The sequence below is a fragment of the Dermacentor variabilis genome, chromosome 4, assembly GCF_050947875.1.
Source record: "Dermacentor variabilis isolate Ectoservices chromosome 4, ASM5094787v1, whole genome shotgun sequence".
Taxonomy (NCBI): Eukaryota; Metazoa; Arthropoda; class Arachnida; order Ixodida; family Ixodidae; genus Dermacentor; species Dermacentor variabilis.
The window spans coordinates 19,246,551-19,503,190 of NC_134571.1; the positions used below are offsets into that span (position 1 = coordinate 19,246,551).

Below are 256,640 nucleotides of genomic sequence, written 5' to 3' on the forward strand. Positions count from 1 at the left end.
CTCTGCTCGACCTTCTTTCGGATACGTCGAAAGTTCCAGCGTCACTCGGCGCCAAGTGCCTCATTTTGCGATTCGCGACCAGCTACTATATCGACGCAACTATGCCCCAGAGGGACGCACCTGGTGTTAGGGTTGGCGTCTGACACCACGTGGCGAGCGGTCATTCACCCTACCCCTGAGCCGGAGCCCACGAGCGCCGGAGAGGTCATTCACTCTACCCCTGAGCCGGAGCCCACGGGCGACCTCTTCCACTCCTCTCATGGTCGTGGCATCGTGTGTGCTTACCTCATCCCCCTCACCTTCTCTTGGCCGGACCCCACGACGCCGGAGAGGTCATTCACCCGACCTTCTCCCCGGATTCATCGATGAGAGGATCGACCTCTCCTGCCCGTGCTTGGTATTGCAGGAGGAGGGGCCTTCTCTCCGTGCCTGTCACGTGTCCTTCGACGGAAGCAAGACCCCGCCCACACTTGTAGAGAGCCTATTTAAGGGACTCCGAAATGTACTTTTGAGAGACTTCATACTTGATACTTCATACTTCATGCTCTTCTTATTTTCTTTCAACTACCTTTGAATAAACAGTGCAAGTTTCGCACTAGCAAATCGTCTCGCCCCTGCTTGGTCGCCATGATCTACCGGATGCCTGCAGCCCGCCGACAACGCCACGCTACCCAATAAGTAATGTCGGTCGAGCTTCGATAGGCAGGCGTCGCTACTTCTCGGCAGCAGTACGGTACGCTACCCTGGAGTACGCAACACTGGTTACTCGTCATTGCGAGAATCTTGCGATCAGAACTCTGCTCCTCGTTCCACGTCGACCCTCAGTGTGGCCATGCGGGAGTCTTCAAGACCTACGAAAGACTTCGACACCGCTATTACTGGCGGCGAATGTATAATTTCGTTGGAAAGTTCGTCCGCTCTTGTCATTAGTGGCAACGTCGGAAAGCGCCACCGCACAACTCCGCCGGTGAACTCCAGCCTTTACAATGCCCATCCCGACCCTTTGATCGCGTGGGCATAGATCTCTACGGGCCACTTCCGTTGACTCCTGCCGGCAACAGGTGTATAATCGTTGCGGTAGACCACTTAACCCGTTATTCGGACACTGCTGCTCTACCAAATGCTACAGCGCAGGAGGTCGCCAATTTCCTGCTTCGCCGTTTTCTCCTTCGTCATGGAGGTCCACGTGAACTTTTAAGCGATAGAGTCCGCGCCTTCTTATCTGAAGTCATCGAACAACTGCTTGCTGAATGCGCCATTGTTCATCGTAAATGCACTGCTTATCACCCGCAGACTAACGGTACCACGGAACGCTTTAATCGAACTCTTGGTGACATGCTCGCCATGTATGTCTCACCTGATCACTCTAATTGGGACCTAGTTCTTCCGTTTGTCACCTACGCCTACAACACCGCGACTCAGGCCACTACCGGATTCTGACCCTTTTACCTTCTTTACGGCCGTCATCCTTCGCACACAATTGACACCATTCTACCCTACCGGTCTGACCCATCTGAATGCCTGCCGTTCTCGGAAGCCGCCAGACAAGCAGAGGAATGTCGCCAGCTTGCCCGCCGATTCACCTCGGACGACCAGAACCGCCAAAAAGCCGTTCACGATGCCCAGAACTCGACTTCCACTTTTCTCCCGGGCGTTCTCGTCTGGTTGTTAGTGCCACACCGCACGCCTGGGCTCGTTTTAAAATTCCTTCCGAAGTACGACCGGACGAGAACCGGCGTATTCAGCATGGTATGGTGCGTGGGTGGCAGTGACGGACAAGTCGAAGCCGCTCTCCAGGAAGCTGTCGACACTACAGAGCGCTTTCTAACCGACACGGGACTCCGGTGCTCCCCAAAGAAATCAGAGCTCCTTCTCTACAGCCCAACTAGAAAGGGCCGCAAGCCACAGAACTGGAAACCCCCCACTGAAATTGACATTAATCTCTACACCAAGTGCGGAGATCCCATTCCCAAAGTCGCGTCCATTCGAATCTTGGGAATGACACTCGAAGGGGCGGGCACGAATAGCATCACCATTCACAAACTGGCAAAAAAGACGGATAGCGTCATCGGTCTAATCAGGCGGGTAGCTAACAGAAGGAGAGGCCTGAGCGAAGAGAATCTGATAAGGCTAGTCCACGCTTTCTTGTTATGCCATTTCACGTACGTAGCGGCCATGCACGTCTGGAAGAGGGCCGAGCGAGACAAGCTAAATGCCATGATAAGGAGGGGGACCAAGAGCGCGCTCGGACTACCAAACTACACACGCACCGACCGACTCCTGCAGTTGGGTATTCATAATACCCTGGAAGAAATTGCAGAAGCACAAGAAAGGGCACAGATTCTCAGGCTCTCCGGCACCAGGGCAGGCAGACGACTCCTAACAGAGATGGGCGTCCCCCCGGCCACTGTCGAAGACGCCTATCAGGGCCTTCCGAAAGAGCAGAAAGATAGAATCATCATATCGCCCGCCCCGCGCAATATGCATCCTCAGCGCAACGTAGAAAGAAGGAAGGCCAGGGCGGTGGCGCTGCTACGCCGCGCGACAGAACTCCCTGGCGGCAGCTGCTTCGTTGACGCGGCCCAGTATGGCAACAGCAACAATTTCACGGTAGTGTCGATTAACCACAGGGGTTCGACCGTTAACGCCGCTTCGGTACGAAGCACGTCCTCGCGTGCGGCCGATCCAAGTGGCCACTGCCTTGGCCCTCCTGGACGACAAACATCCCAATATCTTCAGCGACTCCAGGGCAGCCATCCGCTCCTTCAGCGTTGGCGCTGTGTGTAAGGAAGCCTGTCGCATCCTCGACGGCAAAAGCATCGCCGCCCACACTCTCACGTGGTTCCCCGCTCACATGGGATCCATCATGGGAGGCCCCACAAACCTCAACGAGCTGGCCCACTCCAAGGCGCGAGGTCTCGCTTTCCGCGACCACGGAGAACTCCAACGCCGGCCCGCAGTGGTGGAGAACAGAGATCAACCGACCACATACAATGAAATTGCGCAGCACTTCTATCTCGGCAGGAGAGACTTTCCCCTTCCACACAAGAAGTTAAATAGAGCGCAGGCATTGACACTCAGATTATTGCAAACAGGCTCGTATCCCAGCCCCGCTTTATTCCACAAGATTTATCCCGACACCTATGCCACTAGTTCTTGCAGGCACTGCAATGACATCGCTAGCCTAGACCACATTCTCTGGCGTTGCCCCTCGTTACGAGGCACAGAACAAATCAATGAAGACAAGTGGCTCTCCGCTATCAAGAGCCCCGATGCCGGGGCGCAAGTATGGGCTGTCCAGAGGGCCCACGATGCAGCGGTCGGGCGTGGCGTGACTGTCCCAACGTTGGAGCGGCCCGCAGCGCGCTGAGTCGCGTACCTCAGGACGTTTATTAAAGTTTTGCATCCATCCATCCATCCGAAGTACGACGGTCCATACCGCGTTCTCGAGAGAACATCACCCGTTAATTACCTGGTTGAGCCGCTAACGCCGCCGTCCGACATGCGACGTCGCAACCGCGAAGTCGTTCACGTTCAGCGTCTCAAGCCGTATCACAATTCTACCGTCCTTCGCCAGGATGGCTCCTTTATTTCCGCGGGGCCATTGTAAGGAAGAAGACGAACGTGCGCGCAGTCAGCAGCATCGGCTCGAGCTCGGGGACTGTGCGCGCTGCATCGTAGAACCGGCGGTCGCTACGAACCCCAATAAACCTCCTTTATAATAGATATATATATATATATATATATATATATATATATATATATATATATATATATACACGCAGAGTAGCACACGAGCGCACTAGCTCAGTTGGTCGACCTCTCTGTCTTTCCTATCAATAATTTCTATTTTCTCTCTCTCTCTCTCTCTCTCTCTCTCTATATATATATATATATATATATATATATATATATATATATATATATATATATATATATATATATATATATATATATATATATAGGTGGCGCTGCATTTTTGTCTCGACTAGGTGTTTCTGGAAGTGCGTCACACGAAATGTTGTGATTTGCCGTGATATATGTTTTCGGTGTGACCGATCCAGTATCGGGACACCGCAAGGCCGTTGCTTCGGGAAACACCGGCGGCGCGTCCTTGAATAAACTGGCGGTGGCACTGAAGCGGGCGCGGTCAACTTTGTCGTTTCTTGGCGGAGCCGTGGGTCCAGAACCAGCGGCCTACCTTTCCTCTAGTTTGCCGTTGCTGGAAAACAGCCAGGAGAGGAGTGTGCCCATAAAGATTTTTTTTCTTTTTTTGCGTCCGTTTCAGAAGCAGGAGAATCTCGCAAATATTTTCGTAGCGCACGCGAGCCAGTGTCAGCTTTCTTCTCCTTCATCGATGCGCGTTCAAGGCCCGGGAGAAGACGGACCGATGAATTACAAACAGAAAAGCAAGCGAGCCGCCCTTGCAGGCGAACCGAATAAGAGGTCAAAAAAAAAAGGGGGGGGGGGAAGGAAACGCGCTACCCACCCCCTCCGGAGTCCTTGAAGTAAACAATTTCTGCGGAAGAGTATGAAGCCGAGTGGGTCGCTATTATTCGTACCCCCACCTCCTTCCCCTGCTCCCTCCCCCCAATTTTTTCCCCCCGACGAACCATATTTCGTCTTCCTGTAATAGCGGAGACGCACGCGGAGGCAGCCTTTGCAACGGATATTGAGCAGCGTCCCTAGGGCGGTGGTGTTGCATAATGCTCCACATTCACGAGTTGTCCGATGACGTAATCTGTCTGTGCGACGCTGGTCCGTCCGTCTCCTGTGAGGACCTGCTGCGGTGCCCTTGGCTGTCATGTCCGCTCGAGTCGTCGCCATTGGAAGAGCGGAGCGACTCACGTAGCCGCGGACTTCGGGACGGAGAAATGTAGGGTATGCTTTCTATAGCTCAGCACCTGGAGCGAACTTCCGTGCACGCACTTGCGGAAGTCAGTGGGCACCCAACACTTGGCATGCAAAGGATAAATGTTGATAGCCGAGTCGGTTGAAGTATTGAAGTTCATGCTACAATCGGAATAATCTGAAGCTGTACATCTGCCTACGACATCTAGAAAACGTAATTTTAAAATTTCTTTAAAATTTATCATGGCTTTGTACTGGACCTGTAAGAACGAACTTCCATTCAGTCGTGTGCGGCCCGTATATATTCAGTACGGATTCGGTTCGTCTAGCGGAAGCTATCTTGGCGCACAAGCGTAAATTAAGGCGGAGTGCTTATCGTCTAGACATCTGTGGTGCGATTGAGGTGAAGCGGGCAAGCTCCTAAGCCGACCCGCTTGTAACTTTGAGCGTTTGTTAGTTCTTCAAAGCTTTTTCTTTTTTTCATTCTTAGAGATACGAATGAGAGATGCTAACCAACTATAAGACTGCAGTTCCAGCTATAAATTACCACTTGCATTCATCACACTTCTTTACGCATTGAAAGAAAGTGGTTTGAAGACGTTCGGGGCTTTTCTGATTACTCTGAAATCGCATGAATGGATCATGAAGGTGTCAAATGAAGCGGTCGAGTGACGTCTGCTCCTAAAAATATCGTTTCTTCATCTTACACAGTACAGCCACGGATGTCTGCGTACCCACCGTGCTTGCTTAGTGGCTTTGTTGTGCGCTGCTAAGCACGAAGTCGCGGGATCAAATCCCGGCCATCATCTTATTTGGTACCCCGTGACTGAAAGATGGTACCAAAAATGGCCGACAGCGCGAAGAATAACAACACGTGAAAATATGCCCGGATTGACGTCAAATTTCTCATGGAGATTCCTGTAAACAAAGCAAATTAACGGCATTAAAAAGAAAGTTTGGTAAATTTCGGATTGGTTGGGAATCGAGCCCGGGCCCCCGGGGTGCGAGACGAGCACGCTCCCCGACGCCAAGGTGTCTCTACGGTTCTGGCTGAATAAAGGTGCCTAGTGTGTGCGTCACTGCACACGTCATGTCGCAGCCATCTGGCTGACTAAAGATGTGGCCTAGTGCATTCGTCACTGGGCACGTGACACCGTAGTCAATGGCGAGAGTGGCGCTGCGTCATGAGCGCAAACATGAGTGCGTTCATGGCGTTCCGAAGCCTATACAAGCGGTATAACCCTTTGGCATTCCCACACGTAAGCAGTCTTAATTGTCTCTGCCGAATTTCTTTTCGTTTTTCATTGTTTTCTTGCTTTGTCATTGGCTCCAACGTCGACACACTGCCATTATCGCCGGGATCAGCCACTCGGCTCGAAGGCATCCGAACCAATGACGAAGAACGAAAAGAATGTGAAATGTAACACACCCGGTTACGAGATACGACCGCAAGAGCGTCGATCGAACATGAAGTACGGAACCAGCCTGCTGCAACTGAGCGATACGTGAAAGCGGCTAGTCACTCGCTCCGTGACGGGACCCAAGCTACCGCCACCGGCTAGGACCTCCGTCCGTGACAACGCTTGGCTGATACCGGATCCTCCCGCAGGCGAGCGCTTTGATGACTTACGACCGCGCCGGGAAGGGCAGCTCGGAGTCTGGGCTCCAAGCCTTCTCTGCTTTTCTGTTTTTCGCTGCACGAGACGGACTCTAATCCCTGGCTTCACCCCTCCCCTCACCCTCCCCGCATCGCACGGTTCTCGCACGCCTTGGTTTATTCTCTTCCTGGCCATGGATACGTCGGCGGCCAACGGCGACACGCGACTCCGCCACTGCTGCGAAGGTCCGCGCGCCGACGGCTCAGTCGTGCATCGACACTGCTCGCCGTCGCACCTTGACGCGTCCGGCAGCTGCGGCCTCGTCGTCGCCTTCCTGCCATGCCACACCGAAGACGACTGACGCCGTCCAAGGCGGCGCTTGTGACGTCGTTTCCCTGTTCAGGTGTAGTACACGTGTCTCGCTGTTTTACACGCGTCGCAAGACCGCTGCCGAAAATATGCACTCGGGCCACAGGCCTCGCGCGTTGTCCCCTAACCCCAGCTTTTACACTACGCACCTCGAATGCAGCCATGGGGTACCTCTCCGAATTCGGCGAACTGCGTACTTTCTTCGCCCCTAAATATCGCTCCTACACTCGTCACGGGCTTAAACGAACTGAAACGCATGCTGTCCAGGCTGCAGTGCGTCGTTTAAGAATTCGCTGGACGCACCCTCCTTCTTCTTAAGAACTTTCTGACGAGGCGGCGATGTCTTTGTTAACTTTTAAAGCCCTATCGCGCTTAAGCCGGTGCATGGTTTTACGAACCATATACTAGTATATGTTGTTCGCGTACGATTTCTTATTGTGAGCCGAGATCGATCACAGATCGCAGTTCAGGAGAAACCTCGACGCGCCTATCATTATAGCTACGTTTTTCTTTATCGAGACCAATAAGCTGGTGTGTCGTGCTTGGAACTCTTGTGCGGCGCGTTGCTATAGTTTATCTCAGCAGTGGGGTACCGTACAACGGTTCCCTTCTATTCTTGCCTTTACTTTTTCTTTAGTTTTTGTTCGGAGAAACAAAACAGGCCCTTCTGCGTACTGCACATGCAGGGTGCAACAGTTTACAGATCAGCAACGCTTAGCGATGTCGCGAAAAGTTTGGTAAAACACTGCTTTACTGCAGAAGGAGTCACTCATAGTACGGCCGCGTGAACGGGAATTGAATCATTCGTGCGTGACCTACTTCGGGAATGAATAAGAGAGATGAAACATTAGACGACGAGAAACTAGGAAGGTGTACGACGCACGTGCTTGCGCGCTATATGGGATATCGATTTTCGCAGTGAGATATGGCTTTATTCCTTGCAATAACATGACGACGCGTCGCTTTTCAATTCGTGCCTACACGGGCTCTGAACCGCTATGAGAAGCGGCGCGTTGCTATTACGACGGCCATTTTCCGTGTTCTTTGCGAGTTTCGTCATCAGGCACCCAATGAATTATTCTGTTGTAATGGTTCCTCCCGCGATGCGCTCACCATCTTGTTAGCGCGACGCTTGTCGACAAAGCGTATGGAGTGTGTGGCTTCTCTAGTGCACCACGGCTAAGCGCCAATTAAGACACGACGGTAGCACGGAACGCAGCCCCACGTACCAACCGCCCGCTCGCATGCCTTATACGCGCGCGATGTATACTCTGCTGCGCACGTTCCCCGAATTCATGTGAAATGATTCGTCGACTGTTTGACACGATAAACGGGAGACAGCTGCACTTCGCGACGTTGTGGTTCGCAGAGGCGTATGCTACTTGCGCATGTAACTGGCACTCTGTCGCGAAGAACTCGGTGTACATGTAGTCAGAGCGAGAACCTTTTCTACGGACACCGCGAGCATCGCGCCTTGAAGCACTGAAAGCGCGACGTATCCGACCTCGTGTATAGTCTTGTCCGGCGTGGGGCAACGCGTATAGCGCGGTCGTCCACCTGCAGGTCTCACCCTGGCCCGTCCAGAATCGGCGTCCGCGAGAAACGGCAGGGTGTGCTCGCTTCCGGCGGGGCCGTCGCCACCACAGACGACTCTGGCGCAGCCGGTCATCATGGTGAAGAACGGCATAAGCTTTCTGCAGAACAACCTCAGCCTGGTCAAGATAGCGCCGACCGACTCGCCCGCCGAGGTCCGCAGGTCTCAGGGACTGGTCGTGTCCCTGGACGAACCTTCCAGCGGTGCCGAGATGTCGTCACACTGCCGACGGGGGCGGACCGCGGTGACGGGCTCGCCGGCCACCATGCACCGCGGCTTGCGCGGGGCCAGTGGCCAGCAGCAGCAGCAGCAGCAGCCCCTGACGCCATCGCCGCCGCAGTTCCTGGCAGACGCCGCACCGCCTCCGCCGACGGCGCAGCCGTCGCCCCACCTGTCGCTGCACCAGGCGCACAGCTTCTCCCGAACGACGTCGTACTCGACCATCAATCCCGACTCTGTCTCGTCGCCGGGAAACAAGGTTCGGCCGAAGAACCCAAAGTAAGTCTCATTATCTTCTTAGACTTAATTGTTCTCACGCCGTATAGCTTTAGTTTGGCACACCTACCACCTGAATGTGAATTCACCCGCTCTGTGGATTATTTATTCACATTTTTTTAGTCAATTTATACGCGTGTCGAACTGTGGATACATAAACTGTGTACACGCGCTCGCAGCGGGTGCGCAGTGACTACGTAGAGCTGAGCTGCATGCGTCGCGTGTTCGAATCCCAGGCCGCGTTCCGACGGGTGCGTAACGCAAAAAGACGCTCGCTTACTTAGATATAGGCGCTCGTTAAAGGAACCCTAGGTGATAAAAATTAATCCAGCACTATGAAATCTCTCGTTGCCTGTGAGAATGTCAAACCCCACAATTTAATTTTAAATGAATGTGTACTCTGTCTATATAAGAAATAATCGCTAACATGAATGTCTCCTTTTCTCTGTCGTGGTCCATCGACTTCCGAAACAAGTGTATGACCATATATATATATATATATATATATATATATATATATATATATATATATATATATATATATATATATATATATATATATATATATATATATATATATATATATATATATATGTAATTCTTGCCGACATTCCCTGAATGATACTTCTGCTTGCTCTGCAAGGTTGCTGAGGGACGCGTTCATCACTGAAGTCTGCAGCGAGTCTCTTGTCATCTGCGCCACTATTTTGCCCCTGGCTGGCTGTCTCATGAAGGCTCCGCGTACGCCGATTCTCATTGTGTAGGATCCGCATAACTTTTCTTCTTCCCGTTTAATCGAGTACGCATCCGTATTTGGTAGCAAGTTCTTTACACAAATACTAGCAATGTTTAATTTTGTTTTAAATACCGGAGCGACGCGATGCCTTAGTGAACAATCACGCGAGCAATGACGCGCTGCGCAATGGACGTGTCGATTACTTTATTTTTTATTTTTTCGTTATCCCGTGTTCCTGGATCAAATTATTTCCAATGCACGATAGATGGCTTTAGCCGGGAGTCACTGAGGACATTGAAGGAAAACACATCTGGTTCCTGCTACCATCGTGCGTCAAAAAAAATAGAAAAGGAATAAAGAAGAAGAATCGCGAGTAAACGGAGCAAGCGGCAAGCGTGGTCTGACCGTTCAGCGCAGTCGCCACAAGACGACAGAAAACAACAGACGAGGCTAAGATGCAGCAAAAGATTGTATAGGGTACGGGAGCTGCACGTATTGTGGTTTAGCCAGCACGGGGATGGGTGGGTAATACATGGATTTGCCTAAACTTCGTCTTGTGGCTCCGAACGGCTTTGTGATTTTGCAATCTGACCATTTTCAGCAAGATGTTGCGTTATAAATGCAGCAAATACCAATGTTGCATTTATTGAACATTTATTGAATGAACAATGACGAACATTGTTCATTAGCCGTGTACCCATCTTCGCAGATACTCGTTAATTGTCTTCGTGCCATTGGAAAGATATGATTGCTTAGAAATTTAGAAGGTTAAATGGTAATAAGTAACACCACTAGAACGTCTGAAGCCGCAAGCACGAAGATTAGACAAAATCCATGTGTTATATTTTCCGTGGTAAATGAATGATATCAGCGCCAGAGTTTCCTCTTAGTAATTTTTTGTAGGAAACTATGGTTGCGTATATAGTTTAAATATCTACAGGTTAAAATCCTTAAACTCCGGTGAGAGCATAATCTGTTCGGCCAGGCGCGCACTAGCGCGAATAAGGCCGCCGCTTTCAACAGCGCCCCTTTGATAACGAGCTCCGTGAAGAAGAGCGCGCGATGAAGCAAGCGGCACGCGGTTTCGCTTGAACGCATGGCTATCGCCTACACGACACATCAAGGGCGTGCGTGTGCAGCGACAACGCCGCCACTTTGAGATCTGCCCATCGTCCTTTGTCCACGGCGACCATCGGGAGCTAGCGCTGTGAGGAGCTGCATACGCGTCTTTGTTTGGGGCCCCTTGGCAAAGAAAAGACGCGGGATTTCCCCAACACCGGGACCCCTCGCTCGCACCCAGTGGGGGCCTCTGTAAGAGGGTCTAATAGACGAACATTGTTCATCAGCCGTGTACGGGACTTTTCAAAGGGAACGCCGGTAAACGAAGGAATAAAGCTGGCAACGAGGCAGCCTTCGGGGCCTAGGCTCGGGCGCGCCGTAACCGAGAAGACCCGAGGCGTGCCATTCAGCACCGTCTCTCCCCGACACGGCAGCGACTGGAGAGGCGCCTACCATGCAGGCGACTGTACTCGGCAACTGGACGTATACGTATGTTGTCGATGGCATCGCATTCGAGCTGTCGAACTATGCAAACTCCTTGCAGAAAGAGATAGCGTCTAGTGGAGACCGAAGTGGTGATTGTATTTGCTACTTTGAGGGCTTGGCGAATGCTTGAACTAACTGCGGATTCCCGTGCACTTTGCATTTCCTGCACAAAGTTACAGCTTGCGCTAGTGCGCGAGTGTGCGGGTATATCGGTGAAAGGGGTGAGAAAAAAATGCTAAGTTTAATTCCTTTATTACTACGGACATGCGCTAAAGGTATTGGGGACACGTGAATGTATAGGCGGGGCCACAACTAGCGGAAACACTGGAGTCCGTGGCATCGTAGAGTATGGCAGCGCTCCGCGTAGCGCCACCACTGGCGCCTCGTGAAGTCTTGGAAGACGGCTATCCGGGGTTTTCGCCAATCGCTTTCATTTCTCCTGCGCCGCAACACTTCATGAGGCTCCGCCGGTGGCGGCGCGCTCCACGGAGCGATGCCACGGGCTCCCGTGTTCCCATTAGCAGTGGCCATGCCTGTAGAACCGACAGCGGGGAAGTCGCGATAATGTTATGTTTGCTAACGACGTCGCCACTTATAACTCGTATTGAAATTGAGGCGCGAAATGATGTGGCCGTGAGGCGGGAAGTATTCACTACACCTTTGGCGAAACAAAACTATAGCGTTCATTAAATAAATATGTTCTTCCTTTTTTTTCTTTTGTGCTATTGTGCTCCGAAAGCTGCAATGTTCGTGCGTGCCAAAGTGTCGGTTTACACTTGTGTCGTTTTACAACTCAATTTTTAGCGCACATTACTATTTTCCGCATAAGTGAATTACAGCGTCCATAAGCACGGTGCTTCCAACCTCTCCAGTTGGAACCCACGCTTTACCTACCTTAACCACTACCTCCGTAAAAACTACTGCTGAGTTACGGTGCGTTTGTAGCGTTGAGAGCCTATGCGTGAAAAAAGACGGGGCACACGCGGTAACTACATACCAGTGGGCGTGTATACAGGCGAATTAAAGGGACGCTAGAGAGAAAAATTATTTCTTCTGTATCAGTCAGTTACCCTTATACAATATCAAAAACACCACACTCACCACAATAAGACGCTTGCTGCACCAGAAAGAGCGCAATAACAAAAGAAACGGGTGGCGACGCCCCTAGAAGTTCCCGCGCCAGCTCGCTGTGACGTCATGGATTTTGACAGCGTTCTTCTGGGCTAGCCTAGTTAATTCTCTAGCAGTAAATATAGACTACATTTTGTTCTACAGGAGCCAAAGCTTTAACATGACATGTTTTGGGAACTTTTGTTCAGCCAATGCGGCCTAAATACAAAAAAAAGATGCTTTGCAATTCGTGACGTACAGGCGCTGGGGTTTTCGGCGCGAAATTAAGAAACTGGAACTTTGAACGTCATTTTCTGTTTTAGTAATCAACCGATTAATATTTGTAAATTACGACAACAGTGTTTTCAAAGAACGCTCTATCCGTGTAAACTGATTTAGTGTTTTGCTTTAGTGCCCCTTTAATGGTGGAAGGCTACAGCGCGAGGACCGACGGAGACAAAGGAGGCACACGAAGCACCCAGACACAGCGCTGACTTTCAACAAAAATGTTTATTTTGTCGGCGCACGGCTAGTTTTAAAGCGAACACTTGGCAAAAAAAAAAAAAAAAAGAAACAAGATCATACACGCGCACAGAAACCTGCTCGCACCGCTACGTCCTTTGTGTGCCTCCTTTGTTTCCGTCGGGTCTCGCTCTGTAGCCTTCCACTAATGAGTGACTAGGTGAGACTATAATTAGACCTGAATGCTTTTTAATGCGATTAAAATTATTTGGATACTTCAGTCACTTTTCATTCTGCCAGTATCTGTACGACCTCTTTCAGAGCGCTTACTGACACGTGGCGCGACTGTTAGGAGAGAGAATGCGGGCTTTCTGGATGACGATAAGAATAAGTTTTATGCTTGATATAGACGCCTATGCAAGTTAGAGATACTGAACCCCAAATGCAAAAATACGTGAGCAAGTGTTTCTGGCACCTTACGGTGTTCACAATTCGGACTCGCGTCACTGCAACTTATGACGTGTCTATATAACGCCTGGTGAATGCGACACCCAGGCTAAACCGGTGCTCCCTACCTGTTTGGCATTTTTTGAACTTTTGAGGCATACGAAATTTCAGTTCTGGGTCCTAATTAACAAATCGTAATTAAGTAATGGACAACTAGGAATTCATGAGACAAGATCGGGGGAAAAATGATACACTGCAATTTAAGAAAATCAAGCACAACACACAACCGTACACACACAAGTACACACACACACACACGCACGCACACACACACGTGCACACACACACACGTACATACACAAAAGAAACAGCATGAGCATGCACTTGAGGAGCACAGTTTGGGTGAATAATAAAGAACCGTGATGAACCACATTTGATACTGATACTTCAGTTCTTAACGTAACGGTTTGCAACAGTACGCATTTGGGGACAAACATAGGAGTCAGGAAACAAAAGCAGACATAGTTCATTACTATGTCTTACATATAAAAAGCGTTACAGTGTTCATTGTATTCAAACTTACACGAATAAGCATTTACAACATAAAAACACACAGAATGTGCATGAAAACCGCACATCACACGAACGAACTATATTCTGTTACATGCTTTTCTTTGATACAATTTTATTGAAGGCGACTGTGTTAATAGGTCTAACAGTTCCTTGTTCTTATTTAAGAGTTTCGGAATTTTATACCTCAGGCTTTGCATCCCATAGTTATAATCTGAGGTAATGTATAGTTATTCACACGAAGGTTATGGTCATTTGAAGATGGCTAGACTCGAAATATGCCCAGTTTTCTTTAATTTACGTAAACATAAAAAGCGAGAGCTTCTCTGTATAAAGATTTGGTGGAACTAAATTACACCTAATTTTATATGTAGGTGTGGTATCATTGAAGCGGATGCGTCCAAGAGCACGAACAGCTCTCTTCTGTAAAACCTCTAGTTTATTTAAACTGGTTGTTGTTGTAGAGTCCCAGATCAGTAAAGCAGTGTTGTATGTGGGACTGAGTTAAAGCACGAAATATAACCGGTTTTATTCTGTTTGGAATTAACCATAGTGCGCCAGTTGTTCGAGGTAGCTTGTTTTGGAGGTGGGATATATGATCATTCCGCGATGAATATTCCTGGAAAACTACACCCAGAAGCATTGTAGCGCTTGTCTTTTCAAGCAATGCGTCTTGTAAACGCAGGTTTAAATTATTATTTATATGCGAGTTTCGGGCTCTGAAGATGGCATATATTGTTTTACTCAGGCACGTTCCCAGGGAGGGGCGCCCCCCCCCTCTTCCCCCGAAATCAAGCAGCATACCCCCCCCCCCCCTTCCGCCCACGCCACCACTCCTAACTTCCTAAATCGCCGACAAATCATTCACTAGGCGGTCAACATTTTGCTGCCTTTTACAGCGAAAGCATTATGTGACTAACTTGTGTAGTTTTTGCGGCGTCCGTCACCAGAAAAAACTATCATTTGGGCCGATCCTGGTGATAGTGCAGAAAGGGTCCAAGCTCAATGGCACATATTCATATGGGTTCGGGAACATGTAACGCGCCCTTCGCGATCTTCGGGATTGGCCCGCGTATGGGGCGTGCTTAACGCCTGCTTCACCACCGCCGGTAGTCGGCCCGGTGTTGCGCTATATTTAGGCCGACCCGCGGCGGAGGTGAAACACTTTGCTTTTCGTTTGAGAGCTTTGACTGTCGTCAGCTTTCGCTGCCATTCTATCTTCACAGAGTGCAATGGTTGTCCATCTTTTCACTCCTTTTGGATGGCGGTAGTTATCGACATCTCCTGGGGTGTGAAGACCAGTTTTCTCATCGATTTGGCGCCCGCGCGAATTACTCAAGATGAGTTTAGTTGTCACCATCTATTGCAGCAGGCAGGGCGTAGTTTATTGTTTTAATTATATTATTTTATTTTATTTATAATGCCCAACAATTTTTATATCACCATCTATTCAACGATCACGCACATCGCTGTTGCTTCGATAGTTCAACCTTCTTTGTTTAGATTGATCCAGGGGCAGGAAAGGGATTCGGTTCGCAGTCAGCTGGTTTATGTTCGTGGAAAGAGTTGTGGGCGGAGAAAACGCCATTTGCGTTTACATTTTCTTTAATTTTGCTTGATTATTACCTCGAGTGACGGCTCGCCGCTACGCTGGCAGATCCTCGGAACCAAATACCCGCGATATCGGGTAGATAAGGTGGAAAATAAAATAATGCGAGACTGCTTCCATCATCAGACCCTGCAATAACCGTTAAACCCATAAGCAATATGACGGTCACCCGTTACCTCGTCTGCCTTCTCCCTAATTGTACAGCACTTTAGTGCAAAATTGGCAACTGGAAACAAGAGTCGCAAGGAGTTGAGAAACTAAGCGATCTACTAAGGGAGAGAGGCAAAGCAACAGCCAAACAGGAACGAAAAGCGAAAATTAACCATTTAACCTTTGTTTGTTAAAATATTTATGGTTCAAGATCTTTTTATTTAAAAAGGAAGTAGAGAAAACGCGGACGGAAGTGGAGAATAAGTCCGTGTGTTTTGAATGACGTTTCTACAGTTATCAGTCGAGCCGCCTGAGGTAGCCACTTCTCTGCTGTGCTAATGTGGGTGTTTTTCTAACCTTCCGCGATGGGCGCAGTACGTCTAGAACCGCTGCGGCCTGTGCTCTACGCGGTTGTACGGGACTGGTGACCACGCATCGTTACTCAACTTCCCAAATAACCACACTAGTTGGTTTTGACACTTGGTAGAGCAGTAAACGAGGGATCCAAAAGAACTGTGATTGTTCTGAAAATACATATTTCTTTATACTTCTTTCAGAGCTAATTCAAAAAACGCTACTAGAAATCTTTATTTTACACTTCCGCTTGTTTACTTGTTCTTGGCAGTGTTCTTCCTGCGCATCTTTCATGCGCGAGTCCATTTGATGTGGTTTTTTGTTTGGCAAGTAAAAGTGAGGTGTATTTCACTGGCGTACCTGTGAGATACACGTTATTTCAATTCTTTTTTGCGGTTTTACGCGTCTTCATGGCGAGTTGTAGGCATTATTCACAATTGTGCTAGTAAAGGTACCTCCCCTCCCCCTGATTTGCATAGCAAAGTTACCTTGGGTTGCCCCCCCCCCCCCCGAAAAAAAATACTGGGTACGTGCCTGGCTTTACTTGTATTTAGCTGTAACTTATTAGCATCCAAGCATAGTGATAGTTCTTTTAGCCATGTACTAGCTTTTAGTTCGGCATCTTCCAAATTTATACTATATAAAACAAAAAGATTTGTATCGTCAGCAGAAAGTGCTCTCTCCTAAGTATAGGGTATGTCGCAGATGTCATTCATATATAAAAGGAGACCTTATATCGAGCCTTGTGGTCTGAAGAATAGCTGTTTAATGTCACGTACTGTTTACGATTTCCTAGATGACTTTTGATTAACCGGTAAGAAAATTAATATAGAAACGCGTGACAGACAGTAGAATCAAACCGCTGCCTTCGAGCACAGCAGCGCAATGCTTTAACCACTATGGGCCACAACCGCAGGCACATTCAACTCGCGCCAAAGCACGTACATCTCTTCGAGACGTTTGGCGCGTGCGTCACTTGCCCGTTTCTCGCGTGATTTCCTCGTGACAGTTCACGCTTTGAGATACCGCGATGGACTACATCCCAGTATCCGGGATCGGCCCACGTTCTCAAGTAATTCCCTCGCAGCAGCTAACGCTACGTATGAGCTGTGCGACGTTGTATACCGCCTTCATGATCGGCTAATTGTCGAACATGTTTTCGCCGGAGTGCAAATGTCAGCGTCGTTTTAACTTACACCACATGACGTAGTCATAGGTACCTAAAATTGCAAAATATGTAGTTGATGATGACGTCACAATCCGTTTTTCTATCGCTTACCCTCGTCCAAGGCCTATGTACGTAGAACCCAACAAGCCCGTGTCGAACGGCTGAAGTAGAAATAATGCCGTCGTCGTCACCGCGTCGTCTTGATGCTGCCGTCACACACTCGCTTGCGTCAGACAAACAGCTGTTACTCTTACACAAACGCGTTGGTCCACCTGGTAATGCTTTGTGTAATTCAAAACTATGCCGGGTAGCCAGCTACCAGAGAAATGCTTCGTACAACATCGATTCCCACAGTGCGTGGGATCTGCTTCTTTTCTTTTCTTTGATGTAATCATTCCGGCCACCAGGCGTTGTAATGTATAAGCAAATAGAGTAGCTAGAGTGAAAAACGAAAAAGGAACTGAACGCAGGTGATCAGACGAAAAGTGACCCAAGTATTGTTAAGAATTTGGCAAATGAAGCGTAACTTTGCGTCACCGTCGTGAGTGCGTTGTCAAGCTCCTGGTGACATTGAACATTGCACACCGAAGTGTCCCGCACTTGAAGCATAACGTAAGATAGTAATGCGTGAACTGAAGCGCAAGACGGCACCACACTTAAATGCAAGTGACATTTTGTTCACGCGAGGACACCGGATATTTCAGAGGGTGATGCTTCGGCTTCACCATTTCTCCCTGATACAGGGTTGGGGAGTGAATGGTGAACTGTGTGGGCCGCCGCAATTCGGAAAACGCTACACCTATTGCAGCCCATGTCAACTTGTGTTTGAGACCTGATGTTAGCTGGACTGCGAAGTGTTTCAGAATGCATCGCGGTTGATAGGTGGCGTTCGGTCGGAGCAGTTGCCGGCAACTTTTGCAAGGCCGCCTAAAGCAAGCACACCCCTCCCGCCTGTTTACGCTTGAAAGTCTTAATTTACAGATCGTTTAAATTAACGATTTCAATGATTTACCGATACAGTGTGTAAAATACGCTTGCTGAGAAGTTCGACGACGACAGCGACGACAAAAATGCGACTACAGTGTATATATAATTGCGATCGCAATAAATAAGAATTGCCTGCTCAAGTAGTTCCAATTGACGTTTTCGTTTGGGTGCACGTGCGTTACCTCCTTAGCCGCCTTCATATAACGAGGGGCCGTGGAATTCTTCACTGTTCTGCGCCCAGGTCATGATATATCGGTGCTAGGGACTGCACAAGGCTGGGGTTCATCTGAACTACTTTAAGAAGACCGGGGCTTTTCTCATAATGTGTGTGTGACTATAGTTCTGTAGAGGTTTGAATGTTAGTGTTTTAATTACGCGCAGTGAGGCAAAAAACGTATGAGCGGTAAGCGTTGCATTATAAAAGGTAGAGTTGTGCTTGAATACAACTCACCCTTAGCATTTAAGCTTACCTGATGCAGTGTGCACAGCGCGAACCGTACCGCAGCAGCAAGGTACCACGTGTGCAACCACAGAAAGGGCGAATGCTCACGTGATCACTCGGAGCATCGCGTTGTGGTAAATCGCTCCAGTTACATGTGTCCTTAATCACATCTTTCAAGCTCTCCTAATGATGTTCATATACTCATCTGAAGTACCTACCATGTCACAGAAAGAAAAGATAAGCTTTGGTAGTTAGTGGCATTTGCACAGCAATGCATGAACCTTGCTCTTTCACATTAGTTCCACGGCACACAAGACTGAATAATGAAAGAGAAAGTAATAAAGCACGATACGTCAAGGTCTAGAGATTTCTGAGCCGCCGAAAAGAGCCACCATATTGCAGTTATGGAAACTTGAGACGCTCCAGTCGATCCACACATTATAACACTCGGCGCCGAATGAGTCGCGGACACGCTCGCGAGTCACGAGCTGTCGCGACATTTCGTGACAGCAGGGTCATCGTCTTGCCTACAGAAATACCTCGTCCTCCTCTTGCGCGGCATGACGTGAGTCAGCCTTCGGCCTTCATTTTGCCGGGTGCGTCCTCCGCCCCCGGCTGCTTCCGTGCTAGTCCGCGGAATGCGCTCACGAGCGGGAGGTCGGGGGATTTGCGAACACAATGCGCGCAGCTTCACTCCCAACGCCGCACTCGCCGCCGCCTTCCCGCACGACGGCCATGGCCTCGACCCCGGCAGGGCGGCAACAGAGGCAATCCGTCTGGCTGTCGGGAGTTCCACCCCGAATATCGGAGCCGTCAGCGACGCCCTACTCCGCACCGGTTGAAAGTTCGGGGCAGCGCTGTCGGGGATGAGGTCGCGGAGGGTCGCTGCCTCCGCCCAGGCCAGAGGCGCCGAATCTCGTGAAAGGTTGAGGGAGAGGTTTCTGCGGATCACAGAGTGCATGCAAGTTTTGAATTACCTTGAGTGTACACTGTCAACGCGCTGAGCAAAGCTCGTCTGCAGTCATGTTGTAGAGCACATGGGCTCCGACATTTGGGCATGTTGATGTATAGCTTCATTTTAAGTAACAACGCATTACAAGACGGACAAGAACGAAAGAAGCGCCTGTCGAATGGCTTCTTTCTTTTTTTGTACGTGACATTTTCTCGACAAATTTCTCTTCAAGTTTTGAAAATGAGGATTGTTGTAACGACAAAGTGGCACGGATTCTAGCGTGTATCATGTTTGTGTCCTTAGCGACACTGGTGGGATGAATCTTCGTGTCTGTATTATGATGAAGCAACGAGATACACTGTCAGAGCCACACTATCTTCGTATAATCACGAGCATGACATCATATCTGCCGTGGTATTAGGTCAGATGACACATGGCATTCAATTCTAAACTTTATTATTCATTTATTTATTTACCTTCCGAAATACAGCAGAGCAGACAGGGATGACGTATTAAAGGAAAATGGGCTACGCACCGAGTTCTACGCTTGTGCCAGGCCTAGGCAGAGTGAGTCTGGTACGTGATGGCGGCATGGAATGCCAGAACACACTGACACCGCGCAGTGTTCATCTTTCTGCCTACTAATTCCTGAGAGCAGGGATCCACATCCTCAGCTGATCATGCGCTTCACAACCTGTATCTCCACAAATACATCTGGCAACTCACGCTTAACCGCACAAATCAGAAACATTAGCGGGAGGCACGCCCCCCAGGCCACGTCTTTTTGGAGCACCGACTTCCTGGTCTGCTTCGTCAGAGTTGGAACCAAGGAATTTAACAACAGATACAACGAGGAGGTTATCAATAATAGCGGAGGGCTCACGCCCTAGGAGACGCCTGCTCGGCTGAATGCGCCATCCTGCATGAAAGCGAGCTTCCTCCGGCTTTTCTCCACTGCTGCACTCGACTGATCTCTGAGGCAATATCAGGCGGGAAAAAGCAGAGACGATAGTTTACTGCCGCCACCGAGGTTCTTGAAAACCCGCTGCTGCTGGAGGGAACTTCTGTTGCGTCCCCGCCCAGATTCGCTTCCTCCCCCAACGGCGACGTCCGCCCTTCGGGGTTCTCCTGTTTATACAGTGGGCCCCGCCGACCCCTCCGGCAGGGTGGAGTGGCCTGCGAACAGCCAACGAACGAATGAAGCAAGAGAGGTTGGAAGCCATTTCTCTCTCGCGACAGCTTCCCTCGCCCAGGAAGACCGCGTCTTTTTTTGTGCAACACGGGGGCGTCCGCCGCTGGTGGAAGCCCTGCGGGCGCGCTTTCGCGGCGGCAGGATGGGAGTAAATAAATAGACGAGTTCAACTAGGAATAACTGAAGGCAAAATCAGGAGAGAGAGAGAGAGAGAGAGGGAAAGAAAGAAGAGCGCACGAGGAAGGGCCGAAACAAGGAGGAGGACGTTGCGGAGAGGGAAGCGAGGTGGAGCTGGCTGTTCGCTCGTGCAAGCTGCCACGGCTGCAGAAACGGCGCTCCGCAAGCCGCCGTCAGGGTGGCCCGGGTTGGTTTCTTTCTTTTTCATGCGGTAACAGCGAGGCCATCAAGCCATATCGCCTCGTGCAGAGAGAGAGAGAGAGCGGCGGTCTCAATCTAACGGATACATCTTGCACCCCGCTCGACCGCTCGCTCCTCCATGTCTCCGGCATCGCTCCGAAGTGCTGCTGTCATGTCACTCGCATCGCCGGATCCTCCGCCGAGGCACGCAGTCGCCGACGCATCCCGATGCCACGCCGCCCCGTACATCAGCCCCTAGCTGTGATAGCCGACCGTTGGCGCCGGAACCCGATCGTCCAAAACCATGTCCTGCGTTCGGCATCCTGCTGCTCCTGTTCGGTGACTGGATCCTGCATCCCCGGCTCCGACCGCCGAAGAACGTGCCGCAGACGTTGAGTGCTTACTCGTGCACCCTTACGTTCTTCCGAATTTAGAAGCAGCACGGTCGCGCGCGAGTTCGGAGTTGCTCGCGGTGCTGATGTACCGTTAAGGCAGCTTCCAGGAATACTCCAAGAGGCAGAAGAAGAGGGGAGGAAGGGCTGTCTTCAAGTCATAAGTTCTGTCGTTGTCAAGTGGACCTAACAAGCAACTTGAACGATGCCGAACTACGTGAAAGAATCCAACGTACAAGCTTCGACCGAGAAGCTGTTCGTGCGCTACTGGCGTCCGGACGGTCCCGGGTAAACACTTTTTTCGTTACCCTTTGTCCTGCTTGGTTGCTTCGTGTCAGTGAATAACGCGATCTACAGCGTTGCTTATGTTGGAGTGATGAAAGTGTGCATCGTCTGGGTCCTGCATCAAACGTAGAAAGAATGGAGGCATGCAGGTACACGCTGAAAGAGAGAGCGGCGAACGGTGTGTTATCGAGTTTGGAGCGTGACCGTTCTTCCGTGTACGCCGAACAAGGAGCGACAGAATGCGTGGCATTCTGTTCGACATTATATCGTTTAATTAGACGTCGGCGGGGCGCCGCACGTTGTACCGCTTGTGGCGCCGAGTTTTTTTTCGTACCGGTAATTGGTTCAGTACTGCGCCTCGGGGCCGTCGGCTCGCAGACTGGCGGCGGGCCGTTTGTCAGCGAGACGTAAGCGTGTCGCTCGTGCTGCGAGGCAGTGCAAGCTCACTTTGTCCTGTTGCTTGTTCGTCGTGCCCCAATTCTTGCCGTCAGCCTTGATGCATCTCCGGGGCAAAATCCACAATCGTAACTAGCGCACGCTGGTGCTCGATCGCGTTTGTAAAACGCAACGGCACTCATTATAGTAGTAATATTCCCGTCACTGTAATGACCCTCGATCAGAGCAAGTTGGTCGACGAGTGGCTGCAGGGGATCTATACCTTGAACACGTTTCCTCGGCGGTGTGTCACGTTATTCATCGATACCTTCGCCGACTACCTAGGAAGCCAATGAATCGGTAAGGAAAGCATGCGAAACTCCAAGAGTCTTAGCTGAGCGTTGTTCGTCTAAATGCCATGTGTCAGACACCGTGAAATTAGAGCGTGCACGTGAGCGGTCTGTAATAAGCCTTACGAACGCAGGCAGTGACGCGAGAGCATGTCGTTACCGATCGCACTCGGCCCGTCGGCAGGACCAACGTGATGCTGCTGCCGAATATCGTTTTGGCAGCATGCTCGAAGCGTATGGCAGAGCGCTCTGCGCATTTTTTATTGTTTTGAACGTATCTACAGTCGGAATAAGACGAACGCTCTTTTTTCTTTTACAGACGTGGCATGAAACGCCGGAGGTGAAATGACTTTTGTTGTGTTAATTGTTGCTTCCACTAACTATTATAATTATTAGCATCGACTTATTTGAAATGCATGCACCTTTCAACTGTGCTGTTGAATGTAAACCGCTGGATTCGTTTTCACGTGACCCAGGTTTTGCGGAAGCCAACGAAATACTGCAGGTGGTGTACAAGAGGACTAGATTATTGCTAATCATTTCCAGTGGTAAAGTCGTCTTACAACTCGGTCACCATATCCGAAATGTGGCACATTAATCTTCAGCTCAAAGCCGTTTTCGATTTACCTAGAAGTGCATGTAAAACGCAATTAGACAACCGTTATACAGATCTGGATGAAACTTGTTAAGCTGAATATAAGCTAAGTATTCAAAAAAAAAAAAAATTGGAGGGAGGGGCGGGGGAATAGTTGGCACAAAGCAGTAAGTTTAAAAGAAAGGAAGCACAATGTTTACAACTCCTTAATTATGTACCGGGACAAGATATCACCGTTATTTGAACTGTATCCGTTCGATCGTCTCAACCTGATAAGTGATTCATTTTTAAAACACTGACACAAAATGACACGATAACGCGAGCGACACATGATGAAGTAGTTGACAGCTATTGCCGGCAGAGCTTCCGGCAATCGACCCGCCCGCATGCGGCGTGCGTGCGCGCTCATGTAACCTCAGAGAGGTGCATATCAATTTTGTCTGCTTTATCTATACCGATAAATATACTGTGAGCGGTTCACTGAATTGCGATATCGTTTTTGTGATAACTTTGATGCGTTTTCTTGTTTTGTTCAATTTCTGTAAATATAGGGTCAAGGTAGAGAATCCTCTCCTAACATTTTTTTAAGGAAAAAAAAAGTCATCAAAATGAGTGGATGCTGTACAAGACGATTTTTGCATTATCATGCGTTTTAAGCTCTTAGACGAAGAGCAGTGCCGCACTTTAAAAAGCACTGTCTTCTTTAGTGAAAATATTGAAGGTTCTTTTTTTGCTTCATTCTTTGGCACGCGTGCACGGGACTTGTCGTTTCAGATCTTTGCCGTCCGAAGTATTGCAGTAGTTATCATTTCAGGCTTACCCTTGGGGATAAAGTGTCATACCGCCTATTAGTTATGCACAAAGACATAAACTATTGCATTACCTTAACCGCGACCACTTGGTTACCCAATGTTCTACTGTTACCTTCGCGCGTAGGTGAGCGTCGTATTAGGAGAGATACCTGTTAGGCAGGCGCGGTCGTCGCGCAGCCGGTTAACTTCGTACATAAATTGCGAGGCGATGGTAGTAAGAGCATTCGTCCCAGCCCTCGTCATCCATTACTCCTGCTTTTTGTTACTCACGCATTACCTTTCTTGCGCCGTAGCTACGACAGATAGGATTGTTTTACCATAGAAGAGCAAGCGCGTGATGTGGGGGTATTTATTACAGAGACATAAAAGCACTTCCGAAAGAGGAAGATCTTATGATCAAATCCAGACAGGGAAGTGGGTTTGGCTTGCGACCTGGACTCAAAGGAGGGGACCGGAGAAGAGCTAGCTATTGCTCACGCGAGCTGGGATTAACGCGAAGTGAGCATCGTGTGTAGCGGTGCTGTACCACGAGCTCCTTGTAACATATGCAAGGTCAGTCCGCAGATTTGCGAACCCCGTTTCTTTTATTCAATCTGCACATAGTTGGGAACCACGACGGAAATCTTGCTTGCTCTCCTCAGTTTGTAGCACCTTGACGGGAAAAAAAGAAACATAAATAAAAAAAAGCACAAAGGAAACCAACGTCTAGAACCAACAGCCTGAGTTATGTGTCTCCTTCTGGTTGCACATACCGCATGTTCCGCCACATCTTTTATGTCCTTTCATGCTGTCCTCCTCATACGCACCCCACAGCCAGGATTTGGTACCTTCGGGCTGGCCTTCTCTCGTCGCTAGCCGTCTCGTAAACTGACGCGCCCCCGTTCCTCCCCTCCTCCCCCCTTCCTTCTTTCTTGTTTCTGCTGCAGGCTTTCTTTTCAACACGTGCGTAACTCCCCTCGCGTTGTTCGTCGGAGAGGCACGCTGCTTTTTCGACGAACCACCCCTCCATCCGTCCTGTTCGTCGAGAAGCTCGATTCAAAGGAATCACGGCTCGCCCTGGGGGAAATATGGCTCGCTCCGCTTTCTCTTCTCTCTCTCCTCTACCCGCCCTTGTCTGGGTGCTGCTGCGCTCTCTGCAAGTCTTCACTTGCATGGGGCTGCTCAGCCCCGGAGGAGCACGGTCCCATGCTGACTTGTGGCGAGGTGTTGCATCGACGGCAAAGAATTCAGAGCTATATACTTAGCAGCCATATGTGCTTCAAAACGCTCCCTGTACGCCGCATATTTCGCGAGAGAGTGAAAACCGAAATAAACTGCACTTTTCACGGGAATTGATGGATGTTGAGACGAGACTGTTGCCTTGCCGGGAGCGTTGCGTGCAGCGGTCGCGTGGATTTTTTGACGCCAGGATCGAGCGCCCAGCTACCCGCGGTAAATGAACCCGTGCGTACGCGTGATTGATTGATGTTGCGAATTTATTTGCTTACGTACGTTCAAGGCCAATGTGGTGTTACCGAAAGACGCGGATGTTTAATCCATGGCCGAAAGACACAGAATGGCCATCAGAGACGCCCTAGCGGAGGGCTCTGTATTTTGGCCCCCCAGCGCGGTACACGAGAGTTTTTGCGTACTGCCTCTTTAGAATGCGGACATCGCGAAGAGTAATCGAACCCGCGACCTCGAGCTAAGACACTGCGCGTGCGTGCTATGCGTGCGTAGTGCGTTATTTGAGCAGGAGAGAAAAAAAGACGTGTTTCCGTATGCACGAACATTGTCAAGAGATGTGCATGGCATTGTTTGTCACTGGCATTGCGCGTCACGAATTTCGACAAAAAGAACAAAAATAGTGGGCCCTATTTTCAGAATCCTCGAAGATGTTTTCGAGAAGTTCCAATCGCGAGATGTTGCCGAAACCAAAGCCGAATGCGAATTTTCGGTCGGTTTGGCATGAAGAATGCAACCTGGGAACATAAAACCAACATCATCCTGAAAGAGTGCACGGCTGAACGTTTTCGTTGCTGCGTAACAAGAAAATAAAAGGGAATTTGGTATTGGCACAAGGAACTTAATTGTCCACGGCTGTTTTCGCATACGAGTGGGTACGGAACATAAGAAATCTGGGACGAGATCTGGCCCGCTCTATTGTGACGATTCTATCCATTCTTACCGGGAGCGCTCGTATATACTTTTGGGCGTTTTGCTTCCATACATATAGCTTACGCTTCACTGCCAAAAAAAGGTTGTGCCGCACCATCGACATCCTCACTCCATCCTTTTATGGACGCCAGGAGGATCCCTGCAACACGGCTTCGCGAGAAATCTGGTCGCTGTCGCTTCAAAACATCTTTGATAGACTTTACGCGTCAAGCTGTGATTCTGGATATTATACAAAAAGCAAATATAAACTTGTGCTTCTCGGGGGCATCCTACATTAAACGCCGATGGGCGAGCGAATTCCCGCCACGTGCCAGCTTTGTTCTGTATTCCTGCCTGTGTATACCTCGCGGTCACTACAGACAACCCGTGCAAACATTGCCGTCCACTCTTGTGGCGAATTCGGCAAATCGCACCCAGTGCGCACAGGGGCGCCCTTCTGGCATGATGATTGGACGAACGGGCGCCCTGGTGCGATTTGCCGAATTCACCGTTAGGCATGCACGTGACAAGACGTTCGGAAACACCTGCCACCAGCGCCCCTCGCGGTTGCATACGCGTGCCTGCGCGTTCGCCAACGTGTGCGGTGCTTACTCGCGGCGCATGCCCTGCGACTCGTGCCGGTACTCGCCGCTCATGCCACTGCGGGATCGTTGCCTGGAAGATCAACAGCACAAACTGGGAGGACGCTTAAGCTTCGCCTTTAAGAGTGGAACCCGACGGCATTCAAAACTCTTTGACTGCTTCTCACGCTTCCCGGCAACTGCAGCTTATGTGACCGTAATGCCTTCCAAGAAGCGCAAGCGGCGAACGCTATGCACGAAGGCGAGCTTTGTGCTAGAAACGCGGCTTCTGGAGTGGCCCGATCCCGGAGGTCCTGCACAGCCGCGCCAAAAAAAAAAAAAAAAAAAAAAAAAAAGAAACCTTTTAATATTGAAGTCTGAGTAGACATAACATAGAATGAATACGCTGTCGGTGTTTTGTTTCATGACATTTCTTTGTCGGCTGTCATTCTGAAAATTTCGAGGAATAACTTTGTCAAAAATGTAAGACAAGGTATGAGCATCTTTAGTGATAGAATGATGTGGCGATATAAGCCGCATATATGTCATATAGCATGCTACATATAGCTTACATGTCATATAGCAAGGCGTGGCATATACATATGCCTAAATATATGCTACAATTTTCGCTCACGGGACGCCGACATCGGGTTTTCTGCGACACGGGGCCCTTAACGGTATCGCGTTAAAAGAGATGCGTAACGCTGACCTTTCGTTAGTGGCGCGCGCACACACCCACGCATGTTTCACTCACAGGGATAGCGCGTAAGACAATGTGCGGAAAAGATAGGAAAAAGAGCGAATAACGATGAAGGAAAACGCTTGATTCATGCAAGTTGACTTGGCGTGTATGTAGTACTTGCCGCGGGGACTCGCTGGCAGCATGCTCGAAGCTGCGTATAATGAATTCAGCCAGGTACACTTTGTCTAGACAGGTGCCGGCGGAATAATCCGCCGAGTTGTGTGCCATCCTTTCTTACTGGAGTTCATTCCCTCACTCTATGGCCCCACACCCACGAAGAGAGAGAATGAACTTTCATCACAAGGATAACTCGTGACCTAAGAGGGTAGTGGGTTTGTAGTGAGAGTCATAAAACAAACTTATACCTTTGTGCGCTGCTTAAGACAGCTGTATTGTAGCACAGTCAAACATTCCCACGGATCGGGCCTTGACCCACATGACAGCTGTAGGCCCAACGATGGGGCGTCGTCGGTGCGAAGCGTTCCGCGCTCGGTGCATGTGTATAGGATTGCCGGCGAAACACGTTTGTTGAATCCGAAGCACGTCCCGGACTGTCACCGAGCTGTGTGTGTGTGCGCACATAAATTATTGAGCACTAGCTGCGACTGCTATCACCAACGTTCCGCGAAAGGCTCCCGACATAAATTGGATTAGCAACGCTGATTGGGTTCCCGCAAGCGCGGCACGGCGCGTGAAACGTCTTGTTTGTCTCGCAGGACTGACGTTTACATACTGTATAAAGGTCGATGCGTCACAGTATATGCAGTGCACGTTCACATAGCCATACTGTCTTCGCTGCAGAATAAACCGAATGCTACTGAGAGCTAACATCTTAGGTCTTGCATCGTGCCTAGTATACCACGCTTCTTTGTCCATGACCCAATTGAACTTCTTTCTATAGAAAAGCTGCGACGCATGCTGTAGATGGATGTAATTTGGAGCTAGACGATAGATTAAACTATTATGCTGTAATTAATGGTCTAATCGCAGCTAATTCCTTTAATCGCTGAAAATCAGTCTAGTGAGCCACTTAAGCGTGTCCTATACATAGGTTGTACGTGACGTCAGTTCCTGTCTTCCGGTCGTTCGTCCACCATTATCGAGCACACGTCACGAGGGTATCGCGGCGCCAGTGCGCATGCGTATACGGCCGCGCGGCGGATCGTGCGCTCTGTTCACTCTGCCTTGTGGCTGCGCGTCAGTGTCACGGAGAACGAGAATTGTTCAAGGCTTTGTCTCACATACCCGATATTTTAACTGTCACGGTGGACTTCGCCGCAATGTCGCCGAGTGGGGATGTGGTATGTACAGAAAGCAGGTCAGCTGCTATAGATCTGCGTCGACTAACGAAGTGTGAGGTTTACATTTATCGCAGCATTTTCCCCCTAAGTTACTGGCGGTTACCTGCAACAGGAGCTTAACAGCTGGTCGCAAAACTTGTGGATAACAGAACAGAATTACAGACTTAAGAAATCATTCACTAGTGCAAAAAAGGCATCAAACGACAGCGAGAAGCACACAGGACAGAACGCTTCTCGCTGTCGTCCGATGCCCTTTTCGCGCCTTGGAAGGTTTGCATGGAGAGATGCGCCCGTAGAAGGAACGTTCTCCCACAGAGAAAGAAATGGTTCCCAGCCGCATCCAACAACGACGTTAATTCTTCGCCGCGCGGTGTGGCACCATAGCCGCGCCTAAAGCACGCACGCAGATTCCGCCGCCGCAGATTATTCCCCGCATGCATGGCTAAATTTGTTTGGCACCCAGCCGTGGTTTGTTTCGTCAAAGCTTGGTTTTCCATGGAAAGCAAGGCGCGTTCGCTGCGATCAACTTGGCACATCATGCTGGACATAAATCCGCCTCTGCGTGAAGCAGTCTGAGCTTATCAACTCCTCGGCGCGCCATGCTGAGCGCAGAGACGGGTCATTGCAAACATAACATGAAATGAAGGCCGCATACACGAACATTGTTCAGCGTTGTAGACGTTATTTCTGTTGATTCACACGAACCTCTCCGATTCTATATATAGAACACGACCTTCTGGCGGTCCCACTGGTTGATCACATTGGGCAAACAATACATTCCTGCGCTTGGTCCCTTTTCGTTTGACATGTATTTACCCCTCGCCCTGTCATGAAATATCGCACAAATCCCTGTTGCGACGATTGCAGAGATCGATCCTGCGCGAATGCTAACAGTGTCGTCTGCCGCAATGTTCTCGTTAACGGAGGCGCCGTATTCCAGAGTTCCGCGGTGTGACGCACGTGCAACCTATTATATCATATCATAAGAAGCCAGCAAAGACAACACAGGGGAAATTACTAATACTGACAAACTGAAATAAAGAAATTATAAATTAATGGAATTGAAAGTGGATGAAAAAACAACTTGTCGCAGGTGGCGAACGATCCCACGTCTTCGCACTACGCGTGCGATGCTCTACAAATTGAGCTACCGCGGCGCCGTCTTCCCATCCACTTTCTGGGGTATTTATGTGTTACTACTAGAACTAACCCTGGGAGTGTTAGCCAGCGCCACCACTCACAAACCTACAAACCTATGTAAACCTACACACACACACACACACACACACACACACACACACACACACAACATATATATATATATATATATATATATATATATATATATATATATATATATATATATATATATATATATATATATATATATATGTTGTGTGTGTGTGTGTGAGGTTTGTGAGTGGTGGCGCTGGCTAACACTCCCAGGATAAGCCAGCGCGACCTAACTACTTAAATTCTACGCGCACATCTCTGCGGATAGCTTCAGCGTTCAAATAAGCCGCCTGCAATGACAGAAGGGTAACGGGCGCTTCTATTTATCTTCACTAGCACCACCCTGAGAAAACCCGAGTCATAAGTCGCAGTCTCCTGCGTTAGGAATGAAGTAAGGATATTTTCACTCAGCTTTGTTCTTTACTCACGTTACGCATTCACGGTGCACGGCGGACTAATATATTATAGTCAGTGAACTAAAAGCGAACGGTGGCATTTCCGCTAGAGACAGCTCTTCTTCAATTCCCCCCCCCCCCCTTTTTTTTTCCGCCCTGCTCGAAAGATGAATCTCTGATAGGTCTTGACCGGCTTATGGCATAGTTACACATCGAGGGCTTCCTCGTTTTTACTTGCCATAGCAATTTATACTTATTATTCGAACATGGCTCGTGAAGCCGCTCTTGTGAAGCATCTTGTTTGTCATATGCCTTGACACGCAAGAAAAGAAGGCACCGGTGCACGCCGAAGTCGCGAAGATAACAGCCGTCATTCGTCGAGTGCATGCCAGATATGGCGGCACAATTGATGAGCAAGCCAACCAAAGATTGGTGGACCGGTTGGCTTTGGGAGCCCACGGAAAAACCAAAAATGACAGTGCAGGGTGATATGAGGTGGGCCTCTTTTGAAGTCTGAGAAGCGCAGAGCAAAATTAGTTTTCAAAAAAGACTCGGGAACATGGATGAAAATAAGTGGGCGGCCAAAGTGCACGAGTATCTGTACCTGAAAAGCATGGACACAGAATGGAGGAGGACGTCAAGAAAGTTGGCAACTAAGTACAGGGTAATTTAGAGTTTAAATAGAAAACTAGGAGTTATCAGAAAGAAAGTTAGAGAAACTGGGAAAGCAAATTGGATGCAAAGAATGGAAACAAAAAAGATCATGGAGAATTACAAGAATGGGAAGAAACAAATTAGGAGGAAAAATCTGTACGATAGCAAAAAGGGCAGTTTAGAATGACAGAAAGCTAGTTGGTAAGGATTCATAATACAAAGAAGGGGTAAGGCGTGCAGACACGTACACAGAAGAAGAGAAGTGGGCACGCACGCCGATGTTCGTGTTGAAAATTTCTTAGTGGGCCTTAGCGACCCGCGCGGGCACGAGCTTATCCGAAAGCCTGCGGGCCCGGCCCGGCCCGTGCGCCTCAGACAAGTCCATAATAAGCCTGATCATGCTATTTGGAACTCCGCAAAACTGTAGACAATAAAAACTGCAGCCCTCTGGAAATTTTAGGTCAGTGGCGACTGTCGGTTTCTCAAAAATGCAGGCAAGCAGGCAGACCACGGCAGCGGTACACTGCACAGATTAATGTACATTAGCGGCCCTCTTCGGTCACTGAGAAAACGGTATACCAGTGGTCATCCACACCCACTGCAATGTTCCTCTTCGTGACAATGAAAACTGTGGTCAACATGGCCCCCCACATGGTGTTAGAATAGGTATTCTAACACCATGGCCCCCCACGCAGGTTATTAAGAGGAAGCTTTAGCTCGGCCCCAACTCCGACGCGGCCTATTCAAATACATGTAAAACGCAAAAACGTTTTTCTGAGATAACCCCTGGGCCAATTTTAACGAAATTTATTGCATTTGAGAGAGAAAGCTAAATTCTAGTGACTGTTGGAAGCGGAATTTCGATTTAGGGCTTGAATTTTCTTAAAACGATTTTCAAATATTTGGCCGTTTGAAAGAAATAGAAGCACGAAGTTTACAAATTCATAGCTCCGCATCAAGAACTGATATCGCGGTTCTGTAAAGGTATTCATTAGACCTTTAAAAGCGGACAAATTTGATATGTCATTTTACATCTTACGTGAATTTGTTACGTTGGTTACAAGCGTTTTGCAAAAGTTGTATTTCCCTATTATTAATTTTTTTTATATTCGTGTGTAACATACCAGTTTTGTCCGCTTTAGATGTACTATTAGATGCAATTCACAGAATTGTATTATCATGTTTAGTTCTTGAGTTGCAGAGTTGCAAACTTGATAGTTTCGTTTTTTGAAAATTTTGGATTTTTGCCAATTTTTAATAAATTGTCAACCTAACTTAAAATTTCGAAACGAACAGTCACTAGATTTTAAGTTTTTCTTTTAAATACAACAAACCTCGTCAAATTTGGTCCAGTGGTTGCCGAGAAAAACGAATTCTCCTTTTACATGTATTTAGATAGGAGTACTCGAGCTAAAGCTCCCTCTTAAGAGCTCGGATTCGCAGAGGTGATCGTGCTCAGGCGAGAGACGAACGACTTGAGTTTGACAGCGGCCCCGCCTATAAATAAGGGGAAGCGCGTTAGCGAAGTGGGAGTAGCAGAGAAGGACTAATTTCAAGAGTGGCAGGACGTCACAGACTCTGCACAAGATCACGGCTAGTTAGACGGATATTTACATTGCAGTGACCTTGAACATAGGAAACTATTCGAATGATGGAAGACTCTCAGCAACAAAATTCCATATAGACTGCCCAAAGTATCCTTCGTATTGCAGCCACAGAGGAATCGGTGAAATTAATTTCAGTACAACTAGTTCTACTTTTCAAGAGGAGACGACGTGCCTAAAGGCAACGTCGTTAACAATCTTTTAATGCTTCACAAAAATATGTAGATTTTCGGTAGCGGTCATTGATGTGCCTGTTTGCATTGTCTTATGTGTCTCATCATTTTAACATTTCATTGCCAAAACAACAATGCAACAAATTTTTGAACGCGTTCTCAGGAGCAATGAAATAAAGTGTCCGCAAATAAAGTCCGGATTATTCATCCACAAATTAAGCTGTGTACTAGGGCGTAGTTGAACTCGCTACTGATTATAATTTATTAACGCGAAAGCATTATGTGCCCCATCACGCGAAAATCCGGCGTCGTAGTCGGCGACATGACCAAATGATGGCACCAAAAATGGCCGGCGGCGCAAAGAGTAAGAACACGTAAAAAAAAATGCTCGGATTGACGTCAAATTTCTCAGGGAGGTTTCTGGAAACAAAGTAAATCAGTGGCATTGAAAAGGAAATTGGGTAAACTTTGGTCTGGCTGGGGATCGAACCCGGACCTGCGGGGCGCGAGACGAGCACGCTTCCCCGACGCACGGCGGCCCCACGGTTCTGGTTGACCGAAAGGTGTGCATATATACTCCGTTCCATGCATGGCAGCTCGGTGTAAGATAGCGTAGCATTCCAACACCGTGATCAGGACGCTGGCGAGAGCTTGCGCGAACAAGGAAAGCGCGGTAAAAGAATCCGCCTCCATTCCACCCTGTGAAAGGGGGATGTACAGCGAAGCTGGCAATTACGTTAGATGACGTTATACAAGCACCACCACCACAAGCGACGTACGTCACACGCACGTGTGCGAAAGTGCAGCATACATCCTCATTCTTCTAGACCGTCCGCCTATAGCGCAACTGTCTTATAGAACTAAATTAATGTTTAAAAGTAAACTGCATCAGAAAATGCATAAAGTACGACTTACACACAAGCTGCAGACAATATATAGCTTCGGATTGTTATTCTAGTGCACGAGAAAACATAAATCTGTCCCGCGGTAACTGAAAGAAAAACCCCTTTTACAGTTGCCGTTTGAGGCCTGTCTGGGTGGCCGCGGCCGCTTGGTGGCCGTACCGTTAGCACAGCATACATCCTCATGCTTGTAGTCCCTCCGCCTAGCGCAAGTGTGTTGTTGAACTAATTGAATTTCTCAACGCAAAATGCGTCAGAAAATTCGTGAAGTAAGACGTACATACAACCTGCAGGCATGATTGCATCGCATTCTAATTCGAATATACGAGAAAACAATTCTGTTACGCGAAAACTGTCTCCCAGATGCCGTTTGTTACTGGGCCCTCCGCCTGGCCCGTATGCGTTATTGAACGCATTAAATTGCTCTAATTTAAATGTGTCAGAAAATTCGTAAAGTACGACTTACGCCAAACCTACAGACATGATAGCATCGGATTGTAATTCGGATATATGAGAAAACATAATTATGTTACGCGGGACTCAAACACAAGCTCCTTTTCCAGATGCCGTTTTTTGGGGGGGGGGAGGGAGGGGGGAGTGAGCACGCCACTGAAAATCCCGAGCTAGTAGAGGCTAACAGCTTCGCTATAAAATGACTTCTCCAAAGGGACTATATATGCTTTCGCATTCCTACGCGTAAGCAGTCTTAAGTGTCTCTGGCGAATTTTTCTACAGTTGTTTAAGCGTGGTGAATAATCTGCAGTAGTTTGTCGCATAATTATTTCAACTAAATAAATTGACACTTTCAAGTGTCCATGGTTCTTAGATAAATATGTTAGGTCAAAGCAGACGCTGCTAAGTCTTGCAACGTTGGTGAAGGGGTTGTGGAAGTTAAAATAGAACGCATAAAAATGTAATCTCTCAGAAGGGCGAAGAACTTACAGCCACGTCTATACGTGCCAAGAACGCCAGCACAACGGAAGAGCTGGGCATAGCCCTGGCCATATCAACATGCAGAAATACCGGGGTTATCGTGATGACGGACGGAAGAAGCGTGCACAAGGTATATGAACGGAAGGATCGGAAAGACAGCACTTCAGGTCTTGAAAAACACCGAGATAGAAGGAGCGAACATCCTCTGTACGCCGGGACACGAATCTCTCGCGGGGAACCAGGCGGCGCACGCCGCGGCTCGAGGTCATGCACGCCCAGCCATCTGCGACAAGTAGAGAACACGGACCAACGGCTGTCACCAAGAGGCTGCAGAACGCATACCCAAGAAGTACTCGGAGATCTTGGCGCACTACAGGGAGCGGAGGAGTCACTACCGCCCGCAGCTGAGAGGATGAGTCGGGAACAGGCGGTGACCTGGAGATGACTCCAGGCTGGAACGTATCCGCATGGAACACTGCTGCACGCCATGTATCCGGGGACGGGCGGAACCGCAATTTCTGTCCGCCGGACACGCCACGTGGTGTTGGGATGCAGGAATAACCCAGACGTGCCACCGTCATCATCGCCACAGGCGATAACGCGCAGAAAGAAGCGGAACCAGAGGAAGAATCGGAAGACCATGCAGTGGGAGGCTTTGCTGGTGACGCAAGACCCTTAAGGCCAGCTACAGTTGGTGAACAGAGCTTGGGTGGTGGCAGCGAGCCATGGTTACCTGGACTGTGGAGGCCACCTACCTTTGGGTGGCCTCCTCAAAGTCAAAGAAGCCTGGTCAAATAATACTCTCTCTCTCTCTCTCTCTCTCAATACATTTTACTTTTGAATTATATTTTCACGCATCAAGTGGCTCAACCCTTATCGGCATTACCTAAATTCGTTGTTTTCATTTTCTTGCTAGCACTATCATATCCCAACTTGATGGGGGAAAAGTAGGTTGTCTACGCTGTACTAAATGTATGTTTAACACCCCACACGCTGAAACAAAAACAGATAAAGTTCAAATTTACTCATACTACAGAACACCGGTGCCTAAATTGTTGACTGAAAAACTGGCGCCATGAAAATGAAGCCGAATAAAGCAATAAAAACTGTATGTTCCGTGTGAATTTGTCCCCAAGCGTTACCCTTTGTGTCCCCGACTGCTATTTAATCACGCCTAAAGAGCCTCTAGCAGCTGTGCATTATGGTATTCTGAAAGCCAATAGACCAACGTATTTAAATTCACATTCCCGGCAAGCTTATTGGCTGAAATTACTTCACTGTAATTTAAATTTCGAATATTTGAAATTTCGGAAGGAGATGAAATGGCTAGCGGTGTAAGGGGGCTTTCACCTATGCCTTCGCCAAGGTGTATATATGCTTTCGCTATATATTGCTGCTCAACTATATGGAAAGTGTAGTACGGTTGTTCATAACACACTTTAACGCATGCGCATGGTGAACGGAGGAGGTATGTTTTTCGTAATTTCTACTTTTTTTTTTCTGTAGCAACTCCATGCAGCGGAAAGCCTCACGCATGAAATGTGCCTCTTACAAATAATCTGTGTGCGGCTATAGTACCTTCATAATCACCGAGAACTCGACCATGCTTCGTTTAGGCTCAAGGGCGAATGAGTCGTCGAACCGGACTGCGCCCGAAAGATTCGGGCCAGGGCCGTGTATATGGGCCAAGTTTGAAATTACCGGGCCCCGCGCTCGGGTGGGCCAGCGCGTGACACTTTCGGGCTCGGACCGGACTCTGGCAAGAAAAAAAAAAAAGCGACCCGTGCGATGCTCAGTGGCTTCTATCGAAAACGCCAAAGCCAGCTTCACCTGAATTCGAGCCGACCTGCTTCTCAGCTTTTCAGTACACCGATTTCACCACTTTCAGAGCGCATGCGCAGTTGCCCTGCCGGCACCATATATATGATGCCGGTTAGTAACTGGCGCTTTTCCTTGGATTCAGGGCAACCTTGAACAGAATGCGAAGACGAGCAGCTTGTGCATTTTACCTTCGTCCTTATGCAGAATCGTTATCCTCAACTTCCTACTCCTTCAGTCGGTTGGCCGCAGTATAAAAAGAAATAAAAAAAGGGGAGGGAGATAATGAACCGTAAAACTAGCCAGGTGTGGTGACGCATTAGTCAGCAAACCTTCCATCGCGTTATCAACGTTTTGTTTGTTTGTCTGTTTGTTTGTGTGTGTGTGTGTGTGTGTGTGTGTGTGTGTGTGTGTGTGTGTGTGTGTGTGTGTGTGTGTGTGTGTGTGTGTGTGTGTGTGTGTGTGTGTGTGTGTGTGTGTGTGTGTGTGTGTGTGCGTGCGTGCGTGCGTGCGCGCGCTTCTTTATTTTGCGTATGCTCACATTTTCGGAGCACGTGTCCAGTGACGCACCTAGTAAATAATATATGTACTGGTCATCTCGGAAATAAATAGATTGTTGAAAGTTAGCGCTGTGTGTGTGTGTGTTTCTGTGCCTCTTCGTCCAGTATTACATGCGCTACGCCAATGGCATTTAATATGAAGCGCCAACAAGCGCATCGAGCAACCTTAATAGAACTAGTTGTTTCAGAGTAGTTGCCTTCAATCTGACCAGGACTACAAGTACTGGCATCCATTGCAACAGCGGCAACATTGTGAAACTCGCAGTGAAATCGATCTGTGGTAATTTCCGCTCGCACGAGTGGCCTATGAAAGGAGGCTGTACGCTTTTTCCATGTTTTCTAAGTGGACACTGTTCAAACAAGCGAAAAACGGGAAACGAGCGGGAAAAGTTAGTTTAACAAATGCGCTATTGGGCACGTGCAGGCGCGGACTGGTGGCATGGCAATCATGGAAAAAGGAAAAGAAAACAAGATTCGGTTTTGTTCGGTTGCGAAACAAGGAAAAAAGAAAAAAGGATTACGACCGACCGCACCGCTTCAATCACGCTCAAAAAAGAGGGCGGGAACGAGGGAACAATACATTCCTGCCGACGCAATCGTCGTCGGAGGGGAACAATCACGAACGAGCTGTTTCAACGGAAGAGGCGCGTCACGTGGACGCGTCGCAGGCCTTTCTCTCGGCTTCTGCGCTGGAGCTGAACTGGTTGAACAAGCCACGCCTCCCGCACGTTGCCGTTCCCACGCAGGAAAGGTTCGCGGGGGATCAACGAAGCGTTTTTGCAGACACGCAGTATACGCGAACGACAGAAAATTGCGACTGGAATAAAGTATCTCGGAAGAATAAAAATCTGGCAGAGACACTTTAGATTGCTTACGTGTGGGAATGCGAACGCATTAGAGTCCCTTTGGTGAAATGTTTTCAATTGATGTTTTTTACATGCATTGAAGTTCTTTCTGCTGATTCAGTGTGTTTGCGTATATATTGGCCACAGACCGCCTCATTCTATATATTCATGACGTGGCGTCGTGAGTCCATCGTAGTAGACACAGCACCGATGAAATCCGAAGAGCAAGCGACGCGCGGGAGGCAGTGCGCTCATTTGATACGCTCAAGACGTGGCGCCACGTCCTCCGTATTGGCTGCAGAGTCACGTTTTCAAAGACGCACGCATCGGCAAACACCTTTAGTCGACCAGAATCGTGGAGCCGCCGTGGCGTCCGGGACGCGTACTCTTCTCGCACCCCCGGAGGCCTGGGCTCGACTCCCACCCAGACCGAAATGTGCCAAGTTTTCTTTTCAAAGCCATTAAATTACTTTGTTTACAGCAATCTCTCTGAGGTATTTGATGTCAGTCTGATGTTACGTCTCAACACGACCAAGGGCCTTAATTAGACGATTGCCACGAGGCAACCCCACCCATTCATGAGCGCCTATACCGAAGTCAGCACAGCGTTGACACCGACGGTTGACGGGTCCACAAAGGGCCCCTCTACCAGCGCCTGAAAACCGGAACTAATGAAAAAGGCCAGCGTCGAATGCTGCCGTGGGAAGGGCTTCGACCTCAGATTCCCAGATTGCTACGCGCTTGCTAAATATGCGGGGGCATAGCTAGCACCAATCAGAAGTGGAGTTAGGCGGAAAGGTGCGATATAATTTATTTGCCCTCAGGGCCGAAGCATTCATGGGCGGAATATTGCGACCGATTCGACGATTGTGGTTGGCCGGGGTACAGTCATCAAATTCCCTATAGTGTAGTCGCCTAGGGAAGACGATGATATTGACGCAACTATATTTGGCAGAACCATTATTCAGCGGGTATGCGCCAGTGGGGACGACGCTGAAGTAGCGCGTGTTTTTAGGTGAAGCGGGGGAAACGAAGAAGACGTTGTTGTTGTTCCCCTGGACGACTGATAAAGTGCGTTTCTTGGCGGTGCTGCTACGCATACTCGTCGATCCCACGTCGTTACACTGGTGGAGGTGCTGGGTATTCTTCATGCTTGGCACCCCTTCGCGGAGCCGACGATCGAGCCCGGAATCACCATCGCGCATCGAAACACCGGTCCACCGCTTCAGTCGTCGCCTGCTAGGCTTAGCGCCCGAGTCCAGTCCGCTGCAAGAAACTTCGAGAAATCGTTTCCCTCCTACAAATAACATGGCCACCGCAGCTCCATCGCAAGTAACGCTACAGAATCCTATGGTCCCGGAGAGCTTTCATGGTGATGCCTTTGAAGACGTCCAAGATTGGCTAGACCAGTTCGAACGCGTCGCCCAGTATAACCATAAGACCAGCTCGGCGGACAAACTCTCGAGTGTCTATTTCTATTTGAAGGACAATGCTCGTACGTGGTACGTAAACCGGGAGAGGAGCTTTGCCACGTGGGACGACTTCCGCGCACAGCTGCTGGATACCTTTTCAAGCATCGACAGGAGGGAAAACGCGCAGCGTCTCCTTGAAATCCGCGTTCAAAAGCCCAATGAGAGTGTTGCTATGTTCTCAGAAGACATGGCCCGTCTTTTCCGTAGGGCAGACCCAGACATGCCAGAGGAAAGAAAGCTGCGATATCTCCTGCGAGGAGTGAAGGAGCAACTGTTTGCCGGCCTTGTGAGAAATCCACCGACAACAGTGGCACAGTTCACAAAAGAGGCTACAGCCATTGAACGGGCCCTGCATCAACGATACCACCAGCATGACATGGGCAACTCGACGGCGAACACTTCCGTACTGGCTGCGAGTAACGACATGTCTCTGCGTGAAGTTGTCCGCGAAGTGGTGCGAGAAGAGCTTCGGCAGCTCGGCTTTGTGGTTGCGCCTACGGAACCGACGCCAGCGTTATCTTTTGTTGCTGATGTCGTCCGGGAGGAAGTCCGGCAAGCTTTTTCAGCGCCAGACTGTGGCAACGTTCCGCGGCGCCTCACTTATGCGGAAGCTGTCCGCCGTCCACTCAACGCAACTTCAACGCCGTTGACACCCATAACTACAACACCACCTACGCCACAAATAGAGCCGACATCGTCACCCTCGTCGACTCTACCGACCCCGCCGATCATGCCAGCACAAACAACGCCGTATTTTCGACATGCGCACGCCACCCCTTGGCTCCATGGAGAGTTACCGCCGAACTACCAGCGCCGGAAAACCGATTTGTGGCGCACCGTCGACCGTCGACCAGTGTGCTACCATTGTGGTGAAGCTGGACACGTCTATAGAGTTTGCCGCAAATGGAACAACTATCGCGCCGCTCAACAACCAAGCTTTCCTGCCAACTATGCTTATTCTCCGTACGACGGTCGACGCGCTTACAACGACGCTCCTGTGAACAGTCAGCCACCAAATACGACGACGTCCCGACCACGTTCTCCTTCTCCATCTCCGGCGCGCTACAATTCGCCGACTCGTCGCAGCTTTGCCGACGTCACTAGGGGCAGATCGCCTAGCCCTCGACGGGGAAACTAGCCGCAGCGACCTCCGGGGGTGAGGTTGCCAATACTCTAACTGCTCCACATCCCCCGTTATCGACGAACGACGACGTGAAGACTACATTGACGAAAAAGACGCCCAGCACAACGACGAATACGACGAATAGAAGTACGAAAGACGTAACTGACATCGTCAGCGCCGAGCTCATCGTTTGCATTGACGGTCACGAAATAGCCGCTCTGGTTGACACTGGCTCCCATTTTTCAATCCTTAACTTACAGGTCGCTGACAAACTGAGGAAGGTGAAGACACCATGGCACGGGCCCAACATAAGAACCGCCGGAGGTCAGTTGATGACACCTGTCGGGAAATGCACGGCCCGACTCTTAATCGCCGGTTCAACCTTCGTCGTCACCCTCGTCATCCTTACTGAGTGTTGTAAAGAACTTATACTGGGCATGGATTTTCTACGGGAGTACGGCGCCGTGATTAACATCCGTGACAGAAGCGTCACTTTTGCTACGAGTTCGGATAATGTCACCCATGAGAAGCCACAACAACCTCGCTTACGTATTGCCGCGGACGACGTCATACTTTTGCCGCGGAGTTGCTCCCTCGTACAGGTGCGCTGTGACAGCCTGCAAAGTGGGACTGGAGTAGCTGAACACATCAGTGCGCTAGCACTGAATTGCGGTGTGTTCATTGCCAGAGCACTTATCAATGTAATCGACGGAAGCGCCGAACTCTTGCTGACAAATTTTAGTAGGGAGCGCCGACACATCGTTAGAGGCACTGCTGTCGCCTATTTCGACGAAGTGACAGAAATACAAGACTGCCACTTAGCGCAGGAGTCGGCCTCTACAGTCCACACAGCTGCACCTATTGTAGACGTTAATCCGACGTTAACGGCCGTTGAGCGGAATCGTCTGCTTGAGCTCATCAAGCAGTACCAGGGCTGTTTCTCCTCTGCGTCACGAGTTGGTCAAACGCCCCTTACGAAACACCGCATCATTACTGATGTCGACGCCAGACCCATCCGACAAAACCCTTATCGTGTGGCCCCAAAGGAACGCGAAGCGATACAAAAACAAGTGAAGACGATGCTAGAAGATGGCGTTATTCGACCATCTAATAGTCCGTGGGCATCACCTGTAGTTTTAGTGAAGAAGAAGGACGGTAGCCTGCGCTTCTGCGTCGACTATCGGAAGCTCAATCAGGTCACAAAGAAGGACGTTTATCCGCTGCCGCGTATTGATGATTCCTTGGATAGGTTGCGAAACTCGTGCTACTTTTCCTCAATGGACTTGAAAAGCGGTTATTGGCAGATCGAAGTGGATGAGAGAGACCGTGAGAAAACAGCCTTTGTGACGCCTGACGGACTTTATGAATTTCAGGTACTTCCTTTCGGTTTGTGTTCGGCGCCAGCAACATTTCAGCGTCTAATGGACACTGTGCTCTCCGGACTCAAATGGCAAACATGCCTGGTGTACTTGGATGACGTGATTGTCTTTTCCGCAACGTTCGACGAACACTTACGAAGGCTGAAAACTGTTTTTGAAGCGATACGCTCTGCCGGTCTTACTTTGAAGCCTGAGAAGTGCCATTTTGGTTTTCATGAGCTCCAGTTCCTCGGTCACGTCGTCAGTAGCCAAGGAGTCCGACCTGATCCGGATAAAATTGCCGCCGTCGCTAATTTCCCGATTCCATCAGACAAAAAAGCCGTGCGACGTTTTCTGGGACTCTGTGCATATTACCGGCGCTTTATTGCTAATTTCTCGCGTATCGCATGGCCGTTAACACAGCTCACCCGAGACGATATGCCTTTTACTTGGGGCGAAGACCAGCAGCGGGCATTCCACGCGCTCCGGCAACGCATGCAATCGCCTCCCGTATTAGCACACTTCGATGAGGAAGCCCCGACGATATTGCATACAGACGCTAGTAATGTCGGTCTAGGGGCGGTGCTAGTACAATGGCAGGGCGACAGCGAAAAGGTGATTGCTTACGCCAGTAGGACACTATCCCGAGCCGAAGCTAACTACTCCACCACTGAAAAAGAATGCCTCGCAATGGTATGGGCAGTTCTGAAATTTCGTCCGTATTTGTATGGTCGGTCTTTCACCGTCGTTAGTGACCACCATTCCCTCTGCTGGCTCATTAATTTGAAAGATCCTTCCGGCCGGCTCGCACGCTGGAGTCTTCGACTCCAAGAGTTCGACTTTGTTGTTACATACAAGTCGGGAAAACGGCACGCAGACGCCGACTGCCTTTCTCGGTCTCCTGTTGAGCCGGCAGCACAAGACGATGACGACACGGTTTTTCTGGGACTCGTGGATACTGCCGATCTTTCACGCCAGCAACGGGATGACATTGAATTGCTGCCGCTTATTGATTACCTCGAAGGACGAACCAACCGCGTGCCGAGGCTCTTTGCAAGAGGGGTGGCATCATACTGCTTGCGTCGCAACGTCCTCTACAAGAAGAACTTCTCGCCTAGCGGCAGCAACTACTTACTTGTTGTTCCATCACCGCTTCGACGTGAAATCTTAAACGCCTGCCACAACGAGCCGACTGCTGGGCACTTGGGCTACACTCGCACATTGGCACGGATTCGGCAGAAGTACTACTGGCCGAGACTTACTGCGGTCGTTAAACGCTACGTTCAGACATGTCTGGATTGCCAACGTCGTAAACCGCCATCCGTCAAACCAGCCGGCTTACTGCACCCTGTTGACGTACCGGCCACACCATTTGCACAAGTAGGCATGGACTTTCTGGGCCCCTTCCCAACGTCTACTACTGGTAATAGGTGGATAATCGTTGCCACGGATTATCTCACTAGATATGCCGAGACAAGTGCCCTGCAACGGGCAACAGCAGATGAAGCGGCACGATTTTTTCTGGAATCCATCGTTTTAAGGCATGGCGCTCCCGCAGTAGTCGTCACGGACAGAGGTACTGCGTTCATGGCCCAGTTTTTAGATATCGTTCTACGTCTAAGTGGTACCGCCCACCGAAAGACAACAGCGTATCACCCTCAAACAAACGGACTGACAGAACGACTCAATAGGACATTGGCTGATATGATAAGCATGTACGTAGATGTAGAGCATAGGAACTGGGACGAGGTTTTACCTTATGTCACCTTCGCGTACAATACGGCTCGTCAAGAGACCACTCGCAAGACGCCCTTCAGTCTCGTATACGGCCGTGAGGTTACAACAACATTAGATGCAATGCTCCCTCATGAATTTGACGACAACGAAACGGGTGCTGAAGAGATAACACACCGAGCAGAGGCAGCTAGGCAGCTTGCGCGTCTGCGAATCCACGAACAGCAGGACATTGACGCCAGACGCTACAATCTTCGGCACAAAGCCGTAACATACAACATCGGCGACAAAGTGTGGGTCTGGACACCTATTCGACAGCGTGGGCTCTCTGAAAAGCTCCTACGTAAATACTTCGGGCCCTACATAGTTCTCCGACGTATCAGTGACGTCAACTACGAAGTCGTTCCTGACAGCTCGCACTGTTCAAAGCGCCGACGGCATTTACCCGAGGTCGTTCACGTGCTGCGTATGAAGCCGTACTATGAGGACTGCCAAGACTGCGCAGTTCTTTACCGCTGCCTTCCAAGCCTCTATCATCGGGACGATGATCTTTTCTAAAGGGGGAGCAAATGACGCAACTATATTTGGCAGAACCATTATTCAGCGGGTATGCGCCAGTGGGGACGACGCTGAAGTAGCGCGTGTTTTTAGGTGAAGCGGGGGAAACGAAGAAGACGTTGTTGTTGTTCCCCTGGACGACTGATAAAGTGCGTTTCTTGGCGGTGCTGCTACGCATACTCGTCGATCCCACGTCGTTACAATATTAAAAGCAGAGCCCTTCGTGCAGTGAGAGAAGGCTGATGTGTCCTGATGTGAACTCCGAGTTTTAAGCCCCAACCAGGCGTACGCTGTGGTACGCGGCCGCACGCGCCGCACCGCGTCTCGGCGCGTCTGGCGCGGAGGCTGCATCGCATGTCGACGCGCGGCGGCGTGGAAACTTTACACTGCTAGGTTTTTTGCGCCCGCGCTAGAAGCAGCCGCTCACGTCACCCGCCCGAAGAGCCTCACGTGACCACGGCGAACTAACGGGACTTCAGGAACGATACTTCGCGTGGCGTGCAGGCAAACCCGGGCAAGCTGCATGCGTTGTGATCGGAGTTCCGCGCGGGTTTTGGTATTTTATGATGGCAGCCGTAATGGGTGCGTAGCAACATAGCATAACATAGCAACCTAGCAACACGGTGACGCGCGGCGACGCGCGGCAACTCGTGCATCGTTTCGCTGCGCGCCCTGTTTCTCCGCCGGGCGCGACGCGCCGTCGAGTGAGCGCGGCGCTTGCGGACGCGTTCCAACGCGTACGTCTGATTGAGGCTTAATATGCACACATGCCCGTGTGCACATGCCCGTGTACATAATGTAAATAAACCTTTTTTCCTTCATTCCTACTAGCGGACGTACTCGTCGATTGGCTTCGTGGATTCCTAGCTCAAACGCCACCTCGAGCCGCAAAACCGAGCGTTCCTGACGTGTTTTTACTCCTTCCGACATCGCCCAATTTTGGTACTATCGATCGTGACGTCACGCTGACTACGCTGACGAATTTTCGCATAATGGGGCATAAAATGTTTTCGCATTAAAACATGGAGAATCTGCTTTCGTCGACCACGGTGACTATATATGATGATAATGATGATCTAAAGAAATTGTACGAGCCCATTGTTAGGGATCGGCCAATAGTCAGGTGGTAGATAGATAACAAAGATAAATATCAACAGTAGGCGCTATCGCTCCTCGCCGATGCGACTCCGCTTTTTCTTCGTATCCCACGCTGGAGCGGCGATATTCGACTCTGGTTACGCGCCGCGTCCTGCCAAAGTATATATATATACTTGTTTTCCTCGCAGGCGTTCAACCAACCAGCCGCTGAGCCGTGCTCCCTAAACGGTAGCAGAGAATAGCGCATCTTTCTCTGCACAATCTCTCTCTCTCTCTAAGCGCTTGTAAAACGACTATGGAAATACAACACGGCCAGCGACAACAAACCCAGCGCTTTCTGTCAGGAACGCGCGCGTCAGATATCGTAAACCGCAGCAGAGCACTGGAAGACGACGAGGACAGAACGCGCTTTCACGTGCACGCTCGCAGCCAAGCCGTCGCCATTTTGATCATTTCGCTCCAGCAAGCCGCTGCTGTGAGCCGCGAATCACGCTGCGAGCTCTACAGGAGGGGCTTTCCTCGGAAGCTCGCCGGTCCCCAGCTTGAGTCACGCTGCGTTCGCAGCGATATCCCCGGGCATCGCATACTCGGCGCCGCGCTCAGCGTCTGCCCGCACAGCGCGTCTCGAACCCTGCAGCAGCCGCCATGGAAGCGGTCACGTTTGCCGACACCGAGCAGGAGGTCACCTCGCTGTGAGTCACCGGCGCCTTTTGTTGCCCAGCTCCCGCGGCTCGCAGTTCTTCGCGGGTTATCACGAACTCGCGTGCACCGTGTTGTCTACGTCGGTGAAATTTTTACTCGCGCACAAGATTTTGTACCTTGAGCTTGTAACTAAATTTGCGTAAGTGACAGTGTGAGTTACCTCTGAGCAAGTTTTCGAGAGACAGAGGGGAGAGTGTCGCGCAAATTTCAGTCGGCAACTGCTCGAGCACTAGCTCCGTCGGGAGGAATGACATTACTGATGTCGCACACACTCGCCCCAGGGCTTGCTGAAGCTTGCACGCGACCCAGCGGCATTCACCAGCACTACTTTCTCGCACCCCTCAACAAGAGAAAACCAAGTCATCATCATTACTTAGTGCTGAGCGCACTGCCCGCCATATGGCGCTGCGTAATAAATGACGATGACTGGTGTATCACATTTCTTGCTCAACGTTCATTTGACAAATTCAGCCACATTCCGCAAACCGTGCTAAAGTATAGCGTTCCAACAACAACAACAACAACAACAACAACAACAACAACAACAACAACAACAACAACAACAACAACAACAACAACAACAACAACAACAACAACAACAATAATAATAATAATAATAATAATAATAATAATAATAATAATAATAATAATAATAATAATAATAATAATAATAATAAGAAGAAGAAGAAGAAGAAGAAGAAGAAGAAGAAGAAAGTCGTATTTTTAAGCAGATTAATTTGAACGGAGCATTACGCTTGTTTGAAGACTTGTTCGATCGCCTCTGATCTGAAATATTTGTTGAAAAAAGTCCACTTGGTAGCTTTGAATTCGCTATAGGGGACCGTCATCCACACCCAAAGATTTCGATTTTGTAAACGTGCGAGGCAACTGGGGCGACAACTCCGGTGTCGTAATATCACGATGCTGGGATGGAGAGCGCGGCGACACATTCACGCGCGGCCGATCGCGGAAGTTTTCCCCGACACCGAGGTGTGCCGAGAAATGGGAAAACCTTTTTGTGAAGCGCACACGTATACTTCAAGATTGACAAGTGCGGACTGTGCGGCTGTACGCGTGCTTTCAACCTGCTCTTCGTGCTAATTTTGTTGATTTTGCAACTCTGGGAACGCGGCAGACGAAACGTAAGCAAAAGAGAGAAAGCGCAGTAATATGGCGCTAGGTTACACCTTAGTTCCGGCCAAAAAGCTAACGGTTTATTTCAGTCATTTCAGCAGTACTAGCTGCTGACTTCGAAGAGCAAAGTATAAAGATCCTCTAGCAAGTAAAGGCGCTATAATTTATTCCACTGAGTTCATATTTGGTACAAATTGTCTGAGAAATTAGCCCGCCGTTAGTCGATAGGAAGGCAATGAGAGAAGCAAAATTAAGAGCATTTACAAGCCTGTGTACATTTCTGCTGATTTCACAGTTCTCGCGGCCACTTGTAAACGGGCGCTCGTAAATTATTCCGCGTGTCAGTATTGACGCCGCAAACTATACGAGAGCTTGATTTAGCGCCGCTACTTCCGCGCCGTCGACGCCACGAGTATGTGCTGTGGGATAGAGCTGAGTCACCACGGCAGCGCATACATGCTTCGATGGATGGAGCCTTAACGAGTTGCTCATCATATGCCGAGCGTCTGAAGTGAGTGCGCGTAAAAAAAAGTAACAGAAAGAAGAAAAAAAAAAAAGACGAGTTTTGAAGGCTCTATGCGCATGCATGGAAGGATTCGGCCCGAAAGCAGCCGCTGTATCGCGTGCAGGCAGTTGTCTCGCATGAAAGTTCTTGCGAAGACCCGGAATGAGGAGGAGGAGGGCTTTCATTCGGTGCATTTCTTTCGTCTCACGCGCGCCCCCCATAGCACGCGTGCTTTCTCTTCGAGGGGCACGGGAGGAGGTGGGCGAGGGTGCGAGCACCTGTGTGGCGGCGGCGTAATAATGGCAGCTTGAAAGGCTAGCCTCTCGGTTGCGCGTTAAGACGAATGCCATCTCGAAAGGAGGCGCGCGCGAGCGCTCGACGGAAAACGCCTTCGCCGCGATATTACGGCAGGCGCCTGCCGCGCTGGCGAGTCGAGCCTGCAACATTTGCCAAGGGGCCAGCGACCCAGCGAGGGCGGCGTGTATGGACTTCGCGTCGGGATGGATTTCGGCAGGTACTACTACTACTACTGTGAGGCCTGCGGTGCTGTTGCGTCACGGGAAACGGACCATGGCCTTGAATTTCGCGAGCGCGCGTGCGGCCACCATTTGCTCGAAGGGGACGAGGGAGCCGCTGCAGTGACTCGCCTGACGATACGGGCACTTCGCATCCGCAGCCGCGCTCTCTAAATTGTTTCCGAGTAAAGCGAGGTTAAACAAGAAAAGACCCATCGCGTGATGCAGGCGTCACCGTGGCTGCCGCGTGCTAACGCGGTTATATGATGCAGCCGTACGGTCATTGGCATTCTTCCGCGCGGAACCGTCGGAGCGCGCGCGCGCGACGGTGTTTCATTTTTTTTCTTGACCTCTGATGCCAGCCTTCCCGCTCAGCGGACTTAGAACGCTGTTGCCTTGCTCGTCTTTCTTTCTTTTTTTCTTTTTCTGACGGAGACGGAGACTTTTCTTGAGACCAGAGGAAACTGTCAGCAGCACAGCAGCCATGACGAGTGACGCACCGTTTCTAATTTTCACACCGAGAGACGTTTTCTGCCCTCATGTTCCGAGGGAGACGCCGAGGTGGGCAGCGAGTGCCAGTATGCGAGACCTACACCTGGGCAACAAAGGGAGCGCTGTTCACTCCTTTTACCGTAGCAAGATCATGTCCCGGACTACCACTATTTCCGAGCGTCATCGAGTGTGCTACAGCACATTTCTCGTGCACCGTCTCAGAGTGCGATAACACTGGGAACCTGACTTCAACATGGGATAAGTGGGATAAGCCTTGCAAAAGGAACTCTCAGGAACCCCTTTGTTCTTAGTGTAGAATGTCCGTGTGTATGTTCACTCTAAGAAAAGTTTGCAACCTTTGAGGTGTATATCTGCCACACAACGACAATCGTCATCTGCCTTGGCGCGTTTCCTTTCTTTAACGCTGCGAGCCCGGTACTTTCCAGTAACGAACGGAATGCGCGTTATCAGCATGACATAGTATTCCCGACAGGAAAGTAGCGGGCGCAGCGTTTTCAGGAAACTCATCAAGGCAGATGACGATTATCGTTGTGTGGCAGATATACACCCCAAAGGGTGCAAACTTTTTTTAATGTTTGGGCGTGCGATAGATGCGACGGAGCGTGTTATTATTACATATTTTTCCACAAAGTGTGGGATGAAGCAAATGGGCGTTCCAGTTACATTTGTGCTTCATCGCATAAAATGCAGTTTTGTTAAAAAAGTAGGTGCAACAGCAGTGCATTTTTACGGCGAGTTCTGATAGCGCATGACTTCAAACTGGTGTCATTCTGGAAATTCACTTCGAGTGTATACGCCTTGCAGGTTCACCGGCTATAATTAATAACTTGCAATATGTGCCGTAAAGCAATTAATGAGTGAGTTTCCGAATTTTCGTTAATTAGTTGAATAAATGTTTCGATTTCTCGTGCAAGTAATGTCCCCATCTCTGAATATAATCCAGCTCAAGGACTAAAATTGTGATTTGCGACAGTCGAAATTCCGGAAAACTTAGATATGACTACCCCGTACATGCAGAAACGCCCGTGTACTTAAATTTAGACGCGCGTTAAAGAAACAGAGCTGGACCCTTCCATCATAAGATGTCTATCAAATACGGTGTGTTGCTTCGATAGTTTAAACCCTGCATTGGCGTTCTTTGGCCACAAATTGCCCTTGATTTATGGAGCCAGTAAGCTCCATCAATCTTTATCAAGCCGCGCTATTTTATTTGAGTTTTGGCCCTCCTCTCACTGTGTTGCTGTAATCAACGACACTGTGCTCCCTCTGCGCAGGACCCAGCAGTTCATCATGGTCAGCTCCATGTACTGCCAGCTGCTCGTCGTCATCTGCGTGGTGTTCTTCACGTCCGAGGTGGTGACGTTCAGGGTGCCCCTCTACTACTTCGAGGTGAGCGTTGGTGGAAGTGTCTTGCGCGAAAGCGGAGCTCCGGTGGCGCCACCTGCGAGAGAGCGACGTGCCGACGTCACGCTGACCAATGTAAACTCGAGCACCAGTGCTTTGCCCCACAGGATTTGAGAGCGGATTTCTCTAGCCCGGTGCTTATTAGGCGATTTCTGTTAAATGGATATTGCTTAATTACTGGTCAGCTTCAAATCCGTGATTGTTTCATGTGTCCCAAAGTGAATGAGGACAACGTTAATGAAGGAAACTTGCGATATGTCACGCAAGTAACATCCACCTCTTCCAATTTTTGCAGCTGATGTGACAGAATTGTCATATTTTTTTTATTGCCTCTTTTTCTCTTTATAAGACGACCTTCGCTATCGGCTCGGGAATGACAACACGCTCGTCGCCAATGTCATCGTGCGGAACGATAAGGGTGACACTTTTTTGGCACGGGAGGGCACGCAGAAATGTGTGCACAGTGGCATCGAAAATAAAACTACATTTCGGCAGATGCAGAAAAATAGTTGAAGCACACGGCGGGTTTCGTCGTTTCTACTGCGTCACCCTTTTTGTTCATTACGACCAAGCCGCCTTTTCTGTTGCTTTGTGGTGTGGGAAATTCATTAGATCCGCGACTAATCACCACGGTCAATCCTAATACTGAGATCACCCGCACTCGTTTCTGTTTGTCTGTCTGTTTCTTTTTTGTGCAAGGAACCGGTGCGCCTAAACCTTCGCAGAAATGCTGTCGCCCAGTTAACTGTGAATACCGTCGCACTCTTGTTCTCTTTTTTTAAGTTCGCCGCCTTCGTTTATCGAGAACAGTACGTGCCTCACAGCTGCATACAAACATTCGCTCGATCGAACATCGTCAGCCCTGATATTGGAGCAATACTTTTCTTCGGTAGCGAACTGCCAGAAGCGTCTGGGAAAACGTTCCAGCTGTTCGTGGTCGCACTTGCGTTTTCCTTGAGGCGTCGTGGTTTCCTTCACTGCCGCGTTTCCTTTACTGTCGCGTTGTAAGACCCCGTTGAAGACAGCGTGGATCGAAATTAAACATGGTGAAATGACCAGTGCCCTATAAAATAGTCCAAAAAGCTGCTGCACGTGAAATATGAGGAATGTGGCGCTTACAAACAGGTTTGGCCACCGTTCACGCGAATAACCAAATTACGGGGACGTGTTTTTACTACACAGACATTTAAAAATCGTCTGTGGCAGGTAGCATAATTTTAGTCATTGAAATGAATTACTCAAAAAGGCGGACATTACTTGCACGAGAAATCGATATGCACAACCGACGAGTTACCAAAATTCACTAATTAAGTTCTTAACTAACTTGCGCTACACATTGGAATTTACGAGATGTAACCGCAAGCAAGGCACATCCGCCCGGAACGAATTTTGTGAATGACACAGGCTTACAGATATGCGCCATCAAACTTGTGGTATAGTTGCACTGTTGTCCCACTTACTTTTTTTTTAAACAAAACGCCGTTTCATGCATTGAAAAACGCAAATAACTGCCACGCCCACGCATCTTGTCGTACACTTTGGGAATAATTATCTAGAAGCTAGTGTCATCCTAAAAAGTCGTTCCAAGCAAACACGCTTTGCGCACTCACCGGCTGCTGATTCACCTCTCTACTCTTCGATTCTTCGCGTGAAGCAGCGTCGCAATTGCAGCCGTCGGAAATTGTTTTGCAATAAAATGTTTCTGGCACATCACCGCTCATTGTTTGTTTTTGATCGCTTCCCAGCTCGCTCTTATTTATTTTTTTCGTTCTCCTTTGCTATTTCTGTGTTAATTTCACGGCGCGGAACGTATTCCGGTTGGGTGACTTAACCCGGAAGAATTTTGAAGCGAATACCCTGCGCAGTGCGCCGACGCACTGCTCACGCGTGTAGACCCGCCGCGATTGCTTATTGGCTTTAGCGTTGCGCTACTAAGCACGAGGCCGCGGGGTGAAATCCCGGCCGCGGCGGCCGCATTTCGATGGAGGCGAAATGCAAAATCGTCCGTGTACTGTGCATTGGGTGAACGTTAAAGAACCACAGGTGGTCAAAATTAATGCGGAATCACTACGGCGTGTCTCAAAATCTGATTGTGGTTTTAGCACGTAGAGCCCCAGAGTTTACTTTTCTTTACACGTGTAGCCATCTTTGTACGATGTTTACTTGGCAGCACGCAAGATTCGCATGACGTAATCGGCTGAACAGTTCGACGTTCACAGTTTAGGTAATGCGCTACGACACGGCAATTACAATTGCGGGGCGAGAGTTTTTATTTCTTCATTTAAATCTCGTCAATTATGGAGTCCGGGTGTTGGACGCCTTACCGCTGGTTTTACGCATGGCGTTTCACAGGCGATTGTGCCGAGGAGGTTGGCTGCGCCACACGGTTACTTGCGTTGCGGTGAAACATGAGGGTCAGTGGCAACTTAGGCTCTATCGCAAATGCTTCAATGTAAACTTCCTTCTCTGTGTATTAAACAATGTGCCGAGCAAACTCTTTGCTTATCGCCAGCACACTGCTAGTTTTGTGGCCCATGGGGGTACGAGGCATTGGCATCATTAATTTTGAACGGGAGCATAGTAATTCGCTCTATCCGCACACCATAATGGGAGTACCCTTACAGTAGATCATTTTAAATTCTGCATTCGCGCGACTGGCCGCTCGAGGAACTTTGCGTGTATTCGCGGTCTTCTTTCACGCTCGAAAAAAAAAAACTTTTATGTAGCACGTATTGAGCAACAGAAAGCTGTATCGGGAGTTTTTCACGTCGCTCTACAATTTTCTCATTGACACTGTTCATCTACTCGTAAGTATATTGTTTGAGAAGTTGATTAATTAATTGAAACGAATTATCTAATTAGGTGGAATGAGAAAAAATAATCTGAGTATCTGCAAGCGACGGCAAACAACATTACCTTGGTTCTGTCCAGCTACGTGGCATTCACATATTTTTAATGTTTGGCTAAAATTACGTGGGACACCCTGTATAGCAATACAGTAAGCTCTCACTTGTACGAACGTCACTGTAACAAGTATTTCAGAATAACGAACTTTCAAAACATCCCCGGCAGTGTTCCTATGCACTCAATGCAAAAAAAAAAAAAAAAAAAAAAATCAGTTAGACGAATTTCTGAATAGCGAATATTTCAGTTGAGAGAACTTGATCAGTGGACCCGAGCTTGTTTTTGGAATCAGTTTAACGAAGTTTTGCGCTCTGCAGCGCTGGCGTAGCCGATGCCCTCCGCCCCTGAATCGCCCCTCCAGCGGCGGCTATGTGGAGCGTGACTGTGAGCTGGTTATACGTGCTGAACTATCAGATCTGGAAATTGTTTCCAGTGTTCGTCCCGAAGAAGAAAAGTGCGACGAGGAAGATGCAATGACAGGGACAGATTCAAATCCTGTAGTTCTAGCTGAGGCTGTAGGATGCCTTGGAAAGTCGCGAGACTTCGTGTCTCAGCAATAAGCTGTGCAAGAGGAAGTGCACAAAAACATAGACTCTCTGGACAGCTTTGTCACTTCTTGCGCTTTAAGAGCACCACTGCAAATGAAAATTACAGATTTTTTTTCAAGATGAGATAGGCTGCAACGTAAGTGTTACGCACTTCGTATATATTGACACGAAATTGCATTTCGCACTTTTGACTCGTCTGCTGTGACCTATGCTGTTCGTTATTATAGTGAATATTCAGTTTAGTGAACTTTCAGTGAAGTGAACTATTTGTTTGGGTCCCTTTCTCTCACCTTGAGCGATGGTGCAATGGGTCCGCTGACTGTAGCCGCGCGCACGCAGGGCTTCTACATGTACCTGTACAGCGTGAGCCTGCTGTTCCTCCTTTACGTGTACATCTACCTGCTCCGGCGCTCCTCCCCGACCGGGTCCGGGGCCGCGTACAGGTGCCCCAAGAAGATCACCATCCTCGAGAACCTGCGACGCAGCGTGGGCGACAAGGCGCAGCCCAACAAGGGGCTCGACGCCGCGGCCGCCCAGAGCGGCGGTGTGCCGCCGAGGCTCAAGAAGCAGCGCATCTCGGAGAACGACCGCAGCCACGGAAGCCTTTTCCTCAGGATCGGCGCCATTGGTACGCATCAGGCGCAGAGAGCGAACCGCTTAGTTCCCGGTCTGGCTAGCTAAGTGAGGATACGGCGGGACGCACGAGATAGTTTTTCTCTTCGCTGTGCTAATTTTAGCTTTAGAGCACCATTTAGTAGATATTGGGGGCGAGCTCCACCACTGGAAAAGCTCGCGCCACAGTCGGCGTGACGTGGCATGAGGGATCACGTGGACACAGCGGCCGCGTCAGCTGCTTCGGGAGCGCCGAAGCGAGCTGAAAACGAAAGTTTAAAGTCCCACCTGCGCTGCGGCTCTGATTAAGTGGTGAGGCTTTACCGCCTTGGGTGTCTGCTTGACAACATTTGAGATAACTATAATAGGTAGTGGCTGCCTCTGGAGGCGTGCAGCATGGTAGGTTACTGCTCGGTGCCGCAGTGCCGGACGTACGCAACGGAGCCCGGTGTCAGCGTTATTCACACGTAGCGGCAGGACAAGCAGCTGCGTGAAGCTTGGCTCGCGAAACTTAGAACCGGCAAGCAGCCATCGACTACAGCTCGGGCACGCAGCAAGCACAGACGCGTGGAACATTTCTGCTACAGCGCCGGGACTGCGCGGTGTTCGGTGAGTAGCAGAAAACGCGCACTGAGACGCTCGCCCGCGCCCGCTGCCCGGCTAATGTCGTGGCGGTTTGGTCTATGAACTTGTTGATGCTAGATACTGGAAAGTTCACTGGAACGGAAAGGGAGCGGTAAGACGCACATTAAAAAGAAGGCATGACATATGGTCATATTTGTGTTATAAATTAATGCACTGTATTACGAAAAAAAGCTGAAGGAAATCGCACGCTGAGAAGACCTATAGACATACAGTGCGACGCAACTTGAGAAATAATATTGAAATGTCCAAGAATTTAGAAGACAGAAAAATATTGAATCGTCGCGACGGCACATCACAGTCGCTGTAGGCGTCGAAGTCTCTATAACGAAATCATTTTTTGACAGCTCTGATAGCGTCCATGCAACAATGGTTGCTACTGTACTGTCAAATGCTCATATGCTGCGGCCCAAAGCTCACGGCAGGGTGCGAAAACGCGCTCGCAGCGAAAGCAAAACATTGTGCGTGGACATGCATGCAGACGCGCAGTCGGTTGCTGCGAACCCGTGCGATCGCTGCATTGAGGCTTCGTTCTGTTATGCTCCATTTGGCTACACAGACAGCCCACTATAAGAACATATTTCACATAGTTTACTCTCAGTGTTTGCCTACCTTTCACGCAAGAAGCCGGTTCGGGAGACTCCATCGCGGCGACCGCCTGCAGTGGCTTCACTGTACGTATTCGGTAAATAGATAGCGTCTGTAAACGATTCTGTGCTTTCAGTTGGCCCAAGATTATTATATCGCCAGTCAAAAACTTCCCTTGTTTTGAGTACTTACATACATAAATATCGAGGAGGGCTGCCGCTTGGTGTTTTTATTGAGCGCCGTAAGCGAAACCTATGAGTAGCGCGCCGCGTGATCCCTCATACTACGCAAGGGAGGCGCTTCCGACAGATGGCGACTCCGTGAGTCCTCGTCCCCAATATAATGCGCGTAGTGGTCCTGAAATGGCACACAAGGTGTTTGGAATATCAGCCTGTATTAAATTTTAGAGCAGACAGCTTTTTTTTTTTCTTGCGGAGTTCCTCTCTAATTACTTTTCTGCTGTATACCAGCGCGCACAATATTAGCCGCACGCTGTAAAAAAGAAGAAAGGAAGCATGTCGTACGCGCGAGTACCTGGCTCCGCCGCGTTAGAAGAGTGGTTGTATACCATAAACTAGTCACGCAGAAATCTGCATAGCTGCGACATCGGTTCCGAAATATTTGGCACGGCGCGTTAGTTGCTCCTAAGCGGAGATCTCGGACTTAAACCTAAGCCGCGCGTTTAGGAAAGTCTCATCGCACTCGCTAGATGTCGCCGCGAAACTCCTGACTTTCTCTGCCTTCACACGCGTTTCCACGTGTGAAGGCAGAGAAAAAGTACTCTGCTGCATCTTGGCACCACGATATTAGTGATGGCTCTTTAGAAATTAATGGAAAGTCATTTCACTTTGTGGCATGTTTAGTTTGGTAAATGTTTTCGCAGATGTCGGGGATTGCTTCTTACTAAAATTTGTGCATTTAAGCGCAATTAACGGATATCAAACACCATATGAACCAAGGGTATTTCTGACAGACGATAGCAGACGGCGACGCCATGTACAAAAAGTGAGCACACAAGCCGTGTGTGTGGCTCGCTGCACTGTTGCCGTGTGGTGGATGTTCTTTGTAGCTCGTAACTTTGGGCGGCGGTGAAACTTCCATTATTGTTGATCACGTGACGTTTGAAAGCAGATATTTTTGCTGAAACCAAGGTTCCTCTATTCCCACTACGGCTGTAAGGGTATTACCGTTCTGACATGTTCTACACTCTGCATTTGCAGCCTTTGGCCTGGGCACAATGGTGTACAACGGCTTGGAGTTCGGCTCGTTCTTCGAAATTCCATCCACGTCGCCATGCTACAGCGTACTGCTGGGAATCAACCCTGTCCTGCAGATGGTTTTCACATTTGCTCAAATGTACTTTATCTTCATGAACGCAAGGGTGAGTACGACAATGTTGCCTTACAGTAGTGTCCAGCGCTGACTTCGACGCCTTACAACTGAATATTTCAGCTGAACATCCACAAGTTCAAAGTGGTTGCCAGATTCGGCCTAATGCACGTCGTGGCCACCAACATATGCGTTTGGATACGCACTCTTGGCAAGGAGACTCTGCAGGAAATAAACGAGCACCACCTCAGAAATGGCCGTGGAAGCACACTGGAAGAACTTATCTTGCCATTCAGGGGTAAGTGAAGCCTACACTGTATACTCTGTGCACTCTGTATGGAGCAACTCTGGCCTCCTACACTATATTGTCCCCGGTGTAACCCTAATAAAGATGCGAACTTTCACATTCAAATATAACAGGCGTAATACTTTTGTCGTTTCTACAAAACAAAATTGATCGGAGTAATATGTATACCTGCAGGTGCAATATACCGGGTATTCAAGCTAACGCTAACCAATCTGTTGTGAAAAAAAAAAGAAAACGAAATAAAATACGCGATGTAAGATAGTTATAAACATCTGGCTGATGCGACCGATCGAACAACTCAAGTCTTATAGCCGTATCTAGCACCGTTTTCTTTTTCTTCCTTTTTTTCTCACAACAGCTTGGCTAACGTTAGCTGGGACACCATACACTATGCAGTTCCGATTTCAGCACAGCAAGAAAAAAGATCGTTCAGCATGCACGCTTCTTTGGTCACGCAGTGGAATGACAATGTCGCACCCGTCGTACGGACTCGAGCTCTTGGCAGTTGCGTGCACGCGTTCTTGCTTCCGTTCAGTCAGCGTAACCATCGCGCGTGACGGTGACGCCGCGACGGTATCAAACTTGCCGGTGTCTCTTGGTACTGTTATGGAGCCCGGTGCAACAGACTGCAAGTGCAGTGCGGTTTTGTGCGTAGTGAATCCTTGTCACCGAGGTAGCTTTGTTGGCTGGCGCCCCCCTCCATAGTCTTTTAGGGCAGAACGTCACTGCAGCTAGATTTTCGCTCTGAACATTTTTTGGTCACAGTTTGAGCGCAGCTTCTATTCCTGCTTGCTTTCGATAATGTACACTCGCCCGTGAGTAATTGGCGAATCGCTGTTTCCCGTTTCGCTCGCAGTGCAGCGAAGCCGGTTTTCCCAGGAGAACGCGTCGCAGAACTTCACCAACCCGTGCGAAAAGCAGGACATCATGGGCACCATCGTGTCCGACTCGTCCCCTTTCCTGTACCCGTTCATCGTCGAGTACAGTCTCATCAGCGCGGCCGTGCTCTACGTCATGTGGAAGAACATCGGCAAGGACCCCGTGTACCACGTCGAGAACAGCCACGACGACGGCATATCGCGCACGTCGAGCCTCCAGGCGGGCTCCAAGGTCAACTGCACGGGCTCCAGCAAAGGCCTCTTCTTCGGTCTCCTCGTACTCGTCTGCTCCACCATCTGCCTCATTGTCTTCTTCGTGCTGATCCAGCACGAGCGGTACGCGATGCTGGCCATCTACCTGTCGGACCTTTCGCACTGCGGCATCAAGGTACTGACCATCGGGGCCATAACTATCGGATTCTTCCGCATCAAGTCGCTCCGCTTCCACCCCGACCGGAAGGACCACCTGCGAAGCATCCTGCTCAGCGTAGCCGCGTTCGGGCTCTACGTTTACGCCATGTTCGGCATCATAGCCGGGAGCCTGCTGCCCAAAGACCACATCCCGAACCTTCTGGTCATGGTCACCAGCATTCTGACCATCGTCCAGGTGACGATGCAGTCGCTCTTCATCGCGGACATAACCTGCCGCATGACGTACCTGCCCGAGCACGACCACAGCAAGCCGGGCCGGCAAGTCATCACGTTCCTGCTCATTGGAAACCTCACACTTTGGATCATCTACACTTTCGAGAAGCAGAAGGTCGAGGCCAGCCCCGTGCAACTTGGCTTCTACGGGTTCATGGCTTGGACGGTTATCATACGGGCCTCGCTACCCCTCAGCATATTTTACCGGTTTCACTCGTCCGTAACATTCGCCGAGGTCTGGAAGAACTCCTACAGGAACATGGGTAACTGAAATTTAAGGGAAGCGAAATACTCAAGTACCATACAATCAAAATCGCAGTGTGTTGTGCTGTCTTTATCTGTAGCATACACAAATGCGTTGTTTGCAGTATGAAAGCAAACATTAGGCCCTGGCCAGATGCTCGGTGACAATGAACGATCTGGATTTGATGCTATTTGTACCATATCCGTTTGTGACCAATGATAAACGCAAAATTCAGGAAGCACCTTAGTTTTTCTCTTGAGTGCGTGGTTTTATACCATAAATGGCTTGCACTCGGGTTCCTCCTTGTCGTGACAATGATTGTACATTGCTACTTTACATTTTGTCATCCATGAAGTCCACGCAACCTTCCCCCCCATAGTTGACAACGTATGGTCGCTCATTCAAATGTATATATCATAGTTGTGTATGTGATGCGCTCTTGTACATAGGTTAATTACCATTACTTGGACAGATGTCTGATCACCATTCACACACTCATTACCTGCAGTTACGAGTAGTACTAGAACCTGCTCTTCTGTAGGTGCTTCATACATTACAGATGCTCACTTGCCATGTGTTCCTTTGTCTCCAATATAAATGTATGACAAATAAAGACTGATTTCGTCTTTAAAGTTGTTCAGCCCAGAGTCTTTGTTGTACTAGTGTGACACTCGTGTTGAACAAAGGAACCTTCAGCCCTATGTTAAACGGCCCCTCAACAGGCCCCATAGCACCCGCCGTGGTTGCTCAGTGGCTATGGTGTTGGGCTGCTGAACACAAGGTTGCAGGATCGAATCCCGATTACGGCGGCCGCATTGCGATGGGGGCGAAATGCGAAAACACCCGTGTGCTTTGATTTAGGTGCACGTTAAAAAACCCCAGGTAGTCGAAATTTCCGGAGTCCCACACTGCGGCGTGCCTCATAATCAGAAAGTGGGTTTGGCACGTAAAACGCCATAATTTAACAGGCCCCACAGCAAATTTTGGTTATACACTGGAAGTTGTTACGTGTCCTCTATTGAGCGTTCTGCCGCAAAAAAAAATCTTCAAATCCACCCCAGTGTTAAGACTCATCTATACCCGAAATTATATGTGAGTGATGTGTGCCGCGTGTGCCAGCGGGAGAGGGCCACCCTGACGCACATCCTATGGGATTGCACCAAGTTCCCCGATGAAGCTTCGACAAGTACAACGATTCCACCGCGACTCGCGGCTGCGGCGGAATGCTACGACCACGAAAGCCAAATCTGGGCCGTCCAGCAGGTCTCGGCGGCTCTTAAAAGACAAAGGCCGAGCGAAACCGACGGAAGGCTACCGACCGCGGAAGTAACACGCGCTGGAGTTGAGTAGAGACCACGCGCTGAGAAGACGCCAGGGCCCGCGTCACGGCGCCATTTAGTCATGGTGTCGTTCTGCAGGGGACTGCATGGTTGTTTCTCTCTCAAATCGGCTCCCATTAATAGTCTAGATATAAATATTTCAGTGCCGCGAACCCATGATTTCAGCAGGCGGGCTCCACTTCAAGCAAGAAGCTCTCTCCACTCGCCCTGTCTAGCCTACACAAGCGAAATTCCTTCCCTGCGTTCTTCCATACCGGACCTGGAGGATCCCGTGACGCATACGTCACAGGCCCCACCTTAATTTTGTTTTTGCTCCTCACTTTTTTTTTCGGCGCTAAGCACTTCCGCCGACGGCGTCGTGCCCGAGCTGTTGTCTCGTTCGCGCAGCGCACGATATTGCGCGCTGTGCACAAGGAAGCATGACTAGTGGTATAATTCAGTGCTACACGAATACTGAGGCAGAACAAGCGGGTCGCAGAGCATGATCGCGCTCTGGAACACGGTAGAAAATGGCATAGTTTCGGTACCTGCGCACGTGACCGCACGACCGTGGGAACAAGCAGACGAAACGGAATTGTATCTCTCTTGCTTCGGTGCGAAGTTAAACAAAAAACGCAGACATTCCGTTTGTGTGTTTTATTATTTCTCTCAACTTCAATTCGTCAATTCAAGCGACAGATCGTACAGATAACAGATGTCTTGAATAATTCTCGAAGTCACGTGTCACCACGAGTAATGTCACACTGCGGGCGCCAGTACGTAGGCGCAGGCACACGAGTACGTCATACTCCGTCTTTGAGCGCGGCGTCCGCGAGGAGAAAGAAAAACCGCTTTCGGTTTGAAATTTCAGATCTTTCCGCGGCGCGTAGCGATGTAATACTTTGCGGACATGATCGTTATCGCGCAGTGTATGCTCTGCGCTTGTCAGCTCAAAATAGTCAGACCTGGTGAGGGGCCCTTTAAAGTGCCCACTCCTGCGCTGAGCATCGGCGTGGTTCGGCGATACAACCGAGCGAACGAGCACAGCAAAAAATGAATGCGCGAACGCGGAGGATGAAATACGGCGTGAGCGCCAGAAGGAAAGCGGAAGAGGAAGGTGCAGCAAGGCAAGCGGTGGAAGTCACTTTGAAGCACCACCAGATGGCGCTAACGTCCGCGCATCCGCGGCAGCGGCCGTGCGGGGAACGAAAAAATGAACCAGAAAGCTCGCCTTCGCGCATAGCGTCCGCCGCAAGCATTTCCCGGTAAAGATTGCGGTTGCAGAAGCTGCAGTTGCTGGGAAGCGGCAACTGTGTGGCCAGTCTATATATAGCGCAGAGCGTCGTGGCTCTGCCAGTTGGTGCAGTGATCGGTGCGATGCCCCAATATATTGTGCAATGAAAGAAGCGTATACAGCTGCGCTGAAATTTCCCATTGGGAGTATCGTAATCGTACGTGATGTTTTTTTTTCGAATTCTAGTATAAACTGGGGAGTTGGAGGTAGTTATCGCACTAATGCGCGGCTTTCTCGACTCGCTCCTTTGGTCTCCACTTGCGCGCTGGAAGCTTCAAAGGGGTAGAGCTACTGTATATAGTTACTGTTGCCTTTTAGAGATATAGGCGACCTAAAGAGGCGTCTGTTCCTGCGGCGAGCATCGGCGTTGTCCCTCGTAACCGAGCACAGCGAAGGATGAAAGCGAACGACGAGCGCAGCAGATGAAAGACGGCGATAAAAAAGAGAACGCGAGGCGGAAAGCGAAGGAGGGGGTATGGCGAAAGCGTGTGAAAAGCGTGCCGCGAAAAACTGGCTTTGCGACGACGATGACTACGAGATGACGCCAGAGTAGCGTGCATAGTCTGTACGGAAACAAATCGCTGCATGAGCGGAGCTTCGTTTACGTGTCTGCGTGTCAACTGCTGTGTGACGCGCCCACGCGTCATCCACGAGCTGCCTCTCGCGATCTCCCGATTAGCGAAGCAGTCGCGCCACACTTCGCTCCGTTTGCAACGTGCCACATGAGACAGACTGACCGCGCCAGCCAGTGTACTGCGAAATGAAAACACGTATAGAGCGGCGCTCAAATTCCCCCTCGGCTAAGAGACGCTCTGGAGCGAGCGGACGTGTTGTTATACGCTCCGTTCTTCGATCCTGCTCGAGGCCCGTTACTCGCCATATAGGCAATTGTTCTCATGACGTGGTGATATCGGACAGTGCTCCCCGACTGTCGAAGCCAGTTTTTGCACAGGTGGGTCATCCACTGATCACTTTAGTGTTTTTTTTTTTTGCATTGCCAAGTGCACGGGAACGCTGGGTCGTGTTAGACCGACGCCCCTCGGCAACACCACCCTAACGCAAGCCCTTTAAGGCAAGAAGAATGGAATACTCCGTTGCTGGTGAAGACGTCTCCCCGGAACAGCTCTCGGAAGAGGGCTGGGAACGAGTCCTGGGACACCACCAGAAGTACAGCCACATCGGATCCAGGCAATCCGCCCGCGGCTGGAAGAAGCAACGCCAAGATGGACGCCACAGGATTCAAGCTCATCAAAGACGCGTCCGAAATATCCTCCGCCGGCAGCAAGTCACCTCTACGCACTCGCAGGGCCACCCTTCTTCGCTTTCCGGCAGACTACCATAACGTAGTCGTGCGACCAAGAGGCTTTGAGCTTCAGGCTTACACCCCAAGAGCAGTTCATCGGGAAATCGCCATCTCAGTGAATACAGACCCTGTACTCGTAATAGAGGAAGATTGTGTTCGAGTGAACTCATACAACAACACGATCACTATCGGCACCAAGAATCCCGATCGCTTCAGCAGTTATCGCCGTTTGCAATCCGTCAATCTGGAAGGCATGGATTTTCCGACTATGGCATATGTTCCATAACCCGTCGAGTCTTCCAGGGGTATTACATACGGAGCCTACCACCATGGAGAAATGCCCGATGAAGTACTGGACGCTGTAGTAAGTCGCAACCCGGAATTGCCAATAATTTCTGCACGAAGGATTGGCAAAGCTCGTTCCGTTTTGGTCACAGTTGCCGGCAAATCTGTGCCTTTCGAACATTACTACGGGTCGGCATTGTTACAGTGCCATAAATTCCGAAAAAAAGACAAGACATGCTTTAGTTGCCGCATGATTGGACACCGCGCTGATGTCTGCAGCAAGCCGCAGCAGCAACTGTGCCACAGCTACGGCGAACAACACCCACCGCCAGGCCCTGACGAGCCACCCCATTGCACTATAAGTGCATTTTTGTGGAGGCACACATGCAACAGGGTGCAAAAACTGCAAGTACGGCTTCGCCGATCAACTTAAGCCCACTGCGCCGAATAACCGGAACTCCAAAGCTGGACCACGACGCGAATCAATACCAAGACAAGACGAGTGAACAAGGAACGCAGTACGCTGTCCGTGACCGCTCCAGCTCATTTCAACCTCTACGCGGAAGGTCGCAGTCTCCTTCCCGCGAAAAGAGGTAACAGCAAGGGACGGGAAGACACAAGCCAGAGAAACAGGTGAGCTGGGTAGCCAGTGTTCCCCAAGACATGTCCCGGAAGCAGGAAAAAGATAACATTGACTCCCCTTTTGAGGAAATTCTGCAGGCTATTCGAAACATAAATAAGCGTCTTGACTCTATGAATCAGCGGATAGCAGCTAATCAGGCTACCATTAGCAATCTATTCGCCAATCCGCCAAAATTATGCTTTGGTAACCCGTGCCCTAGGACCATGGGCGACCAAACCATGGGCACTACGGGCAGCAGCAATCGGCTCAAACGCCCTGAAACCTCCGATAGGGAACCCCCAAGCCAAAAAGATGGCGGAAGCCCCTTCAGATAAGGAACCCTCATCTAAATCTGTAACCATGCCAAAAGTAGATGCCAAATGTGTCAGTTACGTCAAACAGCTTGAGGAAAGGGTTGAAAACATGTTTCTCAGGTTTCACTCGCAAATCATGCAACGACCTGAATCCCTTCAACCAGTGCAAACTCCGCTTCCAACACAGGTAATTCAACCGCCACGCTTAGTACTCCCGTCCCCCAGCCAACACGGCTCCGCGCACCCGGGCAATTGAGGTATGGCAGGGGAACTGCAGGGGATATCGAAACAAAAAAATCCAACATGCAGTTCCACATCCAAAGCCTTCAAAAATCTACCGACATTAAATCCCTTCAAGAAACTAACGCCGTCGTAAAATTACCTGGCTGTAAGGTTTTCCAGTCTCCCATTGATGACCGCACAGGACGACTCCCAGCCGCTGCAATTCTCATTCAAAGAAATATGGTAGCAATTCAGCACAACATAGACGGAACAACAGTACCTCATACACTCATCGAAATCATTCCACAGGGTAAGGAAAGCATTAGTTGCGGTGTCCTCAATCTGTACAATTCGCCTAGGGACAAAAGCACTGAGCTTCCAGGTCTGCTTCAGAAGGTTGCTAGAATAGCAGGAAGAGCCCAACTCCTTATAGTGAGAGACTTTAATGCCCAACATACCGCATGGGGCTACGGAAAATGCAATACCAAAGGAACCAAAATTTGGATTGCAGCACAACATATTGGCCTCTCTTTTCTCAATGACGCGCAAATTGCCACCAGAATAGGCAACAGTGTCAGCGTCGATACACCTCCAGACTTCACACTGCGCAGAAACATGCCGGATATTCGATGGTACAACACAGGTATCTCACTTGGCAGCGATCATTATGTCATCCCAACCACTTTCCAAATACAAGCCACCTCCCACCCCCTCAAAAGCACCTCCAAAATCACGGATTGGGACAAATTTCGCAAAATTCAGGAGCAGATCTCTCCAACCGATATACCTAACCTTTGATCTCCGATCTTGTCTCGGATGTAGAATGTGCCACCTCGATGGCACCTGCATCTGAAGAGCAACACACCACAGACAGTAAATTACTACACATGTGGGAAGCGCACGCCAGCCTTCTCAAACGCTGGAAAACACAGCGCTTCAATAGGACACTCCGTCTGAAAATTGTTCACTTAGAAAGGGAGATTTAACAGTATAACCTTGAATTGGAAAAACAACAATGGGGCCGAATTTGCGATAGCATGACTGGATAATTGGGAACCAAGAAGACGTGGCTCCTACTCAGGCACCTCCTATAGACCCTAGTACCACTAAATCGGCCCAAAAAGATAAATTGGCTCGACTTATACACCAGTACCCGTGTACACAGGACACACTCATTAATGAACTTCAACAGCGATATGTAAACACCACAGGCAATGGATCGCTTCCAGACTACGCCTGAATGGACAATGCATATCTAGACAGGGACAACGAGCACGCAGAAGTGTGGAACGCGATAGGCCAACTCCGCACAGGCTCAGCACCTGGAGCGGACGGAGTAACTAATAAGCTTCTCCGAAATTTGGATCCTAAATCGATTATCGCACTAACGAATTTCCTCAACCATCAGTGACAATCAGGCACCCTCCCACAAAGCTGGAAACATGCCAAAATTACTTTAATCCCCAAGCCTGGCAAAAAGCTAGCGCTAGAAAATTTGAGGCCCATCTCTCGAACCTCTTGTCTGGGCAAGCTAATAGAGCATATGATCCTTAGTAGGCTTCAGAACTACGCTGAGGACAAGGTCCTCATCCAGACACAATAATTGGTTTCAGGGCAAATTTATCCACTCAGGATGTCATAATCCGTCTTAAACGGCCGGGGAATCAATCATCGGCAGAGAAAAAAACAAACATACCAGAGCTGTTCTGGGCTTTGACTTAAATAAGGCCTTTGACAACGTCTCACACAGTATAACCCTTGGAAATCAAAGTAATATTAACCCCGACATCAAAACTTACAATTATATCCGATCACTTCTCTTCAAACGCACAGCCGTTATAACAATAGGAAACATAACATCCGCCACGATAACGTTAGGCACACAAGGTACTCCACTAGGCTCGGTCGTTTCACCATTTCTATTCAGTTTAGCGCTCATCCGTCTTCCAGGTATACTTGCCGAAATTCCAAATTTGAATCGCACCCTCTACGCCGATGATATCACTCTCTGGACCAATAAAGGCAACGAAGCGGAAATCGAGGCAACTCTCCAATTGGCAGTTGATCAAGTAGAAAGTTACGCAGCACAAGCATGCGCAGGACTCGCCTGCTGGCAGCCTAAATCTGAACTCCTTGTCATTCGAGGTAAGGTCAGAGGTAGGCGGGCACACCAAGCTCCCCTACCTATATCACAGTTAATGTTAGAGGCCGGCCGTACCAGAAGTCCGGACACTTAGGGTATTGGGTCTATTCATCCAGAGCAATGGCAAGAACGCCGAAACCATCAACAGGCTTTCTGCCACCACCCATCAGATAATCCGTCTAATCAAACGGATTGCAAACAGGAGAAAAGGCATGAAGGAGAAGGACGTGTGCAGATTAGTGCCGGCCTTTGTTCTTAGCCGCTTCACCTACTCAGTGCCCTACCTACAGCTCTATGCTGCAGAAAAGACGAAACTTGAGTGCCTAATCAGATAAGCATTCAAAGCGGCATCAGACGGCACCCACAGCATAGAGATTCATACAGTAATTATTCTAAGAAACTCTATGACCCACAGCAACCAATGGGAGCACGTGGTTCTCACAGCGTTTCGCCGGCGAGAGGGCTCGTCGCGGCACCACATGACGGTCGCGGTATCTAAGCGACGCAGCACATAGCCTTCCGAGTTTGGAGGCCAAGCGCAGCAGACGCAGCTACGCGGAATGTTTGCTATGTGCACGGCAGGGCTGGAGTGCGCGTTGGCGCTCGTGTGCTCCAATCTGGCCGTGCTCCCATCTGGCTGTGCTCCAATCTGGCCGTGCTCCAAGCTACGTGGTGTGGAACGGCTTTGCCCTGCACCAACTTTAGCGGATAGCAGCCACATACAAAATGCGCATTTTGAAGCGCTATTAGGTGACGTCTTCCACGGTATCTAGCCAGGAGTGAGCGAGTGCTGGAAAGCGTACGCGTGGTCTGACCTCAAGTTTCGCGTTCAAAACTACGTCGATAAGCAACGTGGCCAACGTTGCGTTCCTACGTGAGCAGACGACAGTTGACTTCTTCCGGAAGTGCGTAATCTTTATCGAAATTTGAAACGCACATTTTCACTTACTTAAGTATGTTTAGTTCACTACATCAACACAGTAACAGCAGGAGAATGCGCATGCACTGGTCCATGCACCCGTTTTGATTTATGTAAACTATCGACCAATGGCAGCGCTCTACGGGAATCTGCCATTAGAATCTCAGCCGCACGCAGCGTTAAGAAACGCATAGCAGTGTTGCCGCATAGCAGCACGCTTCACATTTCAACTTATTGAGCGATACATTATTGTGACAATGAAAAACAGAATTTAAGGCTTCCAACGCGTTCACCTTGTATGTCTCTCGTGGAAAGACGGCAAAGCCGCCTTCTTTGTCCGTTGGGAGTATGCAGTAGGCGTTCGTCTTCAAATAAGACGCCAGACGATTAATTGCGGGGCGACCGGGGTCACACTGGTCCCGTAGAAGAACGTCCACGCCACTTGAAACGCACCGATCCATTTCATCACGGGATCCAAACTGGACACTTTTCGCACCAGAGAAACCTTTTCCGGAGCGGTGGTCTGCGGCTTCACGGCAAACTTCGGCTCTAAAGCCAGACAGTTTTTGACATCCTCCGGTAGCGTGACGTTTCCTTCGGTGAAAATTGTGCTCACAGGGCCTCGTTTTTTCTTATTTGGACGAGGCTGGCCACGTAGGTGAGACAGGGTACTCTGCCAGAGGAATTCGGTCGTCTGGTTACCGAGACGAAGTTGAAATGTGAAGATAAGAAGCTGTGCGAAAAAAACGAACCTGTCTAGATTAGCTAGGGACATTAGAAATAGCAAATGGCGCGCTCTCGAGGTCTTCTTCAGCGCCAAGACCCACAAAGATAACTGCCCTTTAAAGGTAATTGTGTCGGAGCGCAATACGTGGCAGAAGTGTTCAGCTGCGTTTCTGTTGGAAAGGCTGAAGCTTCTAACAGTAGACGACCCTTACCTGGTAAAGGATTCTGCACAAGTAGCTGAATACTTTCTAAGGCAGCCAGTAACAGAATTAGAGGCCTTTTCTGTAGATTTGAAACATCTATATTATAGCATGCCAAAACCAGAATTGCTTCAGTGCGTCCAGGAAGACATTGACAGTTTCGGCTCCCTGCATTTTCAGAACGAAGCTGGTATTCCGGAAGACAAATTCTTGGCTATGCTAGAACTTTACCTGGCTTCCACTTATATTGAATGGGACAGTAGTTTGTATCTGCAAAAGAGCGGCGTTTGCATAGGTTCGTGTTTAGCTCCGATCCTGAGTGACTTATTTTTAGCTCGTGCTGGCAGAGCCATTTCTATCAGTGTCGAGCGTAATGGCGTAGTCAAAGTTTTTAGATTCGTTGACGACTTCCTAATTTTGGTAAATAAGAATTACAGTGACGCCGACTCGGTCGTTAGTCTAACATTGACAACCTTCAGGCAGATTTTATCTCCCATTGAAGTGACCCACGAACTTTCGGTAGATTCCTCCATCAGGTTTTTAGATCTTAGATTGTTTTTAGCAAGTAACCACATCTGGTTGGCACTATGAACCTCGGTCTAGTAAACCTCTGCTACCTTTTAGTTCCTCTCACTCTAAGCTAGTTAAACGCAGCAATGCTAACATGTGCCTGCTGAATGTTTTTAAGAAGTCCTGTCCACATCGAGCAGCGGCGAGTTTTCTTAAGCAGATTGACCGACTGGAAGAGGCAGGCTACCCGCAACCTGTTTTAGTTTCCGAAGCGGAAACAATCCTCAAGAAGTCGCGAACTCGCCAACCAGACCAGGAGCCACCACGCGAAAAAGTAAAGGTAGCTGTCACACCCTACATACACCGCATGTGGCATATTTTGAAAAAGATTGCAAAGCGAGCCAACGTAAATGTGCTTTCTGCCCCGTGAAGCTCTCTAAGCTATGCAGAATGACTAACCCTTTTTCCCGCAAGGCACCGGCCTGTGTCACAAAAAACGATAACAAATACGTAGAATCTCAGAAAGGAGTCGTTTATGAGATTCCTTTAGATTGTGGTAGAAAGTACGTGGGCCAAACAGAGCAGTGCCTGAATGACAGGCTGAGGCTACACCATAACAAAGTCAACAATGGGAAGGAGGGCCACCTGGCAATTGTAGAAATTGCAAATTTAAGCCAGACTTCCACGCCTGCGCTGTGGTTGCCAGAAGCCATGACAAATGGATTAATAATCGAGGCCAAAAGGATCATTGAAGCAGGTGATAAGTGCGTAAGCGTTGCATCGATATCCCTATCACGCAAAGAACTGCTTTACCTGAACGCGCACTGAGAAACTGTGATTGCGCTCCTAGTATTAATCAGTGGCGTTTTTTCCTGATTAAACATTGTTGGAAGTGGCGCCCTGTGTGTGTGTGTTCTTTCTTCGTCTACCATCGTTTTAGCGCCTTCACTTCAGATCATAGTTAACCAACGCGCCCAACTATCCATCTAATGGGGGAGAGGAGGTGGGGGTGGAGGGGTTGTACTTCGGCAGCAACGCGTGGTCACGTGGGCTTTATCTTGATGGATGGATGGATGCAAAACTTTAATAAGGTCCTGAGGTACGCGACTCAGCGCGCTGCGGGCCGCTCCCACGTTGGGACAGTCAGGCCTTGCCCGACCGCCGCATCGTGGGCCCTCTGGACAGCCCATAGTTGCGCCCCGGCATCGGGGCTCTTGATAGCGGAGAGCCACTTGTCCACATTGATTTGTTCCGTGCCTCGTAACGAGGGGCAACGCCAGAGCATATGGTCTAGGCTAGCGATGTCATTGCAGTGCCTGCAAGAACTAGTGGCATAGGTGTCGGGATAAATTTTGTGGAATAAAGCCAGGTTGGGATATGAACCTGTTTGCAATAATCTGAGGGTCAATGCCTGCGCTCTATTTAACTTCTTGTGGGGAAGGGGAAAGTCTCTCCTGCCGAGATAAAAGTGCTGCGCAATTTCGTTGTATGTGGTCGGTTGATCTCTGTTCTCCACCACTGCGGGCCGGCGTTGGAGTTCTCCATGGTCGCGGAAAGCGAGACCTCGCGCCTTGGAGTGGGCCAGCTCGTTGAGGTTTGTGGGACCTCCCATGATGGATCCCATGTGAGCGGGGAACCACGTGAGAGTGTGGGTGGCGATGCTTTTGCCTTCGAGGATGCGACAGGCTTCCTTACACACGGCGCCAACGCTGAAGGCGCGGATGGCTGCCCTGGAGTCGCTAAAGATATTGGCATGTCCGTCGTCCAGGAGGGCCAAGGCAATGGCCACTTGCTCGGCAGCATGCGACGACGTGCTTCGTACCGAAGCGGCGTTAACGGTCGAACCTCTGTGGTTGATTGAAACTACCGTGAAATTGTTGCAGTTTGCATACTGGGCCGCGTCAACGAAGCAGCTGCCGCCAGGGAGTTCGGTTGCGCGGCGTAGGAGCGCTACCGCTCTGGCCTTCCTTCTTTCCACGTTGCGCTGGGGATGCATATTGCGCGGGGCGGGCGATATGATGATGTTATCTTTCTGCTCTTTCGGAAGGCCCTGGTAGGCATCTTCGACAGTGGCCGGGGGGACGCCCATCTCAGTTAGGAGTCGTCTGCCCGCCCTGGTGCCCGAGAGCCTAAGAATCTGTGCCCTTTCTTGTGCTTCTGCAATCTCTTCCAGGGTATTATGAATACCCAACTGCAGGAGTCGGTCGGTGCGTGTGTAGTTGGGTAGTCCGAGCGCGCTCTTGATCCCCCTCCTTATCATGGCATTTAGCTTGTCTCGCTCGGCCCTCTTCCAGACGTGCATGGCCGCTACGTACGTAAAATGGCACAACAAGAAAGCGTGGACTAGCCTTAACAGATTCTCTTCGCTCAGGCCTCTCCTTCTGTTAGCTACCCGCCTGATTAGACCGATGACGCTGTCCGTCTTTTTTGCTAGTTTTTGAATGGTGATGTTATTCGAGCCCGCCCCTTCGAGTGTCATTCCCAAGATTCGAATGGACGCGACTTTGGGAATGGGATCTCCGCAATTGGTGTAGAGATTAATGTCAATTTCAGAGGGGGGTTTCCAGTTCTGTGGCTTGCGGCCCTTTCTACTTGGGCTGTAGAGAAGGAGCTCCGATTTCTTCGGGGAGCACCGGAGTCCCGTGTCGGTTAGAAAACGCTCTGTAGTGTCGACAGCTTCTTGGAGAGCGGCTTCGACTTGACCGTCACTGCCACCCGCGCACCAGACAGTGATGTCGTCCGCGTAGATCGTGTGACCGATGCCCTGGACCTTGCCTAGATACCTTGAGAGGTCGACCATTGCGATGTTGAAGAGGAGTGGTGAGATGACTGACCCCTGGGGGGTGCCTCTTCTGCTCAGCTCCATTTGCTCCGATTCCAAATCTCCAGCCTTGAGGATGGCGCATCGTTTGTTCAAGAAAGACCTGACGAAGGCATGGAAGGACGAGCCCAGGTTGAGTTTGGAGATGGCGTCGAGAACGAACTCGTGACGGATGTTATCAAAGGTCTTCTCCAGGTCCAAACCAAGGATGGCTCTCGTGTCCCGAGTGCAGCGTTCCAAGATTTGGATCTTGATAAGCTTCATGGCGTCCTGGGTGGAGAGGCCTGGCCTGAAACCTATCATGTTGTGAGGGAAAAGGTCGTTGGTCTCGATATACTCGGCAATTCTGTTATGGATTGCGTGCTCGGCCACCTTCCCTACACATGACGTCAGTGAGATTGGCCGGAGGTTGTCCAGGCTCGGCGGTTTACCGGGCTTTGGGATTAGTATGACCTTCGCCAACTTCCATTCTTCCGGTACAATTCCCTGCTCCCAAATCCGATTTATCTCATCTGTAAGAAACTCGATCGATGCGTCCTCCAGGTTTCTGAGAGCCTTGTTGTTAATGTGATCCGGGCCGGGTGCTGACCTACCGTTGAGGTCGTGTAGGGCGCGGCGAATTTCACTGATTTTGAAAGGTTCGTCCAGCGCGGAGTTCGGCTTCCCTTTGTATACTGGGTATGCCGCCTCATCGGCCACAGTTTTGAGCGGCAGGTACTTCTTAGCCAGCATCTCCAGCATGTCCTTTTCCGAAGACGACTTCTTGGCTTCGTGGAGCGCTTTAGCGAGGACACTTCTCTGGTTTGACTTGGTGCCGGAGTCGTCGAGCAAGTGTTTGAGAAGATTCTACTTCCCTCCCGTGCGCATCTGCCCATCAATTGAATTGCAAATGTCGTCCCATTGCTGCCTAGACAGGGCTTGGCAGTGCTCGTCGATCTGCTTGTTGATCTCGGCTATCTTTTTTCTGAGCTTGCGATTCAAGCGTTGGCTTTTCCACCTCTCGAGAAGTGATTGCTTAGCCTCGAGAAGGTGCGCTAGCCTGCTATCCATTTTGTCTGTCTGTAGATCCGTCTCTATGGTTTTGGTTGTGGAGCAGACATCTTGCACAATTAGTGCGCACCACTGGACGAGACTCTCCGGCTTTTCTCCACGGGCGGCGCGGGCCTTGCGAATCTCACGGAATTTGTCCCAGTCGGGCACCGAGAACGCCTTCTTTCGTTTCTGCTCCACTTGTAAGCTGGTGACCGTGATGTAGTGATCACTACCGAGGTCTATGAGCAGATTCGACCACATGGCTGAGCCAGCGTTTTTAACAAAGGCGAGATCCGGGACAGAGTCCCTGGTCGAGGAGGTGCCCCGTCTGGTGGGAAAGGCTGGGTCCGTCAATAGAGAGAGTCCCGCATCTCCCGCCTCCTGCCACAGGCTTCTGCCCTTGACCGTGTCGTGCGTGTAGTTCCACGCGTGAAAGGGGGCGTTGAAATCGCCGGCCACAACCAGTGGAGAGTTTCGGGCGAGTTTCGTCGCCCTAGTGATGATGGTTTTGAAGCGTTGTCTGTGATCGCTCGGGCTGCTATATACGTTAAGTATAAAAATGCTAGAGATGTTGGATTGGCTTGGGATGACTTCTACTAGGGAGGTCTCCGTCTTGCTAGGCCGGACCCCTAGATCGTGTGCGACGAAGGTGAACTTGCTGCTGATTAATGTGCAGATTCCTCTGCCGTCCCCACGGAGAGCAAGGCTTTGTATCCCTGGAGTGAAACCTGATCAGTCATCGTTTCTTGTAATAATATAACATGTGGCTTTTCTGTGTGAGTGCGAACAAACTGCTGCAGGGTGCATCTTTTATGGCTGAGTCCCCTGCAGTTCCACTGTCAAATCCTAAATTGGGTGTGTGGCGCCATCCTTGCTGTATAGAGTGCCTTCCGGCGTTGCTACTAGGGTCTCGAGGGAGATGGTTCTATTAATCGGTCCGGGAATGTGCAGTGGTGGCGGCGTAGGTACCAACGTGGCATCCGTGAAGTAAACGGGACGTACGTGGGTCGACGTCCTGATGTCCATTTCCTGCACCTTGGACTCTATCTCTGGCATTCTGTTTTCTAAGCATTGAATTTTGACATTTTGCGCATCTAACTTCTGATCCACGACCAAGAGTCGCTGATCCACTGCAGATAGTCGTTCGGTGATCTTCTTGATCTCGTAGCAGATTGAATTCAACATTTCTCTGACTTCGGACTTGGCTTTAGCCGGTACATTTTCGGGCATGCTGGGAACGGCCTTTCTTTTGGCAGGGTTGCCCGAGTGGCTCGCATCCACGACCATGGGAACGTCTGCGGTTTCGGGAGAGGGGGTCCCCGAGGGCGATGAACTAGGGACTGGAGCGGCGTGAGGTCGCCGAGGGGGTTGGGGAGAGGGGGTCACCGAAGGGATTCCTGAGGGGGTTGAATTAGGGACTGGAACGTGGTGAGGTTGATTAGCCTTTCTGAGCTCTGCTATTTCGGCTCGCATTAACAAGATTATGCTGCGCATATCGGCATTTTCTTTCCTAAGCTGGGCTATTTCAGACGAACCATGCTCTGGCGCCGCACCCCCAGTTACCTTTACGGCAGTTCTCCCTCCACTCCGCACCCTGTCTGCCCAAGTGGCGCATTGTTTCCCAGCACAGGCTGGCTCCTCGAACCGGACCCTGTTCTGTGGGCCCCGGCAGTGGCTTCCCGATCTTGAGCGGCCCCGGGACCTGGACCTGGAACGGCTCCTGGACCTGGACCGGGAACAGCTCCTGGACCTCGAGCGGCTTCTCGAGCGGGAGCGCCTGCTGGAAGGTTTAGCCGGTTCGCTGTCGGCGCTTGTCTGTGCTGGTGACGGGTCTCGATTCCTGGATTCCGGATTTCTTTCCCTTCTCCTCCGCCGAACGATGTACGGGAGTTGGAATCTTTGCTTGCAAATCTTGTCCGCTGTGGCGTGCGGGCCCCCGCAGAGGCTGCAAGTAGGCGAGCAGGTGTGGTTGTCGTCGGGGTTGTTGGCCCCACACTTCCTGCATAGCTTGTCCGCCGGCGATGGGCAGACGTCGGCTCTGTGGCCTAGTCTACCGCAGGCATAGCAGCAGTCGTGCTGCCTGAGGTACAAGGAGCACTTGACTAGCGCCGAGCCGTAGAACACGAAGTTGGGGACCTTGTAGCCGTCGAAAACGATAACTACCGTTTCGCTATTCTTGATTCGCTTGGCTCCCAGGGCTAACGGATTTCTCTCGTTGAGAATGCTTCTGTCCAGGTCGGCCTGGCTCTCCGACACATCAATTTGACGTATGACACCCTTACACGTGGCGTGCGGCGCGGCTTCGTAAGTGCTGAGTTCGTACTGTTTCATTCCCAGGGTAATGCAATTCATTTTTAGATAAGCATCTGCGTTATCGCGAGACGCGGTGCTGAGGACGATAATATTTTGTGTTGCGTTGGGGCAGACGATGTCATGGCTAGCTTGCTCGGACGTGAGTCCTGCCGCGGCGGCGACGGCCCGACCAAGCCGAGCGGAGCCCGTTTTCTGAACATCCAAACCACCCCTGGGGCGGGCGATAATCTTCCAGTGTTCCTTCGGGAGCTGAGGCATTCGCGACGACTTGATGATCTTGTGCTTTAGGCTAGTGGGCTTCCTGCTGCCATTGAGACGCGCGCGGTGCCCCTCGCTGCTTGCCGCTTCACGGGCGCTGTCGCGACGAGAGACGCGCAGGGCGTTTTTCTTGACAGCGGCGGAGCGCCAGCCGTGCTCCGCACCAAATTCTTCCGGCGGAAGATCGTCTCCATCCATTACAACAACCATTCCCTCTGCCATGACGAGGCGGGACTAACCCTGCCCGGCGAGCGCTGGTTAGGCCGTGCCGTCAGACTGAGGGGAGCGCGGCGTCACGGAAGAGAAGCAGCTCGAAAAACCAACGAAAAGGCCACCCACCGTAGAAAAGTTGGTATCCGCGGGTTCCTCTTTTCCTTATGCATCCGGTGGTGCAGAAAGCATAGAGATTGAGATGAATTTTCAACGAAAATATCGAAGAAAGCAGGAGCCGGTGTGGGCACGACCGTACTACTCGGCGTCTTCTTCTTCTTGGAAAGCGATCTGCTTTGGGGGCAGAATCAAGGTGGGCCCACGGCTCGTAGGCTTGCGTGTGCTGTGTTCTTACCACTCAGTTTGTGTTCAAGCCATAGACAGCAAGATGGTCACATCGCGCGCTGCTGCTGCTGCTGCCGCGCTTCCTCACGCCAGCGTTTTGACAGCGAGTGTCCGCGGTCATCGAATGTGATGTGTGCATGCTTGCCTGTGCGCGCCGACATAATGCTTGTTAATTTAGCTAGTAAGCAAGTGTTTACGAGTATATACGGCCGATAAATTTACTACCCTTACGTCGCATGGCTGTCTACTAATTTGCCATCGCAACAGATGATTCGCCTTTCGCGAGTAACTGCGACTCTTTCACTAAGCTAGAGAAGTGGTTCAGGGCCCCTTTAAATCTCAATCTTTGCACTACTCTGCTAGACTCATAAGGTTAACACAAGCTTCTACTGCGTAAACTGAGGTTTGGGTCATAGTTTTATACTAGAATGGCAGAGGGAAATCTGGCACTGCAGTCATCATCACGGAAATTTGTGGTTTGTACAACCATTTTTCTACATTTTGGCAAACAGTCATGAGGCAACAGATTTCAGTTAATATTATGTGCTTGCCTCGCAATGTTTTTCTAAAGCTGCTGCGTATTTAGCATTGACAATGAAACCACTGTGTCATGAGAATAATCCTTGCATTCAAAATTGCAACACATCCAGGTGTGTGTATTGTAGGTCGCCAGTACGCACTATGCCCAAGTAGTAACACTGATAATGAAATCATTTTACATCGACTTTCATGAATCGCAACTCTTCAATTATATGTTGTTGTAATGCTTTTATTTAATCAGGTTATAATCACCAGCCTCGACTACGGTCGAGGGGTATGCAAGCATTCAAAACTTCCGAATTTTCGAATTTTGAAACTATTTGAAGATACGAATATTTTTCTGATAGATTTTGAATAATTCATGCTGTCGAGCTTGTGTACAACATAAGGAATGAAACTGAAGCAAAAAAAGAAAAACACGGACGATTACGATACTCCCTAATGAGAAATGCGAGCGCAGCTCCGTGCGCGTTTTCAATTAGCGATATGTTGGCTGGTCTCGTGCGGAACGTTGCAAGCGGGGCGAAGTGTGGCGGAGCTGCCTCGCTAAGATCCCGAGAGGCAGCGCTAGGGTGCTGACAGCAGCCACGTCCGCAGACAGACCTCCGCTACTGCAGTGCTTTGTTTCCATACAAGGTATCGGTGGCGTCATCGGTGAACAGACGACGTGCGATACTCTGGCGCAATCTCGTAGCCATCGTCGCCGCAGAGCCAGTTTTGCACGGCACTCGCTTTTCTTCTCGCGCTTTCGCCATACCCTCCTTCTCCGCTTTCCTCCTCGGGCTTCACATTTGCTCTTTCACCCCCTTCGCTTGATTACGAGGGACGCCGACGCTCGCTGCAGGAACGGGCGTAAGCTACGCCCTAAAATGCGACAGCTTCCATCGCATCCACAATTCACATAACGTACTAGATAACGCTGCGTCACTCGGCCAGCCTTTTCTGGCTACACACGACCACCCGCAATTACATGTTTAGACATGGTATTCGGCACTGGGTATTCTTTGGTACTATACTTGTAGATCCAGTACCTGTGTCCTCTTATTGGATTAAATCTCAGTACGCATCATTGCAACATAATAAGGTAGCTGCATCATCTGCAGCGACCATTCGTACCACACAAGAAGAAACTTTATTTAAAAGAATAGTCCGGCAGTTTTTTTGTGGAGGCCTCAGGTGGCTGCTCGAAGTTCTTGGACTCAAGCGGCTTATCGGATTAAATCTCAATACGCATCATTACAACATAATACGATAGCTGTATCATCTGCAGCGACCATTCGTACCATACAAGAAGAAACTTTATTTAAAAGAATGGTCCGGCAGTTTTTGTTGAAGAGGCCTCAGGTGGCGGCTCGAAGTAGCTGATCTTCCAGCTCCGAACTAGTGTTCCTGTATATGCTCCACACTACTCCGAACTTTTGAGAGCTGCCTCCTAGCGGCGGCGACGCCGATGGAGAAGGTCTCCGCGGCTCCCGCAGCTGGGATGACGCGAGCTCGAGGCTTCCTGTACACTGGTAACGGCCGCGGTTATGCACGCGTTGCGAAAGGAGGTGGTTCCAGTACCGTTGTTGCCGGCACATTTCCAGAGCATGTGTCGCAGCGTTGCTCTCTGTCCGCACGCTTTACACGCATCGGTTGGATTTAAACCCAGGTAGCAGTGATGTAAGACGGCGGGGTAGGTGTGTGTTTGGAGCAAGCGTAAGGTGACGACCTCGTTCCTGTTTAATTTATAGTGCGGTGGCGGGAATGTGCGTCTCTCCAGTCTGCAGTGTTGGGCGAGATCTATGAACGCGGTTAGGCGATCGTCCCACGTCCACTGTGATTCTTGTAGATGCATTTCTGTCGTAGTGTCCTGATCCGGCAGATCCGATGCCCCACTCTCGGGGGCGGAGGCGGCGGCTTGGCGTGCGAGACCTCGAGCCGTGGCGTGGGCCGCCTCGTTGCCTGCGAGCGGGACATCGGTGTGTGCCGGGGCCCAGCGGAGGAAGACCATAGAATTTTGGTGTTGCGAGGGCGATGACGAGTCGCCGTCGTCACAAATTTGGAGTATTCACATGCCATCGCTGCAGACATGCATTTCTAACTCTGTCGCAAAGGCATGCACAGATTTTTATTAGTCCACAGGATTACCTTTATAACCCTTGTGCGATAACGACTGACCGCTTAGCTTCAAAAAGCCCCAAGTTTACCAACAAACTGCTTGGTTGTTCCTAATGTTCCATTTGTGCTTTTGATAAGGAATGCTTAATAATGTGCAATGTAATAGCAGAAGCTTTCTAATGTTGTGAATACCATCCACTATGTGAAAATTTTTATTAATAATGGTATTAATGGTATATTAGTGATGAGAAGACTGTACATTTGCATGAAATGTGTTTGACTCAACTAACTTTCAGCACCATTTGATTCATATTCTATTAAGTCCCAAAAGGTATTATTCGTTCACGTAAAAAAAATAAAATACCTGGCTACGCCACTACTACATGGTATTATCTTGGTATAAAACTTGATAGCTGGCTAACTAGTACTGAAAGCAAATTCTTCTAAAGTTAGTGTTCCTTGATGTCAGTCTTAAATTTCAGTGTTAAGCAGAGTTCTCATGGGCACAAATACTTAATTCAGGAGCATAAGGGAAGGCTAAAAGTAAAGCCGAAAGCTGCAGGAAGAATAATATAGCTATGGAAAATACGCAACAGCTTTTCTGTATGAAGAAAATGCAGAAAACGGGCAATTTTCGTGGCTTAGAACGCTAATGCCACTACTAGATGGAATGTCATTGTAAGATGGCATGTTTATCACTCTCTCTTGAAGAAGGAGTACTTCTGCAAAAATTTGCTTGGAAATAATCAGCTTGCTAGTCTCAAATGCATGCAAGAATGCTGGGTTCTTGGGAACAAGTTTAGCCAGCTGGAGCATTTTTTTTTCTGTGTGAATCTAACTTTGAAAGCAATAAATTCAAGCACAGTACCTGTAAGCGACTTAAAATATTTATTTCATCAAATAAAGGTTGACAATTTTTGAAATAAATATGAATAACTTGGGTCACTAAATTGCTTCATGGACAGTGCAGTGGCGATATAGGCCAGGAAACCGAAAAGTGGCATAAGGAACTATCTTATGGGGTGTCTATATACATCACCTGCTAAAATGTCTGCACACATGTGAGCTGTGTTGAAATCACACACACAAAAAATTACTCTAAGATTTTCATGCGCAGCAATCTGCTGTAGCTAAAGGTCAACTTGCAAATACAGATGTTTGTAGCAAACATACAACTGAAGCATTGCAGCATGGTAATAAATGAGCAGTGATAACAAATGGTGCCAAAAGTCTCAGTCTCTGGAAAAATGAGGTGCGCTGGCCACAATGGAATGTCCGTAATGTTGTAAAATGTTAAATGTAACAAGCTGACTACTTTTTCAAAACATTAGTAAAGGTGTTGAGCAAAGCCTGAAAGCACCTATAACACGTCTTTAACATGACCAGCTACCTCAACTGAATGGTGATTAGAAATTAAGGCAAGTGTATGTTCACACCTCAAAAAATGTTATGACTTGCAAGTCGCTTGCACAAAGGGGTTGATCTGAACTGCAAACAAGCCTTCAATTTTGGACTTGCAGCACTGAGCACGGTACGATTCTCAAAAACAAACAATTGAAATAAAGCCTAGGGCACCTTGATGAGAGCTTGTTTACAATTTTCTGACAAACACAACAACAAAAAAATATATCACAGCTGCCATAAAGACTGTCATGTTCAAAGTCTCATTACCGTTAAACAAATTCTGCTCAGGTGTAATGCTCACCTGGTAAACAGAACCACAGTCCACACTTAAGGTTCCTAGATAAAAGGTTTCAAGGTAGTGCCATTCTTTGATCTAGCCACTTTCGTCCTAATCTTCACACTCTCCTGCGATAGTCCGCATGCATTTGTCTTGGTGCGGTGAAATGGCATTCCAGCTGGTTAATAGTGGTGTTCACTTTTTTAGAAAACGTTCCAAAGTTTGGTTTACGGCAACATACGCATGGATAAGGATTTACTGCATGGAATACGATTTAAAAATGAGTATTGATAATGCAGTACAAAACAAACTAGAAGCTATTTTTGTAAGTGTGCTGCGAAGTTTGGAACCTTCTGGGTGTGCTAGTGGTGCTACACGTAGAGCGAGAAAGAGAGTGACTGTGGAGAGGAAAAGGGGCTATTTTCTGCAGTCATTCAGGGATCACCTCTCAACGCCACTCCATGCAAGAGGAGGATGTGAACAAGAGGGCAGCGAGAAAGGGACAATGGCGCTACATTGAAACTTGTCTAGGAACCTTATCCACACTGAGCACCTTTAACAAAACAGGAGTTCTAAGGAGCAGTGCCACAAGTGCGCGTGGCATGCAGCAGCTGGTTAATGAGCATGAAGCTGCAAATAAATTCATTAACTTCCTGAGACCACAAGACATCTCGAGAATATAATAGTGTTCCAAGCCGGGTTTTAACTATAGATTTATATGTTAAAGGTGTCTTTTTTTTGTAGAATTACCAGATGCAAGAAGTTCCCATCTCCTGATGTTTGTTATGGCAAAAGCTACTTTTCTTTGCCTAAACCACAGAGATGAAGATGTAATGTCATGTGGTAGGTTGCCATATTGATGCCACAGCCTGTCTTTTCACGTCCTTTAGTAGTACTTCGTGCTTTCTGTTAGCCTCTGCGATGACCCAGTAGTTTAGATCAAATTAGTGCAAGTTTTCTCAAAAGCTGATGGCATCAATGTGATTAAACCACTTCTGTACACTTAATGAATACACCTAACTTTACATGTAGGATAAATATTTAAGGTAGTTTTTTCCAAGTTCATATTGAAAAGGATTAAAAGCAATGCGCAATTTAATGTACAAGTGGTCCCAGGAGATTAAACTGAAATAGAGGCAGATTAAGAATTAATAGTGCAACAGTACTTCCTGTTTCATAACGTTACCAAGCTTTGGTGTTATTTTATCTGCATAAGTAATGTCGGAAAAAATGCAGAGCTTTGATGTACAGCTTCCAGCAGACAACCACAAGAAGAAAGATGCTATCTTTGAGTCACCTAAAAGTGATGTTCTTTGGAACATTATACAGGCACAGTTCTTTCACACTCTCTTGCACTCTTCCATCTTTCACTCGATAAAGATCTGGACCAGTCTGGACGTTCTGTTTCTAAAGCCCTGTTCATTAGGAGCCACTAAAGAAAAAAACCCTGCACAATTCCTCAATGCTGTACCTTGGCTCAGGAGTGTTTGGCAGAGTTCTCATTTCTCGAGAATATTGAAATGCCTTTTCTGAGAGTCTCTACCAACCTTCACATGTTCCTCAAGAACATTTGTCATGGAAAAGCACAAAACCTCACAGGTATGAAAATCAACAGCGGAGCTGTTAAGAGACAACACATTCGTGCACACTTTGCACCTCTAACATATTATTAATGCAACAACCTAAGAATGATAAAATGAGCAGTTCTGTCTAGAAAGGTAAAGACAGCGATTACTCAGGCAGCCAACAAACTAAACAATAAATCATAAAGTGTGTGTGTGTTTGTGTATACTGATCAGAGCTGAAAAGCACTTGAGTTCATAGACGAAATTCGGGGCTTTTCACAGCAGCCGCAAATCTTTTAAAAAAAAAAGCGATATAAAAACCAGACCCCCAAAATAAACAAACAAATGAGAAAACACAACCTTTGATATAAAGCCCTTTCAATGCAATAATGAAGCATATAGCTGCTAAATAAATTGGGAATTATGGTCATCAGATCCTCTCATGATTTCTCCCTGGCATGGCGGGGCTATTGAGTCTACCAGCCAACACATAATTTTGATGCATTTGGGCCTGAGATGCACACACACAGACATAATGCACAACTGGTCAATCAACAATCACTGCTGATTTGATCTTTGAATGACAACTGAAACAATGAAAAAAATATAAAAGAATGTGTGAAATAATTAATAGACAGCACACTTCATTCCTTGTCTCTCTTTCTCTCTAGTTCTTTTCTTTTGGTGCACTTTCTGAGCCATCATGTTAAGGAAACTGCCTCCAATTCTCATATTGATCTTTGAGTTCCTTCATTCAACACAAAACCAACACAAAAAAGACAGCGTCCTACGCTAGTGGCATTGGTGCAGCAGGTCAAAGTACAAATATTTAGAGCAAGAACAACAAATGTGACATGTTAAAGTTTTCAAGGGCAGTCTGATGACATCAAATGCTAGCAAGATAAATATGAAAGTGCTTAAAAGCAGTTAAAGGTAGCTTTACTACCACTGATAACCTGCTGTCAAAAAGTAAAGGATCATTCAATTAAGCAGTACACTTGCTGAAATTCCTTATTGCAAAATAGCTTTCATGATAATCAGGCTTAAAAAATAAAAAAATAAATCTGCAATGGTACTAAAAGTAGAAAATCATCACAGGAATTTGACTGCACCAAGTTGATGTGACAGAATCTTCACCTGCTGTTGTTCACAGATGGAAATAGAGGCTTCTTGCAGATCAAAGGTAGTGCTGGCATCATGAAAGCTTACAGCAAAGGGTACAAATGGAAGCAGGTTGACAACAATCCTTTGTCCACTTTAAAACACCCTATGACAGTACTCACACACTTTCAACATCGCAACGAGCGCACACAAAAAGAGCAAGAACAGACGGGCGGCAGCACTAGCAAAATGGGAAAGGAGTTGTGGCAGCATAGTCCCAACCTCAGTAGAGACTACTGGCAACGCATGCTGAAGGAGGCTTTCCAATGACTGCACGGCATTTGCCATCCTCAATGAGTTACTAAAGGAAAGGCAAATGTCAGTGCCATGGACACTGTGCAAAAGTGCTACAGCAGCTCTTTTTCACCGAAATAAGCTTCAATATTAGCAAATACTCTTCCATACCCAGAAGGAAGCAGTAATTTTTAATGGTGCTAGACTGTCGGTATTGCGAAGTTGAGTGAAGAAGTGCTGACCCTAATGTTCTACAAATATAGAAATGCAAGGTTTTTTATGCCACTGGACAGATTCTAGTCTCCCGTTTAGATCTTTTCAATGGCTCTCTTAGGCATGATGCACCCAAGCTGAGGTAAAATGACCCACAGCTTGACACCAGAACGTGACTACCGTATACTCATCCATACCACAGTCATTTGAGAGCCTCCTTCAGGCAATGGTGCCCCCACTGCTGTCGAGTGAGTGGAACTATGTGCCCCAACACCAGGGCGGTTCCAGTATGGCATGTGCATGTGACATGGGATGCTCATAACATGCGACAGCAAGCGTGGTCCCCTTTGTCTCCTGCAGCTTCCTTCAAATCTGGCAACGAATCGGCTGTAGATGATGGCCGGCCAGAGTATCGAGCATGAGTAGCCCGTGCTTCAGCCGTCAGGCGCACAGCTATCTCGGTGAACAGCTTGTCCACGTTGTCAGCCTCCTTGGCCGATGTCTCCACAAAGTACATGTCACTCCGGCGAGCAAACTCCTCACCAATGTGCGTTGGGATCTCCCGGTCTTCACGGTCAATCTTGTTCCCTAACAATCACAGTGCAGGCATAAACCAACTGCTGCTTCATAATCAGCAATTTGCCAATATCTCTTTTTAACTGCCATGAAAGCTGCAACCGTGTCCAGGTACAAAAGCACCGAATAACATGTATGACTTCAAGGCTGTGTGCAGCTTAAAGGAACATCGGGTCAGTCTGAATATAATCTAACCAGTTGAGGTTTATCCTATCAACATTAGCAGCAACACCCAGGTACAGAAAACATAGCAGGAAACCACAGCTGAAATCTGCTCTATTAAGATTATTGTTTCTCCCACTACTGTTTCGTGTGCAGATATATTTAAAACTACAGAAATGTGTGCATTTCTCAATGTGGCATTCACAACCTGCATAGAGTTGAGCGCGATTATTCATAAGATTAAAGGTACAACCATGCACAAGAAAATAACTAGTGAAAGCTTAGAACTGAAGAGCTGCAACAGTAGCACCGCTTTCATGATTAGCGCACAATTGAGCACGTCTATTATGCTTACACGTGTTGCATGCTCAAGTGGATGCACAGTGGTACAAAGATAAAAATTCAAGAAAGTCTTAGCACAACCAGTTTTCTACCAGGTGGAATATACAATGAAGATAAACAGACTGAATAAATGTCAATAGCATGCTGACTTACCTACTAATGCCCGTAGGACTTTTGGGCTGGCATACTGCTCGATTTCCCTTAACCAGTCAGGCAAGCAGTCAAACGTTGGCTGGCAGCTGATGTCATAGACGAGAATGAGAGCATGTGCACTACGGTAGTAGCTTTGGGTGATTGAACGAAACCGTTCCTGTCCTGCTGTGTCCCATATCTGCAACTGCACATCAATCGTGTGATGTAAGTACCATCTCTGTTTAAGGGATCTGTTTAAGAAAGAAAAATACATGTGGGATGCACGTATGCTCTCCTTAAGCAACTGCTGCACAGAAGCGGAGAGATATATTGTTATGGTGAAGGGAACGAAGAAGTTGGATTGAACTAGACGAAGACGAAGTCTGGCAGTTGCCTGAACACCATATACGCCAGTTGTAAATATACGTTATTTTACACTCGTGGGCCTGCTTTCTTCCTGTAACATTTTGGTGGAAGGTGCGGGGTACAATCACAGAACTTCGCAGTGGACGTCATCTACCTGCCGCCACAATGGCAAATCAACCGACACAAGCGACAACGCCTCAGCAGCCTGTGCCAACGGTCATCCTCACTCATCCGTGGGACCCACGGACATTTTGTGGCACGGACAACGCCGACGTCGAGGACCGGCTTACGATGTACGAACGAGTGTGCGACAACAACAGGTGGGATCCAACAATGATGCTAGCAAACGTCATATTTTACCTAAGAGGAACGGTGAGGCAATGGTACGACACACATGAAGCTGACCTAACAAGCTGGGATGTCTGCAAAGAAAAAATGCGAGACCTGTTTGGCAGACCTGTCGGTCGTCAGCTGGCGGCAAAAAAAGAACTTGCGTGTCGCGCTCAAACGTCCACATAATCCTATGTCGTCTACATACAGGATGTGCTGGCCCTTTGTCACAAGGCTGATAACAACATGACCGAGGCAGACAAGATTGGTCACATATTGAAAGGTATTGCAGACAATGCCTTCAATCTCCTGATGTGCAAGGATTGCGCCACTGTGGATGCAATTATAGAGGAGTGCCGGCGCTTCGAACAAGCGAATGGCCGCCGCGTCGCTCAGACTTTCGACCGATTGCCCAATATCGCTGCGACATCTTCTTGCGAAGACCCACCGCGCTTTGTTCGCCGTGAGCTTGAGGCCATGACTCCGGCTCCAGTCCGCTCTGACTGTCGGGAAAGCGTGCCCGCTATCTCCCTTATACAAGCGGTCGTTTGGGAGGGAATAGCAAGTTTGGGCATTCCATCTCTCTGCTCGGTCTGCCATACAAACACCTACCAGATTTCTCCGGCTGCTCGCTCCCAGACGCAAAGCTTTCCGCCCCCTCGTCGCAACCCAGCTGACTGGCGCACAGCGGATGATAAACCTATCTGTTTTAACTGTTCCGGTATTGGACACATCGTCTGTCATTGCCGCAACCATTGGTCGTCGCCTCCTCGGTGGTCGTCTCCGAGTCACTACCGCCAAGTACCAGGCAATCGTACTTTCTCTCCCTATACGCCGACTAGGAACATCAACACCGACAGTGCTCCACCAAGATCCAGCCGCTCGCTCCCCGTCTCCGCAAGGTCGTAGGTCCCGTTTGCCTCTCGTTCAACGCTCTTCGTCCCCTTCTGCAACCGGTCGCTTCGCTTCGGGAAACTAGGCGGTGCAGCTCCCGGAGGTGAAGCTGCAACTCCGACCCGGCCCACAAATCCTCTGTTGACCCTGCCTACATGTGGAAGCCTACTGGACAATGAAGTTGATGGCGTTCCTGTTAGATCTCTCGTTGACACAGGAGCGCAGCTTTCAGTTATGAGCGCTGCTCTCCGCTGAAGGCTCAAAAAGGTTCTGACACCCGCCGTACCATGCACTGTGCGAGTCGCCAATCACCTGTCCTTAGAATGTGCACCGCACGTGTGACCATTGGGGGCCATTATGCCGTTGTTCTATTTATCGTCCTTGAACACTGTCCACACGACCTAATTCTTGGCCTCGACTTCCTTTCGAAACACTCTGCCCAAATTGACTGCTCCGCAGGTGTTGTACAGTTGGATCTGCCGCTTCCTGCCGATGCAACAACTTGTGTTTCACACCGCTTATGTTCTGCTGAGCTTGCAAGGCTGTCTCCACAAGCGGCTACAAATGTCCTCCTGATGTCCTGTCCTCCCATACCTGATGGCGAGTACGTCGTGTCGCCGCTTACTGACGTGGTTTTGTCGCGCAATATTGCCCTACCGAGCACCTTAATCCAGATCTGCGAAAACTGCGCTCGCGTGCCCATCCTCAGATTTGGATTTTCGTCGCATGTGCTGCCACATGGCATCGCCATAGCGCATATCACTCCTTTGGAAGAATTTGAGATTTCTTCTTTGACCTCTGAATCCTTCGTCAGTACCAACTGTTACGTTTCGCCTACGACGCGCGGTAAAGCCGGCGCGGATGCAACGGACGCCGGGGCTTCGTTCAAAGCGGCAGACATTTTGGCCCGTTCGGCGCCGCCGCTACGCCTCCCTGCCAAGCGCGTCCAGGCATGTTCCAATGCCACGTGTCTTCATGTGCGTGTGTGTGTGTATGTGCATGTTGGTGCCCACGCTTGTCGAAGCGCGGCAGCCGGGGAGAGGAGCTCCCCCAACTGTGAAGCGAGGGGGTCTGACCGGCGCCGACACGACGTATGCGCCACCTTCTCTTCCCATTGTGCCCGAACGGCGCCGGCACGACGGCTGCGCCACCTTCTCATCCCATTGTGCCCGAGCGGCACAGTCACGTGCTCGTCTATAGAGGGGTTCCTTCTTGCCCTCAACTGCGAGAGTATAAAAGCAGCTGCCCCCGGACGCCAAGAGGAGGCTCCGATTTCTTCTGTTGAGTAACGTGCTCTCCCGTCTCTCTACTTCGGTCGACCTGACCGCCAACTCTTCGCAATGTTAGAATAAACAAGTTGTTTTGTTGTTACCAGTCGACTCATGCTTTGCCGGGACCTTCGGATGCTTCCAGTTGTGCCCCAGGCCGCCAGGCCAACGCTACCCTTGGGGCTTGCGACCCAGGTGCAACAACGGGCGTCAGCGCCGAGTTCCCAACAACTCGTGCCAGCGGTGCGATTACAACACAACGGACCTTTGTCACCCACTCCTCCGTACTCGACACCTGCGGACGATGTTTCCAAGATGATCGCCCCTGACCTTCCTTCCGAGCAAACAACAGCGCTTCATCACCTCCTGTTATCTTTTCGGGACATCTTTGATTTGGACGACCGTCCACTTGGCCAGACATCTGTTGTCACGCATCGCATCAACACCCGTGACGCCAGCCCCATTCATAGGCGGCCATATCGTGTCTCCGCAACAGAAAGGGCCATCATACAGAAAGAAGTAGACAGGATGATGGACAAGGACATCATTGAACCTTCCAGTAGCCCGTGGGCATCACCGGTTGCCTTAGTAAAGAAAAAAGACAACTCGTGGAGCTTCTGCGTTGACTACCGTCACCTCAACAGGATAACAAAGAAGGATGTTTATCCCCTGCCGCACATTGATGATGCTCTTGACTGCCTTCACGGATCTCAATACTTTTCATCAATCAACCTCCGCTCCGGCTATTGGCAGATTAGCGTCGATGAGATGGACCGCGAGAAAACAGCCTTCATCACACCGGACGGTCTGTACCAATTTGAAGTCATGCCGTTTGCATTATGCAATGCGCCAGCTACATACGAGCGCATGTTGGACTCTCTCTTGCGCGGCTTGAAGTGGTCTACATGCCTCTGTTACCTCGACGATGTGATTGTGTTTTTGCCGAACTTTGAGAGCCACCTGCGGCGCCTCACAACCATACTCTCCGTGTTTTGCAGGGCTGGCTTTCAGCTAAACTCCTCCAAATAGCCATTTCGGTCGCCGTGAAATTAACATGCTCGACCCCATCTCGTAAACGCCGCCGGAATCCAACCTGATCCACAGAAAGTTCACGCCGTGCGAAATCTTCCTGTGCCTTGTTCAACAAACGATGTCCGTAGTTTTCTGGGCTTATGCTCTTATTTCCGGCGATTTGTAAAAAATTTTGCAGACATCGCTCACCCTCTCACTGACCTTTTAAAGAAAGACATCTCTTTCTCTTGGGGACCTCTGCAGGAGAAAGCCTCTTCTAGCCTGATTAAGCGGCTTACAACTTCCCCAATTCTGTCACACTTTGACCCTTCTGCGCCCACTGAAGTACGAACTGACGCGAGTGGTCATGGCATCGGCGCTGTCCTCGCTCAGCGTCAACAGGGCCGCAACCGTGTCATCGCTTACGCTAGCCGCCTTCTTTCCACGCCCGAGCGAAATTACTCCATTACTGAGAGAGAATGTCTCGCGCTCGTATGGGCGGTCGCGAAATTCCGGCCGTACCTTTTCGGTCTGAGCTTCTGCGTCGTAACCGATCATCACGCCCTCTGCTGGCTCTCCTCTTTGAAGGACCCAACTGGACGACTTGCATGTTGGGCATTGTGTCTACAGGAATATACATATTCTATTATGTATAAGTCAGGGCGCCTGCATAAAGATGCTGACTGCCTGTGCCGCAATCCCGTGGATCAACCGGATGATACCGATGCAGACTCGGACATCAGTGTTCTATCCATCTCAGACTTCCTCCATATTGGCGACGAGCAGCACAAAGATCCTGTTATTCGAACACTTATGGAACGCCTAAGCTCCTCGCCCAATGACCCATCCCTCTGCATGTTCACCTTGCGCGATGGAACTTTATACCGTCGCAGCGTTTGTCCTGACGGCCCGGAGCTCCTCCTAGTCGTTCCCAAGCACCTTCGACTAGCCGTGCTCCAGCAACTTCACGACGCTCCTACTGCTGGTCATCTGGACATCACTCATACATACGACCGTCTGCGGCGCCGCTTCTTCTGGCCCGGCATTTATTGCTCTGTGCGCCGTTGTGTCACTTCTTGCGACCTGTGTCAGCGCCGGAAGACGCCTGCTACGCCTCCCGCTGGTTTGCTTCAACCAATCGATATCCCCACAGAGCCTTTCTTTCGTGTGGGCCTAGACCTCCTGGGCCCCTTTCTAATTTCTATCAAAGGCAACAAATGGATTGCTGTAGCAACCGATTATGCCACGAGATATGCCATCGCGCGAGCGCTACCAACCAGCTGCGCTACAGATGTCGCAGACTTCTTACTATACGATGTCATCCTGCACCACGGTGCCCCTCGCCAGTTGCTGACGGATCGCAGCCGCTACTTTTTATCGAAGGTCGTCGATGACCTGCTCCGCTCCTGCGCAACAGAACACCAGATTGCTACCGCGTACCACCCTCAAACGAACGGCCTCACCAAGCGACTCAACCGCACGCTAACTGAAATGCTGGCCATGTATGTTTCCGATGATCACCGTGACTGGGACGTCGCTTTACCGTACATCACTTTCGCATACAACTCGTCCCGTCACGACACTGCCGGATTTTCACCATTTTACATTTTGTATGGCCGCGACCCCACCTTGCCCTTTGAGACGTTGCTACCTTCCGCCGTACAATCACCCAGCACTGGTTACGCTAGCAAAGCTATTGACTTAGCCGCCCAGGCCCGAGATGTCGCCCGTCATCGCCTCACAGTCTCGCAAGCTTCTCAAAAGCGACGCTACGACCTTCGGCACCGAGACTACCATTTTTCACCTGGTTCCCTTGTCCTTCTCTGGACGCCTTCACGTCGCGTTGGCTTGTCGGAAAAACTACTTTCCCGGTATTCTGGTCCGCACCAGATCTTACGCCAACTGTCCGACGTGACATAAGAGATCGCCCCAGTCGGTCAGCCTTCAGTGCATCGCAACGTCACCAGCGATGTTGTTCACGTCGCCAGGCTTAAGCCCTATGTCCCCCCATTCAGTGAGACTCTATAATTTGCACCGGGACAGAGCTACTCCACCGGGAGGGTGATGTTACGGTGAAGAGAAGGAAGAAGTTGGATTGAACTAGACGAAGACGAAGTCTGGCAGTTGCCTGAACACCATATACGCCAGTTGTAAATATACGTTATTTTACACTCGTGGGCCTGCTTTCTTCCTGCAACAATATGAACTACAGTTTCAGTTTATTTGTCCTGCTCATTTACAGGAACAGGAGCAGAAGCTAAAGGCTTTTAAAGCATGACAAAGGCCTCTGCTCCTAAAGCAGTTCGACACGCAGGTCGACGAGCAGAAGCTATGCAGCCCTTATTCACAAAACAGTAGTATTTCCTATAGTAAAAAGCAAGACAAAAACTTTGCCTGCTTCAGGCACGAGACCAGTTGCTGCTTATGGAATAAGCACATGATTTTGTTTTGACACCATGTATTTCCAAAAGTGATGATTTAATATTTTCAAAACTTCCAGAATTTCATCAATGCTTCTATAAATTTGGTGGTCTATATAATAAAGCTGCTAATGGTAGTTAGAATATGGCCTATTGTTTTAAATGCAACATATCTTGCTGAAATTTTCACAGTACTTGTCTAAGGAGAGCATTCCTCTATGTCACATGCATATGAATAGGGAAGGCGAGATATATGACTGCTGAAAGAATGAATGAACAGTAGCTAACAGTCAATGCTAACTACTTAATTTCACTATAAATGTGAACTAGATCAGTTTAAAAAACACTCATTTCAAGAATATAGAGAAAAATACCATAAAATACCAAGCAAGTGCCCTAGACCATTAACCCTTTCAGTGTCGCTGGTATACTGGTATGTTTCTGCGTTTCTGTGCTGCCATGTTTGTTTTGACATTTTTTTTGTCGGATAGGAAAGTGGGGACCACATCAAGAAAGCATGTGCCATTACTTGTGTCATTTTTTCATTTCTACATAACCAAAAATAAGCCATTGTGTTCGTTTTATAATGTATGAGAAAAAAAACCCCAACATTGAGGGTGCGTTGCCTGTGAAAAAAACCCAGCACTGAAAGGATTACCTGACACACACGTAACCTTCAAAGAAGACAGGTTTGGAGTAGGTGCATCTTCTGTCACACTGTCGAAATGTAGGAAGCACGCTTGTTAGACCTGGTAACATGAAGTTGGCTTCTGAACCACATGGCATGCACTGGAAATTACCTTGGCAACGTTACAAAAGAATGGGCAAAAAAGCAAGCAAGATTCTCACCACTGGTTTTAAATTTTATTTGAGAACACTTTACCCTTTCAGGCGCCAAATCTCTGCATTCAAAATTTCGTTTCAACACATTTCTTGTACCTTCAGAATCATGAAAACCATATAATAGCTACTGAACAAATTATAAATTTTCAATTCTTCAGTAAGTTTTGTAAGGTTTACAGAATGTGGACTCCAGGCAAGAACTTTTTACAGGACGTCAGATATAGGAACATCAGCCCTTTCATGTATAGCATACATGGACTGCACCTATTCAGACACTTGCAGTATATTTCTGATGTAAAAGATTGCGGAAACAATGAAAGAAGTGAACCCGACACATGACGACAAACTGATAACAATGTTAACTATCCAGCCTTCTATCTTTCAACTCCTTTTACTGAAACTCTTTATACTTATTATTCAAACTTTTTGCACAGCTCCAATCAGAAGTGCTTCAAGATGTCTGCAACACATCTTAAATATCATAATTCTAAACAATGCTTTTGATTTTGATGCACTATCTTCATGTGCACAATTGTGCACATAGTGCCTGCAGAGGCACTAGTGCCTGAAGGGGTCAATAGTTGCCTGAAAGTGTTAGGCTTTCTCTTTCTAACGAAGGATATTGAATATGTTTTCAGTTGGAACACAATGTTCAATCTCAGCACACATTGTGTACTGTGTACATTGTATTCAAGAGAAGGATTACACATTTTTTATACCATCCTATCATTCTCAAAGCTTTTAAAAATACAGCTGAATGCAATTAATTTGACATTTGCAAAACTGCAGGACTTGGTCAAATAATTCTAAAGGTCGAATTAAGAAAGGGTGGCAAAATGAACAAATTCAAATCTTTTTCATTCCTTGAAATAGCATGTAATGTCTCTTTGCTTTTTGCTCTTCAAGGAAAAGTTAACAAGCATGCAATGATGGGCACCGACGAGTTCAAACGATGCCTCAGTGTCAGACTAAAAAGAGAAGTTCTGGAGTTTTCAGCACTTGGTGGCTCCAGCAGGATGCTGTCAGCAACGGCCTCTGTGTCACTCTTGTCACTACAGTCTGCACGGCCCATTTGCAGTGGTTTCAAAGCTTTCAGTAACTACAGTGCACCTGAAGAAATGCTGGTGGGAGTTGAATTCGCCATGCTTAGGCGTTTGAACTAAACGAGTTTTCCTTCCATTGTCTCCAATGTATAGTTCCTCGCCGGGACTTTGCAATGCATTAAAATTAAACAGAAAGTTGGTTGAATTAACAGGAGTCAACTGTAGGTGGTGGGCTTGTTTGTCAATAAAAGAAGGGTCCTCATTTGATATTTGCTTGCTTGGTATTTTACGGTAATTCAGTAAGGTTGTGTTTTGGGATACCAGGTACATATACAAAATATCACAATGAGATGCAAACATGAGAACACACTGGAAAAGGAGTGGATGGGCACTCTTCTGCCCATTTTTTTTACGTTGCATCTTCTTTAGCAACGGTTATTTTTGTGCGTTCAATAAGCACCAACTCATCCAGCAGAAACACAGTATTTGTCTGGTCTACTTTACCTACATGCCTGAATCTTTGATTGACTTGGAACATGTGAATGGAAGTGATGAAACAAACATGTGAGATATCTGCAGGAGTTCTACCAATCAATGCTTGTGTGTCTCTATAGTACTTGCATCTGAAACTGAATTTCTGATGAAACTTACACCTTTGCATGACTTGTACTAGCATTGCTACCTTAACCCCTTCAGGTGAAAAAAATGCTCTGTGCATTCAAAATTTGGTTTCAGTACATTTGGTACAATTTGGTTTCAGTACAGAATGTGGACTTATGTTAGAACTGTCTACAGGAACGTCCAATATGAGAACATCAATCATTTCATGTCTAGCATACTTGGAAAGAACCAATCCAGACATTTGAAAAATGTGCCTGATGTTTTAACATTGTGACAAACAATGAAATAAATTAACCCGCTACATGTCAACATGTTGACCTCATAAGCAAATGTGCAGCCGTCTGCTTTTCAACTTGTGTTATTAAAACACTTTACACAAATTATTCAAATGTGCACCACATGTAAAATCACAAGTTTTTCAAGATGAATGCAATACACTTTAAATAGAATTATATTCATCAACACTTTTGCTTGTGATGCATTATCTTGGCATACACAATTGTGCACACAGTGCCTGAAGGGAATAAATACCTCTTACCTGGTCCCTCAAGGGTGGACAACACAGCCAAGATCCTTATCTCGCTCACAGCAAAGAAAAATTGAGGTTTTCGCGACAAATGCAACACACGAAGGGAAATCAGTGCATCAGTTACCTGAAATATTTAATCTGCTGTGTACAATGCATGATTTAATACTGCTAAAATCAGCACATTGTTTGAGCTATAGCAAAGTGATAAGCTGAGGCTATATCAGTTTTACGCACTACGCGCAACATACAGTTGTGGGTGAACAATGAACCCAGACAACCCTTCAGACCAATAGCTCAATAGCTGCAGTAGGATTGCACATTCTTCAGACGCTTTTCTTTCCACAACTGCGCATTTCCTACTGTGCCTGCCAAATAAATAAATAAGATTAAAGAACAATAATAAGAAAACATCTGCGCGCAAATCGCGTAACTCGACGACATCGGTTAGTTTCGAATATAAATCCCGCAAGTCGAGCTGGCGAACGCCACTACATCAAACAAGAAAAGTGACGAACATAGATGAAATCGAAAATTGAACATGCTTCTAAGCTTTTTCGCACGCCGATGGAACAAGGAACAGGCAGGGCCTCTTACTTTCACTTTCTCGCCGTCCACTTCGACAGTTTTGATGAGAAAGTCGACACCAATGGTGGCCCCCTGACCCGGAGGAAATAGACCCTGAAACGCAGCCAACAGGAACTCGTCAGCCCAGTGGAAATTTCGGAACTGCGCAAAAAGTATTAAAACCCATATGGTTACCTGCGTGAATCTCCGGACAAGGCATGTCTTCCCGACACCAGCGTTACCTATCAGCACGACCTTAAATAGAAACTTGTAATCTTCCATGATTCCCGATGTCTGCGAGCAAAACACAGTATTGAGAGACCGTTGACTTCTGAACACCAAAAGCGGAACTAGAAATTTCGCTCCGAAACATCCCACTCGGGAACGCGACAGAATCTGAAACATCAGAAAACATACGTACCAGATGTGCCCGTGTTTAGCGTACCCGCATCTTGAGAATGCTTGCAGAATTGTGCTTCTGATGAGGAAGCAGCAGCGCAAGACGACGTACTTCGTTTCACATGATGGACGTTGGCTGCTCGCATGGAGTCACACGCGATTGCCTAATCGCTGCATAGTTTTCTTGTAGAGACAGTGACCTGTGGTCTACTCGGGCACATACACGACGTAAACAGAATGTGAAATGAGCGATTCGTAGCGGCGAGGTGTTGATTCAACACCAAACACAAGATCAAAACGCGACTTTCAGTGCTTTCAGTTCAGCACTGAGCGAAACGATCGCAGTGATCCGCAAGGTGGAGCATTCGATCAGCTGATCTCGTCTGGGAGAGTGACGTTTAAAACCCTTTCAAGGCTTTTACGCCTTTCCATAATGTCTAAACGCGCAGTACGAAGCACACCTTTCATGCTGGAATTTTTTATCAGGCGAAGGCAGTTATTTTTTTGCAATTCACATGCATAATTTGCTAAGCAAGAGGTAAAGCGTGTGATATCCTGCTGGCTAATGCTTCAAGCAATAAAAAGTGACAGAATTATGTAACTGATTTAAAATATTATTTTAAATAGAGGTAAAAAACTTTTGTTCTGGCCGTTTTATTTAATACATAAGTACATTTGAAGAAGTTTCTTATTTTTAACTAGAAATAAACCTATATGCTGCGCCTCTGTTGGCGAACGATCATATTTCTGTTCAACAACAGAGCTGACATTTTTGTTATATTTTCATTCCCATCAGTGTTGTGTGCGGCGGACGTTCGCGTTCGCCATTTTGTTCCAGTGAGGAGTAAATCGCTTTTTATTACTACCATGCATTGATTGCGCAGCTTAAGCGACCCTCGTGTCGACATTGTGTACAGCCGCATAGTTGTAGTTTGCCTTTTTAATATTCAATTATGGAAGAAGACGTCTGCGAAGAGTACAAGTCGTCGCTGCTGGATCTCACATGCAACAGCAAGCCGCTCATCAATATGCTCACGATGTTGGCCGAAGAAAACGTCCAGCAAGCTCCAAGGATAGTGCGAAGCATCGAAGAGCACTTGCAGAAGGTTCTCTTTGTTAAGATGTTTACTAGAGGATAATACGACTACCGTCGAAATGCTATCGTCTTGCGTCATGTTAAAAATTGCACTGTGTGGAGGGCCTGATAGTACTCATGCATGTTGACATGACTTGTAAGCCTGTAAACAGTTTCGTAGTAATATTGTGTATAGGCTCAGTTTCAATTATATTTTACTTCCTCTGACGAGTGGTGCTTCTCTCAATGGCGACCAAGCGTTTGTGGCCGCATTGTTGTCGTTCTCATTGGCAAAGATCGGTTTAAGCGCTCCCTCGGTGACGACGTCACTAAGGAAGATTTACATCGATCTCGCGATCCAAGATTGCTCGTAGTAAGTATTTACTGTGGTTCGCGGCGCCGTCAATTGAAGAAATAACCATCGCGTACAATCCGCAGCGTTCGACTGCTGCGTTTCCGGCTGTCTTCGATCTAGGACGGCCCTCAATTTCGGCACTGGATTCAAGGAAGCCTAACCGTCGTCCAACCGCGCAAGCCACGCGGTACGGTTCAACGGGGCAACGAAACTAGATCACTGGGAATCAAAACGGGCTGCCAAGTTGGCCGCCGCATGTATCTCACTTGGAAGATCGCAGCAAGTTTTGCTGTTCTCTCAATAAACTGTTCAAGCTGCATTGAATTCTTGTTCACTACGCGTTTATTTCTCTTTTTACCCCCCCTCCCCATCGTTCAAAATGAAAATGGGGGAAGCCGATAACAACCTTATGCGTTTCCTACCATTCGCTCGTTCTATTACGGTGCCCTCGAATGTTTTTCAGTGGCTCTGCAATAAGCCTTCAAAAGTGCAGGTAACGCAACACATGGTGCCGTTTTCATATTGACAAATGGCGTTAACCTTTGGCATTACTACCAACCTGGAAGCTGTTTGTGTAAACTTGGGGCTGCAGCGAGCGAAGCTGTCAGGAATTTCACAGATATTCGCAAACGCAAATTTCCCAGTGTACTTGTGTATGAAGACTGCTTGTGGTGAGTATTCTTTTTTGATCATGTTTCTTCTAACCCCAAGTTTCTCTTCTAGGTTCCCATAGAAATGAAGCTGCCTGTGCTATACCTAATTGATTCCATTATGAAGAATGTTGGAGGTGACTATCGTGCATTGTTCACACAAAACATCGTTTCCAACTTTTGCAACGTTTTTGAAAAGGTACACGCTTTTCTTACTTTAGTACAGTGTGTCGTAGGTAGTAAGAAGCCAGCCACCACTTCTATGAAACAAATCATTAACTTTGCAGAAAGAAAACTTGCTTTGTTAATGCAAGGGGTTCCATACAACTACGTAGTACTTTTTGAAAAGCTGTTTAGGCCCTGTGTTGGACGTAATGAATATTTTAATGTATACATTAAGCCTTGTTAACCTGTAGCTATTGCTTTGTAACGGGTGGTACTTATTGAAAAGCTGTTTGGGCCCTATGTCGGACGTAGTAAACTTTTTGATGTATACATTAAGCCTTGTTAACCTGTAGCTATTGCTTGGTAAAGGGCGGTTTAGATTGCACCAACAAAGGTGTCAAGCCAGTAAATTAATTCACCATGCAGGTGCTTTAGTGGCTGATAATACGCGCTCAACTCTACTTTACGACTTTAGCCTGGTTGTGGCAATAAATGAGCAGCTGTGACACTTCATTAAGCTGTATGATAAAATAAAAAAAAGTCAAGTCTAGTGTTTGGAAGCTTTAAGTCAAGATGGTGTAGAATGGTTGGTGGTCTTGTGGAACATTGTCTGCTTGTTTTTGTCAGTGTGATGCATACTTGTGGCCATGCTTGTAGGGGGACGAACGAATGCGCATGCAGCTCTTCAAATTGCGCCAAACCTGGGTGGACATTTTCCCAAACAAGAAGCTGTTTGCCCTTGACACTCGAGTGAAGCAGATGGACCCAGCATGGCCAGTCATAGCAAAGGAACCGCAGCAAACATCGATACATGTCAACCCCAAGTTTCTTGAAGCCAAAACGGTGAGGCTACTGTTTTCATTGTTGGTCCTGACCGACTATGTCATCACTGTGCTTGGAGGTGCCCAGTACAGTGTTTGCGTGTTTCTTGTGTTGGTGGCATGCACCACTAAGCTACGTAGCTTGTATCAACTACTGTCATTAAGCTTTGCATTGACTTGTGGGCAATCCTTTATGTAACATTTATTGTGAGGCATATCATAAGAAGCCAACAAACACTTGACACCAAGAACAATGTAGGGGAAATTACTTGTGTTTAATGAACGAAACAAAGAAACGATAAAGTAATGGAAATGAAAGGGGATGAAAAAGCAACTTGCTGCAGGTGGGGAACGATCCCACAACCTCCGCGAAGATTGTGAGAAAAATTCTTCTAATTTATTGTGAGGGTATGCCAATACCAATAATGTTCTTACTTGGCTTACTTGATAAGCGTTCATCGTTAAAGCCCCACGTTTTATCCATAGACTCACTCTTTTCTTTCCCTTGGAGTAGAGGATTGAGGTGCACAACATTCCAAGTGTATTTGGCTCGCACTACAGCACCAGCCTCAAAGAATGTAAACGAAGTTTAATGGTAAATTTGTTTATCTGTGTAGTCCGTGCTTATTACTAGTGTTGAATGTAGTTGGCACGAAAGCTTGTTTCCTGTACTTCCAAGCCTGTTTTTAAATCTTGCAGTTGCTCCTGGTATGATGAGCATGAAGAGAAGTAGTATGCCATAATTAAGTTGCATTTCAGTAGCACTTCGCATCATATTCACTTTATGCAGCTGTTGCTCCATTCACATGGAACATTCTCGTTTCCATTAATTTCCATTAAAGTCAATTTGTTTGATACTATGAGACTAAGAGATTGGGTTTCATTATGTAGCGGCTGTGAATCAAGTTGCTTCTACTTGACATTCAGCAGCAAATCAACAGCAACATATCACTGGTACACATTTATAGCTGCTGCTTTTATGTGTGCCTTTTAATCTATTTTTCATGCTTGGCATTGTAATGGACAGCTCTTCTGTGAGCTCAAGTGTTTTGTGTTTCCAATCTAATGTAAAATTTGGGAACCATTTCAGAGGCTGAAGATCTTGCTATAGGTTAGGGCATAAGGTGCTATAGACTGGAATGTGACTGGCGCTAGTCGTTAATGGGACTTATTGAGATTCCATCATATTGGAAATTAAGTTGCTTGATGCGTGTTATAGTTGTTCGGGATCTTTCTTCACTCTCCTGAATGTCTTTGTTTGTGCACTTCCTGCAGCAAAAATTATCATGGTTACTAGGTTTTTAGAGTGACATCAACTTGATGCCTTTTTTTTGGTCATTTGCCCTGGCATATCTGGCTGTGTTGTACTGTAAGCAAGTAATTAATGTGGAGCCTGGCACACTGTCACATATCATCGATACATCGTACATCCTTCATCTGATCTTGCTTTTTGTTCGGACACATGAACATGCTTTTTCTTTTCTTTCCTGTAGAAAGGACAAGAGCAGGAGACACTGGAACAGCAAGCAGCTAAGCTTGCTAGTTTAAATGCACTTAACAAAGCAACTACTGAAAAGGTACTGATTGGGGCCCTCTTGAGTGTGTCGCATTCTACTCACTCATGTTACTGCTGTAATTATCTGGTGCCTTATTATACATAAACCGTGCTCCACTTCAGTAATTCCATGCAGTTTCAACAGCTGAGTATGCCAAAAGGCAACTTGTGTTTGTTTGTGATGAATGTGCACTGCTGCATATTGCAAAACCTTGTGACAGTTGGTTTATCTTGGTTCTGCAGTAAAATGCATGTGTATATATCAAACAAAATAAAGGGAGCATTGTACCTAAATTAAAGAAACTTCACAAGCTTTAGTGTAGCTATGTCATGGTCAGCCTTGTTTTATTTACTCTGTAGCCGTGGGTATCATGCTACTGCATGGAATTAGCGATGTGGAATGTGCTACTAATGTGGAGTGTGCAGGAAGGCTCCTTAAATTTTTTGCATTGTGCACTGGTGGTGTTTGTTCTTGAGCCAGATGCTTGCAATCTCTTTTGTATGCGTGTAGTTGAGACTGTTGTGCTTGCTGAATTAAAATAATTTGGATCAACATGTAGATGGCCATGGATGCTCCTGTAGCACTCTCTGGTGCTTCTTTTCCCAGATCTTAAATGTTGGTGTGCCTTCGACAGAAGGGGAACAAGTTCAGAAGTTGCTTCTACAGAAGCAACAGGAGTTCATCTTCCTGCAAAGGCAAAAGCTTCAACTTGAGTTGCAAATGCAGCAACAGCAACTGAGACAAAAGCAAGAAGCTGAGGTAGCTAATTCTCTTGAGCTTTCTCTACATTTCCTTCTGCATTATTTGAGTGCTCTTTCATTGAAGCACAAGTTTTATTTCCAATAGCCACCTGCACATAACGCTGACCACTGTCAGTGACGGGTCAAGAATGTGGGAGAGGCTGCACCCACATAAATGTGTTGAAGCCTCTCTCTGTCCTTTTGTGTTTCTGAGAAATAACTTCAGATTGCACAAGTAAAATGAGAAATTCCCTAATGTTCCAACAAGCACACTGTCGGCCACACATTATGTGTATAGAGAAGACGTGCAAGTGTGCTGGTGAACAAGGTGGCTCATGGCAGAAACACACAGATTGTAATGCAGGGACTCTGAAGATAGGAATGGGATAATCCTGATCTCAAGTCCAAAGAACTTTGTTGCAGTCTTGGGGAGTGTGTGAGCAGCAAGGTGTTTGCAGATGCTGACAACATGCACCACAGGAGAGTGGGCTAAATACGTCCACAGACATCGGTACTGTCTGGGCATTGGAAAAAAAAAAAAAAAAAAAAAACCCTTCCTTCCTCCACTGAGTGAGGAAGTCAATGCCACAGCTCTGGCATGAGCGAGGGGAAGATAGGGGCCTCAATAGCAAGGAGGCGGAAAGAGTGCGAGAACCATACGAGATGATCTAATACACACATGTTCCCTGTGAAAGACATTGACTGCATTCTTGACCTGTCGCTGACCAGTAATTATGCCTGGGCATCCAGGAGCTACGTCATTAGGGTAGTTCATTTTGTCTTTGCAGCGCATTTCAATGCTGCAATATCCCTGATTTCAGATAAGACTGGCTCTTCAGACTGGCTTTGAAGTGAGTCCCCGGCAAGAAGACAGCGTTGTTTTTCTGTGTGCTTCATAATATGGCTGTTGATAGCCAAAACGTTGTGTGTAACGCTCCAATACAAACCTGAAAAAAGTTGTTGAGATTGAAATGTGGCGTTTTCTTTTTCCTTCTGATGCTGTTCCCATAGCAACTCCTGAAAAGTCTCAGGCCACCTTCTAATGCGGCGACAACCCGTACACCTACGCCTGTTCCAGTTCCAGTCAGTGTGGCTGTGCGTCCACAGGTAAAAAAATGCCTTGTATGCATAGATTGTTGTTGCTCAGCCTTGGCTTAACACTGTGTGGGACTCTTGGTCTCCTTATCTTTTTAATACAGAAAGAAGGGTGAAAGTAAACAAATTGTGCATTATTGCAGATGCCACGACCGTCGGTGCCTGTTGCAGCACGTGACCCAAGGTTACAGCAGCGCCTTGTGCCATCAATCGACACTAACCGACCACCACCTGTTTCATCAGCAGCAGCAGTACATTCTGCACAACTAGGGTCTGTCGTTGTTGCTCCATCTCAAGGTACTGCTTCAAATACCACATCCTGCACGCCAGCGACTGCGTCAGCGCAAGCTTCTCCCGAGAAACACGGAAACAACAGGCTGTCAGCCCGGGAGAAGCACGCAGCCATCAAGTCTCCGCCCAGAAAGTTCCGCATTCCAAAGACAAGCGACCGAAAGAAAGATGAAGAGGATGCCAGCAAAAACGGTGAAACTGAGCAGTCTTCTCCGACAAAGACGTCGCCAAACAAGTCTCGCAAGAGTGCTGAGGACAAGGATGAACGACAACAGCACAGCAGGACTGGCAGTGTAGGAAAATCATCATCATCGTCATCTTCAAGTTCCTCATCTCAGGGCAGGGGAGGGAAGAAAGCTCGTGGGAAGAATGGTAAGGGCAAAAGTGAAGAAAATGTGAGGCCTAATGGTGATGTCGAAATGATGGATGTGCTGCCTTCAGGCGATGTGGACATGCGTGTTCAGGTGGAAAAGAAACGCGATTCTGGAGACACAACTCAGGAGACTCCACTGCACAAGAGGCAAAGAGGTCATGCAGAGTGAGTGCCGAAATCAGTTCCATAGTGTTGAATTGATGTTCTTGGGGGAGGGGGTGCTTTTGAGATTGTAAAACATTGCTCATGGTTATCTTATTTTTATGTAGTACTCATGTGGCTAACTTCTTCACTTTTGTTTTATTGTAGATTTGTTTGGCATGTGAGCTATTTAAATTGTTTCACAGTTGTTGGTGCTGGTGGTTGCATATATTATGTTTATAAGATTTTTAGATTAGGTTATTTCAAATATGGTGGTGTGCTAACACTACTTCACTAATGTGTTTCTGAGCTTGTTTCAAGCAAGTTAACCCTTCAAGCGCCAGCGAAAAATCCTAAAAGCCATTTAGAAGATGACATTTTCTTTATTTGCACATCAGGATAGTAAATTTTTTGCAGATTTGAAATATATATAACATAGTGGTAGTAAATTCTGAGACACATGAGCGCTAACTTGCAACAATTTATTGAGACCCACAAAGTGCAGAATATAAAGGCATTTTGTGGCCGAACATCATGCAAGCACAGATACCAAAACAATCAGTGATGACGCAAGTATTGTAATTCCTTTGAAGTTAAAGCATTCGATGGCTTGGACACACAGCTATCCCCTAAACTACCAATTATCCCTGTCTCGATAATTTCACGCATCAGTTGGCAGCTGCTTCTCGTAACAATGGTGCAGTCTTGATAGATTGGCATGCAGCTTGATTTTACACCGAGTTTGCACTTTAGCGGGAACTGGAAACAGCACTACCATCATCACCAGATTCACACTTCCTACAGTGCAGATAAGAAACCCTCTGCACTTGTCCATCACAGTCTTACGGTGTTCACGGAGGCGATCATTTACACACCTCCCACTTTAGCCTACAAGAAATTGGTATACTATACATGGTCGATTCCACGCATTTGACGAAGTCGTCCTTGTCCTTGTGCTTCTTATTGCACCCAATCTTGTGCAAGGCGCCAGGATTGATCATTTTGCATATTTTTTGAACCTTGTCAGGACCAGAAAAAACAACTTGAATGTTCGCCTTTTGCCCAAACCTTTTTAGTCAAGGTGACAAGCTGTGAATGTATGGAATCACCACAAACATCTGCTTTCCACTAGAAGCCCACAAAGCCTCAGGCAGTTTTGATGACTTCCGTTTTTAGACGCCTTCGGCAACACTGACCAGTACGTGAGCGGGGGTACCCAGAAGCAGTCGGAGGGTTTGTTCATTGAAGCTAGCAACCATTAGTTCAGGACAAGACTTATGCAATGCATTGGAAAGACATGATTTTGCAATGCCCCTCTTAACCGGTTTTGAATGAGGCAGTTTTTGTTTGGCCACAAAATGCCTTTATATTCCGTGCGTCGCAGGTCTCCATAAATAGTTGCAAGTTAGCGCTCGTGTGTCTTCTTTCACTGTCCTCGTCTAGTTGTGCGCTTGAAGTTTTTGTCATGTTTTACCAACATGCCCAAACAGCCAGATTAGTTATGCCAGTTATCCAGTCATGAATTTCAGTTGAAATCTAGAATGCAAAAGAAAAAAAAAACTGCATTTGCAAAATCTAGTTGTACTTCGTAGTGTAGCATGTACTATGATCTTTTAAAGAAATATTACCACAAATATTTTGCCCAGAATAATGACATTAGAAGGACAGTGAAATAAATAAGCCCTTGATGCCTGATATATTTTAAAATTGAAAGAAAAAATTGAAATTTGGTGGTTTATTTCGCTCCTGTCCTTATGTTAAAAAACTGCCCTGGAAAACTTCATTGCACAGTTGTATTTCTCAAAGTTGGTATGTTGCGAACTTGCAACACTTGACATTTAGCTCATCTTTGGCCAATAATGAAATTTTATTCAGGTACCGCAGGCACTTACTCCAATAATGCCTGGTTCTTGTCTTCCAGAACGCTTTTTGTCTTAAAAAGCTTATGAATTCGGTCATGCTGGGTGCAAATGCTGATGAATATTGAAGAAGTTCTTGTGTTCATTGAGGCAGAGATGGACATTTCACTTGGAACACATGAAAACCATCTGTTTTTTACAGTTAGGTTGCTTGCACCTCTGCTGCATGTTTCTTTACAAGTAGGCACTGCCCGGCATGCTCATCCTGACGCCCAAAGTTGGAACTGGCTTTGTGAGACCCTCTCGTCTTTGCCACTAAAATTGTTTTCATGAACAATGGGTCTGCCACTCTGCTTTGGAGCAACGTCACTTTCCTCTTATACAGCATGCCGCTCAATAGGAAAATCCGCAAATATTCAACCGCAGTTTTCACCCTCTCAATCTCGGGTAGATTTTTGCCACTGCACTCTATCACATTTCTCAATGCAAGATATCTTCGTTCATTATATCTTTTCAATTGCTAAAAAGCACACGTCTGGAGCAACTGCAGTTTTTGACTCCCCCGTCCTCATTGATTGTGGTGATAATTGGGGATGTTGTGTATACATGCATAGTCCTTGTCATCTTCGTCGCTGAGACCCGTGTCATTACTGCCGCTTTCCAGTGGAAGACATGTTCTTAGTGGGACTTAGTCCATCAAAGGAATGTACAATCGTTATATGAAGCGAGTATGCCATGTTGTAATTAGTTGAAGCCTTTCTCCAAGCCCTGTACCCGTGCTCAAAAATAAGCAACGCATGTGAGCACCATACACAGCCACATTCTGAGTTTTGTATTACCGCAGAACTCGTTAAATTGTTGATTATAAGCACCTAATTGTTGATTCTAAGACACTAATGCCTGGTGTTGCAAATTCGCAACCGAGAAAATCCCGCCAATCCATGGCTCAATCCACATTCAAGAAGTATCTAGTGGTAAGAATCAATGTTGAGTTGCATGAGAACAAAAACTTGTTTTATGTTAGGACTATTCTTGTATTGGGGGTGTATCAGTAGAAGACCACAGAAAAATGTGAAATTGTGTGTGCTGGAATTCAGCATAGTCTTGATGCACGCTTGCTTCCGATTTGTATTGTTGCCCAGAATAAACATTTTTATCGAAACAGCCATATGTTGAGAACACACAAAAAAAGCAAAACTAGCCCGTAATTTCCGTGTGTAATGCAGAGTTGACAATTATTCGTTATGTTGAGAAGTTGCAACACTGGGCAGTAAGGGGTTCAGGCCTGAAATTTTAATCATCCTAGCTGGAAATTTTGACGACTTGGTTCTGTCCTATACAAAGTTTTTTAAGGGAGGGAAGTGTCATATTCAAGTCAAGTGTTATTTCTGGTTTAGAATAACCTGAGAACCAGACTGATTGTTCAAAGGCTGCAATTAGCGGCTTTCAAGGTGGGGTTTTCAGCCTGTAAATGTAAAAAAAATTGGCATGGAAATGCAAGTCCGAGGCTTGGAATTGTGGCAAATTATATTTTTTGTAGGAAGCCTTGCACTGCTGAATGTACACGTAAGAACTCATTATGTTTACAGGGAAGGCCTCACAGACTTTGACTATCGCAAGCTGCCTGATCGTCCAGGAGGCATTCCAAATGCCTCCCAGCGTGGGTGGGCACAGTACAAAGCCAAGCATCCAGATGAATTCAAAAGCCCGCTTCGACCTGCTCGAGAAAATATGGACGTCAGGGATGAGGACCTACGACAAATGCAGGGTGAGTCTCTTATTTTCCAGCTGCATCAAAAAGCTTCCAAAATAAATGTCATCTCTGTGACATGTTTCCTTTAGCGAGAGCAAGGTGAAGATTACTGTCAACCCTTTGTCATTACAAATACCTATTATGCACCAGAGGTTCGATTCCTGGTGTTGTGTGGGCAGTCTTACATGTTGGTGAACATTACTTCCATTGAACTTCTCAAGGTCCTTTAAGGATTTCAAGACATGGCATTTGCTTTTTCTCTCTTAGCAGTTTGTGTGATAATTTGTACTGTGTTGTAGTGATGGTTAAATAAAAATAAACTACTAACTTCAACAGTGATAGCATAAAATGACAATTAACACTGCATTAGCATTCGTGTAATCTTTCTGGCTTACTGCTTCATCTTGGACTAAAAGTGCAACAGCCAATCATCAGTGCACTCGAGTGGTACAACCAGCCTAACATTACAAAAGGATGAGAGAAATAAAAGAATGATTGCCCTTTCTGTTGTCCCAATGTAACAACACGCTGACTGTATCCTAGCCCAGCCAAATACAGTGTTTATGCGTAGTGCAGTGTTTGTATTATGCATATGCAAATTCTCTCATCCCCCTTGCTGTTGCTGCCTGTAGCTGTTATAGCTGGAGCATGCTATAGCTGGAGCATGCCTTGCAAACTGCACCTAATTCTCGTTTTACTCTGCCTTTTTGTTTCCTGTTTAGTTTCTTATGAAGCTGCCAGTTTAAAATGTAAGTTGCACCTTTTATTTCAGAATGTGCAAAACTCATGATTAAGTATTCACTGGCATAGCAGCATTTGATTCACTGAACTAATACTTATGATTCCTGTATCTTTCTACTGATTACTTGCGGCTGGCTTTGATGTAGAAAGCTTGCCTTTTATTTTTGCTTTGGCTTGGATTCCAAATGCTAGGCCAGTTGTTGTCTTCTCGGAAATTTATATCTGCTTCTTGAACAACTTTAGAAATTGTTTAAACTAAATCATACTTTGTCATCGCTGCTGTATATGCTACAGGTTGGCTCCCTTTCTTTATCTCTGTATTCACAAGCAAGCAGGCAGTTGACTCAAACATCTTTTTTGACTTTATTGTGCAACAACTCTGCCTCTTGACAAACTACACATCGGTAAGAGCGTTTACGTGGATATGGTAGAAGCGTATCATATTAGTTAGTCGTAACACATATACTCATATGCCACCATTTACATGAATGCGCATTTTCCTATCCAGCGAGCTAACACCACCTAGTGTCATATTTGACCGTATTTACTCGCATAATGATCGCACTCACGTAATGATCGCACCCCTGAATTTTGTCATCAAAATTCGATTTTTTAAAAATTTTCTGTGTAATGATTGCACCCCGAACTTGCCGCAGCGATATGTCGTGTGCCAAGTCTAGCTAATAATGATAGCACTTACCATCTGTCGAACGTTACATGAATGACTCTTGAAGACAAGCCAAGCGGTCTGCACGCACCAAACATTCTTAAGCAGATGCCCCGTTTCATCACTTTCCACACTTCCATGACCAAAAAAAAAGCTATAACCAAGCTTGCCTTTATTATGTGTACGCTTTATAATGGTTGTGGTCAACAACAACAAAAAAAGCGCCTCTTGATTCTTCTTGTCTGCACTCGTGGACACACAACCAATCGCGAGCGGCAACGATAGCAGCCACGTTTACACTGATACGTTACAAATGTCTCCTATTCACACGCCGACGCTTGTAACACAGCTAAGCTATTCGCCCACCCTTAGCGGAAACGTGCCGTATTAGGATAGCGGTGAAGACAAATACCGCAGTTTCCGCAGCATGCCCGCCATGTGTTTCTATGTCACTGGCAGCTAAGCGCGCCCATCAGTTTCTGTCCCCTCAAAGTGGACATGGCTACATTATTGCCGCAAACTTGCCGATATTAACAATATTATTCATTGCTGATATGGAAGAAATTGTTTCAATGCCTGTAATGTACTCGCGAGAAGAAAAATATATCGTGTTCGGCTTGCTCCACCGGCCGCCATTTTTGTTTTGGTGTCCCGCACTACATACAACGGCAGCGGCCTATTTGTTCACCTGTTGTCATGCCGCAGCAAACTGGGATGAATTTTTTATTTTTTTTTGCGAGAAATTTAACCCGCGTAATGATTGCACCCCTGAATTTGTGTCAATTTTTTTAACAAAAAAGTGCAATCATTATGCGAGTAAATACGGTGAGAAAGTTAGTGCTTTCACTTCTGATAAACTTGTTTTTGCTGCCTCATTAGGAAATGCACTGAAATTGCCTGCAGGGTGTTGGCTACGTTTCATCAGGTTCTCCTTCATTTGTCCACTTAGGCAAATATGTGTGACACTTATTTTGCAGAAACATATTGTACTACTGTATATCAGGATATTAAAATTTACCAGCTTGTCTGCAACTGTTGCCATGTTTAGTGGTAGCCGAATGGAGACGTATCAGCTTATATATCTCCTCAAAGCAGACTTGAGTTAATGCAGTGAATTAAGTAACTTACTGTTTATAATGACATATAATATTGACAAGGAATACACTGTTTCAACATGTGTAATGTACTCATGAGTAAAAGGAAATTGTATGCGACCAGCTTTGTAAGCTGCCATTTTTGTTTTCGTTTAACGCAGTGTGACAGTGGCTGCAGTGTGGCAGTGGCCAGTTGGTTGGCAATTTGTCATTCCGCAGCGAATGAGTTCCCATAATTCCTGATATGATGTGCTTCTTTCTACATGGGCTGCTGAAATGCATATTCTCCATCGCAAACTACCTCTGTTTGGTGCATTTGGTGTGACACGCCTTCCTAGTGAATTACCTCGTTTACACGAGATGCGATGGGCTTGAAAGTTGATATGTTACACTTCTGTCGCATTCATGTAAACGTGGCTAGTGTCTGCATCAGTGGTGCTCCGATAGTCCCTGTGAGCAGGGAATCATTTAAAGTACATCAAAGCAATAAATCTGAAAGTGCACCATCACTTGCTATGACAGAAAACACGAAATCAATTTACCTGATCCATGTGGCAATCTAAAATGGCAGATCAGGAAGCCATATGGACATGAATGCGGCTTGTTCACTCTTAAGAGTTTAATCAAAATGCATATGAATATGTAGAGTTATTAGTTTGTGCCTTATTTTGTCTGTGTCTCCTTTACGTCCACTGGTTACATGTGTCTCAATGTCACAGGCAACAGGTTTTGCCATGAAGCATCACCGGTCAGCCCTGTCTGTAGCCTTACTGCCTGTAAGCAGGAGCTGCTTGAGAGACATAATTTGTGGGGGTTTCACACATGCTCTTGGGACAAGGGAGCGACAGCGCAGTAACGCATACTATTATAAGGGCATTTATTGCAACTTTCACACACTAATGCCTGCTAGCCAAATTATTATCCACAGAACATGCCAATGGGCGTGTGACAAATCTAAGAAATCTGACTCGCCTTGACTGGATATCGAGCAAATATGTTCGCCCCATGCTTGACACCAATGCCTGATCGTTTGCATGTACTTCATGCGAATGGTGGCACAGTCAAATGATTGTGTTTGTCCATTCCTGTATCCTGCTCCTAGGCCTTGTGAAACGGTCTCGAAGAGCATGGGTCGGTGCACATACGGAATGTCCGCACTGCTTGCCATCTTCGAGCCAAAAAGGAAGAGCCTACTTCCTGTCGCACCCGGCTAACATCACCATTAGGCAGCATTTACAGAACACACCAGAGCCATTCAGAGAAAACATCAGGGGATGTGTGAGAGTCGAGCGTCCCCACAAATAAGCACTCACATGCCTGGCTGTTATTTTGGCTTGCCAATCACTTGGGAGCATTAATTGAAGCCAAGTGACCACACTTCATACAATTAATGGTGGCACCCTTCCCCTTTCTGGGGTTGTGCGCTGAGTGGAAGAAAATTTTAGAATGGTGGGGTTAGTGTTTGTGCTCACTGCTAACTGGTGCTGTCGCCTCATGCATTGTTGCAGATTCTGTGGGTAGGGGTGGCTACCATGGCCGTGGACACATGTTAACATGTGTGGACCGTTTTGGCAGACCTGTGCTTCGGAAGCTCATGTCTGACCCAAGGTAAGAGCCAAGAATCATTTATGAAGGGCTGTCATTGCTTGCAAGTGCTGTGCTGTGATTCCTGCTCATTATTTTTTAATTGATGGTCTGTTGTTGACAAGCTCACTATTGAAGAAATAATCAGGATGTGTACAGGGTGGTGTAAAGCATGTCTCTGATGAAGATGTGGGTCATGCACTGCAGTTGCGCTCTGAAGGAAGTTGCCAGGACTTAGGTTCCGAGATTGCTAACCATTCACGAGATGATGAGAATTGTAGCTTCCACACTGCTTTAGTACAAAATAGAAACTGGATTTGCTGATTCATTCAGCAATAAACATGTGATGTTGTAAGCATTTGTTTATTGTTCTCTTGATACTCGTGATAATGCGACATTAGTTTAATTCAGACATTTTGTTGAAATTTGAATGAACAGGGTTTTATTGTACCTATGTGGAAGCCTTCCCTTGCAGTGCAGTGGCTTCAGGACTTTTGGTAGAGACTGTACATGCAGTCCACCTGCACTGTAACAATCTTGTGTAGAGTGTAGGTAGAGGAAAAGTATGGAACAACACTTTTATGTGCACTTTGTAGGTTTCTCAGGCTTGTTCTGTAGCTTGGCTCTACTAGACACAGGGTTTGTACACCCCGATTAATATCCTTGAAAAACTTAGAATTTGAAAAGAGAGATTCAAGAGCCTTTTAAACTCCTTGAAATCCATTTTTGAGCTTTGGACTGTAGAAATGGCTGTAGGTTAAGCCATTTGGCTTTAACGTGACAAGTATCTTTAGGTGAAGCTGGACACTATATAAACTCTCATCAAGTGAAGTGTGGGAAGTTCCAGACACTAGTCGATATCATTACAATGAAAACGTATACCTTGAAAAGCCACCCGATGATCTCTAAGCATGTGTTGGACTCAATGGCTCCTTAGCCGCAAGAAATTGTGCTAGGAAGGTGATCTCAATAATTTTAGTTTATGTGTATGAATAAAGCCTGTTCCTCCTCCTCTTTGAATTGGCCTTGAATTTTGAGTCTAATGTTCTTCGTCGAAAGTTTCTGGGCATGGCCACCAGATGTCGGCATTTCGGTCTTGGGATGTCATGAAGGAGTGTTCAAATGATGCAATTTTGTAAATACACGATCAATTGGAAGTGAGCGCTTGTGTTGTCTACTCCTCACTTTGTCCTTGTTGGCGCATGGTTGACCATGATCTGCAATCCCTCCTCTTCCTCTACGCGGGATACTTACAAATATTAAAGTTCATCGTTTGTCGGGTATGGTGCTGTCTGCCGAAGAGTATGAACAATTTTATAATGAATGTTGCTGGCATAACAAGTTTTGAGCAGGTGTGTGATGCCTCAAATCTTTCCTCAAGGCACACTAAATACTCCAGAGTACATGAGCCCTAAAAGTTTTGCCCCGGATAGTAAGCATATTCTACAAGTGACTGTCCAGTTTTATGAAAGTGCCTAGTGGTCAGCATCTGTGTTTCTCAAAATGTAGACTGTGGACTCCTCAAAAGAGTTTGTGGAGATCAGCACAGAGTCTGCCAGAACAGCAAGCATCATTCCTGACACTGCACTCGCTGCAAACTGTCCGTGTAAAGCACATGCTCTGCTTTCATCTAGATATTAGAAAGAAAAGGAACGAGGTTGATTTGGAAACTAAACTTAGAAATTCTACTGCTATGGCGTCATTACCTTTGTTTCTGACAGGCATCGTCATTTTGGTCATTGACCTTAGATTGTAAGTGAAGAAGGATCCAGAGTATGTGTGGGTGTATGTTGTCATGTAAGGGCTGCACTTTATTTCTTAACTTGGGTCTGAACTTGTAGGGTTTGGCTCATACACAAGTGAAAAGTAAATAAATTTTTATATGCTTTGCAAAGCAGACATCCTTTCTGCCATGTGCAATAATCTTGGGAAGCCCTTATTTTAGCTTCGTTTTCTGCCTTATTTGTCGTCACTGGCACATAACTGTCGTTTAGAATGTAGCACCTTAATCTGCGAGTGGCTAATGGAGTCTGCAACGACTGAAATGTTTGAGAGGCGCTGCTGTGCATTGTGGGTGCAATTTTGGAGAGCTGACCTGGTACTTTCAGGTTTCGCAGCCATGTGGGCCAGTTGGGCAACAGCGACATGAGCCTTCAGCAGCAGCAGCAGATGTACGAGATGCTGGCTGACCCCGACGTATTCCTGCAACAGACTGAAGAGCAAATGCGGGCAGGACGTCTCAATCCCGACTTGCATCGGGAGCTCAAGGCAGAGCTGGAGAAGATCTCCCAGTTTCGAAAGTCGCAGCCGCAGTCACCCATCGTGGTCAGTGCTCTTCTTGCCTCCTAATTGCTTTTGTTTGCGTGTGTGTGAGGGGGGGCGTAGGATGGGGGGTATCGAGAACGCAGCTGCACTGGGGTACATGAAACGTCTTGAATGTGCTGCTGATAGTGTATGGGCACTAGAGTACAGAAATGACGTAACCAAATAAGCAGGTTATATTTATTCACACATTGCGAAGCTTACATGCTTAACTTATGATATAGCCAGTGGGAGTCCTGCAGTCTAATCTTTCAATTGTCTCGTGCTCGCTTCCTATTTGTGGTGGTCATCTTTCTGGTTGCTGTGCTGTCCACATTGCTGAGGCAGTAGTAATAAACTAGAGGAAAGCAACAGTTTTGAAATCAGTTATGCTTGCAGTCTGTCTTATATCCATGAAGGGATTAACAGCACAAATTGTTGCTGAGGAAACTTGCATAATTAAGTACCTTGCCTCTTTGTGTTCGGTAGTGTTTGACTAATTTATTGGAACTGTTTAGTCGCTGTTGTGCTCATTTGATATTGCAAGTCATCTAAGAAGTACGTGTTAGCTTGCTCTGTTTTAATGCATCACATCTTGTGCAGCCTCTTAATTGGCAAGGGGGACCTCCTGGGCCAGGGTTCCCAGCCTGGAACCAACCTTCATTTGGGGGCATGAATAAAGGTACGGCTTTGTGCATGTTAGAAATCCCAGCTATTCTGTGCTGTCATTCATTCATTATACAATGCACTGATATTGTGTGGAAGGTAATGCATGAGTGGGTATTTGTAGATTTTTGGTGTGCGACTTCAGACAGCACGTTTTATGAAATGTAGTCAGTGATAGGCTTAGAACGTAGTGGCAAATTCTCTTCAATGGGAACATGTATACATCCTCCAGCAAATCACCTCCTCTGTTGTACTTCCAGGAGGTGGCAAAGAGAGTTCTTTTTATCTCCAGGCCCCTGGTGTGTGTCTAGGCAGTGAGCTATATTCTTTGTATCCACATCTGCTGGTCTTGTAGTCAAGAGTTTGACAAAAATTTGTCTAGTCAGGTAACATGATGAAGTTGTGCTGTACGGGTTTCTTGGAATGTGCGCCGTATGGGTTTCATGGAGTGTGAGCAAGAAACCCATATGCTCTCCGAAATGTTCATGTTTTTTCACCTTGAGTTGGTCATTGACTGCAACTACTTCATCATCTACTGATCTTGTTTATTCGTGCACCAAATGCGTGACTGGCATGCAAGCTTGTTGTTGGTGAACCACTGGAGTGTCTCCTGTTTGGGCCGCTGAGATCTCAAAGGAAATTTTCTATGACTAGCATGGAGGAATGGAAAGCTGTTGTGTAAGGAGCCTCCTCAGCATTTTTTACTTGTCACGAGTGTAGCAAGTGCTTATCAAAGGAGTGCATGTGGTAACATTGTCCACCAATCGGATAACTAAAGGCAGTCTGGTTAAACAACCACTTAAACTTGTGCTGCAGTATGTGGCAACCAGGGAACAGAGACCAGTGAAGAGTGTAGCGACCTAGTACTGCACTTTATATAGCGGCTGACCCACAAGCTACATTTCTCACGTGTTGGTATGAGAATATTTCGTACTGCAGTTTATTTCTCAGATGTTGATTGGTGCATATTATGGTACGTACCGTATTTACTCGCGTAATGATCGCACCCCTAAATATTGTCGTCAAAATTTCATTTTTTTTCTTTCCTGTGTAATGATCGCACCCCGAACTTGTTGCAGCGATATGTCATGTGCCAAGTCTAGCTAATGATGATCGAGCTTACCATTTGTCGAATGCCATGCGAACGACTCTTGAAGACATACCAAGCGGTCTGCACGCACCAAACATTCTTAAGCAGATGCTCCATTTCATTCCTTCCATCACTTTCCGTATTTCCATGAAAAAAAAAAAAAAAAAAAACTACCGCCAAACTTACTTTGGCTTTATTATTTGTAGGCTTCATAATGGTTTTGGTCAAAAACAACAACAAAAGAAGGCACCTTTCAATTCTTCTCGACTGCACTCGTGGGCCGGCAACAAATCGTGGGCGATAGTGGCCACATTTACATTGATACGTTAGCAGTGTACCCTTTTCATACGTCGATGCTTGTAACACAGCTAAGATATTCACCCACTCTTAGCGGAAATGTGCCATATTAGGATAGTAGTAAAGACAGATGGCGTAGTTTCCGCAGCATGCCCATCATGTGTTTCTATGTCACTGGCAGCTAAGCGTACCCACCTCTGTTTCTGTCCCTTCAAAGTGGACATGGCTGCGTTATTGTCGCAAACTTGCCAATATTTACCATATTATTCATTACTGTTACAGAAGAAACTGTTTCAATGTGCGTAATGTACTCGCGAGAAGAAAAAAAAATTGCATTCGGCGCATTCGGCTTGCTCCACCGGCCATCCTTTTTTTTTTTTTGTGATTTTTTTTTGCTTATTGATCTGTTGTCATCCCACAGCAAACGTGGGATGAAAAAAATTTTTTTTTCTTTTCGCGGGAAATTTAACTCGCGCAATTATTGCACAGCTGAATTTGCGTCAATTTTTTTGACAAAAATGCATGGTAATTATGCAAGTAAATATGGTAGTAAGATAACCAGATTCAGAGGAAGCTTTAGTTGAGGTTATCTCTACTAAAAAAAAAGCATATGAAATGCAGAAATACTTTTGTTCTGTGTAGCTGGTGGACCAGTCTAAGGGATGTTACTTGCATTCAGAACTATAAGCCAAGTTCTTGTGACCATTGGCATCAGATATTTTAGATTCAAATCTCGAATGTTTTACAGAAATTTGGGAAAATCGTCATAGCGACATTCTGTGCATAGGGTCACTTTTGCGCAGCTTAACCTTGCTTCAGTAATATTTCTGTCAGAGGATCATATTTGATGTCATTTTGAGTGAGTGTAATTCGCTTGCTCTCAGGCAAAGAGGTTTTGCGATACCTGCCATAGAATGCACTTTCTCCATTTGAAGCAGCTTAACGACTTTGAGCGACCAAAATTCGTAATACCGACAGCAAAGTCACCCGAGACCATGTTGCTATTTAACTCATAGAGGAACAAACACTGGAAAGTTGGAACATACACGACAAACCTCAAATACAACCTTTACAGCTGTATTTACTACTTAGCTACTTGGCTTGGTTTGTCCCGTGGTTTGGCCGCAGTTAGCAAATGTTGGATTGATTAAGCTTTGCTGCTTTTAACGTATTGAAACGAAAATCTTGCTCTTTCTGCTCATCTCAGTGTGCAGGATTAGCATGCAGTCATGCAGGTGGAGTCGAGAACTATTGAATGGCATGCTGTAACAAGTCTGTGTGCATTACAAACAATCGAGCATGTATGAGTTATCGATGACCAAACAATTGGTCAGCGACTGTATTGCCTAAAACAACAAATGTACTACAGTTAAACCTCAATATAACGAACTTCAAGATAATGAAATTCTTAATATAATGGAAGTATTTAAAAGGCACGCATCACTTTTTTTCTAGTGTGGCTGAGTGCATATGCAGCCTGTCCACCCTGTTTTTGAGGTAATCGTCGCGTGTGCTAAGTATAAGCGTGCCGAGATGGCAGGACATCATGTACTCTGTCTTTCCTTGCATTTAGTTTTGTAAGTTGTGTAATCATGAGTTTCGGAGACATGTTAATTAAAGCAAGAGACAGAATAATCATTTGCTCCTTACTGCCGGTGCTTTTCAGGATGGCGTCGTCCTGCTACAGACGACACTGTCCGCCGCGGAAGCGGAGTGGATGCAAAAGTGGGGCTAGCTTTACTTCGTACCACTGATGGGAAGATATCGTTGACATGGCATAAAACCATATTTTTTTGTCGCCGAATATCAACTTCAACAAATTGAATGTTTTTCCCATTCAAATTTGGTTTGATAGATTGTGTGGATAAATCCAAAAATCTTGTGACCCCTTCCATGTAATAAAAATCCATCGGTGACTCCACTTATTTGCATAAGAGGTTGAATTTCGATAAAGCAAAGTTTCGATGTAATGAAGCTAATTGTGAACCTTACTAACTTTGATATATTGAGGTTTAACTGTATAATGTGTCAGCTGGTTTACTGATTAACACTGCCATCACAGTTTTCCGTGTAGCACCATGCCACCCCAAAGTGATACTTGCTGCAGGAAAATCCACTTGCTCAAAGTGCTACCAAACTTTCCAGTCTGAGTGGTTTATGTAATTGCACAAACTCCTGTCTCAAAAGCTGTTGCTTTTTAAACATGAGTTTGTGTGCGGTAGTTGGAATCGCTAGTAAAATAAGCAGTTGTGTGAGTAAAGAAATGCCTTTTATTTCCATCTCTTTTCAGTTGTCCAAGACCTGCCTCCTTTGTCAGAGCCTGCTCCAGCTGTGGGCACTATTAGAGTTGACACCAAAATGCGCAAAGTTCAGTTTGTGGATGATGTCGCTGTGGTGCTCATGGATGGCAGCGAGACAAGACAGATCATGTTTAAGGGACCGCCAAAGCGTGTCTTCATTGACGACATGGTGAGTGAGCCCGTCTCTCTGGACTGAGTGAACTGGTTCTTTTTGAGCATTAGGACTTCCTCTCATGTATTGCATGTTATAGCTGTTTCAGTAATGTAAATGACAGACAGATAAAGAGAACAAACAAACGTATGCTTTCAACAGACTTCATTTCTGAAATAGCAGTAACATTAATAGCAGTAACGTTAGCACACTGCAATTGTACTTATGCTTGCATACTCGAATCTAATGTGCTTGTACATCACTGCAGGCAGAAAAGTGCGCTTTAGAATTGGATAAATATGGTATGTTATGCTAGTAGTAAGAGAAAAACTGTCAGCGTTATATTGCAGAGTTAATAAGGAAAGCCTCAGAAAACAAAATTGCGAGAAGGAACACAGAAGGCGCTTTGTTGACTGCACCTACTGTCGTCGTGTGCAGGCACTGCAATCATTCAAACAGGCCGACGTTTGAATGACTGGCCGAAAGAGCGCGCATGCAGGCTGAAGTGCTCTTTACCGAACCATTTAGCCCAGCACTGCAAAGAATGTGGTTGTGAGCCTATCCTTTATAAGAACACAGTCATAGAAAAATATAGAGTAAAGAGCATGTAAGATTAGTGAAGCATATTTCATTCATTCACACAGAAACTCCTGTATCAGTGTACCTTCCCTTTCCCTGCATAGCTGTGAGATAAGCTATCTGTTAAATATGTGAAAGCCTGTTATAACAGCGCATATGATGTGATAATTTTGATGGCTGTTCTTTCTCTGCACAGATACTGTGTTGGTCTTCTTCTCTGTATAGGCTTTTCCTATATGCAGTCAACGTCCGATTTTTTGGATTTCTTAGGGCCTGTGAAAACGTCAGAAAAATCAGGCAGCCTGAAAGAAAATGAATGCATGTTTTTTACTGCCCCCAAGGGCTCAAATCTCCACAGGTACATCCGAAATAGCTCTGAAGGCTGGCCAGTACTCTTATTATGTGAGAGGAGACGGCGGGTTCAAGCACGCATGTATAATGAAAGAATACTACAGTGAACCCTTGTTACTACGAAGACCACATTAACAAACTTTTCAGACTAACAAGCTTTTCAGAAATCCCCTGCTGACTTCTTATAGTTTCATTGTAAAAATATTTCAGGGCTATGAACTTCATAATACCAAACTTTTCATGATAATGATCGTTATTCAGTTTCCCGTCATGTTAACAATGCCTCAGTACTACGAAGTAATATTCCGAAATCTGGGGATTTTTAGACTTTTGTGTATCCTTCACAGAAGCCGAAACAGTAGACCAGCAGATGGCAAGGTGCAGAGAGTGGTCTCTCGGCAGATGGGTCTGCCGAGATAGCGCTTGAGAAAAAAATGTGGGAGAGCGGTGGAGGTGACGACATCAGGTTTCGCGAGCGCATGCTCCGCCCAGAAAAGTGTCACCTAGCTGTGATATTCTAGCCCAGCAACGGAGGCACGTCTCTTCCTTCTTTCTGTGCATGCCTCTTTCTTTCGCACTTCTTTCTTCGGCCGTACTAACTACGTGCACGGTGAAATGTAACCTCCGTACTCGCGTACTCCGTATTTGCGGAGATGTCGCACGGTCGCACTTTGCACTTTCCAGGAGGAGTTGTTTACGCCCACTTGCGCTTTGACGTACTTCAGGTGTCTGCCTTGAGCTAGACTGTTGCGGTTTCCACAGCAAGAAATGTGAAAAAGAAGCAAAAAGCAAGAAAAATTGTGGGGGTGGGGGCTTTGGAGGCGACACGGAGCTACCTTTCTTTTGGTAGTTTTCTCGGCTTCAGCGTCTGTTTTACACGCATCACTCTCATTATATGGTGCTTTGGTGGTGCTCGGTGGTGGTATTTATAGAAAATAGCAACTGCGCGTGCACAGAGCCAACAACGTTTTCGTGTATAGCTCACATGAGGACAACGTATGAGCTGATGGGTTGATGGGTGAAATTATTAATTTTGGGGCTTTCACTGTAATGATCATTCAGAATAACGAACAATTTACCACGGTTCCCTGAGGTTCATTATATGTATCAAGTTCTCACTGTACATATTGCGTCCCGTGACAATTGCCCCTTTCTGTTTTTTTTGTATGCTTCATTGATTAACATTGCTGTATTGAGGCGAAGCTGACTTTCGAGAACCACCACTATACAACTCGTCATGCTTTCCGAGCTTCGAAGCCATTGGCGAAAATTAGAAAGGCAGAATCAGCGCTATTGCTGACAGTGGTGAATTCTTTTAATAAAAAATACTGCACCAAACAGCAAAAAGTTGGTAGCGAACGCCAAAGCAGATAATGTGGCATAGCATTGCCACGGGGGTGGCTATGGCTGCCAGTGGATTTGGGTGTGAGAGTGCCTATTTGAGGTGGCAATATAATCAAAATGGCATAAGTGGAGGCTTCAATAACACCGTTTCGGATCTGCAGGCATGGCAATGACTCAGGAAAATTGGACGGCGAAGAGTTTTTGCACCTGAAATTTCAGACGTTCTTGTACGTTGACTGTATATGGTACGTAGTGGTGCCACAAAAGTGTCTGAATTATTAAGCATGTCCATAAAATCGGACATCCAGAAAATCGGTCGTTGACTGTATTGAATTCCCCTGAATAAACCAGCGGGGTTATTAGTCGGCATTTTGTCTGTCGTGCTCTCACCGTCCTTTCTTAAGCGTTGTTTGTTCCCGTCCTAATTATGCTAGTAGTGCTGATGTATAACTTTTTATTTGACAATATAAACAAAGCATAATACATTTGCCAGAAAAAGTTTGTTTGCAAGGTTTGCAAAAAAGCTTAGCTGAAACAGTAGTGTCAGCAAAATCAGAAATCATTCATTGACAGTGAATGCAATAGCAAAATGTTCTGTGGCCAGCTTTGAAATAGACCTGAGCACTTAATCCTTTAACCTCCTTGCTATGTCATCAATCCTTTGTTCGCGTACTTATAATGTGTTGTCAGCAGTATAAGCGCCCCCGAATGTTGTGGGGTTGTACTGACATTTCTGGAATAAGCTGCCTACTATTACAGCAGGGCAGTATATACTGCAGACCTGACATGCTTGCTCGAAAAAAAAAAAAAAAAAAAAGAAAAGAGAGAGAGAGAGAGAGAATGGAACTGTTCTGTAGGCGTCGCCTCCCTCACCTTAACGTAAGCAATTGTCTAATGCAAAATATGCACTTTTGTTGCTCTAAATGTAATTCACCATAACAGATTAACCAATTAGGGGCCAGCAAATTGTCAGGCTAAAAGGTTAATTGCCACATAGTGCTAGTTCAAATAACTTTACTTGGCTTCCGCACCTCTGACATGTTTTCTGCAATGCAATAGAAGATGGCTATATGAGAGCGGGACTGGTATTTCACAGCAAAATTAAGTTTGCATTTTGGCGTAATGTTGGAAGAAAATGATGCTTGCTTTATAGAATATGTGGCGCAAATAATTTTCTTTTTAGCTGAAGGTTAGTAACATTAGCAAGCACAATGCTGCCATGATATTAGAAGCAGATTGGCACGCCTGCTTTGCAAATTGCTTAATAAGAACAGAACTTGTGCTTAAATAAGTATAGCTACAGCATATAACGCGTTGCTGGGCTAGAGCATGGACATCCAGTTGAGTGGAACTCCATTAATTCATGCTCCAAAAGGACTGAGGTTTTGCTTAGACTTAAGGGGTCCCATTTGATTCAGAGCTGCAGGCTTTGCCAGTTGGCACATGGTAGTTGTACCGAGTATGCTTAAACTGCATGCTGTTAGAGTCCTTGACATTAACATTTTGGCCATGCATCATTGTTCTGGGAAAGTTGCCCAAAAACAGAAAGGCAGCGAAGTGTATAGGTGTGCAGTCTGCATTTCATACTATTTGCTATCAGGTTGCCCAAAAGGGTTGAAGTTTCGTCATTGAAATGCATGCAGATGTAATGAAAATTTTGAGCCATTATGAATGATAGGACCTGGAATTATTGAGGCTTTACTGTTGTGTATATGATAAGATGTATCATTGTTGTCTTAGTTTTGTGCCGATGCAGTCGAACTTCCTAATGAAGTCACATTGGACACAAGAATACCTTTGTTATATATATTACTCGTAATAAGTATATATTTGTTTCATGCTGATATTGGCAAGAAACATATTAGGTTTAATGTGTTATAGTCAATAATTTATTACATTTGTCTTGACTGTATTGAGATTCACCTGCGATTATGCCAGTTATCTCGTAAAAACCTTAAAATTATTGCCTTAAGTTGTTTGCATGCATTTTTTTGTTTCTTTTCCTAATGTTTTTATTAGAGTTTGGATTATATGCATGGATAAATTATTAGTGTGAAAGTACAGTAATATACGAGTGTGCATGGTATCATATACTGCTGGGATGAACAGAGCTTGGCTGTGGAAATGCTTTCTGATGAGCCTTGGACCGGCTGGCTTTTGGGCTATTTCTAGACTGAAGACAGAATGCGTGCCTCCGTACTTATTACACCTTTCCTTCCCCTGTGCATGGCCAAGGCACTTTCTTCTTGCGCTCTGTTCTGTTCTCTTTTTTTGCATCGTGGTAAGTGTTTAGCACAGAAGCTGCTTCATCTTGAGTTTTGCAGTGCTCTTCTGTAACGGCGATATCTGTGCCAAGTGAGAGGGACTGTCACAGGAGTTAAAGGGACTGGAGGAAGTTAACTGGTTACAATTGTAAGTTGTAAAACCTGAAAATTCTGAGGCGCCAACATAACAAATCTTAGAAAATCAAGAGCACAATCTGCTTTTATCTGCTTTTAATCTTGTTGCATGTAATGTTGTCTACAAGTTTCATGCTGTAGAAAAAAGGAAAAAAGAAGCTACAGTAGCTTAACACATTGCGACTGGTACATTGTGTCAAGTAAACATAGTGAATTTCCAGAACTTGTGAAGCTTTCTTTCTTCTTTATTACTTTGTAACTTTGCTCTAATTGCTAAAAAGCCATTTACTAGTGAAAGTAAGTCCTTTGACATAATTGCGACAAGTTGTACCCTACTTCATCCATAGACTTTTTATAGCAAGCATTGGGGGGGGGGGGATTTTTTTTTAGATCTTGGCATGGGAAGGAGGTAGCACTTTTCGTTTGGAAGGGGAATTTTCTGGCCTTTTCAATAGAATTCTTCGTGTTTATTTTATATATTTAAAAGAAAGGATATTTAATATTAAACTGAGGACCATAGGGACCCTGCTGATAGCATACAAAACTTCACCTTGAAGTCATCAGGGCATGGCAGTTTAAACAGCATTCATGAGTGTTGGTGGGTCTTAGTGCTGTGCATGCTATTAAATGATCTGGAGTAACGTGTCCTGCAGCAAAGCGGGACACTCCATGTTAGCACGTGGGAGCTAAAAACAACTCAGGTTATTATGTTGATGTGTAATGGAAGTTTAGCACTTCATGCTGGCCTGAAGCAAAAAGCACTGATTGTTGCAGTTAATTCTGCATGTTCACCAGTACCCTCATTTCAGGCATTCAACAATTAATTTTCTCACTGATTGCAGACCACGAGAAACATGCCAATCACCCACAACATAACGTTGGAGAATACTTAAATACTTAAATGCTTCTAGTTATAGGAATAGCAGGATGTGTGGTTTTCTCTGCTGACAAGAAAAAGCTATAGGAGGATGTCTCTTAATTGCTTGTGAATGAATTCGCGGTTCTGCAAAGCTATAAGTTCGATGACAGCTGTTGATAACAACTGTTTGTTGATAACAATTAGTCTATGTCGTGCTGTATAAAGTTTGTGTACTCTGTTTTGTACTTTGGTTCTCGTGTGAGCAAGCTTCGAGATCAAATTGTTTTTGTTAAGGAAATGGGCAGATAATATGGTCTTCTCAATCTTGGCACCTGTGACAGCCTCTCACCTGGCACATGCATGCTGCTTTACTGCACACCACTGCAAGCATTTCCACCTGCTTGCGCTTGTGACTAGCCTGTACAGTGGCTCTTTTGCTTAGGTCTTATACGGAAAGAATTTCATCATGATGAAAATGCTGCATATTTATTGGTCCCTGTTGCAGTAGTTTTCTTTCTCCTTGGTACCAAAAAAAAAAAATTACATTCTTTTGTGTTCTCCAGCTTGTCTAAAGCAATTTTACAAATAAATTAAGAAAAGCATAGGGCAGATGTGCTAAATGCTTCCAGGATGTGTGCTGGTTTATGCTTGAAGTGTATTTTTGGTATACATTAGATTATAACATTGATCTTGACAAACTGTGGCTGATAAGTAGTGTTATTCAGTCACTTGATATATGATAGTTAGTTGTCAGCATTTTGTATCATGTTGTATTTGGAACACAGCTTACCATCGTTTACATTGTCTTGCAACTTGTGCTTTAAGGTGGCAACACCTAAGTTTGAAAAGGTTATTTGACAAGTTACCTGAGCATAAATGCTATTGCATTCAGAATCATGTTTGAGCAGCTTGTCCAATTTGGGTTGATGCAATTTGCAAAGTGCTGTTAAGCTGTAATTCCTTTGCAAAAAAGAAGAAAAAAGAGAGAGAAAGATGTTTTATTAGATGCCGCTTTAGGAGGCAACGGTCATGTGTTTCCGTATTGCTGTTTAGCACCTCTATCTTTTGCATGTTGCTAGTGCACAAAGCACTTCGCATATCAAAACACAGTGGGCACTTTTGTCACTATTTATGTTCTAATCAATGCATATGCTGGATGTGCGGGCATCCAGCATGTGGCAATTTCCACATTTTGGGCCATTTAATTAAATATTTCGGACATTGGTGCTAAATTCATGCTTGCTCGTTGAGGCAGTCTGATGCTAGGGGTGGCATTCTTAAGCAGTCTCTTTCAGAGATAGTTTTACTTTCGGGAGACTCGCCAACAGATGCGTCCATATCATGTGGTGAACAGTATCTCGTGTGCTGTGCCCACTGCGCTATCTTTGCCCAGTGCCAAGGGCGCTGTCAGCCATATGCTTCGATTCGTATAGTGTCAATTCTTGTGGAAGAGAAACTATCTATAAAGTTACTGCTCAAGAATACCACTCCAGTTCCCCTCTCTGCCACTTAAAAAAAAAAAAATGCTATGGGTACTCCTTCTGGCACTTATAACTTCCTCACCCCCTCATTTGGAGGATCTCATTATACTGAATTGGGATGGAGCTACAGTAGAACCTCAATAATTTAAAATCTGTTGAACAATGAAGAACACCATACTGATTGTAGTAAAAAGGCAAACAAATTTTGAGAAGATTAGTTTTCTCAGTGTGCAGCTGTTAATTATTTGCAACATAAACCTTTGTAGGGGACAACACAACCAAATCAAGTTCTCTTGCTTGCTAGTCATGCTCAGCTTTTTGGAGTCAATGCTGGTGTGTTTGACAAAGTTGCGAAAATGGTGTTCAAAGGGACGTTTGTGGGATTTTGCTGCAACATAGGTACATCTAAAATCACAACTAAAATGCATTTTTGTTGAGTGCTAGGTGCAAAGTTATTATGAAGAGGAAAATGAAACATGCTGATGCAGTGCGAAAACTGCAACTATAAGGCACGGTTTAGGCGGGGTGCCATAAGGCCCATAAGACGCTACATGGGCAGTGGTGGAACAGCTGTATCATTTTGCGCCAAATTACGCAAAATTGCGCCATGAGCACTCCTCTGCTCCAAAATGGCATTTTAGTGGAAAATTGCACCGAGCCTGTACCATAGAAGAGTACGAATGAAAGCCTTGTTTCGTTCATGCTGCCTGGCTAGTGTAACCTAAACCGAAACCTCAAGTGCATTATCATCTTTATTCTGGACGTCAACGCAGCGGCCATAGACATGGGTATAGATGATGCCATCGGTCCTCCAGTTGCTGTTTTCACTATTTTGTAGCATTTCTCTGTAGTGGAAGTTAGGGCATGGCAGGAGGATGTCAGATCAAAAAGAAGCATTGAATAATGTTTGGTCACACGCTTAGCATAGTTGTTCACACTGCCACATTAGAAATACAGTCAAATCCGTTTATAGTGAACTCGATAGTCTCGCGAAAGTGGTTGTTGTATTAGTAGTTCATTATATGCGGACTCGCTCTTCAAAACACATTAAAGTTGATGACACTGTAGCTGGCATCTGCAGTTACGATTCGACACCACTTTGGTTCGAACAGAGGATTTTCAGTACCTTCACTATTGTTCCTTGCACTTTTCCACATCTACCTGCAAGTTTACCTTTAAAACATTGCACAAGTAACGAAATGCGGCATCGTAGTGCCTTTGAAATGGTGCCCACGTGGTTCCGATAACCTGCAATTTTGAAACTATGAGCGCAGCTGGCATTTCTTTTCAAGAGCTTGCGATACATTTTACTATCAGCGAAATGCAGGTGGATTCTGCATACGATGGCGAAGCGTTCTAATTGGCTTGAAGCAGAAGCTACTGTGGCATGCTGGCATTTTGCAAAGGTCTTGTTGTTACGGCTGCAGCACTGGGCACATGCGTACCGAAAGCCGCCAAGTTACATTCTTTTATGTTACTTTGGCCGAGAAAGTGTGAAGTTCGAGAGGTAGAATGGCATTGCGAATCATTACCAGACACAATGTAAGCGAAGCATCCACGAACCGTAGCGGCTGACTTTTTGCAACTTTGTGTGGCAGTGGCGTGTTTTGCTGTGTTCCTGCTGACTTGAGTTGCATGAGTATCGATAGAAACACTTGAGTGGTCAGTGTTGTTGTTCAAATTGGCTAAAATCATCCAACTAGCGCAGATAATGTAGTGCACGTGATGCCGCATGGAGAACTATGGAAAAACGAGAGTGCCATTGCTGTAGATTAAATCAGCTTTTTGCCTGTGCCAAGATCTACTTCAAAAGGTCAAGTGGCTGTTCCAACACTGCATGTTATTTCATCACTGAGTGGTAGAGTTTGTGTGCTTGGGTGCACTGTTCCTAGAGGCAGTAAGGGTAAAAGCAGACAAATTCAGGCTGGTACTTGCGAACCAATATGCAGCCTTAGAACAGAGAGATGCTGATGACATAGAGCTAATGAATGAAACCGTAATTAGGTTGGCTTCAGAGGCAGCAATTGAAGTGGGAGGCAAGGCACCAAGGCAACCAGTAGGCAAGCTCTCCCAAGTAACAAAGGCCCTAATAAAGAAATGACAAAAAATGAAAGTGTCCAACTCAAGAGATAGGGTAGAATTCGCGGAATTTTCAAAACTGATCAACATGGCAAAAATAAGGGATATTGGAAACTATAACGGAAGAAAGACTGAAGAAGCCATAAAAAATGGACGCAGCCTGAAATCAGTGAGAAAGAAACAGCGTAATATCATCAGCAATCTCGAATATACTGTAAAAGCAGTGGAAGAATTGTATATTGACCTGTACAGTACCCAGAGGAGTTGGGATACCTCAATTAGAAACAGTAATGAACAGGATACAGGAAGTCCTCCTATAACTAACTATGAGGTCAGAAGGGCCTTGCAAGACAAGACATGAAACGAGGAAAAGCGGCAGGAGAAGTTGGAGTAACAGTCGATTTAATCAAAGATGGAGGAGACATAATGTTTGAAAAACTGGCGGCTCTTTATACGAAGTGTCTATCGACGGCAAGGGTCCCAGAAAACTGGAAGAATGCAAACATTATACTTATCCACAAAAAAGGAGACGTTAAAGAATTAGAGGTCCATTAGCTTACTCCCAGTACTATATAAAATATTTACCAAAATAATCTCCAATAGAATAAGGGCAACACTGGACTTTAGTCAACCAAGGGAACAGGCTGGCTTCAGGAAGGGATACTCTACAATGGATCACATCCATGTCATCAATCAGGTTATCGAGAAATCTGCAGAGTACAATAAGCCTCTCTATATGGCTTTCATAGATTATAAAAAAGCATTTGATTCAGTAGAGATACCAGCAGTCATAGAGGCATTACGGAATCAAGGAGTACAGAACACTTACGTAAATACCTTGCAAAATATCTACAGCGGTTCTACAGCGACCTTAATTCTACACAAGAAAAGCAGGAAGGTACCTATAAAAAAAGGGGTCAGACAGGGAGACAATCTCTCCAATGCTATTCACTGCGTGCTTACAAGAAGTATTCAAGCTATTAAACTGGGAAGGCTTAGGAATAAAGACCGCCGGCGAATATCTCGGCAACCTTCGGTGTGCCGATGACATTGTTCTATTCAGCAAAAATGCAGACGAGTTACGACAAATGATTGAGGACCTTAACAGAGAGAGAGTAAGAATGGGGTTGAAGATTAATATGCAGAAGACAGGATCGCCAGTCTGCCTCTAGAGCCTGTGAAGGAGTAGGTTTACCTAGGTCAATTAATCACAGGGAACCCTGATCACGAGAAGGAAATTCACAGAAGAATAAAAATGGGTTGGATCGCATGTGGCAGACATTGCTAGCTCCTGACCAGAAGCTTACCATTATCACTGAAAAGGAAGGTGTGCAATCAGTGCATTTTACCAGTGCTGACATATGGGGCAGAGACTTGGAGACTGACAAAGAAGCTTGAAAACAAGTTAAGCACCGTGCAAAGAGTGACGGAATGAAGATTGCTAGGCATAACGTTAAGAGACAGAAAGAGAGCGGTTTGAATCGTAGAGCAAACGGGTCTAGGCGATATTCTAATTGACATCATGAGGAAAAAATGGAGCTGGGCAGGTCATGTAATGCGCCGATTAGATAAACGTTGCACCATTAGGGTTACAGAATGGGTACCAAGAAAAGGAAAATGCAATCGAGGACGACAAAAGACTAGGTGGAGCGATGAAATTATGAAATTCACGGCCACTAGTTGGAATCTGTTGGTGCAGGACAGGGGTAATTGAAGATCACAGGCAGATGCCTTCGTGCTGCAGTGGACATAAAACAGGATGATTATGATGATGATGGTGATGATGATGATGATGCACTGTTCAGGACCAATGGTGTTGGTTGTCTTGTCTTCCCAGTCCGCATAGCATATTCAATTTAAAGTGATAGCTTTATTTGGCTCTTATGTGGGATTTTATGATCATTCATTATATGCTTGTCTTTTAACCATACGACATCACATATATAATGAACTGGCTTATATAGCCACTTATACTACGCCCACAATTGGGCTGATTACCGGCTCTGTTCTCTGTGGAATTATGCAATGAACCGAGAAGTGAGGCCTAAATACCCTCACTGCAACAAATATGTACCTTCTAGCAGGGCTGGGAAAAGATGCTTTGCAATTGTATCATGATATGATACAAGATACTGGGGCAACAAGTATTTGAGATGCAGATAAAACATACTACCGCAATTATTGTATTCGATACGATACTTTCCGTTTCTATATTAAGATACTTCGATACATTTGCAAGTTTCTTATCATAGATTTATACAGTGTTTTTTTTAGCTGCACCAAATTTTTAATATTTTTATAAAGTAGAGCGGCGTCTGATCGGCATTTTCAATCTGTCTGAAGTGGTAGCCGTCTCTATGGCGCAACTTCAAAATGTACTGCGGGAAACTGCAATTTCTCTTCATATTCTTCGGGCAGTTTTTGGCATATCCCTGTTTGCCTTCAAAGAAAAAACCCTTTTCGTTTCATAAAATTTGATAGCCAGCACCTGCTTGCTTTGAAGTCACTCCACATTACCCTTTCTGTCAGGGTTAACTGCATCGCCTGTACTTTGAGCATATTCCGCGAGCAGCTCTTCTATTTCGGCAAAGCGGCCCTGCTTCAGTCCTCTGAAACCTTTCCTTGTTGCTTTGCTGGCGAAAATATTCTCCTTCTGTTTGCACCAGTCCCGCATGCAAGTTTTGGGAACTCCGAATGCCTGTGATGCGGCCCGATTTCCGTCCGTCTCCGCGCACATGATAACTTTCCTTTTAAATGTGGCATCAGGGTGGACTTGGCGTGTCTTCGCAGTTGGCACTTCCATGCTGATTGAATAAACACAGAAAATGGGAAGACAGGCGGTAGACCAGGTTATACCAGCGCCAGGTTATAGTACATACAACATGAAGGTACATACGTGGAGGAAGCTACGGCAGCCAGGCTAGAAGCGTGTACGAGGCCGCCATTTTTCGAATGCCGATGGCGATATGGTAACACGGATTTAGGGTTGTACTCGATTCTAACGCTCATGGAATGTTTGGACCCGTTTTATCGGAAAAAAGGTGCGCGTTAGATTCGAGTAAATACGGTATTGCAGTGGCACAAAGCGCCGCAGGATACCGCCGCTGTCCACACACTGATACTTATAGCTACGATACCTCGGGATTTGTAACAGTAAGAAATTTAAGGGCGAGCTAAAAAAAAGAAGAAAAATATATCTAAATAAATTAGAAAGGCGGTTCCGTATCATACAATCACTGTGAATACATAGAAACGCAATACAGGCAGCACCACTAATAGCTTTGACATTTAAGCTTGACGTATTGTCAACTTACCTGTTAAGGTCAGACAATACGAATTTCAGTGCCTGTGGAATATAGCTTAAAATGGCTCTTGTGGACGCTCATGAGAAAAATGAAATATTTCGTATTATAAAGTATCTTGAATCCCCTTACAAATGTCTTAAACACCTTTCCTTATTATTTCCATTATTATAATGCAAGCACAATTTCGCTGTTTTACTAAGTCCTAAGCAGGATTTTGTTACAGTATGCTTCATGCATGCCAAGATTGTTTTAATTTTGTCCACATCATCACCTTGACATAACAGTAAACTCAAGTGGAATGTAAATATCTAAATATTAAGAATGATGTAGACAGTTCAGAAAACATAAGAATAGAGCAGGACCCCACTCTTGCATTCTTCTGACTTCGTAACAAAGCACCACGCAAGAAAAACTTCGATAATAACAATATAACAGTGTCAGAATTTGCGCTAAAGAAGCCGCACGTGGTTGAATATGCAGCACAGTACGATGCATGTGAGCAAGTATCAGTGCACTGATGCAACTTAAATCAAGAAAACAATAAACCGGCTGTGCGGAGACATTCGCATGCTTGTTTTGGTCGAGGCGGTGCGAGCGCCACCACATGACCCTGCTCCACCAATAGGGACGTGCATACCTCATCGCCTTCCCTCACTGGAGGGCTCTGGTGGAGAGATAGAAGAATGTTGCTGCGTTTAGTTTTATTCTAGTGGCTTAGTGGTCGCAGTATCAGCTTGAGAAGCGGTGCTCAGCCAACGTTAATAGTTTCACATTGTGACGTTGTGATAGCCAGCATCTTGTACCTTAGGATACATGATACATTCTTTCATGTATCGGAAATACGGATACTAATACACGTCTTAGACATATCGTGATACAGATACAAGATACTCAAAGAGTATCTAAGATTGTATCTAAGATACACATATCTTCGATGCTGCCATGCGCTGCCTTCTAGTGCATAATTCCTTCACCAAAGCAACACTTTCTTTGCCTTCCTTGTTGGAGATTGGCAGATTTGCTTTGTCTCTGACAGTAAACTGGGCTGATGCTGGAGACATTTGTAATGCGCAGTCATGTGGGTCGCCAGGGGGGTCATCATGCCAGGCAGGCACGTATTTGCTATGCTGCAATATGCTGTGCAGAACACAAATGATTACCTTAAAACAGGATTTAAGTTGATGTGGAATGTAGTTGACAGTTAACTGCAGAACATGCTTTACTCAACAAAAATGCTCATTCGTTGTCATAGATGTAAACTGCACATGAATTGTCAGGGTTCTCATCCGGGGGTGGCTGCCAGTCACTTATGACATCCCACAGTACATAGTTAATGATGTCCAAGGCGTTTGTTAGCAGGACTGGGCACTGTCATTAGGCAATGAGCTGCACACACTGGACAGTTGAGGCACACACCGGCAATCACTGTAGCTGTTTCAAACATGACTTACAGCGCATACAAGGACGAGGGACCAAAAGAACCACGCTTGTCTTCGTCATTCTTTTGGTCCCTTGTTCTTGTATGCGCTGTAAGTGATGTTTGAAACAATGGAATACCAACTAGCCCGTACCCAAACCTTGCTTCACTGTAGCTGACCTGCAGGTGCCCTCCGATGACTACTGACCATTTACTCATTTTTATGGCTCCCCGTCGATAGCAGCTTCAGGTTTTTCATGTGCTTGTTGACTGTGGTAGCTAATGCAATTTCTTTTCTGCGCCACTGATATGTCCCAGTGGATATTCATTGTTCCGTTGCTTCGTTGGGTGATGCCCATTATCGGGAGAGCTTGTGCAGGCTGCTCGTGAAGAAATTCCATCACGGTGTCTTCGAAGTTCAGTATGAACAGCATAGCAGTCGTGGAATGAAGCGACGAAATTTTGAGGGAAGATCAACAATTTCCCCATTTCACTTACTGTTTGTGGAAACCAAATGGTGCAGTGCTGCCCTGCTCATATTTGCTTCCGCATATTCTATCACATACTTTTCTAATGCAGCTTTGAAGTCAAGCCAAGACCTGCTAATTTTGCATCCCAGGACAGTAGTAATGCACATTAGCATATGGCTCATGAAGTTTACCTATTCACAACAGCAGCAACTAGAATGACGACAGTTTCTCCATTTTTTTTTTCTTTTGGCCCATAGTGCCAGATGACAAATACAATTGTGTCAAACACTATTATATAAGACACCGGGGCACTTTTCTAATCTATTGGGGAAAAGCTCGACCTATGTTCTGGTTTCTGCATTACACGCACGTTCACATGAATGCAAATAGAACAAAACTTCTGTAATGGGAGAGGAATGTGAACAGTTCCTTGTGCATACTTGGAAATAAATAAGATTGCATGCATTATGTGTCTTATTGCATAGTATTTAGTTGAAATGTTTTAAAAAGCTTCGCTTAAATGATTCCAACAAGTGCATTGGATCTGCTATATTTCTTTCACTGGTCAAACATTCTGCGGTCTTCTTTAGTTGGTCAAGCACATACATGGTTTGGCTCTAGTATGGTACCTCAGAAAGCGCTCTCATTGGTTGCAGTTCTGGTTTTTATCTCATGGCATCAGGAATTGATGTTACAAGCTACGTCAGAATTGTCCTACCGTGGAAAAATTGCACGTTTATCTGATAGTTTGTGTGTTGATAAAAGGTGCACTGCTAAAAAACTTGCGCAGCACAGCGGAAAGGTGATAGAGCCATTGCAAGAGAGCCGAGTACAGTAAAACCTTGTTAATTCGAATAATATGATAATTTGTACTTGTCCTCTGGTCCTGACAGGCATATGCATTATTTAATGAAATAAAACTCTTGTTACTTCAGACAACTCTTGGAGCTCGGCAAGCATGGAGTGCCGCAAATTTGCGATGCAAAAGAGCAAGATCGGCACTAATGTTAAACCGAAACAATGCGGCACAGTCCGCATCGGCATAGTCATCAGCTAAAATTGTGTGAACGCTTCATGCCTTTTTTTTTTGTCTTTATAACCTTTATTCTTGTGTTTACCGCTGTGCGCGCAACACACGGCCCCATACCTTCATAACTGCATAATTCCCGTTCATGTTTGCATCGATAGGGGCCACATTTTGTCTGCAGTGGTTGCAGAAAGCAGTAGTTTAATTTTGACTCGGTGTGCGCGTCGCCACATGCATTGCGACTGCGGTTTCGGCAAAGAGTAATTTAAGGTACGTTCGATTCGCCTGCGCCATCTGAACCGGTTCCCGGGGTGCTGTACTCTGCCATTCATTTCAGCGGTGCAGCAGTGGTGCTCGCTGAACCACACCGTTAGTTTCAAAAGGTGCAGGAAAGGTGCAAGGCTGGTTCATGATTTTGCTGCACCCACTCCACTGTTGGTGTCAACTTGGTGCAGGCGTACAGGTGCGAAGCAGCAGCGTAGCAGATGATGCAGCACACAGGCACGAGTGCTGTTAAAACCCCGCTTATGCGTGTCTGACGTGTCTATCCAAACGGGGTGTGTATTTATGCCCCACTAGCCGATCATACATGCAGTTCTGGACTTCCCAGACATATGCATTTCGTGTACGTTAATCGGACATAACAACGCCTGCACTGCGTCTGTACCTTGGCATTCCTTCCGAGTGCCACGCTGTGCCTGCACTGCAGAAATCGAGCTGCACAATTTCTGCACTTCTCGTGAACCGCCGTGAACTGGTTCACAGTGGTGCAGGTGAATTAATGGACCTTTCGTCTTGATTATGTGCGCACTTTGGCCATGTGTCTTCCGAACTGCTTGGTCTTCGTCCATGATCACTTTGATCCTGACCACAGTGGTGACAGCAAATAGTAGTTTTGTTTCGGCTCTGTGCAATGTGCAGCTGTGCGCGCAATGTCACAAACATGGCGGAAGCTGTCGAAGATGGAGAGCCAGGTATATCGTGATAGATAGACGGATTTGTTGTCGACCAGTTCTGCCGAAAGAAAATTCATTAGAGACACTTAGGACTGCTTATGTTTGGGAATGCGAAAGCATTATAGTCTCTTTGGTGAAATGTTTTTTCCACGCGTTCCTTGTCTGCGAAAGCTCTTGCCTGCATTTTAACTTTGCCTCGATAAGGCCGAATTAAAACATGCCAAGCACCTCGACATGCTCACTTGCTCGCGAGGAACTCATAACTCGAAAGACCGCTCCGTGGCGTTCTATTGGACATTAATGCCTTTTATTTTATACACTCATGGCGTGGTGTCCCCTCCTCCCTATTGGCTGCGCCGTCACGTGGTGCCCAATGACGCATGCACTAGGCCACACCTTTCGACGTGACGTGTTTAATGACGCATGTACTAGGCACACCTTTAGTCAACCAGATCTATGGAGCCACCATGGCGTCGGGGAAGTGTGCTTGTCTCGCACCTCGGGGGCCCACGTTCCATTCCCATCCAGACAAAAAATTACAAAATTTTCTTTGCAAAGCCATTGATTTACTTTGTTTACAGGAACCTCCCTAAAAAATTGACATCAATCTGAGCGTTTTTGATGTGTTTTTACACTCTGCACCATCGACCATTTTTGGTACCATTGCTCAGTGGCACTGGTGCCGCCACCGGATTTTCATGTAATGGCTCATATAATGCTTTTGCTTTAATAATTGGGATGTGCACGTGAGTGAAAAGCACGTCTCGGATAAAGACTTGCGCCATGGCTGCGCTGCGAAGGAAGTCTCATGGCCTTAGTTGCTGTAAGTGCAAATCAGTCTTGAGATGACGAGAATTGCAGCTCCCACACTGCTTTTGTGCACAATAAAAACTGGATTTGCTAATTCATTCAGTAAATAAATCTGTGCCAACGTAGTAAGCATTTGTTTGTTTTCTTGATTTCCTTGATAATTTGACATTCGGTTAACTTGGACAACTATTTTTCAGTCCCGTGAAATCCAAATGAACAAGGTTTTATTGTACAGAAAAGAGGGTTTCCATGTTATTTCAGGTTTCCAACCTGTGGTCTTGGACTTAGTGACTTGGACTTAGTCTTGCACTTAGTGAATCACTACTGGTCTCCGAGATTCATGTCTTTTGCAGATTTGCCCTGCAACATGTTGTTCATGTAGAGGTATAATGACTGTTCAGATTAATCACTGTAATTCACATTATAAATGAACTGACAGTGGCGATTCTTTGAATTATTTGCTGCTGTGAATCATAGAGGTATTGAATTTATTGAGGTTCTGCTGTAGCTGGTGACATCGGAAGGAGGTGGCAAGCTTGGTAATATTGTCTCCCACTTTGCCTTGTACAGTGCACCGAGTACGTAAAATCACTGCTGATATTTGTAAAATGGGTGTCACTTTTCATTATAAACGTGGCTAGCATCCCTGGTTGAACCAAAGATAAAACCCCTCATCCTGGACAAAATGAACCTCTTTTTGTAGCAACCCCTTTGTTATGACTACTCAGTCCTTCTCAGCTGCAGTTTTAGATAGTTTAATGTGTTATGCATATATGTAGAGAATGAGCATAATTTAGAGGATGGAGGTGTTGATATGTTCTCACTTCAAAATTGTTTTCTCTTTGTCTCTCACCAGGAACCTGTCAGTTTGCTATTTGATGGCATAGCACATGAATTCATTTCAAAACGGACTGGAAAGAAGCGCACAATCAAGTTTGGAGCACCACTGCGGGAAATCTTCCTGGACGATGTCCCTTATAGTGCACAGTTTGACAACAGTCCAATTGCGATCAAAACAGCCGATGGTGAGGTGCATGTGATCAGGCTAGAACCACCACCTCCAACCGTGGACATTGAGAAACGACCATCGGAGCACATACTCCGCGCCCTCAACCTACATCCCGAAAAGCTGGCCGACACCGATTCGGACTTGCGCACCCTCCCGCCTGAAGTGAAGCCTCCTGCTACCGAGAGTGAAAACAGTATGGACGTCGATATGCGACTGCCTACAGCTGAAGCAGCAAAAGACGTGGACCTCAGGAAACGGGGTGACATGGATGAAAGTAGTGCATCGTGGAATAGTCCACAACAGGCAGGGGGTGGTTGGGGGCAGTCACGGCCTCAGCTGCCGCCCGAAGGCAGTTTTCAGCAGAGCAAAGAGAGTGGCGTAAGTCATCTGCCCCTTCGCCCACTGTTCTGTTGCTTGGTGCAGGATGAAGGCGTGCTTCAAGCATGCTGGCTTTTGGAAGCCATAGTCAGTGCGACTGTCACTAGATTGCCATGTACTGAAATTAAATGCATCTTTGTGTGGGCTGCAACGTGGTGCATTTGTGGTTCCTGGTAAAGTCAGCTGCACTGCTGCAGCAAGATAGTTGCTTTAGTGTTAACAACACACACCTGGGCATTTTGCAACAAGATACTGTTATCTTGCAGAACTAACAAAGACTTAAAGGTATGCCGGAATTCGTACAATGTCTGAGTCTCTGGAAATTAACATTAGATTGCTTGATGTGCAACTTAGCATTGATAGTTGTTTATTTTTAAATGGAGAGGGTGCAGTGCCTTTGTTGGGGAAGGGGATTGTGCCTAGTTGTGTTCTCTCTGTCGAGCAAGATGTAGAGGCACCTGCTATGCACTGATTTCAGATTGAATGCTATAACGGCAGTACTAGGATGGTATTTTTGCGTGATTACTTTGAGGGAGACATTCATTTTTTTAGAGGTCTTGCACAGCTAATGCTGGGCCGTCTATGTACGACAGGTGTTCCTGGCATTGTGCAAGGAACGAAATGCTGACGCATCCAGTGCTAGTTATGTGAACTATTTGGAAGTGAAAGTATCACTGGAAGGGATTGTCCAAGAATACGGCCACTGAGAGCAATGCTATATTTAGTGCCCGCAAGTGCGACTATGTCAGCTGTTCAATATATAGAGCTGCTCAGTCTGGAACCAATATTTGCATTGACCAAATACAATGGCTGCTTGCACAGATTAGCAGAAAAAAATTTCCAGGTTTGTCGCTGTGGCTATTTTGCCATTCATAATAAGAGACAAGCTGTCTGAATTGGGTCACATAAAGAATGAAAGCATGGCTAATGCTTTCCTTTAGTTGGTCCTGCAGCTTGTTGTTATGTGCCAGCTTTCATTTGTGGTGCATCAATATGTCCAAATGCCAATTTCATGTGTTATTAGGCTAAGTGGGCTGCACAAACAGCAGCTACATTCCTGAACAAAAGCGGTGCATGAAGTTATGCCATGCACTGAAAAACGGGAGTGAATCATGCACCCTTGATTGTTCATTGGCTATTACATATTCTAGATCATATGCCAGTGTGGAGCCATAGTGACTCATCGGTGTGTAAGTACCCATTTAAGAGGGATGCAATGGTTTGTACTTGACAAGTGCTTGCTTTATTGAACTAGGGGAAAATACTATTAATGATTGCATTTTGATGGTGGACAGGCACACAGATCCTGCTGCACAAATTTTGGAGAACGTTGAGATAGAGTGTGGAACAACAATAAGAACTGTTGCAGCGGTTTGACAAACCTTTACACATAACTGCCGTTCCTGAAGAAAGCTTAAGTAAGGTAATTTTCAAAATGACGAAACCTCCTGTGTTGGATTCCTTTTTTTTATACACAGGCTACTTGATCTGCTCCTATCGTTTGCTAATGATACTGAGCTGGTGTTTCTATCTTTTTTGCCCTTTTTGCTTGAGCATTTGGCATGTGCAGTGGTTCTGTGATTCTTACCTTAGATGGACTTTTCTGCTTTATATAGAGATTTTTGGTGCTGAAAGTTGCTTGTACCTCTGCAGGGCTGGGTTAGGTATGGCAGTGCGGCTGAAGAGCGCGCAGCTGCCAGTAATAACTGGACACAACAGCCGCCCCTCGGTCAGCCACAACAGGATCCAAATATTCGTCAGCCTTGGCCCCCAGGGCCGGGAGAGTGGAACAACTTTGGGTGAGATGCTGCATGCCTTGTGCATCATTGCAAAGTTCACTCTTGATCACATTCATTGCTGGCAATTTAAAAGTGTGCTGGATTATTCACTGAGGAGATCTGGTGGGCCAGTTGGTTCGCTATAGTTATTGTCATAGCAGCACCATTAGACACATCTATGAACACTGAGAACACAATTGCTGACATCAATGCTTCTGTTTGTTTGTTCATTCTCAGAAGCAATACGTGTGGTGTAGTGCCATTATGTAAACCAGGGAAAATGAAAATAGAGTACACCTAAAAATTGATTTCATATGCGTTTGAGTGGTGTTGAGAGGATGCTTTAGCTTGAGGGCCAACTCTGATCAGATCAGCTAAAGCTTTCTCTTAACTTGCATTTCTTCAAAACTTATATGTTAATCAGTCAGTCTGCACTGTTGGTTAGAAGCCCCCTTTATGAAACTTACGAGACTTAAAAGCCAACTACAACAAAATGTTTGACTGCATAAAAAGCCCAATTTCAAATACTTTAGACATGCAGTAGCCTCTGTGCAAAATATTATGCTTGAAATACAGGTCAATGCATCACAAAGAGCTTGCAAATATAGATGTTTTTCATACAAAAAAAAATAAATAAATAAAACGCCGCTATTATCGCCTGGCGGAAGTGGCATACAGTGAAGAGATGTGGAGAACCGGTGATGTTTGCTTTCTTCGGCCTCCTGGAGAGGAGACTATGGCTTTTACCTGTACAACAGAACTTCGTTGATACGTTCCTGTTACGTACGTTTTCCTGGCGCCAACATTCACAAATGAGAATGCAAAAAGTTATCCAGTAGAGTTATGCCCATGTTTTACCAGTTCATACGTTCCCGGAACACATGATTTTTGGCACTAATGTTCAGTGCGTCACCAAACTGCGATCATATCATATGTTTTCTGGCCGCTACATCCCTTGTAAACAAGAAAATGCGGGAGGTGCGTGCGATTGAGAACAGTGTATAGCTGCCCACTGCGGCAGCTTCACCTCAATACTCATTCACCCATCTCGCGTGAAAACGCCGGCACGCACTCAGTTTCTCATTTCGGTACCAGCAAATCTTTTCCTAGGTCATCGCACGCGGAATTCACAGCTATCACCATCAATCCTATTGCGATAAGCATGTTCGCCTGTCTGCTCATAGTGCGTGGGGCTGTCGGAGGTGTAGCGCACGCTTTTAATAGGCGGTAACGGAAATGCGACATCTTTCCCTGTGGCAGACTGCGTCCGTATGCATTTTCCGGCTGCTAGATCCCATGTGAACAAGAAAAAGCACGAGGCACATGCAATCAAGAACAGTATGTAACCGCCCGTCTCACATGAAAACGGCGATGTGTACAGTTTTTTTATTTCGGCACCCAAAAAAATTCGGCCAGGTTGTCGCACGCCGCATTCACAACTATCGCCGCCAAATCTATTGCGATAAGCATCTTCACCTATCTGTTGTACAGTGCATGGTGTGTAGTGCCATTGGTTGTGTACTGCACACTTTTAGTAGCCCATAATCCAAACGTGCCGCTGTTTTCTGCTGCAGGCAGTGCGATGTGGGCATCACGTTTCGCTTCAGTGGCATCCGTCGTGACCCACCAGCTTGATTTCATTTCGGTTTCTGGTCGCCCTCTTAAAACACCATGCAATAGAAAAAACAAAATGCATCTCTGGCCGCCGGAGCACCATCAGCACTAAGCGTGTGGGCGTCACGTGTTGTAACGATTCGCGTGACGCTTCGCATTATGTACATGTCAACAATACCCGAATTTTTTTAGTTATTTCGGATGGTACGTTTTCCCGGTTTGTGCATCTTTTCTCGCGGTTCTTATTTTCAAAATGTATGGAGGAGGTTCTACTGTATTCTGTTCCGGTATATCAGCGAACAGGTTCCGTACGTCTGCTAGCCACCGAGTTAGTATACTTTGTTAGCAGCTTCATGTACTGTGACAACGCCGTTGCGCACCTGCGATGTTCTTTTGATGTGAAGTATTCTCAAGAGTCCAGCCGGTTTTCTCTGTCTGGTTCTCATGTTCAACAGCAGGGCCTCGATACATTTTGACTGTGCTTCAAGGAGAGTACATTGGGCTGGCCAAACTAAACGTGCGGTATAGTCCGGCTTGGACGCAATTCATACGGGGTGCAGTTACACTAAATTGGTGAAAATTAGATGCTGTACAGTCTAGTGTGGCTGCTGCAGGAATAAAACATGTCCTATTGCACGCTGGAGCATCTGGAACAGGGTGCATTACGCACTAGGTTGGTTGACCAGCAGCATGCTGTTCGGGTTCAGAGAAGCGAGCATGTTGCGTTTGCGCCTTTGACAAACAAAGAAATGCTTGCTCGCGGTGCACTTGTCCGCTAGCACTGCGGCAACAATTTATCGCTGTGCTGCTGCTGGTCACATTGAAAGTGCAGTGTAAAATTTTGGCTATCTTCGATTTCCCGGCACAGCGTAACCGACTTCACCGGCCGCTGTCTGGCACGCTGGAAGTGCCGGACTCGTCGACCGGTCAGACAACTACCGTCACTTGTAGTAAAGGATGATAAGTAGCTGAGGCTTGGCATGGCCGGGCTAGAGAGACTCGGTGCTAAGCGTGCGTAACCTTGTGCCCAGACAGGCAGGACTGTGGCCGTGATAAAGCTCCGTGATAAAGCTCCACTTAATTCGCTCTGGCAGCATTGCATTCCTGCATGGCTTGCTGCTGCATCTACACCACTGGCCACCGCATCGCGTTCTCCTTCGTGACAAATGCAGCATGCTGGCGCTGTGTCAGAAAGGATTTCGTTTGTCTATTTTGACGTGTCCGATGTAGTGACACACGAAATCAAGATAATTCACTACCATAAATGATTGCGCGATAATATCGCCCTTCAGTACAACTTGCCTTTGAATGTTACCTTTGGTTTTCGTGTGCCGTCGCAGCATGCAGTACTTATAGTCAACTCGAGAAAGCGTTTGCCAAGCAGATCTTCATGGTTAAGTGACTGTGCTGTTAGAATGTATCTCGTGCAGCTTCGTCAACTGCAGTTTACATGCTTTGTGCAGTTGGCTGGTCTGTATCGCACTTGCCTGCTGCGCTCCGGTCCACGCTATAAGTTCACTCCCAAAAGCTCGGATAGAAAACGTGTTTGGCCCTACTCTACTCAGCGTTGTGTACTGCACAGCCATTGCTCGTGTTCGAGTACCTATTTGAGCACCCAGTGGCCACACAATGCATCGGCATTCTTGCAACAGCTTTAAACACATGCGTAACAGGGAGAATGCATGCGGAGACACTCCCGTCAACTCGCAAATTATGAGTGAGCAATGTGCCTGGCTGCCTAGGTTCAACATGATGCTACTAAGAGATCAACATTTGTATATGGTTCTTCAATGTTCGCCATATCCGAATCGCTACCACTTTGCCGCCAGATGCATGCGTCGTCTGCATAGGTGCTATTTAATAGCTGCTAATAACAAAATTAGGCAATTTCCAGCCCTGTGGTTTTACCAAGATTACTTTGAGAGTATATGCTCGGCATTTGTAGTTAATTTAGCCCAGGTGAAGTTTCGTTGTACTATGCCTCTAAGACAAGTTCACAGAAAGAAGGAGATCTTAAATGATAAACAGCAGTAAGCGAATGTGTTGACAAGGGCACTCATCATCAGTACGACAAGTCCCCTTGTCAGAACATCAGTGGCAGCTTGTGGCATTGCTTGTCGGCCACTGTTTATCTCTTTATGGGACTTGTGGAGGGAATGCGTGCACTGACAATGGATGCAAGTTTAAATGCCCATGCAAATAACCTTACTGAGGCTCTTTTCCTAATGAGTTTTGTGTATGCTGTACTGTGATAGTGTGGCCCTCTTGGTGTGAAGTGCTTTATGTAAGTCTTTTGTCAAGAGAAGTTTGGTTTCACAAAAGAGCTTGGCTTCGTTTGTCCAGGAATGATTTCATGGCAGGTCGTGGCATGCCAGGAGTGGGCCCAGGTAGAAGGGGCAATCAGCCAGGCTTTGGTGGCAAGGAGTACCCCTCTTACTTCCGGGAGGACTTTCCTCAGCCTCCGATGCATCCTCATCACGTCGGGTAAGCAGCGCTTGGGGAATGTTTTGCAATGAAGTGAGGGTTTATTTTATTGTCTATATGTGGTGAAAGTACACTAGACAAACTTAAATAGCGAAAGTCCCTAAGCGAAGCCACTGTAATGGGACCGCTCGTGCCGCGCATCTTAATGAACTGAAATCTGAGCAGACGGATGCAAAACAATAACTAGTAATGAGAACTAAAAACTGCAATGAAAACAGCAATTCTACATTCACAAATTCATTACACAAAGCAAGGAAATGCAGTAATACACTAAACAGTACCTTATTGCATTTGCATAAAAGAAATAGCAAGATATAGAATAAATACAGAAATTGATCATGTAATTCAGTAATCCATCATTCAGATATTGAGCATGTTCAACCCCTTAAAGGGCCCCTCACCAGGTCCAGCCATTTTGAGCTGACAAGCGAAGTGCATAAAATGTGTGCTCACGATTCTGTCTACTAAGAAATGTATCGCTACGTGCCGTGGAGAGAGCTGAAATTTCAAACTTAACACTTTTTGCCCTTCACCACGCAAGCGCCACACTCAAAAGACATGGGGATGATGTTTATCACCAAGTGCGCCTACGTACATGCATATGTTGTGACGTCGCCCATAGGGACACGTGACACTTCGAGAAGTATTCAAGTACAAATCTGTTATTTGTGTAATCTGTTGCTTCAAGAGACAAAAAACACACAAACCGAATCTCTGCAGCCTTTTGTTTTACTCTGCACCACAGCAAGGCAGATGTACTCTTGTTGTGTCTGCTTGTTCCCACATCGTGCAGTTGCATGCACAATCATCTTCTATGATCCGCTTGCATCTGCGTCAGTGTTCGTGTAACACTGACCTTACCACTAATCAGGTGTCCTTGTGCACAGCATGCAAAATCGTGCACTGTGCGAAACGAGACAAACGCAACAGCTTGCATGTGCGACCATCAGTGGAAGCGTGCTGCGCAGCAAAAAAACGAGAGGTTAAAAAAAAATGAAATAAAGATGAAAAAAAAAGAAAAGGAACAGGACCCATGACATATACCTCACGTGATCTTCCAAGGGGAGTACGGTAGCGTGATTAAAAGACGGGACAAAAGAAGACACATAGGGACACACCCCTTGAAGATGCATTACCAGCAAGCCCACATTGCAACCCTCGTGAACTTTATTTCTAGTATAGCGCTGTGTGTGTCCCTGTATGTCTCCTTTTGTCCCGTCTTTTAATCGCACTACCTTACTCCCCTTGAAGATGCATTACCAGCGAGCCCACATTGCAACCCTCGTGATCCTCCAGCTCCGGTAGAGGAGAACACAGGGAAGGAATTTCACTTGCAGAGGTTAGACGGGGGGCAAGTGGAGAGAGTGTCTATGTTGGCCATGACACTCACCTCCTGAAATCATGGGTTCACAGCACTGAAATATTTCTATCTCTGCTATTAATGAACCAATTTGAAACATTCTTGCGGTAGTACGCTTCCTAGAGGGCATGTAACTTCCAGCATTATAATAGAACTTTGCTGTGTGGCCTGGTGAGAGGCCCTTTAAGTGCTTTATTATTCTGATCAAAAGGGGCCTTATCTTGCTTCATTTTTTTAATGGTATATTTTCAAACTTCTCTTTTTTAAAACACTTCTAAAAAAGTCTGCAACCAGTATACTTTACGATTTGCACTTACACATGCGAACCTCATTTTACCTCTTCACTAAGCAATACATTCGCCAATTGGCAATCGGCAATTCACACTTGACAGGGACCGTCAAAAAGTGAATGAACGCAGGTCTGAAATAACATATTGTTACGTGTAGCTGTAGCCCAATGCTATATACATCTATTTAGAGGAAGCTAACGGAAGGCCACAATGGCGACGCTATATCAAGCGGGTCCACGTCGTCTTCCTTCTCTTCAGCGCAGCCACACTGTGGTGGCTGTTTCGTAGCATCCCCCCGGCAGTAGAAGCACCGTCCCGGTGCTTAATCTACACATCTGCGGCGAAAGGTGTATGGTATGGCTTTAGTCTCGCCACGTGAACAATGTCTCTTGCAGCCGACGATGACGCTGAGGGGTCGGCGGCGACGACTTCATACGTGACATCGGTCACTTGTCGCACCACACGGTATGGGCCAGTGTAGCGCGACAGCAGATTTTCAGAAAGGCCCACACGTCGAATGGGTGACCAGAGAAGCACCAGAGAACCTGGAGTAAAGTGCATGTCACGATGGTGGCAATCATAGAGGCGTCTCTGGTGCTCCTGTGAGGCCTCGAGACGGGTGCAGGCGAGCTGGCGCGCATGGTCGGCATGTGCGATCGCGTCGCGGGCGTATTCAGTGGCTGAACGTGTGGCCGAGGGCAACAAAGTGTCTAAGGGCAACGCAGGTTCTCGGCCATATAGGAGGTAGAATGGTGAATAGCCGGCGGTGTCGTGACGCGATGAATTATACGCGAACGTCACATATGGTAAGTGAAGATCCCAGTCGTGGTGGTCGGTCGCAACATACTTCGAAAGCATGTCGGTGATGGTCCGGTTGAGGCGCTCCGTGAGGCCATTGGTCTGTGGGTGGTATTACGTGCTGAACTTGTGCTTTGTCGAGCAGGAGTGGAGGATGTCCTCGACGACTGCCGACAGAAAGCTGCGGCCATGGTCAGCGAGTAATTGGCGCGGAGAACCGTGCACTAAAATGATGTCATAGAGCAGAAAGTCATCAACATCAGTAGCACAACTTGTCGGAAGGGCTCTGGTGATTGCGCACCGCGTAGCACAATCAGTAGCGACGGCGACCCATTTATTTCCAGAGCCCGAGAGAGGAAACGGTCCAAGCAGGTCTAGACCAACACGGAAAAAGGGTTCCGTTGGGATGTCAATGGGCTGGAGACATCCAGCTGGAGGGGTGGAGGGCTTCTTCTGGCGCTGACAGGGCTCACAAGCGGCAACATAGCGCTGCACGGAGCGAGCGAGACCCGGCCAAAAGAATCGTCGTTGTACATGGTCGTATGTGCGCGAGACGCCCAAGTGTCCAGCCAAGGGAGCGTCGTGAAGTTGTTGGAGGACAGTTGAACGCAGGTGTGATGGAATTACGAGCAGAAGGTCAAGGCCGTGTGGATCGAGATTGTGGCGGTATAATGTCCCCTCCTTAAGGAGAAACATCCGGAGAGAGGCGTCGCCAGGCATTGACTCCAGATGGTCGATGAGGGCTCGTAATGAGGGATCGCGGCGTTGCTCATTGCCGATTTCAAGCAACTGGGACACAGAGAAAACGCAAGCTATGGCGTCCGCATCAGCCGGCTCATCGGCGGAGTAGCGGGACAAACAATCGGCATCCTGGTGCAAGCTTCCCGTGTTATATACCACGGAGAAGGTATATTCTTGCAGGCATAATGCCCAGCAAGCGAGTTGTCCCGTGGGGTCCTTAAGCGAGGATAGCCAGCAGAGCGCGTGGTGATCAGTGATGATACAGAAGGGGCGTCCGTACAAGTACGGACGAAACTTTGCAACAGCCCACACAAGACCGAGGCACTCGCGCTCTGTGATTGAATAATTGTGCTTGGCGGGTGATAGAAGTCGGCTGGCATAGGCTATAACACGATCATCTCCACGCTGGCGTTGTGCTAACACTGCTCCTATGCCGTGACCACTGGCATCAGTTTGAACTTCCGTTGAGGCAGGCGGGTCAAAGTGGGCCAAAATTGGAGGCGTGGTAAGGAGAGTAGTGAGCTGCAAAAAAGGTACGGCATGGTCAGGTCCCCAAGAAAATGGGGCGTCTTTCTTCAAGAGGTCGGTAAGGGGACGTGCAATGATCGCAAAATCCTTCACAAAGCGTCGGAAATAAGAGCACAGCCCTACGAAACTGCGAACATCCTTGGTAGACTTCGGAACAGGAAAGTTCGTAACGGCGCAAATTTTGTCCGGATCAGGTCTCACGCCTCGGGCGTCCACGAGGTGTCCAAGGACGGTGATTTGGCGGCGAGTGAAATGACATTTTGACGAGTTCAGCTGGAGACCGGCGTGGCGGAAAACGTGAAGAATCGCTGAAAGACGGTCTAGATGCGTGTCAAAAGTGAGCGAATAAACAATGACGGGTCGTCCAGATAGCACAAACAGGTGGACCACTTTAACGCCTGAAGCAAAGAGTCCATCATTCGATTGAAGGTGGCGGGTGCGTTACAGAGACCGAAAGTCATCACCTTCAACTGGTAAAGGCCGTCAGGGGTAACAAATGCAGTCTTCTCTTGGTCCATGTCATCGACGGATATCTGCCAGTAGCCGGACCGTAAGTCGATAGAAGAAAAATAGGTGGCACCGTACAGGCAGTCTAGAGCGTCATCAATACGTGGCAAAGGTACACGTCCTTTTTTTGTGATTTTGTTGAGGTGGCGATAATCTACACAAAAACGCCACGTTTCATCCTTCTTTTTGACAAGTACGACGGGAGAAGCCCAGGGACTACAGGAAGGCTCGATAATGTCCTTTACAAACATCTTTTTGACTTCCTGTTGGATAACAGCTCGTTCGGACGCAGAAACACGATATAGACGTCGGTGAATAGGGTTGGCATCGCCAGTGTTTATGCGATGGGTCGCGACGGACGTTTGACCTAAGGGTCGATTGTCAAAGTAAAAAATGTCGCAATAGCCTTCAAGAACGCGGCAAAGAGCTTCAGCTTGAGCAGGTGTAAGGTCAGAAGAAACCATCTTCTCAATGTTGACGTCAGTACCGTGCAATGACATCACGGTATGGGCTGAGCTGTGACGATTTTCCACTGTGAATGGCTCGATCTCATCATCCTGCAAAGCGCTAATTATAGCCAATGAAATACCCTGAGGCAGAACTTGCGCGGCTACCGCGAAATTGACAAGGGGAAGGCAGGTGCGGTTGCCAGTAATTGTCAGCACAGTGTGCGGCACGGTAACACCACGTGTAAGTGTAACTGCCGGAATTGGTGCGACCACACAATTACCGTCAGGTACAGCTGGTGAGGACAACACGTCGACGTGTGTCACAGAGTGGGGCGGTAGGCGAATAAAATCCATGCATCTCAAACGGCTTGGAAGCGGGTCCACAGGGTCGGCAAGAAGAGGCAAGTCAAGGCGAAGTGAGCCGGCCGAACAGTCAATGAGGGCAGAATGATTGGCAAGGAAATCCAGACCGAGAATGAGTTCGTGCGGGCAATGCTCGATGACGGTGAAGAGAATGACGGTGTGTCTCTCAGCAATGGTGAGTCGGGCAGAGCACATGCCAACAATAGCGACAGTCCCTTCGTCGGCGACTTGTACAACTCGGTTCGGGGCGGGCGTCAGAACTTTCTTGAGCCGACGGCGAAGAGCAGCACTCATAATGGACACATGCGCCCCGGTGTCAATCAACGCGCACACAGGAACATTGTCGATGAGAACGTCCAAAAGATTCTTGTTCGTGGATACTGTGAAGCGAGGATTTCGTGCCAATGTCGTAATTGCAGCTTCACCTCCAGAACCTGCACTATCTAGTTTTCCAGTCGGGGGTGCGGCGAGTAAGTCGGAGAGCGAGCACGGCATGACGGGGGCGAACGAGATTGATGACAGGAGGGAGAAAAAGAGCGGGAGTAGCGGGGTCGTGTCAAAGGTGTCGCAGGGTCAGATGATGCAGCGGGCATAGAAGGGGCAAAGGAAAAGGATGCGCTAGAGGGGCGAGGGTGGTAATCAGAAGAATAGAGCGTCGGAGAAGTCCAGCGGCTGCGGCAATGGCGGGCGACATGTCCGATGCGTTGGCAGTAAAAACAGATCGGCTTGTCGTCCACGGTTCGCCATTCGGAGGGGTTGCGTTGTCCATAAGAGTAAGAAGGGCGCGGTGGGGACGTGCCTGGAGAGAGAGGTTTTGAGCGTACGGAACGAATGGACTGCAGGCCGACATTGGACAACTCTTGACGGACGACGGCCTGTATCAAGGAGATTGTCACCGGAGAATGATCAGGTGATGAGAACGAAGGGGCCGCCAGTTGTGCCGCTTCGACCTCACGACGAATGATGCGGGTCAAGTTGTCACATCGTGACGGCTGGTGGAAGAGGTCGTCACAGGATGACGTAGCAGCTGTGTTGGGAAGTCGTGTTATGTGCTGGTATACCCGGCGGCTTTTAGCCTGCTCGAGACGGCGGCACTCCTTGAGGATCGTATCGATGCTGGTGACGTTCGTAAACCAGTAAATTGAAGGCGTCGTCAGCAATGCCTTTGAGGATGTGATTCACCTTCTCATCCTCAGACACGGTCGAGTCAGCCTTGGCACAAAGGGCCAAGACGTCGAGAATGTACGACACGTAGGACTCGATCGACGTCTGTACACGTGTGGCAAGGACTTTTTTGGCATTGACTTGGCGACCGAACGGATTGCCAAGAAGGTCGTGGAGCTTCCCTTTGAAGAGATCCCAGCTCGAGATCTCCTCTTCGTGAGTCTGGAACCATGCAAGTGGAGCTCCGTCCACGTAGAAAAGAATGTTCGCAAGCATAATAGTCGGATCCCACCTGTGACTGGTGTTGACACGTTTATAAGCGGAGCCAGTCGTCAACATCAGGACTGCCGACTCCGTTGAAAACACCAGGATCCTGAGGGGGGGGAAACGGCGACGTAGGTCGGGGCTGCAGGCGGAGATGGTTGTGTAGATGAAGTGCCGCAAACAGGAGCCGAAGTTGCACTGTCGCCGTTGCGACCGCTGCAAAGCTCCATGATGGGTACGGGGAACGTCCACCTCCACCAAATTAATGTTACGTGTAGCTGTAGCCCAATGCTATATACATTTATTCAGAGGAAGCTAACAGAAGGCCACAATGGCGACGCTATATCAAGTGGGTCCACGTCGTCTTCCTCCTCTTCAGTGCAGCCACACCGTGGTGGCTGTTTCGTAGCAATATTCAGCTGAAAATATACGCAAATTTATACTACAAATGGTCAAGAAAAGTGTGCCTTATTCTTGGATTGTCACTCTCTGGAATACCTTCAGTTTTGTGCGACTAGCACAAGATGCACCAGCATCTACAAGGGATGGCATTCTCACACAGTGCACATTACCTTATCACAGTGTGCAGTGATGCTACTGCTGCGCTAATTGTCTTGAACTGCACTGAGATGCGAATCCTGTTTCATCCTGCTACATTTCAGCAAAATGTGAGAAATCTGCACCCACCCTGCGGCAAAAGGGATGCTCGGATTTTGGAAAACAGGTATAAGTCCTCAAGCGCAGTTTCTCTGCACTATTGATTGAAAGCGGCATGGCATGGCTGCTTTAGCTGTACAGTGAACCAAGTCAAGTCTTTACAGTGAAGTCTTTCTTCCGTGGGCTGTTTATATTCAATACCTTTCACCCTGCCACTTGTGGGTTGCTTAGGCAATAAGACAGCGTCACTTTTCAAGCAGCAGCGAGCAGCTGCGCTTGTGTCAAACCAGACTCCGCGCTTCTCTTCTGCATGACCATGTAAAACAATGACTGAAGTTTTGGACGCTGTATGGTGTCTCGCTGGGTTTTTCTAGCATAATGCGCACAATGTCGCAGACATGGCGGCCGTGAACAATTTTTTTGCTATTCAATTTGTTGCCTATCCCCCACTTATGCTGGTGAGGCGATTTCGTGACCTTAAGAGTGATGTACAGCAACTACTAATGTTTTGGTTGACTCTGCACCAAACTGCAACTTTTGCCGGTGGACACTGACAAAGCGCCACTGATTAGGCCTAGCTGCATCACACGACTGTGATGAAAATTTGCTGCCAGCCGATGTGGTAGTGGTCAGCAATCATTGCAGCAAGGTGGCCTTCAATATGTTTCGACCAGTAAGCCATTTCGGGATGAAGTGTGAGATCATGGGCTAGACTGGTGGCCGGGAGCCGAGTTTGAGTCTATGGGCGACATGCCGGCAACAGCCATGAGGGCTATTGTGACATTTGTTTCTGTGCTTATTGGACCTAATGGCAAAAACTCACATGTAGGCATAAAGCTCCAAACTGAATTTGCGCATCATATTCTAATCTGACTGCATTGCAGTCAAAAGTTGCATGCATATACACTGGAACCAAATTGCTGTATTTACTCGATTCTAACGTGCCCTCAATTGTAATGTGCACCCGTTTTCTGTGACCAAAAGAAAAAGGTAAAAAAAGAAACCCTCGATAGTAATGTGCACCTGTTTGCCATGACCTATAAAAAGATAAGTCCTCTGCAGTAGCACACACTTCATTCTTTCATACAGATATACAACTTTCTCTCATTTGGAAAAAAAAGATTTACTCCCATTGCACTAAAGTTGTGATAAATAAAGAAAGTTGCAGTTTCGCCCGAAAGGCGAAGCATCGATTACGATAGCAAATTAGTAGACAGCTATATGAAAAATAAGGATAGTAGCTTTAACCGCTGTACAAACTTTTAAACATTTGCTTACTACCTAAATTAGCCTTAACAAGCATGGTGTCACATGCGCACAAGCAAACATGAACACGTCTCACTCAATGACTGCGGAAGCTCTTTATCAAAACGCTGGAGTGAGGAAGTGCGGTAGCAGGAGCGAGGGAACTGACCTTTGTGCGGCCTCTTGCTTCAACGTGAACTAAGCGATGAGAACACAGCCCGGTGTGCCTGGATGCATAGACTCTTGTCTCCATCGCAGATTGCTTTCAAGATAGGGGCCGCGTGGCTGCGCTGTACGTAGTGGCCGCCAATGTGGAACGCATCCAGTGTTTGTGCCAGTCCTGCACACAAGTTTCGCGAACTCCGGACGCCCGTGATACGGCCCGGTTTCCATCAGTCACCGCACACGTGATTGCTTTCCTTTTAATTGCGGCATCGTGATTAACTCGGCATGTCATTGCAGTCGGCACTTCCATGCTGATCGAGCAAATGCAGAAAACGTGAAGACGGACGGTGCACTAACCTAAGCCAAAGGAAGCATTGCCTGAGCACATGTACTGCAGCTAGGCTCGAAGCACGTACGAGGCGTCCATTTTGAAATGCCGATGGCGATGTAACGCAGATTTAAGGTCGTACTCGATTCTAACGCATGTATGCAATTTTCGGACCCATTTCATCAGAAAAAAGTGCTCATTAGATTAGAGTAAATATGGTATGACACCACATTTCAGTGCATTTACGATGTTCCGACCTTGCCCATTGAAACTGCTGCCAGATATAATGAACGCTTCTTAAATTGCCATACTGTTACAATGAATGCTTTGAGCACGGTTAAGGTAAAAAGAGGGTCTACACAAAGTATCAAGGCGCAGAAGCACGACCATACTGGGCACATGGCAGCACACGCCCCGCTCCAGTTCAACTGCGACGATGATACAGCCTTCGAGATGAGTGAGCAAGCGACTGCCGTGTGCAAATTTCGGAAGCCGCGTAGAAGGTTGCTCACTTTCAAGGCATGTCTCCAGGGAGGAGACGTCATAAACTGCATGGTGCAAAGTATGCACTGGCGCATGCGCCGGTGGATATTGGATGCCACGACAGTGACTCGTTTTTGCATAATTGTCCGTGGCACCATGTGCATTAGGCCTAAACAACTATCTATGTCCATCCACCATGGGATCAATGGCCGCTCAAGCAATTATGCCGGTACTGCCGATATTCACACGTTGCAAGTCGGCGAGAACACTGCACCAGACTGCACTGGACTGCACAGTGCGCTGCCACCGTACAATATTGCAAAAGATCGGTGGTTACTACGCCGTTTTCAGGAGATCATGGTTTGGTGGCACTTCGTTTACGCATTGCTGATTGCTGATAAAGGTTCGCAGTGACGTTTTACCTTTCGAACCTTGCATTTTCGTCACCTGAAGTGACGTAGATAACAGAATTTTACGGGTCTTGTGTGACTGACATGCAGTCGTAATGCCAAGACCATGATGTCTGATACCTTCACAGAATGGCAGCATGCCACAGTAGTTACTGAAGTTTATGCTTCCAACCAACTAGACTACTGCTTCACTCTCTTGTGCAGAATACAACTATCCAACTACAGAATGTCCTGCTGGTAGTAAAATATATCACAAGCTCTCGAATAAAAAATGACGGCTGCGCTTGCAGTTTTGAAGTGGCAGGCAGTCAGAAGCGGATGTCGTATTGAATGAGTTCTTTAGATGGGTGTTTCTAATGGAAGTTTGAAGCTAGATGTGGGAATGCACTAGGAACAAAAATGACGTGTTTTTGGACCAATGTGCTGCCAAATTGTAACTGCTGACGCCAGTTTCACTACGGTTAATTGTTGAGTGATATTAAGGGCGAGTCCATACGTAATGAAATACTAATATAACGACCACCCTTCGCAGAGCTACCCGTCATAGTGGCTTGGTGACTTTGGCATTGTGCTGCTGAGCCCAAGGGTGCAGCATCAAATCCTGGCTGTGACGGCTGCATTTGAGTGGAGGTGAAATACAAAAATGCCCGTGTCCCATGCATTGAAGTTACATTAAAGATCCCCTGGTAGTCAGAATTCATCCGGAGTTCCCCACTATGGCGTGACTCATAATCAAATTGTGGTTACCCCAGAATTCACTTTTTTTTTTTTTTGTGGATCTGTCGAGTTCGTTATAAACGGGTTCAACAGTATCAGTGAAGCAGAGCATAGGGCATAATTAAGTAAATTTTTCCTACCACTGGCATTGTAAAAAGCAAGAAATTAATTTTACTGCTAAAGTTCGCATTTTTCGACTGCCTGCACAATTCGAATATCTTTGTGAGACATTCAAAAAGCCAGTCGGCGACTGTTTTCATAATTGAGTTTGACACTCGATCAGCATACTAATTTCACATTCAGAGGCGAAACTCCCAACACAAAAGTGAGCCCACCATGTGATGTAGGTGATTATGTCTATAGACTATAGAAACCAGGCAAAACTTGCAGCAGCTGAGGTAATGTCTTCTCTTGGCTGACATTTCTCTGCAATAAGCTTTGTCAGTATGGGCCAGGGGGAGGGGGGAGGGTCTGTTTTTAGACTCCTATTTATGAATGTGAAATGATTGTATGGAGTGTCAAGTTGAATTATAAATATCTCACAATGGAAGCATTCTTGAAGAATCAAACAAAATGAAGTTCTCTTCGAATTGGCAACTCAAGTTTTAACATAAACATAATACCATAAATCGTGAAATAAAAAATATGTATATATATTTGCTAGCTCTAATTGTTTGCAAGAACTGTGTCTGCCAAAGCAGATAAACTACCTATACAAGCAGCTATTTGCTTATATAGCATTAACTTCATCAAAATAACTGATACTATTTTAACTTTAGAGGACTTGTCCAATCTGGAGATAACGGCGTTGCGGGGTTAACGAAAAAATAAATATAGAATTGCCAATTCCCTTTAGGGAATTGGAGAAGGAGAGTGCATCTGTTACATTAGAGTCTGCACTATTATCAACACACCTTTTTTTTTTTTCTTTATAGAGTGTTCTATCTTAGTGACACATTTATAGCAGCGAGTTCATGCTGAAGGGTCTCAAAATGGCTCCGAAGTCTGCATGCAGTATGTCCAAGTGTGTCCATTCTTTTCTAAGACAATATAGTGCTTTTTAAGCACACCTTAGGACACCACCACTTCATAACAGTCCATAGTAAGGACTGTAATGAGGAGAGGGGTTAATTTTTAGAGCTTGGATTGAGTTTATGTATGAGTGACCCCTTACTGCTTTTACATGACTTGGCCACTGCGAAAGCTCCATATATATTGCTTGCAATCGCTTTCATAAATCTGTTCCGAAAGTCATTTTACTGCTCCAAAAGCTGCTCTGAAATGGCATGGGCCAGTAGCATCACTGCAGTGCAGAAGCACTACCGCTTATCGATGTTTCTGGTGCTAGTGACGTGAAATATCGCAAAAATGGAAGTAACTTCGAAAGCGATCATCCAAGAATACGGCCCAAGTTTCTCAATGTGTTGATATGCATACATACGATTGCCTTTGGCGTAGACATTCTGCAGACATGATTTTCTACTAATGCCACCTACATTATCTCTTTTTATGATTTATAAGCTTTGTCAGTCGTCAGAGTGGCGCTCCGCACACGTTATCAACAGGATCAGCCAGCCATGAAAGGTGTATAGAAGTGGCTTAGAATCGAGCGGAAGGCGTTGATACAAAATTGTGGCCTGTATCTCAACCATTGTCATACTGTTGCTTCAGATAGATGAAAGTATACTCAATGCATCTGCCGAATTCTCATGGGTGACTACTAGTTTACTAGACTCCACTAGTTGGTTTCCTGGAGTGTCAGTGACATGGGTTTTGACCTTATTGGCAGTGTCTCAAAATGAAAATATAGCTATTTTACTAGCTACTATATATAGTTATTTTAGTCATTTTAGCTTTTTTGACATTGCAGTCATATCAATGCACATGGTCATGCAGTCAGAGTATGAATTATTGCACAACACGCTGTAAGATGTCCAAATTTTGGTGTCCTTCTAGTACATTCTCTACAGGGCTAGTAGTGGTGCTTTGAAGCTGTCCAAATAATCAATCATATGCGAACTATCGCGGTCCGACATCAGTTTGTGACTATATGCAGCTGATTCTGGATACATCAAACTCAGATATATAAAATTATTGTCTATATCAAGCAGTTATAAAATCCCGTTGAAAATCCCATGCAAAAGTATAATGATGTACTACGCGTACATTGAACTCCCGTTCACCACATTTGCTATATTGAACGCTGCGCTGTGCTACGTCGCGCCCACGTAAGTGCGTTTCTCTTAACAGTGAAACGATGACTTCTCGTGTTTCGTAAAACTTCAATGCCAGCATATTTGAAATGTCACTGTTTTGGCAGATGCTATCAAACAAGAGATTGAATCTGAAGGGCAGTGCATGCAACAGAGGAAAAAGTAGCATGGTGCTCTCAGTTTTGCTTATTATGGATATGGATGGTTCAGGCAAACTGTAACCGTTCGTTACCGGCAAAAGCAGGTCGTCACTCCGATTCAAGAAACACGAAAGTCCTACCGGTCCGATACGCGTTCATAACACACTCAATCACTGAGTGGCGCCGGGCATGGAATGCCAAGCTGGACATGCTGCGCTGCCGGATTTCTCTTGTAGACAAGGGCTTAATTTCTGCCAACACCAATTTAGTATTATGCAGGCGGCCAAAACGAATCCAACCCAAACCTTCACTTGGAGTGATCTTTACATTACAGTTTGAATTGAACAAAACCAACGCATGCCACATGCGCACTTCACGGCACGACCCTCCATTGTGACAGCGGCACGCAATGCTTATCGCTGTGTAAGTTGTGGGTCCGCACTGAATGCATTTCATTCGTGCTCGTGTGGTTACGCAGGAGTGGCAATGGATTCTGATGCTCTACAAGCTGAAAGCCACTTTCAAAACTAACAGCATGTGTGTGGTGTCGGCAGTCACCGACGTGAAGACTGGAGGCCAAGGGATGAGTGAGAAGAGACGTACCAGCCGTGAGGTGTCTGTACGCTGACTGGCATGCAAGTAGAGGTGTGCAGAGTATTTAGGGTGGTCAAAGAGTGAGGGCGGCTGATTCCAGCAGGAAGTCAGTTCCGAAACCCAACACACAATCGGCCAGTTAAACAGCATATTGTTGGTATCAACATATTGCAATGGAAATGCGGCACGGCACATATCCATACAAGCTGGTTTGCTTCCATGGCGTGTCCATTTATATCTTAGGTAAAAAGGCGCAACAAGCACTTCAACGTGCGCAAGGTTAACCGGGGTTTGTTGTCTGGGCCTTCGAGCAACGCAATCTAATAGGGTTATCGTTGCGATCAGTATGTAAAAGACCATTCCGCAGTGCAAGTGACTTGCAGTGTTTGTGAGAAAGAAGCTTTTATGCTTTTGACACAGATTTGGAGAAGGAAGTCCTGCTTTTCACTATCTCTGGAAACTGTTCGAGTTGTGCAGAGATCTCAGATCAAACTATTTCGCAGTCATTTCGAGTTTGATATATCCACAATCGACTGTAGTATACATGTATTTCTCATTGCTGCAAATGGTATATTATGTAAAAGACCATTCCGCAGTGCAAGTGACTTGCAGTGTTTGTGAGAAAGAAGCTTTTATGCTTTTGACACAGATTTGGAGAAGGAAGTCCTGCTTTTCACTATCTCTGGAAACTGTTCGAGTTGTGCAGAGATCTCAGATCAAACTATTTCGCAGTCATTTCGAGTTTGATATATCCACAATCGACTGTAGTATACATGTATTTCTCATTGCTGCAAATGGTATATTCGGAAACGAGAAAAATTATTTAATTTGGAGTGCTTCAAAATCAACTGTTCTGCAAAGCAAACTTCGGCACCACAGAAAATTTTTCAAGAATTTTTCCATTGCTAAAGTGGGTATCGAAGTGTGTGATATTTCATGAGGCATGAAATGGCACACAGAGCTTTGTGACAGGGTTTGCACCATCTACCATCTGACCAGCTACTCAAAGGGACCTGGAATGTGCAATTTCTAGAATGCAGCCATTGAGCGCTGACAAAGCGCTGCCATTTACGTAGTAGAGCACAGAGACCAGAATAAATTCGGCCTTCGAGTACTGACAAACTGCTGCCTTCTATGTAGTGGTACACAAAGACCAGACAAACATGGCCTTCGAGCACTAAAAGAGTGCTGCAGTCTGTGTAGTAGAGCACAAAGGTCGCAATAAACACGACTTGCATGTGATTACACTGTGCAGTTACCCTATGTAGTAAAAGATAAAATTAGTGGATGCACTCTGCTCGTCCATATTGTTTTGAAAATGAAAATAATGCCCGGCACGAGCTCAGCTTGTCCAAATCAAAATTTACCAGTATCAGGTGGGCCAGCTAGGCTCGTCCATCATGCTTGAAGGGTTTAGTAAAGCAGTTGACCATGGTAAACTACAGTGGGAACAAAATTGTCATTAATTAATCATCCGAAACTGAAGAAATAAAAGATAGAAAGTTATGTTGGAATGCTGATAAGCTCGACATAAGTTTTACATAACAGCGTATTGAATTGTTTAATGCCTCAAAAGCAACAATATGACCGCCGTAATTTGTTCTCTCTTTTGCGAAAAAAAAATGAAAGAAAAATAAAAGAAAGTTTATTTTGATGCAAATCTTGTTATGTTAGTATTGAGTAAATCTTCTCTGTGAATAAACAAAAGTAGGTTGTGATCTGTAATAATTTGATATGCCTCTATAGGCAATATATTCAGCTGTTGATACACTGAGCTAATATAGTAATAGCGTGGGCTACAAGTAATGATGCGAATGGCTTGGCTTGGAAGTAAAGACGTTTGTGGTTATTTAAAGTAAGGGCATGGTAAATTTCAAAGGTCTGCTTTAAAAAGATTTAATTTTCTGAGGCGTCAACAAAAAGAAAAGTCTATGTAGGTCCACGATTTCTCATGCTCATTGTATGATTTGTTATTCTCAACTTTCGTGTGATGTAGCATGTGTCACGATGCCCCACTGTAGTGAGAAGTGTTCAGTCTATATATGACAACTGCACTGTTACAGTTGTCCTGGCCATCAAGGTAGTTGACAACAATGCATGAAAGTAATGCTAACTTGAAGCGTGCCTCTCCATTACAGTCGCCGACCGTTTATTCAGACCTCATGGGGACCGCGGAAATGTCCGAATAAACAGGTGACCGAAAAAACAGATTCAGAAAAAAAGATCCTTTATTTCCAAGCCCTTATTCCGGTGTGGCAGTAGGCTCGAAGAAATCGTGAATGCGCCGTTGCATGCTGTTCCGTTTATGTGCAATCAGATCAGCCTGAATCTCGGAGAGGCTCGTGCAGTCACTATAGGCAGCTGAAAGCACAGTCACTGCTTGTACAAGCTCCGCGTGTGACGGCAGAGGTGCACATGGTGCGCCATCCTCTGACTCATCATCCAGTGGGGCAGCAGAAACCTGACGAATGATCTCGTCGTCGTTAAGTCGACGACGAGATGTCGGTACGGCACTGTCAGCATCCGTAAAACTGTCAAATGAGGCACTGTCCGGAATCGCTATGCCACCACTGCGCATGTCTCGAAGAACATTTTCGGCTTCAGTAGGGAGCACATCGGAAGGTGACAGATCAGGGGCCTCCATGGCGCCCACTTCATCGGTTACAACAAATCCAGCATGCCGAAAAAAGCAGTTCTGTAGAGTGGCAGGGGCCACCGCCTTGCAGGCATCCGCAAGTATGTTTATTGCTGACAGAAGGCTAACAGCGTACTGCTTGCCGGCGTCGACGCAGACGACCATGCAGTTCAAGAGGCGTGCTCTGTAGAGGACCTTCAAATTCTTTATAATGCCCTGGTCCATGGGCTGGAGGACACACATGGTGTTGGGTGGCAGGAATTCCAAGCGGATGGACTCGAGATCATGGGTGTGACCATGTGCACCGCAGTTATCCACAAAAAGCAGTACTTTCAGGTGTTGCGACTTGAACTTCCTGTCAAGTTTGCGGATGTAGTCGCTGAAGAGCTTCTGCGTGATCCATGCTTTTGTGTTGGCCTCATACTACACGGGCAGCGACTTCGCTCCCTTGAAACACTTCGGGCTTTTTGATTTACCAATCACAAGAAGTGGAAGCTTCTCTGTCCCTGACATGTTGCTGCCTACCATTATGGTGACGCGCTCTTTACTATGCTTCCCGCCGTGGCAGGGATCGCCAGACACAGAAAGGGTCTTATCAGGCAGCATCTTACAGAATAGAGCTGTTTCATTGCAGTTAAAAATATAGTCTGGCAAAAACTGGGACAACAGTGACTCCAGAGTCACCGAGTGATAATTTGTAACAAGGGTCCGGTCGACGGCACTACTCTCGCCACACATCCTCTTGAAAGCAAGGTCATACCTTTTCTTGAAGTTACGGAGCCATCCGTCACTGAACATAAGCCCTCGATGTTCATCCGGAGAGCGAGCATCTCTGCCTTCAGCTTCAGAAGGTCTCCAGACACAAGAATCTGCTTGGCAACCGTAGCACACAACCACATGTGGAGGGCTTCTTCGAGCTTCGGGTGGCTGTCGTCTTTAAAATTTTTCCTTTCCAAGCTGGAGGAAGACTTAGTTGCTTCGCCGAGAATCTTCGTCTTGTTTCGCATGTAATCTGAGACCGTCTGCTTCGAAATATTAAATTCTTTAGCAACTCCGTTTTGAGACCGGCCGCTCAGGACTTGCTGCACAATGCCAATCTTTGTCACCATTGACATTGTGGTATATTTAGTACCACGCTTGCCAGCATTCCCCAGTTCAGTCTGCGCAGGCACTATCGGCACCATTAGACACTTGACGCGATGTTTCCGTATGCCACGTTCGATCACCGCAACCTCAACACAGCACACAAAACAAACACTACTGCGCTGTCACTCCGGCACCATTCGCACAAACTAAAAACGTTGCCTACTCGCAGCGTCGTGCACAAAGAAAGAAACAAATCAGCTGCTGGATTGCCTTGACATGGCTTACTAAGCTGAAACCGGGACTGCTGTATTCATTCATAGCCACTCTACCGAAGCAGGCAGAAACGATGATGATGGGCGGGTATTTTCAGTAGAGCCACCTCGTGGGACAGCAAGGAGGCTCAGTTCAAAACAGAAATGGCATTCAGCAAGTCTAACCATGCACCGGTCAGAGTCGGTGGGGGCAAGTGCCATTGATCGAGTTGGCTCAAGAAGTGTTCGAAAAATCAGATGAGAGGTTGCAAGGTGTCCGAACTTTCGGCAGTTGTTATACATTATGGTCTATGGGGAGAATGGTGGTTCCGTGAAGCAGACCGAATAATCGAGCATGTCCGAGTTTTTGGAGTCGGAAAAATCAGTCGGCGACTGTAGTGTGATTTGTCAAGTTCACTTCCGTTGGTTTGAACCCTGAACCACCCCTTGGGCTTGGTGAAAAAGAGAGTCTGCTTTATAGCAAACGCTGCTGTGAATATTGTAGCCAAGTTTTGCACTCGTGTGCAGCAAGTGGAGCTCAGAAGCGCAGTGCGAAGTCGCGTTTTTCTCAAGCACTTTCTTTTCAAATAAAGCCTTCTCTTCACCCTCTGTGAAGCTGCCTGCAACTGCCATATTTCTTCATTTAGCAGTTTCCCATAGATTGCTTCTATTGGCCTATAGCTGACATCAATTAAGAAGGGTATTTGGATCAGTTCGTTTCCTTCTGTTACTGTATATATTTATGGACTCAATTTGTTAAACAGGCTGAAGCAAGCAAAAATCTGCATTTTGAATTCCGATAAGAATTCATACTTCCTGAAGACGCCGACTATTGTCTGCTCACGCTTGGGCGCAGCACAGCCACTCGTGTAGGAATGAACCTTTGGTCACACTGCTTACCGGTGTCTTAGCCGTTGGGTCTCACTAATTTCGATTAGTTTTGAACACTCAACAAGCTGAAACATAAGGTCAGACCACATACACACTTGCCAGTGCGGGCTCACATTTGGACGCTCCTGGCACGTTGGCAGACATCGCTTCATATTGAGCCTTGACAGTGCTTCAAAATGCACAATTTGGATGTGGCTACTATCCATTGATCAAGCTTTTGCAGGGCAAAGCTGGTCTCCAGCCCTGCACTCCAGCCCTGCCATGCAGATAGAAAACGTAGTTTGCCTCTACAGTTGCATGTAGGTGCGACACACCCGCTTGCTGAGCTCGCTGTGGCTAACTGAGGACAACAGCATACTCTGATTGGTCTCTGTGGGCGACGTGATTCCAAGCGTCTGGTGAGTCGGCCCAAGCACCAGCATTTCACTGGCACAGGTCATCTGCTTCCCGAGTTACACATTCGAGGTGTGTCGCCATCATGGTCGATGCTCGTTACACTAGGAATCCTTTCAATACGAGTTCACAGTAAGGCATCCATCGCTTGGCCGATGTGGGTGCTGGGAACCTACTTGCGTGAGCGAACATAAAGGCGCCATTTCATTTGACCTTTGAAAATTGTGTGAATTCCATAGAGATATGTGTGAAAGGAATACTTACCACTCAATGCAAGAAAACACAGCTGCACATAGCACTAGCACACTGTAGCACAGCAAATAGCCGAAACACTGTGAACACAATCACAAGTTGAGGGATAGCCTCCTAGTTTAGCACATCGTAGGCACCAAAGTCGGAAGTATAGTTGAAGGAGTAGGAGCACCGTGAAGGCTAGATTTTATTGCCAATAACTCCACCTCTGCTGAATGCATTGAGGTACTTTTTGCTCTAAAGTATTTCTGAAGTAGTCTATTTTAACTTGAAATGCATTTCTTGACTTAGATAAAAAGTATTTCAGTGCTCTCTGTAAACTGATGTCACCAAAAGCGATTGATCAGAAATGTAGCCCCAGCATGTTTCCTGAAAATGTTGCGAATGTAGCAAAGGTAGAAGCACTGCATGAAGCTTTGAAGGGGTGTTTTAAGAAACACATTGCTTTTCGTAATGAATTTTAGTGCCAGGTGTGCAAACATTGTGTTGTATGCTTCGCAGGACAAGAGTACTTAAGAAGAAGGAAACGTGACTGTCAGTTGCAGTTTCCATTCCAGTGGGAGAGAAAGCAATGTTGGACTAATCACATGATGCTGCACAGTGCCATTCTCTGGTGTTCAATGATCAGCTGCTGCAATTAAAAAAAAATTATGGGGTTTTACGTGCCAAAACCACTTTCTGATTATGAGGCACGCCGTAGGGGAGGACTCCAGAAATTTCGACCACCTGGGGTTCTTTACGTGCACCTAAATCTAAGTACATGGGTGTTTTCGCATTTCGCCTCCATCGAAATGCAGCCGCCGTGGCTGGGATTCAATCCCACGGCCTCGTGCTCAACAGCCCAACACCATAGCGACTGAGCAACCATGGTGGGTTGCTGTAATCATTGGGTGCTATAATATGGCTTTTCCTTGGCTTTATTTGGGTTTGCTATGCATGATAGCTGTCTCCTGCTGCACATTTGTTAGTAAACACGTGTCATTGCTTTCTTCTGATGATGTTGGGTGCTGTTGATTAATTGCCGAGTTCTGACACCCTAAAGCAATTCATATGCTATGTGTAGCATCATAATTAAGGGTTCCAGAATTATATTTGCTGCCTGAAGTTTTTAACATAAACGGAAATATTACTGTCTGAAGTACATTAGTATTTTATGTGTTCTGTCTCTCTGGGAATGAAAACATTGTGGTTACGGGTGTTATATCTGCTGAACCACGCTGGATGGGACCCTGCTCCAGTCAACGTCTCATTGCTGCCATCCCATGCATGAATGTGTTTTCAGGGTTGGAGAAGTTCGGCCAGGCTTCCTGCAGCCACAGTTCCCGCCATGCAGGCCACCTTTTACTGCCGGGGATCCAGGCCTTCCTCCAATGGGGACACCTCGACTTGGTGGACCCCCGCCACCCCCTCAGGCCCTTCTTGCATCGAGCTTAGCTCCTCCTCCTCCACTTGCACCGCCCTCCATGACGGTGACCAGGCCACACCTAGTGGGGCCTGAGACAGCAGCCCGAGGGCAGCCTGTATTCATGGTTGCAGCAGGCCAGCCGCAGCCAATGCAACAACCCCTACAGCCGCCGCTTCAGCAGCCAATGCAGCAACCAATACAGCAGCCAATGCAGCAGCCAATGCAACAACCAATGCAGCAACCAATGCAACAACCAATGCAGCAGCCAATGCAGCAACCGGTACAGCAACCGGTACAGCAACCGGTACAGCAACCGGTACAGCAACCGGTACAGCAGCCGATGCAGCAGCCGATGCAGCAGCCGATGCAACAGCCACTTCAGCAACCTATTCAACAAACTCTGACAAAGCCGCCTGCCTTGCAGACGACAGTGCAACCGCCAACTATGTCACAGATGCCAGCAGTCACTCTGCCAAGCCCCTTTCCGGCAGTGCAGGTGGATGGCCTCGCGGCCCAGCAGTCACCATCACAAGGTACGCGCTGCCTGCTTTGGCAAACTTTCTTTTTTTGCATTGATAACTCAAATGGGCTTAAACACTCGAACCTCGTTATAATGAAACACAATATAACAAAATAATGGATATAACAAAGTAAATGAAATTCTCCTTGAAATCCCCTTAGAGATCCATGTATTCAAAACCTCATTTTAACGAAGGGAAGTTGTCCGACCAACGGATATAATGAACTAGATTTGTCTCCAAAATGAAAAAATGCCCGACCGTTGCTTGCCAAGTACATCGCTCTACCGCGTACTGAGCCAGCGTGGCAAAGTTCACCTGCAATCTTGATCACAGTGCTCTGTGCCTCGTGCTGCTCAACCACGACAAGCCAAGTGGAAAGCAGACGTGACAGATCGTCACAATAGAACAGAAGCAGCTATCTAAATTCTGTCACGTCAGGTGGCCACGTGTTGCACACGCTGAAGATTCTTTTGTTGTTTTAGTGGAGTTTCATTGCATGTGTGGCCATGTAGCAGTTCCATAGGCTGGAATGCTGTCTTCCTATCTCCATGTTTACAATTGTGTACTCCAGTGGATATATAAGGCAGTAAATGGATATAACAAAGTAATTTTGGCTCCCCTTCAACTTCGTTATGATGAGGTTCGAGTGTATCTGACTTGAAATGTAGCTTGTGCAAACTATCCACCCCCAGTACCTTATTGCGTCATCGTAGCATAAGCCGGAAGCCACAGCAGTACTACATGTTTTCCCGCTCAATCTAATCCAACTACCAGTCATTTTAATCCAAGAGTCACTCAGTTTAATCCAAGCAGCAATATATTTAATCCAAACGTTGACCGAAATAATCCAAATGCCTGTGAATTTAACCCAAGCATAACACACTTCAAAAACTTTGGGTTTCAAGGCAACTGAAATTTTCTGACAATTTTAGATGTTTCTGTTTATATTCCAAACAGAGTTTCTCCCATGTGACTAATGACAATCTTTGGGCGCTTTTCTTTTTTGTGTTTTGAGATCAACTCAGAAGACAGAAATTCTTGCAGACAAGTTTTAGGAAATGTCAGCATTGGATCGTTAAGAGATTTTGTGACGCAGGTAGCATGTCGTCATGGTTATCATCTGAAACACGAATAAGTGACCCAGTGGTGATCACTGGGCAGGGGTAGACCTTGGCCACTAGTCAATATGAATCACTTTTTCTATCGCTCTTAGTAGCATTCAATCGAACACATTGTCATTGACACTATTGTGATTCTCATGAAATTAGCAATTAACTGCATGATGCACCTAACTGATAGGGCCTAGTCATTAGTGAACATGAGTTACTATGCTCAATTCAATGTTATTGCTGTTTTGAATGCCATAACATCATGGATATCAAATGAAATGTCATAAAAATTGGAGGACGCTTAAGCTTCGCCTTCAAGAGTGGAACGCGACAGCGTTCCTGTCGACCCGCCAAGGGGTGTAAGACAATGGGCCGCAGGGCAGCCATCACTTACGAGGCGCCCCGCATCGGACGCGGTGAGCGTCGAGCCATATGGTCGAGCAACGCAGCGTTCGGCGCAGCAACGAAACGTGCGCCTGAGCAAGCGGAACGAACCAAAGAACTCGGTATCTCGGAGGGGGAAATGATGCACGCCAGCCAAACGTCGTGATCGGCACGGGCCGAAAGATAGACAGATAGTGATCTAAAGAAAGGAAGGCCGCATGATTCCGCAGAGGGAGCAAGGCGAAGCGTTGTCAGGGGAGAGAGAGTCCATGCCGCGACCCGCCTCGCACCGGTCCTCGTACAGCTCCAATGTGCGCGTGGCGTGCCATCTGTCGGGCAGCGCCGTACATGGAGAGGAGGGGGTCTTCTATGTTTGCCGCAAGATGGCTCTGTGTGTGCGGAAAGCCCAGAAGAAATGCAGCGGAAACGCACTTCGCTACTCGTGTAATTGCGACTTCTGTAAGTTACATGTTCATAATTACCGATATACACCGCAGTATAACTTTCCACGGCTCGTTTCGGAGGCAACACCGCATTCACTAGAGGCGCGTTTGTACCGCTTGGAAGCATCGAACTCGTGGCTGAGTGGTAGCGTCTCCGTCTCACACTCCGGAGACCCTGGTTCGATTCCCACCCAGCCCATCTTGGAAGTTGCTTTTTATTTATGAAGTGCCTGCCGTGATTTATCGCTCACGGCCAACGCCGCGGACGCCGACGCCGACGACACCGGCTTTTCTGCGACACGAGCTCCTTAACGCTATCGCGTTAAAACAAGAGATTCAACCATGACTAATAGAAATGGGTGTGCTTGGTCACTAGTGATTTTGAATCACCTATTTTCTCTGAGAGGCATCTTTCATTCATGCCTGTGTGTCGATTGTGCCTGTGTGTCATGCATTGGTGTCGATTAAACTGTCATAAAATGAGCATTTTTTATCATTTCCAAATGATAATGCCGAATCATCAGTGGTCAATAGTGATGCGCTCGCTTTAGCACTCTTCTATTTTCACGCAGCACAGTGTCGTGGACATCAAATGAAGTCATTTAAACAGCAATTCAATTATGGTAATTCATTGACACTGGGATTGAGTCACTACTAATCATCAACCACTATATTCAGAATGACATTGGTAGCTTTCATTAGTGGATGTCATCATTGGTAACAATCAAACTCATAAAATGAGAATTTTTGGTGTCATTGTTCAATGATAATGCTGAGCAATTAGAGATAACTAGTGATGCGCTCAGTCCATTGTGCTTGTACTTTTATGCAGCATAGCATCATGGATGTTATATAAAATCTTCAGAGATAACTAGGGTGTAGTCACTAGAGATCATGGCTCACTTTGGTCTATATTACAGCCATCATTGGGGCACGCTGTCATTAGTTTATATCAAAGTGTCATTAAATGAGCACTTCTTGCTCATTTGTTGCTTGCTGATAATGGCAAGAAACATTTATTAATTATATTTGTGTTCATTATATTGAGCTTTGATTGTATGAGCACCAAATGTTTTCTTAGATAACATCCATTGGTGCAGACGTTTTACTGAATGTCTCTTTTTTACTTGAGCATTACAATACATATGAATGGCAAGGTGTTGGTGCAGGATGGTAGTTTCGGCAGAGTCAACCAGGACTGTGGCTCCATGAATGCTGCAGGTCATCGCATATGTCTAGTTTTCTGACCTACTTGATTATGCAGGCTTGTTTTTGCTTGAGTTATTAGGCAACCTTAGGAAAAAGGAGGGCCTTGCCTACAAAGTGTTGCTCTCATGTTCAACATTATCAGCATCTTTGTCATCTACACAGTTGGCACGGGCATTATGTTCTTTAGATTACTTTTGTTTATTCTTCTCATTCATTTGCAGCTGTCATTATAGTGCACAAAAGGTTTCTAATGCAGCCTGTCCCTATGAAATCAATGCGTAGCCACCTCCTACTTGCCCAGACAAGCTCTCCGAGGCTGATATATGTGCACCAGACACCATAAATAAAATGTTCTTGCATGCACTCAGATGATAGATCACTGGCTAAGGCATTGCACTCTCAGTTAGATTTGGGTACTGTAGACCCTGCTGTCACTGGAGAATTAATTTTTTCCTCGGTTATACTGCTGTAGAGTCGTTTAGTGAACAGATTGCTTGTGCATGCTTGTAGTCAATTCAGATTGATTCAACAGATTTATGCCACTGTGTTCATGCGGTGGCAAATTTTCTTCCAGATCCAACTGCTGCTCCACCGCAACCATCGGCTTTGGACGTGAACGTGGGTGAACTCTTCTCCAAGCTGGTTGCTGCAGGCATCCTCAAGCAAAGTACAGGCAATGGGAATGCAGCCGGGAGCCAGTCTGCAGAGCAGTACCAACCAATGGCAGCGGGTGGCCACTTGCAGAAGAAGAAAAGGAGGAGGGCACGAGGAGAGCACGGTAGACAGGAGCCGAAGAAACCTATCGAAGGCATCCCGCTGCTCAATTTCTCCAGGACAGACCAACTGAAGATGTAAGAGCTTGTCACCTTTGCAAGCATAATGCGTGGTTTGCCCGCTTACCGGTGCATACCGTAAAAACCGGACTATAGGTCGGACCGGAATATAGGTCGATTTCCCAACTAATGAATTCTAAAAATGAAAAAGAAAAATCTTTTTCAATGGCAAAAGTACTGAAAGACACCCTTACTATGAAACAAATGCGACTTATCTGGTTGCACAATGGTGGCAGTATTTATTTAAACGCTGCTCGCATGTGCATCTGGTTAAGTTTTTAACAGTATCGCGCGACCATCGACCCGCGTGCTTGTCAGCACCCTATTAATGGTGCTGAGCGGTGAAACAAACGAGATACGCCCACGTGTACACATGCGCTTACTTTCGCTATTTCGCCGCTCCGTGCCGTGATAATGTGCTGACAAACACGCGGGTCGATGGTCGCGCGATACTCTTAAAAATTGGCCGGGTGTACAGTACACAGAAGGGCACGAAGTGCGCAAGCACTACTCCGAATCAGAGGAACGCCTTTGATCAGAGTCGTCCGAACTAGAGTCAGATGACGAGTGCTTCTTGCTGCCAAGTCCATAGGCGCGCGCGATCTCTACCGCTTTCAAACAGATGCATTCGGCAGTCACCGGCAGCGACCTTACACGCAGCTCCCAGACGAACTCCGTGCAACCTTGTCTTCCAGTTCTGCGGTCCGCTGCAATCCGCCCACGAACTGATGTTTTATTTTGGTTGCTGCAAGTTGTAATACGTTGCTTTTGCCTCCGCCACTACCGAATGCTCTTTTTGGATACTCCAAATTCGCGCTGTGCCGCCAGGTTGCCGTGGGCTTCCGCGTACTCAATTGCCTTTTTCTTGAAGGCGACGGTGAATTGACGTCAGCTTCCACTCATTTTGAAACAAAATGTGAAAAAGCAGCCTTTAACCAATATAACTTTGTGACAATCGAAACGCAAAATGCCGGTGCCACGATGTCTGCACGCTGCGCTGCTGCTGATGGCGATGGTGGCTGTTTACTTCATCCGCCCATTGTTGCAAGACTTCCGCAGTTTTTCTGCCAATGTCCGGTATATAAGACGAGTGTCGACTTTTCGCAATGGTTTACTGAAAAAAAGTTCGACTTATATTCCAGTTTTTACGGTAGTCTCACTGCTGCACATATGTTTTCAGTTCTCATTGAACAACATTTGTGTTGCTACAGTAGAACCCCAATTACAGTGAAACCTTGTTAAACCGTAGTTGGCCGGAGCTCGGAAAAAGTACGTACTAAACGGTAGCACTGTTTACCAGAATAGCATGAGATCGCCCACTTACCTGTTGAAAACGGAACTCTGAGAGAGTGCGAAGAAAGGGGAAAAAAACATGCAGTATTTATTCACTTCGCGCGACAAAAGTGTTATTTTTGTTTGATGCCGCGGCGGCCTAGCACGACAGCGGCCTCAAACTTACTGAAGCTGCGTGCCAGCTCCCTCTTCCCAGCAAACACTCGCATGGCAGATTACTCGTTGGCGTTACGTATTCTCCGTGCACGTGCACAGTAGTACTGCAGATGTCCCGGGTGCGCCTTTTTCATTGCTGGGTGCCGGAGTTTGGAATACTTTTCATTTGGAATAGAGTTACGTTATTGCGCCCTGTTCTCGTCGCGACGATTACATTCATGAGGCTGACGTAACGCGCAGCTTATGCCACTGTCAAGCCTGAATCGCCCGTGATGTCGCTTTCCGTGTCGTCCTCATCACTGTCGCTAGTCGACACTCCGACAACAACGCAGGCAACGATGGCGAAAAGTCGAACCTCGTAGCTGACATGTCTTCGCGGTCGCAGCAGCGCTGCCGAGCAACTTCTTCGCATTCCAAATGCCACACACTGTAGTCAACAGCAGATCCCTGTTGCGTGCCAGCGCCGACTTCATGTCACGTTCGATAGCAGTGACAATGTCTAATTTTTCTTCTACGCTGAGCACCCGGCGTCTTTTTTTATTTGAGCTTCGGAACGATGTGAGTCCTCGCTTGCACGATGCCATAACGCTCTCTGGCACAGCGTCAAAATGATGTTGATGTTGAGGTGGCTTCACGCCCAAACGCACAGGGCGCTTGGAGGCCGTTGTTCCGATCTCTGAGGCTTGTTGTTCTGCCGGGCTGCCCGATGGAGACAGCGCACCGCCGTGTTTGCTCGATGAAAAGTGAAACGCTACGTTTTAACCGATGCGTACGCAATAAGCTGGTACGGTTTATGCGTATACAGAACACATTATGTTCAATGGCCGCTGAGTCGGGGATTTGACTTTACTACTTTTAAAACGAAACTACTGTTTAAGCGGGTACGGTTTAATGAGGTTTTACTGTATACAGTCGACTCCCGATAATTCGAAGCCACTTAATTGGAATTTTCGGTTAATTAGAAGTGAAGTGCTGGTCCCGTCAGTTTTGCATGTAATCCTTCCTATAGAAGAAATTGCTCGATAATTCGAAGTCCTCATCCAGTAATATTGTTTAATTGGAAGTTAATTTTCAGCCAGGATCCTCGAGGTGACCGTCATTCTTTGGTAGAATGTGCAATTTTTCAAGTGTTGCAACAGTTCCGTGCTCCGCGTTGGTGTCATCGCCACCGCAGCCGCCCGCAACGCCATCCTTCTTGGAGCGGCACAATTATTCATTGCTACGGCTGCCGTGGCCTCCGCGATCAACTCCGGCGGGAGGCGAAGCGGCTCCCGCGCGTGGCCGGAGCTGATCGCGGAGACCATGCGGGTGCCATAGGTGCACGCAGCGCTGCATACTGGCAGTGGCGAGATTGTGCGAGATTAGTCTTGCAGCGTGCGCAGCGTATGTCGAGGCGTGTGTTGGTCGAGCGCCTTTGTGCGGGAAGCTCGTAGGCTAGGTTGTTCCACGAGTGATTCGGAATTGACTGTACCTAGTCGCGCAGTTTATAGCCATGGCAAACCGTGGCTCTTATCGCACGCTCGACCTGGCAACGAAAGTCGAGGTTTTGAAGGAGGTTGAGAAGGGAGGTGCCTCCAAACAAGACATAGCACGGAAGTACGGGATCAAGCCGAACACGCTCTCTAACTACATCAAGAACAAGCGCACAATAATGGATGCATTTGAGAACGACAAGTTCAAGACTTCTCGGAAGCGAATGCGCACCGGCCCTTACCCAGAGTTGGAGAAGGCTCTGCTGGTTTGGATTAGGGAGGCCAGGAGCAACAAACTTCCTCTCAGCGGAGACATCGTTGCGATGAAAGCCCGAACGCTTGCAGCAATGTTGGGGATCGATGACTTCCTTCGTCAGATGGATGGCTGACGCGCTTTAAAGATCGCCATGACCTGGTTTTCAAGAGCGTTTGTGGTGAAAAGGCGTCCGTTAACCAGGAAACATGCGCCACGTGGAAGGACGGAAAGCTGCGTGAATATCTCGCCGAATACAGACCGGAAGACATCTTCAATGCAGGTGAGACTGCACTCTTCTATCGGCTTCTACCAGAGAAGACCCTGACATTCAAGGACGACAACTGTGCTGGGGGCAAACACAGCAAGGAGAGAGTGCCGGTGCTGATCGCGGCAAACATGACTGGCACGGAACGATGTCGGTTACTTGTGATCGGGAAAGCCGCGATGCCGAGATGTTTTAAAGGCGTGAAGACGCTGCCTGTGGACTATGAGGCGAACAAAAAAGCGTGGATGACGGCCGAAATCTTCATGAGCTGGATAAGCAAATTTGACCGCAAGTTTGCTGCTTCGAACCGCAAGGTGTTGTTCCTTGTCGATCACTGCAGTGCTCAAGTGAATGTGCCAGCCTTGAGTGCAATACGCCTCGCATTTTTGCCTGCAAACACAACGGCTGTTTTGCAGCCAATGGACCAAGGCATCATCAAGAATGTTAAAGTCCTGTACAGGCGGCACCTCCTCAAGCGCATGATTTTGTGTATGGATAGCTCCACAAAGTACGAGGTGAGCCTGCTTAGGGCCATTTACATGTTGGCGCGAGCATGGGATCGTGTGAAGCAAGAAACAATCACAAACTGCTTCAGGGCTTGTGGTTTTGTGGCAGCTTCTTCGAAGGATGCCTCTGAAATTTCAGCGGAGGAAGCGTCAACAAGCGAGCTTGACGGCACTGATTTTGGTGATGCTCTCGGGGACGTCAATTTTGAAGATTACGTCGCCGTAGACAAGGCGGTCGAAACGTGCGGTGCGCTGACGGATAGTGAAATTGTAGAGATTATTCGGCCCCAGGAAGCGACCCAGGAAAGCGACGATGACGTTGAAGGCGAGCCGCAACCTAAGGCTGCCGATGTAGCTGCGGGCCTTGCTCTTGCGGAGCGCTTCCTTGCCGCTGAAGGTGACGCGGAAGAAGCGTTCCGCCACATCTACAGCCTGCAGAACTTGCTTTCAGCAGGGCGATTCGGCATGAAGAAGCAAAGCAAGATGACCAACTATTTTTCTTAGAGAAAATACTCGATTTCGCCACAAATAAAGTGATGTTTTTTGTGTTTTGTGCTTAATTGGAAGTTTGTTTAATTCGAAGTTTTTTGCGGTCCCCGTGAACTTCGTATTAACGGGAGTCGACTGTATGACTTTCTCAGGACTGCGAAAAAGCGTTGTAAAATGCGGGCGTCGTAAAATCCGAACATAAATTATGCCTATAAAGATACTAGTTATTTCGCACGACGGATTTACGAGAAACTTCAATGTAAACTACTAACATACTCTGCAGGGCTTGGAAACCCAAATTACCAAAAAAGTAAATGCGATAAGAATTAATGCTGCAGTATAGGTCAGGCTTTATTCAAACGAATCTTTATGGCGCTACAATGCCCACTGCCGCGATTCCCGCCAGCCGGCGCAAACCTTAAAAAATGTTAGTAAGTTTCTTTTGGACCTTGCTTGATCCGTGAACCAAGAGCTTTTGCTCGAGTTGGGCAACCTTCAAAAGGAGATCCTCTGTGGCTTCGCATGAGCAGATGAAGTTCCAAATGCTGTCTATGTGCCGTAGCACCTCGGCAAACGTGGTAGGCACAGGCACGGCATCTGTGGCGTCATCATCGTCCTCGCCCGATGTCGCAGCGGTGTCGGCACTAGGCAAAGCCTCCTCGATGGCATCATCCAGCGACACCTCGCCACAGCTCGCAACGTTGTCGTCGGCATCCACGTACTCGGCGAAGGTCGTGGTGAGGTTTAAACCCTCGAAATCGACATCGGTGAAGCCTGCATTGGCCTCAAATGGCATCGAGGTTGTGTCCCCAGCAGAGGAGGCAGTCTCTCGCTTAAAGCCACAGTGCTTGAACGAGTTAGCGATTGTGCTTTGCGACACTGCGTTCCACGAACTGGCAATAAAATGCATGGCGTTTAGCCCAGTGATCTTTTTTTCCAACACGCTGCGCTCCATAGCCGCCAGCTGATGCTGCACTAACTGCTTCTGGTGCCCTTGCTTGACACAGTTAATGATTCTGGCATCCAGCGGCTGCAGCCGGCTTGTGCAGTTGGGTGAAAAAAAAAAAAAAACCTTTATGTTCCTCAGGCTGGACTTATTGTGTGGGTGGCATGGTGCGTTGTCCACGAAAAGCAATATTTTTCTCCTCTTAGCACCCATTTTGTTATCCAGCTGCTGCAAAATATTGCTGAAGAGCGAAGACGTAATCCACGCCTTTTTGTTGAAGTTGAAGCTGTACGGCAGCGTCTTCGAGTTCTTAAAGCACCGTGGCTTTGCAAACTTTCCAACAGCGAGCCCAGGCAGCCTCTCGGCACGCTTCTAATTAGCACAGAATAGTGCCGTCACACGCTCTTTACTACGCTTGCAACCATGACAGCTGGTACCCTTAAACGCAAGGGTTTGCTCAGGCTGCATATGGTAAAAAATACCACTCTCATCGGCTTTGAAAACGTTGCAGGGCTTCAATACAGTAATCATTTCCGGCAGCGACTCCATCCACTCGTTCACCATCGAAACGTCCACGGAAGTGCTTTCTCTGCAGGAGCAGCTGTACACAATCCTGTTTCATTTTTTAAAGCAATCCAGCCATCTGTTCGATGTCTGAAAGTCGTTGATGCCCAGACGCAATGCCACAAGGTCCGCCTTTTCTTTTAGAATGGCGCTGTCAACGTTGATCGCAGAGCTCTGTGTTTGATGCAGCCACTTGACGAGAACTTTTATTAACTTCTCATGCTGTCCTCCTTTTACCGCTTTCCGCTTGAGCCCGAAGTTGTTGGCATTCTGCAATATCACCGCTTTGTTTGCCAGGATCGTCTTAAGCAAAGATTCGGGTATCTTAAGGTCCTGGGCAATGCTGGCTTTCGTGACTTCATGCCGCTTTTCCGCTTCCTCGATAATGTTCAGCTTATCGCCGCACGATAGAATTGTCCACTTTCGGGACATCGTGCGTCGTGTTGCTCCACACAGCTCAAAACCTCCGCTGAACGCTGGTCGCTAGGATTACAACGAAGAACATGTGCAATAAGCCTAGGCATCTCCGCACTACCTTGTTGGCGATCGGCTGCTGGGAAACTGGAAGGAGAGAAACGCTTCTTCAGTGCGTCTAGAGGCGACGCTGCCAAGAAGAGAGAGAGAAAGTTATTGTGGAGAAGAAAACATGCTATTTCAGCACAGCGAGCTTCGCGGGCGGCAGCTGGTCGGGGAGAGAGGAACGAACAATGAGACGAAGCAGGGAAGAAAGCTGCGCCGAAGCAGACCGGTCGAGCGGTGTCAAGCGCTCCGCATGCGGAAAGGCGGAGCGAGGAAAGGGACCCGCGGCACTTTTCTTTCGTCTGCTGTTCCATCCCGCGTTTCGCGAGAGTCATCGTATAACACGGGTCAGCCATAAAATTGTGTCGGATAACCAGGGTATTTAATGCATTGCTTCTATGGGGACTTCGCCGGGACTGCGCTAAAACCTGGGACATATAATCGGGATTCCACTGTAAACAATGCAATAAAGTGCTGCTATATGGCCACTTCCGCTTTTAATTTAAGGCTAGTACACTGCCATTGTGATCACCTGAATCACAATCAACATTGTCGAGTGCCACTGGAAAATCTCATCAACACTCCTGAACTGCTCATCCTATTAAAAAATTCAGCTTGAGAGTTTTTCTTAGCGTCTACCATATATCTTGTGAGGGCCTACAGTGGCAATTTTATTCAAACTATTACAGTAAAGCCTCGTTAATGCGTGTGCACCTAAAACATATTAATTGCTAAAACGTAGTTGGGACAGATCCCTGGCCATAGCGCCTAATGTATTGGCTGACTGCTGCAGTTGCTCTTTGTATGCCTACCAGTTAGTGTGTTCCACTATCACTTTTTGTTGCATTTCACTATCACTGGGCTGCCATGACTTGCGGTATGGATGATGCAATGCTGTGCCGCAAAAGGTCTTCCACCTTTTTGAAAAGTGCAGACATCAGCATACCAATAAATTCGGCTTCGGTATGATCACGTGGAGTGACGTCTATACCGTGAAACCTTGTTAATTTGCATTTCATGGGACGGCAAGAAGTGTCCGAATTAACCTTATGTTAAATTATCGAGGGTAGACCTGAGCCTGGGTCGCGTTAAACCTTGCCGGACGTACAAGAAGGTTGTATCCATCCATCCATCCATCCATCCATCCATCAAAACACAATAAAATCCTCACTCCACCAATTTTATTTACATTTGTTCACAATTCATTCACTTGATAAGTATACTACAACCTTCGCATTTATTTCGCACAAAAATTAGTGCAGAAACTTCGGTTATCGTCATCTCGTGACCGATTAGCACTCACCACAGCGAGGGCCTAGTGACTTCCTTTGAAGTGCGGCCTGTTCGGCCATGGCACAAGACCCGCGTTTGTCTGCAACATGCACTTTCCAGTTACAGTAAGTCCTTGTTATAACAAAGCCGCATTACTCAAATGACCGCATTATTCGAAATTTCTCCCAGTCCCGTCCCAAATGCATGCATTTAAACTGGAATACTCCAAGCATACTGATAAACTGCACTGCTTAGAACTGTCAGGGGGCATGTGTGTACTCACTGTGACGCACAGTGCCTTTCGCACCAAGCGAAGCGTTCCACGCTAGGTGAGCGAGCGATCCTCTCTGTTTCCAGCTACACCGTCGTGCTACCTGTGTACCATTTTCCACCATGCTATGCTCGCGTGTTGCGGGGAGTGGGTGTGCACTCATGGCAGCGTTGCATGCCTTTTGAGCCTTGAATAAGCTGAAAGGGACTGACAAACGATATTTAAGGACCTAGTTTTTTATGGCAGAACGCAATGCTCACCCTCTGTAGTGTTTACACTTGCTGCGGTTACTTCCAAAAGCACGTGGATGTTTAGTAAGGAGAATTTTTTCAATCTGAGCAGTCTCTAAAGAAGTTAGTCCCTCCTCCAGCAACACTGAGAAGTGAATAATGTCGATAGCCCAGCTCGCAAATTGAGAAAGCCGCCCATCGCTCTGCTTTCACACAAGTGAGTGTAACTGTGGTTAACCACCTACATTTCAACCTTTTCAACTACTTTTGAAAATAAAAAGCTGGTACAATAAGTTCGCGTTGTTGAACAGACCTTTCTTATACAGTGAAATATTGTTAAACTATAGTTGGCCGGAGCTCCAAAAAAGTATGTACTAAACGGTAGTACTGCTTAACTGAAATATCATGAGATCACCTACTTACCTGTCTAAAACGGAACTCAGAGAGAGTGCGATGAAAGGGCAAGAACATGCAGTATTTATTCACTTTGCACGACAAAAGTGTTATTTTCGTTTGATGCCGTGGCGGCCTAGCAGCTACAACAGCAGCCTCAAACTTACTGAAGCTGCGAGCCAGCTTTTCAGCCAGCCCCTACTTCTCGGCAAACACTCGCATGGCAGATTCCTCGTTGACGTTGCATATTTTCCGTGCACAGGCACGGTAGAGCTGCAGAAGTTGTGGAATACCCTTTTCACTGTGGGTTGCTGTTCTCGTTGCAACAAATGTATTCATGAGGCTGACGTAACGTGCAGCTTCTGCCACTGTCGGGCCTGAATCGCCCTTGCTGTCACTTTCCATGTTGCCCTCATCACTGTCGTTAGACAACGCTGCGGCAACAATAGAGGCGACGATGGCAAAAAGTCGAACTTCGTAGCCGACATCTCTTCGTGGTCGCAGTAGCGCTGCCGAGCAACTTTTTCGCATCTCAAATGCCATGCACTATAGTCAACGGTAGATCTCCAGCTGTCGCGTTCCACCGCCGACTTCTTCGTGCCATGTTCGATAGCACGAACAATGTCCAATTTTTCTTCTATGCTGAGCACCCAGTGTTCTTTATCCAAGCATCGGCATGACCCGGGTCCTAGCTTGCGCGACGCCACAACGCTCTCTGGCACGGCACCATGCACGGCGCCAAAATGATGTTGATGTGGCTTCGCGCGCAAATGCACAGGGCTCTTGTAGGCTGTTGTTCTGACCTCTGAGGCTTCCTGTTCTGCCGGGCTGCCCGATGGGGATGACACACCGCTGTGAGTGCGCGACAAAATGTGTGAACACTACGTGTTAATCTATACATGCGCAATAAGCTGGCATGGTTTATCTGGATACAAAATGCATTATGTTCAATGGCCACTGGGTCGGGGATTTGACTTTACTACTTTTAAAACGAACTGTTTAAGTGGGTACGGTTTAACAAGGTTTTACTGTGTTTGTACCGTGTTTATCCCCAAGTACGCGCCTACGTCATGGCTGGCTGGCCCCTGTCGTGCTGCTGTCGATAGATGAGCCAAGCCAACTCATTGAACGCGAAGGCAGCACCATTTTTCTACTCACTACAAATGAAGGCCTGTCTGCACATTGTAAGTTAGGAAAGAAAAACTTAGAAATAACTGTACTGCATTTCAATACGAATAAAAAGACCAGGAACCGTGCACACTAATAGAAGGTCACGTGATAGGCTTCTTGTACATCCTCATGTTTTTGCCGTGTAAGGTGCCAAAGTAATTTTTCGCAACTTTTAGTGATGAATTAAAATTTAATCTACTTTTAGTGAGAAAAACATTACTTGTTTTAGCCACTACGATAGGCAATCTTTCCATCAGCGGGCTTATCTCAATTCATTTTCTGAGTGGTTGTCTGTCCCTTTAAGGTAGCGACATTCCTCCTCGCCTTTCCTTCTTGCCGCATGCATATTCCCTAACTGCTTGCCTCCTCAGATTGTTCCTTTTGATTGTGGTGATCGTGTGCTATTGCTGTGTTCGACCCTGACAAGCAGGTGCATGTCATGACAGTGAATGTTGTGTTTCCCCGCAGCAAGCATCAGAGTGTGATCAATGCCCTGCATGTGGGCACCCAGTGTGCCTCCTGTGGCCTGCGCTTCACGGATGAGAAGTGCGAGAAGTATCGGCAGCACCTGGACTGGCACTTCAGGGCCAATCGCAGGGACAAGGATGGCGCCCGGAAGGCCTTCTCCCGCAAGTGGTTCTACGAGGTGGAGGTGCGTCGCCAGTGTCTGCAGCTATAGAGCTCCCCGACTACTTAATTATTTCTACATGTATCTCAGATGTTTCTCGGCCATGATTGCATAGTGGAACCCTTGTGTTCACGCTCTATGCCCCTGGAAGCTGTTGTTTATTTTGCTGTAGCAGTTGTTGCAGAATTGCTTGAAATGTTTTGAGGCTGTGTGCTTATAATTGTTGTATTCATATAAAAAAGCCTTTCGATTTGTACATTAGGCATCTGAGAGCACTGTTCATTTCCAAGATGCTTGCAGGTAAGTGCTGGTGGAAGGTACCAGTACACAAAAAGCGTGAAAAGGCTCAAGATTTCTGCAGCCTCTGCATGTAGTCAGTCAGGAAATTGTGGGGTGGACCTGTACATGTGTGTGCAGTCTTGGCTGCTCAGGTTCCGGTACTATGCTGTGTACCCAGTAAATGAGCAAATCCAGTCTTACTATGGTTTGCATTCCCCACAAACTTGTGTAAGCATTGGTGTAGAGATTTACAGTTAAACTTGCACTCATGGAAAACTGCATTTTAGATTACAGGGCATTTTGACACTGACTTTAGGGTACCAATAATAGGGAATAACAGAAACCTTGAAACGTTGCTTAGAAAAGATAGAAATGGGGCACCTTTTTGCATCTGTTTCATTGTTTCTAACAAAACTCTTGATAGTGTTCCTGGATGCCAGTGTTGCAAGACGATACTAATAACTGCATTCTTGCTTGTTTGTTGATGCTGCTGTGTTCAGTTGTTTTGCTGGTTTCAACTGCGTTTTGAATTCTTTTGCTCATTCTTGCAGGATTGGATTCAGTTTGAAGAGATAGAAGATCTGGAAGAAAGAGGTATGCCTCTTAGTCATGCTCCTTTGCCTAAGCCAATACAGCTCTGCATTAAAGGCCCTGTGCAGTTAGGCTTGAAGTTTACCAGTACTGTCTGAGATACATTGTCTGGGACAGTGTTGCTGCCGCTTTGAAGCAGCATCATTTATTCTTTTTTTTCTTCATCATCATCATCATTATTATCATCATCAGCCTATTTTATGTCCCCTGCAGGACGAAGGCCTCTCCTTATGATCTCCAATCACCCCTGTCTTGCACCGACTGATTCCAACTAAAGCCCGCAAATTTCCTAATTTCATCACCCCGCCTAGTGTTATGCCATCCTCGACCGCGCTTCCCTTCTCTTGGCACCAATTCTGTAACCCTAATGGCCCACCGGTTATTTCACCTGTGCATTACGTGACCTGCCCAGCTCCATTGTTTTCTTTTAATGTCAATTAGAATGTCGGCCATACCCGTTTGCTCTCTGATTCAAACCGCTCTCTTTCTGTCTCTTAACGTTATGCCTAGCATTCTTCGTTCCACTGCTCTTTGTGCGGTCCTTAACTTGTTCTCAAGCTTCTTTGCCCATATGTCAGCACCAGTAAAATGCTGACATTGTACACCTTCCTTTTAAATGATAATAGTAAACTTCCAGTCAGGAGCTGACAATGTCTGCTGTATGTGCTCCTACCCATTTTTATACTTCTGTGAATTGCCTTCTCATAATCAGGTTCCCTGTCAAATATAGTTAAATCCAATATAATGAAGTTGGTAAAAACTGCAGTTTGCTTCGTTAAATCAAAATTTCATTACAGTGGAATCTCGATAAATGGAAATCACTTAAACGGGACTGCCTCTTAAACAGAACACCATCCTCATGCTTTACTGGTTTTGCATTCATGCAATTGTATTCAGCTTTGTGTCTCAGTAAATGGAACTCCTGATAAACGGAAGCAATTTCCTTGGTCCCTTGAGGTTCCATTTAAAGATAGTCCACTGTATATTAAAATTGGATCTCTTATGGAAATAAGTACAGTCACCAACGAATATTTCTTGCATAGCAGGTTCTACGAAATTTTGGAAATTGATGAGCAATTAGAAAAAGCAAGTTTGGATGAGAAAAAAATTGCCATAAAATTTTGAGCAAGTGCCCTTTCCTTCCATCCCCTACACCCCATGCATGTTGAAATTACCAGCAAAGAGGGGGATATCCCAGAATGGGACCAAAATTCAAGATGGCGACGACAAAATTTTCCCGCCAGAAAAAAAAAAAGAACACAGTAGGCGTTGATTTAAAGTTTTATTTAACATGAACTTTATTAAGCCAGAGATTTGTTAGTGCTGTTCATCACTCTCAAAGCCCTCGAAAGACACCTCTTAATCAGTCGGGACAAAAAAGGTCGCAGCATTCCACTTGAAGTCCACGGTCAAACATTTAGTGCTAACAAGAGTTGCGATACATGTCAAGCTTAGCTGCAGTGCAGGGCTACCAACGGCAGACAGTGAACTGCAGCTAGACCATGCTCGCATCGCAGCTGGCGGCACTGCAAATATTGGCATGTTTTCTTCTGCGTGTTAAATTATTACGAGGAGAGGGTAAAGCAACAACAATGGTAGCAAAACATTGCTGCTTCGGAGCATAAGCAGTTTGTTCTGAAGCACTGTCTGGTACAGATTTAAAGTGAACTGGAAAAGGCCTAGCGACGATATTGGTGGCGGGGTATCAAGCTGCCGGGATGCCACAGTGTAGCCGTAACCACTCCTCTGTCGCTGAGTGGCCTCTTCACTGTGCTCTGTACTGTGTGACAGGCAGGTCTTACCGTTTGCCAGCAAGACTGGCCGGCGGTCTGCGAACTGCAAAAGGCCTGCAGCGAGTTGCAATGTCACTAACAAGGACGTGGGGGAAAAAGAGAGAGAGAGATAAAGAAAAGATACAGAAAGAAATAATAAAAAAGGCCTAGAAAACTTCTCTTTGTGAACTAAATGTGGCAGGCCATTGTTGCCTGAGCACGGTGTGTGAAAAGAGAGATTTAGCTTTTCCAGTAATTCGGTTAAAGAAGGCAGACTCAGTGTTTTACTGGCGGAGTGTAGGTTTAGATGTGAGCAGCCAAAGCGGAGCAGCCACCTTGTAATGCAGAGCCCAACCAGACAAACACAGTGCTAATATTGCAGTAACGCGTGATAGAGTGTATAAGTGCGACTGAACAAGGAAGAAACAAATACACAGAGACAGCGTTTCATGTTTTAACCATGCAGTAAGCAAGTGTATTCTTTTACATTGCTGGTTTAAATTTTCTCAGAGGCGTAATTGTGTCGCGATTCGCTGCGGCTGAAAATTTACATCAGCAGTGAAGCAGAATATACTTGGTTGACGCAATGTGAGCTCCGTATGTTTCAGCTCCGCCCCACAAGGTGACAGCACCTGTCAAGCCGCTCACGTTTACGCCTCCTGCTCATCTGGTAAAACGCCCAGTCCACCCGCATTTACCGGAACGCCGAACAAGCTGAAACACTCTTAAGGGCGTGGAGCAGGGGGACGGGAGGCAGTGGGGGTGGCTTCCCAGAACGGCGTGGAAATTTGAACTTCGCAGAGAAATTGGGGGGAGGGGGGGGGGGGGAGGCTCTTGCATAGGTGGGGCGCTTGCACAGAATTTCATGGTATGTTGACTTTGTGAGCTTGTGACGAGTGATATCGTTTCATGCCATAGCGACATCATCTCATCGGCGGTACAAAGTCAGCCACGCTTTTGCCTCTGTGGCTGAGAGTGCTGCCTGCAGAGGGATGGCTCTATCATGTGAATTGCTAGCAATGGGGAGAAAATGCTTCTTCTTGCTGTTGGTCGCGTGATGCGCCATTTGAGAGTGCAAGCAGCCGCATGTAATTCAACAATTTGAGCATCTGCATCTGCAGAAGTTTCCATTTATTGTCTTGGTAGTCCTTCATGGCAGCAGTGAAATTTCGTCACCAAGAAATCATGTATAAACACACATTGTTATATTGAGGCTCAAAATATGTTATGTTCTATGTTCCAGAAGTTTTAAAAAGGTAAATAGTTTGTTATATCGAGAATTTAGTTATATTGAAGGTCGTTAAATAGAGGTTTAGCTCTCTGTGACGAACATGTATTTTAACAGTTGTCATTTAGTCTCCTTGACTTGGCAGCGCTTTCTCCACTAGTTCAGGGAGTGCAGTGCTTTGTCCTTGATTTGACAGTGCAGCACATGCTGCCTGCACCATGCTGTTCTGTTTGACTTGGTGCAAGAGCCAGTTTAGCATGTGTTCATGTTCCTCCTGTACTTGCTACTTTGAAAATGCAAGCATCGTGCAAGCTCTTAGTAGCAGATGGCATGGTGCAGCATTAGTTGATTCACAGTGTGCGGATGTAAATGTCTTTTGTTTTGGCCACAACAATCACTAAGTGTAATAAGAAACTGAGGTGCAAGTTTGATGCCTGAATAGTTGTCAGGACATGTTGGTAAAGGTTTTGTAACAAAACAAGCTAAAGTGCTTCTGCACAAATGGCTTTCTATTGGAATGCGTTTTGTGATGAAAAAGTATTGTATCCATGGCCGCCGTTTAGTTTCCACTGCATAGTTGTACAATATAGGGATAATGGCAATAACAAAAAGAAAATAGCCTCCCCATTTCACTGTGCAAATTTTTCAAAATGGTTTAACTGCCTGCAGCAGACGCCAAAGCTCACTCATTGCGGCACATTTCTTCCGCGGTATTCAAAAGCCCGTAAGGCGCGCAGCTGCACTGCACTCGCACAGTGTGAACACCTGCTCCACTCCTATTGATTTAGTGTCACAGCAGAGTCGCCTCCTGCAACATATTGCTTCCAAAACGTAGGCCTTTGGTGATAATTAGGGATTCTTGGTGCAATATTTCACTATGCAAGCACGTTGCATGCATTTTACAAGAGTCCCAGTTATAACCTTTCCAATTTTGCTTTTGTCAGCGAGGAGCTTCTTTGAGCAGCAAGCCACTGTGGAACAGGACCAGAGCAGCAACTCGCCCATGGCAATCAAGAGTGTCCCTGCTTCTGGCGATGAGACTGGCAATGTACGTCCTAGCATGTGTTAGCCACTTATTCTTTTTATCTCCTAATTGATAACATTGAGTGCCTCTTTCCTTCTTTTTTCCAAGATCATATGATCATTTTTTAAAGAATACAGAAAGCTTATGCTTTTGTAGATTGTTTAGATGACTGTTTTATTTGCTCCTTTTTATTTTTTATTATTACAGTCGACTTCTGTTAATTCAACCCTGGAGGGACCAACAATATTGATGAAATTATCCGGCAGGTGGAATTAAACAAGATGCAGATAAAATGCCAAAATGCACCGCTGATTCATTTGGCATTATTTGTCCGAACCTAACACGTCACCAAATCAAGCGCCTTCCCACTTTCTGTGTGTCCAAAGTAGAAAGCTAGCATAGAAATAATATTAGAGCGCCTAAACAAAGTAGTAATCTAACACGCACCCGATTTTTTAGCAAGAAAAATGGGCACGAGTCTAATATGTGTTCACAGTGGCGGCCGGTTTCCTAAAGTCAGCTTTGCTGTGTGGTATTTGTAAGTCAGCATTGCTGCAGTACATTTCTCTTATGCGGTAAAGCATATTAACGCTGCGAAGGAGTTTTTTTTTTTTTTCATATCTGATTGCACTGTGCAGGCAATGTTCGGTCTAGTTTTCTTGAAAAAGAATGAAAGTACGCATTAGAAGTGGATAAATATGGTTATTGCTTGAAAAATCTCCTTAGAGCTGACTGGTGAAGTACAAATTACCTGGCAAAGGCCAATTTTTTATTTCAAATTGCGAAAGTTTCGATCCTTACATATATATGGCCGCTGACTGGGACCTTTGGTCGGGATTGAATTAACCAAAAATTCAAATTAACCGGAACCGAATTAACAGAAGTCTATTGTATTTTGACTCGTCCCTTTATTTTGCAAATGACACAGTGACTGATTTGTCTGGGAAGGACAAGTACATGGCAGTTTGAAGTTTTAAATTTTTGGTCACTTCACCATAGTCTTTGGCTGTTCTACAAGGTTCACATGTGTAGATAAAGTGTCGTGTTAATCAGCTGTGTTGTAATTCGTGGTCTACAATAGCTGACCTGGGGAGGCCTGTGCTTTGTGTACAAGACTTAAATTTATTTTATGTAGGTTCCTATGTAATTTCCCGTTCCTGGGAAGCAATAATGCTCTTGTTGCACAATTGCATTGCCAGCATGGTGGGCTGCTTTGTCATGGGCAGCATGTTTCTACTGGCCTGCTAAATCAGCCTGAATACAGAATACTTTCTGAAGTGGATTGAAGCAGTGGAGAGAGAACTTGGGTGGCAGACAACTGCTCAAGTAGACTTGCATTTATTTTCCAGACGTGTGCTGTCTGTGAAGAGGCCTTCCAGCTTTTTTGGGCGGAAGAGGAAGAGCAGTGGCACTTCAGGGATGCCATTCGCATCGAGAATAAAGCAAGTGCCTTTCTTTCTCCTTTTGAATGGTTTGCCAGTGCTCAAGATTGGCCCCTTGTGTACTGTCAGGTGGAAACAAAGGCATTGTGGGCATACGCTGTTTCTCTATATAAAATGCATGATTGAGTCCCACCTAAAAGTCCTTTTTATCTTGATTAGCCTTTACAGTGTACACCTTTTGAGACGCTGAAAGCTACAGATGGACATAAGCAAGGCCATGAGCATCCCTGTCAACTGCTGCAGCATTTTCCAACATTGACAGTTTTGACACTTGCGGCCATTGTTTGTAATGGCAGTGGTGATAACATTAACTTTCACTAAGAGTGGGTTGTCATTTTCAACCTTGTGCGAACCTGCTGGCTTTTGTCGGCAAGTGCAGACAGAAAATTTCCAAAAGCTATGGCAGTGGTGCTGTTTATCTGTAGCTCAGTGCTTTTTGGTGCAGAGTATTAAAGGCCCCCTAAACCATCTTTGGCATTTTTTTTACCATTTTAAATAAACACGCATCACCTATAGTATACCTGCGATGATCATCTTTCATGATCAGGACAGCACTATGTGCAGCTGGGAAGCTAAAAAAAAACATTCCTGCTTCTCTCTGGGCGTTTTTCAGTTCTTTGATCACATGTCGTGGTGTCAGTGCGGTAAAAGCTGTTGATTAGCCTACCTACATGGGACAATAGCGCAGTAACATAAGGTCCAGCTGTGCGTTCCAAGGTGGAAGGGGGTTTGCCCATCGTGCACCACTGATTATTGTATTAAGCTTCAATTCTGTTGGCGTTGTACAGAGGGTGATTAGGGGTGGACAATGGAGGAATCCATTTTTTGGTGTGCTGATGCCATCTGTAGCTTTCGCTGCACTGGATATGGCAAATCACTTCCGCAGAATCCCGCAAGGGGGAGGAAGGTTTATGAAAGGAAAAATTGACATCCACCTATATGTAGCATGAAGTTACAAAGGAAACACACGTGGGTTTCTCAGAAAGAGACCTTTGTAGTTGAAAAATTTGTCCTGGTCCGGGATTCGAACTTGGGACCAACTCCTTGCCGGGACGATCGCTCTACACCATCTGAGCTAGCCAGGAGGCTAGCAGATCACAGCACGAGAGCGAATTCACTTGCTGCACTGCATAGAGCTGGTGAGAGTATGCAATGAGGAGGAGAGAGTGGATGTGGGGAGGGTAGTGAAGCTGAGCGAGAAACTGTGGTGACTGCTTAGTTGCCCATGAAACACCTGCAACTTTGCTGTTACAGCGTTATTTGACAGATTTTTTGTGGCTGTATGTTTGTTGCAAACAAATTTTTGAGCTCATATTGGTTTAGGGGCCCTTTAATCCAGTTAAGGAATTGTAATTAGTAGACGGGCATAGTGGGCAGCACAGTGTAAGGCTGAGGACAATTGTGCCGTGTCCTGTGCTCTTTGACATGTCTTGTCTTTCACTGGTTCGCTGCCAGCAGACCCACTTTGTGAGCATGCTTGTGCACTGTGCTGTTTGTTAACACAGTGATGTACTACTCTGTTGGCAGGTGTACCACCCAGCCTGCTATGAAGACTTCAAAAGGGTAAATTATTGCTTTCTACTTTTTGAGTTGGCATTACTTTCTCTGCGCTGTTCTTCAGATAACGGTAAACTCTTTAAGTTCAGTAAACAGATATTTTCTAGTGAACTGACTTGTGCATCTATTCCTGCTGCTGAGGGAAGTGGAAGAATGAAGTCCTTGATGGCAGTTCATTTCTTGTCTCATTGCCACCTGTGCTTTCCTTTTATTGTTTTCTTAAAATTGGCCATCTTTTTACGAGCTGAAAATGGTGTTGCATCGAATGAGGCTAATAAAAAATGCCTTGGGTCACGTCTATTGCTGAGTCTTTGCTGGCTGGCTGTGCAAAGGCAAGAATGAGAAGAGACCAACTGGCCTTTGAGCGTCTACTGGTGCACTCCAAACACAGGTTATGTGCTTGGAACCGGCAGGGCTCTTTGGCTGTGCCATGTTTCTTGGGGCATTTTTTTTTTATTTCTTTTTGTTTCTTTGCATAACTGTTCCTGCCTCAAGTAACGCAAAGACCGTATGTATAAGAAGTGCTAGTTTATTTTGCCACTTTTCTCATGTTTGAGGTGACAGTGCACTTGTAGCTATTATGCAAAGTGTGAATGCTAGGCTAACGGGCTCCTTTCTTTAGCTGAGAAATATGGGGATGGGAAGACTCCCAAGTGAAGCTGCCAACTCCATTGTGGGCGGGGGGTTGCTCTAAGTTGTCCCCATTTCTGATGCCCTCGGCGCTTCCAGGCGGCAGAAGCACCTAGTCCTGTCAAAATGGAGACTGAAGATGCTCAGCCGGAAGCTGCCTCTCAAGAAGAAGATAAGGCCATGGATGTCGACCCCAGCACCAAGGAAGAAGCTGCCAGCGAAGCGACGGCTGATGAGAAGCCCATCGACGAGAGTGGCTCCGATGAAAAGCCGCCCGAGGAAATGGCAGTAGACGAAGCTGCTGCCGTAGCACAGGAGGGTTCTGAGGGTAACGAGGCTACTTGTGATAAGGGGGGATTGCCAATAAAAGATGACAATGCTAGTGGCGATACGCAGGACGATCCCGTAGTGGTAGTCGATAATCTCGGGGAGTTTGGGGTATCTCTGAGTGATGCTGAACAGAACAATGACGAAGAGGAGCGCCCGCCTGAGACAGTCGAACCAAAGGTTGTGGTCAAAAGCACTGGGGGCATTGTGATGAAAGTGAAAGCAGAGAGCATTCAGGCACCAATCTCTCCCGTGTCTCACTCTACGACTGCTGACGTGTCTGACACTGCCGAGGGCGGTGGCAGCAACGAACCGGCACCTGCACCCGACGAGTCAACAAGTGACGATGAAGAGTTCCGCCCACCCACTCCTGATCCACGTTTTCAGTCACTGCCACCAGTGCAAAGGGGGAACGAGTTATCAGGGCTTTGCTGCATTATGTGACAGGGTTGCTGCTACTGCCAGGAGCTCATGTTTCATTTGGTTGGCCTGATTGCACACACATGAGTTCATCAACGAGTATGCAGCTCATTTGTAGGTTTACACTAGTCCCCTTTTTAATGACTGGGCAGTGCTTTCACTACAGCATTAACATAATCGTGTACATGAAAGGCCTTTTTTTTTTAGGTAAGTTCATAGGTTATTGAAAATGAGTACAGAATGCTGCATTTATGTACAGCAACAAAATTGTTTTATTAAGAGCAGCAGTCATTAACTTTTATTTCTAAATTGGCATGTGCAAGTGAAGGTGCTGTACATTGATACTTCTTGGTGTGTAACCCACTAAGGTGTCAAAACTGACTCGGGTATAGGACAAATGGAACTTTGTACAGACCCAGACTGCCTTTGTATATAGAATTCTTGTAAATAAGTAAAAATTTTATTTTCGTGTACAGAAGTGTACAATAAAAACGAGTCACCTTTCTTCAATGCTTGTTGGGTTGCCTTCTGTTAACGTTTTTTTTTTTTTTTTCCTACTATTCATATTGGCAAGATGTGCTGCATGTATTACATACGATACTAATAAATCGGCGTTGTTTGGGAGTTTCTTGTACATGTCTTTTTCGCTAGCCATGTCGAAGGCTTCGGCCCTCCATGGTTGGCGGTTGTACCTTGTTGACACAGCCAATACGTAATTGCCTCTGTTGGCAGTGGAGAACACACTTCGTACGCTCAACGGGAGATCAAAAGGAAGATATGATTGCGGGAGGTGGCCATGCGTCCCCGGACACGGAGGTAAGTGCGCAATGCGCAACAATTTGTTTCAGTTTCGGCTGACCAGAGTCCAACTTCTAGGGCACCATGGATGGCTAGTTCTGAGTAAACAATACGCGTAATCTGCTGCAATAAGTTCGTTTGCATTGCAAGTGCGAAAAATCCCGCCTAAGTGCTTCGCTGCATTTTGCGATCTCTACAAGCTGCAGGGCGATAGTGGCGTCACAGCGTGGCCAAGCGGCGAACGTCGGCAGTTTCGGTGTTTCAGGGTTGGTTTCGGGGTCGCAACGTCACGAAGTCACTTGACGTACCGAGATGCGCGCGCATCGCACACTGGAGCATTTGTGTATGTTTGTGTTGTGCTTTCCGTAGCCGCAACGAGCTGATGTGCTACTACAAAAACGCGCTGATGGACCAAACGAAAGTTGGGATGAAATCCTGAAACCCGCCGTGGCTTTCTAGGGAACATGAACGGTTCTCTTGTAGGGCCGAAGAAAACCGCAATATGTCGCTACTTCGCCACCGGGGGAACTTGTTTCTACGGTTCCGAGTGTCAATTCTTGCATGGACCGTCTACCACTCCTTGCTTGAACACTGATCTGGGAATGCGTGATTCGCATCTGTCACTCATGGTGCGGACACCCGAAGGTGAGAACATCCGTTGACGCGGCGCCGTAGTTGTGCGTCATATCGACTGCTGGCAGACTGCGTGACCGAGTCAAACCCGCGTTGCGCAACGCGCAAGCTTCCCCACACTGCACCACCACCGCTGGTCGTGAACAGCTGCACGTTACAACAACAGACCGCTCGCAGTCGCCGCACTCGCGGTGAACATCGCAATTACGTGAAAAATTGCGCAGTAACGACAGATTTGACTCTAAACATTTATGCAGTCTGTTTTGGACTCACAATGTCAAGTAAGTTCAGATATATGCTTTTGAAAGTCTTGCGGTCTGTCTAGGCTAAACAACCATTGTTTGTTTTTGTGCCAGCCGTAAGCTTCAGTTGCCTTTGTTTTCCGCGGGTTATGTTTTCGTGTGCCCAGAACACTAAGGATTGTCAGGTAAGGTCTGTGGGTCGTATAAAATAATCAAGAGCACGTGAAACGTCAGCTGGCCCGCAGTCGTTTGGCGTATGGTGCAATTGGCATAGGATTTGAGGGCTCGGCGCGTGGGGGTGGTGAGCTTAAAACGTATTTAATCGAAGCATAGGTTCCGGCTTGCAACCTGTGAAACTGACCTTACCGAAAGCGCGTTATCTGTTGCTAGTTGAGACATCATATTTAGAGGGGACCTCGCTGTCAAGAGTTAGTGGACTGAAGGCCTTGAAGCGTGCACCTTTCCTCCTCTCGTCTAAAATAAAAAGACGTCCGGACGGTGTCGATCGTCCTTCGCTATTGCGTCTAAAGTATCGCTGCGTGTTAACTAATCAAAATCTTGAGACACAAAATTAATCTTGGTACTGCCTGAACTCGTGTAACTATGTGTTAAACGGTGCGAAATTTCAGGTACCACAAGTCCCGCCTTGGACCCTGTTTTCCAAGCTTTTTCACCACCATCGAACCTCCCAGCTGAGTCCAAACTCAAAACATACATGAATGTGAGTCTGTGCTGCTGTGAAGATGCAACAGAAACTTGTACTGTACTCGTAAGGAATGAAAATTGCGCTCGCTTTGGCAGGTTGATGGTATAGCGGTGGTGACCTTGAGCCGAAACCACGTTTTTTTTTTTTCTTCGCTCGAGATCTGAGGTTCAAGAACTGTTCAGTATAACATTGCATAGTGATATCCCTGCCAAAAGTTATAGCGTGGTGTGTTAGTTCCCATTTTCTCTTTGGGTGGGTAGATGGGGATGGTGGAGTGACTTGCATTAATAGATTTTAGATCTCTTTACTGCAATTGCAAAAATGAGGACAGTGCTTTATTACATGATGCTAAAGCTTAATATACATGTTTTCTGCACTAGCACTAGCAATTGGTATAAGAGATACATAAATTGGTTTGAGATTAATCTATATGATTTGTGCATTATTTATGAAAACGTTTCAATTTTCAGGTATCCACACGCACAATTTCACCATCTTCGCTGGACAAATCGAAAATATTTTCATCTTCAAACAGCATCTCACCGAATGAAATTACAAGTGCCCTTTCATCATTGGCTTTGGACTCTGCAAGAAAGGTGATTTGTTTTTTTACCCATAAATCTGTCTTCCTAGCTATGCATGCAGAAGTCATTGCACATTGTAGTTGCAGCTTGTTGCAATGAGCATGACTGAGCTGAAACATGAACTGTTTTCCATTCATGTTATTTGTTTGGTGTGCGAGTGCTCTGATATTATGCTGGCACAGGGATTTGTGGATATGCAAACCATTGATTTATGTTCTGAGCATAACAAATATGCACAACCTTTTGCTGTTCTGAGGGCTGCTGCACTTACCATTTCTTCTGTTCTCCCTCTGGCAGACTCCAAACCCCGGTGCCGCCGAATTTGTACCAATGAACAGTATGTTGGGCCCTGGCCAATTAACGCACAGCACCAGCACACCTTCGTTCTCACAGTTTTCCGGAAGTCTCAGTTTGACTCCCGGCAGTAGTCCATATAATCGGTTAGCACCTGGTAAGTAGTATAATCACTTGCAATGCCGGTTTGCCTTGAAAGAAACACTGACTCATATTTTTGAAGTTGTAGAGAGGCGCTGCCACACACTTCTCACACATAAAAGGATGGATGACACTTAGCAGGAATGAAAGTTGAAAAACAATTACCAGATATTTTAATTTGATACTAAAGCTTGTCTTAAAACTTCAACATTATTGTGGTATTATAACACACAGTAAAATTTACTTACGTGTAGCAGTAAGGCTAGGTATGAAGAGTATGATGTTGTTCTTAAGAAATAAACTAGTGGAGCAAGTGTTTCTTCTTGCTGCACTCACTTTTGGCAGCTGCAGTGATTGCAAAAATAGGGCAATCCATTGTATTGTGAAATTAAAAAAGGGGTACCAGCAAAGCACAAAAGGTGTGCACACAAGGAAAAGGCGTTAGAAACGGACAGTTGAAAGTTCAGTGTCCATCCACGTCCATTGTATTGTGAACTTAAAAAAGGGGTACCAGCGAAGCACAAAAGGTGTGCACACAAGGAAAAGGCGTTAGAAACGGACAGTTGAAAGTCCAGTGTCCATCCACGTCCAACGCCTTTTCCTTGTGTGTGCATCTTTTTTGTTTTGCTGGTACCCCCTTTTTCAAGTTCATCATGCACCAAATGGCCTAATAGCTTGTGCTAATGCACCAATGTATTATGACATCATGATGCATCCACCGCCTTGGGTTCCGAAGCCGAAACTGATTCATAGAAACAAGTATTGCAGTACAACTTTTTTCGGATACTCTGACGCTTTTCAGTGGTATTTGTAAGGTTTAGAGTGTATAGACCTTAACTAGCAAAGAAAAAGAGGGGGGGGGGGGTCAAGTAAAAGATAACACATTGGTTCTCCTTTGAAGGGCACTAATGGGAAATGTTGAGCTGGATTTGTGAATTGCACTTCTGTGATAGCAGGAACATCAATCTTACTATGAGCAGAGTCTTGGTTAGCCAGAAGACTCAAAACTGAAAGGCGAGCTTGAAGTTCTCCCACTAGCTTCTTGCAATGTCATGATGAGACAGTGTGCCCGTGGGACTAGATAATAGTTTATCAACTAAAAATATGGACTGCATTGTATTCTAACAAATGAAAGACCCAACTCTTCATGACTTCTAAAAAAAGGAAAAGCAGCCCAAACAAGTAAAAATACTTTAAAATCCATGATGTCATATTAACATATCTGTGCTGCACCTTGGGCTCTAAAATCAAGAGGAACTTCTTCCTCTGTTAATAAGCTGTTATCTTCTGCCAAACTAGGGTCCTATTGTTGCACTTTTTGTCCCTTTAACAAATATGTAACCATATTCTTGCACAGAAGTGTTCTAATAAGAAACTGCAAAGTTTTTCTCTCTCTTCCTTCAGGCACAGAAGCAACAACAAAAATATTTCAAGCTCTGCACTGACAAGCGTTAAGTTAATCTGTTTTGACCATCTGGGACTTGCTCATTACACCTTGAAATTGTAAAGCCGTCTTACATAACATACCTGTTAAAATGAGGTTACTATCATTGAGAATATGAGCCTACAAATTCAAGTTGCAGTCTAGAGGCATGTTGTGACTGTTGTAAGGAGTGTCAGCTTTTTCGCCAGTGCACACCTCTGCTAACTGCAAAAATAATTGTAGATGTCTCGCAGCAATTTAAGTTATCTGTCAACTTTTAACTTTTTAGAGAAGCATAAACCGAGCTTTTTATCTTTGTGTTTGTGCATATGTTTGGTTGGATCCACCTTAACACTGTTTGAAGCCTGTTTAATTTTTGTTTATCGAATCCCTTGTGTGCTTTATATCATAGTACTCCTCCATCTAGGGTGCTATAGATCTTGTAGTTCTCTTCATCGGTTGGCTTTTTCAAGTATATTTACTCATATATACTGTTTTGGTGAGCATGTACCACTGTACTGATGCAGAAAATCTTATGCATAAGAACTTACTCCAACTTAAGTAATAGTTATAAAATCGCAAAGTTTACACATTGTATAACCCACTGATAGTCATATTGCCTGCAAGTATGCAGCTTTCCAGTAAAAACGTTGTGTACAAGCTTGGTTATTATCTCTGCCACTTTCCACCAAGTTTGAAGACGCCTTATCTTCTGCATTTCAACGGAATTAAAGAGCAAAAATTTTGGGCTTTGATTTAGACACGCCATCTGGCCTGTCTTTGGGGAAGATGGAAAGCCCTGGCTTATCCCCTGATGGCTCCCCGCTAGTGAGTCGCCGCAGCCAGTCACCAATGTCTGTTGGAGGCTACTTGAACACACAGCGGGAGCCTTTTCCTCCAACAACAGTTTACCAGGTTTGTTGTGTGTTTAAATTTTGTTTAATTTCATTGATTTAACTGTCAGCCTCGTTTGGTTTGTTGCAGGTGTGGAAGGAAATGCATATATAATTTCTACAAACGTACATCATGCCACAGTGCAAACATAGGGGTAGGGGGCAAGAGTAAGTAGATTACTATAAAGGCATACGATACGCGAAGGTCAAGCACACTACTAATGATGCATATATGTACTGAACACAACTGATTAGGCAGGTACTTGTCGTAAGTGTGGAGTGTACAGAGCAGGGCCAATAAAGACAACCCTACTAAAGCTATCTAAAGAGGTTGGCATCTGTGTAGTGCCTATAGTTGCTTCAGGCTGGAGGTTCTGCCCTCTAGTGAGTCAAATTAATCAGCTAGATTTGAAGGAATTATTTTCACGGCTTAAGCTATGGTTGTTAAAAACTACCCAAGTGCAACTGTTTCCCCCCCCTCTCTCTCTCTTCTTAGTTTGGGTTGTCGGTGCATCTTATTTATGCCCGTAAAGAAAAGCACACCATTTTGAATCGGGAGTGAATGTTACACAATATAAAATTTAGTGAGTGATCAATTTTTGTGTGGCTTAGAAAAATGGCTCAGAAGCTTTACTGCTGGGAACTTTGTGTTATTGATGACGCTAAATATGAAAGAAGTTCACATTGATGATTTGTCCTCAGCCTGCTGCAGTCAGAGTTGGCCCGAGTTTACTTACGGTTCTAGGGACTAAGAATTTTTATATAAAATGTCAGAACACGGAATTATCTGAGGTTTAGTAGGTGCGGCATCTCGCCTATGGTACTAGTCAATTTTTATATGTTCGAGATAACCATTTGTACAACCTGTGAATAAAGGTGGTCAGTTCTGCAGTGTTTTAGCCCTCCTTGCTCTGCTGCCTATTTTGTTGTTAAAGGTATTGCCAAATTTTGCAATGGAAGTGCAAATTGATCAATGTTTATTTGTGCACAGATGTAGAAAAACAGAGATGAATGATAGAAATGCACTGTAACAGTGAAGAATAGGTGGTGGAAAAGTAAAACGCACATTTGGAGGCTCCTAAGAGCAAAAATAATGTGCTAGGACTATTCTCAATCTATCACTTTTGGTGCTAGCTAATCTTTTGTGTGACGTGACATTCCATGCGATGTCACACTGGAGGTGGGAGAGGCATACTGTCGGTGCATCAGAAAATTATGTGACAAAAGTAACGCTTGTGGGAGGTGTGCCATTTTCCCTGTGGCAGCCACATCTACTGGATTAGGCTATCAGTCCACATTTAAATGGTACCTCTGAAATCAGTGTTGAGAATACTGCTCCCACACAGGCCTATTCTGTGGGCCCTTATGCTAGATTGCCTTATTGGGAACACTGTCTGGGGTTTTCTATTGCTGAGCACAAGTTGATGGATTTGGTGTCTGGTCAGCACCGGCCACATTTCTATCAGGGCAGAATCCAAGAATGCACTTGAACATAGTTAGGTGCATGTTAAAGAACCCGAGGTGTTAGAAATGAATCGTAGCCCTCCCTTACTATGCTGTTTCCCACAGCTTATGTGTTTTGAGACATTTCAGCTCCACCATTTGATTTGATGATTGAATTCAAACCCTCTCTGGTGTGCCCATGTATACAATTTTTTATCATTTGTGTGTTTTCTCACCACCTTGCTTGGACTTGTGAAGTGCCTTCACTGTGTCGTATGCCAAACAGATGAGCCTAAGCTCTCGCTGCAGGAGTTTCTGGGCGGTACCACCTACTTCTACCAACACGAAGAAGCCGGAAACTCAACGGAGGAAGGCCAGGCCGTCCTGCTTCCTGAATATCAGATGTATCCTGGAAACCCGGCACACATTGAGTTCATGAAGCCCAAAGCCAACGCACCTTCCTTCTTTCTTCCAGATGAGCTAAGAATGGTATGCTATATCTCTGTGCTGTGTTTTTTATAGCCGCCTATATAGACTTCTGCGCCTCTTAGTTCCCCACAAAACTGCCATCATGTATGGATGTGCCACTTACATAGGGTGGGACTTGTGACATTTTGGGCAGAGTAATGGCAAACCTTGCAAGGCACTCAGATCACTTGTGGTTAGGGGTGAAAGGTAGAAGTTGTCTGTACTCTAGAAACCACAGTAGTTATATGTGATGGTAGCAGCTGATTTTGTTATTAAAAGCAACTATACACAAAAGATTCATATTTCTTTTTTCTTTTTTTTATCACCTTTTTGTTGATGCCCATGCTTTTTTTTTTTTTTTTGTCGGCAGCGGTCACCAAAGATGTGCTGGATGTACCCTGCATTTGTTGCGTTGTAGCCATAGTTTTAATGATGGCTGCTTCTCATTACTTTGCCGAGGGTCTGGCAAGCACAGAATATACAGTTGCCTATAGCTTGTGTTATGTTTCTTTTTGCTTTGTGTTCCAGCATTTTCTGTTGAGACACTTGAACTGTTCTAGGGGCAAAGGGAAGAAACTACTTGCTGCCTCATATGTTGTGTATTTCTGTGTTGCTGCCTGTTTTTTGCAATTCATTGGAAATTGTTAGTGATGGCAAAAGACCGCAGTTTCTGTGACTGTTCTGGACATGTAAGCCTATTGAGGCAGTGAAATTTCAGTAATTAGCTTCAGTAGGGGGGAGTATGAGGCTTTTAAAAACTTTCCCCCTGCAACCTCTTGTGATTCTGGGTTCTTTTAATTATAGGTTTTGAAGTTACTGTTTCTAGCAGCATTATTTTCTCATGCCATCAATTCCTCTTAGTTGCTTTTTACAACTTTTCTTTTATGTGTGGTTCTTATGCCTTGCTGCAGGATATCTTGCATCGTCAGAGTTTAAGCCTTGCTCAAAGAAACCCAGAAGTAAACACTGGTACGTAGATATTTTCTCCCTGTCATTCTAACTTGATCCTTTTCCCCCATCTCATTTGAACATTGTAGCTCTATGGTGTTCTGGAGCTGAGCAAGAAGTCTTGGGTTCGATTCCCAGCTGCTTTGGCCCTATTCTGAAGGGACTGGAATGCAAAATTTCCTGTGTACTGAGATTTAGGTGCATGTTAAAGAATTCGGGGTAGTAAACATTAATCTGGAGCTCTGCACTATGGTGTCCTTCATAGCTTGCATGTTGCTTTGTAGCATTAAGCCCAATAATTTCATTTGAAAATTGTTGTAGTTCAATGCCATAGGGACCCTGCAACAATTACTCATGTTTTGAAATTGTTTGGGTTCATAATTACAGCACTGTTATGCAAAAAGTTATTGGGTTATTGGCTAGGCTATTAACACATGCCATGAGCGTTGGCTTTAGTTGATTTGTTGTGCGTGCTTTTCTGTTAATGACTGCGGTTCATATTGTTTCCCCTAACATTTCTGAGGATTGCCTTTTGCCCCACACAGAAAACCTACGCACTGTTAGTCTGCACCTCTGCTTGCATCAAGGTGCTAGTTTAAAGCATTAGAACTTAAGCCTGGTGCCATATTTTGTAATTATCCAGTCATCAGCTTGGACATCGCCGCCTTATGTCTGGGATCAGCCAGCCCTGTATAATGGATAAAAAGAGGATAGAAGTTGAAATTGATTATCACAAAATGTAATCTCTGTTCTGCTTGGAGATTTCCTGAATTCTTGAGTGCCACTGGTTATACATGGTAAAGGTAGCTGGTTTAACCAAAGCGAGCGCATTGCACATGTGCAGAGATCAAGTAATCTCATTCACGAAATGCAGCTGTCCGTGGCCAAGTGTCCAGTTTTCACACTTGCGCTTTCTGCCACTTTCAGACCTGCCAACAGAAGTGGACAACTATCATAACATTTGCCCCCTGGAACCAAGTTCCTCCAATGGACCGCCAAAGTCCAGCACTTTTGGATATGTGACGTCAGTCTACAAGGCAACAAACATCAAGACTGGCTGCTGCTACTGCTTGAGGAGGGTGCATGGTGGGTTTATTGCCCATTGTCAAACATTTTTAGCATTGACAGTTACATTTAAAGTATATTATTCTTGACATTGCACAGGCTTTAAAGTAAGGCTTAAAATATATTTGCCTGGGTTGATTTGTCTCAGTAATTGAACTAAGGAGGTGCAGAGGCTCAAGTTGCTTAGTGCATAGAAACTTTGTTTTTTGTATGTAGATGTAATAAAATGCCTTTTTTACATCTGTTATTCCTTATCGGCATATATTCGTTAAGTGCTGATATCGGCATCAAATATTTTAAATATCTGTTTTTGATATGCTGAGGTTCAATTGGTAGTACCAGTTTCCTCGCCACACCATGGGTGTTGAAGAATAGGTAGTTGAGTACCATTGCAGATACCGACAGTAGTGCTTTCGTGTAGAGGCTTGAGCTGTGTTAGTGGTAAAACCCTGAGTCTCCAGGTGTGGTTGTTTGAGCCAGTGCTGTTAACAGGGCTCCCTGAATTTTAATTCACAGATTATTAGACATATTGGGTGTTTACACGAAGACTTATTTCTTAAAAACAGTGCACTAAAAGTGCTTGTTTTTAATACACATTCTTCATGCTGGCAGCATGGTTGACCTCTGTTTAAGTTGACAAGGGATGGAGATTTGGTGCATGCATTGACTAATTTCGTTTGCCTAACTACAGCATGACAGTAGTTAAAACAGCGGCTGAACAGGCCACATGCAAGCGTATGTGTGTGTATGTGTGTATGTGTGTAGCAATGCATTTACAAGCTTTATTTATTTATTAATCTATTTAAATTTACTCTACAGGCCTCAGCGGGAGTATTGAGTAAGGGGAGCCAGTACATAAAGTATCTGTTTGACATAAAAAACAACGAAACATGAATACACAACACTTGCAAAAATTGTACACTCCTCAAAGTGCGAATAGTAATAATTGCATTAACTCTTTCAGTGGTGTGACTAACGTACTGGTACATTCTCCATTGTCTCCAGTAGAATGTGCGCAGTTACGCGAAGTTGGCGAGCTCCGAGGTAGTTCCGCCATGTGTTGTATATTTCTAGAAGCATATTTTCCCATCTCTCTGAATTTACTCAGCCTTGCTTTTGTTAGCAGACTGCGGAACGTGCCGCCCCTTTGTAGGTGTGATTGCGCCGCACAGAGTGTGCATCCACTGATCGGAGGGGTGGCTTTCAGACTTAGTGCAATGCTACCGCGGCGCTTCTTCATTTAAATATTCTCACCATAGTGCAACAACCACTCTTGCGTAATTGTGTCATCTGTCTTACGTTTATAGAACCTTTTCTTGTTTTTGTTTTTTCATCCTGACACAGTGATACTATTGCAGAAGCATTCACATCAGAACGAAACTAAGGGGATAGAAAACGAAGATAGGAATGCGAGAACCATACTAAGAGTGCATTTGCTATTATCCAAGTCATTTTATTACCGTTTTGAATAACCGAAAGTAAACTGTTGTTTTCGTTTTATAATATCCGAGATAAAAGCCTGGCGCTGAAAGGGTTAAATGCATTCTATCAAGCATGCATATTCAAAGAAAGAAAGAAAGAAAGACAGGCAGATAAATGCTGTCGCTCGTTTGCAGAGGGAAAAATTATCAGAGAGAAAAAAAAAAAGCTAGATACAAGAAAAAAAACAACAAAGAAACGCATCATATGCAATAAAATGAGAAGGCTGTTGTATATGGTTCTGCAAAGAAAGTCTGACATTGTAGTTGACATCTTTTCGCGGTCGCAGCAGCACTGATGAGTAACTTCTCTTTCGCATTGCCAATGCCACACGCCATAGTCACCAGTAGATCCCTCTTACATGCCAGTGCCAATTTCTTCGTGCCAAGTTCGCTTGCATGAATGATGTCCAATTTTTCTTCTACGCTGAGCACCCGGTTTTTGTCTGAGCTTTGGCATTACACAAGTCCTAGATTGCATTCCCGAAAGGTTTCGTGTAGCTTCCGCCGTGAAACCATTGAATTTAATTATGGGGTTTTACGTGCTAAAACCACAATCCGATTACAAGGCAGGCCATAACGCAGGACTCCGGAATAATTTCTACCACCCGGGGTTCTTTAGCGTGCACCTAAATCTAAGTCTATGGGTGCTTTCGCATTTCGCTCCCATCAAAATGCAGCCGCTGTGGCTGAGATTCGATCCCACGACCTTGTGCTTAGCAGCCCAACACCTTAGCCACTAAGCAACCACGACAGGTTCCGTCGTGAAACCAAAAACAAAACTTACATTATCCAAAAACGAGCCTTGCATAGCTCTTGTCTCTGTTCGGTTCCCTGTCTCCTTTGTCAATTTTACGCTTCAACTCTACCTTTTCATTATCTGTTTTGTTTCGGCATTCCTTTGAAAACATTTATTGTTTCACTTCTGATAGTATTCAAGGCTTTGTTTAGCTGACACAGAACAGTAACGAGACTTTACCAGATGGTTCTTGCGAAATATTTAGTTCCAAATATTTAAAAATACCGAATAGTTCTTTTTTATATATGAATAGTTACTGTGTAATATTCTATTCATATTCGAAACTTCGAATGTTTGCCCACCCATAGTTTCAATATTAATGTTTCAAGCAAACTTTGGTTCCTTCAGGAAAGAAAAAATAAGGTGAAAAAAAATGTAGTTTAAGGAGGAACACTGTAGTTGCTGTCTCTTTAGTCTCATCTCCTGTACTGTTACTCTTTCATAAAGCCGTGAATCAGCTTGTCCAGTTACTTAGTAATGAGTTGATTTCTTATGGGGAAGGTATATCGCAATTATAGTTGTCTGAGCCTGAAGTCGCGTGTTTGACTCTCAGCCACGGCGGCTGCTTATCAGAGAGGGAAGAATGCACAAATGCTTACATGCTGAGCTTTCGGTGCATGTTAAAGAACACCCAGGTAGTCAAAATTAACTCGCAGGCCCCCGACTGTGGCATCTCTCATGACTGTGGGAGTTGCTGTGAGATTTACACTCCATCAAACAAACAACCAGTAATAGTAGTTGTAAAAAGTGCAGTGACTTATGGTGATTTAGAACAGCTGCGATATGAAGAGTTTCTCTTGATTGCTTGCCCATCTGACTGGTCCTCCTTGCCCGACACAGGCTTTCGTCTCGGCAACACTAAGTGCATGGCAGTGGTTGATCTTTGGAAGAAGTTGCAGCACTCCAATCTTGTGCACCTGCGGGAGGTTTTCACCACTAAGGCATTTGGAGATCACTGTAAGTTGAAGGTGCTAGCGAAGCACTCATTTGTGGTGGGCGGCAGGGCAGTGAGAGTGGGGTGTGCCTTGCTGTGCAGCAATGGTGTTTGTCTATGACTACCATGCTGGTGCGGACACCCTGATGAGCCAGTACTTCAACCAGCCTTCCATGCCGACGCTGAATGGCTTTTGCCCACCTGTCTATCCCCAGCCTTCCAATGGGCTCACGAGGCCTTTTTCTCACGGAAAGCCTGGTGAGTGCGTGCATGTTTTCTGTTGTAAGAATGGCCATGTGAGGATGGGATAGATAACATTTTCTGTTCCATGTTGAAGTGCCTGCTTTTTATTGTTGAATCGAAATCTGTGAGTACTTCTGTTAATTGTTATAATGAAGTCACATTTGACAAGAAAGTGCGTTTTTTGTATCCAGTATTTGATATGAGCATACATTCTTTACCCGCTGATGTCGGAGGTAAGCGTTTTAGATTTACTCGTCATGTCCAACAATTTGCGATGTCTTTGTTATGTTGAGGTTTGCCTATGTGGCTGTACCTAATGTTGAAAATTGCTGAAAATAATTCTTAAGACTGACATTTAATAATATTTAAAGTACCGCTCGTCATGGATCAATATTTTGATCAAGTACTAATAAGAAGACTTCATAAACCCATGTACCAACTATTTTGAGTGGTCTTTTGCTATGTTTCTTGCCATGAAATTTTTGTACTCCTTACAATCTGCCAGCATTGATATCTCAGCACCAAGAGCGGGCAGAATCAAAATTTGTTGTTTTGCAATAGAAAGACACGTGTATTATAAGTGGTATAATGCAAGCAGGTTCTAAAGTTGTGTCGTGAAAGAAGGTAAGGTGTGTAGACACTGACACAAAAGAAAAGAGCCAGACAACACAAACGCCAACAACACAGCACTGCCATTTGTGTTGTCTGGTTCTCTCCTTCTGTGTCTGTGTCTGCATGCCTTGCCTTTTCTCACAATGAATCCCTACCAACTAGCTCAACTTTCTGTGGTTCTGAAGTTCTGGATTGAAAATTTAATTATTTTGCTCTATTCCTTGCCAAATTGTTCCCACATTGCACGAAGTGAACTTCAGTGTTTTTGTCTTGCTATAGCGCGACTCAATTTGAGTATGAAGGAAGAAGGTGACATCCTGTCACCTGTCTGTCCTTTTTCCTTCATACTCAAACTGAGTTGCCCTAAAGCAAGACAAAAATATGATGCACCAATTCACCCATTCAGCAATACTTGTGAACTTCAGTGTATTATGATAGCACTTATATTGACCTTCTTATTTTATTAAAAATATATTTATTTTGTCATTTCCTCTCATGAGGCCTAAAACAATTGAGAAATAATTGATCTGCATAAGAAACTAAATAATACTTGAAATCAGAATGAAAAAGTAAACAAGTATGCGTAATTTCATCAAGATGGGTTGAAAAATAAGATTTCAATTTCATAACCATGCTGCCCCCTAACACAGCTAGATGGGCGAGTTGGTTCAGCATTACAGGCGTGTAAATACGCCTAAGAGACAAGTCTCTTGTCCTTTCTTTCATCCGTGTCTCGTTGATGCATTTAAATGTAAGTGTGCATAAAGGCACATTTAAATGTAAATGTGTCCAAAAGACCTGTCGCTTGTCCTTTCTTTTGTCCTTGTCTCTTTGGCGCATTTACATGCCTGCAATGCTTTCTCAAACCTGCCCCCAAAGTTCAAGAATTAAACTACAGCTTTTTGGTTAGCTGTACAGAGTGGCAGTTATCTGCTGTTATTGACAGAGTGGCACAGCTATTGAAATATTTAGTGTTTGACTTTTTGCAAAAAATCAAAACATTCATGATTACATTCAGCTTTATTACTCTAAGGCAGCAGTTGAAAGTAAAGTTATGAATATATATGCGCAAAAGGTACATTCACACTGTGAAGCTTTCTTCCACACACACAGGCAGAATCTCATCGGTGACATAGTGGACATGTTCACACAAGAGCTCTCGTCACGTGTGACAAAATGTTCATTGCCGCCTACCGACTCTCGGTAGATACGCTGTGCATGCACTGAAGCTAACAAGATCACTTCTTGCAAGTTTGTTCCGAATTCATGGTTAGTGCAAGAGTGTTTAGAATGTGCGTACGCAAAAGGTCTAAATATACTGCGCACACAACAAATGCAGACATTATATAATGTGGGTAAATACGGCGACAAGCTTCCACAAAAGTCGCACTCGCATTGTAGCTACGACGATATGCTAGCCAACAATACCATGTCAGGTGCACTTACAGCTACAGCATGTGCATGACTACTGCTGCTCTCTACTAAAGTAGACTTTCATCAATTGGACTCCGGTTAATTTGATTTTTCAGTTCATTCGATCTCGGCGAAAAGTGCTAGACCCCACCCTGCTATAGGCCCAAACTTTAATTATTTTGATCCTAAAATTGGCCTTCACTGCATAATTCAAACTTGACCAGTCAGCTTGCAAGCATCTGACACCTATGGTGACCCCAATAACGACCTTTTTAGTGACAGCGTCTCTCTCAGTGGAACTTGGGTGACAATGAATTCATTGAAAACACGTCTCCTCCTGTCAAGCTCCTTATTTTCAGCCTGCCCTACAAATATTTCAAGCAATAACTGTAGGTTATGTCTGATTACGGTATTGGCTCAATTCTAATGTGTGCCTTTCTTTTTTTTCCAAGAAAATTGGCTGAAAATTGCCTTTGCGGTGCGATCAGATATGAAACCAAAACCACCTTTATGATGTTCTTATGCTTTACTACATAATAAATATGTATTGAAGGGAAGCTTACTTAAGGAAACCGGCTGCCATTGGTGCAACATCTTAGACCCTTGTCCATTATTTTGCTAAAACATTGGGCCTGCATTAGATTTATACCTTGTTTAGATGTTTTAATGTTGTTTCTACTTTGGTTTTCTACTGTGGACACATAGAAAGTGGGTGTGTGTTTGATTCAAGGGCATGTTAAAATAGGGCAAATAGTGCCAAATGATGAATCGGTAGTGTTTTTTGGCATTTTAATGGAAGTCTACTGTATACACGTGGTAGCACACAACGTCGGTTGGGCTCATCAGTCGCATTGCATCGTGCCAACATATACACAGCCCAGCATAAACCACTTTCTTACTCTTTAATGTGACAGCGCAGAAAAAGAAAATACTACATATCCATAGTGAGAGCCAGATTTGAGCACTGCAAACGTACACGCACACTTAGTCCATAGCTATTTAATGCACATAACGTCCATGCACACATTACACTTGCTGTGCAGACTTCTCTTCACACAAAGCGTGCCATAAGTTCAGTCAGCACAAGCAAATATATCGGCAAACAACGATACGGCTGAATATGCCTGTGCCATTTTGCAAAACGACTGACTGGATGTTTACAAGCGAGAGCAGCTTCTGTCCCTATTCCCCTGTTCTCCTGCAATGGTGCATTCTGACTGGCTTGCGACAAGCAACACTTTATTCTTGCTTTTTTTTTTCGTAACAAAAATTGGGCATAGACCAGTCGGTGCAATAAAGGCATTTTTCTGTCGCGATCCGTTCATTTTCTTGTCGCCAATTTTGTCACTGACTGGAAATCTTCCTGCGTGAGCGAAGCTTCAGTGTGGTATTGGCTTTGCAAGTACAAGCTACTAAATTGTGATGTGTCGCCCTGACAGGCATTAATTTCTTTGGATATTAAAATGTATAAAACAAGAACAACAACAGTTGTGCCTCTTTTCGGTGTTTCATTGGCTGGTGTGTGTTGCGCTGCAGCTCTGGGCTCCTTGCGCCAGCATGCCGGACTGCTGCCCGAGAGCCTTATCTGGGCCTTTGTGGTCCAGTTGAGCTCGGTGCTGCGTACCATCCATGCAGCTGGCTTAGCGTGCCGTTCCTTTGAGCCTTCCAAAATTCTGGTCATGGGCAAGTCACGTCTGCGCCTCAACTGCTGTGGCATCATGGACGTGCTCACATTTGACTCCGCCGTGCCCAGTGCGAAGGCGCTTGTGCCTCACTATCAGGTACCTCTTGCATAACTACTATGTGGGTAGAGGGGGTTTGGCTGGGATAGCCACAGAGGTGGCACCAGAATTTTTCTGTTGGAGAGGCAGAGCATGATTCTTCACATTCCTTGGGGGGTGCAGGGGGGCACTGCATAACTTGACACTTTATGGTGGCAGGAGGAAATGTGGGGGGGGGGGGAAGGGGCACATCAGTTGTCTCCCCTCACCCTCTCATTACCCCTCTTTAAAACTGTCCCTGGACTGTCGACAATTGGCTACAGTTCTGTGCGTTCATGTACTCTTGCACTCATTGCAGTGATTTGGTGCCTATGGTGTTCTGCTGCTTAGCACAGGGTTATGGTTTCGATGCCCTACCACGGTGGCTGAATTTCAGAGGGATCAAAATGCTTGTGTACTTAGGTTATAGGTGCATGTTTAAAGAAAATGAAGTGATCAAAATTAATCGAGCCCTCTAATATTGCACCCCTCGTAACCTACTGTGCAATTTTGGGGCATTAAGCCCTGCAATTTAAAATGTGCTCTCGTTCATCAAACCTACTAATCAGTGGCTTCTGTACCTAGGGTTCTAATCTAACATATTTAAGAGATTATTGTACATACCCCTGCTTTGTTATTGCAGAACTTTAACAGCAAGATTGCATTTCTTTGTCCACATTGTTCAGTGAAACACTTCGCATCTTTGCTTTCCGTGTTCGTCCAATGGTTGCACACTTCCCCATTGGAGGTGTATCTGCACATATGCGCATTGGTTTCCGAGCCTATTTGAAAGTGAAATTCTGGATAAACTGAGCAAACAGCACCGCCAAGTATTTTATTCAACATTGCAGACAAAAAAAAAAATTCTACCTTGTTGCTAATTTTCAGTGTCAACAAAGCATTAATAAGTGTAAAATTCTGTTATGTTCACTTTTAAACATCATTGAAACGCAACCATTTGATGTCTGCGAGCTTCACTGGTTCCCAGTGTGCTACGTTACAGAAGGGCAGCCGTTGGGGCTCGTGGATTTCACTTCTTTGTTTCTGAGGTCTTTGAAAATGTGTGCGACAGGAATACTAATTTATATCCAGACACCTCCATGGTCTGGCTTTCCCCTGTAGTAGTCCCGCTTCCACTTTGAGAAAGTCCTAAGGACCTCTGAGCTCATTAAACACGATAGCCAGGAAATAGGGCCCAAGTGCCAGGTGTCCACTGCTTTGTTGATTGCACCCGGAATGTAGATTTGACACATCATATTCATGTTGCACTTTTATATCTGTGTAAACAAAGTAAAAATGAAACACGCAGCAAGAAGACTTGGTTTCCTTGGGGAAGTTGGTACTTGCTCTGGCCTGCAACACCATGGCGGCGATTCAGCGCGAAAACTTGCAGCAGTCGATGGATCTGGTGTCCCGCAACTACTCAACTGACCTCAGGAACCTGATCTTGTATGTGACTGTCTCATTTTATTTGTTCTTCTTAACCAAGGCTAGGTGAGAAGAAACCTTGTTTCAGCTGGAACTGTAAAACTAGGATATAACCAACTAGGTCAGTATAACGTAGCATTTTTTTTCCCCGCTCAGCTTTATTTGTTTTATAATCCACCACTCGCAACCAGCTGATCCTTGTAATAATGTAGGTGGGGTGCTGCTCAGAACGCTAACAAAGTGCGAGAAGTAAAAAAAAAGAGGACTAGAATTATTAAACTATCCCAGCCCCGTTATACAGCCAATTAATATAGAAAACTCTGAATGATGTCAGTGTTAAACATTGCTTATATCGAATTCTGTTTCAGCAGCTGATTAAGCTTCTCCTTCTTTCAAGTGCAGTGCATGCGATCTTATATGCATGCACAAGGGGCCAATAATGGCAAGCTGAAAAAGCCATTCATGTTTCAATGTAACTTGAAATAAGCTTAACCCATTCGCTTCCACAGCCAGCGAGCTGTTGGCAACTCAAAGAACAGCTATTTCTGGCTGTTTTTCATAGATGGCAGCATATTGCAGGCTATTTTCTAGTTGTTTTGAGCTTTGCACATTAGAAGGACATATTTGTCAAGACTTTCAGCAGAAGTTGTTTGTAAAACAGTGAAAAGCTTCCTGTTTTCCAGATTACGCTCAATTTTAGCCGTTAAAACCAGAGCACCATGCTTGAAAAAAACTTGTACGGGATTGCTTTCGAGTGGGCTCGTCTTTTTCAGCACATACCACTGAAAACTCTGAAGCAGAACCATTCAATGCTGTGCTTAGTTTTCGAGGACCAAGTTCAAAAGCCTAAGAGGCATTCCAAGTGCAAAAAACACAAAAGTGCACTCCACGTTTGTGAGTGTTTCAAACGTAGTATTTTATTCTTACTTTCGAGTTGTTTTTTTACTGCATCTAATGCAGAAGCCTTGTGTGAACAAAGCAAATCAGCAATTTTGTTAATGCGATGCCTGTAGCAGATTTTAGACCAGTTTACTTAACAATGTGGAACACGCTCAACGCAGCATGTAAATGTGCTGCAGAACACCAGCCCTGGCTGAGTGCTGAATGGTCCGAAGCAAATGGGTTAATAACTGATACAGTCTAGGAGCATATTATTTCTTTTACTATTTATCACGAAGTAGACTTATGGACAGTTTTGGTAAAATATATTTTGTCTTAGCCACATTTGATACTGTTTGTTCTTTAACCTCTAAAAAACTTGAGCTGGAAACAAAGCCAGAAGGGTTATATAGAACTCACTGTAGTAGTCTAGCTAAATTATAAGTAATGGTGCCTAAATACATGTAGTAGCATTACTTCAGCAATAAAATGCAATACCTATTTTCAGCAGTCATTGGGCCTGTGTAGAATAAACTTTATTTTCCTGGTGAACAACAGTCTGTTACAAGTGCATTCAAGCACGGTTGAACCTTGATGTAATGAAGTAAATATAAAATTTGGTTGGTCAGTAGAGATATTCTCCTGCTACAGCTGAAACACCCATAATGAAATTCTGCAACAGTGAAATTCTCATGATAATGGAATAATTTCATATCACCGGCGAATGCCCATAGGATTCAATGTATTTCGTATCTCTCGAAAACAAAATGTTGCTGAACTGCAACCCCGCATCAACGAAATTCGCCACAGCGTTACCCCACATATTGCCTAATCGCACAAGGCAAGCAGACTCCAAAAAGTGCTCAAATGCCTTTGCTTCGCACTTCAATTGCATAAAATACCACCATATTACACATTCATGGTGCCACCGTTTTTGTTTACAAAAAACAACCAAGTGGCTGAAGCGATCGGGTGGACCGGGAACCTGTCACGGCTGCCATCTTGTTTGTTGATTGCTCGTCTCGAATGACACAGCCGCATGTCTCTACCAAAATGTGTTTGCATATCTAGTACAGTGCATAATCTGTGGCTCGGTGAGGAAAGTGTAGCAAACACAAAGAAATCCAGCAACGTGGACTTGTTGCTGGTGCTTGAGATGGCGCTGCAGCTTAGGCTGTAACGCACCCAGCCGTGATTGAGTGATCATCCGAGCATACATGCTCCCTGCATCAAAATGCTGGTTACCACTCAACAGGCATTGCGTGCGGATTTGGCGTCGCCAGAAGTAGATTTGTGCGAAGGGGGCGGTAGTCTCAGTCGATTGCTTTCGGGGATACAAGATACTATCAGCTTCGTGGTTGACATTGGACGCATCAGCATCTACAGGTGACAGCATTTGCTGGAGGACTACTGTTGTTCTGTGTTCAGTGTCAAGTCTCGCGAAATCTTGCGAAAGTGATTGTATCTCTGAAGGCGATCGTCTGAGAATACTGCTCCATGGCAGTGCCGTTATCGCTGACCGATGCGCGGGGAACAGTTTGTGCTGTTGGCAATGCAGTCCTATGAGCTCGAGAAGGGCCTGCTAAAGTAGGGTAATGGAATTTTGACATTAAAGTTTCATTTTGTGACGCATTCCCTATCTGTGCTGTCTAATTTCGCAGCAACTAAGTTCTCGTGGAAACAAAACTTTTTGCTTTCTCCACCGATCTTGTTATTGCGGGTTTCCACTGTATAATGAAACCGAATAAGCAGGATCTGACATTGTATCAGTTATAGCGAAGAAAAAGTGTTCAAAGCAATCGTCTACAGATTTTTAAGATGCCTGAATTTTTAGACTTGCATGCTTATTCGGGCTTCCTTGCAGCACTGCTACCTGTCCTTAGAGCCAATGTATAAGAGTGTATAAATTTCAGCTGCAGCACTGAATGCTGCTCAATTTTCCGACATGATCTGCTTGTGTGATGCTGTAAACATGATGGCTGTCAATTGCCACCGCATCAGCTCAGCACTAAACCGCAGCTTAGGCTGCTGTGAATGCCACGCAAGTGGCACTGGTTAGGCCTTGTGGCCTAGGCAGTAAGGCAGCAATGAAAATTTCTCAATTGCCAGTGAATTGACTAGCGATTAACCGTTGCAGGAAGCTCTCCATCAATATGCTTGTACCAGTAGACATAATTGGCGATCAAGCGCGAGATCACACGCATGGGCTGTACTGATGGTCAGTAGCGGATCTGTGTGCGACTCTCTACATATCCAGATAATTGGTCTGCAAGCGCAACTTGAAATGCATGGAGTAAACTTTCTTCCATGTTGGAACAGCAGGTCCTGAATTCTGGACGTGTTCTGTCCTATAGCTAGGCTTGGTTGGACCACAGCCAACAAGCCAGTGCAGTGGTTTCACATGATCATACCAATTGCATGGTTGTGTACTAGCGATGCTGCAAAGCACATGTGTGTAAATTATTGATGTTCTTGTGCCACGTATAGGCAAAAGCCAACAATGAGCCATCAAAATCTGCAGGAGACCCTCTGCTGGCCCTTCAGAGACAATAACATTTGTGTTTCTTTTGCATAGACATAATCACAATTTTTGTATATCAGCGTATATGCTTATAACAAATATTCCATAAGGTATTCTTGTGGGGAGTGCAACTTTGTTATAACGCGGCTTGGCTGCATGTTAAGGCAGTAGACGTGTCGAACATGTCACTGTTGCGCGTGGATTGTTTTAAGTGGCTTTGACAACATTTCGGCAGCACAGTGTTAGTACAAGGGCTACTGCTTTTCATAGCTGCAAAGGGGCAGGCAATACTGGTTAGCTTCTGGCATGTAGGAAATGGGTTAAGCAGTGACTTTTTCATCTCCCCTCATGTTGTCACCAGTTTCTGGTCAGTATTGTTGTTAGTTCATAAATTTCTGAGCATTGTGTAAATGTCAGCCATTGCCACCAAATGTTAGGTGCAGTGTATAATTCTTTTTCACAAAAAAATGAAGGAAAACGGCACAGCCAAACTTGTGTTATTGGTATGCGCCGTGTGTGGATCCAGTATGTAGGATATGACATAAATGACAGTTGCCCAAGCAATTGTCGAGGCAATTATAGAAAAATACAGGTTGTGTCCATGGCAGGGCATTTGCATTCATCTCCACAAGAAATTCTAGCAATTATGCTCAAAATTAGCAAAGGGGCGTATCTCGGCATGTGTAAATTTTTTTCATGTTGTCTTTTTCTCTTTATTACATACATACTTTCACTTCAATATTTTGCTGCTTTCGTTAATCTGCTTCCTTGGAACTTATGATTCAGACCGTGCCTCTTAATGAATTGATAAAACCAACTTGTCTGTGAGGCATGCCTTACTTATTGTTGACCACTGAAAAATTTGGACAAGTTGTTAATGCTGAAGGGTTTTCTATTGCAAAGCTGGTGTTCTGTATTACCTCTCTTGGCATCCTGAGGGCCTGCCTTTGAAAGTAAAGCATTTGCAGTCAAGCAAGAAGTATGCTGGCTCATGTCCGATTAATCATTCAGTAGCATGCAGCTTTTGGTACTAGGGGCATTGGGTTCAACAGTTGTGTTTTCTGGATGACCCAGGTACCTGCTGTCCTCACCGCCTCGTACGCACAGTATTAATGACATTATGCCCATGATTGGGGCTCGGTTCTACACACAGCTGGATGCTGCACAGATGCGCAGTGACGTTATTGAAAATGAACTTGCAAAGGTAATGTTGCCCTTCCCCCACTTGCATACTTAATTTTTTTTATACATGTATCTTCTTGTATTCAAATCATTTGGCTTCCTGGTGTACCATAGAAAACAATAAGGCTTATGCACAGTCTGCCAGTGTGTTTGTGCTTATAGTTTTCTGGCCTTCTTCAAAGCCAGGGAAACTGATTTAACTGTCATACTACCACATCAAGCCGACAGGCTGAAGTCATGTAAGCCCACTAGAAAAAAGCATGGGCTCAGTTTGGTATGGATCCATGTTGAAATTAACAACATGGTGACAGTGAAGACCAAGCCAAAAATGCAACATATGCACTGACCTGCAATCTTTGTCAGTGCTCCTGTTGTCTCCCACCTTTGTCCTCGTTCCCACAAAGTTAATTTCATTGCAAATCTATGGAAATTGTGTCTTCAGCGTATTGGGTTCTCTGTAGGTTGGCTTCATTCCAACTTCACTTGAATTTCTGATGGTTTTGTTGCGTGTGTGTGTACATGTAAAATCCAGAAGTACAACTACTATAGTAAAAAGAAGCTAGGGTAAATTTAGGAGCCTGCATAAAAGTGCCAGAAATTTTACATTTGTAGCACCTCTAAAAGGTAGGATCACATCCTTGTAAGTTGTACAATAGAGCTGTGCATGGGCCGCATTTATAAGCCCGGGCCCTGCCCAGACTCATTGCTTGCATCAAAAGCTTTCCTGAGCCCGACGCTAAAGAAAAACGAGCCCACTCTGTTTGGCATAGAAATCTTGAGGCCTGAGCCCAGTCTGTATCCATCTCTATCAAGGTTTTGCGGATGTGATAAAATAGTTTTTTTTTTCCAGATTAAATAAAATTTTATCTACCATGTTGAATATAATCTAATTAAGCATATAAAGCCTGCTATATTTGGGAAACACACTCAGCCACATCATAAGTTATCACACAAGAATAAGTTGCCCAGAGCAGACAAATATTTCAAAGTCTTCAAACAAATGCATGTTGCTTTCAAGAATCAATTCGCCATGTTCTGGGCTTAAATGGTGCTCTGTACTTCACCCAGTCCACCCGCCAATAAAATGCAGTGGCCTGAGCCCGGCCCATGCTCAAGTCAAGATGATGTTGGGCTGCCGGAGTCTGGCCTGCAGATTGGGTACAGGCTTTCGGGTCACTCAGAGGCCAAGCACACCTGCACTGCATGAAAGAAGCGATATCATGGTGCCAGTTTTACTAGAAACCACAGGTTAACAGTACAGGATTACATTAAAATCCTTAACTGCCCCCTCTGTTGTCCTACATATAATTGCGTTCATTGCCACAAATTCTAGTGGGAGGCACTGCGCATCAGAAACGTTTCCTTGAATTGTGCGTCTAAAAAAAAAAAAAAAGAAGAAGAAAAAAAGACGCTTCTGTTTACTTTAAATTTTTTAGTTTACTTAAATGCTGTTCATTTTTTGGTAAGAGAACAAAGAGGTTATTCCCTGACTGCATACATTAAATGTTCATGTAAGAATGCATAGACAAGTGTTTTGTTTCAGGAAGACTTAAAACATGCCAGACTTCACACAGTTCTTGCTTCAGAGAGCAATGTTCTTGCGTATTATTACATGTATTTTGATGGTGCTACCTTCATAAAGCACAGCCCTCTTACTAGTGAAGTGGGGAATGTAATGTTGCTATGTTGTTTTCACTTGCAGGAAGTGGAAAATGGAAGGCTGTTCAGGCTGCTTGTGAAACTTGGCACAGTCAGTGAAAGACCAGAGTGAGACACAGCTTACTGTTACTTTTGTTTTTGTGTTATATGTCGTACGTCTCTGACCTTTCCGAAATACTGTGGCAATGGTTCTTAAGTACAACCACCTTGCATTATGTACTCGAGGAAGTGTTCTACTTCCAAGCGATTTTGTTGTTATCCCATGGCCATTGATTGCATCCGAGTGGATTCGCACCTTCATTTCGATGGGGGCAGAATGCTAAATCGCTCATGAACCAAGTTTTGAGTGGGTGTTGTTAAAGTGAGTCATAGCCTTGCTAAGGTGTCTCTTATAGCCAAGCTGTTGGTTTCGCATGTAAAAGCTTGCAGGTTATTAATGTTGCGCTGTAAGTGGCCAGCACCCTTGCAGAATTCTTACCCCCCTTATAGTGCTCCTTTGCTAATGGCTTCATTATGCTCCATAAGATGGCAAAATAAATGAAGCTCACTTGGACTCGCCAGAATCACTTGGGCAACCGACGCACTTAGACTCGGGACTACTCACTTGGGCTCACTCAGCCAATCGTGAGCAAAAAATTTGATCCCAATTGAGCCTGATTGTGATTGAAAGTACGCCGTGTGACACCCGTATGACATGCCACCAATTCATAAAAGAAAAATGTCATGCCCCCCACATTTGCAGTCAGAAAATATGATATGTGACGAATTTACCTTCACAGACAAGATTTTTTTTTTTTTTTTGAGCTTTCCAATGAAAGCGACACGTCATTGTCACCATTTGTGAGTCACTGGCCACGGATATCAAGCACACGGGGCGGTGTTCTCAAGCAGTCATTTTAGATACTGCTATCACTTTTGCAGGACTCTGCATCAGTCTTGTCCAAGTATGCAGTTGAAGGTGTTACTGGCACTGTGCGCATATGAGCTGGGCACAGTGCCAGAGACACTGACGGCCAATTATGCCAACACAGTCAGTGCCAACTTGAGCAAAATATTGTGAAAGTAATAGTATCTCCAAAAGTTATTGGCAGAAAATACTGCTGCAGATCGTAGTTGATCTAAAAATGAACCAACAGCAACCTTCGCAAAAAGGTGCTCTGCCACAGTGGCGATGACGCTACGTCAGATGGATCTGACTGTACCAAGTCAGTCTGAAATCTAAATGAGCCTGCAGTGTTTTGAGTCCCCGAGAGACTAAGTGAGTATGAGTGGATATGAACAAAGTGAAACCATGTGAATTTGAGCTTTTTCAAGTCTTGTGCTCGGAATGGGTTAGTGAGTCTGTATCACACATGTGAGTCATCGTGTATTTTTGAGTTCTCGAGTCTGAATTGGAAGATGAATCTATAGGTCATCCTCAATGAAACATAGTGTTTTCACAAGTGGTGACCATGCGGTCCAGTAAGCTTGAGTTAGGACATTATAGCTTTCTTTCTTGAGAACCTCTTTGTGCCATTTAAAGAGTGCTGAACCGGAAAAAAAAAAAAATGTTTGGTTCCGTTTCAACATACTCAACTTCATTCTGGTTCAGTCTCAGTTTTGAGCACAGGTACGGTGCAGTATGCTTTCTGTGTTGCCGCTCAGCTTGGCAAAATAAATGGAGCTCACCCGGGCTCACTAAAAAATATACATTTCACTTGCTGCTCGCTCGGACTCGCAGTTTGGTCTGAACCTGAGTGAGTCTGAGTAAGTTTGCCAGCCTATGTTAGGCTCCGTCTTTGATCCGTTTTTGGCAGTCATGATTACTGTTTCCATGGTACCTTTCTCGACTAAGTACATTAATTTATTGTTGCACATACAATGGAAAGCAAAAATCCTTGTGTATGAAGATCTAGAATTTCAGTGGGGTCTCACATTTTGACTGTTGGAGTGCTTGTTTGTAGTGGAGTCATTAAAGTGCATGAAGCTTGATTCAAGATGGCACATTTGCTATACCTGAAAAAATGTCGCTATGGTACTAGTATAGCCGTACACTCTGGAATTGGTTAGCAGTGTCATTATGGGAGAAGCAGGGAGGCAGCTGACCTGTGATACGAAGAACTCCCTTTCTCTTATGGGGGCTTTCGAGCTTCATTCATGTCATGATCATGCATTTTTTACATTGCTTTATATTGTTGCTTGTAGGCTGTGATGTAGCTTGCCACTAATGATCGTCACATGGTCTTGCTGTGTAGTTCTGAGTATGTTATGACTATCATAAAAACTGGTATATAAGCAGAATTTTAAAAAAATCCTTCTCATTTTGTATAGCAGTTGTGGCACAACTTCCATTGTCATCTGGCCACTACAGAACAAGAAAGAAAGTATGGAGAAAGCATTGCCTATTTGTTGTTGCCGTTGCAAACACACAAAGTTCGCAAGCTCAGTGCAAGCATGCTTTACTGTCTTGAGATGCAAAATTAGATCTCTGCTTAAGTGCTGCATTTAAAAAAATATTGCTTCCGAGTTTTTCTTAATGTTTGTTGACAATATCACTAAAGCTGTAACTTCTAGTACGCTAAAGTTTTATTTGTCATTTCCAATAGGCGGCGTTCAAAAGGCAGATACAGGGCATCATCTTTTGGCGCCGAGCGCTCAACGCCAGTGGCCTGCGACGTGGGTTTTGCGTTGCCTTGAGAGATGATGCCACGTAGCATGGTGCATCCTACAGGCACTTCTACCCACAATGGTGGCTTAGTGGTTATGGTGTTGCGCTGCTAAGCACGAGGTCGCGGGACCGAATCCTGGCCACAGTGGCCGCATTTTGATAGAGGCGAAATGCAAAAATTGCTGGCTCTCCTGTAATCAAGAGTAGATGTAAGCATTAAATGGGAACCGGCAAATCAGATTGGTTGGAGATGATACAAGCCACAATCTTAAAATGGGTGTAGTGCATGTTTGCAATGGCTACCCCCACCACACTGCCATAATGTGCGCTGGTCCATATGGATGGTAGAAGAATCTAGAAGAAGAAAACCGGTAGAAGGCCACATGGCAGGCAGTGAAAGACGCCAAGAAGACAGTGTGCACTGCCCAGTAAGAAGAAGAATGGATTGAATTCTGGGGTTTTACGGCTAAAACCACGATTTGATTATGAGGCACGCCATAGTGGGATTTTGATCGCCAAGGGAATTTCAACGTGCCCCTAATGCACGGGATATGGGTGCTTTTGGATTTTGCCTCCATCGAAGTGCGGCTACTTGATCCCACGACCTTGTGCTTAGCAGTGCAGCACCATCACCGCTAAGCCACCACGGTGGGCAGAAGCGCCTGAAGGAGGTGCCCGCTGCGTGGCACCATCTCTTGAGGCAATGCAAAACCCATGCCGTGGAACTCGCAGACCACTAGCATTGAGTGCTCAGCGCCAAAAGATGACATTAAAGTGTATAGGGCCCTCTATTGCTTCTTGAATGTTGCTATTGGAAATTACAAATAAAACTTCAGCGTACTAGAAGTTACAGCTTAAGTGGTATTGTGAACAACCATTAGGAGGAACTCTGAAGCAATATTTTTTGTAACTTGTTTCAGCAGTAACTATGCAAAGGTCCTGTACAAAGGGTTGGGGGCCAGAGACCATATCTTTAAAAGTTTTGACTGGTTCCCCGGATTATATAATTTTGTTCTCGCAGCTTGCCTGCATGTTCTCGTTTGTGTGCCCGGAGGTTGTCATTTGAATGCCTGAATAACGGGTCTGGCTTTTGGCTCAAGGGCACTTGAAAGTTGCCTACCACGGGAGCTAAAAGCATTTCATGCTTAAAAAACAATGGAAGATGTGGAAGCAAATGGGGCAGCATGGCGGCAATGCACAGTTTTAGGGTTCCCACAAACAGAAAGTGGAATAGTGCAACTGTCAACATGAACTGAAAACTTCACTCCACAGCCACCATGCTTGTTCTCATTCAGCTTAAAACCACTGTAGTAGAACTTCATTGTGAGTACCTTGCACATGTTCTCCTGATAATGGCAGATTTTATTCATTGTGAAGTATATGAATATGCTTGTAAGTGCATCACTTCATGAAGAGGGAAGGCTTTACCTTTAGCTGGAGGAGTTGAATCTGCAAAAACATGTAAGCTTTTAACATTTTGTAGTAAGACTGGTGGAAGAGCAACTATCCACTGGAACAGATGTGCAGGCTGTAAAAGAGGTCTCATTAGCCACTGTAATTCGTAAACATTGCACAATAAATATGAAGCTGCGAATCCATGGGAGACCATTGAAACGAGTGAATGGCCAGCAGTAATTTGGCAGTTAATTTCCCTGCGTGCTCCCTGGGTGCCCTGTGTGTGTCACTCGTTGCCTGATGACAGGGTTCCGCGTGCCTAGTCCTGCATAACAAGTGCCCTGGTCATCACTAATGATGTATTGTGGGTTGTGAAAAGCGGCTAGCGTCTGCAACGGACAAGAATCTTGACGGCTCATGCGCGGTTTACGTCTCTAATGACGAATGAGTAAATTTTCTGAGTAAATTATGTTCTGTTGTTAATTGCATTGCAGAATATTTTTTCTTTTTTAATTTTATTTACCTCAAAGCCAGAGGTCGACCATACATTCCTATGTATACGGTACTCATGAAAACTTGGAGAAAGCACTTTAGCTTGCTTCAAACCTTGGATCTTCTGAATATTGGTACTGCGACAAAGCTTGAGTACTAAGAACAGCAATGGCTCAAAATATGTCAGTTGCAGTGCATGCTACAAAGCACAAGACATTCGTAGAACATTGTTGAGGAGGAAAATTGAGGCAAACGGGGAATGAAGTGAGACACAGGACAAGGAGGAGGTGGGCACAGAAGCTGTGGTTTTCTAAGCAGGATTATCGATGTGCTACTGCAGGTGTTTTATGCAACCTATACTGCCCGTAACATTGAGTCCTACTGCACATAATAATTTGCTAATTATCACGATCACTACTTCTCGCTTCTTGCAAAGCTGTAAGCTTTTCTTCCTGACAAAGCGAATTTGAAGGGAAAGTACAGCTGGCGAGTAGTATTGCAAGCAAAATTTTTTGTGCTTAATGGTGATGTGCAGGTTTCATCTGGACACATCGTGGTCTGAAACTGGCGACCGCTACATGCTTAAGCTGTTCAGAGATTACCTCTTCCACCAAGTCACAAAGGATAATAGGCCTTGGATAGACATGGCTCATGTGGTACAGGCATTGAATAAGGTAAGTAATACATAGTAGATCTCTCTCTCACCCCCCGTTTTTTTAAAGAGCTGTGCTTTCACTCGACCTTGGTTGCATGTTTGACTGAATGACTACCTCAGCAGGTTTGCCAAGAAGTTTGTTTAGCCATGGTCCCTGCTTTCTTTGCAGTGCATTGCTTTGCATTTGCCCTTTCAGACTGGTGATGCAGAAGTGTTAGACTGGCATGTTCTGGATGGACTCCAAGCTGTCTCTATATGTGGCTTGGCTTACAAGCTGCTTATGCTGTGGGGAAAAAAGATGAAACACTCTGAAAATGTAATTGTATGTGGCTTGTTAAAAGCTGCATGGTAGGTGTGCCTCCTACCACTCAATGACATTTGCATGCTTTTGTGTGCGCTTTGCTTGTTGGGAGAAAGAATAAAAAGGGCACAAATGTCTCTTTGCCTGATTTTGCATATCTAAAATGAAGTCAGGAATGCTTCTTTGCAAATGTAAAGAGAGCAGTATTTCTTTTTTCGTTGCTTTCTATTTAGTGCACATTAATGGTGTTTGCAGCACGCAGGTTAGATGAGCCCACTGCAGGTGTGAAGCAGCATTGCAGTTGCCTTAGCAACAAAGTTTCTTGTTGCTTTCTTTCTTCTTTTTCTTTCATTTTCCTTGCACTGTCAAAGTTGGATGCTGGTGTACCCGAGAAAATCTGCCTCATGTCACGGGACGAGCAAAACATCCTCGTTGTCAGCTATGCTGAGCTGAAGCAGTGCCTCGAGTCCTCATTCAGCGAGCTCCTGTCTGCCACTTCATCAGCGCCACCTTCAACGTCTCTTCCCCAACCTCCGGCCAACCAGCATGCACGGTGACCACACAGAATGTTGTTTTATTTTATGTTTGCTGCTGCTTCGGTATGCACAAGCACGTTGCTTGGTTTTAATTATGCTGCCAGTGAAGAGTTACTTGGGTTCAGAGGCCCCTGATAAGCGATGTTTCAGCAATTTTGCGACGTGAATCTTGCTAGTGCCACTGCTTTCTGTGCATACGCAACAGTTTTCATTACGCTAGTTGACGCAACAGGTTATTACTTTTTTTTTTTCTTCCTCTGGAAATTCTTTTATTATTGCATGCCTTCTTTCCCTGTCTCTTGATAGGTTTGACAACTAGTGATGGGTTCCTTTTCTTTCCCTCTCGCTTTTTGTTTTAGGACATTTGCATAGGTGTAAGGCATTGACAGTTGAGCTCGGTGGTCTCCTTTCTTTTTCGACTTTTTGGCACTCTTGAGAGCTTTTCTCCGTTTTGCTGTAGCAAGATTATTTTTTATTCTATCCTTTTTAAGAAGTGTAGTCAAAAAATTTATTTACGCACACTTTTGCGCAGTCTTGGAAGTTGCTTTCTTGTCTTGAGCTTTATTAGTGATATTTGTAGTCCCCCTCCCCACTTTATTGTGTCTTTTTGTTTGTCCTCTGTGGTGCACCTTCTCTTGTACTTAATCATCAATGCTATCGCGTACAACTTCTGCCACAAAGTGGACATAGTATTGTGCCAATGACTGTGGTGCAGGAAACTAAGCAGCACATACTTGGTTTCGCTTTCTCTTAATGCTGAACCACTGCTATTCAAACGGCACTATGATAATGAACTTAATGCATAACTGTGAGGTGCAGGGGGAACCAAGAAAAAGTGCTTTTGCATGTGTGAATATATTCTGTTGTTTCTTCTGCAGTTAAACTTCTGCACCCAGAGAACTGAATGCAGAAGCTTGTTGAACATTTTGTTGAGTCTCGAGGCAGCTAAACTCTAGTGAAAGCGCATGCTCTTGTACTGCATTCTGTCTATAGCTGTTATGATAGTTTCACTTAGGTGTGGGATGCATGGTTAATGCCGCATGCTGTAGCTGTCCAACATGTTGCCATGCGCCTCCTCATTGCTCTCTGCTAGTGGTGGCCAACGAGCGGATCTTGCCACCAGAGCAATAACGGATATGCTGCGCACTTGTGCTGTTCCATAGGGTTTGTTGCAAATTCGTATTGTTCAAGGAAACCTATTAGGACTGTTTTTATTCCATGTCCTTCCAGGGGCTGTATCCTTGATCAATCAGTTTATCACCTTAAAAAAAAAATGAAATGAAACATGCATCCAGTGGAAAGGGATCTGCATAAAAAAAAAAAGACGGAAGACAGCTTATGAGCACTATTTCTTTGTGGCATAGTTCTTGAATATATTGACGAGACGCCCGTCACCCCAGTGAGTTGTTGCACTTAGACATTGGGCCGCACGGAAAGTGAAAGTATCACTTCAAAGTGATCGGTCAAGAATACGTTTCCTCTACTGTGTTGCCGTTTGTGGTCAGACAGGCTTTTTGTAAAACTTCACTGCTGAGAGCACAAGACTAGGCCGCAAGTCTTGCCACTATGGCGATTGGTGTTGTAACACAAAACACAGGGTTATATATCCTATATGTGTGTGTGAACTTTGACTGCCCTCCAACCTTAAAGTTTGAGCTGCAACATTCAGCGGTTGCAGTATATCTGTTGATGACAGTGGGATGCTGTCTCTGTTGAAACGGATTTATTTTAAGCAAACAAGGCATTTATTTTTTTAAATGTGCTACTGAATAAGAAAGGGTACCTGAGGCCCTGCGAATACAAAGCTGGACAAAAAAAAGTGCCGAGGCATGTTTTACTCATCGTTTTGTTGATGATATCTTGTCTTATAAAGACCACCCTCTTTTTTGCAATAAGTACCAGGAACTTGTTTTTTCTATATGCATGGTTTATTTGTATAGAGTACAAGGACAGTTTCGTAACATTGCTCATGTGATTATAACACAAAATTTTATTGCAAAGGTTAGTTACAATTGCAGGAAGTTGCAACACGTGTTGGTTGGATGTTCAATGCTCACCAAATTAAGTTATGAATTTTAGTTAAGATTGAACACTGCTCACAAAGCATCATAAACTGTGCGTATTTGTGCAAGCTTTGATAGCCAGCATAAACGTGATCAAACTATGTTGGATATGTTGGCTCTAATTTTGTTACAAAAGGGCATCACGAAGCTCTTAAGACTTATGTCGCTCAAGGAACCTGCATGCAGCTGCTGATTCTTTTCATAATGATACTGGCAATCGCTATGATATTCAATATATTTTCGTTATAATTTGCGCTGTCTCTGTTTGCTCCAGCATTCATAACTATTCGGTCGCTTGGCAAAAAAGAATGAAGAAAGAACCATATCGTAGTTCAACAAGTGCAGGCTACCAGGAGCCATTGTTGGCATTGGCCCACTGTTACGAAATCTTCCCTGTACTCTGAATCAGTGCGACGTCTACAGAAAATGTCCATCAGCCTGTATACTCAGCCTGATTTTGACAAACTAAGTGATCTTTGTGTTAGAAATCGGTTCTTTCTTTTTCCTAACAAAAGCAGCAAGTGTTCACAATTCTTCAGTAATACTTAATGTTTTTCCTAATTCCTTTCATGTTCCATGTTCACATGGCTTTTTCATGCCACTGCTTAGTGCTGTTGTTGTGGCAGGTGTGCTCATGTGATCGTGGCTGTTCTTGCCCCTTTTTTAGCCAGGTGCTTTTGTTGCTAACTTTGTGGCTTCCAATGGCCCTGTCGGAACATCTTGGTACCTTATAGTTTAAATATTTGCCTGTAAATACAACTGTACATACATATGACACACACGCACACATATACCTACCTTTTTGTATGCATATATATATATATATATATATATATATATATGCTTATGGAGCCAAACTCAGATTGTGGTACTCACATTATTGGACTTTAAATCACTGTCATTTAATCTCATCTGTAATGCGTGCATTTATGTGCAAAGGGGATCAGTGTGGTTGTGCAGTGCTTGCTGGCATCATGTACATAACTCACGCATGTATATGTACATATAGGTAGGCATGACATATATGCATGGGCGAGTGGAGCGCTGAGAATGTCATAGTGGATTGCAGAAGACCATTGAAGCAGAGAGCTCGCTTTTTGCTGCAGTTAATTAACTTTACCACTTGCTTTCACACATGTGGCCACTTTGTTACTTCAAATCGGGTTATGAATGTGCTGTAATCAAAGCATGGTGCATTCTTACAATTCTCTATTATATGCAGTGGCCTCCTCTTGTCAGATGTGTTCCAAGTTCTCTGAACGCCGTGTACAAACTAGGCAGAAAATGTTTAAGCATAGTCAATGGTCACACAGCGTGTGTAGCTTTTCTTGCTGTGATCTGTTTGTACTTCATGCAATCCAGTGTGAGCAATCTTAAAAGAAAAGTTCACTTTTGTGCTGTGGGCTGTATGCATGGGTACCTATTTCAGTAGCACATAACATCGGCTGCACGACATAGATGTATTGGCAGATCTGTTTTGCCATGCTGGTTAGGGTGTGTACTTTCATTCATACTGCTTTGGAGCCAAATTATTCGCTTGCCATGTTTGAGCAATCGCAGTGTAATAATCTGGTAAGCGTCTCCTTTCTTGTGCTCCTGGGCATAAGGCATGTGTTAGCATAGCTTTAGCAGAGAGCAGCCTTTGTGACACATTCCATTTAAGATCCCCGCCTGTTATATCTTGGGAATGCTGCCTGTAATGAGTAAGGTTGCCATTACGTGAATCATAATCAAGCACCTCGCCTGGACCTAGCCGAGGAGAGATCTGTTGCTGGCTTGATAAGCCTAATCCCTCAGTTGATCTTTCAAACCATTGAAGCCTTGTGTGCTTCATCACTGAGAGAAAAACAAACAAAACAATTACTTTTAAGAGTACAAATATGGTGCGTCATTTTGAGCTGGATGTTGGGTTATGTTGGATCAATTAGGCTTGCACATTGACAAGCGTGTGCGATTCCATGCCATTCGATAATGATACAAGGGTCCTAGCGGCATTCGTGCTCACCAAAGCCATTTTGGGAAGTTCTGTGCAAGGGTGGTTGTTTTTGGAAAAGTGCTTGCCATATAGGATGTATAGGATCAGTTGTGATTTGCCAATAAGACACGACAGTGTCCCGTTTTCAGCTTTCAACAGATGGCACAATGGCAAAGCAGCACATGAAAATGTGGTCATAACGGATGGGAATGAGGGAGCTGTGAGTTCTGTTTTAGGTGTGTGTCTTTCTACAAATGTAAATAAGTGGTGACTTTTTGTACAGTTCCTGTAAGAGCTATTTTTATTGGAAAATAAAGGTTGGAAACCCTTACTTGTGTCTGTGAATATCCCAGAGCAGCAAACTACACTTTTGAAGAAGTGAGAAGTTTACAACCATTTTCAGGTGAAAGCTACAGTGTGGGGGAGTGCCTTAGCAACTTACTTGTCAAAATGTCTAATATTTTGCAATTTGTAGAGTTTGGCCATATTTTACAATATTAAGCAGACATTTTCGGCTCCACAGTGTGCTTCACTTTAGTCATGCTAGACTGACGAGATGTAACGTTCTCCACTCTTCATATAGATATAATAAGTAAACCCAGTACTCCTCGTTCTCGATGAGAAACACGTCAACAACATCCTTAGTGTGGATGAGTCTGACGACGGCATGGGCCAGCTACCCCTTTCGACATGCCCGACCCCAACTCTTGCAACCTGCGCAGTGGGTGAGTGCACCTGTGCCGACCGCCGTTGCTGCAGTCTGCTGTCGTCTGCCCTCGAGACAAAGGCGCGGCAGTTGTGGCGGGAAAACGCGGGCATGTGCGCCGCAGTAGCTGCCGCGGTGTGCAAGGACCGGATTGTGCATTGTGGAGGTAGACTAGCGCAACAGTTGCAACTCCAACAAATGGGAAAAGTGGGAAGACCACGCATTGTGTGCACGGCCGGAAGGACAAGCAGAGCACGAAGAGGGGTGTTGGCAGCAGAGATGCGACTATAACCAACGGCAAAGTGCCCGTGTGAAAGTGGAGAATGTGGCCAGTGACTTGGCCTCCGAAGAACGTCAGCGAGAGCAGATGCGAGTGTCTAATCATCGGTGTCGAGCGCAAGCTACTGATGAAGATTGCACACTGGAGGCCGCTCACAAGCGTCTAGCTAGATCGTTCGAGTCTGTATCCAAGCGGCAGAAGCGCGAATTGCCACCTCCTTTGAGTTTCACCGGGGCACCAGTTGAGCCCCCTTTTATGGAACATCGTGGTGCGCGGCTTGTTGGAACTTCCAGTTCCACAGGGTGTTGTCATACAGGCATATGCGGACGATATTGTAATTACTATTCCGGGTAAGAACCGGGCGGACATTGAGCGACTGGCTGAGGTGGTTTTGACCTCTGTAAGTGATTGGGCGCAGGAGACCCGCGTTCATATTAACACGGCAAAATCATTCTTCCTAGCGTTTCCACACGGGTGCACCTCCATGAAAACCAATGCTCTCCGCGTGGCTGTGGGTGATGACCGGCTACAACGGAAAGAAACTCAAAATTCTTGGCGTCGTATTCGATTCCCGATTAGGCTTCAAAGAACATGCGGATTATATTCGTGAGAAATTGGAACTAATGGCTCCCAAAATTACGACATACATAAACATGCACCATTCCATAACTCCCCTCGCGATTCGAGCCTTATATAAACAAGTCGTGCTCCCGGTCATCACCTACGCGGCCCCGGTCTGGTGGCCGGAATTCCCTGATAGCCTATTAAAGGCCAAACTGATATCGTTACACCGCGTTCCCCTACTTAGTCTCACAGGGGCATACCGTACGACGCGCACATCGGCTTTACAAATCTTATTGCGTGCGGCACCTCTCCCTCTAGAGCTGGAGCGCCTTCGTGCCGAATTCCACTTATTCCTGCTTCGACGTCCTACCTGCTATGGTCCTGCATATTACATTCCCCAAACAGTTGACTTTCCGTACGATCCTTGGATCGATCACCCAGCAGACAGATACCGCTGTTCCTTTGAACGACTCAGCCTTGCGGAGGTGGCCAGGCATTCAACCGAACAGGCTTTACATATATATACTGACGGCTCGTATTCTGAAACTTCTGCGGGGGCGGCGTACGTGGCACTCGACTCCCGAGACAGAATTTTGAAAATCGGTAAATTTAAAGTGGAACACGCTGGCGGTGCGTACTGTGCAGAGGCCATAGCATTTCTAGAAGCCCTCAATTATGTGACCGTGTTACGACCTCGCAGGCCTGTTAAGATCTATTCTGATTGCCTATCCCTACTGTCAGCGATCGCGGCACTGCGGTCGGTTGATTCCCGTGTCGTTAATATTAAGCGAGTGCTCCGCGACTTGTCAACATATACAGCGATCAAATTATATTATGTACGGGGTCACTCAGGGGTACTCGGCAATGAACTGGCGGATGAGGCGGCAGCGAGTGCTGCACGATACGGCGTATCGCGCAGTGCTCTTCTATCTATCCGCTCTCTTAGGACAAAATTTTATCAGCAGATGGAACACGACTGGCAACGTGAACGGGCCACGGAGAACGCCAGTACGGCTACATACTTGTGGACACCTGAAATTAAATCTATACCTGTCTTTTTCCCCCTCATAAATCCTTAGTTCACATTATTACTGGACACGGCCGCTTCCCATATTACCTTCACCGTTTCAATCTCGCTCCCCATACCTTGTGCGCCTGTGGGCTGGTCTGCCAATCTTTTGAACATTATCTGACTGAATGCCACATTACGGCGGCACTTGCGAGGCAGCTTGCGGGCGTGCCGGTGGGCCGTCTTGACGAGACCTCATACAAGCATATTTTGGGGCCTAAGCGAAACCGGGCACTTCTTATTCGAATGGCTCACCTTATTGGTGGCTCGTTGCCGGATTATCCGCGGGGCGGCCCGCGGGTGGATGCGTCGTAGGTCGCGCTGTCTGCCACACGTTTCCATGCATGCGTAGAATACCACTTTCATTTCCTCCCACACACCATAGAATGCGTCTCAGTTCCAAGTGCAGCTGGGTTGGAGCATCTTGTTCTACAGGCAGTAGGCTCCTGTTTTGGATGCCAACTTTACATTTCGAGGGTGTATACCGGTCCACATCTCGAGTGCCAACGCACGGCCAGACGTGCATGCCCAGTGTCGTGGCTGACACTAAATCCAGCGACTGGGACGGCCGTCAACTTTGCTCCGGCAAAGGGATGGGTCAGCTTATACTGCTGCCAACCTCTTCCAGTCCTTGATGCACGTACCCGGACGGCTGGGGGTCGTGGCGGACCCTTACTCCAGCGACTCGGAGGGGCATGCGGACGCCTAATCGGCTCCGACGTCAAAGGCCCATTATGAGTTCGCCCTACCCGTCTTGCACTCGGCATCAGCAGTCTCATCCAGGTTCACACACGTGTGCCCGATGCCGACCCGCATGCCCTTCCATACCATAATGGTGGCTCTGTCGCAAGTCTTACCCGCAAGGGCTTCAGCGCCTGCCTGATCTCCCTCGTACTGCATTGCGGCAATGCCCACCCAGACTGCGCCGGAACACGCATTTTACAATTCATTTATAGGCCCATGCTGACCTTTGCTGTTACACTCTTGACGGTGTCGAGCGCCATTCATTCGTGTGCGCGGGCGGCGGGCCTGCCGTCGCGTCTGCGCTGCGCGCCTCCCCGTCGGGCATTACAAGGCAACCGATGACGAGAGCAAACAGGCGCACGCATGCCTACAAAACGAGGTCATTATTCCACACCTGCGTGGGCTGGCTTAAGTCATTACCTTCAGCAGCCGACCATTGCCTGCTTGATTAATCTGTGCGCATCCGGGGGACCGGGGTTTCGCACGTGTCGCGGTGCCGCGGGGCTCTGGGGTGGCTTCGCGGTGCTGTGTCAGTCGGGTACCTGTTCAAATGTATTGCATAAGGTCTGCTCGTACTAGACCATACCTCAGCCCACACTTAGCACAAAGCTCAGGAAATGCTTCGGACCCTTATAGGTGTGTCGCCTGGATTATCCCTTACTTCTTTCCTGTACTCTTTAGTTTTCTTTCTTCATTCTATTGTAAAACAACTTTCGGCCGCCACGGCGTCCTAACTTCTCGCTTTTCAGAATGTGGATGGGAGGGGCAGCTGCTGTTTCTAGACAGACAGACACAATAGCTGCAGTTTACAGTAAGGGGCTAGTTCGACGTATATATCGGCTCGGCTAATCAGTATTACCAGTCTCTTCAAAAAAAAAAAAAAACTACAATCCATGGCGACCACTCTGTACATCCACGTGCGCCCTGCTTCCCAGCTGGTCCGTGCGTGGATGGGAGGGGACAGTTGCCCACAATGAAGGACAGTCATATCTCAGTGGCCCATTCAGCACGCCACATTGTTCTTCTCTTGGGAACAAACATTTCTATCCAACTACAATTTCATCCTATTCTGAGTTGTCTCATTAATTATCCTTTGATCGCCAACGTACATTCTACTGGTCCATCCATATTGGACCAGTCGAGTTACCACTGATTCAATTTTCAAGTTTTACAGTGTTCTTCAGCACAGGCATCCAGTCTTTCCTGCTTTCGGAAGTCCCAGGCCGACCCAGGCCATACCCACATCGGGCATCTGGTCTCTGTCATCTTATCATCGAGTCACCTTCTCCATTACTTGAATAAACGCTTTATGCGCGGTTTTCTGTCCTCGCCGAAGGAACATTGGGACACCTGCAGTTACCGTGCCCTCTCTTTCTTTTTTCAATTGGCTTTTACCTTCAATTCGTCCTTTGGGTTACCACCCCTCATTTTTTATATTTAATTGGCTTTAAACCCGTTATTGCTTTCAGTAGGTACGGGTCTCCCCACTTTTCTTTAGTTTGTTTTCTTTTCGGGGAAAAGACGAATTCCGGGGCAAATACCAGATTCAAGAGAATGTTTCTGGATGCAGAGTTTGGCCATAGTTGCTTGATCTGTGATCAACAGCTTTGCTGGCATATCCGGCACCATATGAATAATACAGCCCATTAAAAAAAAAATTATTTCCTGCACCAAGTTGGGGATGGAGCATAGCATCTACAACCCCTGACCTCTGGCATCTAAAGGAGCTCCGACAGCGTGACTAAAAGCCAAAGATGCCGCTTTGGCGGCCGCAGACCAATGACTAATGACGCATTGTTACTGAGAATTCATTTTATTGTAAAATACTCATTTGCAGGTTATACTGCAGTTCTTGTTCATGACTAGGTGGCACGCGCATTGCATTGCGAAGCAGCAAACTCTGTCACGTGCGCCCCAGTGACACCCACTGACGACAAAAAAACACGCCTTGTCATTCGAACACTCTATGGCCCGTTAGGATCACATTTGGATGAAAGTTTAATAAAGGACAACTCTGGCGATTTTTTTTACCATGTCAAGCGTATGGCATTTTTAGGTTCCCGATACCCCCCAGTCACATGCCTGATAGTAGAATTCCTCTGCAAATTAGAAGATAGTTTTAGATAAGCAAAAGAAAAGCGCGAAAATAAAAACAAAAACTGACCGAGCAGCCGAGTGAGCACTTTCGTGTGGCGTCACGAGCGGCACACTACGCTGTAGAGGAAAGAAAAAAAAAGTAGCAGCTTCGCGCGACAGGTGAAGCATCGATTGCGATAGCAAATTCGTTGACAGATACACGAAAGAAGGATAGTAGGTTTATCACGAGCATAAACTTGTAAATGTTTACTAACAAGCATGGTGTTGCACGCGCACAGCAAACATGAACTCATCTGACTCGATGACCACGCACATTCGCTGTCAAAATGCTGGAGTGAGAAAGTGCGGAAGCAGCAGTGAGCGACTTGACCTTCGTGCTGCCTCTCCTTTCTACAAGAACACAGCCCAAATGAAGCAATCAGCACTACATCGTAGATCGTTTTCAACATAGGGCCCGCGCGCGCGCCGCCGCAGTAGACAGCCCACTCCCCGTGCCTTGCACGTATAATGGAGGAAGACGCGCCAATTCCGCCCTTCCTTGAGCGCCCAAGATTGAGCCATCATCGTAGGCTCACCCTCGCATGCTTTCACTCGCGCATACACCATGCAGGGTGTGGCGATGATGTTATCGCACTTGGACTTTATATACGGAACATCACGGCAACGCCGATGGTTGAAATGTGCCTGGAGTGTACATATAATTGCTATCGCAATAAACCTGAGAGGCCGTGACGTCACTCTGTGAAGCTAATGCCATCTTTGGCTGGTCGTTTATGAGCGCTCTCGCGAGCGGCGTTGTCTTTGGCTGGTTGAAAGAGCGTGCGCGCCCTGCGTTCGGCCAGCTCTTCTCGATTGCTGTCCTCCATCTTCGAGCGCTTTGAGGCGCTTCGAGCCCTGTTGTCGGAGCAGTCGTCGAGATTGAAACGTCATCGCTGCGCTGCGTCCCTGCTGTTGGCGACGACCCACCGTAACCGTAACCTAGGCTGCTGCATGCTGGCATCACGACGAACGTTCGTCCCGCCGGCGCGGCCACCGGTTTTCCCGGCAGCACCGGGAGCTTTGGATAGGCGAAAAATCAGACCTTGGCAGTAGTCACATGGTTTTGCATCTGCCACTTCCTCCTCTGATAGCGAGTCGCACGTTTGGCTTGCGCGTTTGTCCTCTACCTATGAGCTCGGGGAACGCCGGATCTGCCCGACTGCTTCGGGGGATGGAGGTGACTAGTCGAAGATACCATAAGTGACACCGGAAGTTTGCATTAGTTACTCCACCATCTTGTCGGGGCAAATGGCCGGGCTGCTCGGACATGCACACGCTGTAGTGATCCGGCCAGCAGATTCAATAGTAGTGTATACCATCACACCACACGTACACTTGCGGCCGCGCGCAAGCTCGCGTCTACGCACCTGCCGCGCCTTGCGATGAATGGCGGTTCGCAACCACAAGTATGCGCGACAGCGCGCGCTCACTAGGCTCACTCATCAACGCCTCGGCACACTCCGCTTCGTACTTTGTTATTGACAGTGTTTCAAAATGCTTGGATGTCTACAAACGTAATTGTTATATTTTTATAGCTGTTAGATCGGCACAAAAAGAAAGAAGTACTTCCTTGCATGATATAAATGTGCTTCACTGAGAGTTGAATGTACCGCGCCGTGGCTGCGGTTCCCGTTGCTTGTAGCTGTTCCCCGAGCACGAGGCATTGCGCGAGCTCACGTAGCGTTTCGACGCGTACGAGCCAGGCCGCACCGTCTGCGCATGCGTGGGCGCGTGGACAAGATCTTGCGCAGCGTGCGTCTAAATGTCATACAACAATCCCTCACGTGACCTGATCCTAGGCACCTAGAGACAGGATTGCTTAGGGACTTTTGAGAAAGCGTGATGATGGCGCCATGTGGCACGTTGAATCTCCGGCCCACGCCGACCGCTGGTCGTATGTCTCCGCAGTAGGTTCAATATTTGTTGGCGAAAAGTCATGCAGTAGTAGTGGTGTGGCATGTCGACCTTTAGTCTTGGTGAACTCTGGTGGTTTGAGACCCGTATTTCTGAAGAATTCATTGGTGCTGACGACCGAAATATTCAAGTGGCGCAGCGCCTCGGCAATGCGATTTGTGAACCGGCGCTGTGCAGCAGCGTCGCCGTGTTTGCCCTTTTAGGCAGCGTCATCACATCGCACATACACCTTTACTTGACGGGCGTCGTCATAGGCGGAGGTCTTGTACGTGTTCTTTGCCACGACTTATGTTACGTAATATGCCTTAAGGTGGTGCTTGGTCACAACTGTTCACGCGTCCTTGAAATGGGGCTGCGCATGTTTTCAATCGTGTTCAGCGATAGTGCGCCATTCGTGACTTGGTACGATTTACTTTTATTGTGGGCTTTACGACAATTATCGCGTAGTGCTGTGAACTTAACAGAGCTTTAGGGCATCACATGGTCTGCCAGAATTCTACGAACTAAAATGCAGAGTAGATGTTTAATATTATTCGTAGTAAGGGTGCGATAAACACGAGGTGGATCTTGGTACTGCGCCCTGTTATGTTCAGCTGCATCTCTGCCTGTGTTTCGCGCTCGTAGTTTTAGTAATGGGACGCAGGGTTCTGTATGAAGTTGAAACGAATGAATGTGTATCTGTGCGTCTGCAATAACTTCACTGCAACATATTTGTGTAATGCGTTGAAGCAAACAGTGTATTGCGGTGACGGGATGTATGGCAGCCCCAGTTGCAGCTTTGATGTCACCGTTACCCTGAAGATACTGCCCCACCTGCTCTTGAACTCTCTATTTGCCAGTATTTTTATTTTCACATGCTGAATGGTCCCACTGCAATACATATATGTAGTGAGGTGAAGCTTATTAAAGTTGCCAAATGCTTTGACAGTGTCAGATCTAACAGTTTTAGAGGGACATGGCCAATGCAATAGCCCAGAACTTCACTTTAACCAATTCATTGAGCACAGTCTTTACCAAGCCAACGGGGAGAAAAAACGAGACATAAAAAGCATCGTCTACGCTTCACTATCCATTTTCCAAAACATAACACCATTCAAACGCCCAAGGCGCATTCAGTGATAAAACCCGCACGACTATGGGAATAATGACCAATGAATAACATGGAAAAACATGAAGAAAGGGCGTCTGAGTACAGCGTCTGCGTCAAAACTAAAATCTCTAATAGTCACTCACCTAAAATGTTGATAAAACGTGTGATCGGATCGCGCGAAAAATGAAGCATGTGACAAACAATGAAATGGACAGAACAGTTGAACGATAAAGGGTCTAAAGAACAGCGTTTGCGTCAAAATGAGGAAAAAAAATGAAAAAATTTTTAAAAATTAAGAAACGCGACAAAATCTGTAAGAGCCACTAGAAAATTGTCAACAAAATAAAAACTAAATAAATGAAAGGAAGCCAAACGGAAAAAACCTAAGTGAAATCACTCTAACATGAGGGCTAAATGTAACCTAACAAAGTTGTCTCCTTGTCACTAAGCGCAATGGACAGCCTGAGGACGCATTTGTTTCCCTCTTTCTTGATGAAATAGGCTTCCACAATCTCCCGCTCGAACCTGTCTTTTCCAAACTTCAAAAATTTAGTTTTGTCGAACTGAGGGCGGCAATTAGTGCAGTCTCTGCAATGCTCTGCAAGGAAGCTCCCTTCATTGTTGCGCAGATTACGGCAATGTTCCATTGCACACTCATTGAAACGTCGACCTGTTTGTCCGATATAGCTGCGACGACAGCTTAGAGGGATTTGGTACACGACACGTGTCCTGCATTCAGTGAACTTGTTCTGATGCTGAATTGAACAAGCCGGGCGTTTCTCTCGGTCCTGCCTAGCTCAGTGCCACATTTTGCGACAAAAGCAGTGATCACTCAGAATTGCCTTTCCTAATATTACTCCAAGAATTCTTTAAACAGTTCGTTTTTTAAACACGAAGCATGTCATGCCCAACTAGAAAATTAACCACGCAATAAGCTACTAGAAGTAGCTAAAAAGTCAGCAGTCTTCTGTAGTTAGCTTGATTTGCAGCTCCTAAAATTGGCTATTATTGAATTAGAGGAAGGAAACAACTTGAATAAACATATGTCTCATCAGAAAGTTGTGGTGGTGTGCTGCAGGCTAAGGCAGTGAAAGGAAGCCGTTTTGGCATTGGTCTACCTCTGTCCCAAAACCAGGCACCGCAGCCGAGGCAACTTCACTTGGCTTTGGCATCTTCAAATTCGCTTTCCCAAGCACAGGATACTCGGTCGAGGTGAGCTCAATGCACATCACCCACATTGGGGATGCAAAGACGTACGGCCAAGAGGATGCCACCTTGACGAAGCAGACACCACAGCAACTATCCCAACTGCCACAACCTCCATTAAAACCAGAAGGGCAGTACACTTACCTAGCATGGGCAACTGGGGCCTTCATCCAGAGTGTCAGTACAACTCTGTCCCAAGAGGCAGCGGCCATTATCCAGTATAACACTTGATGTAGGGGTGAAAATGTGCCACATTCAAAAAATCAGGGTTTCAGGCTGGGACCATTTCTGTGATGTACTTGAGTCTCGAGAATGTGAAGGTATTGAAGAATCACTAGCAACACGCATCCTTTACACACTGCAAAGAGCGACATGCGAACTAGAGCTTACTGGGCCAACATCCAGCCCTGACAAGCACGTGCTGCAATTTTGGGGTGAGCAAGCCAAGCTGCATACTGCATACTTAAATTGTGGCTGCACGCAACAAACCCTGATCAATGTTCTGCACAAGACTGAACAGGCAAGATGTCATGCTAAAAAACTTGCCAGAGACTAGTGGATGGGCCACTGTGCGTCATTTGAACGTATTGGCGGCGAGGAGTTACGGAGTCGCCATCTGCCGGAAGCGCCTCCCTTGCGTAGTATGAGGGATCACGCGGCGCGCTCCCCATAGGTTTCGCATACGGCGCTCAATAAAAACACCATGCGGCAGCCCTCCTGGACATTTATGTAAGTACTCTCAATACGAGGGAAGCTTTTTGACTGTCTATATAATAATCTTGGGCAAACTGAAAGCACAGAATCGTTTACAGACGCTATCTCTTTACCAAATATGTACAGTAAACGCCACTGCATGTGCGCAGTCGTCGCGATGGAGTCTCCCGAACCGGCTTCTTGCATGAAAGGTAGGCAAACGCTGAGAGTAAACCACGGTAAATATGTTCTTATTGTGGTTTGTCTGTATAACCAAATGGAGCATAACAGAATGAAGCCTCACTGCAGCGATTGGACGGATCCGCAGCGACCGACTGCGCGTCTGCATGCATGTACGCGCACAATGTTTTGCTTTCGCTGTGAGCCCGTTTTCGCACCGTGCCGCGAGCTTTAGGCCGCAGCATATGAGCATTTGACAGTACAGTAGCAACCACTGTTGCGTGGATGCCATCAGAACTGTTCAAACATAATTTCGTTATAGAGACTTCGACGCCTACAGCGACTGTGATGTGCCATCGCGACGATTCAATCTATTTTGTCTTCTAAGTTCTTGGACATGTCCATATTATTTCTCAAGTTGCGTCGCACTGTATGTTTATCGGTCTTCTCAGCATGCGATTTCCCTCTGCTTTTTCGTAATCCAGTGCATTAATTCACAACAGAAACATGACCATATCCCATGTCTTTATTTTAATGTGCGTCTTACAGCTCTCTTTCCATTCCAGTGAATTTGCCAGTATCTAGCATCAAGTTCATAGACGAAACCGTCATGGCATTAACCGGGGAGTGGGCGCGGGCGAGCGTCTCAGTACATGTTTTCTGCTACTCACCGAACATCGCAATCCCGGCGCCGTAGCAGAAATCTTCCTCGCCTCTGTGCTTGCTGCATACCCAAGTTGCAGCCTATGGCTGTCTGCCGGTTCTAAGTTTCGTGAGCCAAGCTTCACGCAGCTTCTTCTCCTGCGGCTACGTGTGATTAAGGCTGACACCTGGCTCCGTTGTGTACGTGGGGCACTGCGGCACTGAGCAGTAGCCTACCATGCTGCACGCCTCCAAAGGCAGTCACTACCTATTATAGTACTTTCAGATGTTGTAAAGCAGACACCCAAGGCGGTAAAGCCTAACCACTTAATCAGAACCGCAGCGCAGCTGGGACTTTCAACTTTCGTTTTCAGCTCGCTTCAGCGCCTCCGAAGCAGCCGACGCGGCCGCTGTGTCCGCGTGATCCCTCATGCCACGTCACGTTGACGGTGGCGCCAGCTCTTCCAGTGGTGGAGCTCAAGGCCAATAGGTCTCAGTAAGATTCGACACATTCTCGGCTATAACAGAATGAACCAAATACTGTAATACTATTGAAAGCAGGCTGCTCGATCTTCAGTGCACATCTGAGTAATTTGAGGAACAAGCTGCAGATGCTTACCCCGACCACCTCACAGTCACCAGAGTTGTACGCACCTTAATGACCACTTGCCAAGGAAGGAATGGAGAGCCTCTTTACAATGGCAGAACCTGTTGTTGCTCTCGAACGTGTCAACACTTAAAGCGCACATGGCACAGATGGAGTCATTTTGCAGATGTTGAGGAATCTTGCTGAAACGAGGAAGCAAGCACTATTGCTTGTAATCAGTGAGATCTGGAATATTGGAATTCCCCAGAGTGGAAACACTTGGTCATGATGCCACTACCGAAACAAGGCAAGAAACCTGACACCATAGCCAACCTTTGATCAGTCTCACTCACATTGACAGTGTGCAAATTGACTGAAAGAATGTGCCTCACGAGGCTGAACTACCATATGGGAAAGACAAGGCTACTTCCACCTGTGCCAGATTGGTTTCTGGCCTAAGGTTGACACGTGCGACAATAGCCTCTTTCTGCATCAAAGCATCGCCAATACCAGCCGCTTCGGAGGAAAGATATATGGGTTCTTAGTTGCAGTCGAACCAAGAATGTTGAGCATAGTCTGCAACGAGGAGGTGCTGGTAGCCTTTCGTGAAGCCTGCCCAGGCATTAGGGTTGCCAGTGTTTCCAAAGCCTCCTATGCAACCAAATGTTTGAAATATGAAGTTACAGTAAATAGCCAAAGAACCTTTACCAAGTGCACAGGTGGAAATGCAGATAAAACCCAGACCAGCACACTTGGTTTCAAGAGTGATTCGCTGATGAGGTAAGAAGGTGACTTAAGAGTTGGTGATAAGGTATACCGAATGCAAGTGTGTGCAGTATGTATGAGGTGTGTTAGAAAAGTATACGACGTTATCTTTTTTGAGAACATCTGATGGATATGAAACAAGCGCGCTTGCATTAGCCGACCTTTAACCCGGCGTTCGTGTTGTCCACTTCTCTACTCTTGTGTCCTGTCTGCACGCCTCGCTTCTATTTTGCATAATTAAACCCTCGTGCACATGCGCGAATGTTTTCCCGCCTGCCGATAGCGTCAGTCGCTGGGACGCAGCGAGGTAGTACGCAGTGCTCTCGTCGGTTTTTTATTGCAAGGAAAATGGTGGGGCGACTGGAGAAGCGCTACTGCATCAAATTTTGCCAGAAACTGGGCGACAGCCAAGTGCAAACTATTCGGAAGATTCAGACGGCTTTCGGTGACAAGGCTATGAGCAGCACACAGGTTAAGGAGTGGTACAACCGGTTTAAAGACGGCCACACATCGGTGGAGAGCGAGCCACACTCCGGTCAGCCATCAACATGCTGAAATGACCAGGGTATTGCCGAAGTGGACGCTATGGTGATGCGGGACCGTCGTGTGACTATCCGAGAAATTGCGGAAGAGGTGGGCATCAGTACTTTTTCTGCGCATTCCATTATGACCAAAAATTTGGCCATGAAGAGAGTTGTGGCGAAATTCGTGCCGAAGCTGCTCACGGTGGAGCAAAAGCAACTTCGTGTTGAAGGCTCACAGGACATGCTGGATTCCACAAACAGTGACCCCAACTTCATGAACACAATAATAACTGGTGACGAGTCTTGGGTGTACGGGTACAACCCGGAAACCAAATCCCATTCACCACAGTGGAAGCATTCTACGTCACCAAGACCAAAGAAGACGTACCCGCCAAGTGCGCAGCAACGTCAAAAGTGATGATTTCATGACTGCTTTCTTTGACTCCCGCGGTTTGGTAGACCACGAGTACGCACCACAGGGTCAAACAGTCACGAAAGAGTACTACAGAAGGTCCTCCGTCGCCTACGTGATGCTGTGCGGCGCAAGAGACCGGAGTTGTGGTCAACAGGAAATTGGCGCATCCATCACGACAATGCTCCCGCACATTCCTCGCACTTGATTCAGACTTTTTTGGCGAAACAGCAGACTCCTGTACTTCAACAGGCTCCTTACTCTCCCGATATGGCCCTCTGCGATTTCTGTCTGTTTCCCAAAATCAAGAGGCCATTGAAAAGAGCACGATTTCAGACAATAGAGGACATTATGGCTGCAACGACAGCCGAGCTAAACTCCATTCCGAAAGAGGTCTTCTCAGAATGCTTCCAACAATGGCAGCACTGCTGGGAGAAGTGTGTGGAGTCCCAAGGAGACTACTTTGAGGGTGATTAGGTTTCCAATACTCCAGTTATGCCAGTTTTTTTTCTTTGGCCTAAGGTCGGATACCTTTCTAACAGACCTCGTATATGTACTGTTTGGCCAAAACAGATGAATTTTCTCCAAAGCAACATCGAAAGCTTTTTTTTTTTTTCAGGATGCCACTCATGTGATTTATGCAAGTGTGGACAGCGTTATATAAAGCTGCATAGGCAAAATGATACAACTAGCTACAGCTGTTAAGCGTAATATTTTTTCTGGGCTAAATTCTTGCTCCTTGAACTCATTCGGGAGCATTAACTGTAGCACCAAAGTAGTGGACCACTACCAGAACAAATGCATTAGTGTGCCCATCTCAATTCTTGTGCTTATACCAGTATTCTCTTTTACAGCAATAAGGGCTACGGGCTAACTCCCCTGATTGTTCTGATATCTACTGGTGTTGTCACTGAAATTCCCAAATTTCTTGCTAGAATATTGCAAATAAAGTTCTCATTGTGCTGTGAGGATTCAAACATACGATGAAGAGATTGGCAGTCTACAATTCTATATTTCAACCACTCTGCTGAAGGTACAGTCGTGGTGAATACTGATCCTGAAGAGCGCAATCAAGCCAACAGGTGCCATGATTGGCTAACACCTGCTCAATGTCTGCGTACTGTATCCACGCCTTCAAGTTCTGACACATCACCTTCCCACTTGTGAAGGCAGTCCTATGTTAACTTTTCATGTAATGACAGCGATTGGGTGCTTCTACTTCATTAATCTTCTTCTAGTGCTTTTGTTTTCCTCAAGCACAGCGCGAGACCTAGCAATGGGTAGCCCAAATATAGATTTGAGAAAACCAAAACAAATTCAGCAGTAAGAAGCTAAAGGGTTGTTTTGGTGGAGACCAGTGGCCAAGTCCGGTTATGAAAGAGGAGGAAGAAAAGTCGAGTCTTTCCACTTCAACACTGGGAGGCACAATTCCCACAAATAAATATGACTCGTACTTATTTTACTTCTCTAAAGGAGATTACTGACTAGCATTGACAAGTGTTCACTTCAACAAACACCACATGAAGCAACCTTCCTGCGCATATTTCACCAGCTACTGCATGATTGTTTTGCGTTATGAGTGAAACTGCAATTTTCTTTATGCCACGACTTGCCCAATTTTATGTTTTACAGTAGGATGTTAGCAGTGATATTAAGCCACTGAAATACTCGTGAATACCTAGTAGTAGAGAAAAAAATAGAAGTAAGAACGCAGTCGATTTTTGTGCGTAGACTATGCATACACCTGTTCTTTCCTATCTGCTAAACTATTCTAAACAAGAAAAGCTTATACACAATTATTGTGCAAAGTCAGACCACAACTAAACCGGAGGTATCTTTGGCAAGCAAAGTATATTTATTTGGTGACATGTCCTGCGGCCCTGCTATTGGGCTTTCTTTCCTTCCTTTTCAGCTGTGCAGTTCATTAAGAAGTGACGAGACAGTATGACAGTTTAAATCATTGAAAGACTTCGTGAAACCTTTTTTTGGGTTGTTTATTCTTGGTTTCAGACTCTACACATTGCATTTTAAGGCGTGTTTTCCCTGTTTTTTTTTGTTGCTTTTTTCTATATGCAGGGCATGTTAACATTTTTGCACATGTCAAGTATGTGGTGCCATAGATTTCTTGGAGTCTTGCCCTTTCATTCTGTACAATATGATGTCGGTTTTTTTTGTTTCCAAGGCTGTTTTACATTTGAGTGTGATTGTTGCATTTTGCTGTTTTGACTCTGTCACCCAAGCTTGAAAGATTGCTATCCACTGGCACGGTGGAAGATAGGCTAGGTGAGAGAACGGAGCACTGTCAGCGCTCTGTGGAAAGGCACGGGCGGCGTTCTGGTAACTCGGCGCGACGAGAGAGGGCGCGCGAGACTAGTGCCCGCTAGTGCCCGCTGGTGCCCGCACGCCTGCCAGTGGGATAGACAAAATTCCAATCAAGTTAATGAACTTGGCCCAAGAAGCAAGGAAACGCTGATAAAAGCATTGGAGGCAGTCACAACAAATAAGCAAATTCTGCACAGCAGGAGACAGAGTAAAATGAATTTGATTTATAAAGGGAAAGGTGATAAGAACATAAAATCCTTCCGTCCAATTACGATAACATCAGTTATATATAGACTGGCGATGCAGGCGGTGAAATTAAAAATGCACTCATGGGTAGAAAGTAATAGAATACTCGGATAACTTCAGAACGGGTTCAGAAGTGGCAGGCGCTTAGATGATAGCCTGTTCGTGCTTACCCAGTGCATAGAAATAGCTAAGGCGGAAAATAAACCTGTGTATTTAGCCTTCCTGGACATAAGCGGTGCATACGACAACGTGAACAGGGAACTCCTGTGGAACATATTAAAAGATGAAGGTGTCGGCCATGAGGTAATTGATTTTCTACAGGAAATATATCGAGAAAATAAAGTTGAAATAACATGGGAAGGAATTAAGAGTACGACAACTGTCGAGGCACACAAAGGATTAAGGCAAGGTTGTCCTCTATCACCGCTGCTGTTCATGCTTTATATAATAAATATGGAAAGAAGGTTACAACGAAGCAATCTATGGTATAATCTGTTGTACAGATTAGGCGGAAAGGTTGTTGAGCAACGACTACCGAGTTTAATGTATGCGGACGATATTGTACTGTTAGCAGATAGCCAAGAAGATTTGCAAACTCTGGCTAATTACTGTGGAGACGGAGACAGTTTAGGTTTCAGATTTAGTGCAGCTAAGTCCGGTGGGATGTTTTTCAACGATACAACTGATCAGGATCTTACAATACAAGGCCATGAAATACCACGAGTGGCCGAATACAAATATCTCGGGGTATGGATAAACAAAGGGCAGATGTACATGGAAAAGCACGAACAGTCTCTCATAGCTAGCAAAAGGGCGAAGAGATGCCGGGATAATGAAACATAGGGCATTGGGGGGGGGGGGGTACAACAGGTATGAGGTACTGAGAGGTATTTGGAAGGGAGTAATGGTGCCGGGGCTTACTTTCGGGAATGGGGTCCTGTGTTTAAGGGCAGAGGTTTAGTCGAGACTAGAAGTAAATCAGAGAGCTGTGGGAAGATTAGCCCTAGGTGCCCACGGGAAAACCACAAACGAAGCAGTACAGGGGGATATGGGCTGGGCATCGTTCCAAGCACGGGAAGCTCAGAATAAAATCGTATACGAAAAACGCCTGAGAAAATTGGACGATAACAAGTGGGCAGCTAAGGTATTAAATACCTATACAGAAAGAGCGTTCACTCAGAATGGCGGTAAAGAACTAGGAAGCTAACCAGTAAGTATGCCAGACACGAGGACGGAGAAAGACAGAGCATATTAAACGACAGGTTAAAAGCGCGGAAAGTAAAAATTGGATAAATTCAATGGAAAAGAAGCATAGTGTGGAACTATATCTATACTGGAAACAGCAGATTAGGAAGGAAGCGTTTTATGATAACGCAAGAGGCAGTGCCCTAGCTACTCTTTGAAGCTAGGTCAGGGTAACTCAGAACGCGGAGTTTTAACAAAATTTAACGAAGACACATGTACTGTGTGCGGTAAATATATAGAAACAATAGAACACCTCATACGAACATGTGATGGTATCAATCCCGATGTCCAAGCGCCCACAGTAACGCTCCCTGAGGCCCTAGGGTTCAGAGATAACAATAGTCATGTAAATAAATATGCGGTGGAAATTAGCAAAAGGTGATTGGAGGATTGGTGGCTCAAAAGCAGAGAAGTGACATAAGGTTAAAAGGGTAGGAAGACGTATTTAAATAAAATCGGGAATTTTAATAACACAGCACAGGTAAACAAAAATAAAAGGCAAAATAAAAATCTGAGCATGGTGGCAACTACCATCACCTCGTTTCAAAGGGGACGCTCCTGCCTTACATCCATCCATCCACTTTGCTTCCCGCTGGTGCCCGCACGCCTGCCAGCGCCTGCTCTGTTCTGCTGACACCTTGATCGCTACAAGACAGTCGCATTTGCTTTGTGTGTTAGTAATTTGATCAGCTTTATGCGGCTGTGCGATGGGAAAGTGCTTTGTGCCCTTCTTACTTATTTGCAAACCTGAGAAATAAAGTCTCATCATGATGTTCTGCCCGGGACTGTACATACCTTCTTGGTGGTTACATATATAAAGCAGATGATGCATCAATTTCTCTTCCATTGCTACATGGGGTGATCACACTGCTTGAAAACACGCTCGTAAGTAGGTTCCATTAGGTGTACAGAACAGATAAAGGACCGCGGAATCACTCCGTTGAAACTGGCACAGCCACGTCGGTAAATCGCCTTCACATCGTGCCGCACACGGTTTTGACTGTTCTCTTGAGACGTACACGAAATATATGAAGCCTTTTCGGTAATTCGTGGAAATAGTATTGCACATACAATGTAAGTGAAATCAAAGCGCCCACTGTAACTGTGTACTATCACGCTCGAAATTTTCAGGAACGCGAACGACTGCTCGGAAAGAATTTATATGCTGCATAGTCTGTAGTCACCTGGAATGTGTGAATGTATGAGGGGTTTGGCATGCGCTATCTGCTTGTAGCAATACCACGCAACTAACGCGGTTTAACTGCAGAGCTACAACAAACATTTTTCTGAAAATATGCGTCCCGTAAAATTTTGATCGGGACTTCTACGTGCTGCTTTTTAACACAGGCAGAAATAGCGACGATACATGGTTATTTCACCTAGCCCGGCGTTCTTTAAAGTGGGCATATAGGAGCCGTCAGTGAACACATATTTGATGGACTTTGCGCGGGCGGCTGAAGTTACAGCTTAAATCGGTACAGGGGCTAGCGCGGCAAATCGCGCGCTTTGAAAGCAGAGCATTGGCGCGCTGCGGCTCCCGGAGTCGTTCGCTCACCTAAAGTATTCTTCCATCGTGCCACTGGTGGTGGCATGACACATGTGACATTTTTTTTTTCAATAAAAGGAAGTTTGTCACTTATCCTGTGCACTGGTTCTCTTTTGTCTTTTTGAATTACAATTTGTTGCCTATATTTGCTCTTTTGTTGCATTTCAGATTAGGAATGGCTATCATAGTTGACATCATTTAACCATACTGCATATAATGCGGATGATATGTACTTGCAATATATGGTCACCATAAATATAATAGAAGTTAATAATTCAAGAATAGTGCCTTTGCATGGTGGTGCAGCCATGAATTGTGGCTATAAGGTTCCAGCGGTGCAGGTAGCCACTGCTTGTACAGAATATAGTTCAACTCTACTACTTTCAAACATAATTGTTTTTATCTGCATTTGTATAGCTCCAGTTCCTGTAAACAACACACATCTGGAGGAAGAGTGGCTTGCACCTGTAGTTGGGGCCAATGAATAGGCAAATTTCTGCCCGTTTTCATGTTATGGGCATATTAGTAAAGGCAGTCGTTTTTATAGCAGCCTGTTTGCCCAGTGTAGAAGCCGCTGCGGGGTGTCAGGATCTCGTACACATCTTCAGCTTTGCAGAGGACGCAGCATCTTGCCCGTAGTTTGTCACAGGCCATGTCTTAGGGGCAAGTTGAGTTTGCTCACTTCCAAAGGGAGAAGCAAGCTTATTGAAATTGAAGTAAACCGCTTGTACACTCAGTGGCCTTCTTCATTTTGTGTAACATATGTGGTTATAGTGACCCTTGCTTTATGCACTTCTTGTCCAGCAGCAGTCTTTTGCTTTTGAAACACTCAGGATAGCTTTCAGCAAGCTGGACAGGAATAACACTGAAAAACCAGCAGATGTTAACTGTCGAACTTATCATACGAAGCTTCATGCAGTATGATGAGGGCGTAAATAAATGAGGGTGTTCCTCAAGGCCTTGTAGCACATGTCATGAGTTTGGAGCAACATGATGTATAGCACTTTTTTGATCGCATGCTATAGGTTCAGCAGGTTTGGCCGTGGTTGAAGTACAGCACAAGGTCGAGAAAACAGATGTCTATGAGCAGCACCCTGGTAAAGGAGACGCTGGGAAGACTAGTGGGAGCCTGTTGAACATCTGGTTGACCCAGTTGCTGGCTTCATCAGACAAAGTGTGATAAAGAGAAGGAAGTCATGAGCACATCAGAAGGTTTATACATATAGACACTGTGCTAAGGTTCTCGGGCAGGTCTCTGTCATAACAAGTCTTAGTGCACAAGCTATGCACGACCAACTACATATGCCTTCTGCTCGGACAAAGAACTACTCATTGTAACTAACGAAGATGGAATGGACAAAAAAAAGCAGCTCCATTAATCTGGTTTCACTGGTATCAGCAGTGTTTTGCAAGTGTGCATTGCCATACTCCCCACTGCCTTCTTGGTTGACATCGGCAAGGACCAGCTTGAGGCAAGGGGTAATAGACGTCTTTGCAAGCTAAAAATGCATGCATGCATGGTGAGCACATTGTGTCCAAAAAGTAGGCACATCACAGGGGCACTGGAGAAGGAACAGATCATTGACAGTGGGCAAAGACACGATTCTCTGCTACTAAACACCCAACACTGTTGCCATGTGACACCTCTGAAACAATCCCTCTCAAAGAGGAAATCATCCTTGTGCATCCATAAAAAGGGCAGATTGGCAAAGCCCCTTCAGCAATGCTGCCAGCTTCAAAAGGTCCACTTGGCACATCCTGAATGCTTCGTTCTTAGACTTTGCTGGGTGCAAGCATTCTACTGTCCAAAAGTTGTCATTGAGAGCACTGTTGGTTTGGTGGCAATACAGTTCAGAAGCGATTGCAACAAACATCCCTTCCTAGTTGGTCTGGAGGTTCACGGTGCTCACGAAGCGACACCATGAGACAAGCAAGGTGACTGGATGCCTCCAAGCCCTTGTTCGTTTATCACACTGTTCTGTTAGTAACAACCAAGAGACCTGAAACCAACAAGCTCAAGTTCGGCACTCGTGTGGTTACTGTGGAGGATCCATAATAAAAAGCACAAAAACAGAAAACTCAAGGGAAAGGATAAAGCACCATTTAACATTTAGTATTGCTGCAGCCCACCCCCTTTTGTTTTTTCTGGTCGTGCTACATTTTTTTACTATATTTATAGATAGGCATGAACTTCTCCTGTGCGCAGCTTACTGCAGAGAGTATAGGTGATGTTCCCAATCAGTGTCCAATCTTTATATACACTATGTGCTGGCTCAAAGAGGTTTGAAAAACTGCAATGGAAGCTTCTAGTAGAAAAGGTGCCAGGAAGAAAAAAAAAAGCTGTGCTGCAACCATCTTGACAACATATTGTCCCCTTAATAAAAAATTGTGCTTCCATATCAACATCAGCCTTGCAGCTTAGAGTAAAGTACCAGCGCACTTATGAACAACGAATCAATTCTCAAAGAGCATGTGCAGTCCAGCCAAAAGCATGGGCATGAGTCCGCATTGTGCTCCTGCATTGAAGGTGAATAATGCGTTCCATAATGGCGAATGTGCTTTAGTAGGCTTCCCTGCAATATGAATTTGTAATGCACAAAGAAGTGTCAATAAAGCTTACCACGAGCACAGATGCACTTGCAAATTATATCACAATTATATCACAATTTCCACCCATGTATTGCAGTGTAGCAAGCTACAAAAGAAACGTTGCATAATTGGGCTTTTCAATATTACTTTTCTCGCAATACACCAGTGTTTCACGGTGAAGCATACTGTCACTGGACATAAGAGTGCTTTAATTATGCGCTCGGGAACTCGCTGCTTCACAGGTCGTCTAAGTGGACATACTATGCTGAGTGATAGCGGCCCCCTCCCCCTTTTAGCATGCTTCACCGCGTAACTAAAGTGTACTGCGGCGAAGAAGCAGTACATTTGTATTGAGTGAGTAAACAAATGGTTTTTACAACATTACAGAAATAAACGCGCACCATGCATCAGTCTACCACACGGAACAGCGTCGCAACAAAAGGTAGCTGATTCACACAGGCCGTGTATGGGGCTCTTGCATTGCCCAGGAGGCGCTGCGAAAATGGAGCTAAAGAGCGCCCTCTGTCCTGAACTGGGTAGTACCAAGCTCGGACGTCTGCTTCGGAAAACACGTTTACAATATGGACCCGCCACTTTCGGTTTTGTTGTACCACGGTTTGCCGTGTATATCGGGCGCCGAAGATTATTTCAGGGGTGGCACGCTGCGTAAAGGCAATAAATTATGCAACGCCGAATACGTATACGCCGTTCAAGAAATAAGCGGCGAAGTTTTAGCGCGGTGTCAATCGCAAGTGAAGCGAGTCGCGTACGAAGTTGAACTTCAGGTAAGGTTTGCACGCTGCTAGATTCAGGCGCACAAACAAGAGGAAATGCTTGCTATAAACGAATTCACAGCAGTGATAAGCACACATGTGTACGGAACTGCTCGAACGCACGATGGTACGCGCCTCGACGGCAGCGGTCTTTCAGCATGCCGCGAAACGGCGGGCCTCCTGCAATCTTTGTTAACTGCATGCCGCTAGACAAGTAGTTATGCCTGCACTGTAGTAACGGCCATCTGTCCCTTTAGCCACTGATGCAATGCATATGAGGCCGCAGTAATGTACGTGCGGATCGCGCGAATCGCGCTGCAGCGCGAGCTCGTACGCTGCTCGCTTGATGTAGCTTTTAATGACAGCGCTCGAACATCGATGTGCTGCAATCAATACCTCCTTGCTGCGCTGCCTCAACGTGCTGGCTTGAGGTCAAGGACGAGCACATTTACCTCTTTAACCTGTGCTGCTCGTAGTGGGGTAGTGAATTCTCACCGAATCAGCCCGACCATTTGTGGTCATTTGCACACACCTGGTCACTTCACCACTTCGCACCAGTCGAATTGTTAAATGTCGCTGTGGCCGGGTCTCAAATCGTGAATCACCAGCCATGCCTGCTGCTATGTCGGTCTGCCGTCGGGACTGTAGGTGCAAAAGACCGAATTTTAGAACGCAGATAATCAAGCACGCTTCAAGACAGGCGAAGCAGTCAGCATGGCGCGAAGTTTCGCTTACCCAGCGCGACGAACTGCAGTTATCCAGCGCGCCCGACGCTCCGCTTCGTGATACCTTGAAGGAAAATGGTAGAATCTGATGTTGGGATTCAGGCCTTCTTGTTCGTGGCAGCCCACGACGCAGAAGTAACGACGGCGACGCTTTTTCGAGGCTGAGCTAGGTCTCTCCGGATCGGCGTCGCCTATTCCTTCTGCTTCCAGCATTACGTCTCACGGAGAGTCCGTTTTCGTTAAACTATAGGCTGCGGCTAGCTCGCAGCATGGTCGGCGTGGTCCGTGAGAAGTGACGAGCCTTTTCACACTCGCAACAGGGCAGAAAAAAGTGCGAATCGACGCAAAACTCAGGCTAGAAACGTGCTTCGCCACAGCCAGGGCTCAATACTACCCAAGCCGGTACTACCAAGATAACGTTTCGCGCGCCGCCACCAGGTGCCGCTACTATACCTCAAACTCGACACAGCGCAAGACGCCTATTCCACTTATGAGTCTTAAAGGGTATTATGGGTAAGTCGAAATTTCAGACACACAGAAATATGCTTATATGTTTACGTTCGTACTCCTTGCTTAATAAGACTGCCAGAACTTCCACAATAGAAAGTAATTTACAACACACAAACGCAAAGAACACAGACATATGCCTCGTTTTCAACTCGGTCGTCATGCAAATGACACATATATCACGGGGGGAAAAACATGAACATGCTGTGTGTTAGCATCGTAAGCTTCATACTAGGCAAAAGGAGCGCACCACAATCCCGCGACAGCCGCTAATGAGACCAAAACGGGAGCACATGTCTGTGAAAGCGCAAATAGAGTCCCTAAGCCACTCCGCTCCTTCATCACCCCCCTGCACGGCTGCACCACTCGTACCACACATTCAGCGCCGAACATTGGGCGGTCGACGCAGTCGCATTTACATGACTTGTAGCGAGCAGCACATCACTCTATGTCCGTTGAGCAAAGTCGGACACGGCGACGCCACATCGCCGTATCGCAGAACTTCGCTGCCGAGGCGCTAGGCCACTAGGCCACTTCGACATTTCAATTGTCACCACCGCCGGGTTCTCAAGGAAGCACGGGTCACACAACGCAGATTCTGTACTGCCAGAGCTCACAGAGGCCAAAGCCGCACTGCCACACTACCACTACTCACGGCTTTCCGCCAAGTAACACAGAACATACAACCAACACACAAGCAACGCAAACACAATCACATGAGCAATGTTGAACAACGCGCGGTCCATAGAACGATTAAGCCGAGAACGAACACGCCACGGCGTCGCTCGGCGTCACCATCGCGCCTTCTCAAAAAACCCTAAACGATCCTGTCCCGAGGCACCTAGGATTAGGTCACGTGAGGGATTTTTGTACATATTGACGCACGCTCTTGCGCGCGCCCGCAAGCGTACGTGTGGTCTGGGCTTAAGAGGAAGCTTTAGCTCGGGCCCAACTTTGACGCGGCCTATTCAAATACATGTAAAACGCAAGAACGTTTTTCTGAGATAACCCCATGACCGATTTTAACGAAATTTGTTGTATTTGCGAGAAAAAGTTAAATTCTAGTGACTGTTGGAAGCGGAATTTCGATTTAGGGCCTGAATTTTGTTAGAAGAATTTTCAAAATTTCGGAAGTTTGAAAAAAATAGAAGCATAATTTTTAAAAATTCATAGCTCTGCATCAAGAACAGATATTGCGGTTCTTTGAACGGCATCCATTAGATCATTGAAAGCGGACAAATTCGATATATCATTTTACATCTTACGTGAATTTGTTACGTTGTTTACAAGGGTTCTGCAAAAGCTGTATTTCCATGTTACTACATTTTTTGAGATTCATGTGTAATATGTCAATTTTGTCCGCTTTAGATGTACTATTAGATGCAATTCCCGGGATTGTGTTATCAATTTTCGTTGCTGAGTTACAGAGTTGTAAATATGATAGTACCGTATTTTGAAAATTTTGGATTTTCACCAATTTTTAATAAAAATTGACGACCTCACTCAAAAATGCGAAACTAACATACACTAGAGTTTAAGTTTTTCTTTAAAATGCAACAAACCTCGTCAAATTTGGTGCAGTGGTTGCCGAGAAAAACGAGTTCTCTTTTTACATGTATTTAGATAGGAGCGCCCGAGCTAAAGCTTCCTCTTAAGAGGGAGCTTTAGTTCGGGCCCAACTCCGACACGGCCTATTCAAATACATGTAACACGCAAAAACGTTTTTTGTGAGATAACCCTGGACCGATTTCAATGAAGTTTGTTGCATTTGAGAGAAAAAATTTAAATTCTAGTGACTGTTGCAAGCGGAATTTCGATTTAGGGCCTGAAATTTTTTAAAAAGATTTTCAGAAATACAAGAGTGTGAAAAAAATAAAGCATGAAGTTTACATCTTAATGGGTCTGCATCAAGAACAGATATCGCGGTTCTGTAAACGGCATTCATTAGATCATTCAAAGCGGACAAATTCGATATGTCAATTTGTATCTTACGTGAATTTGTTACGCTGTTTACAAGGGTTCTGCAAAAGCTGTATTTCTATATTACTAAATTTTGTTTTAGATTCACGTGTAACACGCCAATTTTGTCCGCTTTAGATTTACTATCATATGCAATTCACAAAATTGTAATATCATTTTTCCTTGCTGAGTTACAGCGTTGTAAAGTTGATAGTTTCGTCTTATCAAAATTTTCAAACTTAACGTGCACGTTTAGGTGTACGTTAAGGAACCCCAGGTGGTCCAAATTATTCCGGAGTCCCTCACTATGGCGTGCTTCATAATCATATCGGGGTTTTGGCACGTAAAATCCCATAATCTAAGTGCGTGCGGCTGACACATTGACCAAGCCTGCGTGCGACCATCGGCATTTTTATGTGTGCGCAGGCTTACGTTCTTCAGTCGAGCCTTGTTCACTCTTGCACCGCATCCGCCATCGTTCACTTCCCTGCGCCCCTCCAGTACAAGAAGAATATCTGCCGTAAGGAGGGTTTGCCCCTTAATTACTCACAGCAGCCGCTTCCTTCCCATCGTTCCACATGGCGGTTTTACGTGCCACAAATGCATCGTCAGCTGTCAAAAGCAGAAACACAGAACAGCTGTCACAGACCTGCGCGGCGTTTATCGTACGTATTCTGAAGTACAGGGGTTTTAGTCTGCGATGACACGTTATCATGAATCCACCGAAGACTAGAAACGCATTCCCAGAGGTTTTCCTTCCTCTGCGGCGTGGCACGGGGTGTACGGCGTCGCGTGCGCGCTCGTTCCACGCTTTTTGGAGCCGGCTGTTGTTGCGGCCAGTCCCACTTGGTCACAACAGCTGGAAGAGCACGGACTAGATAACAAAGCGGAATAAAATATGGAGACAAACAATCCTGCACACACGACGCCTTTGCCCCGGTGCGAGACCTACGGGGCAGCACACACATGAGCGCACACCACCACAACAAAACCACCATTGTGCCCCGACATGGCCGCTACAGCGAAAAAATACCACGTGACGTCCTCCACACTTTTCCCCTAGCGCGCGGAGGGGGTAGCGCCCCTCCTCAGTTTTTAAATGCGTAAGCATTTCTATACGTGCCCAACCATGCAGGTAAACCTTCCGTCCCTCCGTTCATGTCGTCTCGCTGCAGCGCTGTTGTTTATACTGGCCGGATCAAGTTTCATAACATTAATAATGACAGCAGACTGCGTGGAAATGATCAAGTGGCCCAATGCATACGCATACGCATACTTAGACAATTCCCAGAAGAGCTTCTGCGTGACTACTTTTTTTTTTAGAGCACGGCTTTACGCGCCCGTTCTTGTCGCGAGCGTCGGCGGCCCACCGAGCGATCGAGCTCAGCAAAGGATGAAAGAGCGAACGCGGAGCGCAGCGGGGGATGAAAGATGGGGATAGCGAAGAGAGCGCGAGGCGGAACGCGGAGGAGGAGGGTATGGCGAAAGCGTGAGAAGGAAAGCTTAGTGCCGCGCAAGACGCGCTCGAGATGGCTTCGAGACGGTGCTAGAGTAGCACGCGTCAGACGTGGAAACAAAGCGCTGCATGAGCGGATGTCTGTCTTGCGGCGGCTGCTTTGAACCGCGCCCACGCCTCACCCCCGCGCTGCCTCTTGCGATCTCCCGATTAGCCAGGCAGTCACGCCATGTACACGTCGCACCAAAAGTTATAGTAATGTTTTTTCGCACCGTTTGCAACTTGTCGCACGAGACAGATTGTCAGCGCCATTCATTATATGGTGAAATGAAAACACGTACGGAGCTGCGCTCAAATTTCGCATTAAGGAGTATCGCAATTGTCGGTCAACTTTTCCTTCCTCCATGCCTACCCTTTAGCCACCGTATCGGCTAGTGTGACGGGCGAGAGCGGAGGGCTGCACAAATTAGCCATGCGAGACGGCGACCCCGGTAGATGGTACTGGCTATGCCACAGGTTCCAGCAGCGCCGGCACTGGCCGTTTTTGCGTAGGGCCACATGTAGGCACTTTCACCTTGTTTCCAATAATCACACGCCACGTCCGTGTTGTGCGATAACAGGACATGAACTAGTCATTTTGTTCATTAATTCGTTGAAAAGCATGCGTTTGAAATTTTAAATGGTGCTTAACATAAACAAAAACCACAGAATGTTTCTAATGTATACGCAATTGGCATGCGGCGCTTAGTTAATGATAACGAAATATTTCTCAGCATTGATTAGTTTTGACATGTTTCACATGCTTCAGTTGGATTAATCCATTTGCGCGAGTGCCTATTAAAACTGTGCTTAGATAGTTTTCGTTTTTCTCTCTCAGTGAGCTTTGTTTGACGTGTAAACTGCTTACTATTTATATAGCGAATAATGGTTCTGTGTAGTGTTTATTTATTTTTTTCAGTGTTTCCCTCTTTCTCTCTCCGTAATAAAGATTTCGTTCAGTGTCAAGCGTCCGAAGCACAGATTTAATTTTCTCTTTCTATCCCTTTTCCTTGGGGAACTTGTTATATTATAGAGTAGAAATGGCAATGCTGTAGCTCTGATACACTGAACATCTTAATATATTATTTTTTTAGCTATTTCTCTCTATCCTACCGTAAACGCTTTCTGTATTCTTCGCTTTATATGCACACTCAATACACGTGAGGAAAGTTGAAAAACACGTTTATTCATCACACATTTCTCTCCACATGTTTTTTCACCACATTCGGCGGACGTCCTGCACCTCCTCAACTTCAAATGCTTTTGTCGCTCCCTTTGGGAAGTCCTGTCTTTGTTTAAAGACTTTGTCAAGAACTGCATGCGTGTCAGTAGTTAAAACTCGACTTTCACTAACTTGGGCAGCAAGATGTGGTCAACCTGCTCGCCCTCGAGCTCACAGGCTCCGAAGAACACACTATCACGTTCAATTAGAAACTTTACCTTGTCCCATGTTGCATCAGGTAGGCGGCCGTAGATTATCACACACATGTTCAAACTCCACGGTGTGCAGTGTATCTGGTATCTCAGCCTTGAGATACCTGTTATCTTGCTGCTGCTGCTGCTGGCGTAGCTGCGCGTGCTGTGCGGCGTGTTCTTGCTGGGCTTCTTGCCTGATGATCGCGTTCAGCTTTTGTCATTTTGCAGCAGACCTACGCTGCTCACATATATTTCTATATTTCCTTTTTGTGGGCACTTTCTTTAGAAAATACTTAGGCGCTTCGGGGAACGCGGTAGACACGGCGCCTTCTTTAAAACGCGGACGATCGTGAAATAACTGCGCAACCTCACCGTTGATTGCGTGCCGGTATATGTGCTTTCGATGAATCTTTCGTCGAAGTGCCGTTCACAAACTACGCTATCGTTCGTGAGCTTTTTGTGAGATCGTTTAATATTCCGGGCCCCCCATCCCTCCTTTCGCAAAGAAATTTTTCCGAGCAAGGTCTATACCTGCCTTTGCATCCAGGTACAGTCGACTACAATAGATTACGGACCATGGGATCTCGGAAAACGTTCAATTTTCGAGCAGCCTGTAACAGTAGTCAGTTAAACCGAACATGACAATGTTGTTCACATATACCGGTAGAGGCTGTAAATGCGAATACCAGGCAGCGTTGTGAGGCTGCGCACATATTCAGATTTTTCTCAGATTCCATGTTCCGTAAGCTTTTGTAGTTGACTGTACAAAGCACGCACTTGATCGGCGTGACGGCATGATTCCTCGCTACATCCAACAATCGAAGAGCCAATTCCTCGCGTGGCAACCAACGACCGAACACTGCTGCTGCCAAATTTCACAAACAATGAAGCGGCAAGATCGAAGTGTCGACGCAGCCGACGAAGCCTAGTCAGGGGCCGGCCATCACAGGCGTGGCACGGATGGATGGATGTTATGAGCGTCCCCTTTGGAATGGGGCGGTGGGTTGCGCCACCAAGCTCTTGCTATTATACTCCCTGATGTCCTACCTAGGTTAAAGAAAGAAAAAGAAGCAAAGAAAAAATACGATGAATTTTCATAACCGAATTTTCTGACTTCCTATTGTGAACTTTGTTTTTGTACGTCTCCGTTCTTTGTCGTTTCCCTGCTTTTCTTCTACCAATCTTCCAATCGCCTCTTACTAATCTCTATTGTGGACATGTTTACTTTCGCCCTGCTCTCGCTGAACCCAAGGGCTTCAAGGAGGCCCGTGGTGCCTGAATAGACCGCTGGGCAGATATCTTCACATTCTAATAAAACATGCTCCATTGTTTCTCTAGCTTTACCGCAGCAAGCACATGATTCTTCTTCCTTCTTGTATCTTGCTTTATAGGTACATGTTCTAAGGCATACTGATCTCGCTTCGAAAAGTAATGAGCTTCCCTTTGAGTTATCATAAATTGTTTCTTTCCTGATTTCGTCTTTTACTCTTAAGTAGTTACTCATGGCAGGTTTCTTTTCCGTTGCCGCCACCCATGAGATTATCTCAGTCTGTCTGACTTTCCGCTACCCTGCACCCTACAGGCCGCATACTTGCTGGTAAGCTTACTAGTTCTTTTCCTCCACTGTGAATCAATGTATTTTTGGTGCAAATACTCGAAAACTCTTCCAGCCCATTTACTTTCTTCCATATTCCTCAGTCGCTGTTCATAATCAATTTTACTTTGAGCTTCTCTCTCTGCAAAGCTTGTCTAGCCCATGTCATCCTGCACAGCTTCATTTGTAGTCTTCCCCTGTGCGCCCAATGCGAGGCGTCCCACTGACCTTTGGTTGTCATCGAGTCCTGATTGTACCCCTGATTTCAAGCAAACAACCGCATTTCCAAAAGTAAGTCCTGGAACCAGTACACGTTTCCCCATACCCCGGAGCACCTCGTACCTTTCCTATCCCCATAGTGCTCTGTGCTTCATTATGGCTGCATTTCTCTTCTTCTTTACTGTTATTGTTTTCTCCTGTGTTTCCATATATCTATTGCCTTGGTTTATCCATATATCAAGGTATTTATATTCTTTTACCCGAGGTATTTCCTGGCCCTGTATTGCCACTGTCTGTTCACTGTGTTCGTTGAATACCATAACACCTGATTTTCTAACGCTAAACTTCAAACCTAAATTCTCGCCTTCCTGTCCACAGATATTAGTCAGACGTTGCAAATCACTTTGCTTGTTAGCTAGCAACACAATGTCGTCCGCATAAAATAAACCTGGAAGCTACTGCTCTACTACTGTACCCGCCTGTTTGTACGAGATATTAAACCCGATATATATTACTTCCTTATAGCGCCCTCTCCATCCTCACCATGTACATCATAAACAGCAGTGGGGATAAAGGGCAACCCTGTCTCAGTCCCTTGTAGATATCAACTTTCTCCTCGCTCCTCATCCTTTCCTATTCATCGCAAACGGTATTTTCTCGGTAAATCTCTCTCAAAAGCTGTAGACAGTCGTCGCCTAAGCATGCCCTTTCCAGAATATCCCACGAAATGTTGCGGTCTACGTTGTCACACCCTCCTGTAATGTCTAAAAAGGCCACATAAAACGGTCTGCTTTCTACTCTTGATGTTTCAATACATTGAGTAAGAACAAATAAGTTATCATCCAAATGCCTACCTGTTCTGAAGCCATGCTGAAGTTCTCCCAAAATGCCATTATTATCTGCCCATGCTTGCAGCTTTAATTTGATTGCCTGCATTGCTAACCTGTATATTACCGATGAAATGGTCAACAGTCTATACGATAGAATTCTATCTTTCTCCCCCTTACCATTTTAAATTAAATTCATTCTACTTTGTCGCCAACTGTCTGGTATTCGTCTATCTTTTAAAGTTTTTTTTCCACTGCTTTCACCAGAGATTCCTTACTTCTTGGTCCTAAAATTTCCTTACTTCCTTACTTTTTGGTCCTTTTGCACCTTTGCACACAACAGCGCCCCTAGCAGTGGCCAAAATTTTCACCGCGTTCCGCGCGCTCCTCCCCCATGGGCTTTGGTGAAGAGCAGAGTGACCTCGCCGGACCATTGGCACAATGTCTTCGGGTGACAAATGTCAGCTGCATCAGCTCTTCGTAGCTGTCAAACTGTGACAGCTGCGATTCCGACGAATTCCGGCGATTCCGACGGCATCGATGAATCGCCGTTCGCATTCGACCCGTGATCACCACGAGAGCCAGCGCGCTGCGCAACACATCGCGTTGCCAACATGATCAAGGGTAGCTCGAACCACTGCTTGCTATTACAAACGTTTTGTCACTTCTCATGGAAGCTTTTCGCTTACTCCCTATAAGATGTTCTGGAGCGCTGCGTTCCGCATTTGTATTTTGATTTACAGAACGAACAATTTCCTCCGAAAAACTCCGCTGAATGCCCAACGCAACGACCTGTGCATTTGTTTACATCGGCTTGGTATAGCGACTTCTCGTCGTTCGCTTGAAATATAACGCAATCCGCGCATCACTGACATCCAATAATGTCAGAACATAGGGAAACGTGCACGCATATTTTGTACATGTAATCACTGTCGCGTCACTCAGAGTCGCGTTGCTATGAGCGACCGGGACACCTTCGAAAACAATGAGCGGGAGAACGTAGTACGCGTTGTTATTCTGACTACTTATCCTTCCTCGTACTGTTTTCATGCACACAATTCATGTGTTCCATAGACAGATGAAAAATTATCGTATTATTATTATTATTATTATTATTATTATTATTATTATTATTATTATTATTATTATTATTATTATTATTATTATTATTATTATTATTATTATTATTATTATTATAACAACAGCGTCGACTGGGACAGTCTGCCTAAAAGGAAAATTCCGGTGTTTCTTTAGACATATTAAGATATTGCCATTTTCAAATGGTATAGGCAGTCCTGTCGCTGGTAGGGTGATTCAGTTTGCTTAGAAACTCGTTAATAATTTTATATAACCAACAAACGAGGTACCGAAACCAGAACGGGTAACTGCTTCGTGGGACGTCACGGTGAGTCGATGACGTCAGATCCTACACTCCCGTAATGTGAACACGCAGAACGTCTGCTAAACACGCAGTACACGTGGTGCTATAACGCTGCAACAGCGACGCTGACTATGTCTTCTGACGGGGAGCTTTTCCAGCTCTTTCGAACTCGACAGCAGCAATTTCAGCGATGATATGGGCGCTCGAGGACCGCCGTTTGATTTTTGCCCGCCGCTGCCGCCGCGCGAGGCAGCTGTCGTGTGCTCAAGCTTCACGCATTGTGCTCCGGGAAGCGGACTGGAAGTACCGGTTATCACGGTGGTAAAAAAAAAAAAAAAAATCACCGACGATTATGATACTGCCTGTTACGAAATTTGAGCGCATCTCCATACGTGTTTTCATTTCGCGATATATTGGCTGGCGCGGATAATCTGTTTTGTGCAGCACATTTCAAACGATGCGAAGTGCGGCTCGACTGCGTCGCTAATCGGGAGATCGCAAGAGGCAGAGCGTGGGCGCGATTCATAGCAGCCGGTTCCTCATAAATGTTTACTGCTAAAGTTGTCTCAGTTAAATTTACACCCTGATGTGGTAAAGTGGATTGAAGCATTCTTGACTAACCACTCTCAGTTTGTTTTTGTTAATAACAATTATTCTAGCAGACTCCCCGTAACGTCAGGTATCCCACAGGGATCCGTCTTAAGACCGCTTCTTTGTTTAATACATATTAGCGATCTACCAACGCATGTATCATGTAACATTCGCATGTTTACAAATGATTATGTAATCGACCGCACAGTTACCAACGCACTTGACCACACATTCATCCAGAACGACCTTAATAAAGTACAGCAATGGTGTAATCGCTAGCTAATGAACCTAAATCCTAACAAATGTAAGCTTGTGTCTTGCACTCGCTGCCGTAACCCCTCAGACTTACTTACCTATTCCGTCACTAATGTCACTATCAAAATCAGTTCAATCATTAAAATACCTCGGTGTCACTCTATTTTGTCACTCTATACTGGCGCTTGCACATGACTAACATAATCTCAGCTGCTAATAAATCTCTGGGATTTCTTAGGAGACATCTACGTCATACTCCTCAACAAGTAAAAGCGTTAGCCTATCAGTCATTTGTAAGATCGAAACTTGAGATGCAAGTCCCATTTGGAACCCGCATCAAACATATAAATGCACTCGATTCGCTACGAAATTGTGCTACTAAGTTTATTCAGCATTTCATCGTTGAAAGCTGAATCTGGCTTGGCAACGCTTTCTTTCCGTCAACAGGTTGCCACCCTCTCTCTCTTCCGTTTATTTTTTTGCAGCTCCCTTAATCACCCACCGTACATCGTGCCCCCTTCGTACATATCTAATCGCACTGGTCATCCGCTTCAAGTTGCACGTGCACGTGCCCGTGCCCGGACCACCACTTTTCAAACATCATTTTTATTCGAGCAGCAAGGAACTGGAACGGCCTTCCACACGCCATCGCAGCCATCACAAGCCCATATGCCTTGACCTAAGCTGTTGCAACCCATATTCCAAAATGAATACCTGTTTTTAATATTTATTTTATTCACGACCCCTTATGTAATACCCTCCAATGGGGTTTTTAAGGTAATAAAGTGAAGTGAAGCCGCCACTAACAGACCTCCGGTCGTGGTGTGCTTTGTTTTCATATGTCTGACGCGCGTTACTCTGGCGCCATCTCGTAGCCATCGTCGCCGCAGAGCCTCTCTTGCGCGGCACTGTGTACGCTTTTCTGCTCACGCTTTCGCCATACCCTCCCCCTCTGCTTTCCGCCTCATGATTCTGCTGCACCCTTCTCCTCCGCTTTCCTCCTCGTGCTGTCTTCGCTATCGCCGTCTTTCATCCCGCTATGCGCTTCGCGTTCGCTCTTTCATGCTTCGCTGTGCTCGTTCGTTTGGTTACGAGGCATGCCGACGCTCAACGCAGAAACGGTCACCTAAGAGCTGCGCTCTAAAATGATGATAGTCAGCCGTTGTCTTGTAAAAAGATGAGCCAGCTTCGTCGTTTCTGGGCGAAGTGGCGGTGTAATCTCTGAAGACACAAACAAAGGGTGGTCAGTCAAAAGACGCACATTTGTGGGCGTGAGTCGGGAATACGCAACCAATCTTTAAAATTGACTTTCAGGAAAACTAGATGACTTGCAGTCATATCGTTTGGCACTGATAATCAGAGTGCGAAATCTCCAAGCGACGCGAACAACATTATATACCTTGGTTCGGTCCAGCTACGTAGCATGTGCATAACGTTAAATCTTGGTGTGTGATAGTTGGGACACCCTGTATAATGCAGTGTATCTGAGGTATTTATTCCCAAGCTTTCACACTACGCCATGTTACCGCCGATGTCGCGCGCTCCTTCGTTGTGCATCATGTCGACGCAGTTTTTCTCCCTTGAGCACTTTCTTCTTCATAAGAAAAACAGAGTGATACTTAAACTGAAATTTGCGTTCTTTAAGCTTGCATGTTTAGCCGTGAGAAAGTATGCAGCCTCAATTAAACTGCTATAGAATGCCCAAAAAACAACTCAGACTTGCACGCGATGATACAAAAGCATAAAAGCAAAATAATGGTGTTTCAGCTATGAAAATACTGTTGGAAACGCTGCGCATTCGATAAAAATTTCCGATCTGCTTACTGAGTTCTTTTTGAACAATGTTTTTCCGCGACGAATCGTTTTCGAGGCGTATGATGTTTAACTTACGTAGGACGTTTTTTGTCTTTTCTTGAATATTTAGCCTCATTTTTCGGACGACCAATTACAGCCTTTGACTGCATCGCGAGAGTTCTTTGCGGAACGCATTGCTGCGGTAATGGAGTCTTCTTCGTCGAACTACTTAGTGAAGATAATTTCAGCATCCGCTAACTCAGCGCTAAAGTCTTCAAAACAACACTTGCATTCTGAGAAAATGATCGGTCTGCAAAAGTGTACAAAGTTGTTCAGACAATGTTAGCGTAAATCACGCTCCGGCCCTTACACGTGAATGTCATTCGCTATCTGGCTAACCAAAATAGGAAGCCCCTTTTATTCCGAGGGTAAAATAAATAAATAAATAAATAATGTCGCACCACAGTGCAAGCGTGCGCGAGCACCGCCGAACGCTCCAAGGTTATCAGCCAGAGCGCACAGTCAGTGCCAGCGTAACAAATTTCAATGTTTATCGTAAGGCTGTAGACGAAGCCATCATGCCCGAATCGCTCACCGCTTGCCTTAAAGACGCAGCTGTCTAACTGAGCAGTTACAGATAGGCGGTGCTCAAAACAGATTTGTAGCTTCTATTTCTGATGAACACGTTGGGGCAGCCGTGCTGCACAGCTACTTGCGACCATTCGCATACTGCCCTCAGCAGAAACCCGTACAAAGAGACGCGAATGTGTGCTCCCACGCTATCCCTGTCGTGGCTCCAAGACATACATCTCTTCAAAACATTTCTTTCCCAATTTCGTTCGTACCGTTTTTCCTTCTTTCCAGGGTTGAAATAAAGCTCTCGGATGTAATTTCAGTACGACAGAAAATAAAAAGGAGCTGAAGCAAAGCCGCTAAACTAAAAGCTTATCAGCCCGCTCGCATTAACGCGTGGCGTCGTCTGCTAAACGCTGACCGCCGCCTTGGCCAGTTGCTTCGCGCAGCCGCCGGGACTGAAGACCACGCAGTAATTGCAAGTCACGAGGGAGCTCTTTGTATGGGGAAGTATTCGCCCACTAACTCCCTCATGACTCTTACAATGAACCCATGGCCCTCAGTCCGCAGCGTCTGCGGATCATGTGACCAAGGCGGCGGCCAGACCTGCGACGTGGCAGAGGGTGCTAAGAATCTTTGGACCCGGACAGGCTGCCACTGAAAACAGAACCTGGAAACGTTCAACACGCGAACCCTCTCGAATGAGGCTAGCTTAGCAGAGCTCTTCGAGGAATTATCAGGCATTGTCTGAGATATTATTCACATTAGTGAAATTAGAAGAACTGGTGAGGCTTATACATTGCTGACTAACGGCCACGTCCTATGCTACAGAATATTCATTATATAGCGAATGCTGCAGAAAATGCCCTGATGTGTTCATGAAATTTACCCAGGACGTTCCCGTGATTTGCCTCACGCACATGCAAAGAATGTCCTCAGAACGCAGAAATTGCAGCCAAACAATCCTTTGAGGGATGCCAGCTGCACGAATTCAGCAAATCCCATAGATACCCATATTTAGTGTATGGTCAGATGATATCCACTGGATGTCATAGCGGCCACTTGATTATTTCTCCTCTTTCGCGGACAGATTTTAGCGTTAGCATTCTTGACGCAGACCCGCAAATTATCGTTATATGGGATTCACAGTTGGCGTGAATAACCGGAGAAGTATAGATTCTTGTAATGTTCTTGCTGAAAAATGTTTATTTCTAAATCACGTGCTCATTTTAATAGAGGGAGCACCACCGCCTACACTTGTCGGACTCAACTGCTTTCCGCAATCATATGCGAAGAGAAGAGCTCAGTTGTGCAGTGGTTCTTGCAAACATCCGCTTTTTTCCAGGATATCTGCTTCAAAAGTTTGAAGGTGTTACCGCGACACATATGAAGAAAACTTCAAAATGGAGAACCTCATTTACGATTATTTGAGTGTATTTTATGACGATCAATTCAAAGGATGGTGGACTCTGGTCGTTTATGGCGAGTGTTCAGAGCGACTGAGCTTTTTAT

At 46.2% G+C, this 256,640-nt stretch overlaps 4 protein-coding genes and 1 pseudogene across 13 annotated transcripts; 4 read left to right on the plus strand and 1 right to left on the minus strand.

Annotated features, from left to right (window-relative positions):
* Positions 1 to 6,703: 6,703 nt before the first annotated feature.
* On the plus strand, positions 6,704 to 59,127 carry OtopLa (proton channel otopetrin-like a). Of its 4 annotated transcripts, XM_075688281.1 has the most exons (7): positions 6,704 to 6,852; positions 8,382 to 8,910; positions 49,661 to 49,775; positions 53,582 to 53,870; positions 56,305 to 56,465; positions 56,537 to 56,711; positions 57,577 to 59,127. In XM_075688281.1, the coding sequence occupies exons 1-7, from the start codon at positions 6,789 to 6,791 to the stop codon at positions 58,512 to 58,514; spliced, it is 2,271 nt and encodes a 756-aa protein (XP_075544396.1). In that variant the 5' UTR covers positions 6,704 to 6,788; the 3' UTR covers positions 58,515 to 59,127. The 4 variants fall into 4 exon arrangements, with proteins under 4 accessions (XP_075544396.1, XP_075544397.1, XP_075544398.1 ...); XM_075688282.1 differs by lacking the exons at positions 6,704 to 6,852; positions 8,382 to 8,910 and adding an exon at positions 20,975 to 21,668; XM_075688283.1 differs by lacking the exons at positions 6,704 to 6,852; positions 8,382 to 8,910 and adding an exon at positions 45,415 to 45,709.
* A 19,707-nt stretch (positions 59,128 to 78,834) lies between these two features.
* On the minus strand, positions 78,835 to 94,700 carry LOC142578750 (ras-related protein Rab-30-like). The gene is made up of 5 exons (XM_075688286.1): positions 94,340 to 94,700; positions 94,114 to 94,212; positions 93,949 to 94,032; positions 84,051 to 84,234; positions 78,835 to 83,405 (listed from the first exon to the last, which is right to left on the minus strand). Exons 2-5 carry the CDS (start codon positions 94,198 to 94,200, stop codon positions 83,134 to 83,136), a joined length of 627 nt encoding a protein of 208 aa, XP_075544401.1. The 5' UTR covers positions 94,201 to 94,212; positions 94,340 to 94,700; the 3' UTR covers positions 78,835 to 83,133.
* Positions 94,701 to 95,089: 389 nt separating this feature from the next.
* Positions 95,090 to 185,574, plus strand: LOC142578751 (uncharacterized). Of its 6 annotated transcripts, XM_075688290.1 has the most exons (26): positions 95,090 to 95,423; positions 96,471 to 96,596; positions 97,220 to 97,405; positions 98,877 to 98,960; positions 99,546 to 99,698; positions 100,501 to 100,530; positions 100,691 to 100,786; positions 100,918 to 101,437; positions 101,507 to 101,603; positions 105,028 to 105,206; positions 105,914 to 105,940; positions 109,202 to 109,301; positions 111,386 to 111,602; positions 112,182 to 112,260; positions 115,922 to 116,100; positions 134,016 to 134,546; positions 136,200 to 136,345; positions 140,282 to 140,422; positions 160,629 to 161,284; positions 164,992 to 165,268; positions 175,521 to 175,704; positions 176,511 to 176,553; positions 180,495 to 180,598; positions 181,924 to 182,016; positions 183,544 to 183,579; positions 184,303 to 185,574. In XM_075688290.1, exons 1-26 carry the CDS (start codon positions 95,271 to 95,273, stop codon positions 184,972 to 184,974), a joined length of 5,109 nt encoding a protein of 1,702 aa, XP_075544405.1. In that variant the 5' UTR covers positions 95,090 to 95,270; the 3' UTR covers positions 184,975 to 185,574. The 6 variants fall into 6 exon arrangements, with proteins under 6 accessions (XP_075544405.1, XP_075544402.1, XP_075544407.1 ...); XM_075688287.1 differs by having other exon boundaries at positions 100,918 to 101,603; XM_075688292.1 differs by lacking the exon at positions 134,016 to 134,546 and having other exon boundaries at positions 100,918 to 101,603.
* A 463-nt stretch (positions 185,575 to 186,037) lies between these two features.
* PAN3 (Poly(A) specific ribonuclease subunit PAN3) lies at positions 186,038 to 219,891 on the plus strand. Of its 2 annotated transcripts, none has more exons than XM_075688293.1 (16): positions 186,038 to 186,393; positions 187,253 to 187,344; positions 187,800 to 187,925; positions 188,211 to 188,364; positions 190,532 to 190,686; positions 192,417 to 192,596; positions 193,487 to 193,544; positions 194,451 to 194,609; positions 197,706 to 197,822; positions 197,902 to 198,057; positions 201,604 to 201,848; positions 203,137 to 203,276; positions 207,730 to 207,859; positions 209,540 to 209,604; positions 214,566 to 214,704; positions 215,358 to 219,891. In XM_075688293.1, exons 1-16 carry the CDS (start codon positions 186,213 to 186,215, stop codon positions 215,541 to 215,543), a joined length of 2,283 nt encoding a protein of 760 aa, XP_075544408.1. In that variant the 5' UTR covers positions 186,038 to 186,212; the 3' UTR covers positions 215,544 to 219,891. The 2 variants fall into 2 exon arrangements, with proteins under 2 accessions (XP_075544408.1, XP_075544410.1); XM_075688295.1 differs by lacking the exon at positions 186,038 to 186,393 and adding an exon at positions 186,465 to 186,662.
* Positions 219,892 to 232,483: 12,592 nt separating this feature from the next.
* On the plus strand, positions 232,484 to 233,931 carry LOC142577857 (protein GVQW3-like; annotated as a pseudogene).
* The last annotated feature ends 22,709 nt before the right edge of the window (positions 233,932 to 256,640 follow it).

What these genes read in the sequence shown, in the direction of transcription:
- PAN3 (XM_075688293.1), top strand. Translation starts at nt 186,213, where the DNA reads ATGAACGGTTCTCTTGTAGGGCCGAAGAAAACCGCAATATGTCGCTAC. An exon ending in CATGGTGCGGACACCCGAAG is followed by an intron (nt 186,394 to 187,252) that starts GTGAGAACATCC and finishes GCGAAATTTCAG; the next exon opens with GTACCACAAGTCCCGCCTTG. An exon ending in ATATAATCGGTTAGCACCTG is followed by an intron (nt 188,365 to 190,531) that starts GTAAGTAGTATA and finishes GCTTTGATTTAG; the next exon opens with ACACGCCATCTGGCCTGTCT.
- LOC142578751 (XM_075688287.1), top strand. Translation starts at nt 95,271, where the DNA reads ATGGAAGAAGACGTCTGCGAAGAGTACAAGTCGTCGCTGCTGGATCTC. An exon ending in GACAAAAGCAAGAAGCTGAG is followed by an intron (nt 99,699 to 100,500) that starts GTAGCTAATTCT and finishes CCCTGATTTCAG; the next exon opens with ATAAGACTGGCTCTTCAGAC. An exon ending in CTGGCGATGAGACTGGCAAT is followed by an intron (nt 180,599 to 181,923) that starts GTACGTCCTAGC and finishes TTTATTTTCCAG; the next exon opens with ACGTGTGCTGTCTGTGAAGA.
- LOC142578750 (XM_075688286.1), bottom strand. Translation starts at nt 94,200, where the DNA reads ATGGAAGATTACAAGTTTCTATTTAAGGTCGTGCTGATAGGTAACGCT. An exon ending in TGGACGGCGAGAAAGTGAAA is followed by an intron (nt 84,235 to 93,948) that starts GTAAGAGGCCCT and finishes ATTGATGTGCAG; the next exon opens with TTGCAGATATGGGACACAGC. An exon ending in AGTCCTACGGGCATTAGTAG is followed by an intron (nt 83,406 to 84,050) that starts GTAAGTCAGCAT and finishes TGTGATTGTTAG; the next exon opens with GGAACAAGATTGACCGTGAA.
- OtopLa (XM_075688281.1), top strand. Translation starts at nt 6,789, where the DNA reads ATGCCACACCGAAGACGACTGACGCCGTCCAAGGCGGCGCTTGTGACG. An exon ending in GTTCGGCCGAAGAACCCAAA is followed by an intron (nt 8,911 to 49,660) that starts GTAAGTCTCATT and finishes CCCTCTGCGCAG; the next exon opens with GACCCAGCAGTTCATCATGG. An exon ending in TGCCCCTCTACTACTTCGAG is followed by an intron (nt 49,776 to 53,581) that starts GTGAGCGTTGGT and finishes GCGCGCACGCAG; the next exon opens with GGCTTCTACATGTACCTGTA.